General features: G+C 39.2%; 11 protein-coding genes and 2 long non-coding RNA genes across 22 annotated transcripts; 6 read left to right on the forward strand and 7 right to left on the reverse strand.

The window, feature by feature from the left end:
* Positions 1 to 13,271: 13,271 nt before the first annotated feature.
* On the reverse strand, positions 13,272 to 39,716 carry sh3glb2a (SH3-domain GRB2-like endophilin B2a). Of its 4 annotated transcripts, XM_020102383.2 has the most exons (13): positions 39,218 to 39,408; positions 38,524 to 38,665; positions 37,004 to 37,015; positions 33,291 to 33,419; positions 29,145 to 29,278; positions 27,074 to 27,166; positions 25,033 to 25,095; positions 23,797 to 23,820; positions 23,596 to 23,685; positions 22,657 to 22,757; positions 22,197 to 22,211; positions 17,407 to 17,608; positions 13,272 to 15,320 (listed from the first exon to the last, which is right to left on the reverse strand). In XM_020102383.2, the coding sequence occupies exons 1-13, from the start codon at positions 39,278 to 39,280 to the stop codon at positions 15,213 to 15,215; spliced, it is 1,176 nt and encodes a 391-aa protein (XP_019957942.2). In that variant the 5' UTR covers positions 39,281 to 39,408; the 3' UTR covers positions 13,272 to 15,212. The 4 variants fall into 4 exon arrangements, with proteins under 4 accessions (XP_019957942.2, XP_019957946.2, XP_069379179.1 ...); XM_020102387.2 differs by lacking the exon at positions 37,004 to 37,015 and having other exon boundaries at positions 39,218 to 39,546; XM_069523078.1 differs by lacking the exon at positions 22,197 to 22,211.
* Positions 39,717 to 43,142: 3,426 nt separating this feature from the next.
* On the reverse strand, positions 43,143 to 65,046 carry zfr (zinc finger RNA binding protein). Of its 2 annotated transcripts, XM_020102378.2 has the most exons (20): positions 64,888 to 65,046; positions 64,633 to 64,714; positions 58,882 to 59,161; positions 58,060 to 58,198; positions 57,672 to 57,893; positions 56,833 to 57,068; positions 56,322 to 56,525; positions 55,900 to 56,218; positions 54,748 to 54,941; positions 54,528 to 54,647; positions 54,187 to 54,332; positions 53,877 to 54,042; positions 52,671 to 52,873; positions 51,489 to 51,639; positions 50,379 to 50,520; positions 48,175 to 48,272; positions 47,249 to 47,344; positions 45,863 to 45,974; positions 45,357 to 45,454; positions 43,143 to 44,400 (listed from the first exon to the last, which is right to left on the reverse strand). In XM_020102378.2, exons 1-20 carry the CDS (start codon positions 64,922 to 64,924, stop codon positions 44,218 to 44,220), a joined length of 3,228 nt encoding a protein of 1,075 aa, XP_019957937.2. In that variant the 5' UTR covers positions 64,925 to 65,046; the 3' UTR covers positions 43,143 to 44,217. The 2 variants fall into 2 exon arrangements, 1 of the variants encoding a protein (XP_019957937.2); XR_011240776.1 differs by lacking the exon at positions 48,175 to 48,272.
* A 4,911-nt stretch (positions 65,047 to 69,957) lies between these two features.
* Positions 69,958 to 72,960, forward strand: uqcc3 (ubiquinol-cytochrome c reductase complex assembly factor 3). Its single transcript, XM_020102354.2, has 2 exons — positions 69,958 to 70,199; positions 72,741 to 72,960. The coding sequence occupies exons 1-2, from the start codon at positions 70,083 to 70,085 to the stop codon at positions 72,870 to 72,872; spliced, it is 249 nt and encodes an 82-aa protein (XP_019957913.1). The 5' UTR covers positions 69,958 to 70,082; the 3' UTR covers positions 72,873 to 72,960.
* A 6,059-nt stretch (positions 72,961 to 79,019) lies between these two features.
* sub1b (SUB1 regulator of transcription b) lies at positions 79,020 to 82,580 on the forward strand. The gene is made up of 5 exons (XM_020102341.2): positions 79,020 to 79,153; positions 80,383 to 80,452; positions 81,260 to 81,376; positions 81,829 to 81,937; positions 82,123 to 82,580. The coding sequence occupies exons 2-5, from the start codon at positions 80,384 to 80,386 to the stop codon at positions 82,200 to 82,202; spliced, it is 375 nt and encodes a 124-aa protein (XP_019957900.1). The 5' UTR covers positions 79,020 to 79,153; position 80,383; the 3' UTR covers positions 82,203 to 82,580.
* A 17,226-nt stretch (positions 82,581 to 99,806) lies between these two features.
* LOC138407401 (uncharacterized) lies at positions 99,807 to 106,465 on the forward strand. Its single transcript, XR_011240811.1, has 4 exons — positions 99,807 to 99,903; positions 100,428 to 100,525; positions 102,326 to 102,461; positions 105,627 to 106,465. It is a non-coding gene; the product is annotated as an uncharacterized lncRNA (long non-coding RNA).
* A 1,389-nt stretch (positions 106,466 to 107,854) lies between these two features.
* Positions 107,855 to 137,626, reverse strand: npr3 (natriuretic peptide receptor 3). Its single transcript, XM_020102355.2, has 8 exons — positions 136,673 to 137,626; positions 119,170 to 119,292; positions 118,620 to 118,795; positions 117,086 to 117,221; positions 111,614 to 111,708; positions 111,381 to 111,498; positions 111,191 to 111,275; positions 107,855 to 110,075 (listed from the first exon to the last, which is right to left on the reverse strand). The coding sequence occupies exons 1-8, from the start codon at positions 137,328 to 137,330 to the stop codon at positions 109,964 to 109,966; spliced, it is 1,503 nt and encodes a 500-aa protein (XP_019957914.1). The 5' UTR covers positions 137,331 to 137,626; the 3' UTR covers positions 107,855 to 109,963.
* A 3,945-nt stretch (positions 137,627 to 141,571) lies between these two features.
* Positions 141,572 to 182,281, reverse strand: pdzd2 (PDZ domain containing 2). Of its 3 annotated transcripts, XM_069522837.1 has the most exons (27): positions 181,366 to 182,281; positions 177,204 to 177,387; positions 169,227 to 169,584; positions 168,410 to 168,888; positions 166,910 to 167,423; positions 163,808 to 163,953; positions 162,754 to 162,886; positions 162,169 to 162,321; positions 161,582 to 161,681; positions 161,247 to 161,395; positions 160,339 to 160,458; positions 157,961 to 158,075; positions 157,742 to 157,815; positions 157,297 to 157,519; positions 156,943 to 157,060; positions 156,616 to 156,748; positions 155,951 to 156,038; positions 155,685 to 155,788; positions 154,423 to 154,588; positions 151,424 to 152,370; positions 151,096 to 151,240; positions 146,170 to 148,804; positions 145,201 to 145,318; positions 144,967 to 145,068; positions 143,844 to 144,105; positions 143,371 to 143,505; positions 141,572 to 142,070 (listed from the first exon to the last, which is right to left on the reverse strand). In XM_069522837.1, exons 3-27 carry the CDS (start codon positions 169,344 to 169,346, stop codon positions 141,910 to 141,912), a joined length of 7,440 nt encoding a protein of 2,479 aa, XP_069378938.1. In that variant the 5' UTR covers positions 169,347 to 169,584; positions 177,204 to 177,387; positions 181,366 to 182,281; the 3' UTR covers positions 141,572 to 141,909. The 3 variants fall into 3 exon arrangements, with proteins under 3 accessions (XP_069378938.1, XP_069378937.1, XP_069378939.1); XM_069522836.1 differs by lacking the exon at positions 177,204 to 177,387; XM_069522838.1 differs by lacking the exon at positions 177,204 to 177,387 and having other exon boundaries at positions 154,423 to 154,585; positions 181,366 to 182,279.
* A 5,827-nt stretch (positions 182,282 to 188,108) lies between these two features.
* On the forward strand, positions 188,109 to 194,087 carry golph3a (golgi phosphoprotein 3a). The gene is made up of 4 exons (XM_020102381.2): positions 188,109 to 189,146; positions 190,252 to 190,383; positions 191,131 to 191,245; positions 193,374 to 194,087. The coding sequence occupies exons 1-4, from the start codon at positions 188,940 to 188,942 to the stop codon at positions 193,796 to 193,798; spliced, it is 879 nt and encodes a 292-aa protein (XP_019957940.1). The 5' UTR covers positions 188,109 to 188,939; the 3' UTR covers positions 193,799 to 194,087.
* A 7,126-nt stretch (positions 194,088 to 201,213) lies between these two features.
* Positions 201,214 to 209,541, reverse strand: LOC109640150 (E3 ubiquitin-protein ligase DTX3L). Its single transcript, XM_069522839.1, has 4 exons — positions 208,840 to 209,541; positions 205,672 to 206,661; positions 203,857 to 204,074; positions 201,214 to 201,989 (listed from the first exon to the last, which is right to left on the reverse strand). Exons 1-4 carry the CDS (start codon positions 208,843 to 208,845, stop codon positions 201,920 to 201,922), a joined length of 1,284 nt encoding a protein of 427 aa, XP_069378940.1. The 5' UTR covers positions 208,846 to 209,541; the 3' UTR covers positions 201,214 to 201,919.
* A 932-nt stretch (positions 209,542 to 210,473) lies between these two features.
* Positions 210,474 to 212,092, reverse strand: LOC109640147 (molybdopterin synthase catalytic subunit). Its single transcript, XM_020103990.2, has 4 exons — positions 211,981 to 212,092; positions 210,962 to 211,118; positions 210,700 to 210,823; positions 210,474 to 210,610 (listed from the first exon to the last, which is right to left on the reverse strand). Exons 1-4 carry the CDS (start codon positions 212,090 to 212,092, stop codon positions 210,506 to 210,508), a joined length of 498 nt encoding a protein of 165 aa, XP_019959549.2. The 3' UTR covers positions 210,474 to 210,505.
* Positions 212,093 to 212,682: 590 nt separating this feature from the next.
* mocs2 (molybdenum cofactor synthesis 2) lies at positions 212,683 to 215,701 on the reverse strand. Of its 2 annotated transcripts, none has more exons than XM_020103992.2 (3): positions 215,555 to 215,701; positions 214,271 to 214,395; positions 212,683 to 212,816 (listed from the first exon to the last, which is right to left on the reverse strand). In XM_020103992.2, exons 1-3 carry the CDS (start codon positions 215,564 to 215,566, stop codon positions 212,690 to 212,692), a joined length of 264 nt encoding a protein of 87 aa, XP_019959551.1. In that variant the 5' UTR covers positions 215,567 to 215,701; the 3' UTR covers positions 212,683 to 212,689. The 2 variants fall into 2 exon arrangements, with proteins under 2 accessions (XP_019959551.1, XP_019959550.2); XM_020103991.2 differs by having other exon boundaries at positions 215,460 to 215,599.
* Positions 215,702 to 215,850: 149 nt separating this feature from the next.
* LOC138407351 (uncharacterized) lies at positions 215,851 to 226,126 on the forward strand. Its single transcript, XR_011240777.1, has 2 exons — positions 215,851 to 218,989; positions 222,234 to 226,126. It is a non-coding gene; the product is annotated as an uncharacterized lncRNA (long non-coding RNA).
* A 53,747-nt stretch (positions 226,127 to 279,873) lies between these two features.
* On the forward strand, positions 279,874 to 286,382 carry isl1a (ISL LIM homeobox 1a). 3 transcript variants are annotated; one of them, XM_020104000.2, is made up of 7 exons: positions 279,874 to 279,999; positions 280,615 to 280,752; positions 281,085 to 281,274; positions 282,128 to 282,387; positions 283,295 to 283,581; positions 284,178 to 284,345; positions 285,560 to 286,382. In XM_020104000.2, the coding sequence occupies exons 2-7, from the start codon at positions 280,725 to 280,727 to the stop codon at positions 285,674 to 285,676; spliced, it is 1,050 nt and encodes a 349-aa protein (XP_019959559.1). In that variant the 5' UTR covers positions 279,874 to 279,999; positions 280,615 to 280,724; the 3' UTR covers positions 285,677 to 286,382. The 3 variants fall into 3 exon arrangements, with proteins under 3 accessions (XP_019959559.1, XP_019959558.2, XP_019959560.2); XM_020103999.2 differs by lacking the exon at positions 279,874 to 279,999 and having other exon boundaries at positions 280,029 to 280,752; XM_020104001.2 differs by lacking the exon at positions 279,874 to 279,999 and having other exon boundaries at positions 280,029 to 280,752; positions 283,298 to 283,581.
* The last annotated feature ends 1,976 nt before the right edge of the window (positions 286,383 to 288,358 follow it).

Here is a 288,358-nt window from a genome sequence, read left to right on the forward strand (position 1 = left end):
AATTTGGCTCACTAAAACTTCGTCATTATTCTACATTGAATTTCTGCCAATAGTTTCCTTTTATCTAAATCTTACACACTGGATCTTTAATCAACTTGTCAGAATTCATTAAAGGGGAGGCAAAGCTACAAGACTGTATTCAGAGTCTTAGTATTACTATGGGACAATATTATGTCATAAATGTGGTGATGTGTGTGGATGGATTCCTGTGTGGACAAAGGGATGTGTGTGGATGGATTCCTTTCACTGTGGAGTTTATTGTTAAGTAATATATATTATAATAAATAGATATTATTTTGGAAAAACGTTCTCTATTTTTACTTGTATGTTGCTGTTGTCTTATATAAACTTATTTAACAAGGTTAGAGATGTGGGTTGTTTTTATTTCATGTGTTATATATTTATGTAATCTGTGTATGGTGTACTAAAAGAAAATTTAAAAAAAATTAGATTAGAGAAACGCTTCATTGTGTTGGGAACACAGCACACACGGAACACAATACACACAGTGACCACACACGGAACAGTGGGCAGCCATGAAGGCGCCCGGGGAGCAATTGGGGGGTTTGGTGCCTTGCTCCAGGGCACCTCTGCAGTGCCCAGGAGGTGAACTGGCACATCTCCAACTACCAATCCACCTTTCATACTTTCTTGTCTGAACAAATCCTTTCCTGTAAATCCTGGATGACAGAGACAAGATTTATGCCAATAATATGCCAGTCAGCCTTGTTAATCAGTCATAGTTTTTTATTGTTTTTTTCCACATGTGCTCCACCCAACCTGGCTAAGTATGAATGTTTTCACGGTCATGGTATGTTCCTTAGGATATTCAGGATCTCTGTACTCTAAGCCCCCCCCTAGAAAGATAAAGGCTGTCATTGTCCAGTATGGCCTGCACTTGACTGAGTCAGCCTTTTTTATCAGCCTGTCCAGCCACTTGGTGTTGCTGTCAGTTATTCTGCTTCCCTAGCAGACAGCCGCATAAAAAATGACACTTGCCACTACTGACTGGTAGAACATGCTGAGCATCTCAGTACAAACATCAAACGACCTCAGCCTCCTGCAAGAAGAGGCTGTTCTGCCCCTTTCGGTGGAGGGCGTCTGTATTACCAGACCAGTCCCCCTTTTTTATTAGAGGCAAAACAATATTTGTCCTAAATTGTAGCTCTTGACTCCTTACAATCCTAGTCGCAATCTGAGATTGACCAGCCTGTCCAGTGGCCAGTCAGATTTATCTTTAGCCTCAGTGTACCCTCACGTTCAGCTTTCAACGCTATTGCGATCAAAAAGGCCAGTGTTTACCTGATGACTCCAAGGTTCAACTGAAGATTATTATTTTCCTTATAACAACCAGTCTGGCAGAGCTTAAATGGGATGGTCATGCAACTGTTCCTGGTCTCTACCCCCACCCCCACATCTCTCTCTCTTCTCTCCACTTATGTAATACCAACACATTATGTAATAACACTTTACAATGTAATACATTTTCACTTCATTATGTAATAACAGCTGCATTATGTGATAATCTGACACATTTTGTAATAAACAGCATGAACACAATATGTACTAAATGTAATGAATTATTACATATTGCAGTAGTTATTACAAAACATTTACACAAATATAATAACATGGTGCATTATGTTATAACCAACCAAAACGGATGTCTTCATTCATTGTTTTATAACATTGTAACAATTATTTTATGCATTCTAGCATGAATCATAGTGACTCAAATTAATTAAAAAAACATACTATTTGTTCAGTAGATTAGTATTACCTTCCATTGGTAATAAGTGTCACTGTATTCACTCACTCACACACACACACACACACACAAACATACACACACACACACACATACACACTCAATTAAGCCATTATGCAATGATGGTGCAATGAAAGGTGGTCCAGAAAAAGATAGAAAATGGTTGCACAAAAAAACCCAATATGGAACAGTACATAATTTCAAATCCTTCTTCTTTCAACTTCCGATATAATACTGTTTGTCAACAAAATGGATGAACCTTTTTAGAACAACAGTATTTTATTTATGTTATTACTTCAAACAGACTATGGCTTACATCTTAGAAATAGCCAAATATGTTCTATCTGTAGAAAAAAGTAGTAAGCTTAATTGAATATGCCTGGTAACTACTGTGAGCTATTCCAATGAACACATATTGTTTAAACAGAGTGAGTGAAAACACTATTTTCCTGTAAGAAACTTTCTAAAACCAAGCTAGGTTAGCTAGTGCTGTGGCTGTTAGCATTAAGGTTTGATCTTTAATATTAATCTCTTAACTTTTTTAATTAGTTGAGGAGCTAGCTTTCTCTAACTCTAAACGAGAAAACATATAAATCCTGCTTTGAGGATTAATAACATTTTATTCACATACCTTACAACATGATGCCTTCCATCTAGTGACTTTTGCAAACTGCAACCAAAAGTTCATGCTGTGTATTACCAAATGTGTCAGATTATTACAAAATGTGTCAGATTATAAACACAATGAAGTGAAATGTATTTTAAATTGTATTACATAATGTGGTGTTACACACCCACCTCTCCTTTCTTCCCCATTTTTCTCTGCTCTTCCTTTGCACTTTGTAACGTTGTTTAGATATGTGTTATACAAATTAAGTGCTTATTATTATTATTTGAGGATCATGTTCTTTGACTTATCAAGCTCTTTCAACACCATCCAACCCTGGGTAGTGAGAGATATGTCACGGTTATGGTAGTATTCTGTCACATTATGGTATTTTCTGTCACGGGTATTACATTTTGTCATGGTTATGGTATTTTGTTCTCTTTTATAAAGAGTGTATTCAAATTGCATTTTTGTTATCTTTGGAATTCATATTTTAAGTTTGTTCTATGTCCCCTCTGTGTCCCTCGCTCATGTTCCCTTCTGCTCTCCTCTGTGCTCCATCCTGTGTTGTTCTCTGTGTCCCTCTCCTGTGTTCCCCTCCCTGTCCCTCGCTATGTTCATCCTGTGTTCTCTCATGTTCCCTTCTGCGTTCCTGTATGTTTCACCCTGTGCTCCTCCTGCGTTCATCCCTGTCATAGTTATTCTATTTTTTGTTCTCGTTTATGAAGAGTGTTTTCAGTTCGGTTTCAACAGTGTTTTTGTTACGTATTGAATTCATGTTTTAGGTTTGTTCATTGTTCCTGTTTTATTTTGTAGTCCCTGCTCCCGGTGTGTTTTTCCCCATTTGACTTCCTGCCCTCATCATGTTCACCTGTTTGTCTTGTGCCACCTGTTCTGAGTTACCCATTAGTTCAAGTGTGTATTTAAGTCTTTGTGTTCCCCCCATGTCATTGTTGGTTCGTCATCATTTTCCCCATGTCTGTGTGTCTTGTCAGATATCGCCTCGACCTCAGTAAGTGTTCCTGTATTTCCTGTTGTTTCTCCCTTGTTTTGCCAGAGTGCACCTTTTGCTTTATTGAAGAATTCTTTCGTTACTTTTACCTATTAAATAAAGGACACTTTTTGTTAAATATTTAGTTCTGCATCTTGGTCCTTCCCTTTCCCTTTTTCCTACTCCGTTCCCACACCCCCAAACCTGACAAGATAAGCTGGAGGAGATGGGGGTAGATCACGGATTGCCTGATAGGATGACCACAGTATATGTCAGGCTGGGGAATTTAATCTCTGAGAGGGTGATAGGCAGCACAGTGTTCTTACACTGTACACAGCAGACTTTAAATACCCCCACAGCTAGTCACCAAAGGCAGAGAGGGCATTAAGATGGTGCACACTTATAAATACTTAGATGTGCACCTGTACTACAATCTGGACCAGTCTGGAGATACAGATGCCCTCCACTGAAAGGCTCTTCTCGCAGGAGGCAGAGGTCGTTTGAAGTTTGTACTGAGATACTCAGCATGTTCTGTACATTTCAGTGGTGGCTTTAATGGAAATCTTGAAAAACAAATGCAGATTTGACCGTCAGAACTGGCTTTGACCCAGTACTTAATGAAAAACTATTGTTCAGTGATATATCTGAAGTAGTGAACTCCACTTCATCAGACTTCTGCACCACATTGTGGTGTTGAGGACTGCCCTATTCACCCTATATATCACACTATTTGCATGGAAACACATTGTTAGGAATGTAGATCGGTACTTAGGCTTGTTTTGTATTTCAAATGTGGGTGTGTACAGCACTGAGTCATATTCCTCTCATATTCACTTCCCACTACAATGTTCAGTTTCATACATTCAAATACTTAAACTCAAACTGAACTGTGAGTTGAAATGAAAAAAATGGTGCTTTCTTTTAGATGTCATTACATTACAAGGGAGTCTACAAATTCTTTATGTGAACTTATTGCCATGGTCATTACTTCACTGCACAACCTGTGGACGACGGAGGTATGCGCTCTACTGAGTGCCATTCTAGTTGGAAATGTGCTGCCAGGTTGCTGTTATTTGTTAAGAAAAAAGGAGAAATAGCCTCTAGAATGCTGCCAGCTTTATCAAACATGTCATCAATAGTGATTAAAGAAACATGTGAGTCGTCTGAGATTTTATCTAGTCAGCACTTACAATTCCACACATTCAAACCTGAAGCTGCACAGCCACAGTCTCATCTGTTTGCTCCACGCTGCAGTGTATCAGTCTGTGTTGGGAGAAAGTGTATCGCCACTAGACGTCTGAACAGAAATACTTGAATTACTGGTTGAACTTCATTCTGACTGTCAAATACAAAAGATCCCTCTCTGTTTGCTGCTAGAGGGGAAACCCCAACTGATTCTGGGACCCACTGGAGAGATTACGTCACCAAGGTGGTCTGGGAGCACATGGGGATCCTCACAAAATAAGTTGTTTCTGTTAATATGATGCATGTGATATGGTTAAAATTATGTGACTGACAATAAGTGCAATAGACTGTCTGGCCATTTCAAACCTCACCTGCTGTTTTGGTCCATGTATGTGCAGCAGAGCAAAGTGCAAAAGGCCTTGGATGATGAAATATGGGTTGGATGGTTTGTGATGAGCAGGTCTCATTGCTCAGTTGAGCCAATCACAGTGACACATGACAACAACAGCCTAACAAATGGAAAGAGACTTTTCCAAGAAATCATTTGTCAGTCACATCGGTTTTGCTACTCACCCATTCACACACATACACTTATAGTTCATCTATGTGCAGCACTTTCTCTATCACGCACATTTTGTCGGCATAGCCGTCAGGGGCAGTTTGGGATTCAATATCTAGCCCAAGGACACTTGGCACGAGAAATGGGGAGACAGGGATTGAGCAGACCTTCTGGTTAGTGGACACCCACTCTATCTCCTGAATCACAGCAGCTAATGTTAACGATAAAGTGCCATGATAGCTTTCACTGTAATTCTAAGGGGAAGTACACAGGACAAAAACTCCACAACCAGATGAACATACAGGTTCAGCTCTGCTTCCTCTCTCTGGCAGAATCTATATTTGCATAAACATGATTTGATTGGCTGCTGTCTGCACTGCCACGAAGTTGAGATTTCGTCATCTTCTTGCACAGACAACACAACTAAAGTGAAGCACCACCGTGAAAATGGATTACATTTTTAAGTTTTATTAAGTTATGTGTTACATAATGTGGTGTTACACACCTGAATGCAGTTCACCAGCACACCAGCTCTGTGAGGTGTTGCTGCACATCTTCAGCCTGAGCCTCAATCTGGAGAGGTTACCCATCCTGTGAAAAACTTCCTGTGTGGTCCCGGTCCCAAAGATTGCTCATCCAAGAGAGCCTAACCACTACAGACCAGTCGCCTTGACCTCTCACATGGCGAAAACCATGGAGAGGAGTGTGCTGAACCACCTACGGACCCTTACGAGCTCCGAACTGGATCACCTTCAGTTCATGTATCGTCCGGGCATCGGGGTAGACGATGCAGTCCTGTACCTGCTACACAGATCCCTCTCTCACCTGGACAACCCGGGGAGCACTGTGAAAGTCATGCTGAAGGTCCTTCATCCCAACAGCCATAAGACTTTTCAACAAACACGTAAAAACAGTGTAATAATCATTCCTCTCATTTTTCTGTATCTACCTCCTACATATATAAATATATACAGTATCTATTTCATGTGCAATATTTATATTCAATCTTTAGGTGCCTGTGCAATACTTCTGAATTGTTACATCTCCACTCTCATGTGCAATAATCACTGTAATTTTTCTGGTATCTTTGTATATTGTTTACATTTTTCTTTATATATATATATATATATATATATGGAATGAACCTTGAATATACGGAATGAAACTTTGAATGAAACTTTGAATATATTGAATGAAGTCTGAATATATGGAATGAACCTTGAATATATTGAATGAACCTTGAATATATTGAATGAACCTTGAATATATGGATTGAAACTTGACTGACGTCAGACTTCACCGCAGTGCCTGCGGCCATCTTGTGTAACGTGTGGATGCTATAGCTTAAAGTGAGTGACAATGAGTTATTCCGCTCACAATCTCGTTGCAGCAATATTAAACTATGAGGACATCAGTAACACACTGGTGAATGCGTGTACGGCCCAAAATCCCCCCGATAGCCCGCCCAATGCCGTTCAACTGACAAGGAAGTTCGCTCCCTTTTTAATCGTGGCAGACCTACTACAACAGGCAGCTGTTTATCAGGCCAACCTCAGCATGTCTTCAACCTCACAGGAGTGCCCGACAACACCTTGTGTACAATCTCCACCCGTACACAAGGAAGGGCCCAAGACACTGTATGGTTAGCTTGACATAGTTTTCAGGTGATTTAATGAAGGTAAAACACAGTGAATGGCCGTGCGTAATGGCACTGCACTCTGATGCGGCACTTCTCCGGGACTGGCGAAGCTGCTGCGAGCGAATTACATTATTTATTACCCCTCTTCCAACAAACCAGACTCCTCATTAACTGCAAAACCTTTACGCAACCAAAGATTTCGCTCCCTGTCATCAGTGTGATTTTGCATTTTCACAACATCATTAGTGGAAGGTACTGGAATTGGATAGGTGGATCATGTGGAGGCACATTGGTGTACCATGGAGGAAGAGGAAATCGCAGCTTGTTTGGCTGCAGCGTCAGCCCTTGCAATTCCTCGTGAAACAGAATCATTTTCGTTAGTGTGAGCAGCACATTTAACAATTGCAAGCTTAGACGGACGCAAAATAGCATCTAATAAGTCACTGATTGACGCGTGAAGCTGTAGCGGTTTTCCAGAGGATGACACAAAGCCTCTCATCTTCCATAACTGGCCAAAATCATGAGCGGCACCGAATGCATAGCGCGAGTCAGTGTAAATAGTAGCAACCTTATTGGAAGCTAGAATACAAGCTCTGGTGAGGGCATATAGGTCTGCCGTCTGTGCCGAAGTTCCATGGGGGAGAGCCCTCGCTTCTACCACTTCCCAATCATTTACTACTGCATATCCAGCCAGATGTATCTTATCAGACGGTCTGCTAGCTGAACCATCAGTATAAAGAATCATATCTGAGTTGTGGATTGGTGTCTGCAATAGGTAAATGGTAAATGGTTCTAGTCTTGATGACCACTCAGAGCGCTTTACACTATACAGTAGGTCTGGCCTTTGGGATGTACACATGTCAATCATGCAAAATAGAGTCAGTTCGACAAGCTTCTTTTGTTGGAGAAGCTATAGGAGATCATCAGCATATTGCAGGAGAGTGGATCCCCCTTTCAGGTGGAGATCGTCCAAGTCCCTCTTTACTGCTGCTGCGTACACTGTAGGGCTCTCGACAAAACCCTGCACTAACCGTCGCCATGTGTACTGCTTGCCCTTATATGTGAATGCAAACAGATACTGACTATCTGGATGCAATGGTATTGAGAAAAAAGCTGAACTTAAATCAATGACTGTGTAGTACGTGGAGCTGGATGGTAATGAAGCTAAAATTTTATTTGTGCTGTGGGCACTCCTATGTTATTAATAGCTTGCAAATCTTGCATAAACTTCCATTCATCTGGACGATTTGCTTTTGGGATGGGTAGAATGGGTGTGTTACATGGGCCGGTGGTTTGAACCAGCACACCTCGATTCAATAGAGATTGAACGACACCTGCAATTGCTGCAATTGCTTTGTGAGGCAAATGGTACTGTCTTATCATCGGTAGCTTAGCATCATGCTTGAGTGTGACTTTATGTGGCGGAGCTGAATTTACAAAAACCCACATGATTTTTATGTCTGGCCCACAAAATGGATGGAATCTCTGAAAGCTCTGATTGTCTCTCGTCTCTCAACCCTGACAGCGGGAGTCATGTGCAGTTTCAGGACAGGTCTGTGTCTGTGTTGTTTTTGGTGTCACTACATGCTCTACTTCAGCACTGTGTTCTGTGTTAAGCTCCTCCTTCTCCTGTGTGGCACTCTGTTCCTCTGATTCTGAATCAGAAGTCTCGCTGCTGTCTTGTGCTCGTGCACTTTTTGCCCTTTTTTCTAGTTCTGCAGCTTTTCTGTCTCTTTCCCTGTCAGCTTTGCCCCTGCCATACATCATGGCTTTAGCACTTTGTTCCACCATTTCTCTCAATTCGTCAGAACCCCATTTGTTGCCTTTGCTCACTCTGATTCCACATTGCTGATGAGCTACTGTTAACCACCTTTGCATGCACTCCTTCGTGTATCCAAAATTCCAAGAAGGGTTAACAACATTAGGATTAACATTCATCTCAGCCATCTGCAGCTTCTCTTTTTCTAACGACCCCTCATACGGCCATGCACCATCCGTCCATTCACACATTAACAAAGAAAAAGGGAAAGCATGTTCCCATCCCTTCTGTTGACCAACAATTCCAGCCAGCATTTGTGGAGAAAACATTGCTTTATAATGTGATGTGGGATCTGATGTGGGTGTGTGTGCACCTCCTTCAGCCTGTGGCTTATCAATGACAGGTTGACTTTTCTGTTCCATATTGCAATCATTTTTTGTCTCAGATAAGTAGTTACATTTTTTTCATAATTCGGTGAATTAGTTTTTTTAGAATCACCTCCACTCACTGCTTTGGACGATTTGTTACCCATTTTCACATGCACATTTATGACCATATACATCAACAGATATCAATAAAACACTGCAGCAGCATCAAAGAGTTCACACTTTTCTTCTTAATATAGTGGTGGTGGTCTGAAGTAAAAAATTTTACAAAAACTCGTATTTTGCCTTGTGTACACAATCTTAAAACTATCGGCGCCTAGACTCCAGGATCAGAAATCCGAAACAGAGCCTCCACTTTTCCCAAAGGACACAGAGTAGATAACCCCGATATTGACTTAAACGAAATAGGCCTCTTCGCACTACTTCAACAACGTCTTTTCTATAGTTTAAACCTCAGGTGGGTCCCTCTGTGTCGAGTGCAGCCCGAAGCCACCCCGGAAAAAGTAACAGCCCTTTACGTATGGCTATGTGGGGGGGTCAGAAACACATGACCCGCATCTGTTATTATTTTTTTTCTTCACCACCACACACTTTTCTCTGTAACCAACTGTTACCAGATTTAGTTAATCAATTACATCTGCATTTTCATTACATGAATTGAGTTGTTTTGACCATTGATAGACACCAAAATTCCTGACCCGCCTGATAAAATTGTTAAATTGATAATATGTTTAACATATTTATTTCAAGGCAATTGAAAAGTAACACACAGTTTCTTAACCATCTTGTCAAACGTAGACATGGCAAGAACAAAATTTAATTTAAACATACCACATCTTAGTTGTATTGAGATCCTGTTCTTGACGCCAATTGTTGTGGAAAATCTGCTGATCAGTGGTCAACTCATCAATGAAGAAAGCATTCAGGAGCCCTTTGATGTCTTATGCTGAAATATTTATTGACGCTTGGCCAAGGAGAACATCAGAATTCATCCATACAACATCTGTGCATGATGCTCTCTCATATTCTGAAGTCTGCTTTCCTGCAGTCACACTTTAAACCCCAACAGATCATTTAATCTATGGGTGTGCTTGTTCCTAAACAATCAAATGTATTTACTAGTTATGGAGACAGTGTTGCCTGCTTACGCAGTCTCATATCTGTCACGTCTAGGGAGTGAAGGCTTTGACCTTTGCAAAGCTCTCGCACTTCCCAAACACAACAGCCTGTTGCACTACACCCCAGAGAGGACAAGAGACAGTGTCTATGAAAATTCCATAACACCCACAATGAGCAACACTTCGACGACTGTGGACAGAAAAACACCCTCATTAATAGGGAGAAACCTCTAGAACCAGACTCAATGTAGGCGGTAATCGACCTCGACTGGTTGGGGTGAGCAAAGAAAAAATGGGAGGAGAGGAGAGATGGGTGGAAAAGTGGGGAGAGAAGAGAGAGTGATAGTGTGGAGGGAGAGGAGGGGGAGGCGAGAGAGACCAGGAACACTTGTCAGAGATATCTGAATTTAGAGAGTAAAAGAGAGAGCGAGACTATGGGAGTACAAAGTGAAATAGTCATTACCATGTATTAAAATAAATAAATGAATGAATGTGGTGGGCGGGGGGATGATGGGAGTTCCCCCAGCAGTCTAGACCTATAGCAGCATAACTAAGTGATGGTTCAGGACTCACCTGATCCGGAACTAACTATAGGCTTTATCAAAAAGGAGCGTTTTCAGTTTAATTTTAAATGCAGAGATGGTGTCTGTCTCCTGAACCCAGAGTGGGAGCTGGTTCCACAGGAGAGGAGCCTGGTAGCTGAATGCTCTACCTCCTGTTCTACTCTTACAGACTCTTGGAGCCACAAGAAAGCCTGTGTCTGAACCACACTCTTGATCTTGTTATCTCATATGGCATTGAAATTGATCATCGTCTTTCCACAGAATCCTCTTCTGTCCGACCATTTTTTTAATAACCTTTGAGTTCATATTACTGGACTATTTTCTGCCTTTTGGCAGAAACTCCTACAGCAGATGTTTATCTGATAATGCTGTAGCCAAATTTAGTGATTCCGTCAGTATTGAATTCAATGCCATGTCTCAATCTAGCAGAGGACAAATAGATCATCTTGTTGATAGTACTACAGGCTCATTACGAACAACTCTTGACTCTATTGCACCTCTGAAAAAGAAGATAATTAAACAAAGGAGGTTAGCCAGCAGACTCACAGGTTAAAGCAAGAAGCACGTAAATCTGAACGCAAATGGCGTGCCACCAAACTGGAAGAATCTCGTTTAGTCTGGCAAGATAGCTAGTTCGCCGTTCTTTATTGAATATGATTAATTTGTATTTAATTTTGGTATATGTCAGGTCATCCCTTAGTTATGCTGCTATAGGACTAGACTGCCAGGGGACCACCCCTCCCTCTCTCTCTCTTTCTCTCTCTCTCTATTATCATCACCATCTGTAAACATACATGTCTTATTAATGCAAGTTAATGCATGTTAATGCATGTTACTAACTAAACTTAGTAACTCAGTTTCTGTGCTCTCTCGTCCAGCAGGTTCTCATGGATCATGGCTGTTCCCAGGTCATGGATCATGGCTGCCATACTGCCATGGCCCTGCCTGACATCCACTACTACTGTTATTATTATTAGTCATAATTCTATGACATTAATATGAACTTGTATATTATTGTAGCATTGTTATAACCCACCACTATATATATTACCACCACTGCTAACCACTGCTACTGTAATCATTGTCTTTCATTGTAATTGTACAATATGTTTCTGTTGCTTTGTTCTGTACACGTGACATCCATTGCACGTCTGTCCGTCCTGGGAGAGGGGTCCCTCCTCTGTGGCTCTGCCTGAGGTTTCTTCCACCTTCTTTTCCCTGTTAAAAGGGTTTTTTTTGTGGGCAAGTTTTTCCTCACTCAAACCGAGGGTCTAAGGACAGAGGGTGTCACTCCCTGTACAGATTGTAATGCCCTCTGAGGCAATATGTGTTTTGTGAATTTGGCCTATACAAATACAATTTGATTTGATTTGATTTGATTTGTGTTTTGGGAGAGAAGTGATCTAATCAACTAGTTTTCAAACAGTTCTACAATATACTGTCATTTTTTGTTGTTTGCAGCTTTTTTTTTTAAGGTCTATGGTACAGTGAAGTAAGAAAAGTTTATCTGGAACCAAAAATCATTGAGACATTTAAATGTATCCTCTATGTTAAACAAATGTGCCAAGGTTCATGGAAATCCATATTTCAGTGTGGAGGACCAACTGGTTAACATCTGCATCCCTACATTCATAAAGCTAAAACTACCTGTGGGGACAATGGAACTGGATCAAAGACATCTGTGACATTTTTCTGTTCCTTCTCGCATATGGCAAAGAAGGGTCATTAAAATCACATAAGAGTACCGTGACTCAACATCACCACCACATTATTGAGCAACTTAGGAAAGTACTGGTTGGAAAGGATATCAATCCTTTGCTTATATAGTCATTTGGAGGAACTGTAACTCAGCACTGGCTTTAGCTTACAACCCTGGCGATTTAAGATTGGTTACTAATGTTGGGACCGACTATTTGTGAAAAATAGTTGGGCCTACGTATGTAGCCAAGCCTGACCTAATATCTTCCAGAACTCAGTCTCCGAGGGTGCTTCATCTTTAAAAATTAGTTCTGTCATGCTGTTCATCAGACTCTTTCTTTGCATGCATCTAACTACTTTCTGTAACCTGGCACCAACACTTCACACACTCATCTCCCCAAATTAAACGCATACATGTGATCTCAGCCACATTGTCCTACCACTCCAGGGGGCCTTCGTCTTCAAAGTGGCCAGCCTCCATTTTGAATCTCACTCACTCACGCACACACATATACACATCTTTATTCACTGACACCTTTAGTTTTTGTGTTTATACTTTATTATTCTCATAATAAAAGTTTTTCTTAACACTTTCTTTATTAATGTTGCACAAGTGTGCATTTTACCAACCTCTACACAGTCAAGAACTCCATATCCGTCAACATTGCTAGCTATTGATGTGGTAATTTTGGTTATATTTATTAATTGAATTATTAATCTGAGTTCCAAATTTGTAGTTAGTAACTTCATGAGACATAATCAATATTTAAATGGTTTCTTTTCGCTTCATTTGAAGGGTAGTGCCCCAAGGTAGCTTTAATCAATTAAAGTTATTATTTATTATTAATATTTTTTATGTTAATATTAAATATTTTTCTGATTGCTAAATGTATTGAATGCCCAAAAGCACACCATTTAATGGTGCAGTGTTAAATGAAGAATAATCCCAACACTAATAAAAGTATAGAATATACAGTAGGTGACAAAAAGCCACTAAATTCAAATCAATCAGACTTTTTTTTATTAAACTCTACACATTCCATTCATTCAGGGTAAAGGAACAGGCAATACATATTTCGGAAAAACAAAAAACAAAATGAGATACAACAGAATCACAACAGCAGTAGTAAAACATTTCGAAAAGAAAACTGTGGACTGGGCAAAGAGTAGAGAGCAGGATACATGATGAGGAATCCATTCCTCCACCTACAAGAATCATTAGACCCCATTCTCCCCATTCGTCTCACTGACTGCCGTGGTTTTGGTTATTTTCACCTCTCTGGTAGCAGATGCTTGCACTTCATATTACTGTGCTCATTTCACAAAAGCTCCTGAGGCCTGATTTGCTTGCATGCATATTGGTTTTAGTGCAAACATCCTGGGTGTTCCAGATCTCACATTAGCAGAAGTAGCTAAATCATATTGTTGTTTACACATGTACATTTCCAGCAGAACAGTCTACTAGCTGTAGCACATGCAGCACTAAGACTGAAGACACTTATTAACAGACATAAGAGCAACAAACAGGAACACTGTAAATCCCCAAACCCCTTAAGGGCAAACCAAAAATCACACAAACACATGATTAGAAGAGTAAAAGACTCTTGCATGCGGTATGTGGTGTACATCAAGTCTCTGGACATTATTGTTTTGAAGGGCACATTCTCTGGTTTGCAGCAGATGGCCTTAGCAGTGTTTCCCATCCTCTTAAGGCAGCTAGGATGGGAGTGTTCATGACAACTTGCTGCACAGGTTTTCATATTGTATAAGAGACATCTTCAGTGCTGTGGGAAGCAAAAATCAATGACTGTCCACAAAATGGTATTGTCACATAAAATAATGCAGAGTTACATTCATTTCAAAGCAGTTAAGGCAAATCTGCCTCCCAAAAGTCAAGGATGGTAACCATTCTGTGAAAAACTTTATTTGCTGTTGCAGTTATTGTTTTGACAGTTAGGTAACAGTAACGTTAAGTTAAAGTTTGTCATATCTAATGCTTTCATCAAGGATTAAAAAAAGATTCAACATGAGAGATTTAAGTCTGTGCATGTGGTATTATTAAGTTAAAGAACAGAAGCTTTCTTATCCGTGAATTTAAAATGAACAACAAAGTTGCATGGATGATGTTCATACTTGTCTGTTAAACCAACTGTTTTCACTTCTTCAATGAGGAGCGTCTGTCATGCAGAGACGAAATTAACAATAAGACTTGTCATCAGGGAGGAGTTTTTATTGCATGTTTGGTTTATTAAAGTCCTCAAAGATGTCATAATTTAGAGTCGGATCCTATCAACCTCACACTTCTATCCCTGACACACAATAAACAGAAATTATACAAAGAAGTTCTAGCCATTATGGTGGATCCAAATTTTGGAGGCGTCACAAGTCTTGAACTTGTTCCCATCACTGTTCAGCACTGAATTCATGAAAAAAGGCAGATTTAAGAGACAAAAAAAAGACACTTAAAAAACAAATCAACAATAGAATTTGGTTGAAAATCCCTCTCATGATATTTGTCAGTCACAGTTTGTCACAGCTCAACTTCATCCTAACATAGAACAGTCCACTTGAACCCTTTGGGATGCACAACAATAAATAGGAAATAAATAGGAAAAAACATTGTCATAATAAACTACCAAACAAACAAGGAATGTTAGCCATCCCCCAGGGGGATTTTCCTGTACTCACTGTAACAGCGTCTCCATTATCTGTCGGAGTGAATATACTTCATTACTCTCTGAAACGCACATGGAAGAGTGTGTGTGTGTTTAACTTAAGTTTTGCTTATACTATCTGGAGGAGTGCTATAGAAGTTAACAACTGTGTGAGAAACTAATGAAAGTGAATTAAATATACTCATGGCTTTAGTAGTACCCACTCACACTTACGTGTGTGTGTGTGTGTACTGTGTGTATGAGTGTATGTGTGTGTGTTTTTCTTTAGCTGAGAAGCTCCAAGTATGTGACAGGCACTTTTCCTTTCTGGTTTCCTCTCTCTCCAATCAGCCAGTCAGAGTCCATTCCCGGCACTGTGTAAACTGTGATGAGCTGCAACACAGAGGACATGGACAGTGTGAAGACCAGATTTCAAAATGTACAAATGTGCACATTCGTCAAAATGCATTTGAAGCTAAACAAAATAAATTTAGGACACAACTAAAGAAATTATTTTAAAGTGCACAAGAAAGGTGATGTGTAATGAGCGGAGCTAGTTAACATTACCCAGAAGATTTGCGTAAAGTCAGACACTTGCTTTCATAGTAATGGGCTTGTTATTCCCACTTAGCACTTAGACAAATTGTGATTTGTGAATATGATTGATTGATTGATTGATTGAACTAACGAACAAACTAACAGTGAGGAGCTGCAGTAGTGACCTTATCAGGTCCCTTAACTATTGTGTGGGAAAACTTTGCATGTTGTGTGCAGCAAGAAACAAATAAAAATGGAACTGACTCCTGACCACCACACTTTCCATTTCCTCTTTCCGAATGACATCAAATCTGAAGGCTTTGTGAACCACTTTTGGCTTTTAAGTGGAATTCCAAACCTATCATGTTCAGGCAAAGTATGTCAGACAAGGCAATTTGTGAGATTGACAACAGACAGTGTTCTATATCAAACTCATTCTAAACTCAACCAATATAAAACTTGATTCGTTAAAAGTATTCATGTATATTCACCCATTTACACAATGACATTGGTGCAGCCAGTCACAATTCTGTATGTAATCCAGTCTCCCCTGTATGAGGAAGATCTAACAGCGAGTTCGACAATCAATTTCTGTGGTCAGTTGGTGACTGGTGAGTTTCTAACATTTTTATGTACATTTTGAATTAGTGTATACACAATCAGACAGGAATCAGCAAAAACCAAGGAAAACTTGGAATATCAGTTGTTTTTGTGCTTGGCCATGGTGGAAATGTTGGTCTATCACAATAAATAATCAAAATGAGACAAAGAGCATTTGAATTATGACTATGTGGTATGTGACTAAAACATCCACTGACTACTTTTGCTCCACGGAACCAACCAAAAATTAGCAGCATTAGATCTGCATGGAGCAATGAGGAGAATGTAACCTTTCCATGTATTCAACATTGTATTCTAATTCCACTATCTTGTTGCACTCTTTTCTTCTACAATGGTGAAATTAAGCCGCATTCTTCTCCAAAATGCTGCAGCACGCGTCCTGACAAGAACCAGATAAAGAAACCACATTTCTCCTATATTAGCTTCACAACACTGGCTTCCAGTTAAATCTTGAATTGGAATTTAAAATGCTCCTCCTCACCTTCAAGGCCCTTAATTAAATGACATCACCTTAAAGAGTTCTTAGCTAGAGCCTTCAGCTATCAGGCTCATCTTCTGTGGAATCATCTCCCAGTTTAAGTTCGGGAGGCAGACACCCTCTCTAAGAGTAGGCTTAAAACCTTTATCTTATCGATTTTGTAAATACTCGTATTTTCCTGATGTTCTCAGTACACATTGCATCTATTTTTTCTATTTCCGTTTTGCCTTACTGTTGTTGAGGGTTAAGGACAGAGGATGTCACACCTTGTTAAACCCTATGAGAAAATTTGTGATTTGTGAATATGGGCTATACAAATAAAATTTGATTGATTGAATGGAAGAAGCCATTTATTAGCTTTGTCTATTGCCAATTCTCTTTTGCAAACATTTTAAGGGGAGGTTCAGGGCATTAAGTGTTGTGGTTTAAGACATTGTTCAGATACAGTGGTTTAGGAAGAAACTACTAAATGCCTCAGAATAGATTTTTACTGGTTTAGTGTAATTGGTGTAGTCATGTGTTATGTCAAACAGTATTGGGAAATTGTGGTGGTTATTACACGCATGCACACACGCACGTACAAATACAGTCTGGCATACTCTGAAACTGTTACAAGTCAGGTTTCACAGAAGGAGAGTAGCTACCACATCGATGAATCACAACACAACCCAACCCAAACCACTCCCATGTGTGAAAGTGAGAGAGAGCCTTAAAATGGCATTGCATAGTTGTGCAACTACATAGTTTACTTCATCAATCATTAATTAATGAGTGAGATTATTGTGAGTGTGGCCAATATATGTTATCTGACCTGCTGGCTGCTAGTTGATAATGAAACCTCACCTCATCCGCTAGAAGGGAGAGTTCACTGGAATCAGCAGCATCGTAATCATAAAGTACTTTAGCCTTGCGGGTTCCTGTAGCTGGTGCCTGTACTTCTTCAATCTTCAGTGTATCTTTCTCTACAGGGCTGCTGATGTCTTCTGCTGCAGTGCCAGCAGCAACCATGGATTGAGTGGAGTTCAGTGCAAAAGCATTGGGAAGCCTGAGAGAAAGCAGGCAGATGTGATGGTCAGAACATACAGTACATGTAGTCAACACATAAAACTAACAAAATAACTAAAAACAGCAAATGTATCATCACATGACAGGAAACCAAGCATTTCATCAGTTAATTCCAGGCATCTACATTGCAAGAGACTATGCTGGTCTGTGCAAAGTGGTACGTGTTGAAGCATGGACTGAGGGTGTGTGTGTGTTTGGCATAAGGTCTCTTGGCCAGCAGCTGGGAAACAGAAGGCTTAATTGGCTGCAGCTGTGGAGTGAGTACATGCAACATTGCATGTGTGGGAGAAGTTCTATGAAAGTATGGAAAAGGATTGTCAGTTGGCCTGGGACACTGTCTTCAGCAGGGAAAGAGCACTGCTAACTGATTGGACATACCGGTGGTCAGTGAAAAGAACACTTGGAGGACATTTGGCCCAGGTTTAGGAGTTCCTCAGAGGTAGAGGCAGTGTTTGAAGACTTGAGGCAAATTTTATCAATATTCCTGCCTGAAGTCACTGAAGTAGTCAAAAAGCTCCTAAGCAACAAGGCACTGTGTGACATTTGCCCTGAGATGCTGAATGGTCTTAGCATTGTTGGGCTATCTTGGCTAACTTTCCATTTCAATGTGTGAGCAAAGGGTGGTGCTTACCATTTAAAAAAGGGGGATTGGAGAGTGTGCTCCGTTTTTCTGGATATCACACTTCTCGGCCACCCCAGGAGAGCTTTTACAGCACACTAGTTGATAACTTTGTTAATAGTACAGCAGCCTCATTAAAAACAACCCTTGACGCTGTCGCCCTGCTAAAAAAAAAGAAGGCAAATCAGAGAAGATTAGCTCCATGGTATAATTCTCAAACACGTGTTTTAAAACAGACATCACGAAAGCTAGAAAGGAAGTGGAGTTCCACCAATAATCATGACTTTCACCTAGCCTGGAAGGATAGCTTGATATGTTACAAGAAAGCACTCAGAAATGCCAGAACCTCTTATTATTCATTACTAATAGAAGAAAATAAGAACAACCCCAGGTTCCTCTTCAGCACTGTAGCCAGGCTGACAGAAAGTCACACCTCTACTGACCCATCTATCCCTCTAACTCTGAGAAGCAATGATCTCATGAACTTCTTCACAAAAAAAATGATAACCATCAGGGATGAAATCCACCACTTCCTACCCATGAATAGCACAGATACATTGTCTGGTCCTGAAACCATAGAACCACCTGCAGCACCAGATTTATGTTTGAACCAATTTTCTTCAATTGATCTTCCTGAACTGACCTTATTAGTTTCATCATCTAAACCAACAACTTGTCAATTAGCCAACTAGAATTTTTAAGGAAGGTTTCCCCCTAAATGACAGTTCCATATTAAATCAGATTAACAATCAGATTGGTCTTTGTTAAACGGGTACGTACCACAAGCTTTTAAGGAAGCTGTAATTAAACCTCTGCTTAAAAAGCCCACAACTGATCCAGAGGTTTTAGGTAATTATAGACCCATATCAAACCTGCCCTTCATTTCCAAAATCCTAGAAAAAGCTGTTGCTAACCAGCAGTGTGATTACTTAGATAGTAACGGTTTGCTGGACAAATTCCAGTCAGGTTTTAGAATCCATCATAGCACAGATACAGAACTGTTAAATGTCACTAATGATCTTTTCATGGCATCAGATGACGGACTTGTCTCTGTACTCGTGTTGTTCTAGTCTCTGAAACCATAGATCACAAGATCCTGTTACAGAGACTGGAACAACATGTAGGGATCAAAGGAACTGCACTAGACTGGTTTAAATCATATTTATCAGATAGATTTCAATTTGTTAACGTCAACAATGACCCCTCCATGCACAGGCAAGTTAGTCATGGAGTTCCACAAGGTTCTGTCCTTGGACCGATACTCTTAGTTCAGGAATGTCTCAAGAACATTAAGGCCTGGATGACCCAAAACCTCTTACTTCTAAATTCAGACAAAACTTAGGTACTTGTAATTGGCCCTAAACATCTTAGAGAATCACTGTCTGAACAGATACATTGGATGTTGTCAGCTTGGCCCCCAACTCCACTGTGAGGAACCGTGGAGTTGTGTTCGACCAGGACATGTCATTTGACCAACATATAAAACAAGTCTCTAGGACAACTTTCTTCCATCTGCACAATATTAAGAAAATTAGAAACATCCTGTCTCAGAAGGATGCTGAAAAACTAGTCCACACATTTGTTACCTCTAGACTAGATTACTGTAATTCCTTATTATCAGGGTGTCACAGAAAGTCTGTGAAAAGCCTCCAGTTGGTCCAAAATGCCGCAGCACGAGTGCTGACAGGAACTAGAAGGAGAGATCATATTACTCCTGTATTAGCTTCTCTACATTGGCTCCCTGTAAAATTCAGAATATATTTCAAGATTCTGCTCCTCACATTTAAATCCCTTAACAATCAAGCCCCTTCATATATCAAAGAGCTGATAACACCATATTATCCAAATAGATCACTTCAAGTACAAAACACAGGCTCTCTTGTGGTTCCAAGAGTCTGTAAGAGTAGAACAGGAGGTAGAGCATTCAGCTACCAGGATCCTCTCCTGTGGAACCAGCTCCCACTCTGGGTTCAGGAGGCAGACACCATCTCTGCATTTAAAGTTAAACTGAAAACGTTCCTTTTTGATAAAGCCTACAGTTAGTTCTGGATCAGGTGAGTCCTGAACCATCACTTAGTTATGCTGCTATAGGTCTAGACTGCTGGGGGAAACTACCATTGCGCACTGAGCACTTCTTCACTTCTCTCTGCCCCCCCACACTCATTTATTTATTTTAATAGATGTCAATAACTATGTCACTTTTTTCTCCCATAGTCCCTCCTCTCCTCCCCTTTTTCTTTGCTCACCCCAACCGGTCGAGGCAGATGTCCGCCCACATTGAGTCTGGTTCTCGAGGGAGTTTTTCTCTCCACAGTCGCCAAAGTGCTGCTCATTGTGGGAACTGTTGGGTTTCTCTATATTAATACGATTTTAAGGTCTTGACCTTCTATGAAGAGCCTAGAGATAATGTATATTATGATTTGGCGCTATACAAATAAAATTGAATTGAATTAATCTGTCACATCTCTGGTCTCTTAGCCCTCACAGTTATGTGTGAGGGTAACAGTGTCACAACTATCTACCAATGCCTTGTTTCTAATCATCTCTCTCTGTCATTTCAGATCCAGTCACCATTACAAGCCACAACTCACCTCATTCCCTTCACATGAGTCTCCCCACACACACACTCACCTGCTCCCCATTCCCTCATTAGTTCATCTGTGTATTTATACCAGTCAGTTTCATTCACTAGATTGTCTAGTGCGTTCCTGCCTAGCGATCCCGCGTTATATTCTTTACTCTTGCCTGCCTGTTCCTGACCTGACTACTACCCCATTTGGATTCCCTTCTTGCCTGCCCCTTCGGATTTGTTTGCTATACGGACTGATATCCTGGTTTTGACCTCTGCCTGTCTTTTCTCTGCTCTTTCGGCAAATAAACCACATTGACTGCACTAAGACTGTCTGTTGTCGTGTTCTTGGGTTCAGTTCTGTGTGTCGCCGTTACAAACAGACTTAACTGTGGAAAGATGCTTTTCCATAGAATCCTATCATTATGTGCACCAAACTGTTAAAATGCCAATGCACATTACAGAAAGTTTGTTGAAGCCAATTATATGATTGCATCAGTATAATGCTTTTCACACAAGTTTTAAACTGCTACATCATGATATAAATTGTGATAAAGCAGTTTTTGCAACATTATGCATTCTAAGAATGAAACATGGAGGGTGGAATAAAACTGCACAACAATTAGCAGGGAGGTAATCTAACATCTCTTGCATAATAAGGCAAATTCATAGAAAGGACCAGTCTGATGTGAGAAGAGGTGTGTGGTATCATTCTGTAGATGTCTGGTTTCATTTGCATGTGATTTGATGAAGACAAATGGTATCCAGTGCATCTCTGTGCAGCAGTGTCTCTATCACACATCACTCACACACTGTCAAGGGGAAAGTTGGGGTTCATGGGGTGTCTTGACTGGGATTGAAGCGCCAGCACTTTTGGTAAGTGGACAACACACTTTACCACCTGGCAAGGATTTAAAAGATAGTTCCACAATCTATTAAGTCTTTGATACAACCGTGGGGTGTCCAGTGGGGAGGGTTTAGTTAAACTATTAAACTACTGTCTTATTCCATTATTTCTGCACCTGTGCATCATGTGCTCTCTACCGAGCACCGTATACCATACTGACAGGCAGGGTACATTTCAATGAGTTTCAGAGCACTACATGAGCTGGTTAAAAGGGCCACCACACCACATCCTTGCATTAAAAATCCAGACTGAACTCAATTGAATTGAGTTCAGAACTCAATTCAATTGAGTTCAGTCTTGATTTATATTCCTTAATAATATATGTTTCTAATATATGCTTATGCGATTATTTCCTGTCTACAACACTTTCCTTAATTCATTTTTAATATATATTTTGAGATGCATTAGAAAACAGGTAAATGAGTAGGTCAGAACAGGCACACAAAGGGAAAGAAAAACCTAAGCATACTCACACATCTTCATCTGAACTGAGAGCAAGAGATAGTGAAAATGATTTGTCAAAACCAAAAACAACATTTTATATTATTATTTTAGTTAAAATCGAAACATACCAATAAATGTAGCATTAGAAAACAATACAATTATTATTTTCCCCTTTTGTGGAGTTATTCGGGGGGAATTTAATTATATATGACTTAAACCTACGATTCATCCTTGTATCAATGCAAACAGCTGTGGCCAACAATTGCTGGCATCAAGGAGTAACAAAATAGATCAATGTGCACTAATTAATTGATCACTGTTTCCTCCTGAACTTCCTTAAGTGAAGAGTTTGGTATACAGCTAGCATAGTTACAAACCTACACATACACCGGAAATACACCAATTTAGTAATGTGATGCCATAACTGAATACAAACTGATACTATGGAGATGACTGGTCACCCCAAATCACCTTCCACCTGGTTCTCACCTTCCCAACTCTTTCTGTAGTTCTTGCATATGGAAATGACACTGCTTATAGAAAGCTGCTTGGGCCTCCACAAACTCATGCAGACAGCGCAGGTGATTCACCTGAAGGTATGAAACAATACAACAGTCAAATACTTTTTTTATCCTCAACACACCAAAGTAACATAAAGCAAAAGCAGAATTACAGAAAAACACTGCAAAAGTAAAACTAGTCATTAGAGAAGTAGCTCCTTGGGTCATATTATGAATTTACAGATTATAAAAATATTATTACCGATACAAGTTTCAGCAGACTTAATGCTATAGTTGGCTGAGATGGATAAAATCTGAACTATTCTGTATTTATTGGACAATTTAATCAGCAAACCTTAATCTCAATTTATTTTCTTAAATCCAGTGAAAAATTCAGTGCAGTAGAGATATTGAATTAATTAATTTTCACTTTTTCCAGGTACAAATACCCATTGGAATAGAAATATTCAAATAATATATGAGAAAACAAAAATAAGACACAGACTATTTTCTTTAAAGTCCCTGTTTTTGCCTCTGTCCATTAGCGTCTGTCTCACTTTGACAAAAATGTTATTGTCTGTATATTAAACATGTAAGAATAACCTTTCTGAGAAAACCAAGATCATGACAGGATAATTTCATATGGTTCAAGAACAGTAACCGTTATGGAGTACGCACCCACCAACTGAGAGTTTTGTGGTTTAAGGGTTGAAACACTCAGATTGGCTAACACCTGATGCACCTGGCCGTTTACTGACTTATGTATCACAAACAGTAGTAGAAAGGAAAATGCAGTCACTACAATCACAGAACAAATTTCAATTTGTCTATCATATAATTTGAGCATAAAAACATTTCTAAAAGTTAAAAATCATGTTGCTGTGATAATAAAAACAATACTAAAGTTAAAGTGGTGTGGCTGACATACATGTGTACTACTGATGCCCTCCAAAAGCAGCCGTGTAACTTCTGCTTGGCGGTCAAACTCTGTTTGCGCCACTCTGAGTTCATGCTCGGCCTGAAACAAAAAGAAAAAGATTAGCGACACACTAGTTAAAAGTGTTAAAACTAAAAAATGTCTGTGTGGATGCAGTCTTCTTCAAAGTTTATAACCAGAACATATACTCACTTTTTCCACTTCCTCACTCCATAGCTGAGAGGCCAAAGCATTTAACAAAAGAAGAGAAATATATACGAGTTATGACAAGGATTTATCAGCTCTTTATTAGTGTGACATTCAACTAGTGCTTACAATTATTACTAAATGATAAAACCAATGTATATACAAACCCAACTCAGAAAAAGTTGGGACAGTATGGAAAATGCAAATAAAAAAGACAGCAGAGATTTCTAAATCTCTTTTGTCATCATGGATTGTTGCAAAAGCAGCATCCAGGAAAGGCCTAGTCCTTTAGGAGCTGGGCCAAGGATCACCAGTTTGCCATTTAAAATTATTGAAATGTTTAAAACCAGTGTTCCTCAAATAAAGACAGGAAGGGATTTGGATATTTCATCCTCTACAGTGCATAACATTATTAAAAGATTCAAAGAATCTGGAGAAAATCAGTGCATAAAGGGCAAGGGCACAAGCCTAAGCTGAATAACTGTGCTCTCCGATCCCTCAGACGACACTGCATCAAGAGCTGTCATTCATCTATAAGCGATATAACCAAACCTTTGTCAAGCACTACAATACATAGATACATCCACAAATGCCAGTTAAAAGTTTACTGTGCCAAAAGGAAGACTTATGTTAACCGTTTCCAGAAGCACTGTCGATTTCTCTGGGCTCAAAGGCATCTGGGATGAACCATACACAGTGGAAACATGTGTTGTGGTCAGATGAGTCAGTATTTCAGGTTCGTAAAGAAATGGACGCTGTGTGCTCCAGACTAACGATGACAAGGACCATCCCGAGTGTTATCAGCAACAAGTCCAAAAGTCAAGGTGTGTCATGGTATGGGGTTGTGTCACTGTCCCAACTTTTTCTGATTTGGGGTTGTTATATAGTCCTGCAGAGTGCTAAAAAAAATCTTGTTCCTGCTTTATAACTTTTCACATCACACAATAAAAAAAAACCTAGATTAGATGAGTGAATGAGAACTTTCCTGGTTTACCAGCCAACATTCAGCATTAGTGCATTTTATCAGATGTGACAGAGGTGTGTACTGCAAGTCTGGGCTCATAATCACCATTCTTACAGGAAGGGAACGCCTCCTGACTAAACATTAGTTAGGTACATTTCAGTACAGTTCACAGCAATTTCTGATTGAATTTAGAGGAAATAGAACCTGGAAATTATCATCACATAATTTTGAAGGGATTATTTCTCTTTTTGTTTAGTTGTTCAGAATTGTCATCTTACCGCAGAGGCACTGGCAGAAAGAACATAGTTGCGGGGTCTGGTTTCTTGAAAATCTGGAGCCATCTACAGAGACAGGAAGAGTATTTAATATTTGTATGACTGTGACCGCGGTGTATACATGGAAACCATAATTCAGCAAACACTATACAAGAAAGCGAAATTAAAAAACAATCAGAAAGCAGAGCAGAAATGAAACCATGACCTTGATGAGTTACACTTAAAGCACAAAAAACTGTATTGGTCTTTGGGAGATTGATTCTCCTTGTGTTGTTGATTTAAAATAATTTAATACAATTTGTGCTGTTTGGTCTCAAGATTAAAAGGGCAGTTGTGTGCTCTTACCCCTGCAATTTGTAAAGGTGGGGGAGGTGGTTGGCAGTTAATCCTTGCCATCATCACACTTTTAAATTAAGGGTTTCTGAACTCATCAAAAGAAAAGCGCAGAGGTGATGCAACACTACTAAGTGTAAACACCCCCTCAGATGCTACAAAACTCGTGACTTACTGACATCACTAATCCTTTGTCAGCAGAGCAGTCATGAGATATTATCAATATATTTGAGACTAGTCAGCAGTATTTCATCATGCACATGCTAACATGCTTTGTGAGTAATAAAATGGTATGGCTCCCAACATCACACTGAATGTTTTGATATCAGTCCCATTTTAAATTCTGTCCAAGAGTGGAACAAGGAGAAGATTCAAGAAAATCCGAAGGTGTTCTGTCAGTCATTCTTAGCTCATGGTGAAGGAACCTTTTTAATTGGGACCTTCTACTTCAGGAATATATGTCGAGGTACAAATTAATTTAGCAACAAACATATTTTGGTTCAGAATTCATAATGCTGGGAAAAGGAAGTCAGATTCAAGTACAAAATCCTTGAGAAACACTGCATCTTCTGAGAAAATACAATAAATAGATAACAAAGAAATGTTAAAGGCTTATAAAGGGTGCTCTTTGCCTTCACCCAACCTCCTAATGGATTTGTATCTGTTTTCCTCAGAATATTTAAATCCCATGTTTTTATTACAGACCCCAAGTTTTTCAAAGTCTTGTCAGCAGCCATTTATATTATTATAGCCAACTAGCAAAATCCTAATGCATGGAGGACTGTCAATATCCAATAACTGTAACCCTGTACATCTGTATTTAACTGAATGACACTACACTCAACTTGACTCACAAGTATTTATTAGAATTAAGATATACATGATAACTTCCAGTGTAGAAAACATTATAATAATGAGTCACGTTAATTGTTGCAGAGGAAGGTCTTCACTTTGTTTTCTAGCACCTTGAACCTTGGATCTAAGGAAACTCTGAGCTTTTTAAAATCTTTTTTTAATTTCTTTTCAATTAAACTTAATTGTTAACACAGATTTAATGTATTAGGTTCCACAGTAGGTAGTGGTTCAACTCTATGCTTCAAGTGGCTTTTTCAGTGTGTGCGTTTATTGTGTTTATTGCCAGCAGATTCCTTCATGTTTTGGCCTTCTAATCAACGATACAGGCCAAACTTGAGGGTACGCTGAAGCAAAAGGTAAATTTAGCTGGCTAATTAATGACCACAAATAACAATAGAACATTTTGAACACGGATATCTTAGTTGATAACACTACATACAACACTTCCTGCTGCAGAGTCCATCCATATAGATTAATGTTCGGGCAGAGTCAAATTATTTGTCTGTTTGCTGTTTTTTTGTCATAGACATATGTGCATATTTCCCATTATACTGTTTAATATGCTTCAAGTTTTAAGCTTCATCTGCAAAGAGTCAATTTTTCCCCTGTCATTAATAGTTATTGCCACCAATCAATGAATGGCACAGAAAATAACTGCAAAGCAAGTGAGAAGAAAAACTCAACATGTGAATCATATGGATAAACTTTAAAAATGTCTGTGATACTCACTTCTCCCTCGCACTGAAAAGGTTGTGAATACAAAGTCAATTAGTCATGGTCAGTACCAACACTTACAATGCTTATAGGAAAGAATGCAGGGGCGGTTTTGCAGGTCGGGAAGTAAAGAAGGACTCACCGCAGCTTTAGCCTCAGCCAATTTGGCCTTCTTCAGACGTGCTTTACAAGCGTCCAGGTCCAGACGCAGATTTTCCAGAAGACGTCTTTCTTTCTGTTCATTTAGTACATGAAATTAAATTAAGTAATCGCATAAGCATATATTAGAAACATATATTATTGAGGAAAATAATTCAATTGAGTTCAGTCTGGATTTTTAATGCAAGGATGTGGTGTGGTGGCCCTATAACCAGCTCATGTAGTACTCTGAAACTCTTTGAAATGTACCCTGCCTGTCAGTATGGTATACGATGCTCGGTAGAGAGCACATAATGCACAGGTGCAGAAATAATGGAATAAGAGAGTAGTTTAATAGTTTAACTAAACCCTCCCCACTGGACACCCCACGGTTGTATCAAAGACTTAATAGATTGTGGAACTATCCTTTAAATCCTTGCCAGGTGGTAAAGCGGGTTGTCCACTTACCAAAAGTGCTGGCGCTTCAATCCTAGTCAAGACACCCCATGAACCCGAAATTTCCTGTGAGTGATGTGTGATAGAGACACTGCTGCACAGAGATGTTCTTTGGCAGTTCTTTCTGTACATCCTCTCTACAATCAGGGAGGAGTTGAGGTGAGCTGTGAGCAACCACAGCCATTCAATCCTTCCAGATATCAATCAAATTGATTTATTTCAATCAATCAAATCTTATTTGTATAGCCCATATTCACAAATCACAATTTGTCTCAGAGGGCCTTAACAAGCTGTGACATCCTCTGTCTTTATCCCTCAACAAGAGTTAGGAAAAAATACCAAAAAACCTGTTTAACAGGGAAAAAAAGAACGTAGAAACCTCACAGAGAGCCACATGTGAGAGATCCCTCTCCTAGGATGGACAGAAGAGCAATTGCTGCCACGTGTAATGGAGAACGTCAGAGAAATAATAGAGTAATTACAGCATTGGTTAGAATAAACAGTTTGTAGCTTGATGGAAGGTAAATTAATTGAGGAATTATTGTCAGGAATGGTCGAGTATCTGAGGAGACACACTGTATATCAAGCAGTGTTGTTGTAGTCATAGTCCACGATCAGCTGCCACAGATATGGCACAATTCACAGCATGGCTTTAAAGCAGGCTTTACCAGGCGCAAATAACCATACCAACCATCCAATTTTAAAGTATCATTATTCAAGCTTTTTTCTTGTGGGCTGAAAGCCATTCATTTAACAAATTGTCTTGCCTATTAAAACTCTACAGGTTCTCTCTGCTTCGTAGCATGACGGTGGACGACAACATATATACTTATATAACTCTTATATAACTGTTACAGAATAGGAGACTACTGCTTCATGTTCACAGTCTTCAAATTGTTTCATTCATGATTAGAGGGGTGGCTGGGTTGGACATAAGGTTTACGTAAAAGTCTTTGCTAAATTTGAGTGACAGACTACTAAGTCTTCCTTCATGTTGTCCTCTCTTTAAATAAACTTCCGCAGCATCAAGAACTTGTGAAAGAAAACACTTAAGATGTAAGTTCCTATGAACACCATATCTTTCATGGTTAGTCACGTTTATGAAGAGGTGCACATCAGCGATAGGCTCCAATGAATATTGTACATGCAAGGATTGCCCAGACACGCAGAACTGTTTTTACTTGAATCATTATATCAAGTGGAGATGCAAGTGTTTTGGGAAATGTGTGAGTCAGTGGCCTACCACCCCATCCTTCATGTTTATTCTCATTAAATAACATGAATTCATCCATCTCTATAATTGATCAAATCAGCCATTAGTCAGGTTCAGATGTTGACTATTAAAAGTACGACATGCCTATTTCATATAGCCTTGGATAAACTAATCTTGGACTTGACTATAAATGCTACCTGTCTGCACAACCGTAATGAACCAACAACAGGTTTACATTGAATACATGAGAAATAAAGCCCCTCTTCAGTAACCACATTCTTAAATTATTTGTACGTTCTCTTCTTCTCCCTAAAATGCAACATTCCCCCTCAAAATAAAAGTAGAGTGAATACAATGACCATTTATGTAATAATCTATGAATAATGTATAAATTTTGTATACTCACTGAAATGGTCTTCCAATCGCCTTCCAGAAAGTTCCTGAGGGGAGAGAGAAAGCTAATAGTTGATGTCTGGAGGAAATCCCTCTCTGCCGCTCCCAATCTTCTCTCACATTCCCCCACCGTCGTTAAAGTGCTCCCTGCAAAACAAGGTTAGATCCATTTAGATCCAAAACTCGTCACTCTCCTTAGGGCTTAGCATGTCTTCTGAAGCATGGACGTGCACAGACATTTTAGGGGGCATGGGCTCAAGTGAGAAAAGGGAACTTCTCATAATTATTTATAAAAAAAATGTTTTGAAACAAAAAGTTGAATATAGCAGAACATCTCTGACTTACTTAACAACTGAATTTATTACACTCACGCAATTGTTAAATACTCAACACACAGAGACAATGGTCTTCACTGGTATTCACTAGGTTTATCACAAGAGCAGACAACAACAGAGGAAACAATAATGCATCTTGATGTATTTCAATGTATCACATCCACAATTTCCTACATTACTGCACATGGCCACTTTTTCCTCAGTTAATATTAGTAAATAAAAACAGTCAAAAATGAACTCTCTTTTTATTTAGAAAGTGCTTTAAAAAGTAGCATAGACTGTTACTGTTCTCACAATTGTGCTGTCATTTACAAAATAAGGTTTTCAATTCATATATCAAACTATAACAGTTGTTGATGACAGTGGTCAGTGCTCTCCACACTGATTTCACATTCATTCAGTTTTAAATTGTGTTTAAATTGTGTGCTGCACAAGGCTTAAAAAGGCTTAAAGGAACAAACTCTGATGACAGCCTTTACTGTTTAAAGGTGGCCCCGTCACCTCAAGCCCCTTCTGATGTCTATGTCTGCACCTGTAAGTTCTGAAGTGCAATGTAGGTAAATAAACTGTAGACTTGTTGAGTCTTAGTGACTACAAGTTTCTTCTTTCCATACATTGCACCAGATGACATCACATGACACTACATGCGATACAGTTTTGTAAATGACTTGGATTAACTTGGGGGCTCTGCCTAAAGCCAAATATCTGCCAAAACCCATAAAAAAGCCATTATATTATAACAAAAACCAATGTTTTCTTCCTATAGAAAGTCTTAGTTTTTTCTTTTTAGACAAATGCCAACAGTTCTGCATTTGTTTCTGACAAAGCCAGAGAGCTTTTAGCTTTTATTACATGTTTTGCTTTCATCTCCTACATTTTTGTCTTAAATCCTATTACCACATCTTACAAGATCAAGACATAGTCAGTTACTTGGTTATCAGTGACTTGAGGGAGACAAAGTCCCCTTTGTCTCTACTTTAACTTAAAGATAGATCAGGACAGGGACAATGTCCCAATGGCTTTACAGAGTGATGCACACTGTGATGTTTCTGTGACATGCCAACAACACAATGAGCACAGTTGGATGGGGCGGTCTTCATCTAACCAGAAGGTCGACAGTTCGATCCTAGTCTTTTCTATTTCACATGCCAGTGTAATGGAAAATTTGCATATGACCTTAGCTTGAACTCTGTGTGCTGTGTTCAAAAATAAGTCATATAGAAACAGTTGTGCTCACATAAAAGGAACTGTCTGGTTTACGTGCAGACGGACGACTCAAAAATGGACAGACACCTTTTTTTTCTTTTTTTACCTTAAACTAACAAATGCCCTAAGTGTTGCTATGTACTTGGCAGATGCAGGGTTTCCCGCAGCGCTTTATAGTTAAGGCGGCCGCCTTGACAACAACGGTCCCCCCCCTTGACTATGTCCCCCCGAAAATAAATAAATACATAAATATTCCGCATCCCCGCATGCATAGACAGTAGGTTAAAATAAGGCCGCATCGCATTTTTCCCATGATATGATTAAATGGTAAATGGTCTGTATTTATATGTGCTTGTCAGCCCTGATGATCACTCAAAACTCTTTACAGCCGTTGACTCAAACCCCGGTTACACCTGAGGCTTGAGTTCCCATAGGTGAGGCAGTGCAAGTGCAAAGGGGGTGGAGGCAGTGGTAATATAATATTTATTAGAAAGCTACATATGCTATCTTTCAAATAATTAAAAAAAAAGACTTATCTGACTAGAAGTATGTGAGATGTGGTTAAATTCTCACTGCATTTTCTATTCTTACAAACAAAGCCGATGTATAAGGAATGGTTTAAATCAGTTTTTTCTACATTGGTCAGACATCTGGCCCCTGCTCTAAAGGGCCAGAGGACAATTAGGGAAGTCCCTGTTTATTGAGCAGCAGCTGGGTTTAACTTAAACTGTCAGCTCTATGTTTTTGAAAAGTTTGTCAAATAAACCTGCTGAAATAAATTTAACTGCTGAATCTACTGTGCACACTTGTGGATGAGTAATTGGAATGTAGTTCCTCCTGTACTCATTCATTCATCTTTATTTTGCTTGGCTGGATTTAATTACTATAATCTGTTTGCCGGCATGATCAGGCCCCCTTGAGGAACAGAATAAAAATTGCACATGAGAAAGTATTATAAAATCAGGGTTGTGTAAACTAAGGGAGGTTTAGATGGGTGTGATTTCACCAAAATACCACAGTCAGACGTCGACCAGCCCGGAGGACTCGCACACTCAGTTGTGAGTGGGTGAATGGAAAACTGTAGTGTAAAGCGCTTTGAGTGGTCTTCAAGACTAGAAAAGCGCTATATAAATACAACCATTTACCATTTACTCATCCTTGGCACAAGTATTGGAGTGGGATGGTGAATTAATGTTTTGTCAACCACACCACACTTCCCCTCCCTCTGTGAGGAAAAGTGACATAACAAAATACCAAACTGTTGAAGAAACTGCAGCTGAAGAAGTCCCTTCAATGTAGTGCTGGGAAATACCAGATTCCATGAGTACTTTCCATTTGTGCCAGCACAAAAACACAGCCCGGAGTGTGTACGTGGATGCAGGGTGGCTGTGGCTGAGGGGGGTAGAGTGGGTCGTTCACTCTCACTCTTCCACATTCCATATGCCAGAGTTACCTTGGACAAGATATTGAAATTGCCCCTGATGGCTGTGCTGTTCTCTTAGAAAAAGGGCTGATGGATACACTATATGCATGTGTGTGAATGGGTGAATGTAATACTGTTCTGTAAAATGCTTTGAGTAGTCATCAACTTGAAAAGCGCTATATAAATACAGACCATTTACTTCATCATAATTAGTTAGTTAGTAAAGAGGAGCTAGCAGACTTTAACTTTCTAATGGGTAGCTTTATATAGTAGGGGGAGGTAGAGTTAGGTGACCTATCAACTTGTTGGGTAAATGCACAGCTAACATTTAAACTTGGTGAGACCACTTCCAGAAGGGGTCAGGTCAATGTGATTGCATTTCAGCTTCAAAGAATTTTGCATGCACATATGATATGTATGCGCATATGATATTCATGCATGTATGATATGCATATCATACATGTAATAATAATTATAACAACTTGAATTTATTAATACTTAATAATATATAGCGCCTTTAAAGAGACCCAAGGACGCTTTACAGGACAAAAGTCAAAATAAAATAAAATTCTCCATACAAAGCAGGGGAGTTCCAGAGGGTGGGGGCTGTGACACAGAAGGCTCTGTCTCCAAAGGTTCGCAGTTTGTAGTGGGGCATGGAGAGCAACCTGTGTCTGAGGACTGCAGCTTTCAGGACAGAGTGTATGGGTGGAGGAGGTCGGTAAGATATGGTTGGGCTAGGGCATGGACAGATGTGTAGGTGAGAAGGAGGAGTTTGTATTGAATGCGGGCCTTGACTGGGAGCCAGTGAAGGGGAAAGAGGGTTGGCGTGATGGGCTGCCAGGGCTTAGTGCAGGTGAGAATAAGAGGTGTCTTTCCTGAATCAAATACAGACTGCATGTCAAAACCTTACTTAGTTTTTTGCCTTACAAGATTGTTTTGAAGTAAATGGTTTGCATTTATATAGAACTTTAACTTTTACAGTAGTTTGTCATTCACCCATTCACACACTTTCATACAGTGCATCTATTAGCAGCATTTCTTTTCTAAGAAGGGTAATTCAGAGTTCAACATCTTGCCCAAGATACTTCGGCATGCAGATGAGGAAAACTGGGGATTGAGCCGCTGACCTTCTGGTTGGAGGAAACCCACTCTACCCCATAGCCACAGCTGCCCTAAGTGCTTGTATACTCACCATATGGAGTTCCTGGACCAAATTCCCTTGCTGCATCCTGCATATATTGACCCAGCAGCTCTCCATTAGTAATTCTTGATGGTGCCTTCCTGTCCAACTTTTCATAGAGAAACTCTTCAATTCTGGCACCTGCACAAAAAGAGTTTCATTTATGGCACAGGTGGAGAAAAAGATGCAGCATTTGGTACTTTTTGTTATCTTACTCTGCATGCTGATTAAATGAAAACTATACCCAAAAATGATTGATTGATTGATTGATTGATTGATTGCCAGTTTTAAGAATTTTTTCAAATATTAAATGCAAAATTCCCTTCTCAAATTAAACAATTTTCTGGTTATTAATAATAATAATAATAACATTGTTATGGAGTTAGTTTCACGTGTGAAACCTTTATCTGCCAAAAAGGTGTAACTTGTAGAACAGAAGCTTAACATTCAATATTTCCTTTTGAATGTTGAAAACAGAGATTGTACAGAATAATCTAATCAAAGCTGTGTCCATTTGTATACTATATGTATAGATATAAGTATATTCCTTTCATGTTTTTTAACTTTAATGTAAATGTCCTTAAAATATGTTAAATACTATTAAGCTATACATGGGATGTTGGTCGCCACCCACCAATGAACCAAACAAAGAAGGAAAAGAAGAAGAGGCCACGCATGAGAAAACCTTTACCATGAGCCTTGTTGGGTTATGATATGATCAGAGAATGAAAGTCATTTTTGGGTATAGTATTTATTTAATCAGTCAATGAGATGGATTTTATCCAACTGCAGGATCTGTAAATGAGTAATAACTACAGAAAAATGTGAGGGGACAGAATAACATGAAATGTTAATTTGTCCACTCCCTGCAAACAGCAAAGAATCATCACACACTGTACCCTCACAAATCCTGTAGAGTTGCATCTCCACCACCAATTCAACCACAACACTGTAATCCTCACACATGTGCCACATCACTTAAGAGTACAGGTACTCATTGAAATCCAATCCCTCATGAAAGACTCACACATAACAGGACTGTGACATCCATTAGGCTTAGGTGGTATCCTTGCTTTCAAACCAAAACACCTTTAAACACATACAGTAATGTGCAAAATTGTAGGCACTAAAAAAGAAGACTACAACATTTTAGGGAGGCATCTGATTGGTTCCAAAATCATTCTGCGACAGAAATCAAAGCCAATCATACAGACCAAATCATCAGCAACAAGATAAAGAGCAGAAGGGGGTCTGGTCCCCCAACCTGATATCATGAAGTCAGAAAATATTGATTTGATTTAGGTTTTTTACTGCACTGTTTTACTCTTTACTGTGTTTGCATGACAATATAATAAATGTATGTATATTTAAGACTGAATCTCTCTCATAAACCCCTTACTTACCCCCATTTTCGATGGAAGTTAGTCAGATCCAAAATAGATCTAAAAGTTCAACAGAGCATGGAAAGGCAGCCGGTCATGGTTAGAAACAGCAAATAATACGCTGTATCAATATATATCAGCTTGTATCAATAAGGCTACTGTTTTCTGTAAAGTACTAATCACATGATTTGTCCTCACATGCTCTGTGGGAGACTTTAAGCCAAAACAAGTCAGCAGACTTGTTAGCCCATTGACTGTTAATCAAGTTACCCATGATATCATCACGTGAAATGATCCTCTTCTGTTTTTGACTTTTACTGCCTCTCTTTTTCTGCACTTCAGTGAAGAGCAGCAGCCTGCTTTCTCTTATGACATACTGGACTAACACTATTTGGTGGTCACACATGATATCAGGTACAACATATATTAGTTTCCTGCCTGCTAGTGGACAAGGGTTAATTAATGCTGCTGATAACAGTTGAGAAATACAAATATAATGTTCAATTGGTATTCAGTACTTGCCAGGATTTGAAATGTCCAGTGTAAGCCTTATAAGCACATAACCACCCAAGTCTAATGTCTGTTACATAAGATAAATGAAAAGCATGGAATAGTTTAGACTAATGAATGGCATAGCTACGTTTAAAGTAAACACATTTTCCACAAATACATTTCGGAATAATTCGTTGGTTTTTTTTCCCCAATCGGGGTGCCTGTCAAACACAATATCTAAATCACATATCACAATACTGAAAAGCCTTACTCTGAGGTGTTTTTATTTTATGAATATACACATCAGATCAAACTGATACAGGCAACTCACTGAGACTTATGATGTTAAGGAGAAAATATTCAGTAATCAGCAAACAAATCGCACTGTACTTGTGGAAAACTGTTGAGAGAGAAATCTGCAGCCTGCACTTTAAACTCACACACATTTTCAAATATGGCTCGTATGGTCCACAAACACAAGACATACACTGCACACAATAGAGCTGGAGTGATGAGGATAACAGTTAACTATGATGCGAGAACAATCTGAACAGGATGAGTCTAGGAACTGTGGAAATGTGGGCAGCCCAGGCCCAAAAGATACAAATGAAATCCTTCCCTGTTTCTGTTCTCCTAGCTTCCACTGGTCAGTATCAACTCTTACAGAGGCTTTATTTCATTGCTCTGTCCAAATATGATAGAGTGGTTTTCTGCCCACATTCCACAAAAACAGGCTAATACTCTATGAGCAGTATTAAACACTAAAATGTTAGCACTATCGTGGTGACACCTTTGTAGCTAAGACTTATGTATTAATTGATTGTTATGTTCGATGATAGTCAGCTGACATCCCTTTCCGCCCCCTCTCTACTTGTCACCATTAAAGTTGATTGTTATGTTTCTGGAGCTTGGCCTACTTTAAGTGTACTTTACAGTGAGGATGTCAGAGCTGCTGCTTTAAAGGTTCAGTGTGTAAGATTGAGGTGAAAGGGATTTTTGGCAGATATTTTATATAAAATAATCCTAGAGGTGTTTTCACTAATGTGTCTCATCTAAATTTTATGAATTGTTGTTTTCTTGAAAATGTTATTTGGGATTTGTCAGGCATACCTGAAACCCCAGCAGTAAGAATGATAAGATAATGATATTAGACAAAGATAACCCAAGTTAAGTGAGAATGCAGTTTTCAAATTATTTCATCTATTGAAGGAAGAATGCTTTCCAAAATTGTCCCCCTCAGTTTATCAATCAACAAATTGAATTAATAATCGGGGTCAATGTTACTAACCACACCCATGTACAATTATTATCAGGCCTGTAATGTCACTTAAATATAGTCTGTCTGGAAATTTGAAGTGGGCTAAAAGGTCTCCCAAAGACACACATGATGCTGCAAACTAAAGACAGTGACAAATGCTAACAAATGCTTAGGTCTGACGAGCCGATTCTCTAGTAAATATTCTTCTTTTTTTGAACGTGGACAGTATACCCAATTATCATGTGCCACCTTGATAGCAATACAGACTGAAAGTTTAAAAATCCTCTCCATAACAGACAAAACACACTGTCTGGTCAAGAGAATTGAGTCACAGGTATAACTAAAAAGGGCACGAGTCTGGAGTAAGGTAAATTATTATTGACTTGCATACAATCATCTATGTGCCAGGAAAAGGATTCACCCTTGTTTATGTCCTTCTGTGGTCAGCCCTGATGTCACACTGATGCTTTGAGTCTCATTAAAAATGTATTTTACATCTACAATGTTCATCAACTACTTATTTTGTACTAATAATCCAAAGGCATGAAAGGTTTCCACAGCAGGGGACTCGAGTTGGGAGGCAGAATACTCACCAGTGTGATCAACTGTAGCATGGAGAATCAAAAAGTCACATGTTAGATTTCCCCATTATTTCCCAATTATGTTTTTCCATATCACTCTAAACCAATACATATTGTCAATGCACTACATTTTGTACACTTTTAACCCTCTGTTATATTACCATACCACTGTGCATGTTTAAGCCTTTTATTAACAAGTTTGATTTACCTATATTTTTTTTGTCAAAGTTGCATTTGTGTCCCCATTTCTATTGAACCATGTGGAGTTTTCAGCAATAGCAACTAATTACTTTTATGCAATCAACAGATGGTGGCAAACTGCCAGCGATGGCAGTGAAGAAAAGACTGGAAGTTTGTAAATATTGCAAAATCTTGAATAATAAAAAAATTGGTCTTTTCAAATGTTTAATAAAGGACATATGTGGCTGGCCAGGAGACGCTTCGGTGGCAAACACAGACAGGTTCTCACACATGTCCCCTCAATAATTCAAGAAAACAAAAGCGGTATGTTTTAGAAACTTCTGATAGTGGATATTCCATGTAACTTTCATCTAAAAACTTTCTGAAGCCACTGTACATTCATCAAATTTGTTAGACTATGAGGAGACATATTGTGCATTTTGGTGTGAAACTATACATTAACACAAAGGGCACATTTAAAGTCTTATGACAATCAAAGTGATGTTGATAAGAGTTGACTTCAAATGCAACATTTTACTTAAATTTCTCAAATGTCTTGACTCTGGTCAAGGATGTTTACAGCAACTCAGTGCACTGTGGGATGTGATGACACATCTGCCCTCAGGTTGTGTGACAAAATTCATGTGAGCTTGAACAGGTGTTTACAGAGGGCTATGTTCGTATGCAGTAAACAACAGTTTTTTAGTTGCTCAGTGGAGAGAGGAAAAACTCGACTGTCAGGGAATGCAATAAGACATGCTTAAACTATGATGCAAAAATAATGCTAGCTGTGATGGTCTTCAAATATTAAAGTTTCAGATCTCAACATGTCGATTTTCACAGGAATCGTGAGAAAAACTCTAATCACTGGCTGCCTTTATGTAGAAAATAATCATAAAGCTTGGTATTCTATGGGTATGCTTTGCAAAATGGTGAACAGAGCATACACAATTTCTAGTTAATGTGTTAAAACATGCAGTGCCACTGAAGCCGCTTCAACTTTCTACCCTGCCCTTTCTACCCTACCCTTTCTCACTGTATTGATCGCCTCAGGGATTATAGTACATCAGTTAGGTTCGACAGTTTATTCATCCAATAATGTTTCATTTTCCCATCAGTGTGCCAAGTCATGCTTGGTTTATTGTTCATGACTGAATTGAATTTGAATGACTGATGGCTGCATTCCATGGTGAATATATTGTGTATTATGTCTCTTTTTAATAAAATGTACAGCATTTTATATGAATGAATAATGACTTTTTGTTGCTTTTCACTCCACAACAGCACTTCCGCTGAGGATCATGTGTACTCTTCCCATCTGTAATGACAGGGCTATTGAAAGTGTGTCCTACTTGGGTTGGGCTGCAGCAGGACCTCAGTCTGTCTGTAGATTTTCTCCGTCCAGTTTTTGGTGCAGTCTGCACGGCTCATCAGGTTTTCAAAATGAGCGTCCAGCTCGGTTTTCTCCGCCTGGCCCAGCTTCTCCTCTGTGAACTGAGGCACAGACACAGTGTGACAGGTGAACGGCTGCAGCTCCGCTCCCCCTCCGGACACCTCCGGCTCCTCATCAGTCTGTGTTCACGGCGGGGGCAGCGACGCGATGACTGGGGGGGGGGGGGGTACGGGTCAGCTGACATCCCTTTCCGCCCCCTCTCTACTTGTCACCATCAAAGTTATACGGATGAAGACACATTAATTAAAAGGCCAATCGTGTTTACTGCGCTTTTCTCATTGACTTCGTTAGTTTTGAACTTGCGGCTAGCGAGCTAGCTTGAACAGCTGGTGGCTAACAGCACTGTCAACAGAAGCGGCACACTTTCATTACGTAGGCCTGTTGTCGAGACGGGGGCAGCGTATGTTTCACCTCCACGTTAGCTCGTCACGGCTGCGCGGCTCAGCGAGGGGCTGCCCCGCTACATAGCTCCGTAACATCGGTGTAACGTCAGTCGGTAGCGTGAGTAACAGCTGGCTGTCAGAGTGAGGGCCAGCGGCGGCGGCGGCGGCGGCAGCGCCTGAGCACGAGCCTCAGCGCGAGCGTCTCCTTACCTGAACAGCTCGTGTGAAAAACAGCCCGGCTCCGGAGGCCAGCTTCTTCACGTTGAAGTCCATGATGTTCGGTTCAGCAGGCCGGGGAACGCTCCGAACAAGATCCTCCGTTCCAGCGGTTATGGTACGCTCCAAAGGTCACGTGACCACCACGGAGGAGGAGGAGGACGACGCCTCGTGACGTCAGGCGCGTGTCACGCTGGCAGAGGGGTTGTGAGAGCAGTGGCTCTCTTTACTGGCGGATCCTCTGCGCATCCGCGTGTCACTGCAGGAGCAGCCATTCCCCTCGTCCCTTTATGAGGAGCGCTTACAGTACCAAAGATTGGCCAGCAGGTTCCGCCATTGTGTCTCAATCTTCAGCTGAACCGTTCACACCGAGCTTCGTGTCCGCTGCTCGATTTAATGCGAACAAAGACAAAATCCACAACCACGCCACAAGAAGCAGGTTCAAATGTGCGCTTGTTGGAGGCGCTGGCACCAGGTCGATTCACCACTCAGTTGATGACTTCCGTGTTGAGATGTTTATTTTGAATTTAATCACCGGAAGTGCTGGTATGCTGTTGTGTGCGCTGTGACTCGAGTTTTCAGTGTTCACAGTCAGCACCATAAAGTCATATACAATAATACAGACGTGTGTTGTTTGTGTGCTAGTGGAGACTCAGCAGTCGTGCTTTTTCATATATTGTATATTTAATATTATAATCATCTATTATGCTAGTACGTTTCAGAGTATTTTTCCTTTCATAACTTTTATGTAAGAAATTATGAAGTACACTAAACCCAGGTTTTACCTTCGTTAACGTAAATATTGTATATTATATTGTGTTTGGGGAATTTCCCAAGAATAAAAATGTGATTTACAAGAAAGTCATCGTTTTTCTTGTCCATGACAAAACCATTAACATTTTGATTTTGAGAAAAGTTTGCTTAAAAGTACAGTGTGTAGAATTTTGTGATATCTAGTGTTGAAGTTGCATGTTGCAGCTGAGCACCCCTCACCTCACCGTCTTCTTCCAAACATGATAAAGAACCTGTGGTAGCTTCAGTTGTCATAAAAACTCAAAAGGTGTTTAGTTTGTCCAGTCTGGACTAATGTAAAAAAACATGGCGGCCTTCATAGAGAGGGTCCCCTCAATGTAAAAATAAAGTATTTAAATACAAAGGGCCTTTTCTTTTCAATCATTAACAACTCCTTGGATACACTCCATTTACACACTCCAATCAATTTATTTATTATGCTTTTGTTTCTATGTGATTGTATAAGTGTCTATAAGTCTTACATAACATGAGCTGCTGGTGAAAAAGAGATCACCTCCTTTAATAGTGAAATCACATCCAAGCATTTAAATATTTGTATTGCAATATGAAACCAAAAGTTATTGTTTAGTCTCCACACATTCATTATCAGCTGATTCTTAAGATAAATGTATATTCAAGTGTTTTACAGTGAATTTGAAAGGAATGTTGTTTGCCTCTGTTAAATGACTGGGATGAACAGGTGTTTGCTCATATTTTAAGATTATGATTTACCTTTATAGCAAAGGCTTTGGAGAAGGGAACTTTTGAAAAGTCTAACAGAGTTGTAGCCATAGGAATATACTTTTGTGTGTGTGTGTGGAGCCAAAAGGAAGTCAGCTTTCTGTGTGCATGATCCTTGGGTCGTTTCCACACATCTCAGTTATTATCCAGTGGGAGTGTTTTCCACCTTAATACTAAAGTCCAGTAAAAGGCATAATCAACATCAGATTTCCCATACAATGACCTAAGCTATGGGTTTAAAACAACCTTAAAAACGACATTAAAAAAAGGTGCTGCAGCAGGAGCATGGTTCAAAATGGTTGTACCTTGTGCCAGGTGTAAGATTAGAGGGCTCCTAGTAGTTTATAATGGCAACCATGTAACTGTAGCATCACCATCAGGTCTGGCTGTAGACCTGTGACATGTCCTATTTTTGACATGTCAGAAAAGGACCATGGTGCCGCTAACCTGATAGGAAATCCTAAATGGACAGGCCCCTTCATACCTGTCTGAACAACCTAAAACTCTTCTATTAAGTAGTCAGCAGAGTCCAGGTCCAAATCCTATCATTACATTACATTTAATTTATCTATAAATGAATGAATGTGGGGGGACAGAGAGACAGAGAGAAGTGGAGAAGTGTTCAGTGGATGATGGGAGTTCACCCAGCAGTCTAGACCTATATCAGCATAACTAAGTGATGGTTCAGGACTCACCTGATCCAGAACTAACTATAGGCTTTATCAAAAAGGAACGTTTTCAGTTTAACTTTAAATGCAGAGATGGTGTCTGCCTCCTGAACCCAGAGTGGGAGCTGGTTCCACAGGAGAGGAGCCTGGTAGCTGAATGCTCTACCTCCTGTTCTACTCTTACAGACTCTTGGAACCACAAGAGAGCCTGTGATCTATTTGGATAATATGGTGTTATCAGGTCTTTGAAGGGGCTTGATTATTAAGGGCTTTAAATGTGAGGAGCAGGATCTTGAATTCTATTCTGAATTTTACAGGGAGCCAATGTAGAGAGGCAAAGACAGGAGTAATATGATCTCTCCTTCTAGTTCCTGTCAGCACTCGTGCTGCAGCATTTTGGACCAACTGGAGACTTTTTACTGATTTCCTGGGGCATCCTGATAATAAGGAATTACAGTAATCTAGTCTAGAGGTAACAAATGTGTGGACTAGTTTCTCAGCATCCTTCTGAGACAAGATGTTTCTAATTTCTTAATATTGTGCAGGTGGAAGAAAGCTGTCCTAGAGACTTGTTTTATATGTTGGTCAAATGACATGTCCTGGTCAAACATAACTCCAAGGTTCCTCACAGTTGAGCTGGGGGCCAAACTGACACCATCCAAGGTATCTGTTCAGACAGTGATACTCTAAGATGTTTAGGGCCGATTACAACGACCTCAGTTTTGTCTGAATTTAGAAGTAAGAGGTTTTGAGTCATCCAGGCCTTAATGTTCTTGAGACATTCCTGAAGTTGAACTAAGTGATTAGATTCATCATGCTTCAGAGAAATTTACAGCTGGGTGTCATCTGCTTAACAATGGTAGTGCATGTGGTGCTTTCTCATGATGTTGCCTAAGGGGAGCATGTATAAGGTGAAGAGTATAGGTCCAAGGACAGAACCTTGTGGAACAATCTTAAGATTGTTAGTTAATTAATGTTAGTAGTGAGTACAGTCCCCCTTTGTGTTTTTCCATGTCTTTATAAGCTCCCTGTCATTTGTGAGGTCAGTGTCGTTATGTTTGGTTGAGTAAAACTTGTGTTCTTATTGACCTCTTTATGAGTTAGTGCCCTTCATTTTTTAGCTCTTTTCTAGTTTCTTATGTTACACAAAATTTGTCCTTGTGCCTATTTGAATAGTCCCTGACATTTTGTTCAGGGTGTACTGACCATTACAGATTTTCTTCCTCCGGGTAATTCATGTTTGATTTAAAATGTAGTTGTATGTTCAGTCACTTAGGGGAAATATTTATGATCTCTCCAAACCATGACTGGAGTTGGGAAACCATGCTGTGAAGAATGTAAGATAAAGAACTGCCTCAGGTTCAGTATGAGACTGCGACAGTCAGTGTGAGCTGGTGTAGATACACAATCACATATTTATGTTACAATTCCAAAGTGCAACTGATTTGTTGTTAGAATTCCAACCACACTCACATCCCAGCAACAGTTAGGCTCCACATTTCTCTGCACTTCAAGTAATATGGCCACCAATACATGGTCAACTACACCTCAAATTAATTGCCTATCCCCACATCTGACGATGAACCTGTAATCTGCAACTCAGAAATTAAGATGAAAACTTTCGGGGTCCATCAACACATCCATTTGTAAAATAGGCTTAATGCTGACCCCAGCCTGAAGTACTGTATTTTCACTACACACCATGAGAGAAACCAAGGTACAGTTTTTCAATCTGGAAACGTATTTATTCTGCTGATGGAATTGTTAAACCAGAATGCATAGCACAGCAGCCATTCACAACAGGACCTGTGCTGAAGGGCAGTTACATCATTGTCCCTTCCACTGACATTGATTTATTTTGTTTTCTTTATCAAATTCAAATTAGTACCTAACTAAATTAAAAGGCAAGCAAGCCAATAAAGATCCCTATTAACCTTATTACACTTTAAAAGCCAAAACATTACACAATGTGAACATGGCCATGTTTTCCACAAACCAAAGCAGTTTATCTAAATATTATACAAATATTTTCATATACATATGAAAATCAAAAGACAAAACTACATTAAGGGCGTCACTAGAAACAAATAACTAACAGTTAACGTTCTGCTGAAGCTTTGTGCAATGCCCCATCGGTCTTTTATCTTCAGCATAGCATTGGGGAAAGACCCGTACAGCTATTTGTGTTGCCCAGAGGATGAAGCCTAATAACTAATGTTTCCACTTCTCTGACTATTGTCTTATATCATAGTGTAGCATTGGTAAATAACAAGACCACAGTATCAACATCACTTGCATCAAGTACAGTAATTCATATTCAAAAGAAAAACTTTGACATTTCAATTGGCCAAATAAATGCTTCACAATAGTAACAACAATACAGACCACCTCTGAATGCAACTGTACAGATGAATGAAGGCATTGACATGTATCTTTCCTTATCTTCTTGAGCCACAATACAGAGAAGTCTAGCTTCATTTCTGATGGTATAATTTCCTTAATCCCTCACAACTTAAAACCAAACAAACACAGGTCAGAGGGGAGCAGCAGCAGAAGCACATCAGGTAAAAACTGCTTTATCTAGAACAGAGAAGTCTCAACTTTAGGCAGAAAAATCTACAACTAAAACTGTACACTGACAATTTTTGTTTGTGTAATAACAAGTGAGGCTGAGATTCTGAGATTACACTGGTACATTTGCAGCTACAAAAAAAAAGCAGATACACACGAGACACCGCATACAACATGTTAGTACACTTTTGTATGTAGATTACTTTAAATTAATAACAGAAGTTACAAACTATCATAATCCTTTTTGTCTTTTTTGCCTTCACCCTCAAAGCTGTCTGTCCCATCACTGTTGTCACGGCGACGCTTGCGGCTGTTGCGGATGTTGAAGCGAGGGTTCATCTGCGGCAGAGGGTCCATGCCCAAAACTTTATGGATCTGACGGAATGCCAGCAGCCTCAGAGCAAACTGTAAAGAAAAACAGAAAGAACATTCCAAACAGTTAGTTAGGGGAAGCCACAGGAAACCTCCAGCAGAGCGCATGACATGAATGATTCCTCAAAACCCATTTCATGTGGAGCAACGTCTTGTCTACAAGCTGGTGCCAAAAAACACACAATTTAACACCAAATGATGCTGCTTTAGACTCTACAAGAGACAATTGTGAATTTATAATTCACAATTAATGTTTACATCCTTAAAGAATCTGCTCTGCCATTTCAAATTTTATCTGATCACCACTTGAAACTGTTTATTCTGATTCCTTCATCTATTTCTGCTCAATACTGGATGAATAATTCAGAAGACACATTCAAGGTGTTCCGCAAGGCTCAGTGCTGGGCCCCATTCTTTTCACCATCTACATGCTTCCGCTTGGTCGTATCATCCGTCAACATGGCCTTAATTTCCACCCAGTCACTCGTCAATTGCCTTCACACCATAAAAATCTGGATGTGATCAAACCTTCACAAACTTAACAGTAACAAGGCTGAGCTCATGGGCGACAGCTGCGCCATCTTCCCATCCCTCAAGGTCCGCAACCTGGGTGTCATTGTTGAGTCGACCCTCTCCTTCCAATCCCACATCAAATCCGTCACTAAATCCGCATTCTTTCACCTCAAAAACATCTCCAGACTCCTGCCTTAACTCCCCGACTCCGTGGCAGAAACCTACATTCATGCCTTCATCACCTCCCGTCTGGATTACTGTAATAGAGTCCTATCCAGTGTAGCAGAAAATGTCCTGAACAGACTTCAAAATGTGCAGAACTCTGCTGCCAGGGTTCTCACTTGCACTAAGCCCTGGTAGCAAATCACCCTGACCCTCATTTACCCCCAATGGCTCCCAAACAAGGCCTGCATCAAGTAAAAGGTGCTATATAAATTTAAGTAATTACTATTATTATTATTATTAGGAGCTTGTACTTGGGCACTTGAGGTGATGTCCTCTCTCTGTTGCTCTCCCATGGTTGTTAGGGTATCGACAGCCTTCTTTTCACATGGATCCACCAATCCTGGCCCACCTGTAAAAAAATAAAAAAATAACCAGCAGTGTGAGCAAAGGGTTGATGGGAAATTTCTCTCTGCTTAAATAGGCTGTCTAATAAGGTGGGTGTGTATAATAGATGATTGTGGAGAATCAGGTGTGTCACATGATGTGTGTCACATGATTGGAGCAGCGCAGCTCGAGTTGGCTGCCTGAACTAGCTCGCAGGGTTCACTCCATTTATTGTGAGGCAAATTTGGTGATGGCACTTTTGACACCCTAACCCTTCAAGAGAATTCCTTTTGCTTTACTGCCAAAAGACAGATAACAGTATTGCACACCATTTCAGTTACTTGTGGTCAACAAATAATTGCATTTGTTTTTTTTAAAGGACATTACTAGATCACAATTATGTACAGTATTATAACACTAAACAATGACTTACCAGGGAGTAAAATCCCAGAAGAGATACATTCAAAGACCCGTCTCAGAGCATCACCTGGGCTGAGGGGGGCAGAGGCGCTACTGATGGCCTTCTCAACAAGCAGCTCCATGCCCTGAGTAGAGTGAACCGTGAAGATGCTTTAGATAGCTGGCAAACACATGCATCTACTTATAAACATGAAATACAATATAATTACAGTGCTTTAAGGATAATTCCTAGCCTTATTCAAAAATCAATCAATGATGAATTGAACAAACATCTTAGTTCTATAGCTGCAGATATTCTGTTCATAGGCCATCTCAGGAGGTGGAGTGGGTAAGATAGATTGCTATATTGTGCTTTCTCTTGTTAGCCATTCATCAACTGAAAATTAGATGTAAGAGATAGTCAGAGATGGTGTTAACTTTCAAGAAAAGCTCTCTGTTATCTATACTGCTTATCCTTTACGCATTTCAGGGGGCTGGAGCCAATCCTCGCTGAAACTGGCAGAGAGCTGAAGTACTCCCTGGGCAGGTCTCCAATTAACATAATGTAAAGTGTATTACACATCGAGTGTAGCATTGTCCAGGAAAACAAGACCACTTAGGTCTACGAAGTTGGGGAGTAAAATCAACACAGCAGTCCTGACAAAAAACAGCAAAGCAGACAACCTTTCCACAAAACTGCATTTGTACTCATACAATGCGCTGTTTTAGAAGCTCCTTTTATTTTTATTTTCTTTTGACGAGAACGCTCATTACTGGTCTTGATGAAAACAAACCTAATGTCCGCACTTATTCAACTAATCTTCTGACAACTACGCCAGACTGCTTTTAATTTGTCCAATAAATAAACAAACAAGCTGACTTTAAATCCCAGGACCAAGAATAGCTGACAAAAGTAAAAAGATATAATACATAACTTTTATACAATAAAATGTCTTTTAACACGAAGCAGGGTAATTCAGTGTTTTTTATGTTTTAGGTTGTCCGTCTATCGCATTCTTGATTTTTCATGATCACTCAGTCTCTATTCAACCAGACACTTTCTAGAATGTAGAGAAGTCATCAATAATTATAAAATAATTTTAATCTCAAGACCAATTACTGACAATATTAACATCTAGTTTGTACTTACATTCCTGCTTCACAGTCATCATAAAGTAGGACATTGACAGCAGCTCATTTTGATGGATCAAAACTGGTGCTACAGTTGAAAAGCAGTTATAATTTCTACTGATTCTCAAAAGGTCCTCTGACAGGCTTTCTTTGGTCAACAAAGCTTAAACTAGGGTCAACGTTTTTGAAATTAACCACAAAAGATTTCACAGTTTTCACAATTTCATCAGGAACACAGTTCATAAAGGTCTTTGAATGTTTCATTGGCATGTCTGAATAACAAACTTACCCATCCTGGGAAGGACGACCATGTAGGAACTCGCTGACAGAGGTCTCGTAGGATTCGAATGATGATCACACAAGACTGAAGTCCATTAGCTCTAGCCTTTTGATGTAATAAAGGTTAGGTTTACAAAATGACAAAGCATGACATTAGATGGACCAAACAAGTGAATCAGCTGTCATAGAGGTCCAAACACTACTGTGCATAATGGAAGCTTGAATATGGTTTTAAGTGTGTATGAGTTTGCAAGCAGCTGCCATTCCCAGTAGTCTTGTACCTCATAGTTAGTAAGGGAGTTCAAAGTTTGCAAGATGCACAAGAAATGAGGACGTTTCTTGCCATCTTCTAAACCCTGACCCCAGGTTTATCCAGGAACCTCACAAACAAGTACTTAAAAGTACAAGAGTCCACTTGATAGAAGAGTATAGGGACTGAAAGAGCCAAGGAAATCTGCGTTACTTTGCCTGTGCTTTTGCTCAGGTAGCAGAATCACAGGAAACTACTCAGATATTCCTTTTCCCTCAATCCCCATTCTACAAAATATATAGAATAAAAACAATACAAATGTTGAACATGAAAGCACTTCTTGATGGCACAATTTTGTGCATGTTATTGTGCAGCCTTATGGAATCACATGTAACCATAATGCAGAAAATTGAAAAGAGAATACAAGGATGCCAGTTCTTTAAATTTTGGTTCCATAAGAGCTTCGGATGAACTTAGATTTAAAATCAATACATGTGATGAACATTGATCAGATCTTCATTGTAATAGGTGGCATCCTTGAATTATTCGTTTTTGCGTCAAATAGTAATAATTTTCATCATTATAATAAAATGAAAACCAAATGTGTACAACATAAATAAATGAATAAACAAATAAATAATGCATCTCATAAGGCTACAATAAGAAAGTAAAATGATGTTCCGAACCTGGAACCACTTAGCGTGGCGCAGAGCAGCCAGAGCGTCAAGGCATTTTTGCCTGTCCAAGACGTCCGCTGGGTCTTTCACCATACCCGAGGTTACATCTAAAAATGGATTTGAAGTGTCAAAATGGTGATGAGGAATGGGTGTTTGACCAGGTCAGTGAGGCTGGCAGAGAACAAACACAATGCCACACATACCAATGTGTTTCCCATGACAATCTACAATTGGTTGCTCATTTTGTCATTTCCAAGGGTCTACTGGCAATAAAAAATAAAAAAAAAGACTAAATAAAAATCTACATATTGCCAAAGTAAGTTGATGGATATAGATTAAAAGTGTACGACATGTTTGGTCATTGGATTCTCTAAAAAAAATAAAAGTATGAATTTATCAACTTAAAATTGAAGACAAATGGACTAATGTGTTTGGAAAGCAACACTCTCGCTAAATTACATGGGTGCAGGCTCACTAATGTTTTGAAGCCGATACCATTTTATCAGGTAATTGTGTGACAAAGCTTGGAGTTACCTTGATGAGGGCCATGGGAATTTTCAATTTTAGTAGATTTTCTTCACTGAAGCATTGGGACAGAGGGGGGATTCTGTGGCTAATGACCTGATAAAAAAGTGGCATGGCAATAGTAGGTGTGGCAAAGTTTTTGGGATGTGAGAAAACCTTGGTCAAAAATCCTTCCGAAGCTGTTGGGCCTTACTAAACCTCTAATGGGAGACAATCAACTGTTTTTTTCCCCTCTCTTTTTGTGTTCAAAGAAATAAGAGTCTTTGTGCTGTACTTAGAAATATTGCTACAAGTATAAAAAAAGGAGGAAGCAATGGGTGCTGAAGAAGAGAAAACAAACATGAGAACTAACAGCAAACAAAAGGGGTTAGGCTATCACTGCATGCATACCTACAATCAGTAGGTTGGAATTAGACCCCAACAATCATTGTATACCAACGGATGTCCTCGGGTCCAACCAAAGATTCCTCTGTCATAGCCGTCTTACCTGAACTCTTAACAATACTCCCCTAAGAATTATTTGAAATGATCAGATTTCAAAACAATACAGGACATGATTTATCTCAATCTTTCCATGTCAATTAATTCAAAAGAGAAAATGGTCCATATTCAGATTATGTGTCTTCATCTTCCATTTGACATTCAAATAAAAATGACAAAAGCTTGTCATGGATAAACACTAAATATTATCGCATATTAACCTGTGGAGCCCAATTCAGATTCCTATGTGTGTAAAGGAAGATGGCAATCAACTCAGGGGAGCACTTCAGAACAGGGGACCATAGCATGGTGAACTGTTCACCAGTACACAAAAGGAAGATTTGTTTCCTGTGGGAACATAATATCCAATTTCTCTGCCTTAGGCCAAATATTCATTTGAGACAATATTGCAAAGTTCAAACGTCTTTGTAAAATTACTTCCAACTGTAATTTGAGGTAAGTAAGTGCCTCCTGTTGTTTATTTGTTCACCTTCTGCTGGAATTGTCTTTTTTGTCTCCTCATGTCAAAGAAGTTTTGGGAAAAAGATCCTGTAATGTATGTCTCCCATTGATTATAGCCAACAGTAAAATGGAAACACAATCCCCTGTAACACAGGAAACAAAATAGAATCTCATCTGGGAATAACTAGACTCAACACAATGCAAACACTGATCATGCTTTGTTTCAAAGGATAAAGATAGCATTTGAGAGGTAAGAGTTACAGAGCAAAAAGCGTAAGAGCAATACTGCTGGCACTTTTTTTTAATGTTACACTAGAGGTGATCTGCTGCACATGATGTGCAAAGAGAAATCATTGAGAAAATGGCTAAATTAGGAGTCTCAATATCAGCAGATTATCAAAAGATAGTGTTTCATTGAAATGGTTTTCAGAAATTGATGCAGTTCATAAACAGCGCAAAATATACCCTCGGGGAAAAAGACCACAACTACAGTCATAAGATATGATGACCTTGCACTTCCTTCGTTGCCCTCTCATTTCTGATTTCAATAATCCAAATGAAACATGCATGAAGTGCAAGTTGCTAGAGTGATCTGATTGAAAACCCAACGAATCAATCTTTGTGGAGTGCCAGCAGGACCGTGCTCTTCAAGGGTGTCAACCAACATATTGAAACTGATTTCATAGAGAGATAGCAGAAAGACAAGAAAAGAGGTGCAATGGGAAGGCTGTGATGGGATTCCCAACCTCCATCCCGGCCATTTTCCTCTCTGATGACAGGTGAAGTCAGCGTGATTGTCACTTGCATCTTTGGCTCAGTACAGGACGTCAGAATGATGGCTGCTTCCTGGATAGATCCCTTGACCTCATATTTTTCTGGTGTTACCATCTGAAAGAAATTGTGTATTAATAATATTTTTCAAAGTCAGCTTTTCATACAACTAGCTAACAGTTATTTCTATAGAGCATACCTAGTCATCTACATTCAGTGGCCACTTCATAGGTAAGTTAGTTTACATGGAATACCAAGCAGTGGTGGACCTGATGCATTTATCAGTCCCCTGTCAGCAGAGAACAGCAATGCTTGTTTGGTAAAAATGCTGAATCCCAAAGATTGCTCCAGCATACAAGGACCATTTAAAAAGGTTTATGTCTTGAGAGACTTGCAAAACAGGTTAAATTGAAGGAGAATCCTTTATAAAAAGTTATTGATGTTATGGTCAGTTGGGACATCCTTCTCAATGGACAGCATTGATCTGAGAGCCTCCTCTCTATATTTCTGTTTCTAAGATGGTTTTTGATCAGTTTCAGTTTAATCACTTTACTGATGCAGTTGAGCCAATGGAAAAATATAAATTATTTTTTTCTGATACAGTGCCCCCATAGATAATTTAACCATAGTTTGTATTCATTGGAAGGACACTCAATATTATTTCATACAGAAAAGCTGGGGTCAATCCAAATGACAGCAACTCACAGGACACTGCATTACTTCTTTGTCACAGTTGACCACTTGTGTGACAAACACACATGAACAAAAAGAAAAAAACTGTGCTGTGTAACTACAGAGCCTACCAACTGCACCATGAATTCAGCTTTCAACTGAACCTAACCCAGTAATAATGTTCCTGTTTACACAATTAGTGTAATTAATGTTAAGAAAATGTTGCTTGCCACTATTCAGTAATGAATCTTTCTAATTGACTGCATGTATCCACTGATTTAGTGCACAAGACGGAAAATTGTTTTTGGTGGGTTAAGGTAGTTTGTGTGTGTTTAGAACTTATACAAAGACAAACTGGTCTCAAGAAAGAATGAGGCAAGTGCTGATTTCAGTAACATTTGTAAAGATAGTACTGTTAGTTGCTTGGGCAGGTGCTCCATAATGCGGCTGAGGAGGTCTTTGGTGGGCTTCTCTGAGCAGAGCAGGACTAGGTTGACATCTTTGTCCCCACGCAGAAGTAAGCCTTTGGCCAGGACTCCAACCCTCATCACTCCCTTCAGGGCTCTAGACAGTAGAAAGATAAGAAGGAAAAATAAGCAAAGACAAATAAAATATTCTGAAAACGTTTTCAATACCTTCAAATAAAGAATGCTGTTTTGAAATAAACAATGTATATCACTATTTTCAAGAATAGAGAGATATTAGTGATAAAATAGACTTCTGACTGCATTCTAAAAAGCCAAATTGACTGATGATCACACTAGTATGGAGCAGAACAAAGCATTTCACTAGTTGGCTGCATTTATTCAATTAAAGCTGCTTTCAGATTGTTAGCCATATTTTAATGTTCCAATGCAGCAGCGACAAGGGGAGGGAGGCTGGCTGCCGCTCTTATGAACATGCACAGCTTTGTGCTTGTTCAAGTGTCAGACTTCATGATGGTTCTACCTTGTCAACTTTGCTGCTGTGCAACCATGTCAACCAGTACAGGAGAAGAAGCTCTATACTCTATTAAATGAATACCTCTTCAGCAGATGAATGAATACAAAATATAATTATAATAATACAGATTAAAATAAGCACAACTCGTAGCTAGAAGCCACCACCACATCATAACTTATTTCTGCCAATTATTCAAACAGCAGCAGTTACTGCTCACTGTCTGATAGCACCTTTTTCGTTGTAAGATCCAGATCAGGACAAGCAAAAATTGACCTTCCTGGCTTAATAGGAGGAATAAATAAATCTAGCCTAAGTAATGAAAAGGAAGGTGCTGTGAGTAGATCAATTATAAAAAAATATCTTAAACAACATTGGTTGACATTCCTAGGTTTAAGTGATGGGGCAGTATTTAACTGACTGAAATAAAATATATATAAAAATATTGGGGACTTAAAATATAAGTCCCCTAACCCAAACTCCACAAAACTGAACATGAATTAACTTTACAGAGTAATGGGTCAGTTATGGTTCTAAGCTGTGCCGCTTTCAGGCAGGGGCAGGTTAGCAAAACGGACAAGAAAATGATTTCTATGCAAAGGAAGTCTAACCCCTCCAACGCTGCTGCATACACTAGACAATCTGAAATGTCCCACCTGTCTTTGCTGGATTCTTTCTTCTCCTGGTCTTCTTCCTTGGTCTTGTCCTGGTCTGTAATTATGTCTGAGACCAGTTTGAGGGCACGTTCTGTGATTGACACGATCTTCTGAATGGACTGGAGCTCATCTTCTGAGGGGTAGATGGCTGCATGTTTTGTCATGACATAACGATCATCTGAAGAATCAGGACGGCGTGGGGGCTGAAACATACAAAAGGCACATGACTTTTTTCAGATGGTCATTCTATCTCCTGATGTTCAGGCACATCTCAGGGGATTATACCAGCGTACAGCTGAAATCACATTGTATTATCAGATTACATTTTCAGTTTCTATGATTATTAATGGTCACTCTGCAGCTCACTTGTGTTTTCAAGTTGCAATAATGCATTTTACTTACAAGGTAAATATGGTGCAATAATATTGCGACCCCTGAATAGCACATAAAAAAATTACCAGACTTATGAATAAACACAACCATATATTATGTTTGCTGAAAAGTCAAAGCATTCTGTATTTACTCTCCATATCAGAATATCCAGTGTGCTTGATCATATTCAAACTTATTTTTGGTCCGAGATGAACGTTTTACATCCACACATTAAGATAATACCTTGAACAATAACTGACCACAGAAATAATAATCAATCTTTTGACATGTGAAATCTTTGTAGATAGAATGTCAGCTTTCAATCAGTGACCTATAATTTCCATGATATTCAAACATGATATGAATCTGAAAAAAAGTCATGGCTACTTGTTTGATTATAATGGGGAAAATAAAGATATCATCAAGAACCGGGGCTGCGGTCAGAAAGTCTAAATAATCTCCTTTCCTAACCACTATTCCTTGACCCGGATGAAAAACGTTTGATTGGTCAAGGGGAGATTTGAAGGAGAAGCCGTAAGTAGTTAAGAAAGGCAGGTATACGATCCTCTGATGCAACTATTTAATCATGTTTTAAAAATGATTCCCTCTCAAATTGAATTCTGAAATAAAACACGAGTACAGGGTAAGAGAAAATAAATAAGACTCTCTTAGCTCTGCCTAAGAAGGCAGACTACCCAAAGTAAACTCCTGACAATGTTGTGGGGTTTTCACGTCACACTGGGTGGGAAATTAAACCATTTCCTGAACATTAAGTGTTACCATTGTAAGGTCCTACAATATACTTAGTAACACTACACAGACACCATGCCTTACCACAGGCCCTTGAGGCTGGAGGCCAGGCATGCCAGGTCGCACTCCGAGTAGACCGGGAGGGCCAGGAGGGCCCTGTGGGTACCCTCCATCTGGTAATCGACGTCGTTCATCCCAGTGGTGCTGCTCCTCCTCCATGCGTCTCCAGTACATGTCTTCTTCATAACGCCTGAAAGTAATAACAAGAGCTCATCTCATGGTTTCAGGTTTTTTTATTTTGCTCCACAACACCCCACCACTCCCAACAGTGGATAAGTGACTATTTATACATGTCTCTACCTTAAACACTGATAGAAAATAACCAAATCCATACCTCATCTCCATTCTCCAGCGCTCTTCCTCCTCTCTTCTTCTCCAGTACTCCTCTTTCTGCATCTGCTTTCTCATCTTTTCCTCCTGAATCTTTCTGGCTCGGATGCTGGGCTTGACCTCCACCTGCAGATCTGGGTTGACCTTTTTCTACATAACAGAACATTAAAATAGTGTTACATGTTTTACCTGAAATTTTCAAATATAAGAGCAAATATGCATCACTTGAAAATCTTGATATAGCTGAAATGCAGAACTACTCCTGCATGCCCTGCACTGAGACACCTGGTAAATATTCTAAGGTGTATCAAAATTCTGTGGCAAGGTACAGACATGTCTACAAACCTTGTATTGCAGGCGATGCCTTCGTCCTTTAAGATGCATTTCCTTCGCATTTGGGTCGTTGAAACTACATTCACACAGCTTGCAATGGAAGCGGATGACTTTGCCTTCATCGTTTCTGACCTAGAATGAGTTTCACATATTACACTCAAGATTTAAACATATTTCCGCTCCATAAAGTGTAGGCTGGCTTAAGCCCATGTATGCAAGGGTCAAAACTTACTTCCTCAACATAGTCATGACCGACTGGCTGGACATCACTCTGCAGTGCAGCCAGAGCTGATGTGGACAGAGAGTCTGAAACTTCTGCCTTGGGGTCTTGAGCACCTGAAGAGGGTACCACAGGCTTACACGCCTCCACTTTGGCCTCTGCTCTGGCTTCGTCAATCTTTACTGTTGTCTGTAATTTATTTCCACCTGCATTTCAGAAATTACAATGTAGTTAAATCTTAGTTCTACTAGATAGTCCTAAATAACAAAACAATATGACAAGTTGGTAAGGTAGCCCTTGGTGGTCAGATTTAGTAGTTAATACTTTCACCAACCCGATGGTTGGATTTCAATTCATTCCATGTTTTGTAGTTCAATACAGCCACATGGCAATGTAGATAGTTCTGCATTTTAAGGGTTTATTACATGGTTTTACATAAGGATTTGTGTATGATAAAAACTATTATAGAATACAATTATTTGAAATGGCCAGATTCAGGACAGCTGCATCTTACAGCTAGATTTCAGAAAGTGAATAATTGTGATAAAATATCTCTTGTGTGTTGCAGTGAAAATAAGTTTTTCAGTTGGTCTCCAGTTTGAAGTATGTTGGGATTCATGATTCCTATAAACTGAGTATCCTTTCGTGTATATATAGAAAGGTTATTACTGTGGTTCTGCTATGTGCATAATCTGCATCAGATTTATCCTGTAACAGTTGGTCCATGTCCTGCTGTGTGTCCAATAAAGATAGAAGTTGAAAAAGGGATATCCAAATGGTAGGAGTTCAGTTGAAGAAAAACTCCATAATGGATTATTTAATAGGAATACTTAAATTAAACCAGCCATAACAGTGTAGCACAATAAAGCATATGCTAACCAGAATTATGTATTAGAGGAACTCTGGTTTACCAAAACAAATTGCAGCAATGGTGTGTCACATGCGAATCACAGCTCACTCTAGCTGTTCCTGCTTGTATAATCTTCAGAGACAAAATAGTGCAGACTACGTCCCCACCCTCATAGGAAGATTAATCTTAATTGAAGAATAAGACCAGACTTACTAAAGCCAGCTGGTTTCTGATCAGGGGCAATGTTCCTGAACAACAAAGGATTGTGCTTCTACAGTGAGACAGACCTGTACCCTCAACATGTGTTTACTAACCGACAAAAGTGATCTTGGGGGTGTTGACTTTCTTTCCAGCTGAGGCAGAGTTGGCTACAGAGAGGTTGTTGGCTAATGGGTTCTTGCCACCTGCAACACCACTGCTGACTATGTTGACTGGCTTCAGGTAGGTGGGACTGGAGCTGGTGGCAGGGGAGGAGGAAGCAGAAGCACATAGAGAGCTGGTGGTGCTGGAACTGCTCAGGGTGGCTGTGGTCGTTTTGCTGGGGGCAGCCGTGGTGGAAGACGATGTTTGAGTGACCATACTGGGCTCAGTAGATGGAATGGGCTTTCCAAGTTTGGTATGAAGCTTCACAACCTAAAGCAGAGCATTCAGATTACAGAAAATGTTTTGGCATTTATCGCAGAGAGCGAGAGAGAGAGTCTTAATAATATAATTACTGATAATACCCCACTCATACCTTCTGGTGCTTAGCTCCACGAATGTGGGCAGCATAGGCATCGGCGCCAGTGCAGGAAACATCACAAAGTTCACAGCGGAGCTGGTTTTGAGCATTGCGGGCCAAAACCCCTCCACCACTATTACTGCTGCTACTGCTCTGGGAAACCTTCAGTGCTGCTTCCTTCTTCTTGTGCTTCTGCCCTTCAAGATGCTCCTTGTACGTCTAATGCATTTGATGTTTGAGGGGTGACAGAGAGATAAAGATTTTTAGAATATAAATTAAAAAACATCACAGCATTTATATTTGTATAGTTTGTCCTTATCCTGTCCATCGACTTGGGAACAACACATCAATTAAGATTAGAAGAACAACTCTAGGATCAGATTGACTTCAAACAGTGGACTTAATTAATGGTTTGTATGTGAAGGACCCAATTCATCTGACAATTTTAAAATATTCACATTTATGTATGCGCTTCATACTAAGCATACTGGAATAATGGTGTCATTGTGCGCTATACTGAACTCACCTGTGGACCGGCACAGCTGATCTTACAGACGTCGCAGTAGTGGATCTGAGGGGGTTTGGGCGGCTGCTTGGGCCGAAGCTGCTTACTCTGAAAGGGGGGCTTCTTGGTGAAAGTGTTCCCCGTCCATGCTGCTGTTGCAGCTACAGCTGCCACAGCCTGCTTCTGCTGTTGCTGCTGCTGGTAGTAGTTGGAGGCGGCCGAGTAAACTGCAGCTTCATAGCCCGAGTATGAGGTTCCTGGAAAGGTTAGGGCATTGCCAACTTTAAGGGTTAATTCACCCAAAACATTTAAATCACTAATTACCATCGACTCACCCCTATGCAGATGGAGGGGTGGGTGAAGTGCTTGAGTGAATACACTTCTGGACAGCGAACAGACAACCGTTTATCCCTAAGACTCCAAAAGTGTTTTCTGAACTTAAACACTTCAACCATCCCTCCATCGGCACAGTGGTGAATAGTTAAGTGAATTTAAATTTTTCTGTGAACTATGCCTTTAAAGCCTGCTCAGTACACTTTTATATTATAGGCCTTTGAAAAGGCTCCATATGATGCATGATAACCATGCTCACCATCATAGTTTATTGTGTTAATGTTTAGCATTTTATTATTGGCATTGAAAAGTGTAGCTTGAAGCTGATGTCATCGCTTTTGATATTTGGCGACGTACAGTGCAATAGTTTTCAGTTTGGGTTGTGAAAAGTAAAACGCAAAGGCCTTGCTGGCATTAATTATATTTTTTGAACCCTCCTTTTTACTTAAGTTAACAATTATCTTATATTGACAAACATTCATGGTGTAGTTCTTGGTGGCTTCTTGGTTTTACCATGGCCAACTTACCGGAGTAGGTAACAGCATTCGTGCTGTATGTTGGGCTTTGGGAGTAAGAAGGGACCACAGAGGCAGCAGCAGCAGCCACAGGCTGTACAGTGGAGGTCACAGGGTAGATGGAGAAAGTGGATGAGGCTGGACTGGGAGCAGCCGGCTTTATCACAGTCACCTGGCGTGTCTGCTGGCTCTGGGTGTATGATGTTACCCCCTGGCTATATCCTGGTTTGGGGGCTAGAAAACACAAAAGTGAATTTAATCATCTACTCTTAAACTCAGTTTCAACAAAAACAGTATAAACTTTATGAAGGAGGACTATCTGTAGGTATAATTTATTAAGACTGCATTACGTTTAGCTAGGTGTTCCTAATAAACTAATAAATTAATGCATTTACAATACCTGTCTGATAGTATGAATCTGCCACACTGGGTTGTGGCTGTGCAGCAGCAACAGCTGCTGTAGCAGTGGGTTGCTGGTAATACTGCTTACTGTCATAAGCTACAGCTGGAGCAGTAGACCGGACATAGGAGTAGGAATCCTGCAAAGAAAACCAGTAAAACACAGTTGAAGATTTGGTGGTCAAACCTCTCTTCGTCTTGTCCACAGGTCAAATTGTTGGATGAGACACGGAACCCAAATTGTTCCTGTTGCTTCAATGTGAATGGATGGATTTTGCCACGACATGAAATGCAGTGTGCAGGTTGTATTCATTTGTGTCATGAAAATGGTATTGTGCTAAATTTATCATGTGTCCTTTAGAGTATAGGTAATTATCTAAAACATTGAAGAATTCTTCACAGTCTCAGTCTCAAGCAAATGTTTTGTGGTTTTCAAAGTAAAAGCTCTACTGTTTTGTATCACTGCCATTTACACTTGGCATTACAATGATGTCCATATCTAGATATGATATGAATGTGTCTCCATCTATAGTTGTGTACAGTTGAGAATGTTCAGGTAAGATCATGAACCAACAACGAGCCTACCAACAGCCACATTGTAATACTAAATACCCCAATGTTTTTTAACATTTCTATCCTGCATTTGTTGAATAAACCTGAAACAATGCTAAAAACTATCAATCTATTCTTTAGCCATTCATTATATAAAAAAATGTAATCTACTACTTTGTATTAGTAATTTACTCAGGGCACAGAGGCGGCTGTCTAAATGTTTTCTAATTTTGCTAATCGGCAGAGCAGCCAGTAAATACTCATGGTGTACCTGGTAGTTCTGTGACGTGACTGGTGGTGGGGGTGGAGGGACTTCGGGCTGGCGCTGAGGGTAGCCGTAGTCAGTGGCAGCATGGGTTGGCTGGTATCCCCCATAAGCTGCAGCAGTAGCAGCTGCCACGGCGACTGGCGCAGGCCTAGCGACAGCTACTGTGGCTGCAGTGGGAGCATAGGCTGCCGCCACAGTGTGTGCAGCCACAGGTGCTTGATGAACTGTGTAACTGGCCACTGTGGTGGGATGTGTATACGCCACCCCGGCAGCTGGCTGCTGACTAGTAGGACAATACAAAGGAGAAATGTCAAAGGTTAGCAATTGCAACTTTGTTTACTTAGGGTAAAGCATGTGTGATGAACATGAACAGGTTACGACAGTGGATTTACTTTACAGTTCAGTGTTCAGTTTTATTGATAAAGAACAGTGACAGAAAAAGGTGCACGTGTTTATTATCTTAAAGTTAAAATTAATTTGGAATCATGTAACCATTTTCTTCCTGTATTGAAATTATTAAATGAAAAATTATTTGCAGACTCACTCAAAAATGTTAGCAACAAAGGAATGCATCAATATCTAATAATACTTTTTGGGTCACAGAGCTTTAGAACTGAAGCAAACAATTTTCTCCACCTGACCAGCTGGGTAAGAAACAAAGTGTGTGCTGTATCTTGGCTGGCTGGCTCGTTTGCTAGTGCTGAAGATAAGCTAGTGCTGCAGATAGGCATTAATTTTAGCCCCTGGCTGATAACACACAAAGTATTTGACTTTGGATGGATGATATCCATACTGGTTGCATGCTGTGCATATTCAGTTCTTGCATGTGGGGTCCCCCAGAATTTAGTATATAAAAATAAGACAACGGGAAATGACCACAGCATAGTGTCCCAATAATTAACTACAATGTGGCGCAATCTAATTAGTGGACATTTGGAAAATTTGGAATCATTAATCCAATAAACTCATTTAAAAAGCCATATACTGCTATTAAGTATTTGACAGTCCCTGACAGGATCATGCAGACTGATGACTAGCTTTTCAGTCTTTTGATTAGTCACTGAATTTGGTATCTGAAACTTAACCTGCTCTGGAGCAAGTTAACAGCATTACTTTCCATGGTGATTTATCCCCATAAGAGGTGAACCAGCTTTATAGGACTGAAAACTCAAGAGTTAAACTTGAAATTGCAAATTATTGCTTTTTAGTACAGGCCCCTGCTCTATGTCTCTCTCATAGTTGTCCTCACAAGCAGGCAGATCTCTTCAAACAGATTTTCTGCTGTAGCTGTGCATGTTCCTGTCACAGGCCTGCAGTTTACAGCAGCGGACAGTCCTGAGCTAAATACCTGCCTTCTCTTTCACTCTGGTTTAGTTGCACATGACAGCTTACTGTAAAGCAGTTTTCAGACATGAACTCCTGAGAATGTCCGTAAAATTGGGTCCAGACTTGAATAGTATTTTGGTGCTGTGTGCAGCACTCTTTGTTTGGTTGTCTGCCTGACGATGGTCCATCAAAACATTCCTGACATCTTTACCACCCTCTGCAGGATGTCAGAATTCAGGATACTGTTCTCAGAGGGCAGATGCACATGATAGCATACAGTGGCCCCACCCGAATGGGGGTAGAAGCTCAAATGCTTTTATCAATCCAGGTTCCCAGTCATATAACAGAGATAATGTTTCATGGAAAAGCAACAAATCTGACCGCTAATATTAGCACATCCTTGCAAACATTACCACTTGATTAAGCTAAATTATACAATAGGTAAGGCATTCTAATTCTGAAATAATAAAACACCTCTTGGGCAGGGCATTGAGTATTTTGTGTGAACAATTTAATGTGTGGGTGGACAGCTCTAAGTGAAGAGGCGAGCACACCCAAGACATCTATTTGAGATCCAATCACTTAGACCACATTATGGCAACATGTGTCCCAGACCACTTGCCAAACCAGCTGTGCAAATGTGTCTGTTGTATAACCTAGTATAGATTCATAATGAACCAAACGTATTTACCCATACCCATATATTGATTTGTTTGTGGCCATAATATTAATACATATCACAACCCATTGTTTTCTATTTAAGCAAACCTTGTTTTATTGTAAAGCTATGCACATTGAGTCACTCACCCTGCACTGGCTCCACATTCTCCCTTTGTCTAGGTCCTTCCCACTTTTATACGTACACACACACACAAACATAGTTGAACTGGCTAAAAACAGCATCATTTGATCTTCACAAACAGAAATGACGTTTGTAACTGCCATTGTCTGACACAATTTCATTTTGCTCTGTTTTTTTCTGCATCATTTAGGGAAACCTTTGGTTTCCCTGTGCCAGCGCTTTCATATGTATCTGCCACATTCACTTGTAACCCTGTAGGGATGTCACGATATGAAATTTTGGTGCCACCTTTATTGTCAGCGGAAATATCACGGTTTCACGATTATTGATACTACAGGAGGAAAAAGACAACACACAATAGCGAATATATAGCTAATAATACAGCTAATGAACTAAAATATTTATAATTATCATCAACAATATCCAGTTAGTTTTTAGAGCGTAACATTTGGCTATTTAAAAGTAATTTATTTAAGCTTTTTTATTTATTGTGGAAGGTTAGTCAGTGAATTTGTGTTTCAAGTCATCCTAAGCAGTGTATCTGTATGGGACTTTTATTGTGTTAGGTTAGTGACAGAAGTTGTTCTGTTTTGGGAGCGAGGTGTTGACTTGTTGTAAAATAGTAAACAGGTAAACTGTCCCGGTTCAAGCCACATTCTTCATGTCTTAATTATACGAATACCCCTCAGTATAGGTGAATTAAACATTTACAATGGTTTAGAAGAGAGAGAGAAAGAGATGTATGTGTGTGTGTGTATGTGTGCGTGTCAGCCACTCCTGTGTTGCTGGTCAGAAATCGAAAGTAAACAAGGATTTCTCCTCTCGCTGTGATCTTCATCAATGGACTTTTTGTCCAGTGTTGGTGGAAATAAGTCAGTTGCCTCTTCTTAACTAACATTTCAGTGGCTCGTGCACACAAAACGTGACACGCAAGAGATTTCACTGTGCAGTGAACACACAAATTATGTGACTTGAGAGAGGCAGGACACCATTGTTAGATATTGTAATTTTTTACAATTCTTACAGTTATGAAATCGTGATGTTATGAAACTGCGGTTATTGTAAAATCGGTTAATCGCGAGTCGCGACATCCCTATCCCCTTGTAATTGGAATAGCAAATGGATTGCACCTGCATAGCCCTTCTAGAGTCTTTACGACCACTTAAAGCTCTTTAAGCTACATGTCATGTTCCCACACATTCATTTGGATCAAACCATTGACCTCCTGATGGTTGACAGCAGTTCTAGTCCCCAGCGGCATGACCATTTACTAAATGTCAAGTCCCTAATCTCTCAACCCGTTTCCTGAGTCCTATAAACTGTAGCGGGTGCACAAAAATGATGGCTACCATATACATGTATAAGACAGCTACAATCAAAATTACTATTCATTTAAGAATACATTTTTTACTTGCAAAAATATGCTGGAGCCAATACATATATTTCATTGAAGAGAGCTGCTGGATGGACAACCCCTCCAGCCACAACTTCTCCAGAATTGAATAGGCTAGTGGGTTACCACATGCAGACCTGTACACTATCATTACATGTGTTTAGAAACACCAGCTACCAGGCCTGTGATTGCACAGTGCAGCACCTTGACTGAAAATTTCAGAGAGATCATCAAGACACACTGCAGCTGGTCAAATGTACTTCTCAAAACAATTAAGGGAACCCTTAATCGTCATAGTATAACACCAAGTCAGTTAAACTTCAGGGATATCAATCTGTGCGGGGAAATGGTTTGGCATGCGGTGGCTGCAGACAATTGCTCTCTCCTAATCCTTCCTGACTGATTCCTCTCTAGTATTATGTTCTGTTAGTGTCCTCGTCACTACTGGTAGCATGAGGCAGTACTTGCAGCCCAATCAGGTTGCACGGGTAGTCCAGCTCCTCCAGGATGGCACATCCATTCATGCAGTCGCAAGAAGGTTTGCTGTGTCTTCCAGCACAGTCTCAAGGGCATGGAGGAGAGACCAGGAGACCGGCCGTTACATAAGTAGTGCTGGACAGAGCTGTAGAAGGGCATCAACCCAGCAGCAGGACCAGGATGAGCACTGCCAGAACCCTAACAAATGAACTCAAGCAAGCTACTGGTGTGCATGCAACTGTCAGAAACAGACCCCATGAGGGTGGCATGAGGGCCGGAGGTCCTCTAGTGGGACCTGTACTCACAGCACACTTGTGCCCTGTTCTCATCACAGATGAGAGCAGGTTCCCACTAAACACAGGGCAGGCATAAAAGAGTCTGGAGATACCATGGTGAATGTTGTGCTGCCTGTAACATCATCCAGCATGACCGGTCTGGGGAGGCATATCCTTGGAGGGTTGCACAGACAATGGTACCCTGACCGCTGTTAGGTACCAGGATGACATCTGCGATTGACAGACCTTACGCTGGTGCAGTGGGCCCTGTGTTCCTCCTGTGGTCAGAATGGTTAGGTAGTTCCTGAATGACGAAGGCATCGATGCCATTAACTGGCCCTCACGCTCCACTGACGTAAATCCAATAGAGCACCTATGGGACGTTATGTGTCAGTGCATCCAATGCCGCCAAGTACCACCACAGACTGTCCAGGAGATCACTGATGCCCCGATTCAGGTCTGGAAGGAGATCCCCCAGGAATCCATCTGCCGACTCATCAGGAGCGTGTCGGAAGTGCATACAGGCATGTGGAAACCCACACACAGCACCGAATCACATTATAAATTGCCGGGATGAAATTCACGCCAGCTGGATTAGTCTGTGACTTAAATTTTACACTTTGATTTTAGTCGTGGTTTTGAATCCAGCCCTCAATGGGTTGATGATTGTGGAATGCATTTAACTTTATCACATAATTTTGTTCTCAGCAATTATAACATGTCCTTCAAAGATTTTTTAACTTGAATGATTCATTCATCAAGTTCTGATGTGTGATTTGAGTGTGAACCTAATTTTCTTGAGCTGTGTATGTGGAGAAAGAGCAGGTGAAAAATTGGGAGTCGAAAAGTATCCCCAGGTTTCATATTTACTGAATCTTATACACAGTGCTTTTCACCGATTGTCGTTCTGCTGACCGCGTCAAACGGCGATTTATATCGACTACTTATTTTCTGGCATAATCCCACCTCTAAACTGTCGGCTATGCGTCATTAAACACCCCCAGCCCTCCCTTTCGTCTGTCAGAACTGATTGAGGCTGTGTCAGGTTATTTCAACAACTTCCCAAAGTCCACAACCCGACATTCACACTGTGAATCAATGTGTAACATGGATGAAACGCTTCATAGGATCCAGCACTCGGTACTATTACGTGGACATTCCTCACAGACGCAGGGTTGTTTTCACTCTCCGCAACATTTAACACGTTAGCATGTTTAGCTTGTAATGCGACCATCGGTTTTACTGGAGGAGAAATCGAACCAACGCAGTATCTTTGGTTAACCAACGCAGCCATGTGCAGTGTGGACCGCTGCTTACATCTGACTGCCGCAGCAGGGGGATCAGTGCCCCCTCCCCCAGCCCGAACAATGGAGACAGTCGGGATGTACCTGTACAATACACATACTCCGCTGACTTCAGAGTTCTAACAGCACTATGGAGGCAGATGCAGTCCAAAATTGAGGGTGCGCGGCTCCACTCACCTGTACTGAGCCGCAGCGCCATGGGTAAATCCAAAGTAATTGCCGGTAGCCATTTTGGCATCTTCACCAAGCCGGCTGGGCACTGCAGAGGACAGACATACAGGGTTACGCTAAGCTAACAGTTAGCAGCAGGGTACAGTGAGATGTCCAAGGACTATCCATTAACCTCAGAATTGCACCTACACGCACGCTTGTAAAATCACTAACGCCTTTGTAGCTGATTGTAAAATAACCCCAGGTTTGATCGATACTCACCATAGGTGAAGGAGACTACAGGACATATGGGAATCATTTGCTTCGTATGTTCAACCGACGCCCGAGTGGTATACCAGCCTATTTATATTACATGTCGTACCCGGAAATACGTCTTTGCGTCTGCGCAGAAAGGAGTGAGGGGGACTCCAGGGTCTGGACCGTCCAGTCGCATGGATGCCTGTTGTTCGCTGGACTGCATAATGAAATATTTTTGTCTACACTAAATTCCCAGTACCATAACAAGACGAAACCAACAACAGAAATATACATATATGTACATATACAAATTGTCTGATTTAAAGTTTATTGTCAAAGCCTATGTCTGGGAATAACTGAAGAAACCAGCCTTTGTAAATGCAAGACATTAATTCTATTATTTTATTCATTAGAGTTGTGGGCCGACTTAAACTCTGGACTCAACCCAATAGCCAACATTAACTTGGACCAACATAACTGACAGAAAATCATACAAATAGGTACTAAATATAAATCACTTGTACTTTCCTTGAGTATTTCAATTATTTAATGACCATAATAATAACTCTATTTGTATAGCAATTAATCTTTACGAGGTCACAAAATGCTTCACAAAAAAAATCTATGGCAAAAAGAAGAATGAATTATAATAAAAGATATTCAGTTCAGTTCAATTTTAAGGGCCAAATCATAACAGAATAAGGTAAAGACCTTAAAATGTATAGAAAGACCTAACAGTTGATCAAGCACTTTGGTGACTGTGGAGAGGAAAAACTTCCTCATTAACTGGAAGACACCTCGAGCAGAACCAGTGTGGGCGGCCATCTGCCTCGACCGGCTGGAGAGAGAGACCAGGTACATCACATTTGAACTCTGAAAGACTGGTGGTTGTAATGAAAATAATAGTACCTGAGGGTATGCTGAGGCTAAAGGTAAATCTGACTGGCCACTGGCTTCCATGGCAGTACTAAGAAAGCCATGTGACTCGCTCAGCAGATTAGATGCCATTACCTCTATGCCTTTTTAAACTAAACCAAATCTCTCATAGGCAGCAGATTCAAAAGCTGTCATATTTAAGAAACTACATAAAATGTGGTTGCAATAAAATTAAGAAAAAAGGAATAAAGGAGTTAAGGCAATACAGTAGTACCAAAATTACAAATCACATGTTAAAAATGCTTTCCTATAAAAATATGTTTTGAGCAGTGATTTAAAGACTGGTAGTGAGTTGGGGGGCCTAATCTCTTCAGGCAGGGAGGTTCAGAGCCTTGGGGCCCTGACAGAGAAAGCCCGGTCTACCTTGAGTAGCCAGCCTTGACCTTTTACATTACATTACATATCATTTAGCTGACGCTTTTATCCAAAGGGACTTACAATAAGTGCATCAACCGTGAGGATACAAACCCAGAACAACAAGAATCATGTAGATAAATGTTAACACCAGAGTTGACGATGGCTATTAGACCTCATCTTCTTAACCAAGGTATAGTTGGAAGAGATGTGTCTTTAGTCTGCAGTGGAAGATGTGTAGACTTTCTGCTGTCCTGGTGTCTATGGGGAGCTGGTTCCAACATTTAGGAGCCAGGACAGCAAACAGTCTTGAGTGAGGGAGGGAGCAGCAAGCTGACTGGTCAATACAGAGCGGAGTGGGCGGGCTGGGGTGTAAGATTTAACCATGTCCTGGATGTAGACTGGGCCCAATCTGTTCACAGCATGGTACACAAGTAGTGTCTTGAAGCGGATGTGGGCAGCCACTGGTAACCAGTGAAGGGAGCGGAGCAGTGGAGTAGTGTGAGTTAACTTAGGTTGGTTGAAGACCAGTCGAGCTGCTGCATTCTGGATGAGCTGCAGTGGCCGGATTGCACAGGTAAACCAGCCAGGAGGGAGTTGCAGTAGTCTAGGCATGAGATGACCAAAGCCTGGACCAGAACCTGTGTCGCCTTCTGAGTGAGAAGATGATTTATTCTCCTGATGTCGTGCAGCATGTATCTAAAGCAGGTTGTTGCAGTAATGTGGGCAGTTAGGGAGAGTTGACTGTCGAGTGTCACACCCAGGTGACAGTCTGGGTGGAGGCTACCACAGAGTTGTCAATGGTGACAGTAATATAACAAGCTCTTTAAGCAGTGTGAAGTCAGGGGTCACATTTCAGATGTATATGAGCTGTTAACAGATCCAATGGATACTTATTTGTTTTCACTCTATTATTCTACAATGTGCTCATTTAATTAATGTTCAAATGATCCAATTTCTTATCAAAGATACAGGAACAGAGACAACATATTTGTTTTTTGCTCTCCCCACTTCCATCAATAATCTGATGATCCCTCAGATTTGTCTGGTGTTCCTGGCTGTAAAACTATATCATTCAAGTGGCTCCAGCTGCAGCTGCTACAAAATTAAATATTACTCTTTTTTTTCATAAAGCATATTATTTTTATATAATATAGTGGATATCCTTACATAGCCATCACATCACATAGGATCTGAATGCTTTGTCCACCACAACACAAAAGGGAGACCACAACCAGTAATAGCAAAAATGGCAATTTAGGAAAGAGCAAATGTGTGGCGTTAATTTCTTTTGAATAAAGAGCGAAATCAATGCAGATCTTTTTTAGATTTGATTTGGCACCTGCAGATGGACAAACAATACATCATGTATATGATGCAAAAATAAGTCATTTGAAGAAGGAACATCAGTGATTTATACCTGTTAGTTGGGTCACACATTATTTAACACTGAATCATATGTCAAAACTCTGAATACAAAAACAATATTTGTTGGGTTATTTATCTTGTCCTGTCCTTGGACGTGCAGTGAAGTGCTGGCAGTTACAAAAGTGCATCATGTTTCAAGATTTCAAGAATACTGTTTAAAAAAGGAAAGAGAAAGAAATGAATAACCTACAAATTCTAATTTCAAATACACACTGAACATAAGAAACCAGCCAAATAAGGTGTTGTGTGCATTTGGAAAGGCTCATTGGGATGGGAATGTGAGGTTAGCCTCTGAACCTTATCTATCCATCGCTATGATGTGGCCTTTATCCCATGTACACTTTGTAAACTCCCCACAAAATGCACCGTAATTTGTAAATATTTTTCATATTTTTACACATTTACATTTTAAGGTATCTGTTGTGATATTTACAGATATGTAACAACCATTAAATGCATGTTTGTAACATTTATTATTTTGTTCTTTAGTTATCTATTGGTTGATGTCCTTGTTTTTGTAAAAATAAATCCATTGAAAAGTACAGAACTGCTTCTTTTGTCCAAATGACAACTAGGGAAAATATTATAAACTCAACAGGGGCCTGCATCAACTCTGACCCTGGTCAGAAGTATTGAATTGTGGTTATAGTAGACAGAGGTTGTGTTTTCAGCTTTAGGTGAGGATTTCCAGGCGGAACATCTCTTTCTTAGGTCAGCTGTTCAAGTTTGTTGTCCTTAACCTTACAAATAAAAAAGAATAGCATACAAAACGTTTTACATTCAGTTATTGTAAGAACTTACTTGACGGACTTATCTGCTTTTCGTTGCACTGGTTGGTAGAAATGATGATGCCTGCGAGCAGGGTGTGAGCTGAATAGACAGGTGGGGTAAAGCTGAATGTCAAACATCAATGTGGTAGTCAAAAGACTCCAGTTCTGCTGTACATTAACAGTGGTTACCTTCCTATTGTCATGAACCTCAAAGGTGTGAGAACATACTGTCACAATCAGTCCTGGACAGCAAAACAAGGACCTGTGATCAAGTTGTGTATTACTTATAACTATTTGTATTTCATAGACCTGTCAGAAGTGAGAGCCACTCTCTACATGACCCTTTGCTTTGAACACTTTTAGACATAAAAATAACTATGTAAAACCCATACCCACATACCTAAAGCTCAGATACTTCTCAACTTCCTCTGGTCAGCGTTTATTTAGCACTCTCCAGGTCCAGCGACAGCATCAAACAACTGTTTTCATAATAATGTACAATGTTATAGAATTGATAATGATAATGTGTCTGAATGCCATGAGTTTATAAATTGCCAAAAAAAAAAAGCATGAAAATGAAATACTAAATAAGTTCCAATATGCATGTACTTTACAGTATTAGAATATATGTAAATATCACAAAATTAACCTTTTAATTTCAATGTGTTAATGTCAAAAATGTTTGTTGATTATGCTGTATTTTTTAGTGGGTAGTCAAAGCCTACAAGGGATGAAGTCTGCACATGGTGGTCAGGTTAAAATGTCTAACCTCCCAAAGAAAGCATTATAAAAATTGAGGCCCATAACACCTCCCCAACAGCTCCTCCCAACCATGGAGGCTCAAAAGCTTAACTCAGAATTCCTTAATACATAAGTGTGACAGCGTGTTATATATAGTGATATCTGTTAATTTGCGACCTGGCAAGCTTAAATATCTCTTACTGTATTTAGGTCTTCTTCACCCAGATGTTCTATACTGTCTGGCCACATGTTTGTCGATGACCCCTGGCTCCTACTCTCCTTCTATCCTGTCCACCTCTGGCCAGTGGCTACTGTTCCGGGACATGTTCATCTCAGCTGCTGTCAGTAATATATATGTAAAAGGTGTACAGTTTATACATTACTGAAGCATCTTAACTTTCTTCAACTTTCTTTAACTTCTCCTCTCACCACATTTCAGAGGAAAGTGTTCTTTACTCTCCAAATGTAGTCACTATTTACTTTCAAGATGAATATTTTACACAATGGAAAATAATATATTTTAAAATACTTCACATTTAAGAGGTTAAATCAGAGGTCTCCAACTTTTTGGCGTCAGATGTTTGATAAATCTTTGACTTGTTAACAGATCGTTTTCTCTCAAAATTGGTTTCATTTCAATAAATCATCCAATTTCTACATATGTAAGAGACATTTCTACATCTTAACAAACAATAACATTCTCCTGCGCTTGAAAGTTTAAACTTCTGGAACTCTTGCAGTATAGCACACACACAGTGTTTTGGACTGCCTGCATCCCGGATGTAGCATCTGCGGGTGCATTAATCCCCACACTCCGACCAATTGGCGGCGGTAATGCGCCATTACGTTGTTTGTAAACCACCACTAAACCTCAAAAAGAAGAAGTCCCATCTCGCTCTGCTGCTGTGTTACCAAACTAACCAGACGCCGGTGGATGTGTAGGTGAGACATCGTGTCTTCGGTGGTCAGATACTGTGTCCACCCTCCACGATGAGCGGCCTGCGAACCGTCATGAGCTCCATCGCGATGGCCACTTTCGTGGGGATCGGCTTTGTCATGTGGTCGGTGATAGCTCCGGGAGAAGACAGGCGGAAAGAGCTGCTCAAGGTGACAACGTTGGGAGGCTTCTGGCGTGTGATGTGGACCGTGTCTCTTTTCACTTATACAAGCTTACAGTTGTCGTTTTCAGACCCCCGGAGAATGTCCGCACGATTGGGTCCGGACATTCTTCGGAGGTTTCCTGTCACACATGAACAACACAGCAGGAGTTTCAACAACACAGAAATCGCCGCAGCGTTCAGGAGGGTTGGTGCAGCAGGCAGAGTCAGGATGTAATGTATTAATGGAGAGATCACGTGTTTTTGTTTACAGCACATTGACACTACCTTTATCAACAAAAACTCTCTTGGCATCTTAGTTAAGAAAGAAAGCCTAAAACAAGCCCTGAATTAAAGGTTCAGTGTGTAGAATTTAGTGACATCTAGAGGTGAAGTTGCATGTTGCAGCTGAATACTCCTCATCTCACCCTCCCCTTCCAAACATGAGAGAGAACCTGTGGTGAACTTCAGATTGTCCAGTTTGGACATCAGTAAAGAAACATGGCGGCCTCCACAGAGAGGACCCCCCTCCATGTAAATATAAAGTATTTAAATATAAAGGGCCTATTCTATGGTAAAGAAAACACCAATTTATACAACTCAGATGATTACAGATTACACAGAAAAACTCTGAAGAAAGTCCATGGGCTCTCTCTCGGCCCTTCTGCAGAATGGAAAATCTGTGGTGTTCACTACATGTGGTTAGATACATGCAGGCCAGTTCATGTATCCAAACACATACACCGGCTGTAACCTTCTCTCAACTGTCTTTTCAACATAACAATTTTACTAACCTCATTATGACATTACAACCGCAACATGAGCAAAGATACATTTATTAGAAGGGAAAAACAACAGACTTTAATTTGCCTGGCAGAGTTTTTATACACAGTGTCTCTTAGCAGATGAGATGTCTTTGCAGTTGTTTGTGTCTAAATATTCTACACAGATTCTGAAGGTCAGTATAAAACAAGTTTACATTAGCAGTCCAAAGAGATGTGAGTTCGCGAATGTGATATTTGCTTAAAAGACAAAGCAATTTTATCAAGTGATCAGCTTCACTGTTGTTTCATTATATGTCATTTAGCTGACGCTTTTATCCAAAGCAACTTCCAATTTGTGATCTACGAGGGGCCATTCATGGGCTGGGATTCGAGCTGCTGACCTTCTGGTTGGAGGAAACAAAACCTTCATTCAAACATGAACTGAACTCCAGAGATTCTTAGCAGTTTCAGGAGGTGTTTGTGTGATGGCACTACTAACACATGACAGACAAAGATGTTAAGAGAGTTCGTGGGGATATGAACCAATGCAGGTGTCGATGTGCTGTAACTGCCGAGACAATCCGTACCCAATTTTCTGGAGATCCTCCGCAGGTCATGTCTGAAATTGGCTTAAAAGTCCACAGCTTCTGTGATAAGGACCAAGACTTTGCATGTCTCCAGAGATCTGAGCACAGTTGTTAAACGATTGAGAGAGAGACTCAGAAGGAACATATAGGTCGAAAACGTAACAGCATAAAGTAGAGGCATTCAGGTTGAGCTTCTGCCTCGGCTCTGCTCTTATTTACGTTTGTACGACAGGTCGGGCTGTTCCTGCTGCCCTCTCTCTTCGTCTCTTTGCTGCAAGTGCAATGCATGATGGAATATATTACTCAGATCAGTTGTACATTACAATGTTTCTCCTGTAGCGGGTATAAAATACTTCACTAAGCATTCGGACAGCACTACATACTGGAAAACACTAAATAGTGAACCCTGCAGGGATTGTTGAGGGAATGTTTTTTCTTTTGCTGTAAGTTTCCATGTCTCCACTCTTGTTGTAAAACAGAGCTTCTGATAAACAGAAGGAGCGTTTTATCAAAATGCATCACAACTATTAGCAACTAGCTAAGGGTTAGGGTTCATTTGAATTCAAAGGTCTTGATTCTCATGACTGTGAAACAATCATAATACAGGATTCTACATTTTATGGTTCTGTTATTTTATTCTATATCTTAATGGGCCAAAATACTTTATTAACCAAAGAGAAAAAGAACCATATGGCATGTAAGAAAATAATACATGGAAAATACCACCAAAACCATGCAGCTGAAAATCACTTTTTCAACTGACTTCAAGCACTATCATATTTAGAGATTTTGTGGATTAATCTTTATTCAGGGCTCAGAGGCTGAATGAACATAAAGAAAAATTTGGTCTGCACTCATTCCATCTCATGTTCCATTTTTTCTACAAAGACTAAATCCTTAAGGATTCCCTAAACATCATAGTTTTTATTTTGGGACATTAAACGGCTTTGTTTGACCATTGCATGTTCAGACCTGCAAAAGCTTCAGCAACATGTCACTGGACTCTGTATGCAGGGTCTTCTGACTTATTAGTGACAGTTATAATACATTTACAAAGGCTATTTTAGAACTGAAATGAAAATGTGAAATTCTTATGTAAAAACTTGTTCTATGTGACAATTGTATTATAGAGGTTATTGGAGGTCAACATGCTCTTTAGGTGGTCTCATTTGGTGATGTATATTTTGTGCTTCTCATCAGAATCTGCCTGAATCAAACCCAGTGCGAATGGAAGAGACGAGGAGAAGGAATGCTCTGGTGATGCAAGCACTAAAGGAGGCTGCAGAAACCAATGACAACATTGCAAGAGAAATGCCAGGAACTTGGAAATAGACCTGTTGACAAACCCTCCATTTATTGAATGCGGATGACATACAAGGCCTCCGACTGTTCCAATAAAGATGGACATTGTATTATTTTACTGAGAGGGTGTTGTCTGATTTGCTGATCTAATGTTTGTATTCTTATCACTGGGTGTTGAAATTGTTTAGTAAAACTCTCTAAATACAAAATGCTTTACCTTACTCTCTCTACTCACCACTATGCAGATGGAGGGGGGGGGTGAAGTGTTTCAGTCCACAAAACACTTCTGGAGTCTCAGAACTAAACTTTTTAACAGCGAATACATTTGAAGTAACTGGTGACCAAGACTTCCGAGATAATGAAACAACTGAAAAAACACAACATGCCTCCATACTGCTCGTGTGGTGTCCTCCAAGTGTCCACAAGCCCCGACATTTTTATTCAACTCGAAACAAGGTAATTTACACTGTATTAAGCCTAAAAGTAAGAAGCCGGAAGTGGCTAGGCTAGCATGATGTGCACAAATGTTTGTGAATGCACCTCATAGGAAGATATCAGCAGACATTTATGCTTAATACATGGTGTAAATGATGCTATTTTGAGTTGAATATGAATTTTAGGGCTTGCAGACACTTTGATGACACGTTTTGCGGACTCAAACAATTAACCCACCCCTCCTTCGGCATAGCCGTGAGTAGATACTGAGTGAATTTTCATTTTCAATGAGTGTCTGTTGAAGTGTTTGGGTCAAAGACAAAGTCAGTCACTGGCTGCAGAGGATTTCAAACAAATTATGAATTCTTAGTATGACTTTGTCATGTGCACCTGTCTAGTTATATGTAGGTTGCCATGTGTTATGAGGGCTTTACTTCTTCAACACAGTCTTTAATAATATTAATCCACTCAAAGTAAAGCTGAGACTTGGTACTTAGAATTCAGTATTTTATTTTAAATTGAATTTGCTGAAACTCAGAGCCTACAGAACAAGACATGTTCCACAATTATACTGTATATGAGGTTCTGTTTTAAACCATTTCACGAAAAGCTGAACGAATTGCTTTGATTATTGACAACATGACATGAGTTTGGATGATAATCATCTTCTCCTATTGTGCAAAAGTTATCACTTAATAGCACTTTTCCAATAAAGCATGTCCAGATTGTACCCCCATTAGAAAGCATTTAGTGTGAGAGGTGGTAGAATATGGCAAGTCTCACACATTGTACTGTCAGCTCCAAATTAGTCTAATAGATCTTTGTCCGACGTCGTCAACTGAACCCCATAAGGTACAAATAGACCTGTCACTCAGACTACACCCAGACTGGACTTCCAACAACACTGAACACGTCATCTGAAAAAATGATCGAGTAAAACATTGATGGATTTTTTAGTAGAAATACTGTAAATAATCCCAATAAGGAAGTGACTAAGATAACTAAAATATCAAAGAAACTAATTGGATCAGTCCAGGAGTCAGAGGCTGACTATCAGAAAGTGGGAGGTTCAGTTATTTTACCTGCTGCAATGTTTCAGACCACATGAGTTTGAGTGGACATGAAAGAACATGCTTCCATATTCTACAGCATAAAAAGTAACATAATGTTTTTTATTTATTTATTCAACTTACTTATGTGTGGTTATGCTTTGTGATTTAAATAATAAATTCACAAAACTCCCAAACTACCAAACTGAGTCCTTTATGAGCAACATCTGCACCCCTGCTTATTCATACAATCAGCCAATCACATGTCAGCAGCTCAGTGTATAACATCCTGCAGATACAGAACAGGAGCTTGAGTTAATGTTCACATCAAACATCAGAATGATGATCAGAATGATTTATTAATGGGGAAGGTTCTTTTCTAATGCACTATCTATTGATCTGAATCAATAATCACTGGTGTTTATTTAAGGTATGGAATGATTATTTTATTAGCTTAAATACAAAAATGCCCATATGGAGGAAGATACATCCAAATCTAACACAGGTTTCGAGTTAAGCCAAATGTCAAATTTCAGGAATCACTGCTTATGTCTCTGATGTCAACTGATCACTGCCTTATTATTATTGGGACTATTTGTTAATTTCTGAGGTTGGAATGAAATTGTGTCCAAGACTCTAAGTGAACAAAAGCTCTATTCTGAATAATATTCATCACATATTTTCAGATTTGGAGCATGTCCTCAAAGATCAGAGACTTATTTCTGTCCTTCTGTCCTCTGTCTGTATTTTTCAAGCCTTGGACAATTTTGGTTTTGGCACGGGGTTTGTTAATCTAGTGAAAACGATATATCATTATGTACATTATTAAGTTTTCTCTCATTTGGCACTAATGGGTATAAAAGATTTGTGGATGTGGGATCAGTCAAGGCTGCTCTTTTCATCCATGTTAATTTTTTTAAGTGGCTGAACTAAATGTTTAAAATGACACAGACATCCAGCCTTTAAACATTGTGGGTTCCCTTGTAAATAAGGAGATACAACCTGCTTTCTCAGGGGCCTCTGAGTCAAGCGTTTGGAAATGACAGTATAGCTAAAGTTTGTGTTTAACATGTGGTTACAAACAGGCAGGATACTGCTTTATCTTTCTGCCAGTTTCAGAACTTTTTATCAATCTGACTGAACAGAGTTATTATGTCTCGAATTAACAAACTTATTTAAAAGAACACGTCAGTCTATTTAATGTTTCTTTTTGGAACAATAGATGTAATCCTATAATAAGAAAATCTCTCTTTGAATAGGACTGAATGTTTGGTTAATGGACGGTGAGATATCTTAAAATTGTGACTCCAGTAGCAAAACTGAAAGGGAAGCCCAAACACAGACACACAAAGACAGGCTGATGCAGTGAAGTGGTATTTAACTGTATTTAATACGTGAATAAACTGGCAGGTAGGTGGATGGGCAGACAGAACAGTATGAAGCAAGAACAAAGGCAATGACACAAAAAACACGAGGAAACAGAGACACGTGATCTGATCAGGCATGTGGTGACAAGTGTGTAGCATATGTACTGACTGCTGTGATGGGAAAACTAGGGAGTCTTGCAAATGTAGATAATAAACAGATTTGGGTAGTTGGGTGAAGAGAAAGGAAAAAAGCCCAGGGACATCTGGTGACTTAATGGAAAATGTAGGGTCCGTGGAGATTAGAGATCAGAGGCTGGAGAGAGAAGGAGGGAGGGAATCAGACAGATAAGATCCTGACAACATATGTGCTACAGGTGTAACTGATGCCCCTTTGTTTGGTTTGATCAAAGCGGTATGCCATCTTGTTCTCTGGGTCTTGTGTCCCAGATGTTTTGATCTGGGCTTACAACCTCTACATGTATGGCTGTCCTCGAAAAACAAATTCTTAACTTCCAACAGAGTAACATGGCTTTACAGCACAAAAGACTGACTATCTCATGAGAAATTTGATCCTGCTGGGTTACAAATGATCTTGATGGCTACTGATGATCTAATGTGCTCAGTCCTTGTTCCTCCAGATGAAAGAACGTTTGATCCCTGCATCCCGATGGAGAGGCTGAGGGTTGGATGGGTCAGTTTTAGGACCAATTAGATTTTTTTGCACATGCTTCCCCTTAGACATAACATTGAATGACATAGTATTTCCTTTCATTGCTATGCTGACAGAGTCACTGACCCTAGATCACTAAGTCCACTTCATAACTGCCTTGGTGATGACAAACTCTGGATGACACAAAACGTCAGGCCAAAAGAGATTGTTGAAATCGGTTCCCAGATCATAACAGAACAAATACTGCCATCTGTTGGTTTTCTGTTAGAACATACCAAGCCTGCTGCTATCTGGTTTGACAGTTTTGAACAGCACACAAACAAAGCCTACTGGTTTTACCATCTAAAAAACTCCAAAATGAAATCTATGTTATCTTTCAAAGACCATGACCTTGCCCCATATGACCTCTTTACTTATGCAGTTCTTATCTTGAGATCTTTGTTCAGGGGTCAGAGGTGACGGAGCACTAAGAGCTGAAGAAAGAATTACCTCTTTTAAATCTCTCCTTACATATTTTATTCAAAGCTTTTCCTGATTTTTAATTACATTTATTATGAATCTCAGACATCTGCCTGTACTGATGTCTGTATTATCAAATTAATATCAGGTTTAACTGATGTCTGTTGTTTTAAATTATTATCAGGATGTAGTGATGTCTGTTGTTTTATATTATTGTAAGGTTGTAGTGATGTCTGTTGTTTTAAATTATTATCAGGTTGTACCGACGTCTGTTGTTTTAAATTATTGTCATTTTCTTCTGATGTCTGTTGTTTTAAATTATTATCAGGTTGAACCGATGTCTGTTGTTTTAAATTATTATCAGGTTGTACCGATGTCTGTTGTTTTAATTATTGTTAGGTTTTACTGATGTCTGTTGTTTTAGATTATTATCAGGTTGTAGTGATGTCTGTTGTTTTTAATTATTATCAGGTTTTACTGATGTCTGTTGTTTTTAATTATTGTCATTTTCTTCTGATGTCTGTTGTTTTAAATTATTATCAGATTGAACCGATGTCTGTTGTTTTAAATTATTATCAGGTTGTACCGATATCTGTTGTTTTAATTATTGTTAGGTTTTACTGATGTCTGTTGTTTTAAATAATTATCAGGTTGTATTGATGTCTGTTGTTTTAAATTATGATCAGGTTGTACCGATGTCTGTTGTTTTAAATTATTATCAAGTTGTAGTGATGTCTGTTGTTTTCAATTATTATCAGGTTTTACTGATGTCTGTTGTATTCAATTATTGTCATTTTCTTCTGATGTCTGTTGTTTGAAATTATTATTAGGTTGTACCGATGTCTGTTGTTTTAAATTATTATCAGGTTGTACCAACGTCTGTTGTTTTAAATTATTGTCATTTTCTTCTGATGTCTGTTGTTTTAAATTATCATCAGGTTGAACCAATGTCTGTTGTTTTAAATTATTATCAGGTTGTACCGATGTCTGTTGTTTTAATTATTGTTAGGTTTTACTGATGTCTGTTGTTTTAAATTATTATCAGGTTGTACTGATGTCTCTTGGCTTCAATTATTGTCATTTTCTTCTGATGTCTGTTATTTTGAATTATTATGAGGTTGTACCAATGTCTGTTGTTTTAATTATTGTTAGGTTTTACTGATGTCTGTTGTTTTAGATTATTATCAGGTTGTAGTGATGTCTGTTGTTTTTAATTATTATCAGGTTTTACTGATGTCTGTTGTTTTTAATTATTGTCATTTTCTTCTGATGTCTGTTGTTTTAAATTATTATCAGGTTGAACCGATGTCTGTTGTTTTAAATTATTATCAGGTTGTACTGATGTCTCTTGGCTTCAATTATTGTCATTTTCTTCTGATGTCTGTTATTTTGAATTATTATCAGGTTGTACCGATGTCTGTTGTTTTAATTATTATCAGGTTTTACTGATGTCTGTTGTTTTAAATTATTATCAGGTTGTACTGATGTCTGTTGTTTTAAATTATTATCAGGTTTTACTGATGTCTGTTGTTTTTAATTATTGTCATTTTCTTCTGATGTCTGTTGTTTTAAATTATTATCAGGTTGAACCGATGTCTGTTGTTTTAAATTATTATCAGGTTGTACTGATGTCTCTTGGCTTCAATTATTGTCATTTTCTTCTGATGTCTGTTATTTTGAATTATTATCAGGTTGTACCGATGTCTGTTGTTTTAATTATTATCAGGTTGTACTGATGTCTGTTGTTTTAAATTATTATCAGGTTTTACTGATGTCTGTTGTTTTTAATTATTGTCATTTTCTTCTGATGTCTGTTGTTTTAAATTATTATCAGGTTGTACCGATGTCTGTTGTTTTAATTATTATCAGGTTGTACTGATGTCTGTTGTTTTAAATTATTATCAGGTTTTACTGATGTCTGTTGTTTTTAATTATTGTCATTTTCTTCTGATGTCTGTTGTTTTAAATTATTATCAGGTTGTACCGATGTCTGTTGTTTTAATTATTATCAGGTTGTACTGATGTCTGTTGTTTTAAATTATTATCAGGTTTAACTTATGTCTGTTGTTTTAATTATTGTTAGGTTTTACTGATGTCTGTTGTTTTAAATTATTATCAGGGTGTACCGATGTCTGTTGTTTTAATTATTATCAGGTTGTACTGATGTCTGTTGTTTTAAATTATTATCAGGTTGTACCTTATATACAGTCTATGGGTTGCTCGATGTCTGTTGTATTTAAAACGGTGTAGGGGAAAAAACTGACAGACCTCGCGCCGGAAAGTGTGAGCTTCCGCTTCCTGTGAAGAAACCCGCTCTCTCCATCACATCATGTAAGCATTATCACTTTGAAAGGTTCGGTCTGTGTCCCTGCTCGACTCTTGATTCGTAGAGCAGCTCTGTGTTTAACTGCAGTTCTCATTGATCGGTGCCCTGGTTAAACGAAGTCCGATGTCTGGCGAGATCGCGTACGCCAGCTAATGTTAGCTTCCGCTGCTAAACTGTGCAGATAACGCTTAGCATACTAGCTTATATGCGTGTGTACAGGGTCCAGTGTCGCTACAGCCGCATGGCAGTGATCTTTCTATCAGACATGATTTCATTTACAAGCCGGAACTGTCAAAAGTCAACTAGAGAAAAAGTCTCTAAATGTAGAATGACGCACTTCAACGATCAAACCAAGGAAGTGATAATACGCCATGCCCCAGTTGTGAAGCTTAATGCCTTAGCAGCCTTGCATCGTGGATGTGGCTGTACTGTTGTACATGAAAGTATCCTCAGCTGCTCACTGAGTTAACCAGTGTTTTCTCACAACGTACAGGGTAGCATCACTTTGCTCTGAATTAATACTCTTCTAACAGCAAATACAAGAGATTTTAACCCACTTCCCAAACTGATCATTTCCTGTGCAACCAACCCATTGGCCGTTCTCTGTGTTTGGATTAGAAAATGGGTTTCCTCCATCGCAGGGAGCTTATTTTCCTTGAAATCCATAAGTGGGTTGTTGAGTGATTTCAACATTACATTCACCAGTGAGTGGGCACAGGAACTCAGTAATAATCGCAGCCTGCTGTATCATTGGAGTGCTGTATGAATAGACACAGTTTGATTTGTGTGACAAGAAGGCAAAGAGGATTCTAAACTGTTATGTGGCTGAAGGAATAGAGCGGGTCGTCTTCTAATCAGGAGTTTGTTTAGATCCCAGTCTTCCCCATTTTGCCACTGTGCAAGATAATGAACCCCAAATTGACCCTGACGACTGTGCCATTCACATAGAAATAGTAAAAACCAGTAATTATGATCAGTGACAATATTCCTTTTTTCCATATTGACTCGAAAGAGATGCCTCGATAGTGCATGGAGATAAATGTTTCATTAAGGGTTAAATTTGTTATGTGCACACTAGCATCTTGTTAAATACTGAGCTGAAGGAATGTTTTTCCCTCATTTGAATGGAGCTCTAGAGGAAACTCTCCTGGTTGCATATGTCTCTGCATGATAGTCTTTTGAATGAACACTTGAGGGTAATATCTGATCTGAGATCTGATCCCTGTCTCAATAGAATGCCTAAATCAAAGGAAGTGCTCTCTTCCACATCTGGAAGTGACTCTGACAGTGAAGTGGAGACCAAGGTTTGTGTTTAAATACTTAAGATTTTTTTTACTTTATCTATGCACTTTGAGTATGTCTTGGCATCAAAAATGAACCACTGAGGGCAGATGTTATTTTGAAATGTTAGGTGACTTACACTCAGATGCGTTTCAAAGAGAAATGGCACAAAGCCTCTTGAAGCACCACAACAGAAAAAGAGCAGCTGTTATAGAAAATATTCTTTGATCAAAAGATAGTCCTAGGAATAAGTGTGGACTTTTAATGCTCAAAAATAGATATGTTTTTTTATATACAATGTTCTTATGTGCAAATGTTTTTTTTATTACTTATTCACAAAACAGATTTTTACTTGCTTTACAATCATCCTGTTCCACTTCACTTATAACATTTCATACAAACCACTACATTAAAAAGGTATATATAATACATACACAGCATTTTCCTTTATTTAACCTAATTTTTGTATTCTATTGGCTTTTTGAGATCTATCGACCTTATATCGACTCGTCTTAAAATTCTATCGAGGAAAATTTATACTGCCATAATTAGTATCGTTTTATCACCCAGCCCTACTCAGGGATAGTAGAGAACAAATTATTCGGGGCAGAAATGTATTAATTATCAGTATTTGAACCCTTAGCCCTCTCTTTCACTACTTCATATCAGTTTCTCACAGTCTGCTGATACTGGCTGAGCTAAACTATTCTTTACTGATGCTCTCTGTATATACAAGTTAAACCTGAATTTTAAATCTTGTATATTTACCATGTTTGGTGGGGACACATGGAGGGGCAAGAATTTGATATATATTTGTCTGTTCTTTTGAGGCAAAGAAAAGGAAGCCAAGTGTACAGGAGAAACCAGCCAAGAAACCAAAGAGTGGAGAGAGCTCCAAGCCAGGGGGATCATCCAAGGCCAGTAATAGTGACGACAACATGTTCCAGGTGGGTATCACTTGTAGTTTCAGCATTTTAGAAATTGCATTTAATTTTTATCAGCTATTGTGCAAATTTAACAGTAAAATGTATGTACAATTTAAAATTCACAAAGTTTCACCACTTAAATCTACTAAAAGATCAAATGAAGTTCATGTGATTCCCTATTATACAGTCTCTTCATATACACACAGCACAATGTTATGCTCCCTGGTAGGAAAGATAATAATAAAAGATTATATCTCCTTTTTGTGTGAGTGGCATACACTTTAGATAGCATTTTTCTAGGCTTAGATAGGCTAGAAGGCTATAACATGTATTTATCCCAAATGTTGGGTGGAGAAGTCATATCAGTATTTCTTATGGAGGCTAATGTGCCCCAAATGAAAAACTTAATGAGGGGGAAAAAACTCAGGAAACCTCAGGATGAGCAACAGTTGACAGGAGTTTGCTTCTTGCAGATTGGAAAGATGAGATATGTCAGCGTCAGGGACTTCAAAGGCAAAGTCCTGATTGACATCAGAGAGTACTGGATGAACCCAGATGGGGAAATGAAGCCGGGGAAGAAAGGTAATGACCTGAGTAATCCCTGCATATGCTGCAGATATGTTTTAATAAGTGTCAGTGACGTACATATGGTGGCTATCTATGTGAAAAGGTACAACAGGACCTGAAAAGATGGATGTTTGATGTTTTAGTGGTTTGCAGTTGTTGTGTAAGATGCAGTATGAAGCTCTGTTTTAAATTTCTTATAGGCATCTCCCTGAATCCTGAACAATGGAACCAGCTGAAGGACCAGATTTCAGAAATTGATGATGCCATTAAGAGAATATAAGCATACATTTCAGTGTTATCTGATCTGTTTTGTAAAGAGCCTGGTATTGTTTTCTAATGGACTCTTGATTTGTAGTTGTATAGATCCAGTGTTGTCTGCATACTCCTGTTTTCTGTGTGAAACTTGTATTTGAGCTGTTGTAGTGGAGGTATTGGTGGACGAGCTGGTGGTTGATCATTACAGTTGTTGAGTCGGGTCCATCAATACAGCACAGTTTTGTATCAATTAATACAAACATGGTGCTTATATTTTTGTTGAGGTAATATGTAAGTTCATGTTCACAGTTTAATAAATCATGAGACTTGCCTGCTTGTTATACTGTATGTGCATAATAACTTTCATGGTTCGGGTTTGAAAATAAAAGATGTTATGAAATAATCTGGCCTTTAGTGTTTGAAAGGATCATATTAACCAGGTTACTGTTGACTGAATATCTCTGTCACTCAAGATTATAACCAGTGAAAACGAATGTGGGGCTTGTGGATGAATTTTCACAATATGGCACTATATTAACAATAATAATATCAAACAATATCTACTGGTGACACCATACACGTGCCTCAAAAGTTGCTCCTGAAATGTCATTAAATGCATGTACACATAGTCCATACTTGAATGGTATGAAGTTGTATGTGTTAGTCCAGATGTGTCCCATTTAGGAGAGAAAATTCTATTTCGATTGAGCCCTGACGAAAGTCGTATGCAAACATGAACTCAGGAGTATGTTCGCACACTTCGGTCTGGACTTTCTCCGGTGTTTCCTTTTCACATGAACAATGCAGTCTCTGGAGTGTTCAGGTGAGGGGCGGTGCAGCAGGCAGAGGCAGGACAAAATGTATTCATTCAACTATGGAGATGATCAAGTTTTAGAGACCAGGGTCAGCCCTTATCACCGAAACCTCTCTTGACGTCTTTAGTCTCTGTGTTTGGCACGTAAATGGTCTGTATTTTAAATAGCGCTTTTCTATTCTTGATAACCACTCTAAGCAGCTTACAGTACAGTTTTTACCATTCACACATTCATACAGTGCATCTATGGGCAGCACTTTTTCCATGACACTGAGATATTTGTTTTCTTTTTGATTTTTCAGTTTTGCATCTGTCGCGTGGTAGAAATTTCATCAACACACCCACTCGCTCGCAGTGAATCCTGCAGAGGATCTGCGTCTCTGGTCTCACATCGGCTCACTCAGACATTCTTCAGAGTTTTTACTGGACAAATTGGAGAAAGTCTGGTGGCTCCCACTCGGACATTTGTGTTCACACCAAGCCCCTCTGGAGAATATCGGGAGGTTATCTGGAGTTTAGTGCATTGTCTGATTGCGGTTAAAGAGTGCAGCATTAAAACTTGCAGACAAAATTATAATATTTCCGAAAAAAATCTTACCACATGGATACTTACTACTCCATACCTACTCCTCCTGACTGGATCAGCTGGATTTCAAGCTGAATCAGAGTATCGATCAATGTCAGACCGGAGCATGTTTCTCCAGAGTTCCTCTGTATCTGCTTGGGGAGCATTTTTCAGTTTGCAGTTTATATCAGTTTCATCACATTTAAATGCAGGCTGCACTTACTGCATGTATGTTAACAGTGTACTTTGACAGTGAATGAAAGTACTTTACATTTTACATCAATCTAATTGACGTTGGAAGTCACTCAGTCCTCTGTCTACTGTGCAAAATTCATTGACACAATACAACTTGGAACGTATAGTTTTTCAAACTGCAGACACTCCACACAGTATACATACATTTACACAGTATTATATTGTTTAGAGAATAATTAGGACCCACTTTATCAGTTTCTTACATTTGGTGCTTTCAGCACAAGGAGGAGAGGAAGTACAAAATGCTTCAACAAATACTGATATAACCTTTTCTCTAGCAGTTTATCATAACAGTGAGACATTCCAGGAGTAAGTCAAGCTAACATCGTATTGTCCTGTTGTACCACTACCACTCTCATATTGCCTCTGTGTATTTGCTCTGAGTACATACTCATGTGCTACAATCCAAATCAGTCGTTCTCACAGATGGACAATTGCAGGATTGCCGTAACAAGACCATTTCCCTGAAACATTAGGGTGTCCCCACTCTGTGTAAAGTTCACAGCATCTTGATGCCTGCTGAGAAGAAAAGTGTGAGGGTAACTGTTTGAACGAAATTTACAGTTTACTGGTGGCCTGTCAAGTAAGGACAGGGGGGAGCATTTGTTGACATTTCCCAGGCACTTGCTGCTGTGTGGACACATGTTTCCATCCAGGAGTGACACCTAACAAAGCCAGGCTGAAAAACATGCTCTTCAGACGGTTTTCTCTCTGTGCCACTATTTACTCATGCATGCCTGCACTGTTCACGTCTTTCCCTTTTGGCACAAATGACTAAAGTGCACTCAAGAAGTCAGTTCGTCGGGAATGGAAGAAGTGCATGAGGCTACAGCCCTCCAAAGATAGTTTCTGTGAGTGGCACAGTTCAGCCATGCAGATATCTCTCTTACTGATGTTATATATTACTGACCCTTATCATCCCCTCATTACCTCTGCCATAGTTATGTTTTCATTGCTGTATGTCTTTCTGTCATCAGGATTACACAAAAACTACTGAACAGATTTTATTGAACCTTGGTGGAAGGGTGGGGCCAATGAGGAACACACTCATTTCTGGAGCAGATTTGACTTAAAGTGGAATTTTTTAATATTTGGGAGTTTCTCACTAAAAATGCAGATCTCTTGAGGAGGCATGACTGATCTCTGAGTGTGTGCAATTTGGTCCTTGGGCAAGATGCTGAACCCTGAATTGCCCCTCATAGAAAAAAAAGTGCTGCTATAGATACACTGTATGAATGTGTGTGTGAATGGGTGAATGGCAAACTGTACTGTAAAGAGCTTTGAGTGGTCATCAAGACTAGAAAAGCTCTATATAAATACAACCATTTACCATTCATCATTGATCTCTCATCATAAAACTGCACACAGTAGAGGTTTGCCTTCAAAGCATCCTGCCAGAAAGCCTTTGCATATATAGTTAATGTTGCATCTATATTAACCCAAACCATGATCCTTTTTCTAAACCTAGTTCATCTTGACCAAACTGAGACTGAGCACTGAAGCCAGCCTTTCTGCCAGTGAAGCTTTCTCAGCGGTACAAATGACCGAGCGTTAAAGCACTCTGCATCTGTTACCGTTTTCCTTTACATCTTTAGTGACCACTTACATATTTTGTCAAGATGCACAGAATTTATACGAGTATTTATATTTATAGTTTTTATCAAATCACTTGTGTTTTATCCTCTTATCATATCACAGTGAACACATATGAAGCATATTTACAAATTTTTCACTCCTGAGAAGAATTCTTGTGTTATCATCTCAGAACAGTGTTAGGCATGAGGCAGGCATCCATGCACACATGGATAGATATTTGTGCATCATGTCCAGACGTTTACAAAAGAAGGTCTTTACAGAGGGACACATTGTTTGAGATGTAAAACCTTTCTTGTATAAATACAGGAAATGGCTCCGGCTCTCCCAGACATGAGTTTATTTACAAACAGCTCTTTATATAAGTAGGGTTTTGTTTGCTTTTGATACTTCTGCCTCTCCTCAGTAATTCTTAACCCATGTTATGTAACTATTGCCAGCTTATTTCATTGATAGGTTTCACCAAGATGTATTCTTGCCTGGCAAGAGGTATTTAGAATTCTAAAAGCATTTTACCCTTTGGTTCAAAACAAGATTAATTCACTCCTTTTTTTATTTACAGTTTTTAGAACTTAATTTTAGAGCTAAACATATTAAAATCCATTCAGTGATATACTTGGAAGTTAACAATGTCACATTTTGTCTCTGAACAGACTCATAACTTAACATTGGACTAATATTTAACCTTTGAAAGATTAGCAGAGGAACATCTTTTTCTAAGCCAAATAAATTGTACCATTTGTCGCACTTGCTAAGGTGGTATGTATGTGCATGCACTGCATCGTACTATTGTAAGTATTGTGATAATCCTTTATATTACATTATAATAATTACCACACTGATTTGATTAAGAAAAACAGATGTAATAATAAAATGTGATTTCACCTGTATCTATATTACAACCACAGGTGATATTGAGTTTACATTCCTGTAGTCGGTAACTTAATCTTCTGCCACACAGAACTAAAAACAATATCAAACAAAGATTTAAACAATTTACTGTATATTTAATAACAAAGTAAAACACCTGATAAAGGTTATGGCCATAAATTTAGCTTACTGATTTCAGACTTGCTAAGAAATTGTATGCTGCCTGTTTTGCTGGTGTCGCTAACATCCTGTGCCATCATTATTTACACTCTGTGACCAATAATTGTAGTTGCCATGGTTTCTGTGACATTAAGCACTGTACTGGTTTATTGCCAATGTAATAAACTATAATGTCACAGCATATTTACACACTGTAAACAATCTAATCTGTACTTGATTCTTTGAATTGTATATTTTATATCGTATGTTGTAGAATGTTGACTTTAGGGGACCAGCATGTGCTCTTATTACACACTTTAACTAAATATGTACACATTCCACATTCCTCTGCTGAATCTCCAGGGGGCATCATGTTTGGATTTCATCTGGGTTGTACTGGACATATCAGAACTCCCGTGGACTAAAACACAAGAGAGACTTGAAATTGTGTTTTTCTCAAACAGAAGAGCCAATTCCTAAACATTTACAAGATAAAACAAACAAGCTTAAATGCTCCTGCTAGTTGTTGCTGTCTCTTAGGGAAGACATGGGGGACAGAAGAAAAACAGGGCTCACATTCCTTATTCCTACATTCCCAACATCCCTGTGGTAACTCACCTGCCGTGTAAAAGTCCCATCAGAAAATCCACATTAATCTCATTTTTGTATGCACACACTAAAGAAACAACTCATGTTAGTTTTACATTTTGGCCTTTTTTTCGACAGTACTGACATTCAGGAAATATGCATGCACTGTCACCATGCAGCAACGAGGACGTTCCAGCAGAAACAATTACCCAATGAAAATGATGCAGTTCAACAGTTCCTAATACATCTTTTTAGCTATATGAGTTACTTTTAGCTTAATTAAAATCATAAGCCTATTAGCCCCTTCCACACCTCATTATGTAAATGTTTTTTCAATTCCCATGTTGGTCATGTATCTCAAAAAGCGCAAACATTTGTGAGCTGCAAAAATGTATTATAACATATGAACTGACTCCTGTCACAAAGATATAAAGACAACAGAGAGAACCAGGGTAGGCATTGTAAGTAATGTATCAATTAATAAAACCTGTGCAACAAACGCTGTGAATGGGCTCGTTTGAGGACATTTGGTTCAGAGATTATACTAGGGTCAGATCAGTCTGAAATACCAGTACAGCGAGCATGTGAGCCAACTGAAAATAATACTTCTAGTTGTTTAATGTTTGGAAACAGATTAATGATGAAACTGATGAGTAATAATGTTCAGTGGATTCACTCAGATGATTATTTAAGGCTTTAACTTTTAAAAAGCATTCTCTGAGACAACAGAGAACAGGCATCCTCCTTTATAACATTCTTTTCCACATCAGAGCTGTTTCCATCACTTTCTATATAACTAGTATTACAGATATGAATAATGCTGTGAAGACATTTACATACCGGAGAACACAGAAGCCAAGCATTACATTTCTGAAACTATGTTGACAGTATAATAATGTGAAAGCCATATGAAGCTTGGAAATATATTTGCAGGGTATATAAATTCTTCCAACATGATTCTGCCAAATTTAACGATCTCAAAGACAAAATCTGCATCACGACACAGGCCTTAGAAAGGTTGTAGTTAAAAGAGAGAGGGAACATTTGATTTTCTTCTCTAACAGAACTGTATCTCCACTGGCATAGACGTAGATTACATCTACTACCCATTCCTCACCACAACCTCCAGCACAAAATACGTCCGTGGTTGGATGTAGGAGAATCAGAATCTGCTGGCTATCTGACAGATTTTTTCACAGTGAAGCATGCGCGTATGATTTATCCATCGCCCACCTGTGGGCTCAGCTTGCTGTGTCTCAGTGGTGCTGCAACCAATAGTGAATGACAAGCCATAAAAGGCAATTTGACAAAGGAATGCTGTCTTATTAAAGAGAAAGGCATGTCAAGTACTAAAGTGCTTTAATGCCTATAGGTTTAGATGAGTATCTGTATATCACAATGAACTGAGACAGCTGAGCTCTCATCTGTGTTTCATAAGTGTTCCCCCTGTGGTTTTAAAGGTATGTTTGATGAACCTCAGGCTACACTTTTGGTTCTGCACATTTAAGATACGTGTAAATGTGTTAATGGCATATTGTAACAGTGGTTTCTTTTGTACATCCGTTATTTTCTTTAACAAACAGGCAGGAGACCTAACCTTTCAACTTCCAACCATTAAAAACTGTCCTTAAGAAAGTCACATGTGGCTGAAAGTTCCCTTTTCATTACACAAAGGAAACAACTAAATGGAGGACAGAGTGGGAAACAAGAGAAAGCAGTATATACTGTAGCTACTGCAGTTTCAAACATAAAACAGTCAAGTTTTAAAATATGAACATTACTGAATATCAGACTGCAGATTACAACATAATACACAGGACATTCATGCAGGAAACACATTTAACATAGGAAGAACATAGTTTTAGCATCAGGTTGGAATGCATGCCTAAAGGGGCCAGTTGAACTTAGTTAATGAGAAGCCATGTTGATTTATAGCTACGGTTAACTGCATTTAGTTATTGCAGCTCCAATCACCCTTACAAGAAATGAGTTGGGCAAACAAAAGATGGCCAAACTTTTTCTTTTCGAGCAGGGCTAATTGACATTCCCGTTGTCAAAGTAACAAGTTAAGAGGAAACTGCTAAGCTAGTAAGCATAATACACTGTTTCCTTGGTAACCGTTGGTGCGGAGGCAGCTGTGGGCAATTCTCACAACAATGGCCACATGACAACTCTCTTCAAACTGGTTATGAGTAGGCTATTTTTACATTTAGACTGATTATCCCCATGTGTGCTGTGTGTTACTTTGTAACAACAGTTTCTACAAGATGTTAAACATCTCCCACAGATTTTATTGTTTGTAGTGTCTTATGAGTTAAGAGATCTTGCATTTGTGTGTGTGTGAGAGAGAGAGAGAGAGAGTGGGGGTGGGGTGGGTGGGGGTAAGATAAGACAACATTTCTTGTAAAAAGTGGATGAATTATTACTTTATACATTCCATGTCAACGTCTCTATGATAAATATGTATCACTTTGGCACAGCCTTCCCAGCTCCATTCAAACAGAGGAGTCACGTACTATGGATTCACCTGTCCTCTTGCAGACTGTCACAGCTCACAGTCTTCTAATAACTGCTACAGACAGCCAGCAGGATGCTTGATAATATACTTGAGTTTAGTGTTTGGGTTTATATTTATGTTCAATATTATCCAGTTTTTCAATTAGCAAATAAACCACTTGATCTGTAAATGTGAGAAAAGATGACTTTCGCAAGTTCCTAGAGGGAAAAGTGACAGCCGGAAGGAAGTTGTTATATTTCAGTTGCTGAAACCAGAAAGTATTTGTGATATTTCATTAGACTTCTTAAACAAACTGTTGAGTGATTTCCTTTACTCAGTTCTTAGGTGAAGCAGCCTCAATTCCTCTTGACTATGACCCAACCTTTGCTCAACAGGTTTTTGGACCATTCCTCTTTGCTCATCTTCTCAAGCTCTGTCAGGTTTGATGGTGATTGTTGCTGGACAGCTATTTTAATCTTTTACCAGGGATGTTTGCTTCAGTCACCAACCATTCTATTTCAACCCTGACCAGTGTACCTGGCCCTGCTGATGCTGCTCAAAAGCACCCTTACACTATAAAGCTCCTCTCCTGTGGATTCATCTCCCAGTATCAGTTTGGGAGGCAGACACCCTCTCTATGTTTAAGAGTCGGCTTAAAACCTTTATCCTTTTTGATAAAACTTATAGGGCTGGTTCAATTCTGTCTTGGACCCCTGCTCATAGTTCTGCTGCTATAGATCTAGAATGATGGGGGAAACATGACACATGGAGCTTCTCTTTCCTCTTCTCCCTCTCCATTAAATTAATCTCATCAAAACAAAACAAGACTTGACGTCTTCCCGCAGTCCTTGTGTTTAATAATTGCATATCAGGGGTCACGGCTGCGGCCACATCAAGGATCATGAATCGTGATCATGGATCACATATATGGCAACAATACCAATAGCATGTAGGATGCATGCAGAGTATTAAATGGTAATAATTCATGCTAATCACAAATTCCATCTGAAGAAAAACAGTAGTGAATTTAAAGCAACAACATACCACACCACTCAGGCCACACACTTAGTTTACTGGTATTTTCCATCAAACCAAACTTCCATCAAACATTCTTCAAAATTTTAACAAGGTTCCTTTCACTGCTTGGTGTGGTCATTATATTGCAAACATTCTCCCACCACAAAATGATTAATTTCATTGGCTGCAAAACAGGAAAAAATCTTTTGATAATCTCTCCAACAGAGTCCCACCTTGGTACAGTTTGAAGACTGACTTGCTCAGCAAAACTCAACATGAACTGATCTGACTGTTTGACATGCTGTACTGAGTCTAAATCCCTCTTTCATATATTAACTCCATTAAGCTGGTTATATTTTCACCCATGTCGGTTTTTTTGTTTTTTTGTGAGGAGGATCACACAAAAGTACTCAACCAATTGACACGAAACTGAGTGGGGCGATGGATCCTGGGCCACGCAGAATCGCAAATTTGGGTTTTGTGCCAGTAAACACAGGGACTCTATTCTTAACAATGCAGGTTTTTTTCTTGACAATTTTGTCTATTAAGAAACCAATGTCTGGATCTTGAGGTGAATAAGAATTTATGGCTTCACTTTATTCAAGTTTTTGCTGATTATGAGACATTATTAATTTTTCCTTTTAAATGTCTTTCATGGTGGCTCAAAAGACATGTAGGATTGTTTGTCCTTGGTGGAACTGTGATCTTTGAGGACTATCCTGCCTCATAAAAGGTATCTGATTTCACAGGGCACTAATGTTAACAGGGCATTTCTTTATGGTCTTACTATGTCATAAAGTTTTTATTATTAAAATAAAAACAACATGCATTAATGACAAAAGAAAGCCTGAGAGAGTTTGTGTCCCCTGATTGACTGTCTTTGCTCTTAGTAGTGTTTTCAGTGTCACACTGCTTATTTGCTGCCAGCTTTAGTCAGGCAATCACTGATAAGGTTCCAGAGCAGTGCTTGTTTCCCTTTCCTCAGTCCTCCCATGAGATGTTAAGTGCAGGGGAAATGAGCAGCCAGTGCTGTCGTGTTGATGTGCAGATTTGGAAAACATGAGGGAGCAATTTATCCTTGATGCTCTCTTAGATTAACACAGTAAACATTTCACTTCAACTGACTTTGATGTATTGATGAGATGACACATATCTACGGTACAAAAAGCACACAGCAAAACGTATTGTGTGGTCAAATCCTGGACCGTCTAGTGTCAGATGTATTAAACAAATTAGTCAATCAACCAATAAATGAATTGAAATGTTTGCTATATTATGCTTTCTTACACAAGGAGCAGGGATCCTAAGGTCTGGTGCAGTACATTGCATGAGGGAAACACCAGGAGAACAAGATAAAAAGGGTAACCATTACCATTATGTGTTTGAGTAAAATGAACTTATTCTATATTGACAACATTTCTTCCAAATTCCAGATAGATATTGTCATTTAGAAGATTCATTTGCAGGCAAAGAAAACTTGTCAAAATAAATAATAATGCAAAGTTAACAAACAGCAGTAATATTTTAACTTGGGAAGCATTCAGAAAAAAATTGGGTGAAATAACCTTGATTTCCAATCCCACTCTTTCACATAGCTGTTGGGGGACTTTATGTCCTAAATTGGAATTATCAGAACAGATGACCTTACTCCAGGCCTTGGTCTTTAAAACAGTACTGGCTCATCTTTGCTTCTCACTGAGGATTTTCTAACTTTGCGCAACTTCAGCCTCGCCCCAGGGGAGCCTTTTCAGAGCCAGCATACTTTTTGTATGTTGTTTGATCATCTTGCGGCCATTCAGTGAAATTCAAATGAGTTGGCAGTCACCCAGGTCAGTAAATGGTATATAACACTTTTCTTTTCTTGGTGAACACTCAAAGCTCTTTACAGTACAGGTTATTGCCATTCACCCATTCACACACACGCAATCAGGGTTCAGTATCTTGCCCAAGGACACTTCGCATGCAGAACACTTATTCCCTATGTCTGCTGTTTGACCTTGTTTTTGAGTCACTTAAGTAAGCTGATGTATTGTATCCCTCTATCAGTGAAGCCAGAATGGAACCCTCGTTTTCTTCATTTAAAGGTACAGTGTGTAGAATTTTGTGATATCTAGTGTTGAAGTTGCATGTTGAAAAAAGCTGAACACCCCTCACCTCACCCTCTCCTTCCAAACATGAAAAAGAACCTGTGGTAGCTTCAGTTGTCATAAAAACTCAAAAGGTGTTTAGTTTGTCCAGTCTGGACTAATGTAAAAAACATGGCGGCCTCTGTAGAGAGGGTCCCCTCCATGTGAATATAAAGTATTTAAATATAAAGGGCCTTTTCTGGGGTAAAGAAAACTACAATTCATACAATTTAGATGAAACCAATAGTTCCCTTTCACCTAAATCTTACACACTGGACCTTTAAAATATTTCTTTCAACTCTTGTTTTATTCCAGTAACTTTTATGGTGTGTCCCAAATTTTATTTGGTTCATTTCTGTCTAATTGCTTATACTTCCTGGTGTGAATGTGAATGTGGGTCCTTAAACTTTGGCAACTACGGGCCCTGAGGCTGCAGATTTTCTCAGGGACACAGCTCTCTGTGTCCTGGACACTCCCATTTTCATTTACAGCCAATAGGTATTGATTTACTTTTGAGGTTTATCAGCCGTCACTGAGTTACTTCTGCTGCAAGCTGACCAGCTTAGATATGGAGGCTTTAAGGAGAACTTTGACAAATCCAGCCATTTCTTTGCAAAAACACCCCAACAAGAAAAAAAGAGGATAAAGAAGCTTGGTCCAGACCGACCTGTTTTCTTCTCCCACTCTTATTATAAGAAACAGAGGTGGCTGTGAGACCTAAAACATCTCTCTGAAAATGTAAACGGCATGAAAGTTGCCACAGTCACTTGGACACAATGAGGCTACATTTTTGCAGCAGGCTTAGTATTGCTCAGCAGCTCGATGAAGGCTACAGGATTTGCATATCAGCAACACTGCGCCCCAGCCACCTCTGGGTAGTTCCTCCCAGATTTTGGTTCTTGGTTGACAGGAGTCTAACCTAACAACATAGTGCTTTGGAGTCCTGATGACTACTCAGAGTGCTTTACAGTACAGGTTATTGCCATTCACCCAATCACATATACATTCATACAGTGCATCTATGGGCAGAACTTTTTCTATGAGGGAAAATTTGGGGGTTCAGTAACTTGCCCAAGGACACTACTCCATGTAGATGGGGAAGACTGGGTTCAAACCGCTGTCCTTCTTAGCCCAGAGAATTAGTGGAGGAGTTTGTCTTGAAGAACCATCACTGAGAGACTAATGATGTGAAACAAGAAAACCATGCAGTTTTTCTCTCTCATCCAGTTAAACAATATGAATACCACACAACTACACATTATTCTACCTTGCATAACTGCCAAGTTGAGGAAGGAATTACTGTCTTTGCAAGCCGACCTGGAAACAGGTAACACTGTATATTTTCCACTGTAAGCACAAAAGCCTGCTATGACATACGTTTAAACCAAAAGACATGGGAAGTAAAAGGAAGCAAACATATTTATTAAACAGTGTAATTTTGAACAGGGAATCAATGAGCTGCAAAATGACAAGCTCAAAGCTACAACAAACATCTTCAGCTGAGTTCTACAAACTGTATGTATGTCCTAAGGGCCAAAGTCGTATGTCTTCATCTAACTAGAAGCTGCATCTAATCCCCTGAAATTAACAAGAGGGGCCGTGTATGAAAATTCAATTATCCGAATGAGCCCATGTGAGAAAACATGAGATTATCTTGGGAGTTTACTGTGCGCATGTGGGCTTTTTGTCATTTAATTAACCAGTTGTGTGCAGCATCATGACAAACAGCTCCACTCAGTCTTATGTGATGTGACTTGTGGTAAAAAATATGCTGTCAAAAATTTGGTATGGCCCTCAACAAATGCTATAATAAATGGCCCTGGGTATGGTAAAAGGTTTTACCCCCACTGAACCCCAAAACACCCCTGATGGCTGTGCCATCAGTGTGTGAATGATATGTCACAGAAAAGTGCTGCATATAGTGGCACTGTATGTATGTGTGTAAGACTGGATGAATGTGACCTTTGTGTTGATTAACTTGAGTGGACATTAAGACTAGACAATCGTTACCATTTAGCCAAAGGCTCCCCCATCCATAAATTAAAATAAGTAAAGATTTGCAAAGCAATTGTATGTGTTAAATGTTTTTTATTTGTAAAGGAACATTAGTGAACACTTAAGCACATGTGTTATGCTGATAGATTAGCTATCCAATTACTATTATCACCACCCAGCTCAAGGCTGGGTGAAGTGAAAATAAGTTAATTTACAGACATGAAACAAAAAGGGAAATTTAATTACATGTTTTTTTGTAAAGCTGAATGTCATTGTGGTAATTGTTTAATCTGTTAATCACCTAGAGGACTTTGAAACTAGTTCTGTGCTGCAAAGCATTGCAATTTGTAAGTCATTTTATCAGACATAAACATTTCTTATTTTTGATGTGGAATAAAAATTGCTGAATTAAAATACGGTTGTGCTCATTAACTGTGTCAGAAACATTCAATTGAAATTGAAAGTATTTGAATGATAATTTTTTTTAAATACCTTTTTATTTTTTATTTCTATTTTGTTAAAATAAGGGAAGATGTATGATTGATTTAAAAAATATATAAAAACAACAGCCTGGTATGCCGAAGGAAAGTAACACAAGTATAAGGCAAGTACGGCACTAATGAGAAAGGAAGTAAAAAGTAAAGAAGGAAGGAAGACATTTCTTCCAAACCTGAGAGGGGATGCATTCCACTGCAAATTGTCAACTCTGCCATGGAGAGTGTGAGAATTCTATCTGATAAAAGGGTTTTGACGTCACTCGAGTCAACAGATCCAGATGGATAATGTCCAAATCAACATTATAGACTTTCTGATAAGGGTAATAGGGAAATGGCCAAAATGAGCTTTCTTTGTTGAGGCGAATGCTGAGTGGCTCCTTTTGTGATGTTTACAACATTGATGCCAATCAAAGCTCAGGCATCACTCCAAACATCCCGCCTGGATGCAACTGTTTCCCAACTCACATGCAACTGCATAATGTCAACACAAAGTTTAATCTTCCTCTGCGAGATCTAAACTTTAAGTAACTGTACATGCAGGTCTACTTGAACAAACAGGGGAATGCCACAATGAAAACAATAGTTTATTTGAATATGTAGCAGTTGTCAATTTAAAACAGTTGAAACATTTGATTAGGCCAACTAAAATCATGGATGAGATATCCTACAATATATGTACCACACATACTGAGGTGGTCATGGCTACCCACCATCCACTCTGCAGGCATTCAAAGCCAGTGGTGGAAAGAAACTAAGTTCATTCGCTGGAGTACTGTAATTAAGTAAAAATCCGATGTACTTGATAATGAAATATGGGTATTATAGGACCCAGTGTTTTGGAAACTGGAGCCATAATTGGGATTAAAAATCGGAATGTCTCTGCTTTGTCTGCTCTGGTTTTGCACATTCTTATAAAAAACCTTCTCCTACATTATGAATGTGCAATATAACCAAAGTTAACAATAGCAGGGGTGTAGACCTCAGTCTCATAAACTGGACTTACATAAAAAATCTAGATAAAGATCTACTGGAAGCAATACTTGGTTCTGTACAACAATTTGATGTTGTTCATTTTGTCAACTATCTTCACGCTCCACATTAGCAACAGTCACAGCAGAGATATTATGTTTTCAGGTTGTTTTCTTCATGTTTGTATATCCATATAATACACCTGTCTCATCCTGACCACGATAGCTCAAGAGAACATTTCTTCAGATTTGGAAAAAAAATTGACAAACTGACAATTTAATGATCAGAGGTCAAAAGTCACAGTGATCTCACAAAACACGTTTTTGGCCATTACTTACTGGCAGAGGCATACAGCTGTGAGGCATACAGCTGTGAGGAGGAGATTCTAGATAAAAGGACCTCTTTATTTTAAACAGTTAAGTCTTTTTTTGATTATCTGACAAGATTAGTTGACGAAATAATTTTGAACATTTTAATGTAGTTAGTCAAGGTTTAGTCAAGATTTAGCACTTTTGTCAAAGTTAAGATATGTGATGTTTCATGTAATTAAAAGGCTGTCTACTCTGCTGTTACAAATATAAGCAAAATATCAAGTCATGGAAAAGGATAAAACAATGAAGTCACAGAAGATGAAGCAACAAAAGCAAATCCATTGCGATCCAGCTTTTAATCAATCAAAATGAAAACCTATACAACAGCCCTGTAGTAAACCTTCACCTCACAGTGTTGGGTTTGTCAGTACTGTGTAAATTCTGTAGCTGGTAGACCTTAGTGGTCTTGTCGTCTTCAATTCTGCTACACTCATACAGTGTGTACAAAAAGTTTTACATTAGCATTGCAGTTAAGTATAGTCTTCTACATTATATGTTGTGTATTTAAATTACCAGTAATCTGTTGCTAATAGACATTTAGCTTGTAGAGACTCAATCATCATGGCCTGACCAGCAAATATTTATGACCAAAAAGTTGTTTGTGTTTTAGCATGTTTAACTAAAAAATCCACAGGCCTGTCTTAACTAAAGATTAGCCAATTTAGCTGACTGTACATCTGATTTTCAGTGAAGCTGTACCCACAAGCAACATAGCAGTTAATATCCAAATTTGCAGTTGATCTAAATGTCAACCTGTTTTTCTTCAGCCAAGCTTTGCTTAATCTAAGGTATCCTTTTTTCTTCCCCTTAAGCTTCCTGAACTGAAATGTGCAGTGACACCATTCAAAGGACATTTGGACTATGTCATGGTTTGAAAAAAAAATGAAATTCCCTCACTTGTTTTTCAACAACAAAAGAAGTATTAATTTTAAACACTACCACTTTTTACATAAAGCAATATAGCATATAGCAAAAATATATATAGCATATATATAGCAACATCATTAACAATGATTTAATCAGTTCAGTTTTGACTCATTTCGCCATCAAATGTTTTTTTTACCTTTTTAAATCTATGTTAATAAAATGAACAGTACTTCTGGTAAAGAATCCTTGTTCATATGTTGAAACTCTGTCTATGGTTGATCAGTTGGATGTCAGGACTTGAGATCTACTTTGAATTCAACAGTGATGATGAAACAACACTATTGATAAATCACAAGTTGTACCAGTAAATCAGCTCCTTTACTTTAGTTCCAAATGAGCATGACTCTAGGTTTAATAGGCTCTGGTTTTGGTGGTGGACCAATATTTGTGAAAACATTGTAAGCAGATGATAAACAGATTCATTGTCCTGCTTTAGTGAAATTGCTACAGTTTGAGCTTTAGTCAAACAGCTCTTCTCCACTAACACTTGGACATAGAGCGTCTCTCCTCATGAAGCTTCTCAGCTGTGTATTGTTAGGGGGTGGGTATAAATAAACAAGAACATTGTGGGACACGCTCACTGCTATCAGGAAACATCCATCACTACGGATACTGATGGACGCCTTGCTCCTGTTCCTGTCAGCTCAACAGCCAAGCTGTTGTGTAATATTATGTTTTTGCTGTTTCCCTGAAAATGAGGAATGTCTGCAAAAAACTGAAGGTTTGTCATACTTTCAAAAGTATGCATGCATTATAACTTTAACCCTTTTTAGAAAACCACATAACTGATATCTGAATAAGAGCCCAGAAACAGTGGTGGAACAGTTTGCATTGGGTCGAGGGTTAACTGTCAATGAATACATACCACACAGGCAGGAGTGTTGGAAAGCCCAGAGGTATTAAAGGAAAGAAGATGTTCTTTTTTTTCTAAGTTTTCTGTTGGTCTATCAAAGAAAAGAATGCTGAGTAGGCAAGCATAAACTTAAAAAATCAACTCTGCTCAGCTCTCATCCAGGAGCACATGGTTACCCAAGGAAGTCCAAGAAATCCAGCAGCTTCTTACAGCCAAACCATTTCTTCTTCTTCACCTCACTGCATTCGTTACTATCTTTCTCTTTTTTCATCTTTCATTGTTTTTCATCTCCCCTGCTCACAGGTAGCACCTTTATCACTCTGCTTTCCTCCTTTATGAGGATTTATAGAATTATTCATGGCCGTAAAAGGACCCAAAAGGGGTCAACAGTTAAAAAGCTTTGGCAAACAGGAATCAAGCAAACAGGCAAAAAAACAGTCTGAATGTCTAAATGAAAATCTGGCAGATGGTGAGTGAAACAGGCAGGTAATTAGGGAAGTGGGGACGTGTGTGATCAGGGTGTGTGGGGGTGATTAGGCAAGAGGGAAAAGTTGTATTTTAAAGGACATTTATGTTAGAGCAGACAAAGTGGAAACCAACGGAAATAAAAACAAGATGGAATGTGGAAAAGAGACACCCCAACATCCAATAAATGACCCAATAGAGTCAGGCAGATGATGGGTTTCAGGAGGTTGGGCATAGTACTAGCTTGACATGGTGGTGTGGATAAATTACTGCAGAGATTGGAAAAGGTCCTATTAAGCGAGGCATTCATTTCTGGGGCTCAACCTCTTGGAGGCAGATCCCCAAAGGCTATGTCACTTTGCCCTGGTAATAAGAGGGAGCCACAGACCATCTGTGACTGGTGACCCACACCAGGCTGAGGTCCAGAGATTAGCCCAGGCTCAGAGCCAAGTGTGTCTGCACCACCAGAGAACCATGTGTTCACTTTAAGGGGGCACCATGGCACAATTAGGGAGAGGGTTGACAGCATATTAAGCCAAGATATGCTTTCACCATATCTCTGGGGTAGAGTGGTCATCCTCAAAGCCATAAGGTTGGCGGTTCGATGCCACTCTTCCCCATCTGCATGCTTGTTTGAAAAGGTTCTGCCCTTATGCACTGTATGAATGAGTGTGAATGGGTGAATGGCAATAAAAATGTACTAGAAAAGACTTGAAAAGCACAATATAAATACAGACCATTTACCAAGAGCTGTCAGGACCTCGATGAGGGAGTATGAGCAATGATCCAGTGCAATGACATCTTCATATTCCAATTTATCCCTACTCTGCAGACAGACACAATTTCCATAGTTGCTCAAGCAGTGGTTCATTTAGGCAGATGAGTTAAATGTGCAAACCTGAAGAACTAATAAACCACTGCGATATTAAGGATAAGGGTGGAGGGAGGCCATTAAGCAAACAAAGACTGAGACACACAGATGGTTTTTAGAATATTGTCATGACTCGTCTAACCTGCTTATATGTGTGTGTAGTCGATGAGTCGATTGTGTTTTATTTTGTGTCCTTGAAGGTAGCAGAGGAAGGCAGTTGCTGCAGAAAGCCAGATTTCGGGCACCTGTGTTTAGAACATGAACACTGCTCATGTCTTCGAGTACCTCACCCTGGTAGGTGCAAATACTGATTTATATCTGTGCAGAATGTGACAGATGAGAGAAGTTTGTATAATGAGCTTTGAGGATCAAGCATGGGTCATAATGAGCAAACTTGTATTGAGAGTTAATGCAATGGACATGTTCAAGCAGTGGTTGTGTGTCTCATTTGTCAGCTAGCTGGGATTTGTGCATTAGCAAGCAGCAGTGAGTATATGTAATCAACCTGCACCCACCTGACCTGAGCCCACAAACACCACCCCCACTACCACCTTCCCATCAGAAGATGTTTTATACTTTAATCCCTGGGTTTGGCTCAATAAAGTTGGAACTTCCCGTCCTTCAGAGACAGCACAACCGACAATCGTTGCCAGCCAGCTGGCAGACAGCAGTTTCTGAACCCGGTCACCTCATGAAATGCGAAGTCCAGGCAAAATTAAAGGGGTTGTAACTCTTCTGCTGTATGAGATCCAAAAATTACAAATTATGTCTGTTTGCCTTTCTTCCACCACAGTAACAACCGAAACACTTTCTTTCAGACTTTGTGGTTGCTGGCGTTGCAGTGTCTGCAGCCTGTAGTCCATGGACATGCTCCGATGCTGAGGAACATTGGAGGAACGCTGAGCCTTGACTAGAGGTCAGTTTATGGACTTCCACGAGTTTTGGTAAAGTTGAAAAAACTGAAATATATAAACAGCACTGAGAATGCAGTAATACAATTGCATTCATGGAATTAATGACTGCTAGTTATCTCAGGGTACAGCAGAGTGGTGCAGTATTTTGCTCTGTCGCTTCACAACAAGAGAGTTCTTGGTTCAAATCCGGGCCTTCCTGTGTGGAGTTTGCATTCTTTTTGTTATCTCTAGGTATTCCAGCTTCCTCCCACAGACGAAAGTGGTTTGTCAGGATTCTGCCCTGGCTTCTATAAACTATTTAAAAGGACAGCTCTTGGACCTTAGTTTCTGTTGTGTGGCCTTTTGTTTTGTGTGTTAAATGTTTTTGGACATTTACATTGATTTCCTTGTGTTTTGATTTGCGTTGTTTGGTTCTGTTTCCTGTTTTATTTTGAAATTTCACTCCTTGTGTTTCCTGCCTTTGTCCTTTTCCGCCTGTGCTATGGTCTGCACCTGTTCCTACTGTGTTCAGTCATTCCTGCCTTCTTGTGTATATAAGTCTCAATGCTTCCCTTTGTCTTTGTCAGTCTGCCTTGTTGTCTATCAGTTGTGTGTGTGTGTCAGCTCGTTTTCAAAAGGTTTCTTGGTATAATAATAATTTGGAGGCCTACTTTGCCTGCAAGGGTTAGGGTTCGAGTTAGGTTTAGTTTAAAATAAAGGACATTTTTGTATTTCATCTGGACTTGTCCCCGGCATTTAGATGAAACTGCTCGCCACACCTTAACAGGGTTGGGTTAATAGGAGACTGTAATGGAAAATTCACATATGAATTTTGCTTGAACTCTTTTCTATGTCTGATCAATGCTCGTGTGCTGTGTTCAACAATAACTCCTCATATAGGAATACAGTTATGCTCGCATAAGAGGAACTGTCTGGCATACGTGCAGACCGACAATTCAAAACTAGACAGATACATTTTTTCTTTTTTACCTTTAACTTACAAATGCCCTCAGTGTTGCTGTGCACTTGGCTGATGCAACCTCAAAGTTCATCATCCTCTTGTTGATCCTTATCTGTGCTTTTAGCAAATGTCCTGTTTCTTGCAGAAGCAAGAGCCGACAGTTTCCTGTGTTAACCAGACTATAGGTGCTTCAGTGTTCATTTTATTATTCAGTAACGGTTGTCACTTATGTTTCCTGTTTATCTGACTATATAAAAACCTTCTCCATTCACTATTCAAGGTGTTCCACTCTGAGCGTTCATGCCGAGTGTGAAACCCTCTGCAGAGCTCTATTAAAGATCCAAAGACAACTACGGTCTGAGAAACTCTTTATTTCACATCTCTAGATACATTTCCACCACAAGATTCTAGCTGTGTCCAAAACCACTCACTCAGTCACCATTCCCTACTTCATTACATAGTGACTTCTTCTACATAGAGAACTGCATAGTGAGTGTAATGAATGTTTTCTGGAAGCTGGTGAAAGGAGAACTCGGACAGCAGCTGATGTCTTATGCAGAATATTTTAATGAAGACTTGATGCATCAAGGAGACCAGAAGGTGAAATAATATATAAACACTAACAGAGTAACATCAGCAATTGTCACCCCCAAGTCTGAAGATGTCTCCCACAGCATCCCCATATATCTTCCTCTACTTGCATCACCCATTCTAACAGCACATCCTATGGATAGTTAAACCTAAATATACCACATTATCTAAACCACATTGTGTCCTTATGTCTCAATGGTTCAACTGGTGGTGCTCTAATTTCACACCGGATGGCCCACATCTCCCTTTCTTTTTTGCTCTCTTGCAACAGCACCAGCTCTAGAAGCACTAGCATCAACTTGGGAACAGACAACACTGGAACATTGCAGAGGAGAGACTTAGCAGCATTCCAGGCATGATAACACTCATTGGTCCACAAAAACGGAACAGCTGAACTACACAGGTTGGTAAGTGGAGTAACCACTACAGAGACATTTTTACAAAAGGACAGGTAGTATCCAGCCATCCCTAAAAAAACTTTAAAGTTCACATCTGGTGTTGGGGACTGGATTGGACAACACAGCCTCAACTTTTGCCTACTCTGGCCAGACCTGCCCATGGCCAACTTGTTTCCCTGGGTAGGTTACTGTTGCTTTACCAAACTCACATTTAGCAATGTTTAACGTCAACGACGCCTCAGCAAGCCACTGGAACACCACTTCCAGACTTGCAATGGGTTCTGCTCAGTTACTTTAATACACCACAACATCATAAAGGAACACATTGCAGTGGGGCACATCCCCTAGCAACAGGTGCATCAGATGCTGGAAAGTGGCGGGCGCATTTCTCATGCCTAATGCCATATAAGTATACTGCATAAAATGGTCCGGTGTTACGAATGTAGAAATGCTAGATGCTCTAGGAGTTAAAGGAACTGTCAGTATCCTTTAAGCAGATCTAGGTTGATGATAATGTCTGAACATAGCAGGACCAATGCTGTCAATACAGTCATCCATGCGAGGCACCGGAAACGAGTCTGGCACAGTTACTGCATTAACCTTTCGAAAATCTGACCAGGACCGATGTGTACCATCTGATTGAGGAGCCAGTAAACACGAAGAGCTCCATGAGCTGCAAATAGACTTGGCTAAACCATTTTCCAGCAGACAGTTCTCTTCAGGACAACAATAGGCATAACTGGAGCAGCATTACCAACATCATTGTCATGCTGTAACACACTAGTACATGACAGCACATCTCCAAACAGAGTAGGGAAGGAGTGGAACAAATTGAGCACATCGACTTGCTGACTTTCAGGCAGATACAACAACTTCCTGGGAGGATGAAAGGGCTTCCCTCACCAACGTGGACGCATTTTGTAAACAAGGACTGAACCCAAGGGATTCTTGTGCACCACGTGACTCTGGATCGTAAGTGCTAGACACTGAGTGGGAAACACCAATGGTCTGTTTAAAGGCCTTGGAGATAAAATTTGTTCCCTGATTGCTTTGCACAACATTTAGTAGTCCAAAGCTGGTAAAGAACTTTGTCAGCGCCTTTATGATGGCCCGGCGGGGGATTGGCCTCAGGAAAACAAGTAGAAACACACATCACTGTAAGCAAAAACTGGTTACCAGACTTGGTTTTAGGCAACGGACCAACACAGTCAACAATGACATGCTCAAATGGCTCACCAACAGCATGGACAAGGTGCAAAGGGGCTGAAGGCACTACCTGGTTTGCTTTGCCCACAACTTGGCAAGTGTGGCAAGTCTTACAGAAACTAATCACATCAGCTTTCATTCCTGGCCAGAAGAAATGCTTCAGGATCCGGCCAGATGTCTTAGTAACAAATAGATGACCAGACCATAGATGCTTATTTGCTAATGCTAGCTGAAAACCAACAGGAATAACTATCTGATAAACTGTGTCCCAGTCCTCACCTGAATCAACTGCGGCCTTACCTGACTTTGGAACCCACTTGTGCATTAACACATCATTGTCAACAAGAAAAGACTGCTTCTTAAAACACTCACTAGTGCCTTCACCAGCTGCGGCGAAACACTGTGCCAAGAATGGATCACTTTTCTGGGTGCTGATGAGCACCTCATGGGTCAGTGGCAGTGACACTGTAAGAGCCGTAATGGACTCTGCTTCACCTTTAGGGTCTGTTGAGGTGCCGTTTACCGACCAACCAACAGGGGGAGACCTGTCCTCAGACAAAACAGAAACAAAGAGCGATTCAGATAAATCAACATCCAGTGAGTTTCTCCTGGAAAGTAATCTCTATGAAGACTTTCAGTCAGGGTATAGAGCTCATCACAGCACAAAAGTCACCAATGACCTAATAGCTTCAGAACAAGGGCTTTGTGTCTGTCCTTGTCCTGTTAGATCTTAGTGCAGCATTTGACACATTGATCATCACATTTTATTACAGACTAGAACAGTTAACTTAAAGGAACCGCCTTAAACTGGTTTGAATCCTATTTTTCCGATCAATTCCAATTTGTGCACATTAATGATGAGCCATCTGTGCGCACCAAAGTTAACCACGGCTTTCCACAGGCTTCTGCGCTCGGTCCAATTTTATTCACATTGTATATGCTTCCACTAGGAAACATTAGGACACTCTGTAAATTTCCACTGCTATGAGGATGACACCCAGTTCTACCTATCAATAAAACCAGAACAGTGTTATCAATTAACTAAACTTCAAGCATGTTTCAAGGACATTAAAACCTGGATGACCCACAATTTTCTCTTATTAAAGTCAGATAAAACAGAGGTTCTAATACTTTGCCCTAAACACCTTAGAGATACATTATCTAATGATATAGCAGCTCTAGATGACATTGTCGTTGCTTCCAATGAAGCAGTTAAGAATTTGGGAGTCATCTTTGATCCCGATTTGTTCTTTGACTCTCACTTAAAACAAATTTCTAGGACCGCCTTCTTTCACTTACATAATGTCTCAAAAATCAGACATGTCCTGTTTCAAAAAGGTGCAGAAAAACTAGTCAATGCCTTTGTCACATCCAGACTTGATTATTGTAATTCCCTATTATCAGGCTCTAGCAATAAGTTGTTATAGACGCTGCATCTTACCTCCTGACAGGAACCACGAAAAGAGACCAAATATCTCCTGTATTAGCTTCACTACACTGGCTTCCAGTTAAATCTAGAATAGAAATAAAAATTAGCCTACTCACCCACAAGGCCCTTAATAATATGGCACCATCATACCTTAAAGCACTCATAGTACCATATCAATTCACGAGAGTACTGCGCTCCCAGAATATAGGCTTACCTGTTGTCCCTAAAGTCTCTAAAAGTAGAGTAGGAGACAGAGCCTTCAACTATCAGGCTCCTTTCCTGTGGAATCATCTCCCAGTTTCAGTTCAGGAGGCAGACACCCTCTCTATGTTTAAGAGTAGACTTAAAACCTTCCTTTATGATAAAGATTATAGTTAGAGCTGGTCCAGGCTTGTCTTGGACCTGCTCTTCTGCTGCTATAGGTCTAGAATGTTGAGGGACACATGACCCATGGAGCTTCTCTTTCCTCTTCTCCTTCCTTATCGTGTCAAAGAAATGAATGTGTCATCAACACGTTTCTGACTTGACTTTTTCCCCAGAGTCTCTGTGCCTTATCGTTGGCTGTGGCCACATCGAGGACTATGATGATGAATCGTGAAGGTGTGACATCCTCTGTCCTTAACCCTCAACCCTCATTTGTTTAAGGATAGTTTTCTTCAGGGGCTCCATTTGCTCCAAAAAAGAAAAGGAAGAGGAAGGGCTGGCAGTGTCATCATTACTACTGATCATATTGAAGGCAACCGACCCTGGACACTGTTTCCTATGAGACAAATTGGGATTTGTGAATATGGGCTATGCTAATGACATTTAACATTCTTTTTGGTTTCCAAACCTTTTTCTCATTTTCTTCAAAAACAAAATTATTTTGAATTTACTCCCATCTACTATTAAAACCCAGACGTCTGGAGAGGAACTTATTAATTTGGAGAGTTTTTGGAACACGTCCCTCTCTCCAGTAGTGAGACTGTGCCAGTACAGCCTGGTCTCTTTTTGTGAGGCTCTACTTACACATGCTTGGCAGTGGCACATGTTTTCTGTAAATCGGGATGAAGTTAACTAGACTGCAGAATAAAATGAGATTTTACCAGGAAGCATTCATGGGGCTCTGATAGTATCCATTTTGTCAAGTAGAGATGACAGTGCTCTGTATGAAGATTTAGAGGAAGAGCAACATCAAAAAGATGACCGCCCACACTGAGCCTGGTTCCAGAGGTTTGTCCTTGTTAATGAGGGAGTTTTTCTCTCCACAGTCGCCAAAGGGTTTCTCATTGTGAGAACTGTTGGGTTTCTCTATATTAAATAATACCTTCTATGTAAAGAGCCTTGATATAATGTATATTATGATTGTGTTATACAAATAAAATTTTATTTAATTGAACTATACTATATTTAAAAATGTTTGGTGACGCTGTTCTGTGTGTGGTACGTGTAAAAAAAAACAATAATTAAATAATAATAATAATTTTTTCAGTCACATTAAATAACTTCACCTCAGGTAATATATATAAGATTTTGAACATCAATTCAGCCACCAGCAACTATTTTCTCTGTAAATATAATGAGGAATAATGGTGTCATAAGCAGAGAATGCATGAGTTTGTGTGTTGTAATCAGAGCTTCTCTGGTCTTTGTATTAGTGTGTTCATTTTAGTAAGACAGCTAAATAAATTCAGCATTTGTAAATAAAAACTAGTTGGGGTATGGTCTACCTTCCAAATTTACCCTGTGTTTTCCTGCTGTTTTAAAGTGTGTTACTTTAGCTGACTACCTTTCATGCTCATATTTTCTGCAGACTTTCTCTGGCCAGCAATTAGGGTTACTCAGAAGACATTGACAAAGATGTCAAGATAGTATGTATCCTGTCAACTGCTGCTTCTCACAGATGTCCATGATCAAAAATGAACTAAGGACAAAGCTGATGAAGTGACATTTGAACAAGCTGCATTCTGTAGAATTGGAACTTGTGCGAGAGTTGGACTTCCATCAATTACTTTTTTTTTCCAGAGGCCAAATCAGGTACACACTACGGGGTTCCAAAAGGAGATCGTTTCTGATATTCTTTGACAAACCTTCCACACAAATACAGGAATGAATAATGACATTATTATGCTGGGACCCTTGACACACACATAGAGCTTCGATCTGACATCATTTTTTAATCCATTTCACATCACTAAGTGCCTTGAATTACGATGGTTTGTCATTGTGTATATACTTAGGATATGTTTATGCCATGTGGTAGCAAAGGAGAGCCAGTGTGGCAAGGGGTATGGAATGTATGTTGTGGGGGGGAATGGTGTTCTTTTTGGTTTGTGTGTGTAAATTGTGAAATTCAATAAAAAGAACTTTGAAAATGAACAGAATTTTTGCTGCTCTGCATTACTTTTGATGTTCATTTACTGTATGTAATGTCTCAAATAGGTTTCATCTTTGCTGTGTATAGCACGTGCGAAAGATCTAAAATGGCAGTGATTCAACTTGTCAAAACAACAAATATATTTTATATACTGTTTATTATGACATATGCAGGTTGCCTTGGGGTCATAAGCAGTGAGTGTGAGCTGTTTGCACATGTCAATGCATGTGTCTGTGGCAAGTTTGTGTCCCATCTGTAGTCATGATAATCTATCCATGAAATGTAAAATTAGATTTTCTTTGTCAGGAAATATGTACTATGAACCTCATAGGACAGCAGGTAAGTGTACCCAACCCACAAGACAATATACATTGGGACTGCTAATTAAAACATCACAAAGAGGAAAAAAAATAGATTTTCAAAACCATTTTATTTCCAAAGATCTTCTTAGAAATGTCTTATCAGCATCCTTACTGCTTGATTTTTGTGGCTGTATCTGTTGATTGTTTTGAAAATACATCGAAAAGCACAACCGGGGTGGCGTGTAGCTCCCCTAGTAGAGCTGTCACCCCACATATGCAGTGACGTGGGTTCATTTCCAGCCTGTGGCCCTTTGCTGAATGTTATCTCCCACTCTCTCTGCCCCCCTTTCACTGCTAAAGCTCTCTTTGTGCTTTCAAATAAAAGTCATAAAAGCCAATAATATAAAAAAAACAAAAGCACAGTCAAAAATCAAGCATGTATAGACTGATCTGAGAATACTTACTGATGTGCATGCAACAAGGAGTATAAAATTGGTACGTGGTATGAAATGATGTAAAATAATGTCCAGTGACAAACCAGCATCTGTGTCTTGTCACATATCTGGGCTTAATGATGTAAACGGCGCTAAAAAAGGGTATTAATGGGAAATAATGTGAAGAAGGATAGAGAGAGAGAGCGGGTGAGTTTTAAAATATTTATGTTATAAATAACATAAAATAATTTAAATACATTAAGGTCACTGTCAAATCACTATACCCTAACTGATACCAAAAGTCATTATAGTAAAAATATACAAATCGTTCATAAAGTAAGTACATGAGGTGCGCCAGAATCACACAGTTTTTAAAAGGGTATACAATAATTCTGTTTACCTTCACAATATTTTCCACAGCACACAAACTGAACCAACAGGCTTGGAAGGTTATTAACCAAGTTCATTGTCTTTATTTTGTTTCTATAAAAACTTTGAGTTCTTTAAAGTCTGCATGAATAAAGCAACTGACAGAAATTTCAAATGGTCTTTACTGTTTATGGAATGCATCCCACACTGCCATTATACCATATAAATATCAGCTGTCATGTCAGTTCATTATGATTTCTGTTCCACTTTCTGATAAGGAATATTTGGGCTTTGTAATTCACAACATACATCATGTCTTTGGTAATATTAAATAAGTCAATGATGAATGTGTCAGTAATAAAACATTCATTAAACAACGTTTGTGTATCCTACTTCAACAGTAACCTTGCTTTATATTTAAATAGCTCTATACAGAAAAATGAATTTTTTTTTTTTTTTAAATCATCATCTTGTGTTTCTTTCTCTACTGTTTTTGTAGCTCTGGCCATCAGTTCAATCAATTGTGGTGCCATTGTTCTCTTCACAGTAACTGGGAAGATGTCGAACCAGAGCTACAGTCAAAGTTTGTAATTAGCTTTCCTTTAGTTCCTTATCGAGGACAATTAGCCATAAAACCAAGACAACCTAACTGATGTTGTCCCTATTACTGATGTATAAAGCATTTTATTAATCATTTATAAAGCATGTGTTGAAATGTTCGCCTCATCAGAAAGTAGTAACACAGTTTTACGTAGGAGCACCTGGGTTTACAAAACACTAATTTTAAAATAATATAGGAATGTATGAAGAAGAGATATACTTTCAAGATGATAAATGACATGGCGTTTTTAAATTTAGGAGCACTGTGCTCCGTTAAAAATAAGGAATTTGGTTTGTATGGAGGCTGCTGGACCTCAACAAAGTTATGGTGAACTGGAAACATTACAATATCAGTAGCTTAATATCAGTAGCTTATAGCCTATGTGTAGAAATAGATCTGGCCTATATCTCTTTTTAGTCAGTTAACTCCAGCTGTATCAAGTTTAGCTCTGCCATTTTTGTTTAAACATGAGGCCTCTATTTGTCAACCTGAAAGGCAAAAGTACAGTAGACCTCACCCACCCTACTAGTGCATGCTAATGTAGTGTTACATACACTGTCTGTTCATTCATAGTCATCGTAACCATCTTCTAAATTTTTAAAAAAGAAAATATTTTGGCCAAAGCTTTCTATACACCAATACAATCATATACCTTTGTATGGAGGAACATCCAAGTAAGTGGTGCTTTGTGACTGTTACAACTGTCCTGAGTTACAATAAGTCAAAACATTAAAGGATACAAACACAAAAGATCTCAGTCTTTGGTCACATTCAGATGTTTGATTCTCTGTGAAGGGAATGGCACTGCTGCTGATTATGCTGCTGAGAAGTTCGATCTGATAGAGTCCTCCCGTAACTGACGGTGCTTCCCAGTGTCACCCTCGTCACTACGTGAGCGACGCTCAATTGTAATCCTGTAGTTCTTTCTGCAAAGGAATGAATCACATCAAAGAAAAATTCTTGTTTTTTTTTATCAATCAAATTTTACATGTATAGCCCATATTCACAAATCAAAATTTGTCTCATAGGGCTTAATAAGGTGTGACATCCAACAGGGGAAAAAACCTAGAAACCTCAGAGAAAGCCACATGTGAGGGATCCCTCTCCCAGGACAAAGAGAAGTGCAATAGATGCCACGTGTAACTGAGAACATCCAGGTCCTGACTGTCAAGAGGGATTGAACTGGAGAAGCCTCTTAGAGGTGAAACATCTTAATCTTGATTTAACTCATTTTAAACTACCCATGATTTCATTTATTTAATCCCTTAATTATTCATATGTGTTTTGGGTGGAACATGCAATCAACCATCAGACTGCTATCTCTTATTCCCTTGAAAAGCCAGGGGAGTTGCACCTTGGTGGATTGATATTATTATGACAGATTTTCAAGCTAATAAGAGAGAACACATCTCTGTAGAGGGAAAATTTTTGCTTTGAGCACAAGTAGATAATCTGTGTGTGTGGAACAAGCAAGGTATATGCATGTTGGGCAACTGTCTATGGCATATTACTTTCTTGATAATGCACTGTACAATAACAGTGAAATTAGCTGCTATCTAATTGTTGACATTGGATATATAAAAATTAAGGGGCTAGATTGTTCAACAAGTGGTTTACATACATATCACCTGTGTAACAGTGTAATGAAATGCTCTGTTGCCAAGTGATATTTCCAACAGGTAGCATGTATGATGCATAACTATAGCTGAGTGCAGCCAGTTGTTTTCTATGCAAAATAAAATGATATATAGCAGACATCTGTGTGTGCTGAAAGGTTCACACAGAATGGTTCAAATTAAGGTCTGTTTCCAGCCTGTCTGTTTATCTGACTTCTTTCTTTCATTGCTGGACTGTAGTGTTAAAGAATTGCCAGTTCTTGGCTGTGAGATCTGTGATTACAACCAAAATAATTGATTGTCAAAAGTTTAAAAGCCTTATCAAAGTGGTTTTAGGTAAATATATTTGTCTCTAAGCCTTTGACTGAGCATGTGGATGCAACAATATTAGTACACATGAGAAGATAAACATCACATATAGTTACCTGAAAAAGTAGAATGCTATAAGCAGAGCTGTTCCAAGAACAGCTCCCACTATGACCCCAGTCAAAGCTGATACTCCAAGTCCACCTGTTTGGAATAATTATTGGTTGAAACTCATCATATATACTGTCACACACATTCTAGGTAAAACACAAATGTCACTACTTTAGGTGAACAGTAGTGAATATTTACATGATTTGTCAGCAATCTCTGGAAGGTCTTTATGTCTTCCTCTCAAAGTGAAATGCTCAGTGTTGAAGGCAGGCAGCAGCTGAAAAGTTCCATTTACTCCAAAGTAGTTGGCTACCACCTGTAAGATAGTACAAAATATTATCATTCAGTTCATTTTCACATATACATATACCAACTTCTGCCTGGTAGGGAAGAGTTCAGGGATGTCACAACTAATTATAATCTCATCTTACCTCATAGGTTCCTGCCTCAACATTGGTCATGGCCATCAAAGAGAAATCTCCATTTCTGTCTCCATTAACATCCATGGACACCTGGCCAGCGATTCCTATCCACAATTTTGTAAACAATTGAGAACACCACTTAGCTACAATCTTAAGGAAAATTATTCTCTGCTATTGTCATTCATTTTTAGCAAGTACTAAAATGACATTCTAGGCTCTCTTTCTCTCTGTCTGTGTCACACACACACACACACACACACACACACGCACACACACACACACACACACACACACACACACACACACACACACACACACACAAACACACACAAACACACACAAACACAATGTGTCAAGGATTCTTGACAGGATAAGGATTTGCTGAAATATTTCCCATAGGTGGCACTATAACTACAACTGAATATTGGCATGTAGATCTCCACAGACTCTCTTATCAAACATACTTTGATACAATTGGAGAATATATATAGTTATATAGTATTTGAGTTAAAAAAAACATATTTTTATGCAAAACATTGAAATTTAACATGCTACAATAAACAAGTTTCAAGAAAAACTCAAAGGAATTGCAATTTAGCATTGTGAAGGTCTTGAGATTACACTGATCAAATATGAAGTTGATGTGATTAACTCTACCTATGAATATCAAATAAATTGCCAAAACTCCACAGTAATCAAAAAAACTGTTTTATGTTGAGTTTAGGGTACTCAATTCAATTCAATTTTATTTGTATAGCGCAAAATCATAATATACATTATCTCAAGGCACTTTACATAAATATGGCTCTCAGATAAAGATGGATGATATGACAAATCCCGAAAGTGAAACCCCCTGGTGTTTGGCTGCAGTATAGATCAAAAACTCCCCTTTAATGGTGACTGTTGGGCAACATAGACCAACCTAAAAAAAATTCCTCACAGATGGTTTCCATCATTTTAGGTCATTTTTATCACACCAGTATTATTCTTTTTGATACGATTTTAGTAAGGTATTTGCTGCTAAAAAGACAAGGTGAAAGTCAGGAACTAAATATCTCAACACTATTATCTCTACTGCACAGACTCAGACTTAAATGACCTTAAAGTGCAAGATGGGGGCACATGTACCTGGATCTTTTACAAGCTTCATTTTTGCATAAGACATAAAAAGCGACATCAATTTTTACATACAGTCTATAGTGTGGTTCTAATTTTTTTTTTAATGTATAACATGAGCTAATTTGTTAAATATTTCTAGGGGTGCAGTATCAAGTAATTTTGCTACATCCATGCAGAGCTAAAATCCACCTTTACCACATGTGAAGGGTGCAATGTTTTCTTTTTAAGACTTCAATATCTGGGTTGCTTTTGATGTGGAAGTGAACAGCTTCCTTCTAGAATAGATCACAATTTATCATCTCACCTCTGCAAATGTTGATGAATTTTTGGAATGAAACTGCTGCAACAATCAAAATACTCTTTAAAGATGTTCTACTTCTGTTTCTGCTTCAACATGGAGGTGGAAATTCTCCAGGGGGAGTGCAGGCAGCTGAGCAGAGAAGATGCAAGGAAGCATGGTGGAATGATCTCGCAGAGAGGTTGATCAGAGAGAAAATAGAAAAACATGCGCTAAGCCCTGAGCATTGCTTAAAGCACCCCTCATAGAGATAGAGGCAGATGCTGAGCGAGGAATAGAGTATAGACAGTGTTGGCTTAACACTAAGCAGCCCTACAAGCTAAACAAAAGAGACATCGTTTAACTCTCTCTCGCGACTTGGGTGGATCAGAAATGTTTCACCAGTGCCTTCAAGACTCCAGAACCCCCAGCCTGCTAAAAAAGGAAGTGAGCGTTAAGGTCACAGCAAGGGTCATAGCTAATCTTGCCAAAAGTGAACACCCTTCTTTACCTACCTTCTTGTATAAGCATAATGGGCACCAACCATTAAGGGACTTGTCATCAAGTAGCTCAGAGAGTGATCATCCCAAGACGTCAGGTAAAGCATGTGCCCCTGACCTGTACATGCAATTTCACCCCAATAGCTGCAATAGAAATATTGAAGTACTACCTTGAGGAGGTTGAACACAACCTGCCTCACTACACACCAGACAAAAAGTTGAAGATTATGTGTAAGTCAACCAGTAGGTATGTTCATTGATGCCCAAGTCCATGGCCATCTCAACTATCACTTGTTTGTGATAATTACTTTATGATGAGACATCAGCAGCCATTAGCCATCCAGGTCAGGCATAAGAAACAGAACTCCACAAGAGTCTGATAGGTGGCTGAGAAATGCATATTTCCAAGGCAGTAATTTCCGAAACCTGGAAGAAGATAGGAATTCCAGATCCCTTTTTCTGCATAACTTTCACTCCTGCGTGCATATTCCTGTCACACTAATGTGTCGACAGGGTAAATACACAATGTGGGAAATTAGGAAAATGGCTCAGATTACATGGGAGATAGTTGTGCACCCAACTGGACAAACAGGGCATTAGGTCAGTCTTTAGCCAGTGGGTCAATGTGAAGAGTGTTCAGAGGGATCAACAGGGCAATGCGCCACCCAAATTGCTCTCTGCAAAATCACCTCCACAGTAAATGTGGGGAGACTGGGTCAGGACTGTTCTCTTGAGACCTGCATTGATCCAACATTGATCTCGGATGTTAAAAAATTGCCAACCATTTCCATCCAACTACACACCAAATAAGGGTGGATTATCAGTAAAACCCTCCCACTAACCTTCAAGCATATCTAACCCCAAAAGCATGCACTAATATTTACACACTCAAATTGACAACATTGCATTGTACAAGCTCAGCATTGTTGACACCTTTCACCAGCAGACCAAAAAGTTTTAAGTTCACCCTGGAAAAGACTGGACTCAAAACCATCTTTTCCAATTATGAGAAGACAGTCATCCCATCAGTCCAGTTGCCTTATGACACCACCTCGATGGTCATCATAGCAGACATTACAGACATGCTGTACCAACAGCTAAAACAACTTCACACTGAACATGACTCCAGAATCAACATCCCTGACAGCTTTAAGTTTGTCTCTTGATACACAGGCTGCCATCAACTTTTCCAAGGAATATACTTGTTAAACCTTTTGTCTACCACTGTGTCTTTCCCTTTCATGTATACTATCATTAGTACATTACTTAGTTTAGACACGTAGTGAAAATGCCAACTTCCCACATGCTCACAGCCTTTACACACGGGACATACAGCCTGCATTGCCTGTGATTAGCAACCTCTTTGAACTACTGTGGCTTGCACACGTGTCCACACCACCCACGTGTACACTGTGGCGGTGCATCTGCACTGAGTTTGCCTTTGATGGTAATAATAATAATGATATTCACCCGATAAGTAGTCTGAAGAGACAACAGATGCACCATACTCATTCTAAGTAAGGCTGTCATCCAGGTGAAGTTAATCTTAAAGTTGTATTTAGTTTATGTGAGGAATGTGTTGCTATTTGAATTAATCTGTGATTTAAGTGTGCAAACTGTGATTAATGTAGAATCTGGCATCTTTTCTTTGTTTGCTGCCTTCATTCTCTTCTCTCCTCTCTCTTTTTTTCTCTGACTTCCTTTTTCTAATGCCCTAATCTCATTACATTTCTCAACGGAGAAGTTGAGTTGGGGGATAAAAAAGGATTCACTAGGTAGAGGTCTAGTTGGGACTAACTTTTAATTGGAGACCCCTTGCCCCCCTACATACATACACTCTTTCTGTGTCCACCCTACCCTTCATTGGCATCTTATGTTTGTGTATTACATTTAAAGACCCACCTGTTATCTCTCACCTCTGTTCTTGTTACTTCAAACTCTGCCTAAAAAACCTACCAACGGAAGTTTGAGAGGTGCCAGTTCACCTCCTGGGCACTGCAGAGGTGCCCTTGAGCAAGGCACCGAACCCCCCAATTGCCCCCCCGGGCGCCTTCATGGCTGCCGACTGTTCCGTGTGTGTTCACTGTGTGGATTGTGTTCCGTTTGTGCTCCGTTCACACAGATGGGTTAAATACAGAGGTCAAATTTCCCCATGTTTGCATGTTGCATGCTATGTGTGGGACCATAAAGAGGAATCTTAAGTCATGCTGGTTGTCTTCATGGTTGTTTCATAGCCTGCATCCTTTATCTCAGTTATTTCTGTCAGGATGTTTCATTCCAAACAAGTGATAAAATTGCATATAATTCCTACACTTAAATACCACAGTACAGTATTTTCCTTGGTTTCATCTGTGTGCCTCACAGCCGGTCTGTCTCTGTCCTCACACCTGCTGACCTGTGCTTACTTTACACTTTAAGAATAAACACCAACACTAATCACAAGTTATTAAGACCTGAACAGTACTAACGTTTACTTTGTATTTGTCTGAATTGCTCCAGAGTTTATGAGACACGTATTTAAACACATTAAAAAAGTCCAACAGGTTTAGTGTGTAGAATTTAGTGACATCTAGTGGTGAAGTTGCATATTGCAGCTGAATACCCCTTACCCCCCACCTTTCAAACACGAAAAAGGAACCTGTGGTAGTCTTCAGTTGTCATAAAAACTCAAACGGTATTTAGATTGTCTAGTTTGGAATACTGTAAAAAACATGGGCAACAAGGGCCCTTTGTACAATTTAGGTTGTCTGTGGTTTATGTTTAATTTATTTAGATATTATAATAATTCTAATTCTCATTCAAATGTCAGACTGAATATTCTTTAGAATTAAGTTAATTGCTCTTTGAAACGGTGTACTTGTATGATTATGCTATAATATTTTCATTGTACCAGTGGTTTAAAATGGTTTCACAATGATGACAATAATATCATTTGTCACAATCATTTCTGGGACAAAATATCGTTATTGTGACAGGCCTACCTCAGTACCTTTGTTAATAATGCACTAAGTTAGAACTTCCCTTGCACAGTTTACAGCTTTAGTTCTCGATATTTGAACAAATCAAATTGAACCTAGTCCTAGTCAAGAAATTAGTAATGCATATGGGAACTGTCAAATGTATAATAGGTGTACTATTGCAATGCCAAAAGGTGCAGTGAAATGTTTTTGGTGCACCTAAATTATGTGCTGGTGCATCTAAATGAAAAAGTTAGGTGAAACCAATGTAAAAAGTTAGTCTGGAGCCCTTAATATGCTACAAATCAGTCTTTAAAACATGCAGTGACTCTTTCTGAGATGAACAAGACCTTATTATATAATACATGAGATAGGACCAATGTAATTGTTGAACTGGACAATCACTTTGTTCCTGGTGATGCAGGAAGAGATGACAAGGTTTAAAACGAAAACCCAAAACATAAAACTGCAAACATGCCAATCTCTTCTTGGAATAATTTTACAAGTGCCTTGAGATAATGTATATCATGATTTGGCGCTATGCAAAATACAAATTAAAAATCTAATTTATTGAAGTGTATATTCAAGATATTTTAAATAACTACTTATAGTGAGAAGTGTGTTTTACCCTCAAAGGTTCTGTTCCACATGTGTGAGGTAATCACTGTTCCATTCTTCTTACTGTATCCATTTTTCATGGCTTCATGCAAGGCGCCGGCATACAGCAACATGGCATCATGGAATCCCTCAACAAACATGTTGACCTGAAATGGAACATTTAGTCAAAAAGAGACTGTACTGCACTACCTTCTGAATGAAATTATACTGCATAATGTCCAACAGTCTACTTTAGACAATTTATGCTTGAAGCAGCCTATCTGACATGAAAATTGAAAACATTATAAATTATTATTTCAATTTTAGTATCATTTAAAAAATGGTTTTTTCAGCTATATTAAAGCTTGCATTTCTGAAATGTGAATGTGGACAAACAATTGATTTAATTGACAAGTGATTCAAAATTTGAATTTTACTCATCTGACTTTTTCGTACACAGCAGAACAATTTTTCTGTCTGTAGTTATTGAGAGGGAGAGGAAAAAAGAAACCAGGACTGTGATTGACTGGAAGCCTGCCCAGGGTGTAACCTGCCACAAGCACAATGTCAGTTGCAAGTCCATTCAGATCCTACCAATTCAGATGAACCAAAGACAAGGATCCTGTCCTTTGGACCTCATATGACTTCTCATATCATTAAGTCTGCAGAGAGTTGGGTCCAGCAACCCTTTGACGAACCACTTTGAGGCAGGACTATTGGTGAGATAGAGACCCAGTATTCCAACTGAACATGCAACAAGGTGCAAACTGTATTTCCTAAGGAAGCTTGGTCCTCTGTTCAACTCTGTCATGTGCCAAGGTTTCTTGCTGATGTCTCAGGAGTTCTGTCAGTTTATCTTCTCGACCAAATGAACGTTTGGAGCAAATCTGAAGAAATTCTCTAAAGCTAATCCTAAGATATCATGTTCAAGAAAAACATAAACATACTTTGTCAGGCCACCGTGACCTTGACCTTTTGGCTACCAAAATCAATCAACCTCGAGTATAAATGAATGTTTAGGATAAATGTGAAAGGATTACCTAAAGATCACAAGGCAAAACATTTCTTTTGTGAGGCCCTTGTGACATTTGACCATCAAAATCTACAAAGTTAATCATTTAATGTTCAATTGAATGTTTGAAGCAAATTTGAAGGAATTCCCTCAAGGCGTTCTTGAGATATTGCATTCAAGAGAATGGGGCAGACGGACAACCCTAAATTTATAAATTCTTCCAGCTGCAGGCATAAAAATACTACTGTTCCCAACCTCCAAGTAAGGAGGTTTACAAATACAGATCATAACCATGTAAAAGTGCTGTTCATTATCACTGGCCATTCATTTGTAATATTTTTAAATGTTTATATTTCTGTTCAGTCTAATATACGTATTAATTACCATCCAGTTCTTGGTTTGCCAGTGCAGTCCAATAATAAAAACAGACAAATACTACCTGACTCCTTATCATCTACAAAATGTATCATACATCAGTCATTAATATTTCAAGAGAAAAATTATAAAAAAAGATAGGCTCAAGTTCTGGTGTGAGACAGACGCACATACATACACTTTCGCAGTCCTTGCAGTCATGAATCCCAGCTTTTTCGACGGACTTTTTCATTTCCATGGAAAAGTTCTCAAACTCTGGTTTAACTGTCCTGAGCAGCGTCACCGTGTTCAGAGAAGAATAGGCTTGCCTCGCATCATTGTCGTATTTATCTCCTCTCTTCCATGAGCCATTACCTAGAATTGAATATAAAAGGTACACAGCAAAGTATATTTAATGATTGAAAAACCTAATTGTTTGATCAAAATCAGTTAAGACATACTAATACCTAAAGCTAAAGTGGATGCAGCTTTTGTAAGGCATGACTAGTAACAAATAACAGTGCAGAACAGATGCCTTCAGGAGAAAAATACACAACAGGAAAACAACGAGTATTTAACAAGGTCCTAACTGAAGACCCAACATTTTACAAACTCAAAGGCAACTGTTTTAAAAGCTAACACAACCCTGCTCAGAATTATCTTCATTGTGATTCTGTATTAGCTTATTAATGCATTGAAGCCATTGTACTGCAAAACACACACTTAAATTGATGTAACATTAAATTTACCATAAGAAGAGGTATTGAAGAGTTCAACATTAAAGAACATATAATTGCCATTGGTCAGCTGACGTCTGTGTGCAGCCAGCATGAGCTCTCGTATTTTGTCTGCTTCCATGCACATGATCACCACTGCAGAAAAATGACAGAGACAAATACAGTTATAGTCATTGATGTCAGCAGCTTGCCTAAATACCATAGATGATAAATCTTAGTAAACACAGTGTTTGTGAGATCACTGAAGGAATATAATTTTCATCAGTTCATTACTGACATTTCAAGAGGTTAAGCCACTCTTAAGAAAAACCCTTCAGTATTATACAATGATAAATAGGCAGAAACAATGTTCAACCAAATTTTTAAGACAAAACAACCAACAGAACTAAACACTGATTAAGTACAACTCAGATGGCAGAGCTCTTTGCGAACATAATTCATGTCATAAATTCTTTATTTTGTTATAGAGGCATCACATGTTTTGGGCCATCACCAACTTACACACCAGCAGTTGGTGAAACTTACCTTTTTCATTGGACCAACAACATTGTCATTATAATAATCTAGATCCTAGTAGCCCTGAGAACCAAATAAAATACTTACTCAAAATTATATGAAGTTACAAACAAATTATTCACTTCATTACCTTGTTATGTAGTTCAGTGAATCAGTTCAACGTAGTATTGTTTCTTGGATACTGGATATTAGACTAGAGCAAACTGTTTTTTTTATTCATAAAAGCACAGACACAAAATTGATATACTTTACCTGAACTGAATAAACATAGACATATACAGATAGAAGAATTAGCTCTGAAGAAATCTACAGTATGGGCAACAATGCCACTATTGCAAGCCCAAGTAAATGCATCATGTACATGAAGCACTGACAAACCAGCACAGGGAGTAGGCTGATGTTTTTTTCTGTTCCACTGAACTTTGGATTTTTAGGTTTCATTTTTTTAGAGATGGGTGGTCAACATAAAGCTGCAAGTACTCACTAACAGCTTGAAGGCCATCTGGTAATTTGTAAAATGCTAGAAGGGCTGCCCATGTATGGGTCATTGCTTTGATAATAATAGCAACAACAAAAACAATAATGATAATAACAGTTGTAGCTTTCATTACTGATTGAACACAGCTGGATGGGCATTACGAAATGTGCCCCACCTCCCAATGGGGGGCAGAGTGAGTCACCAAAACACTAAACTGGCACAGATGAGGAACCAGACACAGTGTCTACACAGTGGACCTTCAGTCACATTTTCCAGTTGTTTATCTCAGGCCAGTCTGATAGCACAGATACGTAGAATCAGTCTAAATAAGATGCATAACAAAGGACTGACTCCATCCTGACTGCATCTTCATGATAAAGAAGTGAGGCTGATGATGCTTCACATTACATAGCCAACTCTGTGACTTGTGCTGAGCCAATCAATCCATCCAGATTAGTGGTAGCTAATTATCATGGGGACAAATGTACAAAAATAAATAATACAAATAAAATAATCATCCATAATATGAAAACTAGTTACTATACATGTTTTCTTGAAAACTGATCTACAGCTTCATGTGTTCATGTGTTTAACAGACAGATATACTGATGCAGGTCAGTGAGAGAGAGGGAGATGTAGTTACAGCACTAATACCATACATAGTTAGAATTCTCCTTTTATTTATCCATGTGTTTCTGAAGGGGTCTCAGGGAGAGTGAGCAGTGATACACAGCTCTCCTAACAGTGACAGAGAGTCTTGCTATTCTCGTTTGGAGCTGTATTTGCAGGGTCTTTAAGGAAAGTGTTTGCCATAAAATATCAAATATAGATTTTCTGTACAATTTTCCTCCACTGAGTTGATACAAAATTTTCCTTTGGTGTCCCCATGATTGAGAATAAATACACAAACAAACAAGAAGCTACACAAACAAGGGTCGCAATTGAAAACACAGTAACCCCAGCGTCCCTTTTAATAAGGAAGATTCAGAGTCTTGCTGGAACATTCCTCACAACTCTGTCACTTAAACACACCTCCTGAAATATCCCTTGAGTCAGTGGGACAAACTTCACCTCAGTCCTGCCAGCACTATAGCACCCTTTAATTACACTGGGCTCTACACACACTACTGGCCCTGTGTATGCTCTGCAAGCCATTCCATGGGGCAGCGCTTGCAGCCAGCAACATTTTAAAACTTCTGGATTTTCCTTTTTGCTAGGGCACTGATGCTAGTTACAAATCAACTGAGGAATACGGCAGCACATGGTGCACTTAGTGTTTGCCCACAATGTATTTCAACTGCCCCATGTTGGCCAAAAACTTGAAAAGCTACAGCATTTGCAAATAGGGTGCTATTGTGCAAATGTATTATGCCATAACTCAAAACAGGGATTTGTGTTGCTGGAGGTGTCCGAGGTGAACAGGATGAAGAAAAATGAGTAAGGTGGACAAAGCTCATTATATAGTAAATCTGACTCAGTTGGAAGGAGCCAAACCTTGACATAGATAGATACTGTAGATTAGCAGATAAATGACCATGGATAATGTAACTGATGATGTTCCAATTTGTTGTTATACATATACCATTGTCATGGTAATGTATGCTGTCTTTACCCTTTTAAGACTGAGCCTTAAGACTTTTGTGGCCATACAGTAAAAGCGAGTCATTGCCTGTGCAGGAGCCCAGGGGGAGTTCTCTCTAAACACAAAGACTTCATACAGACTCAGGATGGGAGTGCATGTCTCAGGAGGATTAACATCAGAAATGGACCAATCATGAGAGGGGTGCTTCATCTTCCCTCCTAAGTGGCTGTTACTTGTTGTAATATTGTGTGGTTAATAGAACACAATCTGTACAAACTGATTAGTTTTTTTTAGAAGCAAAGCATGGGGTGCTGAGTAAATGAAACAAAGAAGTGGATATAAGTAAGAAATAAGTGCAGTGCTAGCTGAAAATGATCATTTTGTTCTAAGATGAAGAGGGGAACAGTCAGATAATGTGAAATATCTCAAACTTTACTGGGTTCTGCAACCACGCATAGATCATGCTCATCATGGATATATCACATTCACAAGAACATGAGCTCACCGTGACCTTGACCTTTAACATCCAGGCACAAAAATTTGAATCAGTTCATCTTTAGTCCAAGTGACCATCTGTGCCAAATCTGAAGAAATTCCCTGAAGCCTTAAAATGTCAAGTTCAAGAGGCCAAAAAGTGATATGGGATTTTACTGTGACCTGGCCCTTTGACAACCACTTTCTAATCTGCTTATCCTATGGTCCAAATGAATGTTTCTGCCAGATGTAAGGATATACATGTATTGCATTCAAAACAACACTAAGTCACGTCAATTAATTTTACTGACTTGACTTCTTCCCCAGAGTCTTTGTGCTTTATCGTTGCACATCCAGGATCGCGACAGTGGCCACATCCTTACTGTGGATTATTATTACAAATAAATTGCTTAGACATACAATATGCCTGCTCACATATACTACAGTTATTGTTCATATCTCTATCGTTATAATTAAATACACCTCTTATTTCTTTCTCATGAATGTCGCAAATATTATTTTGATGTGCTCTGTTAAATCTTTTGCAATTCTGTCCACCCTGGGAGGAGGATCCCTCTCTCTCTGAACATCCTTTGTTTTTACCCCTGTTAGAGTTTTTTGGAAGTTTTTCCTGACTCTAGTTGAGGGTTAAGGACGGAGGGTTAGTCAAGGTTGTCACGGGTAAAGGGCAGGTTGTCGAACAAATTGTTAAGCTCAATGAGAAAAATTGTGACTTGTTAACATAGGCTTTATAGGATTTGATTTGATTTGCCGAAAAACCCATCCTTAGCTTTTTACAAGTTTTGGTCAAGTTTAAGTGTAAATACACAGTGAACCTTTTCTGTATATAACAGCTGTGGGAGTGTGAACAGAACCTTAAAAAAGTTGGATAAAGTGGAGACAGTGAACAATTAACTGATGTTTCCAGTAGCCTTCCAATGTATTTGTTAGATTAACAACATATTTAAAAAACGTCTAATTATTGTTTCTAATGAACAGTGAAAGTCATATGAAAATTCAGCAACACTAATATGAATATGTGACTCTGGCCTATTATGCTGTATTCTTTACATTCTCTAAATTCCTTGTAATGATGCAGTTTTACTTACAGTGATGCTTAGTTTATTTTACATTTGTCTACTTGGTTTCATTATTAATGTAACGAGACTCAATATCTGAGAAATTCTATTTAATTTGTCTAATCCAAAGGCTAAAGTACTGTACTCACCGCAAAATAAATACATTCGGGAACAAGGCAACTTACTCACTAGATTACTAGATTTTAGAATTTTGAAGTTAACTCAATCTACTAGCTTTTTTAAGAAAATCACCTACAGTTGTGGAAAGTATATCTTTTCTTCTGATCATTTATATTTCATTATTATGATATATTATTGCATTTTTAGTGTTACTGCTCTGCAGGCTCAGGGGATTTAACCAGTATATTCCACATATAGATGTGAAAGTTTTTACTCACCACAATTTTATTCGCAAAATGGACTGGATTTATTTAGAGCAGAGATGTCAAACTCAAGGCCCGCGGGCCACTTCCAGCCCGCGATAAAATATCATGTGTCTATCTTAACTGACCTGCCAGTGTGCAATGCTCGGCTAGACGCACACAGAGCGAGCGAGCCCTCCTCTGCACGCGCCGACTGAGAGCCAGGTGGAGTCCACGGGCTCCATAGGCCGAGCTGCGGTGCGAATAGCCCAGCTAGACACACACAGAGCGAGCGCTCTTCTCCACTCCCTCGCATTTGATGATATCAAATCATTTTAACAGCGTTCCAGAGATCCCAGTGACTGCCTCAAGTTCACCGTGTCTCTCAAGCTTATCTCTCTCTTTTTCCTTCTGTCTTTCTCACTCCATCTCGCTCTGGCCAGAGAGCCAGGCGGTGTGCACAGGCTCCACTGGCCGAGCCATGGTGTGCAATGCCTGGCTAGACTCACATGGAACGAGCGCCCCTCCTCACCTGCCAGTATTTGGTGTTATTAAGTTATTTTTCCAGTGTTCCAGAGATCCCAGTGCCTGTGTGCTGCTGTCTGTGCCCCGTCAAGTTCACCCACACACTTTTCTCTGTGATGAAGATGAACAATCGTCTCACTGATGCACACCTTCACTCCATCTTGAGGGTTTCCACAGCACAGAACCTAACCCCAAACATTAATGAACTGGCAGCCAAGAACAGATGCCAAACATCTGGCTCTTGCAAATGTACATAAAAGAAGAATGAAGCCGACCTAAATATGTTTTCTTTTGCAATTTATCCAATATCCTGTCTTTCCTGTTTAACAAATGTTGACTCTGTTTGGCCCTCGATGTAGTCCCAGTTTTTGTGATTGAGTTTGACACCACTGGTTTAGAGATTCTCTAGTCATATTGACAATTCAGAGCGCTTTACATTACAAGGCACATTCTATACAGCACTTCTATACACAGCCCTTTTACTATAACAAACCATTGACACATTGACTGTCTTTCCCATTGACTAAAGGAGTTAGGTGTTGAACCACCGACCTTCTGATAAGTGGAAGACCCACTTTAACTCCTGAGCTCTACCACTATACTCAACCAACAACTAACTTTCAAGACATCATATTTTCCTTATGGAGAGATTTGAGGTGGCCTTGCATGTGGACACAAACACCTGCAGAATGGCTTAGTAGAGTTGAAGCAAATTTGTTTGTTAAGTTTGCAATGCTTTCAAATATTCTTTGTGTTTTTTATTTGAAAAGCATAAACCAATCAAAGTTTTCATTTTTACAGTGCAGCACTGTCCACAAATACATCATTTTTCTAATGCTCGTCTCCTGTTGCAGTTTAACTAAAACTGATTTTGCTCTGATCACATCATGTTGTTGATCTCAGCCACACATTCATCTGTAATTCAATTATAAATGCACACCCTCAGGCACTACTTTTGCCAGACCTGTTGGACAGAAGCTGCCACCTTTTGGGAACTTTCACTTAAGGATACATAGTCAGCAAGAGATGGTGTAGTTATGAATTTTCATTGTAGAGACTTCAAATCTTAAAAAAAACATTCAGCTAAAAGGTTCAGTGTGTAAGATGTAGGAGAAAAGAATTGATTGGCTGAAATTGAAAATAAAATAGCCCTAGTGATATTTTCACTAGTGAGTTTCCTCAAAAATTGTTTTTTTCTATACCTTAGAAGGGGTGCTTTGTATTTAAATACTTTATATTTACATCAAGGGAAACCAAAAAAGGACACTTTATCTTCACTGTTCAGAGAAATAATGAATTGAAATTCACAGTCAGACTTTCTGCAGCTAAGATCTGATACCTGATTCACTTTTCTTTTCGCTTTTGCCTCTGTACAAGACAGACATCTCTCACAGCAGACAGTGCAAGCCAGCATCTGTACTCAGTCAAAGGTCAAGAAAAGTGCATTTTTGAAAAGCAACAAGTCCAACATGTTGTGAGTTGTCTCTGGTGATCTGCATCACACCAGTGTCAAAATGAGAAGGTCGATGCCACTGTCATATTTGTCTAAAAACTATGAAGCCACAGACAGCAGGTGGTTAGTTTAGTGCAGGACAAAGACTGGTAAACCATCCTATTGAAAGCAGTCAGCAACACTATATTGACACAACTGAGGTATGTCTGCTGCAGAGATCATTGGACCTGAGAACATGCTGACAATAAAAAAAACCTTCATTGGTGCACTGTTTGTGCCTGTGTATTGGTATGTTTCTATATTTCACACAGTAGTGGGACAAGTTTACCTTTAGGGCTCTCTGTCTAGAAATCAGGGGAAGGAAGATGTGAAGATGACTGGGTCACACACAGGGCATTCAACTAAGAGACTTGGAGAGAGTTACTTAATATGTTCCAATGTTTCTTTATTATTTTAGCAACAGTTTGTTTAGTAAAGTAAACAAAACTATTTGGTTTTGTCAGGCACTGAAACTTCTCGGTTAGATTGCTAAAAGACAGAGGAACCAAAAATGGCACCATCAGAAACACCACCATCCTTTGGCACTAACGCTATACACCAGAGATTAGCCATATCCGAGTTGCAGCCAATACTGCCTTTCTGTGGAGATCCAGCTGCACAAGAGGAGCTGCAAGATGCTGCAACAACAATGGACACTCTATAGCTCAAATCCCCTAGATGAGTATGCAGCATGTGATTTAAAATTCAGACTTGACTGAAAAAAACAGATGTTACTGCCTCGAGAGATACTTCTCTATAACCTAGTTTCAAATAAAAAAAGGTGAAACTGTGTCAAGAGATGTTTTTTATCACTCTTCGAATGGAGGTTTTGAATGGAAATTACTTAATTAACCTTCACTCTGCACTGACAGTAGGCTATAGTATCGAAAAATGCTGCCTTGTGCTTGGCAGAATATGATCAGATTAGCCATAGTGAGGTTGTGGTTGTTTCTGTGTTGCACTGTGCTGATGATGAATGTGGGTACTGGACTTGGGTAGAAGAGTGGGGTTACATCAGAGGTTTCTCACAGAGCAGAGGCAATAGGGCAACCTGGTAACAAGTACTTTAAGATGAGGGATGAATCCACACCATGTCAAAGACCAGCACACATCAAATGTGTTTCCTGATAAGCTGCACTGTGGAGGGTTTGTTCAAGCATCTGCCATTGTAGAGTCAGTCTGTTCTGGGGCATGGGCATTAACATCAACAACTGCAGGGGGCAGTGTTACAAGAAGCCAATATGTCTGGTTCTTATAGTGGCCTGTAAGCACATATTAAACAGATTAACCCTATGGTTGACTGGGTATAGTGCACTCACACACAGATTCAAATGGGTGGGGGTTTAGAGGATTAACTGCAGCTGTGAGACTGAGGAATTGCTTAATTCTGGTCCTACTGGCAGACAAAAACAGCAGGGTCACATACTTATTACCATAGCATAGATGCTTTACATAGCAAAGTGCAAGTTCCACAGAGAGATGTAGGCTTCAGTCATAATAATATAAAGTAACTGTTGCAGTAGGTGCCTTACAATCTCAGATCCAAACATACAGAATGTCAAATATGGGTAAGAACAACATGTGGAGGGCAGATCCTCTGAATGGCTTGCTTTAGACAAATTGCTTGAATCTTAGCACAGTAACTAAGATCACTTCTAACTGGTGCTCTTGGTCTGCAAATGTGTGATCAGCTGATTATTTAAAAGTTCAGCTTGTAAGATTTAGGTGAAAGGGATCTTTTAACAGATATGGAATATAAAATAATCCTACTAATGTTTTCACTAGTGTTTAATCATCTAAATTGTACAATTTGTTTTCTTGTTTCTAACCTAGATTGGGCCCTTTATATTTGGTAAATGGTCTGTATTTATAAAGCGCTTTTCTAGTCCTGAAGACCACTCAAAGCTCTTTACAGTACAGTTTTACATTAATTCATTCACACACACATTCATACAGTGCATCTATGTGCAGCACTTTCTCTATGAGAATAGAGATGACGGCCACTCTAACCCCTGAGCCACTTTAAACCAGCCACTTTTAAATACTTTAAATCTACATTGGGAGCGGGTCCTCTCTACCGAGGCCCCATGTTTTTTTTTTTTTACAGTAGACCGAACTGGACAAACTAAAAACCTTTTGAGACAACTGAAGCTACCACAGGCTCTCTCTCATGTTTGGAAGGGGAGGGTGGGGTGAGGGGTATTCAGCTGCAACATGCAACTATACCACTAGATGTCCTTAAATTCTACACACTGAACCTTTAAGTTAACATTAATTTTGCTTGCAGATATTTGTAACTCTAGTGAGTAAGCTTAAAAGACAAAAAACATTTAAACAGTTTTCACTACCCATAACAGCTTCACCCATGTCTGATAGTGAAAATCTTTTTCTTAACAAAGAAATAAACTTAATGTAATAGTAATAAACTTTCATTTGAATCAGCGTATATATGAGGACATGGGAACGATTCATTATAGTTTCTATAACTTTTGCTGTGTCTGTACTTGAGACGCCCCCTCCATGTTGGACGTGTTGGCTCCTTGGTTTCTAGGTATTAAGCAACTTTTACAGACTGGACTTTGTAGCGTCTGTGGGCTCGCCCAGTGAAATAATGTCATATTCCACTTCCTGTTTCTGTTTTGTCGACAAGCTGTGGACGATCAGAGGGAGCACTTGTATTAGCAGCCACACCTCTCGTCTTGTAGTCATCATGAGTGCTAAAAACACCCACTATGTCTGCAGGGAGTGGAAGTAGAGCACCACACACACACACACACACACTCACACACAAACACACAAACACAAACACACACACACACACACAAACACACTGCCTCACTATCGCAGATCAGTGAAACTCGTAGGAAATAACACAGATACTAGTAAAATATAGTCCATTGGTTTTAATAGCAGGGTATTGCGATATTTTTGTGCTATTAAAGTACCATGCAACACATATTCAAGCCTTTCAGATTTCTGTATTCCTACAGACAAAACTCCCGGAGAGGAAGACTGTTGAGCGTGATATGTGATAGTGCTATACTGTGAACTGAACACTGGATAAACATTGGAAATAGACATCAGCATGGCTGTTAACACAAGAACAAAACTACGCACAACATCAACTGGGAAAGGGTCAAAGGTCAGACAGCTGGAAAAAGATCAAGGAAGCCTGTCACACAGGACAGACAACAGAAACAGAGCAGACCAGAACCCCAGAAGAGGATACTGCAGTTAAGATCAAGGACCCCATTTTAATTGGGCAAGTTTAATGACATTTACAAAAAGTTGGGTCTTGGTTGCACAGCCTATGTGGCTGACACCAAGTGCAGTATTTTGGTAGTATTTTGATTTGGGTCGGCAACAGCACAAAGTGCAAACAGGCTAGCTGAAGTGGAAAATACATCACATGGTGGATAAATAAACAGACTGTAGGTCTGCTGTCATAGCTCTGACACAGATTATCCAATCACAATGACGCATGGTAACAACAGCTCAACGAATAAATAGATTGCTCCACGATATGATATTGTTATCTGGATGCAGACAGAGCAGCATGACGTGAACACACAGCAGCACAAATGTGCCTCCAAAGGCAGATGGTGTGGGGTTTTTTAAGTTACTATATAGAAATAAATTGTGTAAAAAATGTCCTTTCAAATTCAAAACAACTTCTTGTGAGTGTAGGCATCAACTGATGCATATTAGCTGAAAATGCCTGATATTGGCTTTTCTACATTGGCTGACTAATTAATGAGCCATGATGACAGAACATGTGAATCAAATGTCACCTCTGTTCACATCTACAGTCAACAAAAAACCAACCAACAGTTGGCAGCAGTTTGATAACTAATCTTGGTCTGTCATCTGTTTTTAGATCAAAACCTTACATAGTTAGTAATTACAGCTGCAACAACTGTTATGTGAATTTGAAAATATAGGAATGAAAATCTATTCCTGTTTATTTATCCTTCCTGTTAACATGTCTATTAATTAATTTAAACAAATATAAATACACTGCAATAACAGATATCAAATATATATTGATTACACAGGGGTCCTGAACTCTCAGCTTGACAAACACTGCAGTAACAGATGCTAGTATAGAAAAAGATGTTGTTTGTTTAAGTCAATTCAGGAAGGATAGGATTGTTCCTTTCTACAAAAACCACTGTACTCGATATACATGGAAACTAGTATATAGTAATTAGTGATCTATAAAGGCAACAACAAACAAAAAGAATCAAAAGATCAATTTATCTAATAATCTTAGCTTACATTTTACTAAATTTGTGACTTTTCTCAAACCATCAAATTACATCAGATATGAAATATGCCATAACCCATATCCCAGTACTGTTTTATTAACTGTCAGGGACATCATTTAAAACCTAAACCTTAGGAAAATGGCATGAACCATAGGGTTGGGTGGTATCCACAAACACTGTTTGACCTTCCCCCATTAGCCTTGGGTATTCTGTATTACTGGGACTAATTAAAAATCACTTCAGTGTTGGCTTGCATTAAGAAAAATAGCAAACATTATATACATAGGCCTATTAGAATATAATGTATAAATACATAAAATATACTTAACAACAATACATTTACAATTTTTACAACAAATAAACAACAAATACAAAACTCCAGTGCAAATACAGCAGAACAGAATGAAACTACAACAAATTGTCTGGCAAACAATGCATTTCCAGCCAAATAATCAACAAAAATCTATTAAATTTAAACACAGCTCTGTTGCGTACAGTGCTTTTAGAAATATCAAATGATAAAAAGTATCCATTAAACTACAGACAGTAATGAAAATGTACATAGGGTATACATGTATTCTGAGACCATGGCCGATACTGTACATTGGTTCATATTCATAATGTAAATCAAATAAATTAAAAGACGAGCCCTAAAGCAGCCGTAATAAAAAAACAAACAAGAAAAATATATATAATAGTAAGAATAATAGGAGCATCCTGAGCCTATTTTGGGTTTATCGCCAAGGCTGAAGGAAGTTGCATTTGCACATCAAGTTGTGCACCAAATATCTTTACTTGGCCTCCAGCTTGGCAAGAATTCCAGCTTTTATTGACTTTGTTAACTTGATGTCCTGGAGTCAAGCTGGAGCATGGGGACAAGAGCAGAGCTGGTCGCATAGTTTTTTCCGGACAAAACATCGGTGAAGTAACATTTGTGTTTCAGTGCGTTCTGAAAAGCCTGCGACGCGTCTTTTACCTGCCTGGTAAGTGACATGTTGCTTCTTCTGTCATCAGACAAGACATGTCTGATTACCTGAGCCTGCTTTTAATTATACTACTACTTAATTATACTGCTACTAGCTACTTAATAAATAGACTTAAATATATTATATTCCATGTTGTTCTAAGTCCGCCATCGCCCAATGATGATCAACATGTGTAATAAAATCTAGCCTACATTCATATGACTTGGGCTGTAAGTCTATTTGTCTGCCTATAATAAATTGATGTAAGCTTACCGTAATAAGAATATGCTCTGGGAGTTCACTCTTTTCAGAGGCAGCTGTGTCCGAGGGCCCACTCTCATTTTTGCCTTTGGTCCTGTGTTGAATTTGGAACAGCCAAGTTAAGATTGTGACTGAAGAAATTAAGCAACGGACAATACAGGTTCGTGATTGCAATGGGAATGTTGGTAGCGTGGTTATGGCTGAAAGTTTTTTTTTCATCAAGTTACCAGTCCTATAGTGCATCTCTGTGCGCAGCAGCAATATTGTCTGCTGTATGGTTTTAAGGAATATAAGTTGTCAGGAGGCATTTTGATTCAAGTTTCCACTCAGGTGGAATGGTGTGGACTGACAGGGACATATAGGGTGCCTTACCTAACTACCATTAACTGTCTGCCCCGCACAGCAGCACTTGAATCTTGTTTCTAACTTTTTAAAAAAACCTGAGGGCCAAAATCATGTCCTTAACTTTTTTCCCACCATTTCTACTGCCTCCATTACAGTTGGTTGTGTAGACGTGGTTGTGAGCCTGGTTGGTGGTTGTGGGGGTCCTTCAGTGTCAGCAGGAGGGTTTGAAATTGTTGAACTTGAGGAAACTCATCCTTGTTGCGTTTCGTGGGTTATTGATTCTGAGATGGGCCATTAACGGGCCATCTCTCGCTGTCATCGTCTTCATGAAAATCTTCCAATGTCTCGTTGGTGTTCGCTGGCTCTCCCTTATCCTTTTTTTTATAGAGAGGGAACGCACTCTCTTCTCTCCCCTCTTTTTCCCATTTTTCTCTGCAAACTCCAACTGGTCGAGGCAGATGGCTGCCCACATTAAGTCCAGTTCTAAACGTTTTTTCAAGTTCATAAGGGAGTTTTTTCTCTCCACGGTCATCAGTGCTGCTTATTGTGGGAACTGCTGGGTATCTCAATTTTGTAAGGCCTTACAATGTAAAGGGCCTTGAGATAATGTATCTTGTAGGGCTTGGTGATATGACCTCAAATCAATATCACTTTATTTGAAAGTTTTACCACAACTACAATTAATGCCGTTCCAGTCACTTTAACCTTGATGTCCTGTCTGTGTGCGTCACATTATGTCTCAAACAAACACAATGTAAATGTCAAGTAGTGTAAACGTCAAGTACTGTACGTGTCCTAATAACTTCTGATTAGTGTTGATGTTAACTGTTAACGTGTAAAGTGAGAAGGGAGGACATGAAGCAGGATAATATAGCACTGAGAGCTGCCACTGCAAAATGAACATAGAGGAAACCCAACAGTTTATGAATGCACGCATTGGGAAGAGTAATAACTGAATAATCAACATGAGCATAATTGATACATTTAGATTAATTAGCATCTTGTGATTTGGGGCTGTACAAATTAAACTGAATTGAATTGTGCACTGAGTAACATCACAATATAATATACAATGTGGTCATTGAAGCTAGGGTGTGTAAACATGGAAAAGCTAGCATGGGCAGGCTACACCCCCCCACCCCCCAACGCTAAGTCCATATGAACATACATACACTCACAACCTTTCCATGACTGGTTGTCTAACCTCTGGCTATTGTAAATGGTTTGTATTTATACAGCGCTTTTCTAGTCTTGATGACCACAGTACAGTTTTGCCAATCACCCATTCACACAGTGCATCTATCAGCATGCTGGGTGGGGATTGACCTGCCAACCTTCTGGTTGGAAGACGACCACTCTACCCCTCAGCCACATTTGTGTGTGTATGTCTCTCTGGATGAAGACTCTGGTCAGGCACAGAGAGAGCACTGGCAGGTGTGCACAGTCCGGCAGGTTGGTCACTGACAGACAGGTACGCCAGCCAATCATTTCATGTTTTTTTACAGTCATGTGAGACAAAAAAGTGTTTCAAAAACAAATGAACTGCCTATAAACAGTGTGGATGATTTTCTGGTTTCACTCGAGCTGAGGAACTATCCCAGTCATATCTCATTTCTAGGTCTTTTTAGGGATGTCTGCAATCTAGTTTGACGCTCTTCAAAAGTAGATAAAAAGATCATCACTAGTTTCCACCATCCAACTGATCCTGATCAGCGGTTGGCAGAAGCGCGCACAGACACACACACACACATAACCTTCCATGAATTCATGGAACATGATGTCAATATACATTTTCTCTGAAAAAAGAAAGCTAAACTTAACCTTGATGTAATTCCCAACACTGTTAGCTCTGATGTGATGTAGATTCAATTCAATTCAATTCAATTTTATTTATATAGCGCCAATTCATAATTTACATTATCTCAAGGCACTTTACATTTAAAGGTCAAGACCTTAAAACAATATTAACATAGAGAAACCCAACAGTTCCCACAATGAGCAAGCACAGGCGACTGTGGAGAGGAAAAACTCCCTCATTAACAGGGAGAAACCTCTGGCAGAACCAGGCTCAATGTGGGCGGTCATCTGCCTCGACCGGTTGGGGTGAGGAAAGAAAAGTAAGGGGGGAGGAAAGGAGAGATGGGTGGAAAGCGGGGGAGAGAAGAGAGATGAGGTGGGTAGATACTACTAAGTCCTGTGACAAATCTCCTGTTCTACCACATCCCCGAGGCGTTCTACCGGAGTCAGGTCTGGTGACTGTGGAGGCTACTTAAAGTTCATGTTCATGAAACATTTTTGAGACTTGAGTATAAAAAAAAAATAGATATAAATATATATACGGTAACTAACCCCAGTGACCCACAGTGCATCCATAAGCATCAGCTGCTGTGATTATAAGGAAACTTGGGAGGTCAGTATTCTGCAGATGTACACAAAGGCCAGGGGAAATAAATATCCTAAATGATAACATGAACTTTTTAATTGTTATCAGGGGCTTTGACAGTCAAGACAATACAACACCAGCTATGTATGCAGAATGACTGTTTAATAAGATTGTGCTGTTGAATAATATTATCGAGGCCAGGGACATTGTTTACAAGATCATTTAGGCAGTTGCATTTGGCTCATGCCCATACGCACAATATGTACAGCCTCTGTAGAATCAATCAAAAACCAAATCAATCAAATATTCACAAATCTCTCCTCACAGGGCTTAGCAAGGGGCAACATCCTCTGCCCTTAACCCTCAACTACAGTGAGGAAAAAACAATCATGTACTGGAAATATGATAATGACAGTAATGAGTGCTGGCAGTGTGCTGCACACTCACTTCTAATCTGAGAGATGCAACATCAGGGTCAAATAAGAAAGTTGGGGAATTGCTATAATAATATATATTTTTAAATTTATTATATGTACATTGTTTGATTCACATATGTACACATGCTAATCAAACCCTGATACAATGTGCTGAAGTAAGCCTCTGCTCTCTAACACTGCTCAGTTGTGCTGAAAAGCTGTACAACCTTCAAACCCCCCAGTTAAGCACCTGACATGCCGGGAATACTAATTTCTCACCATCAGGTGCTCTTTGTGGTTCTTCAGCATTTAGCAAGTATAATATATGCTAATGTATACAACAACCACTCCTGTGATATGAGGTGATGTAACCACAAACTGTTCTGACCAGAGGGCTGCAGGCAGCAAGCTGCTCGTCAGTGCTGAGGAACGAATCTCCAAATACCCTCAACATACATTTATTTTCATTTGATTTGACTTTAAAATGGGAGAAACATGCTCTCAAATCAACAGCACTAGTGTAGTCATTAGGCTTGAACACAGCGAATGTGCGTGCACTTCTACATTAAACTATGCTAGTACAGTAGCCTTCTAATTTATGCTGCATGATCTTATGTAAGAAGTTTAATATTCAAAATTTGTTAGTGTTTAAGGCAAACGCAATTCTGTTGCAGGGTCTCGCTTTGTTTTCCAAGATAATAAATATTTGCTCTGATGATCCTTGATTTGGGATTTTCATTGGATATCTCATGGGACATTTTAATCTGTTGTATATTCTTCTCCTGGAGCTGTTCACTTGAATTAACAAATTCAGTTAGCCCATCTGAGAGACTGTCATCTGTCCAGACGTTAAAGGTATTGTATGACTCTAACCACTCACAGCTTTAGGCCACAGAGGAGAGAGGACGTCCTGTTTTTCTCACTGCCTGTCTACCAGTACATGTCCCCTAAAGAATTTGAAGCACCTAACCCATGCAGCTCATCTCTGATGAGATCTGTACATGACTGGATGTCCCGTGCCAGTAGCATGCAGGATGTTATATAAGTGTGTGTTGGTGCTGAAGGGTGAGGAGCCCATCAATCAGTTTCCTCCTCAGTGTCAGCTCCTGTTACGCGGGAGAATGATGATGTGGCTTTACTTTTAATTCAGAATGTGGCTTGGCTTTGGTTGATCAGTGGACAGTTTTGCTGCAGCTTGAATGTATGATTTGTAGTTAATCTATCAATTTTTTCCCCCCAATTATTAATTCAGCTATGCCACTTGTTAGGTATTATTATTGCCAAAAGTGGCATCTTATCACTGTAGATTCTGTGTTGTGTTCCATTTTATCAGTTTATTGTAAAAGAAATCAGCAATCATTCATTTTCAAACATTGTTCTGTCCCAGCTCTTTAAAAGGGTAGATTGAAATGTAGATACCTTTCAGCAAACCTGTGTAGTCAGTCCAGTCAATACAAGCCCTGAATCATATCATATGGATATGATCATATCTAATAAATGTAAGTGATCGGTATCACTCACTCTCCTCTGAACAAAAAGCCTGAAGCTCAACTGAAGTTTATATGACGCTTCAACAGTCTGTGTTGATGATCAACTTAAATGAATGTGTTGAATCAAATATTCCCTCTGTATTCCCCAGGTAGTTATTACCAGATGTGGAATAAGAACACACAAAGGCAAAATGGTAGCAACTGTTTGTAATATTTGCACATATGGGTCTATGATTATTATTATTGTAAAATATATTAAAATATAGACATATGCTTTCACTGTCAGGATGCTTCGTAGTTTCTGTATCTATCTATTTTCAATTCATTTCCGATTAATCTCCTGAGATCTTTTCTTATATTCACCTGTGTTAAAACAGAGCTCATTCTTTTCAGGAAATTCATCAGGAGGCAACACTAAACTGAATACAACCAAATGAACAAACTAAAACATGAGAATATTGTCAATATATGAGTAACATATGTTGAGGTATCTATGTATAGATTCATTTTATTTAGCCTACATGTCTAACTACAGAATCAGACTATTTGGTTCCCTCTAAGGATCCATCTTCATACTATCAGTGAATAAACAGTAAAATGAAGCCTTACTTGAGGAGTAGGAATTTGTCATGTGGGATTCTCATCTACATCACTCATCTGAAGACATTTAACTTGGCTAAGGAGCTTGTGATATTAAATGTCCATCAGCCTTTGTAACACAATCATCTGCTGTGGATAAACTAGTCAATACTTTGAGCTCAGATCATTTGACCACATCTGACCGACACTTTTTAAAGCCTGATGGAAAACAGTATTTAGGTATGGACCACTCTGTATCCTGGATTGAGGCCACAAAGGGAGTGTTGAGAAGTGCATTACCTTCAGTGTCATAGATGTTGTGGAGGATTTTCTCAGTGTCCAGACGATCCTCCAGGTAAAAATCGTAGATTTTGATGTTGAGGTCAGTCATCAGATGATAGACTCCCTCCATAGTGAAGAAGCAGTTCCGCTCCTCCTTGTCGTCCTCGAACACGAGCAGTGCGCTCCTCCAGGTGAAGTGCTCGAACATCGCGGTGAAGGTCTCTGCCATTTTCAAGTAGGACGGGGCGATGCGGGTCAGGTGGGAGTATTCGCTCTTCTTGTTGCTGAAGCCGGTGGCCAGGGCACCTGCTGAGATCACCGGGATGTTCCAGTGCGATGCCAGCCTCACCACCGCTGCAGCCTCATACTCACACACCGGACCCAGGATCAGATCCGGCTTCTGCCCACACGACCGTTCCACCAACAGTAACATGGCATCATTGGCACAGTCGGAGTTCTCAAAGTGGATGTTGAAGTGAAAGCCGGAGAACTGTCCATCTGTCTGGAGCCGTCGTTGTGCGTAAAGGATCGCCGGAGCGACGCGTGCGTGTGAAAAAATGTAGGAGTTATTTCGTGGCAAAAAGACCAAAACATTTATGTCCTCGGTGATGGTGTTTGTCTCAACTGGGCTCAGGACCATCAACAAGTACACACACAGTGTGGTGAACTGTGGCATGATGCGACTTTCCAAGTCCCACTAGAGTGAAGTACGAAAGTGTTGGAGAGATGTTCTTCAGATGTTTCTTTCCACAAGTTGGCTCCACTTGGCAGAGCAGCTGCACACACAAAGCCCACCGCCGCCTCTAAATGCCTTAATAACTATATTTGTCTGTTAAAGTAGCGAATCTGCCTGAATGTGCGTGTTTTATTCAGCATGGAGAATCCCCCCGAAGCCTCCTGAACCTGCTCAAAATATTCTCCCCACAGTTCCTGCCAGGCACCGAGATCCTTCCAGCTCCGCCAGCAGCACCACACACGCTGGCTCCGGCCTGGAGTTTTGAAGCATCTTCTCAGGATTATTCCTGCGTCATCGGAGCGCTGCCCACCTCCTTCTTAAAGCTACACTGCTGCCGAGCTCACAATGAGCCACTTCAACCCAGCTCCGGTCAGTGCGCAAGTTTAATGGGAATTAAACCCCTGGAAGCCTGAAACAACTCACAACATACACGACTCTGAGATGTATGTATTCATCTGTGCAGAGGATGGAAAAAAGAGAACATACTAATGTGTCAAACATGAAAAAGATTATGGGTTTCATCTGTAATGTAACATTACTGACAGACTGCTCACAATCACTGACTGCAAGTTCCATTTTCCATTTATAAGGTAACTGCTGGGACACTTCGAAAACGACATTTGGGTTGTGGAGCTAAGAATGCAGCGTACTCATACTTGTACTCATAACGTAGTAACAGCAAGTGTTGTTTAATGCTAGAGGAGCAGCTGGTGTACCTCTCATGTTGTTGTATGAGGAGGTAGCCTCAGTCTGAGCCCAGGACAGGGATGGAGGATACTAGTAGTTGTAGTAATTAGGTCATTAATTATCATCCTCTGTTCTGTCCACCAGCACACTCATTATGCTCCATTATTTACAGACTACTGTGAATACACTGGTTCTACCCAGCCTGTACGAGATGTATCAGCCACACTCATCAACAGATGATTGTTTGAGGGGACTATTTGAGTGTGAGCATTTGATGCTGATGATTTTTATGATATCACTTAATGCTTAATGACAGAACTGTGTTTGATAAACTGGGTCAGTTCACTGTGGCTCCAGTTTCCCCTGCTTCCCTCTGTTCAAGCTGAGATGTTTCGTCATCATTAAACATTTCATCAAGATTTCATCATAGAAGTGTGGATAAGAAGTGGACTAAAACAATACATAATTAACATATTAATAAATACCATGCATATAAAACAGTTATTGTTATTCAAAAAGAGGAGGCTTGTTGCTCACCTCAGCGTCAAGTCAACAGTGACTGTTGAGCCTTTTCCTCTGCAGGAGGAAGTGTGAGAAACATTCTTTGTGTCTGCTTCATCACCCACAGGTGACTGAGGTCTTCTAGTATATACCTACATTTAAGTGTTGATCTCCTCTAGATGTTTCTGTTCGTAACTATAGATATAATACAATTTGTAAGATGTTAGACTGTTTGTAACATGGTCACCTTCTCCTTCACTACGTTATGTTCAGTGATAACTTTTTTGTTTGTTGCCCATTTGTTTGAGGGTGTAAGGAGAACCACTGTGAGATTTGAACCAGTTCAACCACAATGAAATCACAGACAGGAAGTATTGTTGTGGATATAACATACAGTCTGTGGTTTTGTTTGATGGTTAAAGAAGTAGTGGGCAAAGTTTTGCTTACAGAGACAGAAATACAACAGTGGTAAATTACCTTAACTGGGGCTGCACTCCTTCATTTTTTTAGATGAACAATGAACCAAATGACGTTGTGTAAATCCACTAGTGACAACAGTCCACAGAGAATCAACACCAGTGCTCTTCCTCTCAGCTATAACTCATTGTGTCAGTTTCTCTCTCATCAACTTTGTTTCCAGCAGCAGACAGCAGTGGAAGCCAGTGTGCTCAGTGTGTTCACCATAACAACAGTTTGTTATGCTGCCCCTAAGTGGCTAAATGATAAACGCAGCTTTAGTTAAAAGGGATTTCAGCAAATTATACTTTAGAGAAGCTAATTTTAAGTATTTTGTAAATTTTTGTGAATAAGTCCAATCTATCGTTCGCTTCGTGTGAATCTTTAAAGTTTAATAAATGTAGTGAATATAAAATCCAATATTTCGCTATTAATTTGTACAGGAGTAGATGTGTAAAGTAGACTAAAATGAAAATACTCAAGAATAATAAGAAATGAACTTACTTTACATTACTTGAGCAAATACTTCAAATCTCCTTCCACCTTTGGTCTCTTTGTATGTGTTGAACGAACTACTTGTTTTGACACTGATGTCATAAAGAGTTGTATTATAAGCTTGTGTATTGCACAGAGATTCATTTTACAGAGTGACTGACTTCTGTGCAGCTCCAGAATGTTAAAAAATCATCAACCTCAAATCACATCCTCAATTAGCAGCCTTGCACTTATCGTGGCACATGAACATGTCACTAATGACTCACCTAGCTAGTCTCTCAGAAGACACATTTTGTTTGCTGGCAAGTGGAGTGGAATTTGCTGACGTACATGCCAATGTTTTCCACAGCTCTCGTTACACTTAAAATCATTAAATCATTACATGAAAAGGTAAGGTATTATACTGGATGTGAAGCACAATTCTGTGCTGTTTTTATCTGAAATGTCCAAATTACACCAGGAGGCACAACATGGAGATATTTTGCAATTATGTTCATTAAAGTGAAATCAGCACCTTGTCATGTAATGACACATTTGAGCAGTGGAAGTTCATCTGTGCAGACTGTCCAGACTTATAAAAAGTATGGAGTATCATTTTAATCCAGCTAGAGACCTGTAGCTGAGACCTGTTACTGTACTTGTTGTTTTCCTCCCATGTTTTTGCAAAAAGGCTCAAAATCAACCACTTAATTACCCATGTATAATTGGACGGTTAGCTGTTATTTACAGAACTGCATCATCACCAAGATTAGAACATGGCTGTTAAAATTCCTGAACAGTATATTGTTTCCGTCTGACAGCAAAGACATTTGGCAGGAAAAGTTTAATGAATTTAAAACCAAGGGATAAAACCAAACAGGGTCTGTAAAATGCTTGTCATGCACATAAAATGTAAAATTAATTCATTTAAAGCATCTTAAAACATTCTTTATTACATGTGCTGCAATATCTCAATCTGGTTTTATTTACTTTCAACACACTTTGTAAAAATGTTAAGAAATGTGCTATATAAATGAAATACATTATTTCTATATCTATTTTTATCAATGTATTAACCTCTAATGCAGGTAACCACTGTCCACACTGAAACCTTTTGTTTATGTCAAGTGTTCCTCTCACTGTCTGTCGTGACATGATAGAAGGACTTTTCTTAAATGTTGTCAAAGGTAACAACACTAAAACAACACCATGCATGACTCGTTTATGTTTGTTAGGAGATAAGGTTTCATAAATATGAAGACAAGGATTTGTTCAATAAGTGTTGTCAAAACACTTCACCAACAGACTGAACGAGCTGATTTCTTTTGAGCTGTCTGTGTTCTTTTACTGACCTCTAGTGGTCACGTTTTACACATACACTCACGGTGTGTGCTTTGGCCCAATTCAGAAATGAGTATTATTCAAAACAATATGATCAAAAGGGGTTTTTTTGTAGTTTTTTACCCTAGTTGAGGGTAAAAAGAACAAAACATATTTGTATGCAAGAAAGATTTCCAAGGTGAAACTAGGTTTTGAAGCATGACTGAAACGTTTTGAGTGAGTTATAGCTTTTTGCAGCCTTGCAAGAGAATTGTAATGTCAGAACTAACAACAAACAGTTATGACAATTTGACTTACAATGTTTTCAACTTCAAAAAATTTGAATAACTGTAAAATAGTTGAAACTTAGACGGGTTAAGATAACTGAGAATGAATAAACTGTAATTTGTACATAAAAACAGAATAAGGATTAGTTAATCTAAAGTTTACTGCATTAGGTAAAATTTAAAAAAAATGATTTGTACTGGGTGGAAAAAATCTTCAGCCTACATTGTTTTTGCAGCGGTATTGTAAACATCATATTCTTTTATCTTATCTTCTGTAATGCTGTATGGGCCAAGATGCCCTTACCCAGTTACAGGTAACTTAACCCACTCATACAGGAAATACTACACTAGACCAAGGTCATGTTGAGTCACTTGGGAGAAGATACACATCCCCCCCACCGAACAATTGTTATCTCATAGGTTATTATGCATATTATAAACAAGCCCAGCCATTGGTCTTTTCACAAAGTGACTTTATTTTAAGAAAGCACAACCAAGAACCATATTTTATCATTCCAAAGTAAATCTACTGTAAACAAACTGCACTTCCCATCCGAAATAAATCATAATTCAGCATTATACACCACAATAATAAGGTCAATCAATTGACCTATTTTTATTACAAACACAGGTAACAAGACAAAACACAAAATCTCCAATGGAGTCCATCAGAAAATTTATAAAAAAGTGGGAAAAAAAACGTGTCCTGGTTTCTGCTGCTCATCCATACCCTGTTTTGGGGGCAGCTTCACATTGTCCCTTTTCAGGAGGTTTCCATATTTTGTTCATTACAGTCAGGTACTCCACTTGCGAATGAGAAGTTGGTTGGGTCCGTCATTTGTGGCTTTGATGATTTTCCAGGCATCATGGTGCATGAGACCTTCCAGAGAACAGCCATTGATAGATAGGACCTCATCGCCAACTTCGATAAGCCCCGACAGCTCTGCAGCGCCTCCTGTTGTGGAGGAGCAGAAATCCAGCTTAACTTGCAGATACACTCCATGGTTTTGGTATCCCAACGATTGATAGTTTGACAACCACACACTAATTTGAGGACAATTTACAGAGGAGCGCAAGCTTGAAATTGTGTTCAAATGATGAGAATTTACATGTTTTTATTTCAAACCAAGTTATAAAATAATTGCATTCTAGTTCAGGCTGCTCAGTTCTCAACCTAGGTAGCAAACAACTAACAAACCTTTGCAGTAAGAAAAAAGAGGCCACCTCAAAATACTACGCTCATGGTCACAGGTTACCATAATTGTACAACTCTGATTGGTGGGTCTTACCCATAGGTCTTACCTCTTGTACATCTGTCAGATAGTGGAAGCAAGAGACCAAGAATAGAGGAGAAATTGGGACTGTGCAGTGCATAATGAATGATTACCCTCATCCCTAAAGTTTTTTGGTGTCATTATTTTGTGTCTATTTACCAAAATAAACTCAGTGGACTAGTGCTAACATGAGGACCACAGTACAGCTGAGAGATCTGGCCCTACTGCCAATTAGTGAAATGACAGAGAAAAGTGAACTGGGTGGGTTCAGGTAAGGTCTGCATCCTTGGTACAGCTGGTACAACTGACTATCAACTAATGAATCCCCTACTCTCATTCATATCACATCACTTTAATCTCTTACTGTGCATGGCAATGACTGTCAATTTTCCCATTAGGGTCAGAATATAAGGATGCTGAAGTGCAGGACCCTTTTCTCCGCTGGGTCTGGCACTAGGATTGATGCAGGTGAAGCAGAGCCTAGACCAGTAGTGGAGCCCGGGTTTAGCATGATTGATTGGTTGCACATCTTAAGAGGCTGGGGGCTATCTAGTATGAGTCTATGACAGACACCAGAGAAGTGTAGAGCAGACAAAGAAGACATGAGATCGGCCTGCAGTGAAAAGTACCCTTCAAGTATTTTGGTTTTGTTCCTGGTTCTATTTGTTAACTGTGTTAGCTCTGTGCAGTTGTTAACACAAAGATGAAATAGCCCAAAGGTTTAGTGGTTATAAATAACATAAACAACATCATTTAACGAACACTACCTGTACCATGACACCATTATCATATGTTTACAGATTAAGGGCATGACAGATTTGCACAAATTGACATCAACAACCTGTGTGATATGACTCATAGGTGATCCAAATATACTCCAGTCTACTGGGAATGGACCTACACACATTACATCACTTTGTTTGATTCTTAATGAGTATTATCTTTATCATAGAGTTATATGAGACATAGAGGAAAGTTCACCTTTAAAGATGCGTTTGACAATGAGAGGCCTGTCTCCATGACTTGAGGATTTCCCTCCTTCTAGACTGAAGCCCAGGCCAGCAGAGGTCTTATGAAGGTCCACCATTAAAGCACCATCTGGACCACCATCCAACGCTGAGAGATATTCAACACAATTACAGAAGTGAAATATGAAAGGTCCAGTGTGTATGATTTTGAAGGATAGTAGCAGCTAAATAAATTTCATTAGAATACAATTAACTGACACTATAACAATGTTTAAATGAGCAAATCGAATTAGCATTGGGGAGCAGGTCGCCTTCCACAGAGTTCTGCCATGTTACTTTATACAGTAGCCTAGAATGGACAAACCCAACACTGGCTCTAGAGATGACCTTAGGTGTTTTTACATCACCTGAAGGCCACCATAGGTTCTCTACATGATCCAGGTATGTGGATATTTATATTGTTATAGATGCAAGTATTGGACTAACCTGCCCCAGCTTCCAAACACTTCCTGGGAGAATGCACACTGTTTGTCTGGCTGACCGAGTCACGTCTATCAGAGGCACTCAGTTCACTGTCTCTCCAAACGACTACTAAGGCTTGGCTGGTCAGCCTGGCCTGGTGAAGGCAGGACACAGCCTCTCCATGGGTTTTACCCTCCAGACTTGTGCCATTTATGGATAAAATGCTGTCACCTCTCTGGATCGTGCCTTCGAGGTTAGCTGCACCTTTGGTGAAGACCCGATGAACCTGGACACAAAGTTAAAGTATTTGTTACACTACCACCCCCCACTGCGCAGAGATATTGGCAAAAACTTTTCAAACACAACCAATCATGTCTCTACATTATTATTACTATTATTAGAAACTAACATTAATGTATCTTTTATTCCTTTATCATTTATATTCTTCATACATACGCTGCATTAATAAACTGAAGTGGAAAATTAAAAAAAAAATGTAATCAGTTAAATAAATACTGTAAGAATAACTCTTATTAATTTAGAAATAAATGCAGACTAATGTATACTGATGTTCCTGTTTTAACCACATTAAACATTATTTTTGATGGTGATTTAAAACCAAGAGTGTTTGTTTAAATTGGTTGAATGAGGTTATATTGTTGGGATTAAGATGTCTTTTGCGTGAGAGACTTGAGTACAGCCAGAGAAATAAAGATAATATTACCAGTCACGCTACAAGAGCACTCACAGAATAAGAGATAATTACAGACAGCCCTAAATAGATTCAAGCTAAAAATCTAATCAGCCAGTAAACTAAGAAAACCAAAATTAAAAATTCATTCCATTTCTAAGGTGTCAAATTCAGAGGACTAAGAATAGTTAAACATGTGCTCTTGTGAGCAGTGATTCAATTTGAGAGTTGAAATAAGGAGGCAGATTCTGTGGCATAACCTGTGCAACTCGTTCTCTTCTTGTTGCTTGTGAGGACTGTTTTTTTCAGATAATACACAGTGATGAGTACAGTAGTTTGATTAAGCAAAAATCACAAGGATAAGGTTTCTTGAGCAGCATGAGAATATGTGATTAGTCTGAAGGAACATATTCACAGTACATTTAATTTTCTTGAGGATTTATATACTGTACTTACAGTTATTGCCTTCTGCTCAAGGTCAACTCCACCAGCAATACTAAAACCAAGCCCTGAACCCTCTTCTTTACTCAGGACCACAAGTTGAGTTATGACATTAACCTGCAGAGAGTTCAGACACAGATTTAACATGAAGGAATTTATAAGGAATTCATATGGAATCTAGGACTGAAACTACAGAGTCTAAGGAATCCGTTAAAGATTAAATGACATGAGTTAGTGGTGCGATGTTACCTCAGAGAGGGCCCTGGCCTCCTGAAGCAGGGACTCCACGTATGATCTAGCTGTGAGGGAGAGCAGCAGTGTTTGCAGCTTACACTGACTCACAGGAGAGGTAGCCAGCTCCTTTAAACTGCGGACAAAAGGAGTTAAAATGAACACACTATACATCATTTTTTCCCATAGAAATGGGAAAAATACAGTGAAATGAGGCACAGTTATCTCATAGGATGTGATTTGAGGTTGGTTCACAGATTGTCATGAAACTTGTTGAAATACATGCACAGCAGTTATGTGTTGGAGCAAAACCACTCCCCCCTGGTAAATTAACAAAATTAACCAATTGCCTATTGCTAATTATTTATAAGATAAGTAAGATAAGATAATCCTTTATTCATCTCACAACGGGGAAATTTGCAATGTTACAGCAGCAAGAGGGCAGTCAAAAATGTACATTGGTAAGCAACAATAAATAAAGATGCCATAATTGTAGAGAAATGTAAGAAAATTAAAATATGGATGGAATAAAGACAAATATATAGAGTCTAAAGACAGAATATATACAGTGAAATGCATTGCATTGGATATTTATTAGAAACTTCCAAACTAATCTCAAAGCTAATCTGCTTCCAAAAGGCTGTGGGTCAGATTTGGTTGGCTTTAGATGTCAGTGGCAAAATAAGTACAGTATAACCACAGAACTGTCAAATTCTACATTTAAATAGAAAATGCTATATCACATCATTTAAGATGTGATATAGCATTTTCTATTTAATTTTAGAATATAGAGAAATATATATACATAGAGAAATATTGTATTACATATGACATTTGGAGGGAAATATTAATTTACACACACACAGACAGACACACACACACAGACACACAACACAGTGACAGTACCTTCATCCTTGATAAGATCAGACATTTTGGATTCCTACACACAAAGGATTCATATGATCAGTTTTGAATTGAACTGCCCACCTGATTGACCAGCTGGGCTGTTGTCCATGGGTCTCGGAGGGTCTCTGAGGAGTCTCCTCTGTGGATCCAGGCTCACCTTGGTTCACCATGTTAACATCTACTTTTGTCAGGGTTGCAGAGGGTGGACATCTCTTAGTTCCTGTGGCCTTCGAAAGACTTGTAGGATGGATTCCTGGCTCAGTTTTATCTATGCTTGTACCATGCTCTCTAGCAAAGTCCTCTGTGCATAGCTTTTCCAGTTCAGGCATACTCAGAGCCCTGAGCTGCTGCATCCTGCTGCGGGGAAGTTTGCCATGTTTCCTCCGCAGCACCGGAGGGGTCTGTGAAGTAATCCCATCTGGCGTATTTTGAACCCCAGCCTCAGGATTGTCCTCCAACAGCGGAGTTATGTTGCAGCTTGTATCTGGATACTCAAGGTTCATCGGTGTAATGCTAGACCTGGGTTTACCAAGAAAAGGTGAGCAGGGTGTGGTAGGGGTTTGAGTCACCACATAAGAGGTAAGACCCCTTTGCCGTGTCCGAGAGCCAATAGAATTAACCAAACCAATATAACCAGCAATCCTTTGGTTAAGTGAGGCTCTATATGCCAGAGCATACGACTGAATGTCATTGTTTCTAGCCACAGGCTTGTCAAAGTGAGCCAGGTTTTCAAAAGACTTTATCTTGTGTCGGACAGAGAAGGGGTTGTAGTCTGCTGACAAAGTGTTGTCTGTTGAGAAACTTCGCCTTTCCATTGTCTTTATGTACAGTCTGGATGTGCTGGACTTTAGGGTGTCACTTGTCTCCACAATATAAGTTGGGTTTGAGCTATTACTTGTGGTTGAATTAAATCCTGTGTTGCAGACCTTGGCATTTGTTTTTTCTTCTGTGGGAATGTCAGGACAAAGCATTGGTGATAAACTTGCATGTGTGCCTCTTTGAGTGTGCTTAGAATCTTCTGAATGACCTTTTTCATAGTGTGTCAGCAGTGCTGAGGATGAACCAGATAAGGAAGACAGCTTAACTTCTATAAATGTTCTCTGAGTGGAATGTTGGAGTGATTGTGGTTTGGCTGTTGCATTGGAACCTAATTGGATGCCATTCTCCTTGGCTAGTTGCACAGTTTGTAATGGGCCATCTGCAAGCCTGTGCTCAGGTGTAACTTGACTTATGTCACTAACTTTTGGCAAAGCAAGGCAGCTGTTTATATCAGTCTGGTTATTGGCTGTCGAACAACTATACACTTGTGATAATTTTGCTGACTGGGTCAAAGAGGAAAAGGTGTTTGAAGAAAACTGACTTTCAGTTCTGGTAGGTTTCTGGAGGGGCTCTTCCTGTGGTTTGTTCTTACTCTTAATACTTAGGCCTTTCAGTTTGGGAGCAGTGTTTGGTCTGATTTGAGATTCAACCTGAAGTTTAAAGATACTGCTCCACACAGAACAGTCTGAATCATTCTGTAATTTTGGGCTAGTGGTCTTGGCAAGTGATGAGGTAGCATGGGGGTTTAAATTAGTTCTACATTTTAAGACTTTTTCTTTGTTTGTCACTGATGCTGGCACTCTTGTGTCTGATCTACTAATGTGTGAACATGAGGCCTCTGATTCCATTGAAGGCAAGAGGGATACGCTTCTGTTCAAATGCTTCTGTAAATCTGAGGTCAGCGAGGCATCTGCATGCAGATTTTTAGTCATACCCTCTGTGACACTAGGGGCATGTTGAGGGGAAGGACTGCTGTAAATGCTTAAGCTACCAGAACTGGGTGCTATGCATACTCTGTCACAGGATTGAATGGCACTATTAATGTGGCACTCTGTAGAAGACATGGGTATTGTGCCATTAGAAGAGTGGCGGAGTTGGTCTGTGGAGGAGTCACTGAACAACTGAGAAAGCTGTAAGCACTGGCTTGTTGTCACAGAGTTTTCTTTGTTACTCGCTGAGACCTCAGAGGAAACCTGCACCCCATCACAGGTCTGAGTCAGGTTTGTATCTTGACTGCTGCCATCCTGAAAGAGCGAGGACATTTTCAGTTTCTGGCTTAAATAAAATTGTCCACCAGCAGGGGGTTGCTGGACATCACAAGAAAAAATCTCCACTTCTTCCTCATCTGAAGAGAGCTCATGAAGATGTGCACCACTGCTGACTATCTTATTGACCATTAGGCTGCTGTCAGCGGTGGATTCACTGTTTGAGTCACTGTCATCTCCTATGGGGTACATGATTTTAGACCCAGAATTTTCCTTTGGTTGGTTCACATGTGATGTCTCCACAGGGAGTGTGGCAAATTTTTCATTTCCTGCATCCAGGATGGAGCAGTCCAGGGGAGTGGGCTGTGTTGGAACGTGAAAGGCAGTTTCTTCACACGGGGCCACAGTGTGTTGGCTTGAACAGCAGGATATAGGCTCATTTAATGAGGTCTTGTAGGGGGGATTCATGTGTATATTTTTATCACCACAGGGGCTCACTTCTAATAAAATGTCATCTATATTGGTGACAGGTATGTGAAAGTCATGATCTGTGTGGGTCGTGTGGTTCCCTGAATTTGCACAGATTATTTGTCCTTCATCAGATGTTCCTTGAGCAGCTCTGGCTGGATTCCGTCTGATGGCTCCTTCACTGCTCCCTGATGACATTATCAAACTGGACAGTTGATCTACAGCTGGAACCAGAAATGAAAAGTAAGCAGTAAGCAAGTGCAGACTAAATCATTTGACATGACATGTTAATTTTATTTCCCAAAACACTCCAGAAATTGTATTTAATCTTGCAACGAAGTGAGGACAAGTGAGGCCATAGAATAAAATAAATCAAGGATATCCAGGGTGAGCGGTGTTCAGTAATCGTCATAAAAAGGTGATGATCTGTAGGATTTCTTCATAACAAACAAAATCAAAATCTCATTCATGAAAGCAACAGAGGGATCAATGAGAGGGTTGCTTGTAAATGTTTGATAATAAACAAAGTGATATTCCTAGATCATAAAGTGTGTAAACATCTGTGGTCTGGTAGACAGAAATGAATGAAGTGATCAGTACAGAAAGAAATGTGGACACATTTTCAGGTTTTTTTCAGGTGCTAAAGACTTGACTGCAGACATTGCTGTGGTTGCTCCAGGATATTCACCAAGGATATTCACCAAATATACTGAAAAGTGACAGGAATGAAACATTGTCACTGTTTTTTCTGACCATATCAATCTCAAATTGGATCATATTTCAATCAAATGCAACCCTTCACCAGCAAACTGTCAGGGTGTTGAACATTTTCACAAATCTTGATTGTAATCAAATAAACTGACCCCTGTGTGAAGATTGCAGTTAGCCACAGCAATGTCTGTACTACACTCAGATAAAATTCACATTATGCTACAATATAAGGAGAAATGATTACACTACATATAGTAGAAAGCATACAGGGAGTGAAACTACAAGGTAACTCTAGTATTACTAAAACTAAAATATACTGTATAAGATAGTCACCATGGATAGAAAGCCAGAAGCTTGCAGGTTGCTTTGGGAAAGTGAATGAGGGAAGGTTGATCCTACATCTTAGGTCAGCATAAAAGGGAAAGAGATGGTGCTCTATTTAAAGGCATACTGAGTAGCATTCTGCCACTAATGACGTGTAAACACAAGAAGCAAAATTATACACCACACACATCACACATTGGTGCAAACCACCACTGATAGAAAGAAAATCTTACATATTTTTTTCAATTTGATAGATAAAAGCTCTGAGGAAATATCAGAAATGCCCCTCTTCCCCTCGGCACCTGAAGGGGCATGTCCGCGTTTGATTGACAGCTGGTATGATAAACAAGCATGTGTTATACTGCAGAAGTCCTAGGTGGACAGAGTGTTGTGAGCAGTGGTGTTAAAGAGTTAGGAACACATGCATTCAAAAGTTGCAAGAACATTTACATTTTCTTTATTGTGCTGCAGAGCAATTAATGATTTTAATGGACTTCATGCAAGAACATGGTCGTATTCTTATCCTATAGTGCGAACTCTCTGATGAGCGCACATATGATGCTCATTGTAGACACGCTCCTGTCTTTTGTGTAGGTTGACTAGAGGTGTCATGAGGCAGAGAGGTTAAGCAAAACATCAGTCACCTACAGAAAATGGTGAATTTTGTGGAGTTGGTCTAAAAATGTCTTCATGGAGACAATTGACAATTCCAGCCAGACATCTCTGTGTGCACCTTGCACACAGACACATGCCAGCTGAAATATTTTGCAAAACAAAATAGTTGTGAGCACAAAAGATTTAGGTGAACTATGCATTCACCATTTTTCTCATATTTCTCGGGTTTTCTTAGAAGGTACAACAAGAAAATTATTTACAAATTGTCCAGACCTGTTGCAGGATTCATGTGAAATTAGTTTTCCACTGATCGTACATTTCACAAATTTGGAGCCATTATAAATATATATATACATTTTATTTAGCTACTTGACAGAGGAGTCAGGTAGATGGAAGATTCATTTTGCATTTTAAAACTGTTACTGTAGACCAAACACTTCAGGTCAAACTGCTTGGAATTCTTTCACTCATGGAAAATCTTGATTTGTCTGTGGCTGAGAGTGATTCCAGCTGTGTAGCTAAATTACAACAAATGAATCTGTGGCTCTGAGCCAGTCACATCAGCCACATTTATGTGAAATACACCAGGTTAAAATAAAATGGAATTTTCCTTTAATAATATACTGTTACATTTTGAGAGTGCTAAATGAATAAGAAAGGACTGTATGTTGATGGACAACATCCTATTACATCGCAGCAAAACTGCTCCTGTCCACTCTCCTATTCAAGTGGTACGAGCATGTAAAGCACCTCACCTCAGTCTGACATTCACTCTCAGAGCTAAGTTAAATGGAAAACAGTAGCATCGGCACTGATACTAGAACTTATAATTCCACAATACCATGGTTCAAAATGGAAGTCTTACCTGAAACTGGTCTCTTGACCTCTAAGCACAGTGTCATAGGAAGGTTGTGCATCAGCTCACAGATTTCCTGGTAGCTTGAAGAGCACACTAGCTTTTCTCCAATTTTTACAATCTCATCTCCAGGACACAGCAGGGCTGAAGATCCCTGGAAAAAACAAATAAACACTAGAGATAAAACTTTTTTCATTGAGTAATATACTTGCCAGTTCACAATCAAAGTCAAAGTTTTTATTATTAAAATAATTCAAACTGAGAGATTAAGCAGAAGATCTGATGCATCCATTCACTAATACTGAAGCGATACAAAGATGAAACCAGTCAGACCTACCCTTGATGCTGCACCTCCAGGCTTCAACCCTGTGATGACAACTTTCAGAGGGGACGACATAATCTCCAGGTCAAGCCCGAAAGACTCATCTTCACTTCTCCGCAGGGTCACAGTGTCAATGGCACAAACACCCACTAGTTCACTGATCTCTCCCTTCTTACACTGCTGATGGGATATCGACCCACCAGCAACCCCAGGGCTTTTCCCACACTGTGTAGGCTGGGATAAGGGCTGTGACAGAGAGAGCTCATCAACTTTGGACTTTGGCTGCTGGAGCAGGTTTGGGGCTTCAATGCTCATCATACTTTTGACCCGCGTAACTGCTTTATGCTCAAGCTTGGGGGAGCGCTTGGACTCCAACTGTCCATCATCTGGATTTGTATGGCTGTCACTACTGATGGTCAAATTACTGGGCACAGAGCTCGTACTGCTTGCCAACCCTGCTTTTTCATCTAAGTGACATCGGATGGGCATAAAGGGCGACTCAGAACCAGGTGACTTTGACTTATTGGTAATACTTTCCACTTGCTGTAAGAAACTTCCATTGAGTGGTGTTGTCATATCATTGCTTCCCCACCTCTTTAAATCCCCACCATCTTTACTGTCCCCATCCACATCTAATGATGATGTAACAGATGTAGCAACATCAACCATTGAATCAGTTTTGGAAAACTGGGAAGTTTGGGCATCACTTAAGTTAACAGAATCAGATTTTGTTGGTCTGTGGGAGTGCTCAGTGTTTCCAGCGTCCTCTTCATCACTGAACTCCTCCTCAAAACACATCACTCGTCGCTGGCGGAGAAGTGGGCTTCGCACTGAAGTGGGGCTAGAGACGGCAATGGGCTGGCAAACTTCCTCTCCATGGTGATCAAGAGGAACAGGGGTCTTGTCGTGTGAAGTGTTGTACACAGGACCACTCTCCACCTCTATTAGGGAGGGGGTGAATGCTGCAGAATAAGATGCAGGTAATGTGGTTAATTCAAAAAGAGATGTTAAAACAACAATCAACATCTTAACAAACAAACAGTCATTTTAATGGTTTTTGAGATTATTTATATTACAATTTGGTGCTTTACAAATAAAATTGAAATTAATTGGGTAAAAACTGAAAAATATGTCTTTAGTGTTTAAATAATACAAGGATTTTAGGCTGTAAAAAAACAAGGTCACATTATCAATCAATCAATCAATCAATCAAATCTTATTTGTATAGCCTATCACTATACCGATTGAGGGGTAGGTGAAGTGTTTTGAGTCCACAAAATACTTGAGGAGTCCAGGGGTGAACAGTGTTGCAGCCAAATCCAATACAATTGAAGTAACTGGTGACCACTTCTTTAAACAGAAAAATACATCAGTGACTGCAGCTATCGCGAAAACTCATGAGAAAGCTACTGTTACTGCAGCGAGACCTCACAATAACTGCAGCAGTAACTAGGAGGACAACAGAGGACATTTAGGAACATTTAGCTATCAGGCTCCTCTCCTGTGGAACCAGCTCCCACTCTGGGTTCGGGAGGCAGACACTGTCTCAGCATTTAAAGTAAAACTAAAAACGTTCCTTTTTGACAAAGCCTATAGTTAGGGATGGATCAGGTGAGTCCTGAACCATCCCTTAGTTGTGCTGCTATAGGTTTAGACTGCTGGGGGAACGCCCATCATGCACTGAGCACTTCTTCACTTCCCTCTGTCTCTCTGTCTCTCTGCCCCCCCACACTCATTTATTTATTTATTTATTAGTCTTAACATGTCATCATGTCAAAGTGTCACTTTGTCCTCCCATAGTCCCTCTGGCTCTTCTCTCTATCTCGTTTCAGATAACTCCGGCACCGGGACTACAGGACCACAACGACCACCATCACCATTGTCTGCATTTATTACAAGAACTCAGCAATTTATTAATATATCTAGTCATGTTGTAGATCTAAACATTGTTATTGTTATGGTTAGCCTTGATTTTGATGGTGCCAAATTGTTACCGGTCTCTCTCTCTCCACCTCATCTCTCTTCTCTCCCCCGCTTTCCACCCATCTCTCCTTTCCTCCCCCCTTACTTTTCTTTCCTCACCCCAACCGGTCGAGGCAGATGACCGCCCACATTGAGCCTGGTTCTGCCAGAGGTTTCTCCCTGTTAATGAGGGAGTTTTTCCTCTCCACAGTCGCCTGTGCTTGCTCATTGTGGGAACTGTTGGGTTTCTCTATGTTAATATTGTTTTAAGGTCTTGACCTTTAAATGTAAAGTGCCTTGAGATAATGTAAATTATGAATTGGCGCTATATAAATAAAATTGAATTGAATTGAATTGAATTAGGCTAAAAACATGTAAATGACGCAATTTCCAATCGAAATTTAATTTGGGGCTTATGGACACCTTTTTGAAGAATTGACCCCCTGTTTACCCCTGAAACTCCAAAAGTGTTTTGTGCACTCAAACACTTCACCTACCCCTCAATCGGCATAGTGGTGAGTATATATAGTGAGTGAATTTTAACTTTTTGGGGTGAACTATCCCTTTAAAAAGGTGCAACATCCACTGTTCTAAACCCTCGAGAACAGTTAGGAAAAACTACAAATAAAAAACTAAGTCTCAGAGAGAGCCACATGGGTGGGATCTCTCTCCCAGCACATCTGAAATCTCTGGTCAATAAACCTGCTGGTGTCTCTTGACTGAAGAGAACATTAAGAGACAATGATGGCTGGTTCAGAGCTTTGGAAGCTCAAAAGTCTGCATTGCAATTTTGACAGCAAAAAATACCATATGATCTTCCTGTTTAATCTAAAAAGTCCAAAAAATCTAAAATAAATCAAACTGTGTATGAGAGCTAACCCTGTGACCACATTTAGTCCAGACTCAAATCTCTGTTCAGGATCTTTTCCGACTTGATTCTTTGGTGCATGGCTGCAGTTTGAAAGTCCCCTCACTCTACAGAAAGTTGTGATTCCTGTCCAGGTAACCAATTCTACACATTTTCCATTGTAATTAAACAGTTGAAAATGTACCATGTGTCTGTGACGTGCTGTCATCCATGGACGTACTGCACCTCTGCTGGTGGAGAGCCTCGTCACTGTTCAAGCCCATGAGCATGGAGTCAGACAGGAACGAGTGGCTGGACACGTCCTGGGAGAAGTACTGAGATAACTCTGTCTCAGAGCTCAGGGACCCCTGCTTCAGAATTGTGAGAATGGAAGAAGAACAAGTTAAGTGAAAGAAAAATGAAAACCACTACCGCCACATTTTTGACACAGTTCTCCATAGTTTTTATGACATCAACATTTGACTATGTAGACAAAGAAAACAGCCATTGAAAATGAAGTACTGAACTTAAAATATGCAGGTAAATAGAGAAGATGATCACAATGCATGTATATGAAAGTTTAACTCCATTGTACCGATCAGAACAACTGCTCATGGAAACACAGCAAGAAAGATAGAAACATATGTAAACATGGGTGTAAAAAACTCAAATGTTGTATACGGAGGAAATCCATCAAACACGCTTTAGGATCTAAAAGATACACAAGTGTATATAAGCGTGATAGTGATGACGCAGCAGTTACCAGGCGAGTTACTGTGCGTTGATGTTGTTTTCACCTTGTGAGTCTGTTTGTGTGTCATCATCACAAAATATGGGAAGACCCACAGCAGCAAAAACTCCCACAGAGGTGGTTTGGAACAATTTGACAGATGTCTGTCCGTCTAACTTGACTGCAAATAGATTTTGTTACTGTGATGATGTCTCTAGTGTAAAAGAGGTATGTAGTTGAGATCAAAAAGTGAACAATGTCCTCCCATATTACATCCATGGCCAACTTTGTTATCCCAGTCTAAATAATACCCATCCAATCAATCCCCTTCACCAGATGGTCTCTCGTATGAATTTGATTGTGTTTAATTGAATTCCTAACATTCAATGTTCAGTTTTTTTTTATGCCTTTTCAATAAAACAGTCAGACAACATAAATTTAACTCTCAATTTTAAGACTTTTAAAGCTTTAAACATCCAATTACATGATGTAAATGATGTCAACAGTAGTTACTAACAACAATAACACTTTTCACTTTTACTTGTACAGATAAAACTGAATTGAATTGTGTTCTTATGATATTATAGGGAAAACCAAGAGTTCCCACGACATGCACACACTTGGTAACTGTGGAAAGAAAGACTACCAAGAATGTATACATATTGTAGGCTGCATCTCCAAATCTCCCAAAACCTATGAACTAAGCAATCATTTCTGAATACTAGATGAAGACATACTCTGCTGGCAGGCTCAAGGAATCTCTTCATGGTCCAGCTGAGAGCAGGCGAGCCACTTCCCTGTCTGTCCTTCATCGTTGGGTAGGGGCTCTTACTGGACAGACCTGTGGTTAACAACAGTGGCAGTTAAACCCACAGAGCTCAAATACCCAGAACATTTTCAAAAAGACATATTTGGCCATGCTGTTGAACACTTAGTTCACACAATGTACTAGAAAATAAAAGGAGAGGAAAGCCAAATTAAAATGTAGGTAAACATATCAGACCTTGGGAGTGAGTTGAGTGTCTGTTCCTGCTCATTTTGTCCCTGTGTGTGGATCGAGCTATAATGTGATCCATCTCCTGTTCTGAAACCTGAGAAATATGGAAATGCACTTTTATCATAATTGCAAATTAAATAACCCATATACATATAGAGCATAGACATGAAGATACAGATGTATAAGACATGATAAACTGTGTATATATAGCATTTGTCTATGTTATATGTTTATGCTGCCCTCTTCTGGACAACACAGAAATGAAAAAGACAGAAAAGGGAAAAATACATTTCAAGTCTGGTGATCAGATTTGAAACAATCTGTTTTTACATTTACATTTTAAACAAAGGTCTAATCACATTTAAAGTAGGTTTTAACGTGGAGTTTGTGTTCATGTAAAATTTAACAATAAAAAGTTGCATTCTTACTGCAAATAGCGGTTACAGGTCTCTTTGAATATAAATAATATGTGTCAATTTTGAAACAAATTAATGGTTGATCTACTGTCCACAAAATGGTTTTGCAAGTTAGTTTACATGCTCTGAATACCTGTGGGACACAAACTGCTGAGTTCTACAGATTTTGGGGCTCTTACACAACTGTAGATTTTTGTTATGAATTTTAAAAGAGTAAGGATATGTCTATAGAAACAGAAACAGGTGTTGTCTTACCTTAGGATTTGGGTGCCTGCTTATAATGAGACTGACTGATCCTGGGCCACATTCACTGAGGATGGCATAAGCCTCACCTAGAGCAGCATGTCGAAGACTGACTGAGTCCACCTCCAGTATCTGATCTCCTCGACTGCAAGGAGAAGCACAACCCAGTCAAGGACCTCACGTTGTGCATGCAACAACATCAATGCACACATATAATTACACTCATGGACCAACATTATATGAGCAATAAATGGGTCATGAACACTGTTAATGATCCCATATTGAAGCATGTTGCTCATTTACTACCTTTGCATCAGTGAGACTACATATACATTCTACCTGAGCCTGCCATCCATCTTGGCCACAGATCCCAGTGCCAAGCTGTGGATGTAGATGCCAGGAGCAGAGTTTTCCAAGGTCAGACAGCAAACTCCAATCCCCAGACCAACACCAGGCTCTAAATAAATCAACATTCACTGTCAGAGCAGATGTTTTCTCAAAACAAGAGATCACTGCAGATGAGACACAAGACTTTTCTGCAATGTATGACATCTGGCAAAAACATGTATTGATACTATCACAACAGCAAATAAACAGCTGAGGATACACTATATATACAGTTCAAGTATGAGGACATACACACATAAACCCTTTAGTCTCAAAGGAAGGGAATTCTTTATTAAGTTAAGTAACCTTTATTAAGGGTGACCTCCATGATGACGCAGTCTTTCGGACCGGGAACCGGGCCCTTGCGGCTATCAGCCTCTTCAAACCCTGAGGGGACAGGTGTTCCTCCACTGGTGTTGGAGTTGGGTGAGCTGGAGCGACTGAGGAGGGTGGGGGTCGGACAGGGTGTCAGGCTGGGACTGCGCAGACGAGTGCGAATTGTCAGTGTCACGACACCTTTTTTCAGTTGCTGTTGGAAAAAATAGAAGTGAGGTTTATATATGAAAATATAAATACGAACCATTTAATGAATTAGAGATGAAGACAGATGTTTTTTCCACTATGAATAAAACTGCTCTTTAAAAAGTCCTTAGTTGCTTCTCTAAAAATGTGATGAAGTCAGTGAACTTGCTGGCATTGTAAGCAGATTAGTCGGAGGCATTCTTTTATGTGAAGATGACATGAAGTCTACCTTGAAGGTCTGGATAGCCTGTTGGTGTGTGAGTCCTTGGAGAGACTCTCCGTTCACTTCCAGAATCTCATCTCCTGCACAGAGAAGCACAGAATTACAATAAGATGCATGTCCAAGCACACGTGTAAATGTCTATGACTGTTTCTCTCATAATAAATATTTAACTCTTCTATATCCAGCGCTCTCAATTCAGTGGAAGAGAATGAAAAGTTAAGTTACCCTCTTTCAACCGTCCATCAGCTGCAGCAGCTCCATGAGGAAAAATGGTTTTAACAAAAATCCCCATCTGACCACGTGCTGAGTCCTGCCCACCAACAATACTGAATCCGAGGCCCTATGAAACACAGATCCCAACACATTTCAGATGGGACAGTTTTCAGACAATATTATTCTGGCATATTCACAAGAGTAAGGGTGGTGGATTTGGACATAAAATGCCATTATATCATAATTGTATCCCTCAGGACGTTCTTAAGATATCATGTGAATGTGAGAGATGGACATCCACATGTACAGATGGACAATTAACAACATAATGCCTCTGTCTACTGTCACCAACACAGAGACACGAAAAAATGAGTGATTAGGTCAGACAATCTAGGAGAAAACTCAGTTTGTCATGTCTGTGAGTTTTGATTCAGAGAGTTATTATTATTGTTATATAGACAGCATAAATTAGTATGCAAGTATGTTAAATATTAAACCTACCGTTATATGAACTAAGACACCACAGGGATATATTATAAATATGAATGCAATATGGAGCTCTGGGGCCTTATTTATAACCGTTGCACACACAGAAAACGGGGCCTGAAAGATGCATACCCCACTTCTCATGCAAACATGATTTATAAAAACTTGACAGGAGAATGTGAGACTGTGCACACTTCCACACTAACTCTGACCCATGCGTACAAACATTTGAGACAGGAAAATGATGATGCAGACGTGAGGTGGTGAACTGAAGCAGATTATTGATCCACTTTAAAAGCAACAGTGTTAGTTTTGCTCATGCTATAAAACTGTTCCATTAGAACCTGCAATTGAAAAAGATATAACACAACTTACAGCAAATTACGTTCCGATACTATTAAACAGCAGAGTGACAAAGTCTTTAATAGCTTTGAATATCTTCAAACAATGTGCGTGTATCATCAAGGATGAGTGTGTGTAAAATCGTTGCAGTGAACATGACTGCCATCAGGCGCACCGGAGATCACTCACAAAAAATAAAGAAAGACTGTTTACTTTAAAACTTTTCCAAATACTATCCCAGAGTGGAGGTTAGGATCCACTAATGTGTTAAGTATTTGGTCCGATTGCTCTAAATATATAAATACAGCAGTGACACTCGTGCGTAATGCTGCATGATGGATGCACTGGCACTTCCGGAGGAAACAAGATTTCCTGTCCCATGATGATGATTCATCAGCTGATTCTATAGATCTGTGATCTTGGATCTTTGTGCTGAATTGAGTCCAGTATTACACAGATTGACTCGACTGAAACAAACCATCCCAGAACAAACAAAGGTACTCACCACTTTGGTTTATTAGCCGACAGGTCTGTGTGGTATGATTAACAGTGTCAAATATTGACCTTTCTATGTAGAGCCTTTTTTAATCATTTTAAGAATATAACTGTTTAATTTTATAGATTGAGGATATCACAGCTTTCTCTAAAGTTAATAATCCTGCAGTTTGAGATGATAAAAATATTATTAGTTTTGCCTCCACCTCTGAAATAGATGTTTGTATTTTTTCAGGCTCCGTTCTTTCAGTCATATTCACTCTCACTCACTGTATTGTTATTATGCAGCAGTGTATCAGTGTATTTTCTTTATTACTGATATCACTGCTGTCCCATAGAATCACTCTTCACCGATGTTGCTGTCAGAGAGTTGTGCTTCTTCCTCTCATCGCTTGATGCCGTGACTCACCATGGAAACCCATTGGCCAGCAGGACAATTTAATATTCATGAGGTGCTTTGCATTGACCATTTATGGTTGAATGTGGGCGTGTAGAGGGCGGGATAGGAGGCCAATCCATGTATGAATGTTTCCAGGTGCATTTATAATGGGCACATTGTGTTGAGGTGTGCATGTCCACAGTTTTCACATTTTTCAGCTCATGTATACTTTCAGTATGCATCCTACGTTTTATTAATAATACCCCTGGTCTTTTTGATAGCTTCTCTCTACTTTTAGCAAATACTTCATGCAGTCCTGCTGAATAATACATCACATTATCTGCTGCCTCGAAGAAACACTTGGAATAATTAATAAAGACTTTCATGTTCCATGTTTGACATTTTGTTTTTCATGGTAAATCCGCCACTTTATGAAAACAGATACTAAGAAACATATTAGCAGTTTTGTACAGTGACAATGGCAATATGAAGCTAATTATGGCAGCAGAACACTGTTGTTATTGGTAAGGAAATGTATGATTAAAGATCAAACATAATTGAAGTGATAGTTGGGAAATTACACACTGTGGTTGTACAAATGTGTACAGATGTGTCTGTTAGTGTGAGCTTACATACACACACATGGAGTACAGCTTTATTCACTTACATGTCAAAGGAGTGCACTCACCTTGCCCTGGCCTTTCATCAGCACTATGCTGGAGATAATAGATGGCTGTGCCAGTCGCCATGGAGACTCCACTTGAACAGTGCTCAGGGAGCGGGCCGATTTCTTAATTATCTGATACTCCTGAAAAGGTGATGAATATAAAAAGCAAAATAATCAGTCAAATTTATCTTAACAACATTTTATTTCTTGATGCTTAATGACTTAACATGGCTCTATGTATTTTTTGTAGAGACTTCACACCTACAGCTGCTAAGAGGCTGTGGTTCTTAATGTTGTCCCCTTCTTTTTATTTCCCTTCATCAATTAACCAACACAGTGATTAGTGCAGCTCTCCTTGTCATTGTTGTCATGACAGATTGTGACCAGGCTTTGATCTAGTGAATGTGTGTGCGTGTGTGTGTGTGCTACATGTGTACCAAACATTATTCTTCAACCACAATGCACATAACATACATATACTCACGCCACTAGTATTTCAGATCAGGAGGCTGATGCTCTGTCACGAGGAGTTACTTACTGTCTCTTACTAATGAGATGGAGTTGCATGTGTTTGCTGACAAATCATTAATCAGTCCTCGACATATAAGGTAGAAATGTATGAGTAGCGTTGTTTCGCGGCACAAAGTTGTGAAAATGTTTCAGAGCTGTTGTCAGGGTGTTGTGCTGTTTGTCCTGCTAAACTAACATCTTTTACAGAAACAGTAAGCAACTGCTTTGTAACAAAAGCTTTTGATAATCTAAGTACAACCAGTAACTTGATTCACAAAACGTGTGATAAACCAATCAGTGAGGGTTCATTTTCTTTTTAAAAGCCACAAGTGCTTGCAGCTTAGTGGATATATATATATATATATATACACACAATTATTTTAAATAATAATGAAGATAGAGGTGAGGCATTCACTGACCTGTCTCACTCCAGCAGTATCTAGTTGTTGAGGTAGAGAGTGTTTACGTCGGCCAGGTGGAGGCTTCTCGACCACTTCACAGCCGCTCACACCGTTCTCCACAAACAGCTCATCATCCTCACCCACTGACTCCAGGCGACTGCTCCCCCCTGATCCAGGAAAAATAATCATTTTATTCCACTGCAAAGAAGCAGGAATTTCAGTACATCATTGATTTTTTTTCTAATAGACTTCAAATTAAAAAAAAAAATCTAAGTTAGAGGCAAGTGAATAAGGTCATTAAAATACCAAGTGCTGCTTGCCCTATCAATAATCTGTCACTGTGAGGTACCAACCTTGGGATCGACTGCAGAGCTTCATGGGTGTAGGGCTGCTGCAGGATCCTTTGGGTGCCTCTACCTGACTTTGTTCTTCGAGTTTTTTCAGGTTAGAAAACTGCAAGGTGACACAGAAATTTTTAGTTAATCTCTTGTTAAACAAATATGGACTGTCTGATATCTGATATTACTATAATTAAGCCACTTAACAATATTTATTGAATTAATCATATATATATATAGATTTTCAATTCTTCCTTCAGCATGAAATTGATATGCACCTCTTTCTGAATATAGCCTACAGTATAGACCTTGGTACATGAGCCCTGTGCTGTTTCCAGATAAACAGTTCTTTGCTTCTCAATTGTACTGAAAGGAGTCTGTTGAGATGGTTCAGTCCTGTGATAAAAATGCATCTGGATTACGCCTCCATCTGGATTAAGTAGGGCAGGCCCAGAACACACTTGAGGGATTATGCATCCCATCTGGCTCATGAAGAGTTGAAATAGTGAGAGGAGAGGAAGACCTGTCCTGCTGTCATCACAACCTTTGACCACATTCACCCACAGATACAGAAACATGTACTAGATCACATCTGTCTATACCAGGAAGGGGTTGTGCAGACTCGTGCTGCTGTTGGAAGTCTGCGGTGAACGAGGGACAGCAGTGTGAGACAGGGAGGACGAGGAACTGCAGGTGCTGACCAGGTCTGGCAGACTGGTAGAAGGGAAGCGCTCAAAACCCACTTCTGACTCCTCCTGCAGGGACAGAAGTAAAGCAGAGAGAGATTATAAGTAAGTGTATTATTTAAATCAAAGGAGTAGAACGTGATGTGTAGTATATGTGAATGGTAAAAATATACATTTATAGTTGAATATTGGCAATTTCCAACAGGACAAGGAAAGAACATTTGTATATCTTGTAAGAGATATTATCACCTTAGGAGAAACTGTCCTTTACCTGAAAGCTCTTCCATTCCATCAACCCACATAATGGTTTTCATAAAACAGGAAAAAATCGGCAGGAGGTCACTCTGCTTCCTTTTTCCTCTAATTGTCTAATGACTATTCTAGTTTCTCACTTGTGTTTTGTCCATTGTTGTTGGTCCTGTTGCAGCTGTATGTGTGTGTGTGTGTGTGTGTGTGTGTGTGTGTGTGTGTGTGTGTGTGTGTGTGTGTGTGTGTGCTTACCCTGTTGGCCACCACCAGTTGGACCAGACCAGTAGTAGAGCGGAGAATAGCAACAGCCTCCTGATGAGTGAGACCTAACAGAGACTCACCATTTATCATCAGCAGCTCATCACCAGCATGAAGACGCCCGTCCCTAAAACAGACACACATTTAAACAGACTAACATATGCTGCACTGTACAAACACACACACACGATTCATATTAAAATACTTTATATGTACATGGAGGGGGGTCCTCTCTGTGAAGGCCACCATGTTTTTTACTGTCATCCAAACTAGACAAACTAAAACCTTTTGAGTTTTCATGACAACTGAAGTTCACCACAGGTTCATGTTTGGAAGGGGAGGGTGAGATGAGGGGTGTTCAGCTGCCACATGCAATTTCAACACTAGATATCACAAAATTCTACAATTCTAGAATTTTGTGATATCTAGTGTTTAAATTACATGTATTATGTTGCAGCTAAACACCCCACACCTCACCCTCTCCTTCCAAACATGAAAAAGAAACTGTGGTAGCCTTTAATTGTCATAAAAACTCAAAAGGTGTTTAGTTTGTCCAGTCTGGATCCAGTCTAATGTAAAAAAAACAGTGGCCTCCATGGAGAGGGTCTGCTCAATGTAAATATAAAGTATTTGAATATAAAGGGACATTTCTGGTTTAAAGAAAACTACAATTCATACAATTTAGATGAATAAACTAGAGAAAACATCATGAGAATTATTTTACATTAAATATCTGCCAATAGTTCCCTTTCACCTGAATCTTACACACTGGACCTTTAAGTGTATGGGTACAGAACAGAGTATTTCCCTAAGACAGTATTTGTGCTAAGAAAAGTTTGAAAAAATAACTTTTGAATTTTGATCATAGCACTTATTCAAACATTTAGACATTAACTTTAAGTAATCGATAAAAACAGGTAATTATTTTACTGGAGGGAGCTCATATACTGTAAAACTCACTGGGGAATGCAGAAAGACACACACACACACACACACACACACACACACACACACACACACACACAGTACTAAAGAAAAGTCACAATACCTGTGAATGGCACCCCCCTCCTCTATATGAGCTATAATGATGCCATGAGGAGAGCGCTTGGAGCCCCGCCCCCCTGTTATCTGTATGCCCAGGCCCTCCTGACCTTTCACCATATGCATCTTCCAGATGTTGCTGCCCTCTCTGGGCTGTAAAAGAGTACAAATAAACACACATCAAACAATACATTATACAACATGAAGTTGAAAACATCAATTCTACCAAATTAATTTCATGAAAATGTGACATGAGAACTAACAGAATAACCAAAACAGTTTGATCCTTAGACTGCACACACAGTCTGCCACTATTGTATTGTGTCCTGTAGATAACCAGGTTGTTTATGCTCGATATAAACATAATTATGTGATCCACATTGAGAAAAGATCATAATCAGGAGAATACTGATGATGATAATAATAATAAAAAAAAAAATTATAATATAATAATAACAGTAATAATATTGTGTGTGTGCTGGTGTGTCCGCGAGTCAGTGAGTCACCATTTTAACGAAAGAAAGCCTGTAATGATGAACAATTAGGCTTGGGGATGTGTTGGGATGATGCACCAGCTGTCATTCTCAATCCTCTAACCCACATGTTAAATCACTGTCCCATCACTCTCTCTTCCATCACACCAGTTGTTGCAGGGCTAGGATCCTTTTTATCCTCTCAGACATCTGTACACAGATCTGTCGTCTCTACTGGAACAAGTCGTTTTGGATCCATTAATGTGTTACTTATCCACTACACTGACTGTGTTGCAGTCTCCTGCAAGCTTGACAAAGTATAACCAAAACTAATAACTCTTTCATGTAGCCCTGTAGATGACCACGGTCCACAAATGTGTTCAAACAGCTGTCCCAGGTTCTTGTCTGGTGGACACTGTTAGCAGTGACTCCACTAAGCAGTTTTGAATGACATTCAATAATAAATCAAAAAAGAGTCAGGTTTCTTCTTCTAAACCATGGATGTATTCATCTGAAGGTATCTATGGGTTCTTGTTGTTGCAGCATGTGTAGTGGAGATATGCAGAGAAAACTTGCTTTGGGGCCTCCATCTGATTTGTTTGTTTGAATGAGGGGAGACTGTATACTGTTAACCAGTTCTCAGTACTCAGCTACGTTCATGCTAGCCAAAAATGCCTTCTCTCGATCGCTGTTCATCTTGTCTTCCTTCGATGACTGTAACCACCACCACCAGGTCAGCGAGGTCTCGACCTCTGTATTTTGAATATAATCAATGTTTTTAAGATAATTCTAAAAAAAATACAACAAAAAATAATTCTACTTCGGTCCTGCAAAGATGTTGTACGACACCAACGTCACTGACTTTCTCATCCTGAACAAATACATCTCTCTGTCAGATTCAGATGGTGAGACACTGGCCTTCTCAATGGTCCAACTAAATCAGTGCATGCTGCAGCCAGATGTTGAGCTAAAAAGAGACAAAGTTTCAATTTCTAGATCGTGGTCTTGCTCAACAATCTACTTGACCTCAATTTGTTGAGCAAGAGACCATTGGTTACATGCTCCACTTTGTTCTGCCAGGTGCGATTGGATATGCTCTAAAATTCACATTCTTACTACATGTTTTCACTTTTCATTTAGTTAATTTTGTACCATATGGTTGTATTCCTATTTGGAATTTGATGGCAGTTGATGAATGCTAGAACACACAATTGTGCCATGTGAGTGTAGCGCTGTGGTTCTAAACTGTTCTTCGCACATATATCACATTAGATATATAACTATATCTGATAACTCAATCAGAATGCCTTTAATTGATTATAAAAGCAATTGTTTTGTTTTCAACTTCAGTTGACAATGGTCAGTGTGAACAGCTGGTGACTGCAGGGGAGGATAATAAAAAATACCAATCCAAGCCAAGTCATTGCTTCATTCTACTGTAGCACCAGCAATCTCACAACATTCCCTGGTTTCGTGGTTTGTACAGCTGTTCTATGATTTTCTTTTTTTTTTAAGTATAACTCTTAACACAGACTGTTTTGCAAAATGTACACACTCAATTAAATATGTTGAAAACCATTTTCAGGCCACACAAAAGAGTATTGTCCCACATGAAATGGAATGATGTAACGTTGTTTTGGGTTCAATACCCACTGCAGTCTACAATCTTGTTTGACAAAGTTGTAACATTATTCTGACAGGCTGATCCCTCAGTCCTCAAGAGAGGGGTTTAAGCTCCTCTGTCTAAGCTTGTGTGATGAAGGTGTAACCTGCTGTTGTCCTGTCCCGAAGTGTTAATCCCTCTGTTCGGGTCCGTGGTTGTGGTGTCCGAGAAAAGACAAAATTCAGATTCTAACAGTAAATTGTTTCAGCTCCAGGACACAATTTCAGAAAAAATCAATTTTACATAAAGAACAACTCACAGCCTACTATTCTTCAGTGCAAGGCTGCAGGAGACAGACTGAGTTTTGTGCAATAGTGGTTATTGTTGGGAGCTATGATGCACATGAACCCTTATGTAAGGACAATTTCAGTGTGATAATGAATAAGTATGTGCCTCTATATGGAAATGGTACAGACAGTGTCCCAAGCTCTGCTTGATCAGTAATATGGGACAATCAGACTGAAATTCACTTCCTATGTGGCACCTCTAGTGGCCAACTGACCAACCCCCTCCTCCTTGTTTAATCAGATTGAACTTTGACATTAGGAAATCACAAGGCTCTCCATTGTCCAGCTTGTCTCAGAGAGGAGATGGAACTAATCTCATTCAGCGAACACTGTTTATTTTTGTTTTAATTAGAGCACGTGTCCTTCAGCAATACTGTAGTGGAGCTGATTTGTAAGAGGAGTTTGACAGTAAACTCTAAGAGCATTGCAAATACTTTAAACATTGATACACTTTTCATTATGTTGCAAACTCTTATCAATGTTGTGAATACTGTACATTACTGAAATGATTTTACTGTTAAACTTCATCAAAATGTAATGGAGAAATTACATTTTTAAATAATTTGTGTAAATTTAGAAATAAACCCTGGTTCTTTGGAACAAATATGGAAGTGAGAGACCATCACAGACCCCTCACTTGTCCCCGCAATTGTCCATTAAATTAGAGCACTGTATGCGAATCTCACCTGGCTTGAAGATTCACTGCTGAACGAATCCTTTTTGCATTTCGACGGCTGACTGTGACACCTCGCTGGCAGGGTGGCGGTGCTTCCACTATGCAGATGCTGAGGAAGTCTTCTCACATGAAGAAGGGTGTCTGGGCTTTCTTCTGTGGGTGTATGTGTGGAGAGGATGTAACCTGCATCCTCACCTGGAGAACTGACTTCTGCATCAGCGGGAACAGAAGAACTGAAACCATTGTAGCAGCTCTGGAGCTCTGAGCCAGTACTGTCCCTGTTGTCTCGGTTAAAGGATGATCGTGATATGACACCAAACTTTCTTGTGCGTTTGCAGTTTGCTGGTGCGTCAGAGAGCTGAGGGGCAGCTCTGGATAGCTGCTGGTCTTCACACCTGTCACTGCAGACAGGAGGACTGACCATGCCATTCACATCACAGGGAGGGAGGGGGGCCTTTCGTTTGACTCTCCGCAGCATGATCAGGTAGACACAGCCTCCATTCCAGCACTGGTCAGCCAGGTAACTGAAAAAAGCATTGAAACAATACTGTTGTCATTACACTTTGTGTTCACAAGACTGGGATGCACAAAAGTACGGTGGTAAGAGCGGAGGTATGGACGGACAACCCAAAAACATAAGGCCTCCGAGTTTCATAGCTGCCTCTTTAGTTAACTATGTCCCCTCTAGAACACAGAGATCATCTGCAGCAAGTCTATTAGAGGTTCCCAAACACAGCTGAAAGGAAATCGGAGATGCAGCTTTAAAAAATTGCACTCCAAAGTTGTGGAACTGATTCCTGCTAGATATCAGAGAAGCTAGTTCAGTAAACATCTTTAAAAGAAAACTTGAACATTTCTCTTTACTTCAGCCTTTAACTAAATCTTTCACTTGCCCACACTCTTTTATCATTTTTACACTTTCTTTCTTTTCTGTTTTTATACATTTTTTTTAATACATTTTTTTATTTACTTTTATTTCTTTTTGTCCATTTTCTTATAATAATAATAATAATAATAATACATTTTATTTCAAAAGAGCCTTTCTGTCACTCAAGGACTGATGGTCCTTAAAATCTATTATCTAATATGACTTACATTTTAGCATGTTTTTGTTATTTGATATTTTATCTGTATTGTACGTAAAGAACTTTGAGATCCATTTCTTGTATGAAAGGTGCTATAAAAACATAAAACTCAAACATTAATCAAAGGTAGTTTTGATTACAACTTAATTCCTAAAACTATATCAAGTGAATTTTATTCTTGTGGCATTACAAATGTATTTAAAAATTATACATACACTGTATATCAAAGGTTTTAGAGTGTTTTTTCATTTTTGCCTCAAGTCCCACTTAAATTCATTTTTCAGCCACTACCTGACAGCTGTCTATTGCTAGAGGGAACAATATAGTGATATAAACGATGACACAACAGAGTTTTGTCATGCAGTAGATATTGTGCTACTGTATTTCTACTGTGGTGGCTTCAGTTTTCATTGAAGTCATCTTACCTGGCTCCACTGACGTCTACTCCCACCATCAGCTGCCCATTCAGTGACAGCAGTTCATCTCTAAGTTTGATCCTCCCACAGCGGGCTGCTGGGCTCCTCTTCTTCACCTCTGTCACCCAGATGCAGCCCACATCAATGATCGGACCCTGGTCCCGCCTCCTTCTTGGCCCTCCCTTCTTTCTTCCATCAGGGTCCCCAAAAATGGGGATGTTCCCAAAGCTGAGGCCAAACTCAGCAGTATCCCCCTTGTCTTTACTGAGGAAAACGGCATGAACCTCAACATCTAACCCCTCTCTGCAGAGGGAGGGGCTGGTTGACAGAGCTGTGTCACCCTCCATGAAGTTGAACTTAATGTACTCCACCAACTTCTGAATGGCAGCCAGACACAGGGACATGTCCTCCACATTAACACTGTTAACACTGCTGCTACTGCACACACTATCCCCTTCCCCATTCTGGTTGGAGTCCTGATCCGCAGGCTGGAGGAGGAAGAAGAGGAGTGAGCAGTGAATGAAACTGGATAACACTACATGAAAACAACTTAACGTTCATGTACTACTGCTGATTGTTTGCTTAAGAACATTCTGGTCACTAGTTTATTTCTTTACGCTCATGTAGGGAGTCTATGGAACGCATGAGATGTTTTAAGTTTAAGCAACAGTTCCATGTGTTTAACGTGTAACTTTTGGATCATCACAAAGCGCCCTCTAACGCTCAACAAACCAAGTGACAAAACAAGCTGTCACAAACTAAATATATTCCATACAACTCGATGACAAAATGATAGGCCACTTCACATTGGACATGTATGAAGTACCTTGATGCCAGAACTGTCCTGATTCAGGTTGCAATCCTGCTGGGATCTTGTGCTTTGTTCCCCCTGCCAGTCCTCCAGCAACGGGAGGATGCTGAGGGCGTTGTCCTGAGTGATGGGCATCCTGGCATCCTGGGCCTTTTGTTGGGTTTCTCACCAACAGCTACACTGATGATTCCAAAGGTTAGTATAGGCACAGTATCCAGTGTGGGCTGATGGCCCAACATCCATCTCTGAAAGAGGCTGGCTGCAGAGAAACTGTGCAAACTTTACTCTGAGATTTCCAAAAGACCTAGGGTGGAAGATAGTGGATGACTGGCTGGACTTTTGTGCTGTGGTGTCTGCAGCACCAGCTCATTACCTAAAGAGAACACAACAATAAGTCACATTATGGCAGCAGATAAAACAGTAAATAATAAAAAAAAAAAAAGATTAATATACACATTTCCATTCATCCGTACTACTTCTACTAGGTTATACCAGGGAAGACCACACGATAGTATAATTACACTGTTGGCTGCACATAGAACAATGTTTTTCCAGTTCGATATGTCCCTTCCTGCAGCTTGTCTCGTTCTCATCTCTCAATCATCTAACTAATTCAATAGACAGACAGACAGACAGACAGACAGACAGACAGATAAATAACTAACTAAATAAATAACTTAAGTAATAAATATGAATATAAGCTGTGCAGTAAAAATGAATATGAGTATAATAATATGTGCAAAAGAAAATAAATAAATGAACAGTTATTGCAGAAGCAATCCGAGAGTTCTGGTGTGGATAGAAACTATAAGAGGTGAAGAAAAAACACACACATTCATACAGCTCTGCTATATACAGTGCTTTTTCATACAAACACACCCCAAATTGTTATTGCATCTATTAAACAAAGTTCAGTACACCTGGCACCGTAGAGGGTGTATTTAGGATACACTTTGTATCTGACAATGATATATATGTAAATGGTTCAACCTTCACAAGACCAAAAAAGGCTAAAGAAAATCTGTCCGCAAGATGTCAAAGGTAGTTCTAAAAAAAAACAGGTGGACACAAGCTGTTTCACTGCTGATGGAAGCAGCAAGATGAATGCAGAGATCTACAAAAGCATTCTGTGCTCGGATTTGGTCAAATGCATCAAACCTCACAGGACAATGATTCTAAACATACGGCCAAAACCTATCATGGTGAGGAGGTGGAATATTTATATCTGGCTGTTGGTCAACTTCAGACAGTAATTTACTACAATAGGTTTTTCCACTAAATATTATACATGATAATTTTGTTTGACTGTAGCAATATGTGTTAAGCCTGTATCTCCATTTGTACTGTCTGATATAATCCACTCAAAATAAAGCTGAGATGCATTACCTTCACACAGACTGAACACTGCATCACATAAAAAAATCTTTAAAAGATATATAGAGCACAGTGACATACAAATATCATACAAACCTTATCACTCAATATCATGTAGTCTAAGTACACTTGAGATAATCAATATTTGTCCTTTGATTCTCACTTAAAACTAATTTCTAGGACTGCCTTCTTTCACTTACATAATGTCTCAAAAATCAGACATGTCCTGTTTAAAAAAGATGCAGAAATGCCTTTGTCACATCCAGACTTGATTATTGTAATTCCCTATTATCAGGCTCCAGCAGTAAGTTGTTAAAGACTCTGCAGTCCAAAATGCTGCAGCACGTGTCCTGACAAGAGCTATAATAATAATAATATAATATAATATAATAACGATAATATGGCACCATCATACCTTAAAGACCTCATAGTATCATATCACCCTACTAGAGCACTGCGCTCCCAGAATTCAGACTTACTTCTGGTCCCTAAAGTCTCTAAAAGTAGAGTAGGAGCCAGAGCCTTCAACTATCAGGCTCCTCTCCTGTGGAATCATCTCCCAGTTTCAGTTCAGGAGGCAGACACCCTCTCTATGTTTAAGAGTAGGCTTAAAACCTTTATCCTTTATGATAAAGATTATAGTTAGAGCTGGTCAGGCTTGTCTTGGATCTGCTCTATGCTGCTATAGGTCTAGAATTTCGGGGGACACATGGACACACATTCTTTCCTCTTCTCCCTCTTTATCACAGCTGTGGCCACATCGCAAATCAGAGATCGTGGTCGTAATGGCGGATCCTTTAATTGTGCTGGCTGATCGTGATAGTAAAAGCAAATGCTACACTTTTGTCACTTGTACACTCTATGTCTGTCTCTTTCAAGCACTTCATGATATATCTGTTCACACCGGTCCTTTTTCATTGTTCTTCTGTATGATGCAAATAGGCTATTGTTAAGAGGTATCAAGGTGTTAAGTGCTCTAAACCTTACAACACCCTTTTTTCACAGTGTCCATGTTTTTCCAGATTACGACTTCAAAGCAAATTAACAACTCAGGAAATTGGATCTCTTTAGGAGTATGTGAATGCACTGCTTAGTATCAAGTGATGGAGACACTCTGTGGACACCTTAAATTCTACACTCTAGACAGAAAACATATTCATTATACTAGATGGGTGTTAACTTTGCCTTCATTTGAGGAAGGCTGAGCAATGACACCACTTTTCAAGAAACTGTTAAAAACATTTTTTTTAATGCTAAATCTAAGCACTCGTAAGAGGCTGCTCTCCTGCTGAAATAATGAAAGCAATGAATGTTTGGATGATAAAAATCTATCTACAAGTGTATGATTAATTTCTTTAATTTACAGATAATTTATGCTTCCTAAATGTCTGTTTTGTTGTTGATGGTCTATATTGCACATAGTGGTCACTCGTGTTTTGCTCGTTTCTGGTAGTCTACTGTTAATTGCATGCCTATTTGTGTATGTACACTGAGCGCAACTACACCAGAGTCAAATTCCTAGTACTCATACATTGCAAATAAAGCTGATTCTGATTCTGAAACGTGCTAAAGCAGCAGAGGCCTTCAGGGGCCTCATTCATAATAAAGCGCTCATATATAAAGTGAGGAATTTGGGTTGACCCTTGTTCTACATGCTTAACTACAGACAGAGAGTGGAGCAAAGCCACATCTGTGGCAGATATAGACAAAAACACAGGCTACCATGAGACCACACTTAAATGACTATGCAGAGCTTAGGCTTCAAATAAACTGCTGGGCTTTGTGGTACCATCTGTCTACTATTCCTGTACACTCCAGCTGAAGGCAAACAGGGCCTGTCCTGTTCTTGTCTCAGCTCAGCCATAAACTGCAATGATAGATGGAGGTTGGCAAGGAAGCAGTGGAGGTGAGGGTGTGCTACAATCTCAAAAGGATGAAGCTTTCAAAATATGGTATCAGGTGACAAATAATGCGCCACGATCCCATAATTAGCCACATTTCAACCACAGGAACTTTCCCCATGAACTGAACCTTTGCAGGAACACTGTGCTTTTCCACCACAGGGACCAGGGTTTAAATTTAGTCCCAGGGAAATCTGTGCTCGGGTCGTAGCATGCTTCATGAAAATACAGGAACCTTTGGGGTTGGGCTTGCAGTGCTGAATATTGGTATTTCAGTGTTTTATTTGATTTGGTTTATTTGGTCTGCAAAATTTGACATAAACTCAGTAGATACCACTTCCGCAGTGCGTGTGCGCTGTGCCCCAATTCTCAGCAATTTATGATTAAAAGGAGCAAGTCTAAGAGATGGATGAGATGCACCATTTTTAAAGGCTATTCATTGTGCTTATTAATCCTCAGCCTGTGTGGTTCAGGAAGATGTTATTCAAGTCAAATAATATAACCCTAATTAGGTCATCTATTTAGGATGCTAGTGAGATCCAGTGTTTCTTTTGTTGGACCTATATGTACTGTTTGTTGCAGCTGTTTTAACAATCATGATGTGGGTGTGTTGAGAAAATTGAGCAAAATAATGCTGCAAAAAAGCCAGGAGGACACATTCACTTACACTCAAACAGTGTGGATACAATTACTGTAAATAAGCTGCACACATGAAAAACTAACAAACACTAATTACATCAAGTTACTATTAGGGCTATTGTCAGTGACAATCATAGACAAATACATTCATATATTATCTCCTACATATAATCAAATTATCATAATTACCAAACTGATATTTTTCTGTGATAGCTGATAACATTAGACAAATTATTCAATAAAAATTAAATATGATTACTTCAAACACAAGGCAGAGGTCAGGCATGATCTCTCTCTGAATGGGATAGAAGTCCAGTATGTAAATTGTTCACATACGTTGTTGTGTGTCTATAATACACTCAGCGGTAAAACCACCAGTCACTGGAGATGTTGAAAAACTGACATAAGGATTGGGGGAAACAATCCTGCACCACTGTGGTAATGTGGATTTCTTGGTGTTGCCTTACCTTTTGGGAAATGTGTTCCACTTTTTGTTGCAACAATGTTGCAATTGCATTGAGCAAATAAGCAATTAAGTTGTTACATTTGAAAATTGAAACTGGTATTTTGCTGGACAATGATTGCCAGAATGTACTTTTCTCTGGTTTCTTTTTGGTTTAACATGTTAACATTTGTGTACATTACGAGTATATAATGTATATTTAATTTATTATTATTATTTTATTGACCGCTATGCACCTAACAACAAAGAGACGATTCTGATTCTGATTAATTCATGTAAATTAATTGACATCTGAATGTACATGACTCAATACAAAGATGTAACCATGAAATCAATGTCCTACTAGAAGATGACTTCTTGAAAAAAATGCAGTCAGTTTTTTCCACATTTTTTAAATAAAAGCAACCAATGATCAAGTGTTAATAAAAATGAGGAAACAAGATTATGTTTTTGGTATAAAAAACATTATTTGTATTATTTATTTTGATATATTCACTGGTTACTTGTGATAAATAACGTTGGCAGTGGCACCGGTGGGAGAAAGTGTTGACTGTAAGATATATATAAAATGTATTATTATGAGAATTATCATTATTAATATTATACAATATAAAGTGTTGCCCCCTGTTGCTTGCAGGCCACTAGTTGAATCTTTCTTTTCTCCTGCAAGAGGAACATGTAAGAGCATCATGAGAGTCTCTAGAATTTACTGTACTCTACGTCATGGTACCTGACACTTTGAAATTACTTGAAATTTATGAAATTTGAGATTTTATAAAAGCTTTAAATTCTAACATTTGCACAGACAGAGATACACAGAAATAGAGTCAGTTCGTCAACTGATGACACATCATTAAACAACAAGATTATTAACATATCATTTCAAGTTACAACCTAAAGCCTTCTAAATGGAGCCCCACCCCCTCTCTACATAAGCTCTGGCTCAACACTTGGAACAGAATTAAAGAGCTTCAGTCTGTATTGTTACACTGAAAATGCACAACTCCACTCATCTCCATGAGTTTCGGCTTATCACTGACATTATCATTCCTTTCAAACACTGCTGTTGTTAAATACTTAAAAGGTAAGTGATATTGGTTGATGACCTGTCTCTTTTTTGTGGGAGCTATATCATAGAGTTTTCAGTACAACACCTCAGAACATGCGTTCTCTTCAGGGACATTCAGAATTTGTGATGGTTCTCTCCCCAATGTCAACACCATAATGTGCATCATATGATCTGACACACGTACTCATCTGATGGTGCATTTTAAGTCTGCTGCCTGAGCAAATAATCAGAAGACACCTTATATTCATACAGGACAAACCTGATGTGGTAGGACCTTGATGTAAACATCATAGATGTAGAAAGTGTATTGTCTGTTGTCATTGTCAAGTGACCTGAGGCATTTATTTTAAAAATGTATTTCAGTCTAGGTCTAATATGTGACAACCGACATCAAGAGCTTCAGAAGAGTGAGCTAGTAAGGTTTTTCTTATGGGGCCACAAAGGAGACACATGACATGTTTTTGTGGTCTACAACAGTGATGACAAAATTTACTAAGCAGAGCAGTGAGGCACAGGGACTCTTACAATTTACCTTAAATTAACATTTGGTTTATCTGAAACCACAGGGCTCAATGTGGCCTAGATTAAACCTACATTAGTCTCACCACAGTAAATGGTCTAAGCATTGTTTGTGTGGCAACCCACATGCCATCTCCTCATGGGGTGTATGTGCACTGTAAACAATTAGTGTTTACAATCTCGAACCGGTGCAGGACTTGACATTGCTCTCTGACACTGTGTACATGACAAAACTACTGCGGAGGACTGCAAAAAGATCTGCTGCTGCTGTACCATCAAGGTGTAAACGCTCGGACATGTTTCTCTACCTTAGAGTTTGACAACAGGGATTAGTTGCCCACTCTTTGTTCCGTGTTTCAGGCTGACCTACATGTCTCATCCCACCCTTCCCCCTACACCCTGCTCTACTCCTAGGCACCATATGGCCAAAGATTAGAAAAAGCCACATTTCAGTGCATCCAAAATGTCACATTGTTATAGAAAGGAAAAACACACTAATGTAGTCCAGTGTAGTCCTGGTACTTCAATCAGCTGGTGACACAGACTATAAACATTTTTTGGGACTTTCAATCTACCACAGAAGACTCATAACAAACATGTAAATCATACCTGATGATTGTTTTTACTGTTGTTATTGGAATGCATGACTAAATTGGCAGCTCTTTTGTCCAGTGCCAACTGAGAGCTGTTTTGTATCACCTTCTAATAATTTCATTTAAATGTACAGTGAGACGAATTTAGTGATATCTAGTGGTGAAATTGTATGTGGCAGCTGAACACCCCTCACCTCACCCTCTCCTTCCAAACATAGACAGAGAACCTGCAGAAGCCTTCAGTTGTCATAAAAACTCAAAAGGTGTTTAGTTTGTCCAGTCTGGACTAATGTAAAAAACATGGCGGCCTCCGTAGAGAGGACCCCCTCAATGTAAATATAAAGTATTTAAATATAAAGGGCCCTTTCTAGTGTATAGAAAACAACAATTACTACAATTTTGATGAAACACACTAGTGAATAGATTATCTTCTCCTAAATCTTACACGCTGTACTTTTATAAGCACTGTCGTTAAATTGATGAAGATACTAATTCTTCAGTGTGTGTCATAAGTCAAACTACTGCATCACATTTGGTTTGAAATGGTTTATTAGGAAAATTGTCTGTAGTTCAGCTGCCCTCTCAAGTAGTGCTGTTCCATATCTTGTCCAACCACTCAAGTAATCAGTTGTATTAATACTTGAACTGATTATGTTAATAGCATAACTGATTCAGTTGTGACTACTGAAAACCACTTCCTTTAACAGGTGAAGAAAGTACCGTTGCAAGTTCCAATATGTAAAGACCCTAATGTAAATCTTGATAAAATGGTGCAATATTAGAACAAAGTTTAGGCAGTACTTGATAGTCATCACTCACAATCCTGCCATTACAATGAGGCCATATCAACACTCTGATGGTTGTGTTTACCATCTGTGGTGCAGCTGCAGAATCATAACTTTATACCTGAGCTGGATTGAATGTATGGAATACCTACACCAATCCCACATGGATACATTCTTTTGTTGAGAGGGCTAGCCCAAAACTGACCCAGAGTCAATGATATAAAGCTGCTTTCAGACATACACTAAACACCAGATAATCCCCTGAGATTATCCGGAGGGGCTGTATATGAGAATGTCCGAGTGAGGGCCTCCAGACACGAGGAGTTTCTCCTGCCATCCCCCCTAGTAAAAACTCTGGATGATGTCTGAATGAGCCTGAGTGAGACTATAGCAGGAGATCCTCTCGAGGATTTACCACGAGCGAGTGTTTGTGTTGATGACGTTTCTAACACGCCTCAGACGTAAAACTGAGAAGAACTAAAAAAATAAAAAATTGCAGCATGAAAAAGCAGTGCCAAACTGAAAGTATATCAAGAGAAGCTTTGATAAGGGCCAACACCTGTGTTGATGTGCTGTAAACAAAAATACCTGATCTCTACAGCAAAAATGTATGTTGCGTCCTGCCTCTGCTTGCTGCACCACCCCTCACCTGAATGCTGGTGAGATTTCTGTTGTGTCTGAGTAGAGAATCTCCTGCTGTGCTGTTTATGTGTGAAAGGCAACCTCCGGAGAAAGCCTGGACCCAATTCTGCGGACATTCTTCTGAGCTTTGACTGCTGCAGTGTCAGCAACATGATGCTCCACCAGAAATTACCCTGTCCTTCTTGCCTCTCCTGAAATAAAGGCCATTATAGTCAGAATAAATCAAATTTACTCCTCTTCAGTTAAATTTAACATTTAACGTCAGGTGAAAGATTCATTAATCTCAAACTAAACTAATCAAGGGATGAGATGAATATGTGACAGTGATTGATGGATCACATTTTACTAACACTACAGAATATAAAAAGAAAACACTCATTTTTACTGATCAACCTGCAAGTCAAACATGCTGCAGTAAGCCTGACAAGTGTGAGTCTGCATTATAAAGTTTACATGAATTCGCTTTTTCTTTTCTACTCTATTTGAAGTGTTTTATTTAGTTATACAGCATGTACAATTGGTCATTTTTGTGATAGGTTTGCTTGAAGGGGAAACTGATTCAGGGTGCAGAGGCTGAATAGGGGCACTGGAACATGCCAGGGATTAGTGATATTTATTGTTTCAGGCCATGGTGAGCTGCTGTCAGCAGTTTGTGAGTGGTGTGCAGAGAGAGCAGAGCCGGCTGATTCTGTCTAGAACAGGAACAGAGGATTTTCACCTCATACAAAAGGGCCATCATCAGTCTTTCTGTAGTGTGCATCCTGTAACCAAAAACAGCCCACATTCCCAGACTGGTAGCACAATCACTTAATGTCACCAAATGTGTACATGTATACAAGGTGCGATCGAAACGTACACAGAGACTACGCCTGTAGCAAGCAAAAGCTGTATGTTATTCAAATTCGACTGCAACACAATGTACACCACTTATACAGTAACGCTGGGCATGGATGTGTTGTGTTAATGCCTGATGCTTGGTGCTGGCGTGATGGTCATTACAACAACAATCACACTTTCATGCTTGGGACACACAACATAGCTGGTTTTCCTGCTGAAGTGCCAGGCTAGCTATCAATCCAATGATGAAGTACATAGGAAATAAAATCCACAACGAGATGAACACACACCAGGTTCACCAGCTGCCCCTGCCTCCTCTTTTGCATTAATGAGATTTGAAGTCGCATGAAAGGTTGAGCTCTGTTGATCAAGCAACACAACGCAGCACGAGCGACGTAACGCAGAACCACAATGCAGTTCAGCAACACATCATGTGGATGTGTGTGTGTATCAGTTCGCACTATCCCAAAACTCAAATCTAAAAGTGAGTGGTAGAGAACAAGCTGAATCAAGTTCAGACTGTTAGACTTTCCCCTTAAGTTATCTCGTCATCACCTTCATTTGTGTTATTTAAGGGTGACTCTGAGTGTATTTGCAGTATCCAGTGCGGGACCAACATGTTTAAACATGCAGGGTGGTGAGAGTGCACTGATTATGCAATATTTTCATGTACAATAATTGTTTGGGGCCAAGACTTTCTATCTGGGCAGGTGCAGGAAAGAAAAGCTTTCAGGGGGTTTGACAATAATGATTAGATATATACACACCCAGACATAACGAACAGCACTGCTTTAGGAAAATAACACAGTCAGATTGACTGTTACCACTGAATTATACTCATGAATGCATGAAAAATGATTTAGGGAAATGCACGTATCCTCTTACAAGAGGGGTGGGTGGGTCATATACTAGATTAGGTGATAATGTGTTCAGACATGACTGTTTATAGCAGTGTACGTGCAAAACATCCATTCTTAGAAAAAGCAAGAAGCAACTAGTGTACCTCCCTCTAAAAACTACTGGTCCTGTCTGAACAAATTCAATGCAACTTCATTTGTATAATCACAATAAACATTATCTCAAGGTACTTGACATAGACATTTACAATGTCTATGCCTCCTAGAGAACCTCACACAACTCAGATTTGATCGGATGAACCAATGCCCACTCATGCCATATGTACATTAAAAAGGGTTTTGGTAGCTATTTAGGAAATAATCGCTCTTGCCCATAGTGGTAAAGACATCCTTTCCTGACACAATTTCAATGACAGTAATTGGGGACAAAGTCCACAGTGTTTTTCCATAAATGTGAAGTTTATCTAAGGTCTGTGATGCTTCAGTAGTCAGAGTATTTTCCAAAGTTACAACCTTTCAGTGTGAAATGTCCTCCTTTTGTTTCTCAGTGCAGTGTGTGCTTGTGGAGGTGCAATGGAGGACAGTATTACAAAATGGACATATGATAGAGACTGTAACTTTGAAAGACACTCACTTGATTTGTCGAATGCAATACAATGGAATACATTTTCACACTAATCGAGGACTGCGGGGTATGGGGTTTGTACCCCGTATCACCCATGTGAAATATTTTACAAGAGTATATCCCAATGACCAGTATGAGCTGGTCCAGTACGGATGATTGATTTATGTGCTGATGTTTATATGCCCCTGACTACTATTTAAGACACACATGAAAAAATGCTCCAGAGCACCAACTCATTCTGACACAGCCTGGTCCTGACAACTAAACATCCTCAGCAGAGCCCAAATTGAAGCAGATGTTTTTTTAATATCAAAACTCTCAATTTTCTTTCTCCCTCTCTCTCTCTTACACAACCAGCCACCCACACACACATGTCAAAAACACATTAAGTTCAGTAAAAGACCTGCTCTTGCACTGGCTGTTTCATTATCAAGAATATGTTTGTCTATGGACAGACAGCTGCTGTGGAACATCTCCCAAAAAATTTCCTGCACAACACTTAAAGGTACAGCGTGTAGAATTTAGAGATAGGTAGTGTTGAATTTGCATGTTGCAGCTGAACACCCCTCACCTCACCCTCTCCTTCCAAACATGAAAAAGAACCTGTGGTAGCCTTTATTTGTCATAAAAACTCAAAAGGTGTTTAGTCCAGTCTGGACTAATGTAAAAAACATGGCGGCCTCTGTAGAGAGGATCCCCTCCATGTGAATATAAAGTATTTAAATATAAAGGACCTTTTCTGGGCTAAAGAAAACTACAATTCATACAATTTAGATGAAACGAACTAGTGAAAACATCATGAGGATTATTCTACATTAAATATCTGCCAATAGATCCCTTTCACCTAAATCTTACACACTGGACCTTTAAAATCATTGTTTCTTTTTCTAGATTATTCTGAAGCTGTCTGCGCTGTGGCCACAAATTCCTTAACTTCCCATCCTTACCCTTGGATCAAATGGAAGAATATCTGCACCTATCAAAAATGCTTCAAACAGCACTCTCTGTGTGGACCTTCCTCAAGAAAAAGTCGTCTCTTATAGAGGTGGAACAACTGACTGCTCTAGTGCTCCAGGCAAAGCAACAAACGCTGTATGGAGAAGTGTGAACTATAATCACATGTGTCTGGTTCCTGAAGGTGGTAGGCTGGGAATGATCAGTGGAGTCTGGATGGCAGCCTGTAGATGTAAAAGCTATCACATTATTTTACAGTGAGGTCATTTGGAAACGGCAGTCAGAGGAGAAAAACAGTGAATGGAGAAGCTTTCCATCAGGACAGAGAAGTCCAGCAGGGTTTGACAGAGGGATGAGGGCCAATCTGTGGACACCAAGAAAATCTCCTGATCTGCCTGTCTGCGCACATTACTCAGCTTCACTCACCACTCTACAGCACATCAACACAAGTTAGTGTCGATGCAGGAGCCCAGCTCATTTGAATTCTGTCATTTGATTTTTTATTAGAGCTACTTTTAGTTAATACTAAACCGATTCTCCAGACAATGTTCCCAGTCACGGTGATGGTTTAAGTGTGCAGTCGGACAATGGAGCAAGATGTGGACAGAATGAATCCAACGTTCTCTTTAGTTCAAAAAGTCTCTCATACAAGTCCAGCAAGTGCTCACATTATATATGGATTCGATGTATCGAACAATGTAAAGCGGCTCTAATGAGGTGCCGTTTGCGTCGTGACTGTAATATTATAAGCCGCCGTGATACATCTGTGTCCATGTCACAACAACACAGTGAGAGGACACAACTACCTGCACCAGTTCACTCACAGTGACTCAATATTCCAGCGTGTGAGAGACAGTGTGAGAAAGTATAAAAACAGACAGCAGAGGATGTCGTACCTTCAACTACATGGTCACTCACTCCGAGGGCTCCCGATCCCACGTCAGAGAATTGGAATATTCCATGTCGTGTTTCTTCTTTTATTAAAATAAACTAGATGTTTACTAACTCTCCAAAAACGCACCCTCACAGTTTATAAAGTCTTCTTAGCAGTTAAATCCGCGCAAAGCTGCATTTAGGTACGTGCAGCTTGGGGGAAAAAAAGTGTCTCCAGAGTTTTAAACTCCATTCAGCAGATATCCACTGCAGGAAAAAACATCCAAGAGGCGACCCTTCTGTTCAACTGCACTTAATAATGTTCTGCGTTTTTCTTTCTCCACACACAGATACCCCCGCGCCAGGGAAACTGATGAGCTTTCATTCGGCTGCAGGCGGAGGGCGGAGACAAAATGTCCACATTCTGTTGAGACGGCGGTTTTATCCTGAACTCCGCCTCCAGCTCCTCTTCCTCCGTAGACTGTTCATTCACTGCTGTACTACAGCGCACAGCGGGGGGGCGTCGCTCCGGTCCACTGCACGGTGACCGACCGCATCAATAATATAATCCACAACGACATTATTATTATTAGTCCTTATTTTTATTTAAGAGAAGATAGACTTTATTCACGCCACACTGGGGAAATTTGGACATTGCTGCAGCAGAAGGGCATTAGGATAAATAAATAAATAAATAAAATAAGAATAAAAATATACATATGTATAAAGAGAGAAAAAAAATATATAAACACTATTATTGCTATCTCTGTCCTTATTAGTAGCAGTATTTTTTCATTTTATTTTATTGTGATATCAGCCCATAAATATCTGAGATAAAGTTTACCTATTATTTGTATTGTGCCAAACCATAAAATACATTATCTCAAGGCACTTCACATAGAAGGTCAAGACCTTAAAACCATTCCCACAATGAGCAGCACTTTGGTGACTGTGGAGAGAAAAAACTCCCTCATTAACTGGAAGAAACCTCTAGAACCAGACCTCAGCTTAATGTTACTCAGTCAGTAACTCTTTAACCCCAATTGAAGAATGGACCTGTCAGCCAATACGACATGATTATTTTCACATATTTGAATGTAAACCTCTCTCTGAAAGTAGAGAATTATTTGGGCTAAAGACAAAATCATTAGGGCTTCAACCATGAGTGCCCAGGCCAGGTGATGCCCCCTACAAGAACCTCTTCACAGCAGCCATTTTGACATGAAACAGAAGGTAAACACAGGGGTGACATATCACATTAAATAAGGTTGTGCTCTATTTAGCCTTAATTAATGTGATTAGTCTCCCCTGTGTTTACCTATGTCAAAATGGCTGCCATGAAGAAGGTTTTTAACTTAGACCTGATCCTTTAAACCACCCTTCCATTACTTCTTGTTCATTCACCCATCGTCCAGATTCCTCAGCTGCTTTTTATGTGGCACTTCTGCACAACCTTATACAAACCCCCCACGGCACTCACTTTTAACATGGGTTAGGGTCCATCACTTGCTGAGAGTTCCCTTCGAAGACAAGTCTGTTTCAATTTTATCAGCATTTTAGAAGATTTTAAATGTTCTCTAGCCACCAAACTGCTAATAAGATCTGATCAATATATGAAACTTAACAAATATTGGTGTATTATTTTTAATACAATATTGAAAAGTGAAATGGCTTTGTGCATGAAATCTGGAGCTGTTTACCAGACACATAGACAAAGACTTTGTTGACTTTATTGTCTCTGACAGTCAGGACACACACTGACACATGAGTTGTGATAGGAGACCAGCAAAGGGTATAGCAAGGCAAGGCGAGCAAATCTGCATACGCTATGCCAACACATGTTATAAATGTCGCTCATCTTTGTTGTGTTGGACAGTTTTATAAAATCTGCCTGAGTTCATGGTTGGATTGTGTCTATTTCCCCCTGTCCCCATTCTGCTCTTCCATTAAGGATCTGCACACTTACCCTATGGTGACAAAAGCTCAATTTCTCTTTCACCTCATATGGCTGAAGAAGTTTGACATGAGGTCCTTCTAGCGTTCCACAGAGGACCAACAGAGATCATCCTCAATGGAGGCATCTCAGCATGGTACGGGAGCTGCACTGCATCAACTATAAAGCGCAGCAGAGGGTCTTATGGACAAGTCAAGAGGGTGTGAGATCCCCTTCATGTAGGACTTAAATGACAGATAATTTGTCATTGAAGTCCAGAGTATTATTAAAGTCCCCAGCCACCCTAGCCACTGTCTGTTGGAGCTTCTGGTTTCTGGCAATGACTAGACTACCATACTCGGTGTACTCAGTTCAGTAAACAGTTATTCTAAACTGGCAACCAGGCCTAACTGTTACGCACATCTTAAATCCTTCTCCCTGATAGTGTGTGCTGGTGGCTGGATATGAGCTCTGGGTTCCTGCTCCTCCTGTCTACTCCACCACGTTTCTCATTCAGTATAAATCGGTATTTACCCATTCACTTACCTGCAGTATTTAAGGAGCAGTCCAATCACGTTGCTTACCAGAATGTCAGCTTACCTTTTATTTATTTTGCCTTGTTTGTCTTTGAATACTTTTTTGAAAGTTTGTATTTTTGTGCCTGTTAACTTGTGTCCTAACCATAGGTCCTAACCCTGTCTTGTTTTCATCTGCTTCACGATCACCTGCTCACCTACTCAGCCAGTCATGCTTAGCCAGCCCCCCGTGGACAAACTCTGCTCCACTCCCCTGGATCCCCTGCACTGGAAACACTTTGTTCCTTTCCTGGACACTAGATTCCCCTTCACATTTGCCCCTGCACCTATGTTTGGTAGTTGGTCTTGTTGTTTGTTACCCTGCATTGACAATTCTGAAAGTATTGTCAAAGACCATATGCTAAAATGTCTTTTTTGTATTTGTCTCCCTTGTTCTGCACATTATGAGTCACACTCTGTGATTCCTAACATGTCAGTCCATGGATTTACTCTGTTGACTCCAGGTTGGGACTTTACCATCTGCAGCCTCAGCAGGAATCCAGATTCATGAGACCAGGCAGCGTTCTTCAGTCTTAAACTGTCCAGTCTTGGTGAGTCTGGGTCACTACAGAGTTAACAGAGCAGATGTACAGGTGAGGGTACTTGCTGTTCTATTCGCACAATAACAAACTGATTTTTTATGATGACCGCTACTTAGTGATGATTAAACAGTCATATAAAATGTAGCCTTCATGCATTTGGTAATAGGCTACATAATGTCAGCTGTTCCGTGTGCGGCTTATGTGACTAAATCCTTTGGTTCAGGAAAGAGTAATGTGTATAACAGTGAAATAAGGATCAGTGTTGTTACTTAACTGACTGTGATAATAGTGTTGATGCCGTGTTTTTTTATTAACAGTAAATAAACAAAATTCTCTTAAATCCTATGTTGTATCATGAGTCATTGTTTCATTGATGGTCTTTATTTATAAGGCGGCTTTTGTAGTCTTGATGACCACTTAAAGAGCTTTACAGTACAGTTTTGTCATTCACACACACATTGTTACAGTGTATCTGCCTCTGACAAATTTGGGTTCAGCATCTTGCCAAAGCACGTGGAATTGGGGACACTGGGAACAGACCACCAAAACCTCTGGTTAGTGAACGACCCACTCTGAATCTCCTGAGCCACAGCCGACCCTGGTAAGTTGAGTGATGAACCACACGGACGTGACATATGATAACCCCTTGCACTGATATGTTTTCTTAGGTTTGTCATGTTTTACACCCACATTGCGAGTGTGCACGCACACATAAATAACATTATCTAACATTATTATTTCTGTTAGAAATCCATTAGTTCTATAGTGCACACATTTAGTAACTTTTCAACAATAATGTATTTTGTATTAAGTTGTCTTCATTTTCAGTTTTGTTTTACTCATGCTGAAGTGATTTTGTGCTTGCACTGTTGGGGTCATCTGACTAAAGGATGGACTCCAGGAAGCAGAGAATGTAAATACAGGAAGGGCCAATCAGGCGGCACCAAGTGCAACATCAAATAGGGATTAGAGCTATTTTCTTAAATACACATTGTATTTCAGGAGGATTAAGTACAGTATTTATTTTTGATAATTAGATATTTATTTTAATTTATAGACCAACTGCTCATTGTTAATTAATGATTTTCTGTTATGTCCCTTTAGTGTGTATTTGGGCTGATCCCCCAGTATATATGACCTTTTGGCTCAGTGTGTAGGAGGTACGTTGAGTTTTGGTCAGTTGGTTTGTTAACGTGATTTTGTTTTCAGCGCCTGAGTCCAGCTCGGTTCATTTGAATTCATTTACAGGCCCATAACTTTATGGCATTTTTTTATAAATCGAGTTTTGACATAATTTGGTAAATAACGCTCTTACTTGAAAATCCTAAAAAAAGTTTGGTGTGGTATGTTCATGACCTAGTTAAATAATTGGATTTGGATTGTACATGAGAAACACTGGTTTATTGCACTGGTTAAGCTTTTGCTTCACTGCTTAGTGCATCTGCCACCACCCCTTCAAATACGAGGCTGGATTACTGGGCAAAGCTGGCAACTGTAACGGAGCCCCCTGACAGCTTATTTCAGCCATGATCAATCAAGATTGTCTGTACATCTTATTTCAAAGGTTTCAGTTCTGTTGCTTGTCCATGGCTTTGGGAGGGCTGAAGGCCTGCTGTTACACTTAGCCCCTTCAAGAGTATATGTGTTTTCTGCGTAGGTTATTAAATAACTTTTTCACAATGTACTCCAATTTGTGCCTGGTATGTAATACAAAGAATAAATGTGTGTTTGTATAGTCTGTTTAAACACAAACTTGCATCAAACCTGAATCAATCACAGTGCCCATATACAGAGCTCTCTGCCAACTCGATGGACAATAAGGAGAAACCCGAGGTACATAACCTCATCAAAGTGGAACAACAGATTTACTTAAAGGTCCAGTGTGTAAGATTTAGGTGAAAGGGATCTATTGGCAGAAATTTAATGCAGAATAATAATAATGATGTTTTCATTAGTTCATTTCATCTAAATTGTATGAATTGTAGTTTTCTTTAACCCAGAAGAGACCCTTTATATTTAAATACTTTATATTTACATCGAGGGGACCCTCTCTATGGAGGCCGCCATGTTTTTTACATTAGTCCAGACTGGACAAACTAAACACCTTTTGAGTTTTTATGACAATTAAAGGCTACCACAGTTTCTTTTTCATGTTTGGAAGGAAAGGTTGAGGTGAGGGGTGTTCAGCTGCAACATGTAATTTCAACACTAGATATCCCTAAATTTTACACACTGTACCTTTAAAGGAATCAAAAACCAAATTATATTTTACTATTCAACTGCATGTACGGAACATTCATTCTAAACAACATACAAATACGTGTAAGTAAGCAAACTAGAAATTTACTTTTCATACCGTCACAAGAAAATAATGAGATATTTACAGAGTAATGGTATCAGTATATTTGAAATCATTGTGCCTTCAAGAGCAACTAAAAGAGTTCATACATCTGAAATGAGCATATATGCTGATATTGTGGTGAAAAAGTATGCAATTAAGTATGATAAAAACATTTGCTCCATAAATCATAATTATATCATGGAAATTGACAGGTCACAGAACATGGTATTACCTGGTCTTGTCATTTTTATACTGTTTGAGACTTTTTCTTCCAAGAGAGGAAAATATCATGCCATGAGTCATAATTCTGATACACAGAAGCCATAATTAAAAGATAAGGTTTCCAAGTTGTTGTTTTTTGGTAAATGCAAAACCCAGAGACTCTGGAGGGTGACGTGAGCATATAGCCAATGGGTGGATGCAGTGTGCTTCTGGAAAAAAGTAGAAGGTAATGTTTCTCCAGGTTCCTGACAGGCAGGCGGGGGGTGGATGTGTCTTTCAGAAACACGGATCTGAATACTGTTGACAAGGCTATGAAGACTGTTTACAAAGAAATTCAACTTTTTAAAAAGTAATAAGATGATGAGATGAATCAATCAATTGTATTATTCACAAATTACAAATTGGCTCATAGGGTTTAACAAGAGGCAACATCCTATGAACTGAACTTAACCCTAATGATGAGACTGCATGGGCTAGAAAGACAAGTTGACAAGTGCTGTTTTCTCACTTGAACACACTGATCACTTGATGGTTTGGAACCTGGACTATCTTTTCCAACAGGTTGTACAGTGCAGTCCCTATGTGGTCTCAGTGAGCCACAATATGGTCATGGGACATTAGGGACAATGTAATGCAGAATGAAAGGGATATTGAAAATGAATGACTAGATACATAACATTACAACATTTACCATAAAAGCAGGTGTGTTGTGCTCAGGAGAAACTCCACAGAATAAATGGTGCATGGGCGCCAGTCATTGGACCTTCTGGTGTATTGTCTGAAAGGAGACACTTGAATGTTTTTTTTTTAAGAGATATCTTTTTAATTCTGTGAGCACCATAGAAGACAGAAAGATTCTCAAAACCTCAGAAAGCCTTCAGGAAGTACAGTAGGGATAGCTGAGCAGTTGTGTGAGTAGTGTTAATACTATAGGCAAGTATAGTACAAGTATTATAATAAATATTATTTATTAAATATCTTGTTAAAGAAACTGATGACTTAGACCAGGGGTCACCAACACGGTGCCCGCGGGCACCATAGCCCCCAAGGACCACATGAGTCGCCCGCAGGCCTGTTCTAAAAATAATACAACTCACCAGTGAGCTGCATCTAAAATTTGATATGCGTTTCAAATTAAATTAATTAATTTATTTTTCATACTGTCAAATGTTTATTCTCATATTGAAGTTGACTATTGACTATGATTTGTTAAAAGGGTTTGTCATTGGCTAGTGTAATGTTTTGTTGTGAAATGTTTTAGAAGTGATCATCTGAAAATTTAAACAATTGCTGAGATTAATAGAAATAAAGTGTTGAATATTGATATTATCTGTTTCCCACATTGTTAAGTCTTGATAATTATTGTGAGAAATCATTAACGTGATCAGTGTCTTCATATAGATGAGTATCATTTATCATTAATAATGATATATAACTAAAGGCAAACTGAGCAAATGTGTTATTTCAGAAGAGTGTATTAAACTGGTAGCCCTTCGTATAACTCAGTACCATGAAGAAGCTCTCAGTTTCAAAAAGGTTGGTGACCCCTGACTTAGACCGACACTGTGTAGATAAGATACTGTCAACATGTTAGCACGTTAATTGTTATTATGCAGAGTATCACTTCTTATGTAGTAGTGTAACTCTAGTCATATATTTTAGACATATACTGACATAGTGTTCGGTGTGAAACGTTAAACTTACTTGATATTCAGGTTATCTCGGCTTCTACCTGCTGGATAAGTTCGGTACAACATTTACCACACGGCGCCATATTAGATAGACGCTACACTGCTGCGGACCAAGTCGAGGAAGAGGGACAGTTTTCCAAATGTCAAGGGTCCCCAGGCCGCAGTAGTCAGTCTGCCAAACACTGAAGGTTACTGTTATATGGTTGACATCAAGTAAGTGGAGTAAACATCTCGGGCAGCGTCGTGCGGGGCGTCTTGTTTTCGTCGTCGTTCAGCTCACCCAGCCGGCAGACATGACTTCCTTGACTCAGCGGAGTTCGGGCCTCGTGCAGAGGCGGACAGAAGCCTCGCGCAACGCCGCCGACAAAGACCGTCCGTCGGCCGAGGAGGACCACGAGCCCCGAGGAGACGAGCAGGAAGACGACGATACCGGAGACTCGAAAGAAACACGTCTCACCTTGATGGAAGAAGTGCTGCTGTTAGGCCTGAAGGACCGAGAGGTAATGGCAGATAGACACGGTCTGTAAATTTAAGGTAAATCTTAACGCAAGACGATGGGCTGTTGCCCAGGCTAACGTTAGCTAGAACGTTCCCAAACAACATGGCTTTAGTTAAGGTTAGCAGTGGTTGAACGCTGCGATGCTAGCTGTAGCTAACAACAATAATACTAGCATACATTTGATCAGCGGTTGTTTTCAGATAAGCGTATATTGTCTTGTGACAGACGGGGTTTATTGTGGTATTGGTGCAGTTGACTTGTGTAGGAAGAAGAGGAGTTACAGTAGGAAGTGAAACTCAAAACAGACAGTTTAATGATGGAAGTCTAAATGTTAGTATCCAGTAATGTTGAACAACGTTGGACAGTGGAACCATTGTCCTGCTGCAACGTGACCTTATCGCTAAACAATCAGAAGAGCCAGATGATAGATAGAGATGATAAGGTAATGTTACTCTTCGAATCTCTGAATAGGATTTATTGGCACTGGTCAAAAGAAAGAAACATTTAAAGCCCAAGTGAAAAGTAGTATTTATAATTGCACCCTAATTAAGTCAAATATAACTATTTGCACTACTATATCATCAAAGGTGCAGCCACTTATAGAGGTTTTATTATCATTTGAATTGAGACTCTCCGCCACCAACCATGGTGTGACAAGTGCTTTTGTAATCCAAAAAGTCTGTTTGGAGGTTTCAACAGGTGGGAGGTCAACATCCTTTAAAAGTAACGAATCAAAAAGTGACTTGATGGTGTGGACACACAAACATTGTGCAACATCTGATTTGCAGTAGTCAGTCTCCAGTCTGTATTCAGATCCCTGAAGAAGCAAACACATTTATAAGGGCACTATTGTCCAAAGGTAATGCCAGCTTTCATGTTTGGCATCTCTACTGATTGAACCAATCTTCTCAAAATGTGTTACTATCGTTTCCTCTAAGGGTGCTACATGCATTTGTGACTTAAAGCACTAAGTTGTTTCTGTCTGTGTTTACGCTTATCTGACTCACCAGGGCAATAGCATAACCACCAGGAATACTTCTGGCTGTTCAATTGTAATTTCATTGGAACTGACAAACCAGGTCCTGGGATGTGTTTCCACAATGTAGGGCTACACCTCGTTCTGGAATGACTGCATTTCATCCGGGTTGCGAGGTTGCATGCTGATAGAACTGGCCCTGAGAGGACGCCTCCAGCTGGAGACGTGTGGCATGAGGAGGAAAAGTCTGCTGGCTAGGAAGGTAGGACATTTTTTTCTGCTTATGCTATTACTAGATATTTGGTCAGAGAAGGGGTTTTATTTTCTTCCATCTGGCTGGTGCGCTGTTTTTTTGTCATCTCCTTAACTAATGTTGGCTAGGGCTTGAGCATTTAGCCATCAATCTGTACAGTACACTGCAGTTATTTGCAAAAAAAGATGACCAAATCCAACTGATTTATAACAATAATCTATACACATCTTAGCTTGTAACTTACATATCCTATCATCATTATGGGCTACACAAAATTCAAATTGCAGAGTGAAAGAGAGTGAATGAATTTGGGAGTGAGTCATTTTCAATTGTATTAGTTTTTATGAATCCAAACAATTAATTGACAACAGATCTTGTATTTTAATCAAGTAAAACAATGCCCTGCATTCTCAGGTTGCAGTGTCTCTTATATGAAGATTTTTGCATTGTAAAGTGAACATCTCTAGGTTTTGGACTGTGGCTTTAACAAAAGAAGACATTTTAAGAGTCAGTCTGCGCCTCTTGTACATTGATAGGCATTGTTCACTGTTTTCTCATTTTATAGACCAACAATATATTATAGTTAAGTATAATTATAGTTAATTATAGTTCATCTAGTTGAGTGAATGAACTGCATAGCACATAATATACGAATCAGCGGTGTATGGTGTGAGTAGGGCCTTGATAAATTCTGCATCTATTTCAGCAGCTGTCCTCTGATTACTACACTTTATAACTGTCTCTAATCATTTGCAGGTAATTTGTAAGTCAGATGCTCCAACAGGTGACGTGCTCCTGGATGAAGCCCTGAAACACATCAAAGACACTCAACCACCAGAAACTGTGCAGAGTTGGATTGAACTGCTCAGTGGTGAGTTCAGCTGCATCACAGCCTCAATCTTGTGGTGTATCTGTACAGTAATCTAGACAAAAAACAGATTCATGCTGCCTCCTTCTATTTGTACACAGTTTAATTTTGAGCACATGTGGTTTGAAGATTAGACTGGCAGTGTATGTCTGCCATCATAGCATACACTGACACTGAGTGCTATTTGTATGAATTATGAAATTGAAAGGAGATATTTATGTGTAAAATATCATACACCAAATGCCTGTTAAACAGCAGCTGATTGGACATTGTATTTTGATAATAGTGATTTTTTTCCTGATCAGCTTTAAAGTAAGAATTTGTGCATGTGTTGCTCAGATTTAAGGCTGCAGCAAAGACAGTAAATACGTTCTTCGCCAAATTATACTTGGAATTCACAAGCACAAGGAATGAAACATCTGTTTTTTTTCACCCAGGTCAGGTGGGTGGCTGGCTGGCTGGCAAGTGAGCACATGCACTCAGCACACTATCATGTGCGTCCCAAACGATAGGGCCAGTGTTTTTGTCAAGTTCTGCCTCCCTGCCAAAGATGATAAAAACATAATCTTGAGGTGCTTTCAAAGTCCCTATGACTGAGGGCTCAGGTGTAAATGTTTTCCAGAGATTTCCAAGTAATAGTTTCACAATGGCTGTCATTCTTAAGGCCGTTTTTAGACAAGACCTTTGGAGGATGTACAGAGAATTGGATATGGACTTACTATGGAGGTTGTTTTACACATGCACAAAACAGCAGGAGGTTCTCTGTTCAGACGTGTTCACAACAACACAGAAATCTTCAGAGCGTTCAGGCAAGGGTGGTGCAGTGTATAAATTCCACCACCGAGATCACATTTTTTTTGTTTATTACCAAAAGCTCTCTTGACATCTTTACTGGTGTCTTCTACATGTATGGTACTGCTTTTTCATCCTGAGATATTTGTTTTCTTTTTCCTTTTTTGTGTGTCTGTTGCACACCCACGCACTCATGGTGAATCCTGAGGAGGTTCTCATGTTGTGTTCTCGGCTCCTCCAGACTGTCTGTGGACTTTTTTCCTGGGGGCCAGCTGGAAAAAGTCTGTAGAAAGTCCAGAGGCTCTAATTTGGACATTTCTATTCACACATTAAAGCAGTCCGGAGAATGTCCAGCGGATCTCTGTAGTTCAGTGCAAATCAAAACATTTAAATATACATTAAAGTACAGCATTTACAAAATGAACTGTCGAAGTGTACTGTATTTGTATTCACACAAGCAGCTGTGTAAGAAGCCTCTTGTGTGATTAACTGTATTTCCACATGTTTTTTGTTGACATTGTTTGCAAAGAGGACAGCTCTGCTGGAGAAGAATGGGGAGTCTATTTCAAGCTTGATTACTTTCTGCATTTGTTTTGAAATAACCAAATATGACTGCTTTGAAAATAAAAATAAAAATTCACTCATTTTCTACTCACCACTATGCCAATGAAGGGGCGGGTGAAGTGTTTGAGTCCACAAAACTCCTTTGGAATCTCCGGGGTCAACTGCGTTTCAGCAGAATTCAATACAATTGAAGTAACTAGTGACCAAAGCTTAAGACGTAATAAAACAACAGAAAAATCATAACATGCCTCTATACTGCTCATGTGGTGTCATCCAAGTGTCAGCAAGCCCTGACATTCATTCATTCATAATTTGACTTGAAACGGGTTAATTTACACCATATTTTAAGTGGCTACGTTAGCGGACGTTACCATTTCTGATGGTCCCTGAAAGCACCGCGTCGGAAGCTATCAGTGACACTTGATGAAACACACGAGCAGTATGGAGGCATGATGTGTTTTTTTTTTCAATTGTTTTATTGTCTGAAGAAGTGGTCACAAGTTACTTCAATTTTTAGGATTCTGCTGCAATGCTGTTTACCCCTGAAACTCCTAAAGTAAACACTTCAACCACCCCTCCATCGGAATAATTGTGAGTAGATAATGAGTGAATTTTCATTTCTGGGTGAACTATCTCTTTAAATACCATAGGGATATGATTTTGCACTTTTCTTGTGTAAATGCAGAGTTTCAAATTGAGTTCCACACTTTAGCCTTTGTCATAAGCATGTTGTAACATCACTGACTGTCTCATGTTTCCATCTGTTCGCCTTTAGGAGAGACGTGGAACCCCCTGAAGCTTCATTATCAACTGAGGAACGTCCGTGAACGGTTGGCCAAAAACTTGGTGGAGAAGGGTGTCCTCACTACTGAGAAGCAGAACTTTCTGCTTTTTGATATGACCACACATCCTCTGACCAACAACAACATCAAGCAGCGCCTCATCAAGAAGGTCCAGGAGGCTGTACTGGACAAGTGGGTGAATGACCCTCATCGAATGGACAAGCGGATGCTCGCACTCATCTTCTTAGCTCATTCCTCCGATGTCCTGGAAAATGCCTTTGCCCCGCTGCTAGACGACCAATATGACCTGGCCATGAAGAGAGTGCGGCAGCTGTTGGAACTGGAGCCCGAGGGGGAGAGCATGAAGGCTAACACCAATGAGCTGGTATGGGCTGTGGTGGCTGCCTTCACCAAATGAGGCTACTACTAATAGGACAGCAAAGCAGTTGTGGCATTCAAGTGGCATTGTGCGTTGGGGTGGGAATCAAAATTCTGACCCCAATTTGGTGACTTAACTGACTTACAGTTTACCCCAGCCTGGACTTTTGGAATGGGCTGCCCTCTATTCTTGTTCCTCTGTCTATCTCATTTTCTTTTACTTCCAGATAACTGTCCTTGTTGATCCACTATGGTCCCTTTTCCCATGTGTCCTTTATGTGTTCACTTTTGCTAAAAAAAAAAAATAATAATATGGAAGTTTAAATGAAGTGGTTGTTGGTGATATGGGTGTGGCTGAAATCGAGATGTTGATTTATATCCTCTTTCTTTTCTGTGGGATATATCTTTAAAACAATTCGAAGTACGGTATTTATGGCAGATGTTACTTGAGGTACCATCTTAACACACCTAATAATACACAGGAATGAAAGAGTAATTGGTGATCCTAAAAAGTCTTTAAATGAGTATCTTCAACCAAATGTGATATGTAAGGATTTGATTTGTCTCAGCATTGTTTTACTTTTATATCAAGTACTAGGGAAAAACTAAAATGGTCAGATCCAGAAGTTTCTGACTAGTACTATGAATTTTCAACATTTTTAAATTTAAACTTTTTACTCTGTCGATTTCTCTTAATCCACCTCATCCATCCATTATAATGGATAAATACAAAGGACGAGATTGTCCCAGCTCACACTGGCCAGGGGGAGGGGTACATAGAAATATTACCAGTTCAGAGTTCATAGGTCACCTTACCTGCAGGGTCAGGTCAAAGGACCATTGAGGAAAGTTATACTCAGACAGGCCTCCTTGCTGTGATGTGAAAGTGCTAACCACTAGGGTTGGGCAATTGACCAAAATGTCTCGAAACATCATTTACTGTGTAACTTCTAACCGACTTAATCTTGCGCATGTTGTTTAATTTAGTTAATACTTTACCCAATGTGTGCATTCATGAACTGTCAGGTCTCCGCTACATACATTTTGCTGCTGTGGCCCGGGTACGTTGTACCGTGCCGTCCTCACTTTACACGCTAGCAGTAAACACTAACACTTATCAGAAGTTATTGGAACACATACAGGACTTGAAGATTACTGTGTGTTTGTTTGAGTCTGTCTAGAGTTTTAGGAGACAGGTATTCAAACAGATTGAAAAAAAACTCCAACATTCTTTGCGCATGCAGTTCACCTGCTACACAACACAAGACATAATGTGATGCGCACAGCCAGGAAATCAGAGTTAAAGTGAACGGAACGAGCCGGATTCATGATCCGACATCCATTAATAACTAAATAAATGTGTGAAGAGCAACTGACTGAAACACACACACACCTGCAGACAGAAGAGAAGTTCTTCCGGCAAATTATGATGCAATGGGATGTTTTAAAGGTTTATGGTGTAAGATTTGGGTGAAAAGAATCTAATGGCAGGAATTGAATATAAAATAATCCTAGTGATGTTTTCACTAGTGTTTCATTTGAATTGTTTTATTTACCATAGCAGAATCGCTTGTTGACTGGTGCTGAGTAATGTTCCTCATGCGTAGGGGTGGTCACATCACGATCCGGTGGGAGGGAGGGCATAAAATAATTGTTAATGAATCATAATCGAGGTAATGTTTATTGCGATATTGATTCGAAGTGATATCGCCCAGCCCTACTTACCACAGAGCCACTGCGCAACCTGAAGGTCCATCCTTGTTAAGGCTATATGATTTATTATTTATTTGTTAGTTGCCTCAACAAGCCTAAATGTGCATGTACAGATCATGGAAGATGAAGAGCTGACCTGTATGACTGTGACATTCCATAGACTTCAGCTCTATTCATTATTTGGAAAAGAAATTAAATGAAAAGCCAAACCACGCTGAACACTAATAGACTGGTTGAAGTTATTGTGCAAACAGAAGTTTAGCTGGAATAAAATGAATCCCTTAGTTGTGCATACATGTAGGATTGATGTGGCTGATAAAAAAAAAAAAAAAACTGGGTAAATGCAAGCCCTGAGAAGCTGGGGAGAAAAACATTTGCTAAAAAGTTTGGAAAAGGTTAAACAAAGTTTTTGCTTGGATGATTTTTCTGAGTTATTTACATCACTGTGAAAGTCTAAACAGGCCTGAAAGCATTCATGTCCTCTAGGTGATTTTTTTAATTACTCCTTGTGCAACCTATTTAGTGTTTTAGCAACTTACGCTACATTACTTTCAATAGAAAATTAAAATACATGAGTTGCCAAAAGAAAGAAATTGACAGTAATGCTGCATACTCGCACAATATATGTAACTTGTGTTTGGAGTGCATGTAGATATTAAAAATCACCTGGAAGAAAACACTAATGCCTTTAGTCCTATTTTGACTGGGGAGCACCCAAGTCGTTTGTGGCCAAAACGAGTACAACAAAACAAAAACGTATTCCTCGCCTATTTTTAATTAAAAATACAGTAGGAGTTAACATAAGCAATTTATACCAAACTTAGAAAATGGATCACCAGATTCCTCTCAAAACCTCTGTAAAATATTGTGATTGAAGAAAAAATAAATGCACTACACATTAAATGTTCAAATGATAACAATATATAAAGCTATCATTAGTATGACACTCAAAGACAAAACACTCAACTGCTTCTCCCACTCCTCTCTCTCCCTGCTTTGTCATGCTGTCTCAGCTAATGTATGAACTCCCCTGCTCAGTCATTTTAGAGGGGAACACCTCTGCTCTGTGGCCAGGCCCTTCAATGAGTCTGGCTCACAGAGGCCTCTAATAGCACCTCTACACATTGTCAGTGGTAAATTCCACACTGTAGCTTTAATGCACATTACTGATAAAGATTAATCGTAAACAGGCCATGTTGTAACAGGTTACATTCAGGATTCAAGCCTGTAATATGGTAACAGTTTAAACCAAACGTAATTTAGTCCTGGTCCAATGTCATAATTTTTTTATTTGCTTCCAGTTCCTTGATGCAATAAATTTTCTAAATGGTGTACTTTTTGGCATTTGCAGTGGCATCAGTAGACGGCTGCCAACTGCGTTAGCTGATACTAACCTCTTCACACAAGGGGTTGTTGGGGATTAAACTTAAACACTTTCATTACAGGAACAAACTTAAGAAAGCAGACAGCAAATTCCAAATCGAAACATACTTTCACTTGTTAGTGTATAATCAAAAATTAAGTAATTATGTGGGATAATGCATTCTGATCAGTCTGGATTTGTCTTGTATGATGAATAAAATAATTGATGAATGGGTATTCTGAAGAGTCCTGAACAGGGAGAAGTCAGGGGTGTGTTTAGTTCAGCAATTTCAAAAACTGGACAATTCGATAGTACATGATCATCTTTTGATATGATACTGTATTTAAAAAAATATAAAACTCAAACGGGACAGTTGAACTCAGTTAGGAAACCTATTTCTTATTATAAACCACTTACATTTTTGTAACATCTTTTTGGGGCCATACTAAGGTTTTGAGATCTTATATCATACTAACCTCTAATGCGATGGCTGAATCTGCTTCTTTATGGCAAAGTGTCAGATTATAGTGATGATTATGGTGTAGATAATGCTACTTGCAGCTGGTTTCAGCCAAAACACCTTGTCTAAACAAATCCTGAACCTTTGGTAGAGCCATGCATGGCTTGCAAAGACGTATCAAACTCTGCAGTGATTCCAAAATGGCAAGTTGGCCAGGATTTATGTTCTTTTTTTTCATCACATTGGAATGTAAATAAAGACAGATGAAGCATTTCCACTTCTACTTACCCTACTTAAGGTAAGTCCAAATATCCTGTATAAGGTTGCTGTCTTACAAAACTAGTAAGTTATTTGTAGCCAGGGTTAATGACCTACATTATAAACAGCCACTATGGGGTAATCAAGATGCTTTTCAATATCTTTTTATTAATCTGCTTTGTGAAGGTTCTTATTGGCAGACCTGGATCATTTTAATTTGTTTTTCTTTTATATGGAAATTATACAAAAACATGTTCAATACTGACGCAGATCTGCCAGATTTCTAGAGATATATGTGATAAGATACAAACTTCAAAAATCTTTCCTAACTGTAATGTAATAGGAGTTTAATAGAACTGTTATAAAAGAATGACCCGAGTAACATAAAATCGTTAGGCCCCTCCAACGACAAGGCATTAAGGAATCCCAGGTAAGGTTGAATAAAACTCATGTTTGTTTCTTGTATAACACAGGAGGGTAAAGCTAGTATTTGTACATAAACAGGGAGACCTGGAGTGGCATCTAGAAGGAGTAGGGAGGTCATCATTGTTTACATCACGTGGGTATAACACTGGAGAACCGTTGCCAAGAGATGCCGGTTCTGTTCATTAACGTGCCCCTATAAAGTCTCTAGCTCTCTGCAGTGGATGCTGACACTGCTATCAGTAAAGTTACAACCTGTCAAGTGGATATGACACATGGAGTGCATCAATCTTCACTTGAGGAGGGGCAGGGTAGTGTGCTATTCTTATAATACTGCAGTCAGACTCATTGAGAAGAAAATCTGTGTAGCAGATCACAGTGTATACTTCCAGGGTAACATTGACAGGTGCTGCAATCATCAAAACTACAAGCAGGAGGAAGAAGATCAGTGTTGGGGTTACCGCTGGCTGACACATGTGGCATCTTCACAAGAATGGTATTACACTTTGGCAAAGAAATCAGCTGCAGATATTCTTGCAGACTTTTGTCAAATCATCAGTGCCTGAGGATTGTGTAGAAGCCACACAGGAACAAGGGTCCAAGTTGACTTTCTATGGCTTTGACTGTCTCAGATTCTGTCAAGCTTGTCAGTGTGTGTTATCACAGAACAAAAATGTTATGACTTTTTATTTTAAGGCTGGAGGTTCCCTATCTATCTATCGCAAACTGAACTAAACTCTCAAACACTTCCTGTGTGCTCAAAAGTCCTGTTCGTTTAATAGAGTCTAGAGCCCGAACTACTACCACAAACTAAATCCTCCAGGCTGCTCGTTTACCAGCCAGCTCACAGTATGTAATGTGTAAATCAGACAGTGTTAGAGTTTAAAAAAAAAAAATATTTACACTATGTAGCTAGGCTTGCAGTTCCAGTCTTTATGGTATCAAAGCTTATCATATCCTAGACCTGACACTGTTTGATGCACAGAGCTACAGTATCTTCTCATGTGAGTGACACTGCAAACTAGTACTTTTCCAAAGCTGTCCGTGATAATGTGGGGTGCAGTGTCATACTGTGCACTTCGAGTATTCTCAAAATAAATCCACTCAATTTACCAAAAAAATCTGATGAGCCATCAAATGCACTCATCAAACAGAATCAGAACAAGAGATTGATGTATACACAATGTATTTGTATCAGACAAACTGAAAGGACATTTTGTTACTTTCAAAATATTAAACTCTAAAACATTACACACAGCCTTTTATCACTATACTTTGCTCTTAATTTCATATTGTCTCAAATAATTGTATATTTTATTTTCAGATATGTTTAACTGTCTCTGTTATTATTATTAACAACATTTTTGTTGCTAATTAGGCTCATGGATCTTGTGAAAGATCAGGCTGATTACAGATAACCCCCTTCTGATGTATGTAGCAAAGGGCCAGGAGTGATTAGGCAGCCAACTATTGTGGGAAAAGTGGCGACTCACAGGTTATGCAACTGAAAATCACCTGAAGTAGTGGTTTGAATATGATTATATATGTTATCTAAATAAATGGGACCTTTAGTCTGAGTTATTCTTTGACCCTAAATAATAAACCAAGGGCTTGGAAGTACCTAATCACTGATTAACTTATTTTAATTTTACTTTTACTTTAAAATTGATCCTTGAACACAACTCTTATTCCAGGTGAAGACTCAGGTACAGTTTAAGCTAATTAATTGATTTTATAAGGACATAGATTTCTGTCTGTGAGCACTGGATGTGTGCTAATTGTTATCTTGGGTTTCAATGGAACCTTATTAAACAATTGGACAAATTAAGTCTTATATTTATGTTTTTGTTACATAGCCAATGTTAGCATTAGCAGCTGTCGACCTATCACTATCTTAAAAAACATGCAAGTTCAGCATCAAACTTTGTCCCTTTACTTACAAAGGTCTGTCTCCAGCAGTGGAAAGCAACACCAATGTTAACTTTCATTTTGCTTCTATTTCTATCACTCCTATATGAACTGCAATGCCGATCAGCTCCGCTATAAAGCACTGGGTATAATTTCACACTCACTCAGGCATTTGAGGTGATATGTTTCTCATTATCCAATTTATGTGGATGTGAACAGAATTTATGAAAGCAAATCTGAACAAATAATTAAAGATATAAATTGACTGTATATTTTATTGTGATAATATAATTTTGTATCTGTACTATATGCAGTATATGCATTCTGGAAGGTCCCAGCAGCTGCTTTGGTAAATTTCACTGTTGATAATAACATACTTTCAGTAAAAATGTAAATGTGCCTTGATTTGTTCATGTAAGTGCATTTACCAATTAAAAATTCAGAAAGTTAGCAAACACATGCACATGCAGAATATAAATGTCCATTAGAAATGTAAAATAACGTGGGATCTGTCACATGTTTAATGTCACATTTAAAGTAAATGGCGGTAAGTTGTCCTGATCATGGGAAGCTATGGTGGAGGGGTAGAGCGGTTACCAGAAGGGTAGCAGTTCAATCCCCAGTTTGCCTCATCTGCATGCTGAAGTGTCTTTGAATAGAAAAAAAGTGCTGCTAATAGATGCACTGTATGAATGTGTGTGTAAATGGGTGAATGGCAAACTGTAGTGTAAAGCGCTCTGAGTGGTCATCAAGACTAGAAAAGCTCTATATGAATACAAACCATTTACCATCACTTGTCATCCTCTCCCTGTCAAAGGCCGGAGAGAAGTGAGGAAAGGCATGGGCACAATAAAGATATGCATGCTGCAGATCATTGCAACCAACCTCCACCACCATGGTAGTCAATAATTACCAACTCTCCTGAAGTACTGTGGTTTCATTTCTGTCCGGGTGTATTTGTCAACCTAAATGAGCTGAAACCAACACCAAGGTTACTGGCAGCATTGCTTGCACACAGCAACACAGCCATTCACCCAATCAAGTTTACCTGGGTTTTAGTCAAGGTATATATGCTTCAGTGGGATACAGCTGACAGGCCTAATGGTCAATTCCTTTTGAATTGACCATTAGGCCTTAGGAACAAATCATTTAACCAGTACTTCACATACTGTGAAGTAACACTATGAACTGAAAAACATTAGATGCACAAGTTACCATGTAAAATAAACACTATATAACAAGAAAACAATGGTAGCCTTGTCATAGCACCACATTACACCGCTTACACATATATAAAGTTTTACCTTAAACAGACCATTAGTTTTAGCCATTAATTTTCAACAATATTTTATAGTATTAAACAGTATAGTAGATTACATACAAATCATTAAAAAAAACAGTAATACAAAATCTGTCTGCAGGCGGAGCATTAATCATTAATCATTAAGGAATGATAAAGGAATGATAAAAGAAATGTACATGTTTTCTTTCCAGTCACTGTGACCTTTGACCACTGAAATCTAACATATTCATCTTTGAATCAAAGTGGATCAAATAAATTAACTCTTGAGTCCAACTAAATGTGAAATGATTCCCTCAAGGTGTTCCGGAGATACTGTGTCATGTTCACAAAATAATTTGCTTGTGAGGCTACAGTGACATTGACCGTTGACCACCAAAATCTAATCAGGTCACATTTAAGTCCAAGTGAACGATTTGTGCCAAATTTGTAGAAATTCCCTCAAGACGTTCTTGACATATTGCGTTGACAAGAATGGGAAAAAAAAAACATAATGACACTGGCTGTCAGGACAGGAAAATAGAAATCTGAAGCTGTGAGATGGTCATTATTTATGAATCATCAAATGGCATTAAAATGACATTAATTATCCCTTCTATGTAGTCTTATGTTTTGCTTTATATGTGGGTTTTAAGATGGGAGATGTTTGTACATAACTTTGCAGAGATAATAGTGTAACTTAACAGATTACATGAGCTAGTCCATTCATGTGATAGATAACAAACTCTACAGAAACTCAGTCAATTCCCTTGAGTTTCAGTTCGTCTTCAACTCGGCTGAGGTAATCAGGATCTGGGTATCCATAGCTGCAAAGACAATGACAGAAAATAAATGACTTTATATGGACAGTTTCCTATCAATGAAAATCTGTACGCATCATTGGTGGTCATTAGCCCTGTAGCATGCTGCCAGCAAAAACACAAGACTTGTGTACAGATGATTACATTGAGGTCACATGAATAAGTTTCTCTTTTCACAAATACACAGATTATGTACATTTTATTATATACATATTTTATATGTGATTTGCAGCTGTGGCTGCAGGGGTAGAGAGGTGGACCTCTAACCAGTATGTCGGTGGTTCTCTCTGCATGCCATAGTGTCCTTGGGCAAGATACTGAACCCAGAATTACACACTTATAGAAAAAGTGCTGCCCATAGTGACAGTCTTGTGAAAACGCCTCCTACTTTTCACCATCGCTGTTGCTCGTTCGTAGTATTATAAGCAACCAAGTGCGGAGTAGACAATCTACTTCCTGTTCACACTGGCCTGGTGTACGTAACTGGTCACATGATAAACATTTTCAAGGGCACATTAAATCTCAAAACTGTTGTTAAATGTTTAAGTTAAAAGTACTTGTTTGACCGATTATTCTCATTTATCATTTTATTCATCTACATTATGTCATTAGACCATTTATACTGAAGTAGCTGAGTAAGCAGCAAGTGAAGCTACAGTAAAATACATTATAAACTGTTTTATAAACAGAAATGTTAGATATATTGTGGGAGCTTGTTTCTCTTTGATTTGTGGTGAGTTACTAGATCATTAAAGCTTCTGAGAACTTCAGATGGAAAAAAAGCTTTAAACGACGAGAATTATTTTTCAGAAGCAAAACATTTTCAAAACCACTCGTAAAGTCTTTAACAACGTGTTTAACAGCTTGTTATATTATGTATTGTTTGAAATCTTCATTTTAAAGCCGTCAAATAAATGCAATGCAGTATAACATACAATAATTCTCTCTGAAATGAACAAGAGTAGAATTTTGAAGTAGCGTTAAGTGCTTTTATGTTGTGAAATAAAAAAGAAATATTGAGATTTACAGTATTTGTGACAATGTGTAGTGTAAACTGTCCAGCCTGCAGAAGAGGAGTTATGTACATCTTGGGGTGCATATTCTTCTCTTAAGTGGAGAACAAAATATGCTTGTTTAGTGTTGTTATGGCCCCAGCCCATGTCTGTGTCCTGTCTGTGTATGGTGTGTATGCTGTGTGGGTGTGTCTTGCAGGTTGCTGATTGTTGGCCGGCTGGAAGTTCCTGTGCATGGCTCCCTGATTGGCTTGCTGTTATAAACCCCCTGCCGTGGGCTGTCTCGCTCTCTCACTCATCCCTGAGATCTCCATCCTGCTGCATCTACTTTTGTTATGTTCTGCACCTGACAACATGCACCACACATACTACATAACACTTAAACACCCTCACACACTACTGACGCTCACTTTCACACTCCATCGCTCATTTCCGTTTATGTTAAATCAATAAAGCATATTGTAATTCGCTACATCACGCTGCCTTGTCTGTGTTGTTGCGGCCTCAGAGCCAGGCGTAACAAGTGTATAAGTATGTTTATTACTACACTAACAAACAACTAAGGCCAAAATATTGAAATCTACATTTTCTCTGTCTATTGTTACAATTTGAAGTAAAGAGGTGAGATCTTGAATCTGTCAATGAGCAGCGTGTCTCACACTGCTGAGCTGCGCTGATCACTCAGGCAGTGGACACTCTAAAATATGTTAACATGGGTGCCAAAATTATTCATTTTTCTTTTAAGTTCATAATGATCACAATATTGACTGAAACAATCATGATCATGTTTTTTGCCATAATCGAGCAATCCAAATCTGTGTCACAGGTGTGTGATCTACATCCATAAAAAGTGTCCTCACCAAGTTGGCCCCCCGTGTGTTGAGGTTTTGTGGTGAATATCATTCCATGTGACTGTATTGTTCCTGCCAGTGGTAGTGGAGCGACCCACGGTGAAGATGAGTCTCTGATCAAAGGCACGTATCAACAGCTTCAGGATCCTCCTGCCCTCTGAGGAGTCTGGGAGATAGGCCACGCGGGATACACCTTCATATGTCTGACCAGGATTAGGATGCTCCGCCTGCAGACAGACAGTAGATGTTTCTCCACCTAATTATGTTCGTCCAAGCTGTCCGTTATTATGTGGCTAAGAGTGACTCTGAGTCCACATTTTTATGGTTAATTGTTTATTCATTAGAAATATTAATTGAAAATAAGAAATTTCCAGCAACATACTGATGCTGATAAATCACTATAATAAGCATAGATAATGTCTGAGTACAAAAAGGAAAGAAAGAGGAGAATTAAATAAGAGTGTAAAAGACAAAACACAGGAATTCCAAATTTTTTCAAAAAATAATAATATCAGGCAGACAGCTAATTAGCCTTATAAATTGAGTCTGTAGATGTCCACCAACAGATGATTGATTTCTTTTCCAGTGGGATGATTTAAGAGAACTCATAATTCATGAGAAGAACAAGGTGAGAATAAAGAATGTTTATGTAGAATACTGCTGGTTAATGCTACACCACCGACAACTGGGAATGATCTGGACATCAGTAAATGTGGTCTAAGCTAGAATCGCACTCAATAGAGTGCATTCCACCGCGAAGGCCAAACAATCCTCCACTGATTTGTCTAGTTCTTATAGTAGATAAATAAAAGGAAAAAAAGCATTTGGTCTGATAAATAAATGATTTATTTATAATAAAAAAACAAAACAAAACATAAAACTGCCTGTTAAACATGTTTGATGGAAATGTTGAATATCTCTGCAAATATGTTTCAGTGCTGCACTCACATAGTTCACATATTCTTGCAATCTTTCATTACCATACCACTACCATAACATATGTTCCTACTGTGCTCTCTTTCTTCTGCAGGTGGAATTTATAATTAGCTGCATGATTCGGTCTTTATTTCTCGTTGTTCCTACGGTCTGTAAGAGTAAGAACTGTAGGTAGAGCCTTCAGCTCCCACTCTGAGTCGGGCGGCGGACACCATCTCTACATTTAAGGTTAGACTTGAAATGTTCCTCTCTCTCTCTCTCTCTCTATTTGCAGGTAACTCTGACTCAACTGCAGAATTCAGACAACAATTTTTCTGTGCTCACCCCAACCGGTTGCGGCAGATGGCCACCCACATTGAGTCTGGTTCTACTAGAGGTTTCTTCCAGTTAATGAGTTTTTTCTGTCCACAGTCACCAAAGTGCTGCTCATTGTGGGAACCGTTGGTTTCTCTATAATTTATAAGGTCTTGACCTTCTAGGAAAGTGCCATGAGATTATGTATATTATGATTTGGCGCTAAACAAATAACATTTAGTTGAATTTAATTGAATCTCTTACAAAATTTAAGACTAGTGTTAATTCCATGCTTCATTGATTGGCGGTGTTCTTATTTCACTTTGTCCTTATTAGTGTCTGAATTTGTATAGTCCTGTCTACAGCTTTAAATGTTGCCTTTGTGGTCAGGTCTTCTTAGTAAAAGGGATTTGAAACCCCTCCATGCCAAATAAACCTAGCTATGTCAGATTGTTTACATCATACATTTTTTTCCTGAGAAACTGATGTTGGATTTGGACGTACAACTCACTGGTAATAAGTGGAAACTGAATGTACTGTTTCTAAGATCAAAAGTGAAATTTCTACCATTAAGTGTGGTATCCTGAATCTTACCTTTTGGATGCCACTTGGAATGTAATAGTGGATAAGAATTGTTCCATATTTCTCATATCCAGGTAAAGATGAACCGTTTGTGGTGACTTTCATTTTGCCTCCATCAGGTTGTGTCCCTGTCAAAGTACCATGTACCTTTCCACATGTGGGGCATACAGGCTTGTACTTAAAAGCTGTTTCCAAACAGTCTCTGCAGAAGGAGTGCTTGCACTGCAGGGTGTGCTTCTCTGTAATCGCTATTGGTTCCATACAGATTGGACATAATTCATCTTCAGGATCTTTGTCTTGTGTAGGCTGAGGACCCGAGGTTCTGCTGCTTAGAGTGTCCTTTGAACCTTTGTTCCCTGGTTGAACTAAGCTTGAGCTTAGTGTATTTTGTAAAAGGAACTTTTTTAATTGAGCAATGTGCACAAAGGGCGCAGTCGCTGTTACTTCATATTTGTGACTGGGTTTAAAAAGGATACGGGGAAACCTCAGCTGCAGGTCTTTGTGTTCGTGTGGACTCACAGAGACAGAAGTGACCTGCAAGTCAGAGGCAGTTCTCTGGTAGAATGTGATGAATCTTTGTCTGACATAATCAGCTTGAACAGGGGGTTTGGGGACACCCTGTGGTCTTATAATCACCTGCACTGTACTACTGGGGTTATTGTGCACTGTTCTGAGTTCAGGCTGGGTTTCAAAGACAAAACTGTTCCCTTGAATTTTGGTGAGTTCTTTTGAACATTTTTGCTGAATGTAGGTCATGACAACTGCAGATACATGCATTGATTTGATATGAGTTGAAGCATCTTGCTGACCATGTGTGGCAGAATGGACGTAATGTTTCTCTGCTGAAAGTTGAACTGAAAGGTGCTCCAGTTCTTTATAGGTTCCTGCCACTCTGTAGCAGGAACCTTTTTTCTCACAACTGTAAGATCGAAGAATCTTCATTAATCTTCCAGGGTCTGTGTAATCAGCCTCATCAACGATGCCGGTGATGTCTGTGATAAACTGCAAAAATACAAGACACCTAAGGTTAGCTATTTAGACAGTCTCTGGCGGTGATATATTAGGACATTATAATATGACTCAAACACTAAAATAATCAGAATAGTAAAAAATCTCTATTCAGTGGACTGTCTCCTAAAAGCCCATTAATTGGTGCAGTTTCATCTCCCTGCAGTCAGCCTTGGTGAAGCCTGAGGTCTTTATAGCTCAACGTGGTGAAGACGAAGGAGATGGTGGTGGATTTCAGGAGGAACAAGCCCCTGCCCTCTCCTGTCTGCATCGGTGGGACGGATGTGGAGATGGTACCTGCATACAAGTACCTGGGCATCACACTGGACAATAAACTGGACTGCTCCACCAACACAGAGGCCGTCTACAAGAAGGGCCTGAGCCGGCTTTACTTCCTGAGGAGGCTCGGGTCCTTCAATGTCTGCAACAAGATGCTGCAGATGTTCTATCAGTCTGTTGTGGCGAGCACCATCTTCTTTGCTGTGGTGTCCTGGGGTGCGGGCATCAAGACAAAGGACGCCAACAGACTGAACAAAATCATCAGGAAAGCCGAGTCTGTGGTTGGCTCTAAGCTTGTCACCCTGGAGGAGGTGGTGGAGAACAGGATGCTGGCAAAACTGCTGGCAATCATGGACAATCCCTCTCACCCCCTCCACAAAACACTGGACAAGCTAAAGAGCAGCTTCAGCCACAGGCTCATCCAACCCCACTGCTCTAAAGAGCGATACAGGAAATCATTCATTCCAACCGCAATAAGACTCTATAACTCATCTACCTCTGTCAGAGCCACCATCACAGAACTGCACTAATATACCTGTCACCCTTGCACCATGTACCCTGTACTACACTACGCCCCATATACTGGAACATTTACTTCTGTGATATGTGTTAATTAAACCATTTTGATATTACAGACCATTTTATACAATAATATTGTCTTTTTGCACACTCTGTCCACATATTCTTACACTCATAGTATATTATATTATCTATTGTATAGTCAAGTACTTATATTTATACCCTACTATATATTATATATCATATCATATTATATCATACTCTGTATATTCTTCGTATATATAAGTCTATATACACATATTTATACATGTGTACATGTTATTATTATTATATTATTACTACTACTATTACTATTATTATTATTATATATACTGTTGCTGCCATTATTACTATATACTGCTATTATATTGGTATAATTACTATCTATATAAATATATATTATGTTATATTGTATACTATATATATATATATACTGTACTACTATTTTTATATACTGTCTAACAATAACATTACCATCATATCATCAGTACTATTACCATCATATTGCCACTGCACGTTATCTTATCTACCTATACATCTTGTGTTTCTGTTTTTATTCTTTCTACCTCAATATTTTATTTTAGTCTATTGTATTGTATTTTATTGTATTCAAATATACCAGCTGCTATGACGACTTAATTTCCCTCCGGGGATGAATAAAGTAATCTATCTATCTATCTATCTATCTATCTATCTATCTTATTGTTCTTTAAAGCCAGGATTTTATTTTTTCAGCTTATTTGTTCCAATCAGCTGTATTTCTGAAGAGGAGAAGCTCTCTGACTAACTGAATCATAATGGAGATCTCGTACCTACTTACTGGGGCTACTTCTCTTACATGGACATGGTTTGGGTATAAAAAGTCTGACAACGAACAGAAAACTATATTTTATAAACTAAGACACAGACCACTCTCCTCAACAGATTCAAACACCACTAACCTCTTGTACTACCAACACAAGAGCCATGTTTACCACAGGGAGTAGAACATGTGGCAAAGATATTCCCCTTTCTTGTTGTACTGCGTGCTGCTGAGCGCTGGAACGATCGTCAGTGATCAATTCCTGGTTTCATCTACTTATGGAAACTTGAAATAGGTCATCTTTTGTTCATGCTAAGATTATATGTTGTGTTGGTTTGTGTGTTTGCACATCCAACACACACGGTCACCGTGCGCGTGTGTGAGAGAAAAGGTAGAAACCTTACGTCTCATTTACAGAAACCACAGCGACAGTGGTGAAGTGTCACACCTTCACCGACTCAAAGCCCCTGTCACCATTCCTCACTTTCCCTTGGCCTCTTCATCTACTTTAATGAAAAACACAGGACACTTACCTCCATGACGCAGTTACTCGGACTAAGTTATTCCTCTGGATTTCCTGCTGAAGTCCTGTCTGCTCTTTTGTTTCACTTTCAGGTTCACTCCTCATCTGTGTTGATCACTTGTCTTTTAGGGACCCCTGTCGGCCACACAGGTAAAAACATCAAACATTAACGCCACGAGTAAAGATTTCACTGTAGTCGATCACAGGCTCACAAATGTGTTCTGCCCTGATAAAAAACAATTTTCCCCAAGTACTGCACTTAGAGTTCTTACTTTAACCAAAACTCCATATTTCCATTGAGGCTTGTATATACTTGTTTATATATATGTCAATATTCTACTTCCCTTATTCAGAGGGAAATGTCAGCCTCTTTCCTTCACTACACTCAGCTCTGATGCATTTCGTTTTTAAACCCATGACCTACATACACTCTGTGAGATATAAGGAGAACAAGGCTTTTCCTGCAGTGCTGTTCTTATACAGTTAGCTATAGAGAATAATGGTTAAAGTTTATGTATAGGATATTCTGAGGATCATGTCAGGTGAGGTCAAGGTCAAGGTATACATGTAATTTACTTAATTTGTCTATACTTGTTTTTATTCAAAGCAGAACAAAAGACACAAACTATGATCCAATAGATGCAGACTTGGACTTGTCTTTATAAAAGATGTCCCATGGCAAAGAGGGTGGTGTTTTCTCCCTGTGTGTGTGTGTGTGTGTGTGTGTGTGTGTGTGTGTGTGTGTGTGTGTGTGTGTGTGTGTGTGTGTGTGTGTGTGTGTGTGTGTGTGTGTGTGTGTGTGCGTGCGCACATAAACAGAATTTCACCAAACCTCATGAAATATTACTTTGGATCTCATAATTCTCAGGTCAAAAAAATATGGTCCAAACATTTATTATTACAATGTATACTCCTTCATATGACATCATGCCATAAGTGACATCATGTAGATGAAAACAGCATCATGCATTGTTCAATCATGCAGGTATCTCTGCATCCTATAGGACTATAGACATGACATCAAGTTTATACAGATTGAAAAGGAACTCATCATATGATAGGACTACTATAATGTCCCCAGCACATAGGCATAAGTACAAACTACCTGGTAAGCTCAGACCAAACTTGAGTCAGACAAAAACTATGACTGATCTCAGTTTCCATATAAAAAGGCAGGCAGAAAGAGTTTTTCACTAAATCACAGCTGAAATAATACGTTTTTAAGTCAGTTTCTGAACATTGGAAAGGCAAATGTGAAGGCTTTGCTTTTTTTCAGGTAACTTTCTGATGTAAAATCATATCGCAAAAGTTACATTACATCACATTTTCTAATGTTGGATCTTTACAGATATAACTGTTTAAAACATTTGGTTGAAGAGTCAGGACTAGTGTATACCTATCAACCACTTACAGGCAGACTTTTTTTTTTTTTTCCAGTTGACCAAATAAATCTTCATCCTTTGGTGATGTCAGTCCTACATACACATAGCACATGTGTTAATTGATGTTAATGTAGAGCCATGTTAAGTCTGGTCCGATGAGGGACTGACTGACTGACTGAGACATTCCTCACCAACTTACTTGACATCAAAGTCTGTGTTGTTTCAGACTTTAACAACACAAACAGAGACCAGTAATCAAAGATCGATAACACTATACACTTTATTTGCAGCAGCTCACACCGACATGTTAACGTTGATGTTTTCTCTCTGAGCTCCACTGTTCGACCAGGGACACTCAGAGTTCTCCTTCCAGCTGGCCTCCTGCGTGTCATACACTTCCTGTTGATCAGAGTCACATGATCAATAATCAAACAAACATCATCACCCATCAACAATCACGGCCGACTCTGTGTCCCTGTGGTCGGTACCTTCTTCCAGATTGGGACATTGGCCTTCAGCTGGCTGATGCAATGCTGGATCGCCTGCTGGCTGTCATGGCGATGAGGTGTCGAAATCGCCATGACAACACTGGCCTCGCCCACCTTTACCCACCTGAGGGACGAAGTTCACAGATGAGTTTGACCTTCGCCATCCCTCAGCTGCAGCATCAACCTTTTTGTAATATTATTACCAAACTGGCAGACCACTAGTTAGTGTTAGCACTTAGCATTAGTAGTGTTAGGGACTCACCCTAGCCTGTGGTGGACACAGATATGCGTCACACTTGGCCAGCGCTCTCGAATGTCAGCACACAGTTTAGTGAACTCTGACTGGGCCATGAGCTCGTACGCCTCGTACTCCAGACCAATCACCTTCCTGCCGTCCACCTCATCTTCACGTGTTGTACCTGCATACACACACACAAACCAATTACACATACTTCTGTCTTTTTGAGGACACTCATTGAGATATTTAGTCCCCAGCCCCTACAGCCTAACACTAGAATACCCCCCTTCTAAAATATAATGACATCCAACAAATATCCTTTTTTTCCTCCCCCAAAATATCATAATTGTCTTGATACTTTACTTTAAATTATAACTTTATTGCAGAAGTATTATGACTTCATCACATTGATAATGTCCTTTAAGAAAAGATTCCCCTCTGAAATGTAACAAATTGTTTCTCAAAGGACTAGGGTGTAAGATTTAGGTGAAAGGGCTCTATTGGCAGAAATTAAATATGAAATAATGCTAGTGGTGTTTTCACCAGTGTGTCTCATCTAAATTGTTTTCTTTACCCTAGAATGGGCTCTTTATATTTAAATACTTTATATTTACAGAAGAAGCGAGTCCTCTCTACAGAGCAACATGTTTTTTTTACCGTAGCCCAGAGTGGACAAACTTTAAAAAAAAAAATGTTTAAGTTTTTATGATAACTGAGGGCTACCACAGGTTCTCTTTCATGTTTGGAAGGGGAGGGTGAGGGGTATTTAGCTGCAACATATAACCTCACCACTAGATATCACTTAATTCCACACACTGAACCTTGAAATAATTAAAGTTCTCAAAAAAGTTATTGTCCAAAAAATATGTTTCAACATTTTCAAAATTTGTTTTTTTTCCATTTAGACATTGTGATTGTGACTCCTAAAATGTTTGTGGAAGATAACATTCGCAGACAGAATGTTTCATATTAAACAGAAACATCTGTGTATAAAGTAAATTATTTCTGCAGCTGTGAATAAATTATTACAATAAAATGTGAACCTATAAACACTGAAACAGCTCCACAGGAAGCGCTGCTGACGGCATCCACCACTTCCTGAACAGGCAGCCAATCACGGCTCAGCTTGAGGATGTCTCTCCGCTCTTCTGACATCTCTGGAAAAAAAGAAGTCTGTTAGGTGTGTTACGTCTCAATTTCAACATACCATTGATTCATACATTTTTGATATCTCACTATCACCACCAGAAAATGCCACAAAGTTAATGTGAACTGTGGACTGTTTAAATTGGGCTCAAAACAACAACATTATTTTATAGTAATTTTAAAGATGTGATCATGAAATAAGTTGGACATGACCAAAGATTAGAAATACTGCAACAAAGTAAGAAATTCCCTCAAGTCATTCTTGAAATATAGAGTTTACAAGAATGGGATGTACATTTGGATGGACTGATGTATGTACAGATGGACAACTCAAAAACATAAGCATAATTAAACCAAATTGAACATAAAACTACCACGTTATTATTTCCATTCTTTTAATATAATCTAACAAATTACTTTACTTCCTGAAATTAAGAAAAACATAAAAGGCTGCAGTGAAACATATTGACTGAGATTTTCTTGTTTCATGTTTGGAATCTAAAGTCCGATGATGCTTCCATCACAGAAACACTCATGCTCATAAACACCACACACTTTTAAATCTAACACTTTATTTATTTTTTAACTTACTTTATCTGTTGTGTTCTATCCTCCACTGAGAGGTGGTACCACTGCCACCTCGTCCCCGTCTCCCAGGGTTACCACCTGGTCGCCAATGTCAACGTACTGCTGACGCACTGCCAACACCACGTGATCCTGGAGGATAGAAAGTCTGAACACACAAACACACACACATGATGGCAGGAATAAAAGACAATATGCTAAAGAAGAGAACAAGGGACCAGGGGCCTGTACTATGAAGCAGGATTTGCAGTAATCAAGGTAATTTCAGGTTTAACTCTGATTTTTGAGACCTCTCAACAGCCAAACTAAACAAAAACCAAATGACTGAAAAACCTGAGTCACTGATCTACAGGATCCTAACAGGGACAAAACAGGTTACAACAAAGTGAAAAATACTAAAGAGCAGTATATATTTTTTTAGATGAAGGTAATGGTTTTGCTGTCCCAGACTTTTCATTTGTCCACTCTGGTTTTAAAAGAGAGCTTCTCACAAACACAGAGTTTGGGGAGGAAGAGTTTATCACAATACATAAATACATCACAACTATTTTAGCTTCATTTGAATTCAACAACAATCCTTTCATTCCGGATATAATATTGGACAGTGTTGATGCTTTTACTTTGTTGTGTCAGTGCAACTCAGAACAACACCAGAAATAAAAGCTCAAGTCTCTGATAAGCTAAGGTTCAGTGGGTAGAATTTAGTGATATCTAGTGTTGAAGTTGCATGTTGCAGCTGAACACCCCTCACCTCACACTCTCCTTCCAAACATGAAAAAGAACCTGTGGTAGCTTCAGTTGTCATAAAAACTCAAAAGGTGTTTAGTTTGTCCAGTCTTAACATGGCGGCCTCTGTAGAGAGGGTCCCCTCAATGTGAATATAAAGTATTTAAATAAAAAGGGCTTTTTCTGGGGTAAAGAAAACTACAATTCATACAATTTAGATGAAACGAACTAGTGAAAATATCATGAGGATTATTCTACATTACATTTCTGCCAATAGATCCCTAAGTATATATTAACATTTCAGTCAGACTGAACTCATCAAACATTAACTATTTATCTTCTCTCCTCTGCTTTGGCAGCAAAAACAGTCTGATATTACCTTTTTACTAACTACTATTCTAACATCAATATGAACCTTAAAAAAAATCTAAATCACTTGTCCATAATTGTTTGACAAAAAACATACTGACTAATAAAATAAATAAAATTCCTCTTTATTTACAGTTTATCTTTAGCCTTAGAGCTTACATTTAACATTGTTGAATGCCACTCTTGTCTGTCCCCATCACTGATTCAACCAGCAGATATCAGCTTTTCTTCTCATATCATATAATGAACTTAATTTATTGTTCTGACAAAGTTGCTTGTAATAAACGACTCTGCATCTGTTACATGAACATGCTCGTAGCTGGATAAGAAAACCCTGGCTCAAGTGAGAGAGCTGATAACCAACTTCATATTACTTCATATTATATATTACATATTATAAACATTTCCTGAGTATCCTGAACTTGATAATACAGACTCCAGGGTAAATAGTTCAACAGACAGAGTCTAGACATTGGGGACATCTGTAGTCATTGATGTGCTTCATACCTCGGGTGTCGCTGTACCAACAGGTTCCAAAGGTCCCGGCTAGTGATTGGTGTTGGCACTGCAGTGACCTCCTCCTGCTTCACTCCAGTTAGCTCCACACTTTTGGCGAAGTAGAACACAAAAACCTGAAGAGGAAAACATTGTTGTTTCTATTTATTTTGTCAAATTGAAAAATAAAAGAGCAGCACAACTTTAATCTGGTAAACAGATGAAAACCTGTCTATAGAAACCATCAGCCCTGTTTTCAAAAGTTAGATTTGAACTAGCTTCAGATTTACAAACTAAATTCAAGTACTCCATCTGGATCAGCAAAATTCAGACTTCAGTGAGTGAGATAATCAATCAGAACTTTGACCAAACAGGACTCCTACATCACTCCTCTATTTACCCTGGATTGATTTAAAATGTCTTTTTAAATGGTTTTGCTGCGAACTACATCAATGACTTTTTCACCCACATTGTGCTTGGGGATTCACTTAGAAACATAGAGATGTAAGTGTGCTGATATGGAGCTGTAGAGGAACACAAGCATTGAATGAAAAGATGAGCTCCAGTCTCAGGAAGCTAGGCAGGAATAAAATGATCCCAGACACATGATCAAAAAGATCAAAGAACAGCTTGTAAGGAAGAAAGTGACTTTTATTTGAATCCAATGTCAAAACTTCAAGCAGAGACTTGTGAACTATCACATTACACAGAAATCACCCATGAACAGGACGATTGAGTCTGGCATCAATATAAAATATGAACTAAATCAAAGAATGGAGGATGGACTGCTTCCTTACCATGGAGTTTGTATTACATTGTAATCAGTCAGACATTTCTGTTTTTCTCAATAATTCTTAAACAATGAAACATCAATGGATATAATGTGTAATTATTGATCGTGACACAGTGCAGGGCTGTTCTCAGATCTGTTGTTTACACAATCTGATCATCTGACCCAGTGCAAACAAACACTAACTCATATTCACCACAGACCCAGTATGTGATCACGTCTGAATCAATTCACTGTAGCACACTGACACTGAGCTGGCTTTGTTTTTCTCAGTCTAAATATCATCTGCGTCCCCGTGCTTCTCACGAGGGACTGACCGTCAGGACGCGTTTCTGTTCTCAGACAACATCTGACTGAGAAGCCACGACACACACAGATCCACTCCATCACATCTCAATATGGACAACTCACATTGTAAACATTTCTCATCTCTTCTCTTCTATTTCTCCTCACGTGCACGCTGCTGAGAACAACGATGCAGGACCGACATGTGAGTGTGAACTGACCTGTGAAGTCATGGATGAATCTTCTGCTTCCAAACATTTCACTTCACTTCTGCTTCCGCCTCTTCCGCCGCCGTTTCTTCTTTGTAGGATTTGGCAGACGAAACACGTCAATGGCGTATTGTTGCCCTCTACCGTTGGTTATTAAAAGTCCCTTTAACAGCTATATTTAATTTTTTATTTTTTAAACTGTAGAGATATCCCAGCAGTATCTTTGTGTGGTTGTTCAGGATGAGTAAAGTGCGCAGGGTAAAGACAGTCACTGCCAGGTCTTTGAACAGCTTCCTCCTTTGAACTGAGTCATTCTGGCACTGAATTGAGGATGTGTCTTTTCTCTGAGCCTCCACGTTTACAGTTAAAAAATCAATAAAAAAATGAGTACATTTGCCAGTCGATATAAATATGCAACATAAATAGGTGGCTTATGCTCTTTTATTTTCATTTTGACAAAAAAAATACTAGTACGCATTAGTAGCCCAATTAAATATATATGTTGAAATAATAATAATAAATCACAAGAAAACATGCGTCTTCATTCCCAAAATAGTGAAAAAATGGTTGAAAGTGAACAGGTCCCTAGTTACCAAATTCCTCAGTCTATAAACATGACTAGCTTTTAATGGCCCTTTCTCTTATTCTTCCCTAGCTGTAACATTAGGCCTACACAGCTTATAAATCAATATGCCACAGCAATATTGATCATCATATTAACAATAGGCTCTTTAGGCTAATTATTTAATCATTGACAGCAAAATGATCATTGTGCATCATTAGCCTCCAGGGAAGAGTCTACAGTTCCATCAGTTTCATTCCATTTCTGTTTATTTGTATTGAAAAAAAAATCAATGAAACAATAATACTTCACTTCACATTAGAAAAAACAAAAGGTAATAACAGGAAATAACCAATAATAATAAAAATATATGATTTTATAATTTTAAATAATAAGTTAAAGTAGTGGGCATTTGGTAACATGAAAGGCTGATTGGGAATGTGAGGTTAACCGTTGCACTTTGTCTTTAAGTTAACAATTAAAGTTCTTATGGATCAAGAGAGCGGATATGTGGGAGAGTGCTGCTAGGGTTCAAGTTGAGGCCTGATCAACTTCAGCTGGTTCCAGGAACATCACTGACAATCTATCCTAGCTTAGTATCAGAAGATGTTTCATAAAAACTGCCAAGCTGGAGAAACCAGTGACTACCAGGAACAGACTGGTTAACAACCAAGAAGAGGTCTGTGACATCTGAAAAGACTGATGGCAGCTAGGAAAGACAGCAACCCGAGCGGCAGGGGTTAGCATCCCTAACTGGCTCTTCCTCTGTGAAGAAGGACCAAAAAGTAAGCTATGGATCGAATAAAGTTATACCCCAGGGCTAGGGGGGCTGTCCAGCCGGACAGACATAGGGTTACTGACCAACAGCAATGGACAAACAATGACAGTAAAGAATGCTTTTGTGGCAAGATTTGTAAGAACACCAGAAGCCTAATGATCCATCAGTCAAGTTTAAAATGCAAGGAGCGACTGCAAGCACCGCTATATACAGGTTCAGCACCTGGTGAGACAGAGGAAGGCCCAGAAGCACCCCACAGAGCCCAGAGCCTCCACGTGGCACAAACAGTCCCTTTAGTCAGGCAGTCTCAGAGAAGGAGGATCAGGTGGCCTCCAGCTTGCAAAACAACAGAGTGGCAGAAGTTTGAAGATGCAGACAAGGTCCTGGAAACAAAAGTCAAAGAAGATGTGGAGACTATGTACAGACTATGACAACCATCATGGTGAGCATGGCTTCAGAGAGGTTTAGTGTGGGGGAATCAGTAGACGTTATACCAATAACCAGAGAGCAGTGAAAATCCACAAGGGAAGAACTGAAACCTTTGAAGAAACAGCACAAGGAATAGCTTCCTTGTGATCCCACCAGAGACCAGGACTCGGGGCAGTGTGACGCCGTGATTAGACCACCAGAGCCTGCTGCAGCATTTGACCAAGAGTAACATCCTAGAAGATGTAGAAGTACTGCCCCAAGCTAACACACCGGCTTTAGAGGATCCTCAAGGTCATCTGGAGGAGAGGAAAAATGGCACACCAGTGGCGGTTCGCAAAAGGAGTATGGAGTCGTTAAGTGGAGCACTCCAAGAACACAAGCCAGTTTCAAATCATCTCGGTGCTCAGTGTAGGAGGAAATATTTTTTTCAGCATCATAGACACTGGCTGATTTTTTCCTCAGAAATTGATACATCGACAGTGCAGAAAGGTGGAAGTTCCAGACTGTCTTGAACACAGGCATGGTTACACAGCTACTCAGAGAGATAAGGAGAGCACGGGTGATCTGGTGGTGCTGAGGTTAGACCTAACGACTATGGTTCGATGCCCTACAAGCTACTAGGAGAGGCACCATGTGCCAGTCCTAGTAAGAGGATAATCCTGGATTATTACAGCAATTTCAGCCTGAGAGTCTCAGCAGGGTCAAAAACATCAGCATTTGGCTTTCCTGGGGAAAGAAAGAGGAAGGGCATCTACAACAGCACTTATCTAAACAAAGTTACAAAGTGCATCACAGGAAAAATAATAAAATCCATGGCTAGAAAAATAATAAATTATAATAAAAAGGTATTCAATTCAGTCAAATTTTTTGGCCACGGAGCAGTTTAAGCATCACATTTGAGCTCTGTAAGACTGGTTGTTGTGATGAAAATAATAACTTAAATTCTACCTTGGTGTCATCAAGTGTTTCAGCCTAAATCACAATAACGTTGAGAGAGGCTAAAGGTAAATCTGACTGGCTACTGGCTTGAATGGCAGTGCTATGAAAGCCATGTGGCCGGCTCAGTAGATCAGACGTCATTACCTCTGTGCCGTTTTTATTCTATTTATTTATTTATTTGTTTTTAAAATCTCATAGGTGGCAGAGTCAAAAGCTGTCATATTAATCCCAACAGTTCCCACAATGAGCAAGCCCTTTGGCGACTGTGGAGAGGAAAAACTCCCTCTTTAACTTGAAGAAACCTCTGGCAGAACCAGACTCAGTGTGGGCGGCCATCTGCCTGGACCGGTTGGGGTGAGCGGAGAAAAATGGGGACAGAGGAGGTGGGTGGCAATGAGGGAATAGAGAGAGAGATGGGTTGGTGGGATCTGGGGAGGGGAGAGGGACCTCAAGAACATCATCGAGAACTCTATAAGTGTCATTATTGTGGTGAAAGTAATTACAAGTTACATGTTAGAAATGCTTTTCTGTAAAAATAAGTTTTGAGCAGTGATTTAAAAATCGGTATTGAGTTTGCGAGCCTAATCTCATCTGGCAGGGAGTTCCAGAGCCTCGGGGCCCTGACAGAAAATGCCCGGTCACCTTGAGTGGCCAGCCTTGACCTGGGGACAGCCAACAGGGACAGGCTGGCTGATCTGAGGTTACGATCGGGATTATGAGGAGTCAAGGGCTGCGAAATGTAGTTTAGGGCCAGCCCATGATGGGCTTTAAAAGTAATTAAAAGAATCTTGAAATCAATCCTGAATTTAACTACTAACCAATGAAGGAATGCAAGAATTGGCGTGATATGAGTCCTATGGTTTGTATTCGTTAAAATACAAGCAGCAGAGTTCTGAACAAGCTGTAAATGAGATACCAGGGTTTGGCTAAGGCATGTATACAGGGTGTTGCAGTTATCCAGGCGGGAAAAATCAAAGGCATGTGTTACCATTTGTAAAGCAGAGTGGGATAGTACCGATTTGATTGCTTGATCGACCTCAGCTGGGTCACCTGAGAGAGGGTATCTGATGTTCAAATGACCTGAAACACCCAATGATCTCAGGAACATCACTGATGATACACCATGGCTTAGCATCAGATATGTTTCAATTTGATTACATCCAAAAATAATAACACCTTAAAACAGTAATCACAAGCATAAGATGACCTGTCTTTCAAGTTTTACAGTTAGCAGTAGGCTAAACTATTAAGTAAGGCTGCTTTCCCAACAATAACCACAGCAAACTAAGTTATAAGAGGATAAATAATTCAGCAGCTCACCTGTCCAGTAGAAGTTTTTGGGTCTTTGAATCCAACTGGAAACTGATTCTGAAGTTCTTGCCAGTTCTTGACATGCTTTTAATTAAACACTCTTTTTCTTTAATTGTTGGTTTAGTTGGTTGGGTAATTTAACAAGGCTGTGTATTACTGTCAAAGATTGAAAGCATTTCTAGATTAGTATTTTTACTCCCTTTCCCATTGATGGTGCCTTGTCCTGCTAATTAGGATTGATTAAGAGCAGAAGGAGTAGTTTGACCTGTGCAGAGCCAATATTTCATGGTAGTGTGTATTTATGTTCCTGCATTCATATCTGCCTACATTCACCTCTCAGTGATTTCCCTGCTCTTATGTTGACAATTATTACCTGTATTAGATACAAGTTTAGTGTGATTATCATTGTCTTGTAACGATGCCACTTTGTGGCAGTGCTGGACATCAATCCAGGCACTCACTTATCATTCAGGGCATAATATTGATTGTACACATACGAAATCCAGATACTCTTTGTCACTTTGTCAAATATCAATTGTTTTATATTCCTAATATAATATTTGATAAGAGTTTCTGTTTCGTGTTATTAAAAGTGTACAAAACTGACCCTTAAGCTGGTTAATTTCCATAAACAATGAACCCTTGTAGCTTGGATAATGGCTTTCAAACATGATTTCTCTCCACATTCATGAATGATTTGGAACAATCTGCATGTTTTTTTTGGAAAAAAACACATAAAAGAATGGATTTACAATATTTGTGTCACATGTACAAATTGCTAGAGGATAGATGGATTTGAGGACAGAATTAAGAAAAAGCGTATATTTATCCATCCTTTAAATCATGTTCAATGTTTGTACATTGAAATATTTCAAGTTAAAATTTGCCAAACAAAAACACCATTATAATTTTATTAACGGTTGTGTCCCACATGTTGCACTACTGCCATCCTGTGGAGACAGTGCACTCCTACATTGTTGAGTCTTTCAGGTTTCTTCATCAGCCTGTTCTCAGAAGGCTGACCAAGCATCTTCTGCCTGCATATCTCACCTGAATGGCTGGAAACTACACCTGTAGCCTGTGTGAAGCTTTATACCCAGATACCTCATACTTACAAGTCACTCACCAGATCTTATTTCTGGCCTTGACCGAGCTGGTTCTTTGTCATTTTCTTCCTTTTATATACTATCTCTTTCACAGTGTCCAGGAGAAAAATGAGAGAGGCATCTTGGCATGAACCCTTTTTTCTTCTTTACGGTTTTGTGGCAGTTTTAGGTTTTATTCAGTGCTACTTTCGTGCTGTGAGATAACCATTCCCCATCATTTGAATATAAGAATTTGACTGGGAGATAAAGGTGGCATCTGGAAATTAAAGTCTCCTGAAATAGATAGAATCAATCCCACTAAAAAGAAGATGCCACTGTTTTATATTGTACTTCATAGACAATAGTCATAAACTTGTCTATTTTTGCACAATATGGATCTTCCCATATATCTGACCCTGGACCACAATGTAAACAGAGGTGTTATCAGAATTGTACATTTCTACATTCAAATCTAAAAGTTCATTATAATATACTTTAGAAGAAGAGAACTTTCTTATTCAAAGAGAATTTGTTACAATCTCAGTATTTACTTAACCAAAATATCAGATTTTTCTCTCTCTGCTAGGCAGATACAATTTCAACTACAATTTCTTTTCTTTTAAGGTCTACTAAAATCCCAAGGATCACTGTGTTATAATATCAGCAGCCTACAAAAACTGAGCCCAAGAAAAAATTAAAGCAGCATACAGCTTTGTATGCTGCCATGTGTTCAAACAATTGTGTGACACTTTTAGATTTCAGTTTATTATAAGGAAAGCAGGGGATGCTGTAAATGCCAAAAACTTCAATACTCATTTATTTGGTCTCAAAAATATGTTCATATAATTTATTACAATCCAACTGAATATTGGTGTTTACTTTGCATGAAAGACAAGTGAAATGCCTATTAAAGAAACTAGGCTATACTGAGCTAATCTATTCTAAATGGTTCCAATGTATCATCCTGTGACACCAAATGAAGCCGTTCAGGTTCAGTTCAGTTCAGTTTTAGCTTTATAGCACCACATCAACACATACATTATCTCATGGCACTTGACATAGTAAGGTCGAGACCTTACCCTTTAACTGGGAGAAACCTCCAGCAGAGCCAGACTCAATGTGGACGGCCACCATCCTCGACCGGTTGAGGTGAGCAGAGAAAAATGGGGAAGAGAGGAGAGATGGGTGGAAAAGAGGAGAGAGAGGGAGAGGGGGAAGAGACGGGGAGAGAGAGGAGAGAGACCAGGAACAGATATGTAAGCTCTGTCAGACTGGTTGTTTTAGTGAAAATAATGATATTTATAAATGTAATGGTGTTATCAATGATGGCAGAACCAGCTAACAACAACAACAATATTAATAACAATATTACTACTACTACTGCTACGACTACTACTACTACTACTAATAAAAATAAAAATAAAGAGAGGGTGAAGGCAGCGAACAGAAGGGCCCGTTCACACTGCAGTGTCAGTGTTTGTCCATCAGAGGTCAGTGCAGCACCATATGAAGGTCCTGACACTGCCTGACTTTTCATTCTAACACCTTGTGTGGTTTTGTTTTGAACTCCTCTCTATTATCACACAGTGGGTTTTTGAACGTGATGCTCAGCCGGCAGGATGTACAGGATGTGTCCCTCTGGAAAGCCCTCTGTCCGGTTCCTCTCTCCGCTACCGGCCACTTTTCACGTGAAGTTGTCCCCGGCTGGTTGAGTCTCTGGCGTCCCGGTGTCAGCGCAGTGTCTCCGGCCTGAGGACAGCAGACACCCGGCAGCATGAAGGATGGAAGCTGCGAGATGGTTTTAATTCTCTGCTCTTGCTCTATGTTCTGTGCGCTTGGACTGACGCGTGTGGGCTGACCGAGGAATAAGAAGAACAGCACAGAGCGGGACCTGGACAGAAAAAAAGGGCAAAACAACAAAAATAAGAAATATTTAATAATAATAATAATAATAATACTAATAATAATGCTATAAAATGAATCGGTAAATAACAACAATGACTGAAAATAGGAGAGAAAGAACAGAATGTGATTATTTTTGGATTATGCTGAAGAACAATAACAATAATATGAATTTTACAATGATAATAATTATCATTATAGCAATATACATTTTATTCTAACTGCTATCGTCAGAATTTAAAGACTAAAATAATTGTTCAATTTGTTGATTTGCAATTTGTTACAAAATCTCTACGGTTGCTTCAGAATAATATAAATTAATATTGTAAATAAATGTCTTCTGCGACCGAATCAACTGATATGTCTTATTTTCCAATAGTTTCCAGGCAGATTGATTCCCGCATTTTAACGCAGCATTTTATATAATGAGAAAAATGAGGATGACCTGGATGCATGGGCCTGTGCGTGTGTGTGTGGACCTGTTCTCCGTCTTTAGTTGATTCCAAAGAAGAGTGCGCTTTAACAGCCGTGAAGGTATCACGCGGGTCGGATTGACGAGGTTTAGACATCTGTCAGACTCGGCCAATAGAATATACATTAGTATTATTGAAAAACAGCGGGGATTAAGTCCACTTTCTAATCTGATCACATAAATCAGATAGAAACTGAGCGACGCCTCCAAATCGTCACGGATAGCAGAGAAAAAGATCAACATGTGACGCATTCTCTGTCACCAAGGAACAGGCTGTTTGAATTCAAATGCAGTGAATGAAATGCAGTAAATGGTCTTTATATGCGCTCTGCAGCCGCTGGTTGATCTGGTGTCAGAGCCGCAGAGACACCTTCATCTGAGGGTCAAGATGCGCGTCGCTGAAAATCGAAAATGTTCAGCCTTGGTCATTTTTCTGATATGAACACGACATCTCATGAATGTGCTGAGAATATTCTCCACACTGTCGGGTTCATAAACAGCAACAAAAAAACAGCCATCAAGCCCACAGCAAGACATGACTCCTGTTAGATCATGGAAAACATGTCACTATTAGGCCACATGCAACAGCACCGAGGCGGAAGCTGAGCCCTCTGCGCCAGTCTCGATTATCTCGAATGTTTTATCTCCAAATAGATAATAAGTTACATTTCAACAGAAGAACAGAGTGATTCTAAAAGAGCAGTAGAAATAATTTTTGATCTTTTTGAAAAATAATATTTTAGTAAATCACAAATATCATCAGCAAATTAAGACTAAACCCCAATTCATGTGACTCAGATGCTGATATTAAGTGAATTAAAAATAGAACTATTATTATAAAAATGCATGACTGGGTCTGCTTATGAAGATGCTGGGTGATTTGTTTGTTATGCCTTATTTCAATAATGATAAAAACAACTATTGGTGTAAACTATTTTACACCAATAAGAATTGTTATACTCATATTATCCATTTTGCCCACTAAATAAATAAAGCCTCGGTCAGCCTGTCAGGCTCCTTTGGCCTGTGGCCTCACTGGAGCAGCAAATGACATAGTGTAGCCTACAATATTGATTTATTACTATTATTTACTATTTTCATGCTACACACACACACACACACACAGAGACACACACACACACACACACACACACACACACACACACACACACACACACACACCCACATTATTAGTAACAATACTGGAAGGAGAATGGCGAAATGAAGACAGAGTGGTTGGTCGGAGCTTCATCCTACAGCAACATAATGAGCCACAACAAGAGATGAACAGAAGCAGGCGGTGGCATAATGGGACGAGTGACACTGTCTACATGGAACCGGCTTTAGGACGAATTGGACACAAGGTGAAAGCAAAGAAACCTGACTACTGCAATGGTGTTAAGATGAACTGAACAATTTTTGTTTTCTATTCTAGAAAGAACAATGTTTCATTTTGTTTGGTTCAACAAGAATATTACCAAGACTTCTTGTTTTTAAATTCTTTAGTGTTTATTGATTCTTTAATTTCAGAGACATGATTGTATGTAAATAAAAAAACCCTGATCATTTTTGAGCAGTAGTGTGTAATGTTAACAGCTTAGGTTTCCTTTCATGTCCAAAATTCCACCATGTGCTTGTTTTGTGTGTGTCCTTTTTTGTTTTGTCTTGTAATTTGAACATGTAGTTGTTCTTTATAGTTATTAGATCTTCCTCATTGTTGATCGGGCTCAAACTGTCTAAGTGGAACTGCAACTGTAGTATTAACACGTAAACCTCACATAACTAAAGTGGTTAAATAAAGTGAATTAAAAATAGAATTATTATGTAAGGGTGAATGTATTAATTGGTCTACAGTTACAGTATTTCCCCAAAGCATTTTATTAACCTCTGAGGTGTTTCTCTTTCTGTAAAGAAACATTCCTCCAGATAATCTTGTCATGTTGGTATCAGTACAATTGTAACAGTAAAATGAAAAGGGATTGTATGATGTTAACAACCTGTTAATGTTGTCACTCAGTTTGAGAGTGCAGGCTGTGTTGGTATGACACTGTGCTGGTAAATATTTATTTTATGTGTGGCATTAAACACTCTATCTTAACAAATTGGCTTTTTGTAGGAAAAAAGAAAATAGTATGTTCAGCCCAAACATGCAGCACTCTCATATTAATGATTAGTTAGTACTGTATACATTGTTCTTTGTTGCTTATGCCACTCTTGTACTAGCAATTAGGCAACAATAGTTTTTATTTGTCAGCAGCAGCATTAGACTAACAGGCTGTTGTTTGTTGCTGCAGGCAGCAGCCATTATCCTGGAGTGTGGTTGTGCTCTTTCACTCACAGCTACTCATTACCTCATATTGATAGAGCACTAATTGATGTTGTATGGGTATTTGTTTGTAGTGCGAGCCACATGAATGCTGAACGTGTTTTTCAAACTTGGTGACCTCCCACCAAACCACACGGTACAAAACAGAAGGTGACACATTTATGACAGAGGATGATCCCACTTCTGCTGTGTGATGTGAAGCCCACCGCCTCTTGGACTGCAACACTGAAAGGCCTGTAAGTGTTGAACAAACTGAGCATCGTTCCTTATACGGAGATATAATCATGAAAAATGAAGATCACTGGTACAATGTTGTGGACATTTTCAAGGTTTAGAGCTCACATTTAATATGTGCTGTCAAAAATGTTGCGAATGTCATTTAATGTCATGTTAATCATTTCTTATTATTAAGAGGAAGAAAATGGTATTTTGAGATATAGCTCAAACTCAGGTGACACCACCAACCTGCTGTGACGTCATCCACTAATTTCTGAACTGCCATTTTGAATCAAATGTGTTTTTTACTTTTGTCTATTTTTGCATCACCATGTTTCTACAGTAGCCCAGAATGGACAAACCAAACATTGGCTCGATAGAGGACCTGAATAAGCTCATTGTTCATCAAAAGATCATTCACTAATTGATTTTAATTGACGATAATTTACTGACTGATGTGACAGGTAATCAACTTACAAAGTATTTCTATATTGGATTTTACATATTGTTTCAGGATGCAGAGGAGGTTCAGGCACAAAGAAATAAAAGTTTAATCCAGCTAAATACACATGTGAGAGTATTGATACGACCATTCATATAAAGAAAAACAAGTTACATTACATCTTGGAAACGAAAACACCATTTAGTCCTGTGATACTTGTGTGTCTGCTATAAATGTTAGATATGAGCTCAACTCTAAGTTCTTGACAAAACTCAGCTGTTAACTGTATTGAGTTTCAAATCTAGTGAGCAAAGAGGACATTTGGCACTTAAGGGAATTATTTAGTGCTCAGTAAACACAATACAGAGTTTACCCCTTTTATTTTCCATGGAGTGGCTTTAGGACTTGCAGATTTGTTTTTGTGTGAGTAACTATGACAGAGATGTATCAACACCCAGAAAGTGAGAGGGGAAAACTATGTACCTTACAGTTTGATCTTCAGGTTGCAAAATAACCTGTGACCACAAATATTATTACAGTTAAATGTACATCTATATGACTACTGTCCCATAAACAGTGGATTTATTAATCTCAACACAGTCTGACCTTTTGAGACACCAGCTGATCCTTCATTGGCTTCGATCTGAGGTTGATGGAGTTTATATTACTGAAGAAGGTGGACCAGTTAAATCAGCTGTTGCTGTGGAAATGGGTAAATCAAGTGGGTTGAACTCAGTGATTAGAGCCTCACTGGAAGTTGGGAACTAAGAACTCAAATCTTGTCTTATTAATAAGTCAACTTAATAATCATTTACACAACATTGGTGAGCAGAAATAGACTATTTCTAGCTTTTTGTTTTAATGAAAAAATGCATTTATAACTCAATCTACACAAATAAATAACTTCAGCATTAAAGCAGAGCACACATAAAGAATAGCAGAAGCAGTTGTCTTAGAAAAGAGTTTGGGTGTAGAACTGTACCAGTACAGTATGTACCTATGCATGTAGATTACTTGGGAACAACATATGAAGTGATGGCATAAAGGCATTAGGATCTTTCAATTTGCTAACTACACCACTTTTACTATTGTTTTAGATAAATATATTAGCCATATATTTGTTGCGATTCATTCCTTGGGTTTTCTCTCGTTATAATTTAATTTATTTCTTGGGATTAAAGGTGGCCTTGCACAGAGCTGTAAAAAGCTCAACTTGCACCTTGAGGAGCTGGAATACATCTCAGACTTTTATTACATATGAGTGACATCCAGGGTGGGCAACTTCTGTGCAGGCAGAGCTATGGAATTTTGGTGGTGATGAATGACAGCTGACACTTCCGACGTACTGCCCATGACAATACACTGTCCCCTGGATCTTTGTTCATAAGTAAACATACAGATGCACCATGTAGTTATTTTAAGTAGTAACTATAACTTAATTATAAAGGAAGAATGTATATAGTATAAATCCATGTATGTTACACGCACGCACACACACACACAAAAGCTATGTAATCTGTTTTACTTATCTTTTAGACTTCATCTCGTTTTGACACAAAACAGACTCCCATTACTTACTCCAGCGTTTCCCTGAGCCTTAAGAGAACGCATTCTTCAAAACCACAAAGCTTCTGCCTGAGGAAACTTAAACGCATCACTTAAAGGTGGCAAAATGACAATCTGACAGATGCCCTGTTTAGACTACCAGCCTTACTGCACTGATTCACATGCATTTTCAGAACAGGCAGATTATACTCTTACTAATGGACCCTGTGTTAGGTGACTGCTTTAGGAAAGACCAAGGAGATAGTTGCCATGGATACAGGCATAAATTAAAGCCCTTAAACGAGCAGGGGGGCTTGGGTGGGGGGTTGGGGGGGTCCATGTCCTTTATGCTCTACTTGTTTCCCCTCTAAAAGGTACAAAATTTATGGTGGTCTAACAGAGGAAGTAACTTTTCAAGCAACATTTGACATTTTGGGCTTGGATGGTGTATAAAGATGCCAAGATTGACAAATTGAGACATCAGCATGTCGAGACCTTGAGGAAGGCACTCTGCCATTTTTCATCTCAACAAACATTGTGAGAGCTCAAGAGCCCTTCAGAAACTGCAACAGATAAAATAGGAAGTTTTGAGAATAGTGTAAATAGCTCTCATTATCAGGTCGGTGCTCCCAGCCAAAATGGCAAATAGTGGTCTCAGTGAGAGAACATTGTTTACATGAAAGCTGTCAACTGCTGGTGTTAATCTTCTCACTGCAGGGAGCAGGATGTGCATGTTTGAATGTATGAATGAGCTGCTGACAATGTCAACAAGAATGAAATCTCTCTTCAAGTACACGTCTGATTATTAAACAACATTACATAAGTACTCAATTTCGCTTCGGACAAAAGCACCAGGTAACTTAAACATAATCTTGTTTCAAGAACTGGAGGGATGACTAATAATTTTGAAATATCTTTATTATATGTGTTTTCAGATTTCATAAAGCCCAACACCATTTTAAAACCTGAAATTAAATAAAATTAAAAACTTCAGAAAAAGCCCTATAGCAGGAAAAACTGAAAAAAAAAAACTTTAAGAGCAACAGAGGAGCAATTCCTCTTTCAGGGCAGACAGGATGGAGCTGCTAGAGAATAGAGCAACAAAGAAGATTTCTACTACAGATAATAAGGGTGACAACATTATAGATTGTAATATTAATGAGGAAAAAGATAGGGGAAGACATTCAACAATTTACAGGTGTCGTAAACTAGGATGAGAGCCCCGCAACCTATTCTCCACTATGCAAACACACAAGAAGCACTAAATGTGTGTGTTTAGGAGAAGGAGGCAAACACACAGAGGGAAAGAGTGACAAGCAGGAGGCTGGAACTCTTGGAGGACAAAGATCCATATTCAAAACATCTGGATTGAGGTGAACGGCCAGAGGCGCCAGAGAGAGTTCCAAAGATTGCCTATGGTCTACCAAAAAGAACCTGAGTGAAAAGAGAGGACAAGGTAGAGACAAGAGAAAGAGACTCTCGTAATCAAACAACATGGGCTATACATATACTAGTTTTGGCAGATTCATTAAGACTGAGACTGAACAATTGACAGAAGACTGTTGACAGGTACAATACCTGAAAGAATAAGCCACTAATTGAAATCTATTGCGTGAAGGTGAGTTTTAAGTTTGGATTTAAAGACTTCAACAATCAGTCACTGTGATGTGAGCAGGAAGGGTGACAGAATTGTAGCTGCTACATAAGTGAAACATGGCAGTTTTGATTTGTTCAGGTTACTCTTACATGATCAAAATACTGTATATGTCTGCTCTCAGAGTTCTGAGAGTTTCGGAGCAGGAGGTTTTGGGACATCAAGGTTTTCATAGCAGACAAGAAGAATTGTCCTGGGAAGGATCATCAGCTTTTACAGGCACATACAGCTGAGATTCATAAAGTAGTGCAGTGAAAATCAATTCCATGATTGTGTGTAATTTGACCAAGAAGTAGAGAAAAAAGAGAGACATGGGCACAACTCAGGTTGAAAAGCTTTATTTCTTGGTATGAAAACGTTTAGTTTGAGAGACAGGATATTGTGTGTGCAAACACAAACCCTGTGTTCTAGGTTTTTTTTTTTATTATTGTTGAAACTTAAAAAGCTCATAGCCCAGATACAGTATACTTACACAATTACTACTAAGACTACTAGTACTATTAAGAGAAAAATTGGGATGTAAACACCTCATCACAATGTGAGTTACATTTACATTTAAATTTGATAATAATATTATTTATTAATTATTTATTTATTGTACTTTTCAGTAACAAAACTAGACAGCAATTAAACAGACTACAAAAGAAATTCCAACTAATTTTACTTTACGTTAATTGATAGACTATGGTCACATAAACAGTGAAATGTTAAATTCAATTACTAAGATACAACTTACAACAACAACTCTATTACTGTTATAATACTTTAAGAAGATGCCCTCCTATTGGTCCTTCCAAGTTGTACAAGTATGCGTGGGCAACTGGACTTGTTTACTATGACCTGGATGACTGGGAATCTTCACAGACACTGGTCCTTATAGGTCCAACCTACGGCATCCTCCTCGACGGTGGATCATATCAAATACCACCGTTTTTTCTATTAACCATGATGATCGTGCTATAACTTTAACCAAATATTTATGATGATAGTCTTCTTCTCAAGATCTTTCTGTGCTTAAACAAAAAACCCAAACCTTTAACATAGCATCAACACTTTCTCAAAGGGCTAGTTAAACAAATTTCAGATGACATAACTTTCAAAGTCATCGTAGATAATTTGTCGAGGACTGACAAAAACAAGCTTTGCAAGTTGTTTGCTCGATGATTTAATTAAGAAACAAACGGTAAGGAGATCATGTGTCATGTGTCTCTTTACAGGCAGAAAGGGTCAGAAATCTGGCCAATGGCTTTTACAGATGCTTTTAGGGACTTAAAGAACAGTTGAATCCAAAATATCAATACTGCAACCAAAAACTCCATTCTATTTAATAAAATGTCTTTTCTGCATCTCTTGCTGCTATCACTGTGGGGGAGTTGTCATTATGTCAATGTGAAATAACATTGCAAAATCTTCGGATAACGTCCGATGATAATCTTGCATAAACCCAGTCTTATCTAGATGAATTAGACCCTGTATAACTGTATCTAGCTGCTGCACAAGCACCTTAGAAAATATACTGTAAGCAACATTCAAAAGAGATACAGGTGTCATGCTGGAGAGCAGTGGATCCTTGTCAACAGCTGAATCTGTGATTTTGTTTTATTCCATGGAATTCCTTATATTGTGATGTCTGGCGGGTCTTACAGATGGTGTGTGGGAGTTCATCACTTTTCTTGTTTAATTATTAAGTTATCTTTTAAAGATTGTTGTGGATAACTGTTTGACATCTTTATTCCACCACTATAATGGAACATGATAACATTTTAGCAGAGTAGAATGTCCTGCAGCTAACAGTAGCCATTCACTGCTCCTCAGCTTTGTTCAGCAGCTTTGACTTGTCCCTGCTCCTGAATAAGCTTGCCCTCAGTTACAGTGAAGTCTGCTCCTATGGAGGAGAAAGCAGCCTTGGCCGGCCACCCTCAGCCTTTCACATGGACATGTTACTGTGATCCCTAACTGGAGGCAGCAGAGCAAGACGCTGCATCTATTCAGCAGAGAGTCAGGCTTTTGATTTGGTTCATGGGGATCACTTCTAACTGCAGACAAGCATTAACACTGAGTGGGTCGTCATCTTTGACTTGATCAACCAATGATAGGGGAGCAGCGGCGCACCAGCTTTCAAATGAGCTGAAGTAAAAAGGGTCTGTGTGCCACCAGTGCCCAGCTGAATCAAAATGTTGTCTTTTATTCCAAACCCATTAGCAACCTCCCGACACATGCTATAATAAAAATACACATTTATTTTGGTCAAAATGGGATGAAAACAGCACTTCAAAGCTCTTGGAGATTGAAGTATCAATTTGGATGTTTCATTTTTTTTTCTCTTTCATTGCATTGGTGTGGTGTTGGTCATGAGGAGACCCACTCACAAAGCCCAGGATTGTCCATTCAGTAAGATGATTTTTTAATGAAGAGATATCATTTCTTCCATTAATGCTCAGACTTGTATGTATAAGTGTGTGTGTGTGTAAGTGTGCTGTGTGTGTGTGTGATTCAGCCAGATGCCAGTCAAAAGATACTGAAAGTAGGCTAATGGGCTTTGCTCATAGAATATCATTTTTAACTGTTAATGTCACTGTGACTTCAAACAAAACAGGAGTAGTGCTCTCTCTCTCTCTCTCTCTCTCTCTCTCTCTATATATATATATATATATATATATATATGTGTGTGTTTGTGTGTGTGTGTTTGTAAACAATTTTGTCAAGTATAGAGCCACTACTGAAAGAATATCGCCACCATCACATATGACTATTTATTTATTTCCCCAGAACCCTGTTCTGTCTGATCATTTTTTAATTACACTTGAAGAAGAAAGTAAGGGCAACCCCAGGTTCCTTTTCAGCTCTGAGGAGGAATGATTTCATGAGCTTCTTTACAAATAAAATTATAAGCATCAGGGAAAAAGATCACTACCTCCTCCCCATGAATAACAGTCAAGTACTGAAACCATAGAACCACCTGTAGCACCAGATTTATATTTGGACCACTTTTCTCAATATATCTTTCTGAACTGACTTCACTAGTCTCTTCCTCTAAACCAACAACTTGTCTATTAGACAAGTCCCAACTAGACTTTTTAAGGGATTTTTCCTCTAATTGAGACTTCCATACTAAATCAGATGAATATGTTTTTATTAACTGGCTACGTACCACAAGCTTTAAAGATAACAGTAATTTAACCTCTGCTTAAAAAGCCCACTTTTGATCCAGAGGTTTTAACTCTTTTAAGTTTATCTTATCTTATCTTAACTCATTACAGACCCATATCAAACCTACCCTTTATTTCCAAAATCCTAGAAAAAGCTGTGACGTATTAACTCTGCTGTGTTCTGTTTTGTTTTCAGCACCCAGACACCATCATCAGCTCTTATCACCACAAACTCTTCTGACATCAGTGTCTTCTATGTGTGTGTCACCACTTTTTCTTCAGGATATATTTCTTTTCTTTTTCTTTTTTCATTTATGTATCTCCCGTGCGTGAGAGGCATCATCAACCCCCTCACTCATGGTGAATCTATTGAGAATCCCCTTTTGGATTTCTATGGACTTTATGCTAGGAAGATAAAGTCTGTAGAAACTGCAGAGCATCTCACTTGGACATTTGCGATCAGACATGCAACTCCGGAGAAAATATGAAGGATCTGCGTAGGCCAGTGCATGTCTGAAAGTAGGTTACAGCTTTCTTCCACCTGAGCAATATTATAAAAAATAGAAACATCCTGTTTCAGAAGGATGCTGAGAAAGTAGTCCACACATTTGTTACCTCTAGACTGGATTACTGTAACTCTTTATTATCAGGATGTCACAGGAAATCTGTGAAAAGTCTCCAGTTGGTCCAAAATGCTGCAGCACGAGTGCTGACAGGAACTAGAAGGAGAGATCATATTACTCCTGTCTTAGCTTCTCTACATTAAAATTCAGAATAGAATTCAAGATCCTGCTCCTCACTTTTAAAGCCCTTAACAATCAAGCCCCTTCATATATCAAAGACCTAATAACACCGTATTATCCAAATAGATCACTTCATTCCCAAAACACAGGCTCTCTTGTGGTTCCAAGAGTCTGTAAGAGTAGAACAGGAGGCAGAGCATTCAGCTACCAGGCTCCTCTCCTGTGGAACCAGCTCCCACTCTGGGTTCAGGAGACAGACACCATCTCAGCATTTAAAATTAAACTTAAAACGCTCCTTTTTGATAAAGCCTATAGTTAGTTCTGGATCAGGTGAGTCCTGAAGCATCCCTTAGTTATGCTGATATCGGTCTAGACTGCTGGGGGAACTCCCATCATGCAATGAACACTTCTTCACTTCTCCCTGTCTCTCTGCCCCCCCACACTCATTTATTTTACTACTTGTCACTAACTTTTGTGTTTCCCCCCCTCCTATACACTCCCTCACCCCCTCTCTGTCCCTGCAGGTATTTCTGACTCCAGAGCTGCAGGATTTAACTATTATTATTATGATTGTTATTATTATTGTTATTATGATTATGATTATTGTTATATTAACAGTTGCTGCTCTTATTAAAAACATCTTTAAATCAATAATAAGCACTTGTTTGCTTTTATTATAACAACTAGTCAGAGCAGAAACCTGCTCAAGTATTCCTGGTCTCTCTCTCCCCCTCTCCTCCCCCTCTCCTCCCCCTCCCCATGTTCGAGGCAGATGCCACATTGAGTGTGGTTCTGGAGGTTTCTTTAAATAGAATTTACTCAATTTCTTATCCTTTATCATTACTACAATACTGGATGACAGCAATTTTGCATTTTGCATTAGAAAATGACAGTACCAAAAACAGCAGTTGCAGGTTTTTCTTGACTGCAGCAATATGTGAATCTCCTTGAAGCTGCATTTCCTTTTCCTTTCATTTCGAAGTTCCATGCAGGCTGTGGTAGTGCATATCTTTGAGTCTTCGTGTACAACAGCCATTTTAACAGCATCAGGGTGATGTTAGCGTATGTAGCTTCAAGTCCCACTGGGTCTAATTCAACACTTGTTTGTGGCACTGTGGCACCTGGAGACCAGCAGTTGGATGTCTGACATGCTGTTGCCCATGGCTGCTTTCCAGCTCAGCATCAGTTGGGAATCAGCAGCCATGTAAAACAGGCCCATGCGACCTGAAACTTTAATGCAGACACAAAGGCTACCAGGTCTGTGCTCATCCCCCATCCCAATGTGCTGTGGGACTCCCTCTATGTCGGCCACACTAATCAACATCCCAGAACTGAGTGTAACAACTTATGAAGGTGTATGTGGTGATGGACGAGGTAATGAACACAAGGGACTAATTTTCAGATGTTTCAACAAGTAAGCCATATGACAAGATGGGTATATTCAATGTTAGTAGCTCTCTCATTCCCTACAAACACACACACACACACACACACGCACACACGCACACCAAGTTTCTGCCTGACTTCCTCCACTACACCACTGGCACTCTTTGAGCAGCATGCAGTTAATTATTGAGGACCTGAAGAGCAGCACAGCTCTTAGCCTGATGCTGTGTGGTTGTTTAATATAGCTCGCCACACACTCTTTACACAAATCACATATGATTCTGCCTTTTCACTGTATGTCTTTTCTTTGTTGGTCAGAGTAGAGGCAGCAGCCGCTATTCAATTTGCATCATGATAATAACAGCAATTATCATCATCATTATTTGCTGCTTTTGATTTTTAGAGTGAGAGGCAGCTTTGGAATTCAGACGAAATATCAGATTACAAATCCCTCTTCATCATTTTCCCTCTGCATGACACCTATAGTAAGTGGAGCATAATGAAAGATTACCATGTCAGGTGCCCAGAGAACAGGGAGTCATGGTGAGCAGTGAAGTCATGTGATAATCTAACAATTGAGTAATGAAACAACAGCATGACTGAATCCATTTCTGCCACATTAAATGCAGAAAAGGCGACACCTAACCCGATCACATGACTTTACTGTAACATATCCTAATGCTTTTGTAATGTTGAAATGCTGTAAATTTAATGTTGAAGTGTTTGACAGAATGAAAAACATACTGATATGAGTGATAGTTGATAAGGTAGGGAAGAGGTCACCTCCTAGGCTGCATGAATGTGCTCTGTAGATTTGAAGGTCATCTATTCATTTTCTTGAGTACACATAACACTTTAATGATGCTATCGATAGGTACTGAGGGCACTGTCAATTAGTTCTGGATCCCAAATGCCCAGAGCAAAACTTCCACTCCTAAAGTATTGTTTTTCCTTCATTTAGAGGAAGTTGGGTTACACAATTATAGATCAACAATATGCTGGGAAGGAGGTTGAGCGGAAGAAAGGGATCAATAAAACATCTGACCAGTGACAAACTAAGTTTTTCAAAGTTAGTCTGTCTGAGTTTTGAAACTATCCCGTAATCCATATTGCTGTGAAATCCCAGTTTTACAGTAAAAGTATGACAGCAGAGACTTAAAAAAAACTATACATGGTGTTTGAGGCTGTGTAATATTTGAGGTCATTTGCAAAGGAATGTGGGCTATCAAAAGTATTTCCACTGTCAAGCATTTATTCAAGTACCATCAAAACCCAACTGCGAATGCATAGAAGACCAAAGAAAAAATCCATCACCAAATGAAGAGTCACAATCAGAGCCAAACCTACCAAAAGTTAAAGGTGCTTAATAAAGTGACGGGGACAACAATTTAACCTTAATTTGAACTCTTAGTTCTGTAGAGAAATCTTCACAAACAGCTTTCCAATATCCCTTCAAGATTGGGCATAACCAGCACATATGTTATCTAGCTTGTAGAGATGCACCCGATGAACCACTTTAAACCAAAGATTATTATTTGTTCATCTAGTTCCCATGCATTTCTAATAACATATGAAGGAGGGCAATCTAAATTGGAGATCAATCCTTACATTGAAGTAAAATCACCTTTGTCTGTTGAATTTGAAGACATGATTGTATCACTTATTTTGTTGGATGGTTTATTGGGACAGACTCTTAATATAATGCCTAATCTTAAAATATCTAAAAAATGGGAACAGCAATCAATGTCCTAGAAAACTTTTCAAAAAAGGTATATTTGTTGTCTGTAAAGGAGTCATTAAAACATATCAGGCCTCTCCCATGGGTGGGAAGAAATGGTTGGATGCCACTGATCTACAAAGACACATATCTTGTAGATTTAAATGTTTTCTGAATTGTAAATAGATTTTGAAAGAGTTTTGGGACTAACATTGGACATGGTTGACATAGAAAGCATAGATGTGCCAATTAAAGCTGATTAGTGAGACGCAGAGGAACTCTGGAGAACTGTGTCCAGACTTTCTCCAGAGGTTTCCTTTCACACATGAACAACGCATCTCCACTCAGATACGTTCACAACAGCAACACATCTTCTGCAGGATTCTGGTGAAAGGCAGAATATACCATATTAAATCTCACATCAACACAGGCGTCAGCTCTTATCACCACGGACTCTCTTAACATCTTTGTCGCTGTCTTGTACGGGTATGCAACTGCATATTTGTATTTTTTTGTTGTTTATTATTTTTACGTCTTTAAGGTTTTAAAAACGCCATCAACACCCACAATTGCTTTAGTGTCTGTGTTCCTGTGGAGGATCTCCTGCTGTGTTTTTACATGAGCTTCTCTGGAGATTCTGCAGGCTTAATACTGAGGACCAGGTAGAGAGAGACTGCAGAAACTCTGGAGGCTCTCACTTGGACATTTGTGTTCTCAATAGTAGCCTCTGTGGAGAAACTCTGCAGGATTTTCATAGTTTAGTGCAGGTCTGAAAGAACCTCGTGTTCAAATATGACTGTTTGCCATTCCAAATATGTCCAACTTTTTTAAATAGGTACTGGAAATAAATGTAGGCAAATATCTGGGGAAAGTACCTTGGGACCGCCAAATTCATTTTTTACAGCATTAGCTCTACCTATGAAGAGGGGAGACCAATTTGTCAAATCTTGAGAGTTTTTCAAAGTTTTGCTTAACAGGTCTGAAAAACACTTTGTCACCAGTTCTCCAAAGTAAGGTAAAGTAAAGGTAAAGTAAGGAAGCACAGTCTAAGAGATCTTATTTTATGCCAATAATGCTGTACACACCTGGTTTAGGATGGTTGGGACGGATCTGGATTAGTGAGTCTGAGAACATGACTGACAAAATTGGGGTAAACTGTGTGGGGATTATGCCAACCTTAGATTTTCGTTCAATTACTTATGGCTTCTTAAAGGGCTGGTGCACCAAAAAATTTAAATTCACTCATCATCTACTCATTACTATGCCGATGGAGGGGTTAGAAATCTAATAGAGATCTGCTCTGATCATCTTGATCCCCTCAGTTATCAGACACTGTAGACAGGTTGACTCATATTGTCTCAGATACAATGAATCCAGTGGATGAAACCCTGACCATGATAGTACGAAAGATTGATACTTTATCGATCCCAAGGGAAATTTTGGCATCCAATAGCACATAAAACAGTCAAACACAACAGCATAAGAATAATAAAAAGGCAATAATAAGTACACATTAATAGTACCAAGCCTGAGTACTGAAACCACAGATTAAAACATAAAAAAATAAAACAAAAGGCCCCGCAAAAAAACTTAATTGATGAATGAATTAAATGAATAGTGTATAATAGTAATATAATATATTTACTGTACATGAAAATAATCCACTAATGATGGATGGATTATGCTAGAATAGTTAACAGAAACTGGAATTATGCTTCTTCTAATATGGTACTTGAAATATATAAAGAGAATAGCACTATGGCAAACTGGACCACAATAGTTCACACACGGCCAAAACCTCACCCCTCTAATGTTAGTTGATTCAGCTCCTGCTCGTAGGTGGGCCCAAAGTAAAGACAAATGTGTTGCACACAAGTGTAAAAGAAACAGCCATACAAACATATCTATGCAGTCCTGTGCTCGTTCACATTTAAGCTCAGAGAAGCGTAAGTTCTAGTTTTACCCTTTTGCATCACTTCTCCATCCAGTGTGGTAAAAATAAATAAATGATCAACACAACACAATTCCAGGCAAAAAGCTTGTAGCCTGGAGGCATGTCCTACAGATGTGCTTGCTTCCAGAGGGACAATAAACGTGCATGCTTGAATGTGTGTTTGTGTGTGTTTGTCTCTGAGGGTTGTGCTGTCTGTCTCATGTTTTAACCAGATATGACACCTAGTCTTTTCTAATCAGTGTTTCAGGAGCTGCTCGCTCAAACGGCTAAATGATTCTGCTTTTGATTTGATATGCATTTTGTATATATATTGTGCATATAAAATATATTTTATATGAAATATATACCCTCCCTATATATATATATATATATATAAGAAGAGAAAAGACAGAAACAAGCATACACCCTCCAAAAGGAAGAGAATCTTTAATGTTGCATTTAGAGTAAATCAAGCAGGCAGAGAGACGCGCAGATGCTCCCCGGTGACCTGAACGGGAAGTCACAAGAGAATACCCATGCGAGCTGCTCTCCACTAAATGCACTCTCATATTAATATTTTAAAACCACCCATAATGTTGCGGGAGGAAAAAAAAGGAGGGATCCACAAGGAGGAGGAGGACACATACATCAATTTGACCACGGTCCTCACTCTAGGAACGTGAAATAGGGGGATATTTTGCCATTAGATTAAATAGTTCATTGTGCCAGCATCTCAGGAACATATAAACCACCGCACCACCCTCTCTCTTTCTCGGTCACGCACACACACATGCACTCACACGCGCTCACATACAATACAAAGATGCATCATCTGCCACAGCTCAGTGACGAATTGAGCCACACCTTGATGTGAGCAGGAAAACACATGCTTTTTTTAGGATCTCCTATTGCTCAACATACGCCACTGTTATCTTGTGATTTGATGATACTTAACATTCAGCAAATAACACCATCAACTAGAGCCGGTTCTTGCAACTTGCACTTTATATAATATTAATATAAACATATGTCTTATATTTATATGAAGCCTGACTGTGTTCTCATGGCCTTTAATTTAAAAGCACAGGGACTGTTAGGATTTAAAATTAAGTTTGTACGTCTTTGTTTCTGTAAAACAAAATCCACAGTCAGATCTGTGCAATGCTCATTTAAATAGAACGATATGAGATGAATGATGAAAAAACTCATCATCACATGTTGATGTCTGTGTAACGTTAAAATGTTCCCTTAATATGTTTGAAAAATATGTATGTATACATGTTTTTTAGTAAAGTAACATTTGTGATAATTGTGTCAGCATTCTTTTACCACCGTAAGTTAACTAAGCCCAGCTTTGTAATAAAAACCAGTTATTAATAATTGAAATAATGGTAATTATAACAACTGCTAATACTAAAAAAATGTGGGGCTGCTAGTGTCTAGTTCTCTGGGTGTGTTGGCCCCCATTCATCACCTTGCTGGATAGTTACTTTTACACATGTTTCATGTGAAATTCATTAGCATATCATTGAAAGTGACCGTAATTGTTTAATGAGTCGTTAATAACTAACACAATAATTAGCATCGGTGGCATAATTATGTGTAGTGGGAGCAGCATTTTGTTTGGAATAATTATCACCATTGACAGCCTTTTCCACAAACAAGCAGAACCCTGAGAGGCAGTGGAGGGTGTACACAAACCGCTGCTGGAAACACAAACAACACACTCAACCTGAGAAACAACATGACTAAACACAGCACACAAATAACACACAGTCACAAACACACTGAGCCTGGTTCAGGGCGAGAGTCAGAATATTACAATTAATGAGGTCATGAATACAAACCAGCCTCCCCCCAGCCCGCCTGACTACTTAAACCAGACATTTTTAAAAAGTGTGTTATTTTCTACAAAACCTTGCTTCAGTTCACTGTTTCTTTTCTTTAAAATGTATTATTCATTTATAAGCAGAAATGTATGTTTAAGCCCTCTCCACACACTCACATTTTGATGAAATTAACAAAAATGGTGTGATAACAGTCGTTTTAGTAAAACAAAATTTACCATCTCCCACTTCATATTATAAATGACTCGTATAGCATTAGAAGAGAATCAGTTAAAACAAAATAAAAAACATACATGTACAAACCATTAAATGTATATTATACACATTTAGGAACAAACATACAAAATCATAGGACAGGAACAACACTTTATGGAAACAATGGAATGAATGGAAACAGAGCATGTGGGTTGCCTGCACGAAGTCTAAACGACCTGGTTTGTTTCTGCAGCTCTGTGTGCTCTGAGAATGTGGAATTTATTGACTGTCTAAGACTAAAACATGTCTTGGAAAATAGAAAGGACATTTAGTGAAGGAAGGCTGTACTGTAAACAGATGAATGCAAACACCAGAATGTTGGCTGAGCAGACAAAGACATTGGAAACATTCTATAAAACCCACAGCACTTGAGCTCAGTCTGTCTGCTATCTGCCTCCTCTCCTCTGAAACACAATTATGTGACCATTGGCAAACACTGGCGCCAAACACAGCCATTTTTCCTCCTTGCCACCAGATGGTTCCATTGAGAATAGATACACGCTGTTTGTCTTCTACTTAGAGCTGGGGTCGTAATGGAGTCGCTAATGATTATAAAACACCTGCTCTGAAAATAAAACAAACAGAAACACTGGCCAGGCCCGAGAGCTAAATACCTATGTGATCAGGTTGAAAAGGTGCTGTGCTTGTGCTCGGCTGGTACTTATCCATGGACACAAACCCTCAGCAGATGTCCCACCTATAGAGGTAAGAGGCTGCAACCTCATCCACAAAAAGCAGACACGCACACAGCCAGTCTCTGTGATAGCTAATTGGCTGTTTGCTCAATGGAGAAAAAGGCTTGTTTCCACAAAGGGGTCATGTCTATGACGGTCTGTGGTCTCTTCTGATGCCAGACTATAAGGTTTCATGTGGTTTGGAGGTTACCCGTGCCCCATGGCTGCCTTAAAATGGAGATGTTTGTACAGTATGACGAGCACAAGGCAGCTGTCATGAGGGGACATGAGTTGTCCCAGAAGAGTTAAAGAATAAAATGATCAACCATCATTTCATCTTTTCATATTCAGTTCATTCTTTTTTTTCTAATGGTTTGATATTTGCAACATGCCAGGAAACAATCAATAATTTCAAAGCACATCACTTCCATTCTACAATATATATTTCAGTGTGCCTGCTTTATTAAACCTCTCTGCAGGCCAGTAATCGTAATTGTAGTAGAAACTTGAATAATAATTTTCCTCCCAAAATTTTAATTCATCTTGACTATTTTTGGGACATCTTTGATAAAAAAAAAAAAAAAAGAAAGATATAATACCACTTAAAAAATAGGATATAGTTTAAAGGGAAAATCCATAATCTAAAAAGTAAACCAACACGTTGCCTGTTCATACTCTACCACAAGGCAAACACAAAATATTCATGAAAAATTTGAGAAGAGCAGGTGTATCTGAGCACCCATTAGTGCAACACTTTATGACCAACATCAGTAAAATCAGATGTATGTGACCCAAAACATTAGCAATGATAAATGTAAGGACATTATTAGAAAAATTAACTGGTGTTTAATTTTTATATTTTTGGGTTGTGGTGGTGTTAAAGTAAATTATTCTACATTTTCAATATTTGTTTTATTCATTTGCTGTGTTTGTTAACAGTGATGAAAAGTGTAGAATATTCCTTTGAATAATTTCACAAAATGTCAAAGATGTAACATCACATGGAATACAATTTATCATTTGCAAAATTACATACCAAAAATAAAGAAAACATTAAATATATTTACTGAATTGAAAAAATTCAAAGCGATGTCTCCCAAAAATCTTTTGGGGGGATGGGTTACTGAAGGAGTCTTGACTTATGAGCTCAGTATTTCTACACAGCATGATAATTCCATGTGATTATCTTCTTCCTCAGTCGTTGTCAGAGTTTAGTCACTGTAATATTTGAGTATGTGTTAATGTACAAATATAGATTTATTTTTGACTGGTCAAATTAAGTTTTGTAGTGGGCTATATTGTCCCAATTATTTAATTATTCAAAATGTGTTTCTATGTGCATTTAAATGTATTTTGTTTATCATTTTATATTGTTATTCAATCATATAATATCATCAAAATGCTATGATTCGGATCCCGATTATTGCTGGTGAATATTTTACACAGAATTGTACAGAAACTGAATTTGATGGAGGAAGAAAATATGAAACTGTTTGAAATCATCAGGATTTGACATTTCTATTGAGAAATCCCAAAGCCTTTGAAAATCTTTTGTGGCCGAAAACAAAGCCTCCCTGGTGTCTGTAACCATGAAACATACAGATTATCAGGCTGTAAATCTGCATGTGGGTGGGGGTGGGGTGGTGCTGGAGCTTCCCCTCCCCTCCAGTCTTCAACATCTCAATCACGTCTCCAGGGCCCCGCCCCTTTGTATTAGCCCCCAGAAAGTGATGGACATCCTTTCACTGGCTGCCTGACCTCTAGTAATCCTGTTTCACAGACCAGCTCCCTGCTGAAGCCAACACAATGGCAGGCGCTCAGCCTCCTCCCAGTCGATATTCCGACAGACTTGATCGAGCAAATTAGTATCCTTTGGTAAGGGCATGACCAAAGACCTTTTCAACGCCCTACCAGAATCAATAAAGACCAGTGAACAGCATGTTTCTTTCTTTTTTGTCCTTTTACTTCCCTTCCTTGCCACTGTGTGTGACTTTATCAAGGGTTCAAGCTCTATGTGAGTCTTTCCGACAACCTGCCTACTACAGGTTGAGATCAAAGGTTAAAATGGCTGACAGACGGAGTGTAATCAAGATTTCACCCCTGTTAATAGTAGAGTTGTTACATGATGTGTAACTGAGGCTGGTAACTGACAAAAATGTCTATAAAAGAATTTACCTTCAAATAACAATTATAATTCAATTGATTAAATTCATTCAATGAAAAATATTTTTTAGAACAGGTATGTGCAAAAAAAGTTTACATTTTATTTTTCACTTTTACTTTCTTGTCTTGTGATGTGGTTCTATTATTGTCATCAATCTCAAGAAAACCGTCAGTCTGATATATCTTATTCCTCTGTGCCATGAATGAAGCACATCCGTAAGCCACACCGTAACACAATGTTCATTCATTACCATATTCTCTGTCTCTCTCTGTCTCTCACTCTCTCTCACCTACACACACACACACACACACACACACACACACACACACACACACACACACACACACAGAGGAAGAGAGAGTGAGAGAGTCATGTTGCTGCAAATACCCATGACTGCACCTAAAGTTGTCCCTCGTGTTTTATTAATATTTTAAAAAATTAAAGTGGCCAGCTGTTTTAATAAATAACGAAGACTTGATTTTAAAAAAATCAAGACTAGAAATAATACTAATAAATAGACTGTATGACACACATTCACTGTTAAAATGTTTCCGACCTGATCATTTAAAAGGCAATGTAAAAACTGTCTTCTTTTGTAATCATCTATGTGTTCCTTAACATTCATGTTTTAATTGTATCGTCTATTATCTGCATCTGAACAAATGCACACAATGGCTTGAGTTTTCCATCTGTCTTTTTGTCTGTCTGTATGTGAAACATATATCTCAAGGACTGCTCATTTTATCTGCTTCCCAAGTATCGTGTGTAAAATCCAAATGAAGGGCACTGTTTAATTTGATTTGATTTGGATACACAATATGTTCAATAGTAATAAACTTTGATAAACAGGCTACCAGTGCTCTGTAGCAGTGGAGGCTGGGAGTCATCAACCTAAGTGACGTTCAGCTGATTCTGCGTAGTGAGGTGAACTTCACTGAACTTTGAATAAACATGTAAACAGCTCTTTGTGCAGCAGCAGTGGTTCTTAACTTGCCTCAGCTTAACAAGCCACTTTTTAGAGAGAAAGCTGAAAAACCGCAATACGACAGGCCAAGCAAACAACCAATTCTAAAAAAGCAGGTTTAGAACAAGTACTGCACTACTTAAAATGTATTTATTTATCTGCCTTTCTTTTATTCTCGCATTTCTGTTCTCTGTTTTCCCATATACTACACATGTGTTGTTGCAGGTAAAAAGTGTAATGACAGCACTAAAGGTCGTACCTAGAGGCTACAGTATTTACCCTATTTCTATTGATAAAATATATTTGAAAACGAGGGACATGAATTGGAATAGCTGCAATAATGACAATCTGATGTTAAAGTCATCATGTTTCACATGAAAACAACAACATTGATGTGACTGCCTCTTCTTCTTCTTTTCACATATTTATTGTAATGACACACCCACACTAAATACCTAGAAAGCTTTGTGCAAAAGTAAGGCCTTGGGTATGAAGTATTTAATGTGCATTTAAGAAAGTCTGCACTGAAATTGTATTCCAGCCCTCTTTTCTCGACATGATGTCATTGGGATTGAAGAGTCACCAGTTTTACAGCAGGTAAATATTGAATTAGTATTAAAACCGTGTCTGATTATGCCACAATCTGAAAAACTCAGTGTTTAGTATACATGCAAATACAGTTTGCAACCAAGATTCAGGCACAACATTATGGATTTGTTCTGCATCAGTGTAAACATGGCAGGTGGCTCTGACACACTGGAGATGTGACAGTTGGAAGTGTGGATGAATTTTGGTTCTACTAGAGTACGACGGGAAACCTGATCAAGGTCACCTAATCTGAATAATGATAATAATAATAACAATAATAACAATAATAATACAATGATTTACGTGACCTGAAACAATTTCTTAGAGCACAGATAACAATACCAGATACAGTTCTGATTGTTTCCCTTCTCTATTGGGTCTAATAAAAAATACATAATTGTTATTCAGTTGCATTAATGTAACTGTATAAAATCTGAACCAGACAGGCATCAGCATCACATTAAACCCTATCCCCCTCTCCTCTCCTCTCTGATTCATTTTCACTCAACTTTTTATGGATAAATATAACCCTGTGTAAATGAACTGTGCCTGGTGTAAATTATTGTTGTTGTTATAAATTTGGCTTATTACCACAATTTGCTTGGCAGAGATGTATCTCTGTCATTTTCAGTAACATTAATTACACTGAGCCCATATAACCAACACAACCTTTTCAGCATCACCACCAATCTATAATTGTACATTTTTAAGAGTAGTGCATGCATAATTTTACTTGGCACTGTACGTAGCACTCTATCAGTAAAGGTTCTGCTGTTGTTGCAAAAATATTTCAGTGTTAATTAACACTCTGAACCAGCCAACATGCCTCGATTATCATATACAGACAAAAGGTACTCTGCATTTTGTGTAAGTTGGTGAGGTGACACAAAGCAGCAATGAGCAACACAGGTTTCTGATCACGTTTAGACGCAAAGCTTTTGATTGTGAAAATAAAAATATTCGGAAAAGAGGAGCGGGTGTCATAATGTCTTTTTTTAACATATCTTTTTGCGGTTAAGTCAAATATGACAAACCCTGATAAAGCATAACTCACACACTGTGATGATGGGATCGTGGTTCATGAGTCAAAGTTCAAATCATCACCATGTCACATGGACACCAAATTAGTAATTTGACTCCCTTGAATAAAAACACATTTAAAAATAATGATCATTGCTTTTGATATGAGCTAAAACAGGCTCAGTTTTGGGATAAAGGGAAAGCTGATGTATTGAAACAAGTTCTCAAAACTAATGATGCTTTCAGGGGGACCAATTACACATACTCTGGGTTCCTTGACACATTTATGACACTAAGATCCTCCCATCCCGCTGCTCTGCTCTTTTGTCCCTTCAGGAATGTCTCTCAATTGTCAATACTCAATAATTACCAGCAGGACCCCATGGAGGGTTGTCTGTTCAGGCAGATGTTAGGACACTCCACAACAGGTCACTAACTGGCTCCACTCTGCATTGCCCTCCGAATATACAACGATATCAAAAAACTAGGCAATAGGACCCAAGAGCAGAGAGGGAAGGATTTTCCCTGGTAATTGTTGGTATAGGATTTTACCTCCTCACTTTTCAGAATCCCTTTTCTAATTCCCCCTACTTTTTTTTTTTAGGTTGATCTCTGACTATCCAGCAAATAAAATCCAGAAGAAAGGAACATGTTGATATATTTGTGACACCTTCAGGTATTAGCCCGATCCTTACATTACACATCATTTAGCTGACACTTTTATCCAAACCTACTTCCAATAACTATAAGGAGCAATTCGGCATGCAGATGGTAAAGATGGATTGAAGTGCCAACCTTCTGGTAGGAGGACGACTGCTCTGCCCCTCAGTCAGATCATTGGTTATTACACATTTATGTACTGTAAGCATTGCACTTATATTGTTACTGCTTGATAAATCTCAAGAGATTAATACAAGCTTTACTGATCTCTGACAATGCCAAACCATCCACAGTGATATTAGATGATTCTGAAAACTATTTTTGTTATCGTTCAATAGAATTTTCTAATAGATTTGTATGGGAAGTATATCATTTGAAGGATTAAGAAAAAAGCAAACATTAAATGTTGGATTGGTATAATATATATGTCTCCTGTATGAAAGGCTGACATGCTACTCACATATCACCCTGGCTCCAGACATACATGTAATTCTGACTATTAAAATAATAATAATGATATTAATAATAATAAAGTGTTTGGCTGTCCATTGGGTATGCTTATGATGCTCAAAATGTCTTACTACTGGAAAGAACTGTAACTGCATTCAGTTTTAGTTTCTATTAGCTTCAAATTAAAAACGGTTCTTAATAAAAACAAAACGATAAATGAAATGACATTTAAAGGCAGCTCTGAAGAAGCATACCATTTGTAATACAAATCTTATAACAATGTCTTGTTTTAACTATAATACAATGTGACCTTTAACCAAGCAGTTGGAGCATGTGGGTTATAAAGGGTATAGTAGCAGAGGTGTGTACTGTCCGTGTGCATTGTTGCACTTGGTTGATTCCTGATTGTATGGTGAATGCCACTGGGTCAGATATTTCAGACAAGCAGCAGGGAATTGACAGTGTTTAGTGGCTGTACTTTGTCACAACAGATAAATGACACCTTTCCCTCTGAGCAGCCAGCCTCTGTGAACTCATCTGTTCTGATGAAGAATCAATAGTGTTGCTGCTTCTCACAGGAGGCCACCTATAGACCGATCCCTGCCAGTTTGTCATGCTCTTAGCATTCATGTCAGTATTAGACTTAAGTAAACAAACTGATATTCCTGCTCAAAAATGTTCATCCATTCTTGCTCCTATTGGGGTCTGGATCATTATTGGTTAAACAAGGTAGCCTATCAGACCTTCTCTCCAGCCCAGACTAGACGTATAATTCCTTCATTGTGTTGCAGGTCTGCACCAGGGTCTTCATCAGTGTGGATGGGCCAGGAAAAGCTTTTGAAGAAACCATTCAGGAAGCATTACATTTCAGACACCCAAACCACCACAACTAACCAGTTATAGTTGAGCTCTCCAAGCTCCTAATGATACATAGGCAGGTGTTTCTGTTAGTCTGTCTAGCTATTCGATATCAATGAGGTTCAACTGAGTGACAGGAATAGCTCTATGTATATAATTCCATAGCAACACAAACTAAAGCTTTGTGCAGCTGAATGGACACACTTGGCACTGTCTCAAAAATAAAGTGAACATTAAGGGATAGTCTACCAAAACTGAAAATTCACTCATTCTCTACTCACCACGACACAGATAGAGGGGTGGGTGAAGTGTGTTGGTCCATAAGATACTTTTGGAGTCTCAGGGTTAAACAGTGTTGCAGCCAAATCCAATACACTTCAAGTAAATGGTGACCACTTCTTCAAATGTAAAAAAAACAACAAAAGAAAAGACAAAATGCCTCCATACTGCTCCTGTGGTGTTATCCAAGTGTTTGTAAGCCCAGACGTTCAAATTTGACTTGAAACAAGGTCATTTCCACCATGTTTTTAGCATTAATGTCTGCCTTGGTCCACAAGCAAACACAGTTCCAGAGTCAAATTTGAATGTTGGAGCTTACGGACACTTGGATGACACCACAGGAGCAGTATGGAGGCATTTTTTTAACGTCACCAGTTACTTCAATTGTATTGGATTCTGCTGCAACGCTGTTTACCCCTGAACTCAAACACTTCACCCACCCCTCTATCTGCATAGTGGTGAGTAGATAATGAGTGAATTTTAATTTTCGGGTGAACTATCACTTTATAACCTTCATGGAAGAGGATTTATAACAAAAATGATCAGACTGAACTGGATCAATGTGTACCCAATAAACTGTTCACTGAGTGTACATGCCGAATCAAAGCAGACATTTAGAATGAGGCCTTTGATAAGAACAACAATGAAGTGTATTCCCTGGTGGAGCATAGTTAGGGTCCTCTGTTGGTTTGTATTTATTTGTATTTGCTTCATGAATAAAGATGAAAAGCTGACAAGTGCCTGGGGACATTCTATATGTTTCAATGGCAAAGGTCAAGCACCTATTGTTTACTGGGAGCACTGTTAATCACAAACTGGGCCTGCGTGAACAGCACTCTGCTCAAAGCCAGTGCAGTCATTTAAGGTGATCTGCAAACAAATTACAGTTTACACCAACAAGGGCTGCATCGTGTAGCACCACACCTTAATATATGTTTGCTGTATTCATCGTCAATAACCTGCTCCTTATTTTTTGAAGACATTGTACACATTGGTGGCCTGTGCTCTGCAAAAGATTGACAAACAAAAAAAAGACATTCTCATAGCCATGGACAGAGTGTTTGTTAACTTTCATTCACATTCGCTCCACACTACACTCAAGAAGATGCTGTCCTGAACATTTTACCGTTCGTCTACTGAACAGTTAAAACAGCAAACATAAGTGCCCCAGAGGCTAAAATTTCCTCCCAGCATCCAGTTGATATGTTTTACAAGTAAGCCTATAGAGAAGCTGTGAAGAAAGCAGCCTTGTCCTCATGCCATACCCTGAGATAAAATCAGTTCCCTGTCACATCCATAATCAGCAGTTCAGGAAATAAAAGAAGAAATAAAGAGCCAGAAGAACCCCCTCAGGAGTTTTATCAGAGCCATTCTCTGGACTTGTCTTCTCCCCTAGGAGGGTCAAGAGTGGTGAGCAGCCACTTTCCTTAAGAGGGCAGCCAAACAAACTCAGCTTACAGAGAGCTCTCCAGGGAGCTTAGAGGGACACTCTAAAGAGATCCTAGATTTATTGTCACATCCTGAATAATCCCTGTTGCAGCATATACTACAATGCAAGTGTTGCAGACTGCCTGTTTTTTCTTTGTTTATGACCACTTTGAACATATCTGTGGCCAGGAAGGGATCTAGATATCATCTAATATTCCCTCACATTCGTTGCATCCAAAAATGTTGGCTCTGGTCATATTGGACTAAGAATCCATGGAGCACTGGTTTTGCATTTATTTAAAACCCTGTAAATTGGGAGTATAAAAAATCAGGTGGTGACCTTGGGTCCATTTTCTGCAGGGCAGCGTGCAGCGCCAGTGAATGGCTGGACACAGCGGGGCTTGCAGGCACCTGGCTGGATGGCCCGGGCGCTCTACAATGCTGTCTGGGGGGTAATTACTACAAGGTATTCTTTAAAAAGACCAGATGGGGATGAGGTCCCACCCCACCCCATCATTTACAACAGAAGCCCATTCAATGACATACTTAATCCACCCACCGGTTAGCTCTTTCAGAGACTGCAGTTGTTGTGCTTGTTCCTTTATGCTAATTCGGCCTCACCCCACACCTCCCTCACAAATACAGAGGCAGAGAGAGAGGGAAAGTGAGAAAGACATAAGTGCCTCAAGGGACTCAAAAAGCATTATTCATTTTCAAATTGTTTCCGCCACAGCAAGTACAGTAACATTTGTACCTCCCCTCCTCTCTTTTCTGTCTCTGCAACCATGAAGTGCTGCTTGGCCCTTTGACGAAGACTCGCTGAGGGAAGCTGAGTGACTGCAGGGGGAAAATAAAGGGGTAAGGGAGGGAGACCTAGGGGGAGACAGAAACAGAAGCCTTTATAGACAAGGTCAAGTCAGGGTTCAGGGTTCGTGGTGGCACCAGCTGAGGTTGGGGGGGCACCTGTTATTTTGTGTGCACATATCTGTTTCGTTTCCAGCTGGACTCCTCCCCACTCTCCCCCACTTGCTACCCCAATCTAGTTAACCAGGACACCCCCCCAGCAACCCCCTCCTCTCCAGTATCCCCAGAGAATACATAATGAGATCCTCCCTCTTTTTATAGCCATGTTCTCTTCTGCTCATTGCAGGCTAATGTTTCAACACACTGTGGGCTGGAGCTGTGACATGTTCTCATCATGGTTTCCTATCAGGTCCTCAGTACGCAAATAAATAATAATTATGTGATAAAATTAAGAAGAACCGCTTTTGGATATTTTTTTTCAATTTTGAAAAACAATATAGACAATTTCAATTGTAATGACATTACAGTAATACAGTTACTACAATTTACTTTAATCTATTCTATAATTAAATTTACTTAAAGATGTTGCCATCCTTATTTTACATCCATAGAACCTAAAATGAAGACACTTACTGAACCTTCTTCTGTAATATAAACAGGTATTTATATAGAATAGAATGGAATTAAAGTTTACTCATTATCTAGAGTTCTGACAGCGAAGAAAATTCTTGAGTTCAGCTTCACTGAGTTTGAGGTTTTGAGGACCCTAGGCTATTTAAAGATTTGCTGGAAAAGCATTTCTATCTGATCCAGGCACAGTGCAGTTTCTTTCATATATTCATGGTTTGCAGAAAATAATTTGAAATGATTTAGGTGACCTTTCCTCCAGTGCTACATCACTTAAAAATTCACTTTGATAGAAATGGTCCCTGAAAAAAAGAGACGAAGAGAGAAACCTTTTTTGCTGCATGGTGCAAAGGTTTTCCTTCTGCATGTATCTGAAAAATGGAAATCACTTGGGAGAGTAAAGGTGCCTGTAAGAAGACATATATTGGTTTATTAAATTTAGTCATAGTGAACACATTGATTGCTGTTATAGTTCACGAGCCTGAGCATCCATCGTACAGTACAACGTACAGAGCTTTTTCTCCAGCCAGGTTATTTGTATTCTGATGATGAATATTTTATTGTTTTCCAAATGCTGTTCTAAAATCAAGCCATAAATGAATATCCATAGTCAGTGTTGCTCTTGACTAGCATTGTATTGTCTGCCAAGTCACTGAGTGCCTCCAAAAAGACTTTTATATGAAAATCAGGGAGCTTGGGATGAAAGGCAGAAATGCAACAGTATCCTGCAAATTTTGTCCTTTGTCTGAGAGGGATTACTCCATTAGGGAAATTTATGGAAATGCAACCGATTTTACTTTGTTGAACTTTCATTTATGTAGCAATATCATTTTAAAACAGGAACAAAAGTATGTGATTTATTTGGAATTAAGATAAGCAGAGGCAGTTATGCATTTGGATGGGTAATTTTGTGTTCATACAAGGTGCAAACCTTTTGGCAGCAACTTCCTGTCGTCAGGTAACAAGGGTCATCCTCAAATTATCTCCCGCCTCAGTAGCTACCACTGAACAGATGAGAAATATTGAAAATGTGGGCTCAGATGACATTCTGAAATGCAACACTACATTTATTGGCTGTAACAAGCCCCTTTCACTCCAGGTGAAAGTGGCCTAAAGTTGATTTCCACCAGACTTTGCCTGATGAGTGAAATGACAATGTGAGCAGAAGAAAGTTTTACAAAGGTTAAAACTAAAGCTTCCAGAATGGGCCTGAAATCCAGCAGGAAATTAAGTTGAATAGCAAAGTGCAGCATTTGTATAGAAACGTCTAGGAAAGGGGATGCTATAAAAACCTGTAAGATCAATACATTGAAAGACTTGAATTTGGGAATGGGCAGGTGTGTTACTCTTTACTCTTTACTTTATTTTCAGTATAATACACATGAAAAAGTTGGTCTGGATTTGAAGAAATGTAAAGTCCAAGACGACCCACAGATGAGTAGAATGACATCTTCTAGTTTTGTTTGAATTTTTAATTTACAGAAATACACTCTGGCTCAATTTAAAGATAAAAAGAAGGTAACAATTTTTTCATGGATCTTTTAAAGTGGTTCTCAGCTAATTTTGAGTAAATCCCACAATAGTTTTATAGCAGGACAAACACAATTACTTTAGTACAACAAGGATGATTCGATTTTTACTCAATCAACTTTACAAAGCTGAACCAACTTAATTGTAATCAAAGAGATTTGCTATTTTTATGTGGTCAAATTAGTTTATTTAAGCTATTCGACCTTTAAGTTCCTTTAATTCTAGTCGAAATGTCCAAGCTAATTGTGACCTTCATTGTTAAGTTATTTCAGTCAGAAAAATCAAACTGAAATGTTTATTGCAGCAAAACATTGTAAGTGTTAGGCATCTAGTCTCCGACTTCATCATTCCTGCATAGATATAATGGCAGTTATTTATATCCCCCCTGTCAGAGCCCACAGGTGGATGCTGGGGTGGTGGAGGTGCTGATTCAACCGGCAGCAATACCAGCAGTGGATAGCAAGTAAAGGGAGTGATGAGAAACTTTGCAGCTTAAATAGACCGCCAAATTGAGAGGGTGTGTATTAAGGATTGTGGTTATTGAGACATATAACTTGATAGGAGCAGCAAGGCAGAGTGAAGCATTTCACATGAATAGTGCAGCACAGCTGGAGTCAGCTGCAAAAACTATAGCTGGCAAGCTTTGCTCCATTTTTAAAATAAATATAAATACAATACACACAGCAGTTCCCTTTTTATGATTTATTTTTTCTAAAACCATTGGAAATATTTTTTTTTATATCTTAAGACGTTTGGGTCCGTGAGTTTGAGGGTGAGTATAAGCTCTGATGTTGGTTTAGTCATCATATTTAAATACATTATGTCTTATGATTTACCTACAAAGAGCTTTTTGAAGAAAGCCTCTCCCTTTTCACTAAGATAGAGCTTTATGCCAAAGATAGCAACCCCTCTCAATCTTTCCCAAGACGTGAATAAGAAAACAAATAATTGGGATTGGTTTCTAATGATTACATCACAGGAGATAGGTCCTTAGTATGAGGAGGCAGGGACTGCAACAATAACTAAACTGTACTGTGCTTTCACAAAACATCAGCTCAAATAATTCAATCTGTTTTTTGGATTTAATCTATAATCAAACATGATTCAATTTCCTTATTCTGTTTTATTGCAGCAAGTGATGAATGATGACCAATAAGTAGAATAGTGAATTTGATTTTAAGAAGGCTCAAATGTTTTGTGTGAAAACAGGTAATCCATTTCATGGATTGCCAACTTAACCCATTGTCTCAGCTTCCTATCTATTACAAATTATGCTGCAGATTGATAAATGGAAAAAAATACATTTCTCATGAATGAGAAAAAAGTTATATTTGTATATCACAAAATGACCCTTATCATATTACAGTAATGTGTAAATAATAATTACATAATTACACTAATGTGAAGGTGATTAAAATAAAACATGTCAGCTTGATAATAGTTCAGTTCCAATTCAGCTGTCATTACAAACAAAATACTAAAGAGACTACTTTTAAGAAACCAGCAAGCTTAAGCAAACTCTACAGTCACTAATCAGCTTAGGACAAGCTACGTTTTTAAACTAGTAGATGTTGTGAATAAAACAAAGCAAGATTTTTACTCACCAAGTAACTTTGTCTTCAATGATATTCTTGCAAACTCCTTCCCCCGCCCTTTTTTCTTTCTGGTCACAGGCAAGGTCCTGCACCACTGCTGAAAGGTGATAACTAGAAAACAAGCACTAACTTCTATTTTTACCAAGATGGCTTTAATTATGAATAGTTTTTTTTGCTTTGTAGCTATTATTTCCTCTATGTTTAGAAGACTGTAATAGTTACTTTACGGCTGTTTCTTTTGACGTTAATGAAAGGAAATGAAATTTAATCTACTGGGTGTCACACAACCTGTAATTTTGACTTTGTTCACAATACCAATGCTTAGATCATTGTTTATTCATGTTTTTGTCTCTAACGATCTATATTACTTACTTATAGACTTCCCCAGAAACGTATCACCGTCTCCAACTTGTTCAAAATACCACAGCCAGAGTTCTTAATAAAGCTCAAAAGTATGAACACATCGCCCTAATTCACGCCTCATTGCACTGGCTACCTGTCACGCTCAGAACTGATTTCAAAATCGTTTTGCTAGTTTCTAAATCTCTTAGCGATTTTGCCCTCTGTTGTATCACTGACCTTCTAAACCCGTACATACCTGTTCGTGATCTCAGATCTACAGATCAACTGTTGCTTTTGGTTCCCAGGGTAGGGCGTGAAAGCACAGTAATGTAATATTGTGGCATTGTATATTAATAAATGGTCTTAATGATCTTTATTTCTATGGCACTTTGCTAGTCTTGATGACCACTCAAAGTGCTTTCCAGTACAGCATTTGGCCAATCACCCATTCACAGACGTTTATACTGTGCATCTATAGCCAGAAAAACACATTCAGGACAGTTAAGCATGCAGTTAGGGAAGACTAGGATCAAACAGCCAACCTTCTGGTTAAAACCCCTCTACCCCTCAGCCACAGTCAATCCACTTTTAGGATATGTGTGATATGTCATTTAACACCTTTTAGTTAGTTAATGCTGAGGGATTTACTGGTATTTAAAAAACAAATGGTTCGTTCATAGAAAATGAACATTGCTTCATTTTTATTAACAGTTTCTATTCAGATAAATCCAGAGGTGAGTATTTTTGGGATATTGATACAGCTTATTGTTCAGAGTGGTGCTTAACAGTAGCAATTCAAGAAGTTGTCAAGTTCATATAGTGTCCACCTTATCTTATAGTGTCTTCAGCAGATTTATACTCAAGAGAACTCATCAGTGTGACACTGTTGATCAGCTGCCTCTCTCTCTCATGAATACAACTCAGCCAGGACTTTTTAAATCCTTTTAAATGCAGATGTCATGAAAACATGTACGAATAAATTAATCAGTAATGTTAAACCATCTACAAATGATGAATTGTTACAGTGTCTATGAAGGTATTAGTCAGCATTACAACAGTGAATTATAATCAACTTAATGTGGCTTTTTTGGTCTTGATCAACAATATGCAAACATGTATGCTATATTGTTAATGAACTCAGAACGCCTATTGATCTGTCTCTGTCTGTGGGTCCACATCAGCACAAAAGCATTGATGTGGATTTCAGTACATTAGATGATGGATTAATGAGATGTAACATGTATGTAACACTGAACACATGCACAAGAAATGAAACATTTGTGCTTTGTTGAATATTGTATTGAGACTCCTCTTTCACACACAACCACCCCCACTCCAAACAGCTGTCAGTGAGGGAGGGCAGAGGGCAGATCTCTTACACCCCTCTATTCTCCCCCTGTACAACTGCCAGGCCCACTCCAGCAGTACACCCCCCTCCCCCACACCCCTTGCCCATCCTCCTCAGCAGGGTGTTTACCTTGCCACCTACTTTATCAGTAAATAAATAATGGCAACATAAAGTGCAGTGTGGAACAGGAACTGAGATTGGATAACAGTCGGGAAGGCGTGGTGGAGTCTGAAATATTAATGATCCTGGTTACTTTCTGCAGTGGTGACACAGGCCTCCTAAAAGGCTTCATGACAGAGACAGGCTTTGTTGTGGATGAGCTGCAGCAAATCAGAATTGAGAGTTGTGGAAATAAGAGAACACAAATATCACCACACAAATAATGTCACAAAGTTTACATATATATATATATATATATATATATATATATATATATATATATATATATATATACATACATGTATATCTGTACATACGAATAATGTTATTATATATATATTACATATAATAATACAAGTTATTTATTAAGTCATAATTGGAGCTTTGATTGGAGTCACTTTGCTGCGTTTAGCTGAGGTTACTGAGGTGCATTAAAAACATTGTAATACATTTGCACACATTTTTTATCTCTTCCACATCTGACAATGGATTTATTATTATTTAATGTTTGACCTTCCAAGTCCATGTCTATAGGTTAAGAAACCAATGTTTACCTGTGATTTCAATCTATTTTAAAAATCTACTGGCAGACTTAAGCCCTGCTGTTGTTAGGTAATCCATCCCAGTTAAAATTGTGAGTGTCGAAGTTTTTGTGTGCTAATGTCGGAAAAGTGTACAAGGGATCATTGTGCTAAAATTATATAACCAGCACAATTTTCCACATCTCTGCAAATTGATTTCTGCAATAAACTAGTTAAATGCAAATTAATGCTAACTTGACGGGTAGAAAAACATGATCCAAAATATATAACACAAAAGCATAGTTTTGAAAATAAATGGTAGTAATTTGAAACATGTTTGACTCTGGTTAATGGGCAGAAACATGCAGTGACACACAAGCAGTATGAATATCACTTTAGCTGAGGGTGTTAATGTGGAGGAGGTTCCTACATTTCATTGTGTGTCACAAGTAGTTTTATCCTCGGTAGACCTTTTTCCGGGGCCTCACTGGAGCCTCCAGATGCCTGCTGAAAGGAGAAACACAATGTAGACAAGCCCCCTGACAGAACAGGGCCCCTCTGAATTATCACCCCACTCCTCCTGGCTAATTAAAATTTTGCTTGTAACTTATGTCAGCCATTTGAAGGCTGACAATTCCCTAACCTCCCCCTCATTTTAATTTGTGGCACGTGTGCATAAATTGTTAGAGAAGGGAGTGGCAGTGATGCCCGGCACAAATTGAATCATGTTTTTAGCCACTCTAAATGCTCTGCCTCTCCCTAGGTGGGGCTGGCTAGATTTAGAGGTACTCCACTCTGCTGAGGACGACTTGATTGATAAATGCCAGGGAGGATTTGTCAAAGCAACTAGACTGCCCCCAGTAGGATGTCAATATGGTTCATTTAGACTCCCACCAGGCTTACACTGCCTGTGGAGAGGAAATGCTACAGAGACCAGTAGGGAACAGTCGGTTGAACCTGCCATGCACTGCTGCTGTTTCAAGAAGAGAAATGGCTAACTCCTGTATGGAGGGATAAACCAGCGGGGAACACTTTGCTCTCTCTCTCTCTCTCTCTCTCCCTCTCTGTCTGTGTGTGTGTGTGTGTGTGTGTGTGTGTGTGTGTGTGTGTGTGTGTGTGTACAGAGAGAGAGAAAGAAAAATGTCGAGAAATCCAGTTAAATATGGGAGACACGTGTGTTTGTGTGTGTGTGTGCATGCACACAACAAGAAAGTGTGTTTGTGTGTGTGAGGCCAAAGCGCTCAGGAGGAGGAGTGAGGGTGATCTAGGGTTCAGTGTGTGATTGGCTCGGCTCAGCTGGAGGAGCTTTTAGTCCATTTCCCAGCAGCCTCTAGGACAGATGCACTGCCCTGAGCCATAATCTGTGTCTCGCTTCAAATGACAAATGGCACAGTGTAGAATATTGCATTATATATTAAGTACCAGCAGTCAGTAAGTTATAGGTTGCTACTGCTGCCTGCAGCACTAGTTGCTCACTAAGCAGACTCTGTTTTACAACAGTCAATTAGATCCAGACCATAACCTGCTACTAAATCCAGCCCTGCTTAGATCACTCGTTTGTCTTGTGGTACTATAAACACATCAGTTTAAACACGTTTCTCTGCTTTAAAAATCCTTTATTTTTTATTTTCTTTAATGCTAATCTGGTTCAATAATTTCATAAAATATAAATGTATGGGCTATGGCCTGTAACCATACATATAAATACTGAGGTCACGTGTACTTAAGTTTTATTTCTCCAAATGTATTTGTTTCATCCAAAGTGCCAGACATATTGTTGTGGACTGGTAATTCTAAATCAATTTATCAATTGATCCTCTGTGCTATTCAGAATCTCCAATCAACCTATCCCCAAACAGTTTGTCTACTGTGGGAGGAAACCAGAGAAAGCCCAGTCAGACATAGGGTGAACATGCACACTCCACACAGAAGGATCCCAGCTGAACTGGGATTTATATCAGGAACGTTCTTGCTGTGAGGCAACAGTGCTAACCACTTCATCACTGTGCCACCCGAAGGCATTTTTATAGGCCTAATTCTGTTTATGTATTGCCGCAAACTTATTTAAAAAAAAAAGCAGGTAGCCGATAAAACCATCATGCATTATAAATATACATGCATACATAAAATATTCCTATTTATCCCAGAAACAATACAGTACTTTTCTGCTAGGGCCCCCACTCTTTGGACATTCTCATTGTGAAGATCTGTCAGGCAAGATCCTTTTCTCTTTTAAAGCTCTTAAAGACACATTTTTATAAGTGTGCTTTCTTGGTACTTGGACTCTAAATTCATCTTCAGCACTTTTAACCTTTTCATTTTAGATTTGTATTTGTTTTGTTCTGTTCTTACTCTTTTCTAATCTGCAACATCTTTATTCTTATAAAAAATAAAAAAGTCAATTTCAGTTCAGTTCATTCAGTTCTTAAATTACAACTTGTAAAGCACCTTGTGACTATATATATATATATATATTATGGCATGCCGTTCAGGAAATTAAACCTTTAAATATATGGAATGAAACCTTGAATATATGGACTGAAACATTGAATATATGGAATGAAACATTGAATATATGGAATGAAGTCTGAATATATTGAATGAAACTTTGAATATATGGAATGAAGTCTGAATATATTGAATGAAGTCTGAATATATGGAATGAAGTCTGAATATATTGAATGAAACTTTGAAAATATGGAATGAAACCTTGAATATATTGAATGAAGTCTGAATATATTGAATGAAGTCTGAATATATGGAATGAAACCTTGAATATATTGAATGAAGTCTGAATATATGGAATGAAACTTGACTGACGTCAGACTTCACCGCAGTGTCTGCGACCATCTTGTGTGTGAATGAGGGTTAGGGTTAGGGTCCCCCCGATAGCCCGCCCAATACTGTTCTTCTGACAAGGAAGTTCGCTCCGTTTTTAATCGTGGCAGACCTACTACAACAGGCAGCTGTTTATCAGGCCAATCTCGCCAACATACAGTGTTGTGGGGCACTCCTGTGAGGTCGAAGACATGCTGAGGTTGTCCTGATAAACAGCTGCCTGTTGTAGTAGGGCTGCCACGATTAAAAAGGGAGCGAACTTCCTTGTCAGTTGAACGGCATTGGGCGGGGGTATCGGGGGGATTTTGGGCCGTACACGCATTCGCCAGTGTGTTACTGATGTCCTCATAGTTTAATATTGCTGCAACGAGATTGTGAGCGGAATAACTCATTGTCATTCACTTTTAGCTATGGCATTCAAACGTTACACAAGATGGTCGCAGGCACTGCGGTGAAGTCTGACGTCAGTCAAGTTTCAATCCATATATTCAAGGTTTCATTCAATATATTCAAACTTCATTCTATATCTTCAAGGTTTCATTCAATATATTCAAGGTTTCATTCAATATATTCAGACTTCATTCCATATATTCAGACTTCATTCTATATATTCAAGGTTTCATTCAATATATTCAAGGTTTCATTCAATATATTCAAGGTTTCATTCAATATATTCAGACTTCATTCCATATATTCAAGGTTTCATTCAATATATTCAGACTTCATTCTATATATTCAAGGTTTCATTCAATATATTCAAGGTTTCATTCCATATATTCAAGGTTTCATTCAATATATTCAGACTTCATTCCATATATTCAGACTTCATTCAATATATTCAAGCTTTCATTCAATATATTCAAGGTTTCATTCAATATATTCAGACTTCATTCCATATATTCAAAGTTTCATTCAATATATTCAGACTTCATTCAATATATTCAGACTTCATTCCATATATTCAAGGTTTCATTCCATATATTCAAGGTTTCATTCCATATATTCAAGGTTTCATTCAATATATTCAGACTTCGTTCCATATATTCAAAGTTTCATTCAATATATTCAGACTTCATTCAATATATTCAGACTTCATTCCATATATTCAAGGTTTCATTCCATACATTCAGACTTCATTCCATACATTCAAAGTTTCATTCAATATATTCAGACTTCATTCAATATATTCAGACTTCATTCCATATATTCAAGGTTTCATTCCATATATTCAGACTTCATTCCATACATTCAAAGTTTCATTCAATATATTCAGACTTCATTCCATATATTCAAGGTTTCATTCCATATATTCAGACTTCATTCCATATATTCAAGGTTTCATTCCATATATTCAAAGGTTTAATTTCCTGAACGTCATGCCATAATATATATATCCTCTAAATGTAGAAGATAAAAGAGCAACTAAATATATATATATAAAAAGCAAAGCAGAGTCATTTAAAATCAATTCTTCGATCAATCAATTCAATTAATTCCCCTTTCTTTCTGCCACATCTAATGGTCTTCATCAGCAAATTGGGCTGGCACCAGAGACCAAAGGCCATCTTTAAAAAGAGACAGGGCAGGGTATAGCTCACCTGGTAGAGCTGCCACCCCAATGAGGCAGTGCCTCAACCTGCAGCGGCCCGGGTTTCGTTCCAACCTGTGGCCATTTCTGCAATGTCCTCCCCCACTCTCTCTGTCCCCATTTCACAGCTTGCTCTTCTTCCTATCCATTAAAGCAATAAAAGCCCAAAAACAATACAAGTACTCAAGCTACAAGTCATTCAGACAGATCTCACAGAAAAATCATATAAGGAGTTCTCACATGAAGCCCTGTAAACCCCCATCTTCTGCATTTAGAGGACGTGGTGAAGATGCTTGCAAGAAACAGAGATCCCTGCAGCACCGTCTGCACATCATAAGCTCAATTGGCTCAACCAATAACCACAGCAAAGATGTATCTGATGTAATTGTTCAGGTACTGTATGTTCTTGAGTTTTAGCGATTATTATATTATTATTATATAGCGTTTATTCACAGATGGTAAAGAGTGAACCACATCAATATAGTTGAATCAATGTGCTGTTGTTGAGAGGTTATCCACATAACATCTCTGTTCAACTCATACTTGTATATCATTGAGATAAAAAACAAAACAAACATAAAACATTTAGTATGTTATGGTAATCAAAGCACTATGCTAAGAATTTGACTTTTAAGAAACAGTCTGGAGGATGAGGTGACCTCTGGTGTTAAATCAGAGCAAACAAAGATGAGGTGCAACCAGAAACCACATAAAATGTGGAGAAATGCTGGACCTTCATATCACAGCTGTGCATTTTATCTGAGCTCTGGCCCTGCATCCTCCCTGTGACCCCACCACAGCAATGTGATGGCCTGCATCATGTCTCCCTTCCAAACAATTAGTCACAGTTGTTGTCACCTGAGCCTGAAAGGGCACTGCAGGATTTGGGGTAGATGGACAAGCAGAGGCTTTCTCACTGAGAGTCCCAGTAGGTGGATAAAGTGGGCAGAGATGCCTAGAAAACATCTGACCTACACAAAGGTCTCCTCTGGTCACATGCATTACAGAGCTCTCAGTAGACCTGTGAAAATCTCCAGAGACCAATAGAAAGCAAAGCTTCAGTTCCATCAGCAAAAATCTTTAGTTGCTCTTTTAAAGGATACTGAAATGTTAATGTAATGTAAAATTTATGAAAAATTGTCTCATTAAAAGACATTGATTATATAATATTCTACAATGTACATAAATATCAATTTACTTGACTGTGTTTTGTCCACCACAACCTGCTGGTGTTGCAGTGGTGCCCTGTCTCCTAAAAAATATGCTCCCACACAACTAATCTGCATTCTCAATTGTGTTTCTGATGATGTTTGTTTTCACATATCACCAATAACTTTCAAATCAGTGTATCTTTGTTGCTTGCTTTCTTGCAATTTGCTTGGCTTTTATTAATCTAGCTCTTAGCATTATTATTTTTCCATGAATATTTTTAGAGCAGTAATTGTTGATTTGGTTAAGTTTGACTGCTTTTCTATTGTCCACAAGCCACGTCTACAAACACAAGCTTTTCCCTCCTTGTGGATAGTGTACAGTGCCTCCATGTAAGCCTACCACAAGAGAAGGGCTGGGCTGCTGATTACAACTTGTAATCAACAATGTATATAGCAATCACATGAAAGGACAACATTGCCTACTGTGAGTAATAAGCCATTAAAGAGCACAATTAGTCCAATAGATCTGTTTAGCAGGAGTCATTAACACGATAGGCTAACAATCAGGTGTACAGTGAATAGCCGGCCTCCTCCTTATATCATATGTTATATAATGTATAATATAATATAATATAATATAATTATATACACTGCCCTGTTTTTTTTAAACATCCATGGTGTTTTTATCGTGAATTCTAATTCTGAACCATCACTCATTTAATATTTGTTTCTAATCTTCTGTTCCTTTTCTGTCATTATGTTGCTGGAGCATCTACTTTTCCTATTCTCACAGTGAAGACAACACTATATCGGAGGCCTGCAGAGATCTCAAATGGTCACTGGTCAAAAGACACCCACTAACATCTGGCTTTTTTCTGCAATGGTAATGGATTCAAATTGCATTCACTCCCGGGTCAAATGACTCTGCAGTAGATGCAGGTACTTATCAGCTCCGGCTCCAATCGACAGTGTTGCAAACATGGCACACAGGGCAACATGCTAATATGACAAGACAGCTAGGTGAGAGACCGCCACACTTTTCGGTGCATTTGTGCTGACAAAAGTGACGCACCGGGAAAAAAAAACAGAAAGGCAAACTCTTCTGCTGGCAGAGGGAAAGGTGTCAATCCCATTTTTAGCAGGTTTTCCTTTTGAATAACATATACCTGCTAATTTTGTTATTTAGACTTGGAAATTCTGTACTGCCCAGGTGCAGTGAAACTGGTAAGACACTGTAGTTTTAAGGATCAATCCACTCGAATGACAAAAACTTATTCCCCTTCTGCTCTCTAGTCATAACCAGCCAAATATTATTATCACACTGATGAACCATCCATATTGGTTTAATGCAGTAAAAAGACCCAAAAAATAGATAGATTAATTTGACGATTCTTATGCGTTATATAAGAAGCCACCAAAACGCTCTTTTTGGAGGTAACTTAATCTATTTATTTTTCTTTTTTGCCGGTGGTTGTCAGCTAAAAGAGACACTGCGAGAATTTGACTGAAAGGACAAGAAGTGAAGCCTCCAACTCCGCCCATTCTAATTCTGTTTGCTGTCAGACCAAGCTGCACTGCAATTATCAAACTGAATGGTGCCTGTAGACCATAATTGCTTTGTTTTTCAATTATTTCATGAAGCTCTAGTAATTTACTTCATTCTATTAAAGTATGCCAATTAGACATTATAATTACAGTTTTCAATGTATCACTTTTCGCTGTCTGAAAAGATGTAATACTGCTATTAGGGGAGAGCATGGAGACAGTTTAATATTGCCATACATATTCACTGCTGTCTTTTTTGGAATTAATACAGATATGAAAAAAATCTTCATGGTTACTTTTATCTGCTCAACTTTCATTTGTAAACAAACACAAAAATAAGATAATTATTCCTATTCCTTACAACTACAACTGCTCACTTAATCATAAAGAAGAAATAAAAGTAAGATTATAACTCATTTTCCACCTTCATCGTGAAATACAACTGTGTTCAATGCAACATTTTTTCAGTGCTGCTCTAAATTATTTAACCACAGTGGAATCACACAAAGATTTTAAGGATGGGTGGTATATGTTTTTATTTATTTTATGGCCCTTTATTAAGATATGAACATGCTCCTACATATGCAGGTGCACAACATACACAGCTCATGCGTTCTCACTTTCCATACATGGGCATCCATTTCCTCTCACTACCTGGCATTATTATCCCGGCATATTTTTCCAAATCCACCAAAGTGAAAACTCAGCTGGTTTTTAAAGTGTCACTTCACCAGCTCTGAGCCGCACCCCCACTGCATAATTTTGAAAAGTGTATAAAAAATCTGAGGAGGGGGCTGAGGGAGCAGGGAAGGTGGAACTAGATCTTGCAAGTGCAAGAGAGACGTGCAAGAGAGAATGGGGGTATTCTCTGCATCGTAATACAAATCACATGACCTAGAGATGCCCCAAACAGTAAGTTCCAAGAAAGTTTGAAACAGTGCTGAGCTTGGTCAACCCATAAAATGCTTTTTAAAAATGTGTAAACAAATGTAATTACAAATACCATTAACATGTGACATAACAGTACAATATTATCATTTAGTTTATAGCTCTAAAAACATTTGGGGGGAGTGGACAATGACCTGATTGGTTTGTTTCATGTTCCATCCAAAACATGATTAGGACTAAGAACAATCATTTAAAGCATGTGGTGCATCCTGTAATATTGTGCCCCATGGTGGAAGAAGGAGACATGATTCGAGATCTTCACCTGGTGCTTAAATTATTTTAGTTACCAGTCCGGTGCAGGTACAATGTGAGAATGTAGATAGTTGAAAAAAAATTGAAAAGATACTAAACAAATAAACAAAACTCTTCAAAGTGGCTTGGTAACAAGTCAAATACTCGTTACTAAGCCACTGACTCGTGGGCTCTCGTTCACACGGCCTCCAGGTCCAAGCTTAACTCCCCCTGAGGAGCATCTACCCACTGCCTTTATAGTGGAAGCCCCTCCTACCAGACAAACCATAGAGACAAACATCAATTAACAAATCTCTATCAGATACAGTATGACATTGAAAAATATATATATACACGCATCAGCATTTCACCTGACCTAGCCCGTCACAGAAATATCACACTATTATATTAGATTGGCATTTAAAAGAGCATTTCTGTGATATCATTTAAAACACCCCTCTGGACTGGCTTTTATGTGGTACACTCCAGATTCCCCTCTCCATAAATGGAGTTGGAATCTCCCACTTTCTTTTTGCCAGTGGGACCAGGACCCTGCATGAAGGTGAGGGAGGGTGGATGTACCCAAAACATTTAATAACAATAAATGTTTGTGAAATAAAACTGTGTGTCATTGAGGTTATTTCCTGACTATTGGTTGTGTATCAGTACAGTTTAGAAAGATTCAATGGTTTGTGAGTACTAGCTTAACAAGCTACCATGCTGCCTAATGATACAGGCATGCTAATGCTACTGATGTGCTACAAATAATGTTGTATATTAAGTATTTGACACCTTATATCTTACAGGGCATGGGGTAACCCCATGACACATCCGAGTTAAAAAAGGGTCCATTTTCCTTTTGAAGGATCTTTAACAGTGAAAGAGATGTCTTCAGGAGTTGTACAAGTGCACATAGGCAACTTGACTTGCTTGTGTTACAAGACATTTTACATCTCAAGAGGCTTCTTCAGTTCTACCTAACTAGACTTGTTTGGGTGTTCATGGGCTTTAAGGGTTAGGGTGCTTCCCTGGTATGATTTTGTTCCTTCACTTTGCCATTGGTTTTTGTGCGTATGTTTTGTGCTCTCTTGTGTCAGGTTCCTATGACCAACAGCTTGTGTTCCAGTGGGGGATGTGCATTAAAGAGTAAGAATTGATCTCTAAGTGTTGGTATCCTATGAACCCAGTGTTGAGGCGATTGTCTTCTTGAATGTCATAAACAGCCAGCACAGTTACAGAGGTAGTGTGGGTTTTAGTATTTTGCCCACTTCGTTATGTGAAATGGGCCGACAGGGATGAACCGCCGACCTTAGTGGATAACCCACTCTAGCTCTTGAGCCACATTGAGTTTTGCTGGAGTCTCTAAAAATCTCCAGAGAATCTTTTTCAAGCAACACAAACAAGTACATTTCAAGCCCAGCAACACCCTGAGGCTGGAGCTTGTCCACCATAAGGACAAAACAGCCAGACACAAACAGAATGTGGTTTATGCAGTCCAATGCAATGGAAAAAGGATTTCTCAGACCTATACCTTGGGGAAACAAAACAACCACTACACAAAAGGATGGCACAGCATGCGAGAGCCAGGTCCTCAGGCCCAGACCAAGCAATTCACTTACACCTCAAAGACAAGGGACACTCTTTTGAGGATGGTAATAAGAGAGGTATTAAAGAGGATTGATAAGAAGCCATCTTTGTCAATATCAATCATGACTGCCTGAGTACTTCACAACTTTTAATTAAATTGATTCTTACCAGCAGACTTATCACCCACAACAAACTAACAGCGTCCTTGTGTCTCTTGAAAGGTGCTATAGAGATTATTCTTACAGGTCCAGTGTGTAAGATTTAGGTGAAAGGGAACTATTGGCAAAAATTTAATGTAGAATAATCCTCATGATGTTTTCACTAGTTCATTTCATCTAAATTGTACAAATTGTATTTTTCGTGACACCAGAAAAGGCCCTCTATATCTGTGACAATTCCGCAAACAACAACCAAATACTTCCTGAGTACACTGGCACATGCATGTGGTCACGTGATATATGTTTTCAGGCATGTTATTATGGACTGGGCTCAAAAAAAATGCTTGTTTCGACAGAGATCATTTGAGTTTAATAAATGTTTAAATATATTTGTGTGATTAATCAAACCTGACAGGAGTAATTAAATGCTCTAATTTATTTTCAAAAACAATCCTTTTTCCCCGTTTCCCAGCCTTCACATTTAGTTTCCTTCTCAAAACATGGATGTCAAAGCATTAAATCATGGAGATTATCCAGGTGTTAGTGTCAGATCACAGTCACCAAACTTTGATGTCCAATTTCCAAATACAACTACTCTCATCCTCTCAGCTGCTCATTTACACTGCAGAACTTCCTGGGGGTTGCCTTTTCTGTTATTGTAAGTGATGCATTAGGGGAAATTCTGGATTAATGAACATATAAATATTTGGATCATTTCTGGAGTGAGGTGGCAGTTGGAATAAACGTTATGCTGTGCGTTAAAACCTTTTAGCGAATGATGAAGTCTCACTGCTGGGTATGGGATGGAAATGCAAACTTAAATGTTGATATTTCAATCTTTGCATACCACCTATGAGTTAAACTGCATGACTATGAAACACAGGCATGATCCGAGGTATAAGGGGCTGATTTCAGGTGGGAGGTAACAAAATACATCTAATGGAGATGACAAATTTGTCTTTGTTTGTCTTTGCATTGCTACTATCAGCATGGGTGCACCTCACAGAGTGCTTTACAAATTAACAAGATAATTTGATCAGTGATTACAATTAACATAGATCAATTGTTTATTTTAGAAAATCCCAATGACTGAAAATATACTGTATAACTCCCCAGTAGCTAATGTTATGTAGATGGTGCAAAACTATTGTCCCTATAATCATGGACACATTTTCCCAGATGTTTTGGGACTTTCAATATGATACACCTTTCTCCCAGATATGGCTAACAATTGTCATTGCTGCTCCCTTCATCTCTGTCAGATATTTTCTTTTGTATGAATAATTTGAAGCATATTTAAAAGCATTGATACACCTCTTCATAGACGCTGTCTTTTTTCATGAATGTTGTAAATGTTCTCATTCTGTTGATATGCTCTGTTACATGTAACATCTAATGCACTTCTGTTCATCTTGGGAGAGGGATCTCTCACCTCCAGCTATCTCTGAGGTTTTTTCACCAATTAAAAGTTTTTTTGGTAGTTTTCTGTTGATACACCTTAGCCAGAGATTCCATAATGCCTTACTGCTAATATACACTCCAACCTTACCAAGCCTGGTTGGCAATCATACATGAACTAAACAGTCACCCATGAGTTGGGGCGAGAGGGTAAGTCCAGTATTGCATCTGTCCATAGTTGGGCATGCCTCCCAACTATCTCAAAGAATACAATGTGCAGTCTGATGACATTGAGCTGATGGCTCTGGCTCATACTGTACTTTTGGAGTCTTTTGGGGCAACAAGTAAGCCTGAATTCATGGGAGTGCAGTGCTCTGCGAGAATTTTGAATTCTATTTTAAATTTAACAGGAAGCCAGTATAGTGAAGCTAATACAGGACAATTGAGATCTCACCTTCTGGTTCTTGTCAGTGCATTTTGGACAAACTGCAGTCTTTAAAGACTTACTGGTGAAGCCTGATCATAACAAAATTACAATAATCATGTCCGGCCATAACAAAGGCATGGACTAATTTTGAGACAGGCTTTTGTGGTATGGAACCGTATACATTTTCACAGCTCATTATGTAGCATATAAAATCCTAGTATCTGATTGAATAGGCGTGTAGAAAATGCACTTAATTTGTAATGAGATATTTAATTAAATAGTGACTACCCAATCGTCAATATAGAGCTCTAAACATCACACATAGGACTAGTAACATGAGGAATAACTGAGCTAAGCTCACTGGTGTTCAGCCTTTGACAAATAATGAGAATTGACCTTTGCTTGATCATTGGTCTCATCCTTCTTGTACACTTCACCTCTGAACACCACTGACCCCTGTCCTGAAAAATCCTGCATGGTGGACTGGAGTAATCCACCTTTTGGTCTGTTCTTGGGCATATTCTTATTCATTAAAAAAAACTCCACCTTTTGGAAGGCCAGCACCAATTCACTTAGTGAATAGGGAGGACATAGTTGGAATCCCATCTATGTGTGTGATGTGAAGTAGTCCAGGCTCACTGACGCCAGGAGATTCAGCACAGGCACAGGTAGAGATCAAATTACCTGTAGAGTAACACTTATTTGTTTTGTAATCCAAGACTCATTATCAAGGGTTTTACTGAGTAGCCTGCAAAAATGTAGGCCAGTTTGAAACCTTTTTTGCTAACTGAAAAAGATTGCACTTACATAACAACAACCTTTTTGATTACATTTATTACATTCAGCTCAACACATCCCATTTGAACTCTAACATCAAGTTAACTCAGGATAAGCTGTCTAATACCACAGAGAGAGAAGTGACGAGTGACATATATACCACTGTCTAATGGCAATTTTTAGGCAAGTTTCTTAGTTTCAACCACCACCTGTGTGTCCTCAATAAAGGCCTGTTACAAGCTCATATATTCATTTTTGGCTCAGCACTGACTTAATTCCAGGCAAATTGGAGGGTGTCACAGTGCATAAGGCTCAGACAGATAATCTGAGCAGAGAAAGGCTTTGAGAGACTGTGGCACCAGAGAACAAACACACAACACCCCCCCCCACCCCCCCCCCCCCCACCCCCCCCCACCCCACACACACACACACACACACATACACACACACACATACACACACCCAAAAGCAACCTGCTTAAGCATACTGTCTATATCCATTCACCCTCCCTTTTTACTGGCTGGGTGAATCTCTTCTAATCCGATGAGCAAAACAGATTTGAATCCATTTTGTGTCATGATGCCACCCATCAGACTAAGAAGTGAGCATCTCTTTAACCAACAGACTTCTTCAGAGGTTCAGTTGCATAGAGAATATCAGAATGTGTTCACTCCTCTGTTTAGCTGCTGTATGTAATTATCAGACCTGCCACGCTTATTATCATTTAGTGTTTACACTGATGAAATATTGATTCACAGAGATCTGCACAATATAGGCAATGACTAGACATGCAAACACAACAATGACAGACTGAAGTCATTATTCATCCTGTGATGCATTATTGAATATCCTTTTTATTCCAGAGGGTTCCAAGGGTTGTTTAGCAACATTGTGGAAACATAGAGACCTATTACAATAAATCTAAATTCAAATCGTTATTTTGTATTTGTTAACCCTCCTTATCTTGATAAGTGGGATTTTGGCAGAAAATATTTTAAAGATGAAAATATTGATTTGATGTAGATTTAAATACAATTTGGATACGATTAATGGACCTAAACTAATGCAGTAACTAGCCCAATGCATTTAGTCACTCTCCATTATCACTATCTACTGCATCTCTACCCCTAGCAATATCGGCCGACTGCTTGTTTCAAGAAGGTGAGTCTTACCTAAAGTAAGCTAGGCTGAGAGCATTCACCAATGAGAGAGAATGGGATTGGTGATATGGATGTTTCCTGCATTTTAACACATAGTCAAGGTGATGACCCTCATCCCTGAAGTACTTTTGTCCATTCCTGGCTGCATCTCTATCTTGCTTATAACTGAACTGAAGCCTATGTCAAGCTCCATTAAAAGCAGGACAGGAGTGTACCTTAGTCTGGACAATATCGACAGGAATGAGTGAGTGAGTAAGTGACAGCTCACCAGGGTTCCAGCAAGGCCTGCTTCCTTTTCTGGTCATAATGTAATTAAATCCCTTCAACCTAAAAAGGTGCAAACTGTGTTGACATGCTTATTTAAGGTGAGGTCTTTATCAAATATCAAATTTTTACATTTGTACTCAATGTTTTGGGTAAAACCCCTGTGCTTAAGTCTTGACACTATTAAGCTGCAAGAAGATTTGATTCAGAGTCAGTGGGGTTAAAAGAAAAGTACAGATGTATGTCATGTTTGCGGATGACGCGCCAGGGGTAATATATACACTGCTCAAAATAATTAAGGGAACATTCAGATCTTGATGAACAAATTATTCAAGTTAAAATCTTTACTGATGTACATTGTATAATTTTTGAGAACAAAATGGCGCAACAACAGTCAATGGAAACCAAAGTCATCAACCCATTGAAGGCTGGATTCAAAACCACACCGTAAATCAAAGCAAAAAATTGAAATCACAGGCACATCCAACAAGTGAATTTCATGTGTGACTCAGTAGAAGGTATGGCCCCCACATGCCTGCAGCACTCTTGACAATTTCTGGGCATGCTCCTGATGAGTCGGCAGATGGTGTCCTGGAGTTCTTCTCCCAGACCTAGATCAGGGCATTGGTGAGCTCCTGGATAGTCAGTGGTGGTACTTTGTGTTGTCTGAAACACCGAAACATAATGTCCCAAAGACACTCAATAGGATTTAGGTCAGGGGAACGTGAGGCCTAGTCAATGGCATCAATGCCTTTATCATCCAGGAACTGCCTACAAACTCTGGCCACACATTGTCCTGCACCAGGAGGAACCCAGGGCCCACTGCACCAGCATAAGGTCTGACAATCGCTCTGAGGATTTCAAATCCTGCTCCTTACTAAGCCCTAAATGACCCCTAACCTCTAACCCCTAAATGATCAAGCCCAGCTATATTTCAAAGCTCTCATAGCATCCTATTATGTGAACTGCGTTTCCTAAACACATGCTCACTTGCAGTTTCCAGAGTCTGTAAGTAGAGCCTTCAGCTACTAGGCTGGTGATCTCCATTTACCCGCAAGTAAACAGTCTGTTTGGAGAGCTTTTAATATGGATTTGCTAAAACAAATGGACCTAAATCTGGACCTAAATCAAATACAAAAGTATTGCTTCTTGTGTGGAGGAATGTACAACTTGTGTGAACAACTAGTTGGACTATGAGGAATGTATGAAAATGGAAGATGGAGTCTTGGCCTGGTTTTCCATAGGTCTTCACCAGAAGCCCGGAAGCCCCACAAATATTGGCCATTGCCCTTAAGGGGGTAATTCATCATCAGACGAAGGAAGACTTTACCCCCATTCAATCAATCTCAAATCTCTCACTCTCTCGCTAAATGATCATCTGATTGTGGGCGTTTCTAAATGGCCAATCAGATTCTGCCACAATCTCTTCCAGCTAATCATGCAGCTGCTGTCAAACTTGCTAGCATGGAGTCTGAGATCCATTGGTGCCAGCTTTTGTAGTACATCTCTGCAGGTGTCAGAATTACTCCTGCTGGTTGTTGAAACAAAAGGTTTCAACTGAAAGTGTCCTTTAATTCTTGAGGCAGGGTATAAATCCAAAAACAACAAAGAACTCAAAAATGCTCTTAGGCAAAAACAGGGGAGACACATGGAAACACTTATTGCAATGACGAGTGGTGAAACGACACAGGGACATGGAAACGGCATCTCATAACAATGAACTGACAAAGACCGAGGGAAGCACAAAGACTTAAATACACACTGTACTAATGAGAAACTTGAGACAGGCGGCACAGGACAAACAGTTGAACCTGACGAGGGCAGGAAGTCCAGGGGGAAAACACACAAGGAGCAGAAACTACAAAATAAAACAGGAAACAGAGATGAACACTGAGAGGAACACAGGGTGAAGAACAGAGTGGGACACAGGAGAGGGACACAGAGTGAGACATAGAGAGGAACAGAGAGGGACAAACTTAAAACATGAATCCAAACATAAGACAAACACAATCCATACTTGAAATTACATCTTATATAAAAGAGGACCAAAAACACAGGAGACATGACACTGGTGACTGCATCTCCCAAACATGTGTTGCTCAAGGTGCTGCAAACTAATGAATAAAGACATGAGTCAGATTATGAGCCACTACTACTGTAAACCTTTTCCGAAATACTGAGGAAAACCTATACCAGCATGTCTGTGGTTTTTGGTTTTGATTGCACAACACAATTTGACGACAGTGGAGCAGTTCATCAACTATTCAGTTACAGTCTGTTACAAATTCCAGGTACATGTTTTAAAATTATTTTCTGTAATTAGTGTTTGATTGTGTTCTGGCCCACCATCTAATGGCTTAGAAAAATGTAGTTTTTTTGGTCTTATATCCTTTTGTATTATTATCAAACATGAAGGCAGCACTAATTTTAACAACTTTATGCAGAGACAATTTGATCAGAATGTATCACATTGTATCAATTGCTCACATGTTTTGTATTTTTCACTTTCTCCTTTGTTCTATTTATCAGACACACTTACCCTTCACATGAGAGTATTGCATACCAATCGTGCAACCAACCAACAAAAGACCACACCTCGTGTCTGTGCTTGGTGTCTGATCTGTTTACCCAGGCTCAGGTATGATACCCTGTTACTGACCCATTTGTGTGGGAATTAGGTCTCCACTCACCTTTCAATGTAACTGCCAGCATTGTGTCCACATGAGGCAGAGAATCTCGGAACTGGAGGTTCTGCATTCCACAACACATTATGAAGAAAAATGATTGATTCCCTGGGAGCACACCACCATACCTGGACAGCACCATACACTGCACTGAATTGGCTGCAACACTGGATGACGGCAACTGGGAACATTTATACAAATAAAATTGAATGGAGTTGAACTGCATGTATATACCTAATAACTGGTAACTCTGCGAAGTGGGATTCTTTTGTGCGCATTTTGACTTGCTATACACCATCCAGAATGGAAAACACTGCGTGATATGTAAGTGGACAACATTAGAACTGCAGCCAATACAAACTATAATCAGAAGCAGCCATTGGTCTCATTCCATCCTTTACATACACACATTCATCTCTCATGTGTTAGTTGGCCAATTGTCTCTCATAGCAGCTCTGCATGGAGCTAAGTTTATTCCATGTTTGGGTTCAGTCATCACTTTGGAGATCAGCCATACTGCTGTGGACTCCTCTCAAGCTTAGGAGCAAAATCTATTCTTGGCAATCAGCATGCTGCCTTGTTCACTCAATCAGTCATAATGCTACCTTCATTGTGATTGCCACAGCAAACGAATCAAATGCTCACCAAGACTTTAACAATAGCTGACTTTCTGACAAATGTAAAAATTATCTTTATTATATATTATTTTCTCAGCACTCTCTTGACAGTAGAGAAAGAAATAATATTTGTCACCACTGAAGTGTAATGTGGAAGCAGTAAGAACAGCACTGAGACCTGATATTTGGTGTATGGATATCACCTAAGTAATACCACTGAAATTGAGTTGCTTTCCACATACCTGTAAATGCAAGTGTGACATGTGGCACACTGGGACATATTATTGTGCTGTATAAAGCTGTCCTTAATGAACTTTAATAAAATAATTCCTTTGATTGTTTTCTGATCTGCCTGATCTATGGCTAAGGGTTGGTCAGGTGCATGACAAAACAATATAGTTTCTGTAAAACTATTTAACACAACTTTCTCCTTTGCTTATCAATTAACAGTGGCTAGCAAATGTATTGGCAAAACAGGTTGCATGTTAGGAAAATTTGTATCACACAGACTTGATATTGATCACAGAGGATTCTAGGTTTACGCTGCTTTAGAAATACTAACGGTTAATCATTTCTAGCTGTTATTGAAAGGCTAAGAAATGTTGTCATCACATTATTGGTTATCTAGAGGGAGCACAACCATTATGTCTCAGGTAGATCTCCCACATCTTTTATTGCCTTTCTGTCAAAAGTTGATGTGGCTGCTTAGTGTTTTATTTCAATAAACTATGGAATATCCTCCCTCTTGATCCCAGAATGGCAATCTTTTTTCTTATGTTACCTCTGCAGAAGAAGAGTTCTCCTGTAGGGTTTGAATGGACGAATTGAAAAATAAGATGTTGATGAAAAGAATACACAAATGTAACCTTGCTGAATCCTTAGCATTTTGATCGTAGAAATTTGCTGTGCTTGAATGCCTGACTTGAGTATGACAAAAGGCATTACTCATTTAAAGTGAGAGTAGGTTCCAGCACAGTAGCACCAGGCTCAACTTTTGATTCTTAGAGAGCCATACAGCAATGCAATCCATTGACCACTCAAATAAATTTGATACATACAATATGTTTCTGCTGTTTGCCTCACCATTGTCAGGATAAAAGAAAGTTTTCTCCTTTCAATACATTAAATAATACAACACTTTTATCAATACATTAAGCTGTTAAACTCAAACTCTGCCCACAGCAATGAGCCACCTGTGTTTTTTAAATCCAACAGATTTTCTCTGTGAAATTTTGTAGAATAATACAGCTGAGGGGGGAATATGTAAAATAAAATAAGTGTACATTATGATACAGATCTGAATAATGACAAAAAACTTTTGTTTAGTTTGTGAAAGAAGATATGACACCAAATGTAGCAGGACACAGATTATATGTTTTTTAGGCTCTGCTCCTTGTATGTGATGAAATTCGCCTGCAGACATGGCCCGAGGCTATGGCTGCCCTAGAGACAAAGGGAAAAGGGCTGCCACCATCATGTTTAACCACCCCTGACACATCATCACCCTCATTGTGACTCTCAATCTGAACACACACACACACACACACACACACACACACACACACACACACACACATACACACATAGAAACAGCAGTTCAGGGCAGCAGTACTGGAGCACCATCTGTCAGCCTGGTGTCAAGTGGCCCTTGTCTCCAGTGATTATGAGAACTCCTGCTGCCTCAGGTGGTCCATGGACCAGCTCACCCATCTAGAGGGGCCAGGCTAGGCCATATGGTCTGTGGGGCACAAGGAGGCACCCAGGGGAGGCAGCTCCCCTCCCCTGCCACTGGACAGGACAGACAGCAGCCACAGCGCCTGACTGTCTGCTGAAATGCCCCAGTCAGGCCTAAAATGACGGTGAAGGACTTGACAGACATCATTCAGAGTTCCTGAGAAAAGCTGAGAGGATCTGTAAGGGAGGAGGACAAAACAAGAGGTCACTGGGGTCAAGGCCAGCCTGTTATTGCAAACAGAAAAGTGGAAATGTAGATCATATTCAGCGTGCTCAGCAGATCAAAAATTAATATGGAAAATGGCATTGCTTATGTGTCCTTCATTAAAGGGACAAAGTCTGCATATGCAAAATATGGTAAAGGACACATGATTTTTACAAGCACATGCATATAGCTATTTTAAAGATATGCTCTTGCCCAGTCAGACCAGCATTCATTAAAAATAAAAAATTTGTTAATGATTTGATTGGAATTCACTTCACACTATTTCAACTTTTAATGACACAAATGTATGCTTCTGATGAAACTGTCAAAGTGTCTGAACTGTACAATAATGTGATCAACCAAAACATTAACTTACACAAGGCTTACATGGCCCTCTCCCAAACAGATTTTCAAATAACTGCAAACAGTGAGCCGCTGGTGTTCCAGCCGTGGTCTGCACGTTGCTGACCTCTGAAGGCACTGAGACACGGTGTCCAAAATTGAGGACGCTGCCACATAACCCATGTTGCACCATAAGATAACCTTAACTGGATGGAGTAAAAAACTGCAGAAGAGATGGAGCATGACCTGTAGGCAGTTCATGTAGTATTCAGTTTTCAGTCTGAATGGAAATCAATCATTTCAAAAACAACACATCGCTACCAGAAGACAACATTCTCTCATGTTTGACTTGCATTTCCAACAACATCCAGAAATTAAAGAATTTACAGCATCCTTAGCTATGTTAAAACTGTAACCAAAAACCTTCACCAAAATTAAGCCTACCTGATGCAGCCAGATTTTAACATCTGGCAAAAAGCCTGAAACCAAAACAGAATAGGCAGCAGCATGGTAATGTCCATCGTTATTTTCAACTATTGCAAATTTGTGTGTGTGTGTTTTTGCTGTTGTGATTATTATACCGTAAGCATGGCACCATTAAATGGTGTTCCTTTGGGCATTCAATAAATGTGGCTATCAGAAACATACTGAATATTAATATAAGAAATATGAATATTAAATAATAACTTTACATTAAAGCTATCTCAGGGCACCACCCTTCAAAGGAAGGGAAAAGTTAGCCAGTTTATTGATTAAGTCTCAGGGAAGTACTAACTACAAATTTGGAACTCTGATTAATAGTACAGTGTTCCGTGTGTGCTGTGTTCACACAGATGGGTTAAATGCAGAGGTCAAATTTCCCCCCATGTTGCATGTAGTGCTGTGTGTGCATGATTGTGGGATAATAAAAAGGAATAGTAATCTTAATAATTAAATTCATAACTTTAACCAAAATTACCACGTCAGTAGTTAACAAAGTTAAAGGATATGGAGTTCTTGACAGTGTAGAGGTTGGCAAAATTCACACTTATGCAACATTGCCATAGAGCAGCACTGTTATCCAACAGAGCCACACTCTCCTATGGGTGACATTTTAGGGGCAGCATTGTCTTAGGAGGTAAGCAGGTCATCCACTAACAAGAAGGATGGGGTTTGATCCCCTTCACACTGAACCTCAAAATGGCCCTGACCATGGCATCATTGTTTCCATGATGTGTGGTAGAATAAAGAAGGGCCGTCTAAATGTGTTTATGAATGTGACTTGTAGTGTAAAGTGCTGTGAGTCATTGCAAAGGGTTGTACAGATGCAGTCTCTCTACCATGTTCCTTCATTACAGTGAACACTTACTGTAGTTTATTTGGATAATTCACCTAACCACAAGTTGCCATGAACAGAAATGATAAAAAGACATTTTGAATGTTTATATTGGATGTACATTTTGTTACAATCGTTCTAAGCAACACTCTAATATGGTATCTTTCATCTATCTTCTTCTCAGTTGGAGACAGTGCTCTGATTAAACTGTGTGACTATCAACAGCAGAATAAACTGTCAGCAGTATATGCTGGTGTATGTTAACACAGCGGAGGAACATATTCTATTTTTCATTGCTTACTGATTTTTTTGTGTTGCAATATTAGCCCGTCACAGCTGGAACTGACAAACACATTTCTCTTTCTTCAAGTACACATGGTGTCTTCATCTCACTGAAAGGATTCCCATCATGATGAGCCGTAACATAAAACTGAAAAATGGAACCTGTTCACCTGTACTTTATTATTTTAACCAAATATTTGGGATTTCTCTGAGAACACTTTGTGATGTGTGATTTGCCAATCAAAAGACAGTTTGTCATAATTTAATATTCTTCTATTACCAATTTCTGTATTGACTCTAATTTCTTTAATACACTCTACTTTCATAGGCACCGTCTTTTACTACACGCCAAACTGTAATCAGAACAGGCTTCCCAAAAGAAGTCAGTGGACACACACACTCAAATACAAATAGAGAGGTCCGATACAGAGGAATAGAATGCAGGAGTAAAATACAATATTATTTGTCCCATGTTGTAAAATAGGTGCTAATGATGATGACTTAATTTAAAAGAAATTTTCAGAACATGGTTTCCTCTGGTCCTTGTTACATAAGATGACCAAAAGTATGTGAACACATTAAATCCATTTGCAATAGCTAAATGTAACCATGGACATACCAGGACAGACCAGTCCTGCCCTTCCACACCAGACTAGAAGTCATTTTGAAAGAGCAAAGGGCCAAACACACACCATAGCCACTTTTATAAAAAAATCATTCTGTAAAGAATGGCAAATCAAGGCATGGCAAGTTTAATTGTAAAGGTATATTGAATAAAACAAGCAGAAGAAAATTTGTGTTGTGTTGTGTTTTGGCCAAAGATCAAGACAATACCAACGATGGCAACAGATCACACATTCTGCTACAACAAATATAAAAAAAAGATGGTGATGACAATAGTGTGTAATTGGCAGATAAATACACAGATTATATTCTTTTGTAGTTGTTGGAACAAAGAGGGCTCATGCTCATCTCACTGACAGCACAAGTTCCTTATTTTCCATTTTTTTCCTTGACAGAGCTTCTCTACTCCCCTGCTCCACTGTGTTCTGCTCTGTTCACTCCATTCTCCACTCCAGTTCCTTTGCGGCACTCATTTGACTATCATATTATTCTTTATGCTTACACCTCTACAGTACACAGTGGATGCTACAATCTGCTGCATCCTATACTGTATTTTTCTATTCGATACGTTCAAAAACATATTTTATGAGCAATAATCTGTTATCCTTGCAAACTATCCAGGACCTACCCCTACTCTGTGCACACAGGTCCAGACAGTATTCCACAGATGCAAATTATTGCCTAAATTATATTCTGCATTTAGATAGGTTGGATTTATAAGTACAAGTCATTTAATTGCAGAGAGAATTACTGTTTGTTCAATAATATGAAAATGTCTAGACACAAGATCCCTTTGATAAATTAGAAGTTGTTCATCTCACCCTTCACTAAAAACATGTTGATGTATATGTCAACTCTGATGCAGCCATTTGGACCAATGGAGGACAATATTTAAGATAAACCTGAATATTAGGATTATCAAAATCCCAGATGTCAACAATGGCAACAACTGTCATTGAATGAATATAGAACATACAACCTAACAAATATCAAAAGAATCCAGCGTTTACTGTTGGAGGTGGGATACTGATTTTTGGACAATATTGGTTTATAATCAGGAAAATCACACTTAAAATGCACATTACAGTCTCCCACATGAAAGTCAGATATGTTACATGCATATCCACCACCCTGACCTTCTGCCTCACCTTCTGTCTCACTGCCTCCCTCAGCGATGATGAAAATCTGTACAATGTATAAAATGTGTCCTGTGGAATAGTCACATGAACATACAGACATTTGTAATAATAGTTGCATTACTAATACCAAATGGTTGCTTGCCATGAAAACCTGAACACAGGTCGTCTTCAGTAAGAACAGACGGTGAGTTCATTGGTTCTTCTACTGTAAACAGTGTCCACCACAAAATATTTTACTGAGGTGTGAATATTTAAGTTCTGTGTGTTATTTTAAACATATTTATTTCGATAGCGTTATTCATACATCAACGTGTTTATTAATGCGATATACGTTTGGGGGGAAAAGACCGAAACAAACAGTGAACTCACTGCAATTTAAGGTCTTCTCATCTGTTAGGCAGAGTTTTTGTAAAGATCTATTTTTATGCGGCTCTCGGCGTGGGCTTTCTATTGTACTGGTGTGTGTGTGTGTGTGTGTGTGTGTGTGTGTGTGTGTGTGTGTGTGTGTGTGTGTGTGTGCAACGGCGTTAGTAGGTTACTAACACAAGAGGGCGTGTTGGTGTGTGTCCGGGCTGCTCCTGCGGCTCTTGGCCTGTCACCGCTCTGATTTAAGGCTCGCACCATCATCTGCTCCTGGCTGACAACCCTGCGTCATGGTCGTACTCTGCTGATAGTTTTCGTTAGGTTTGAGGATTACACGTTGCTCTTTTCCAGGATGGATAATTTCCTCATATAACTCTGGTTGGTTTTCTCAAAGATATGCTACCACTGAGCTCAATACAATGTTGACGTTTGTGTTTCTCTAATTTAATATTGAGAGGAGACGAGGTTTTGGTCTGGCGAGACATCATTTCACTAAAACCGGCACGAATTGACATAAACTATAGCAATGTTTATTATGGCGCATTCTTTTTATGTATCACGGCTTTAACTGTGGACTGTTTAAACAAATCCATGTTCAACAGTGTATAGGCTATTTCCTGCTGTGTCCGATTCTAATTAAAAGTTAAAAAAAGAGTGCGTGTGTGTGTGTTTGTGTGCGCGCGCGCGCGTCTGTGTGTGTTATGGACCATGTAAACATGATCCTACTTAGTACCAACCGCCCATTAACAAATACAAGAAAAATTAACACGACAGAAAAGAGAAAAGCCAAGCCTGACAACCAATGATATGCAATAATAAGTGTGCCAGTAGTCTGTGTGAGTGCGCGCGCGCGTGCTGGTCAGGGTCTGCAGAGCCAATCAGCTGCCCATGCAGATGACGTACTGATGTCATACGTCAGCCCCGCCGCTTGTCAGGATCAGAGCTCCACACACACCGGCAACAAACACATACACACACTCCTTCTCCGAACAGGACAGCACAGCCCCTGGCCCGGCAGCCCGGCAGCGGAGGACACATCCAGGCTTCCAGGCGCCCCGCAGCCCGCTGTGACAGTGGACCTAACGTCGCCTTTCTTTGTGGACATGGGAGACATGGGGGATCCGCCGAAAAGTAAGAAACTTGTTCGGTGTAGGGATGCGATTCTGGAACTTAAATTATCACAACTTTAGAGCTGACGTATTTGCGCGGTGATGCCTGCAGACAGAACACATTTCTTGGCCTATTAAAAGTCACTGGTATTATTATTTAATACTGAACTTTATAAAAGGTTTAAGTAAGAGGATACTAGCTTTAAACGTTTATTATGGGAATGATATAAAAATAATAATATAATAATGATATTAATAATTAATAATAATAATAATAATGCTTTATTTGAGTGTGCAAATTTGAGTAAGCATTCAGTTTTAAACATTGTGTCATGTGTCCTGCTGCTCTTCCAGAGAAGCGGCTGGTGTCTCTGTGCGTGGGCTGCGGGAACCAGATCCACGACCAGTACATCCTGCGGGTCTCTCCGGACCTGGAGTGGCACGCCGCCTGTCTCAAATGTGCCGAATGCAGCCAGTACCTAGACGAGTCCTGCACGTGCTTCGTCAGGGACGGAAAGACTTACTGTAAACGGGACTACATCAGGTAGGACGGCTGGGAGCGGACGGGACGACCCCTTTCACATACACAGCGGGAACTGGAGCTGCACGGACACTGGGATCATAATGATTATTATTAGATAGTTTTTACAATAGACTATCAGAATGCGAATATTCGGAAAGATCTAAGTCCCACTGAGCCCTGTTTTCCACGACCACATTCATTTACTGCTTTACTGCTACAACAACTTGTTGTAGACGGTGCAACCTTTCTCCCAAAGTTACTATTTCTTCATGCAATGTTTACACCAGCTGCACATGAGGCCTTCACAACTTTTTTATAAATGATTGCGAACAGTTTGCAGCTTGCTGCTCGCAGGGCTTTGTGTCAGGTGGACCTGTACAAAAACATAAAAGTTGCTAAATTCATAAATCTTTTTCATCCTTACAACAACTCCAATAGCGGTGGTAGTTGTTTTTTTTGTACTTGAAAAATGTCACAAGCTCACTGGAATTTGTATCATCAGAAGTTACTATTATTATAATATTTATTATAATTATTATTGTTATTATTACTTATCGTAGTTGACATCTTCTTACAATTATAATAAACAATAATTCGATAGCTTTTGGAAAAGGACATTTTATTTATTATTATTTTAACATTATTATTGTTTTATAATTATAATTTAAATTGTTATAATTATTATAAAACTCATAATAGGTACTTATAATATTTTTAATAATCTTATTATTATTCATATTCGTATATGGAAGCCAAATCTTCGATCGTGATACAGCTGTCGTGCTGCAAATTTGAAAATGAGATTTTTTAGAGATACTGAGCTGCCTGCAGTGAAACTGATCAGACCGTGTGTGTGTGTGTGTGTGTGTCGCAGGTTATACGGGATTAAATGCGCTAAATGCAACATCGGCTTCAGTAAGAACGACTTCGTGATGAGGGCCCGCTCCAAGGTCTACCACATCGAATGTTTCCGCTGCGTGGCCTGTAGCCGGCAGCTCATCCCGGGTGATGAGTTCGCTCTGCGGGAGGACGGGCTTTTCTGTCGGGCGGACCACGACGTGGTGGAAAGGGCGAGCCTGGGCCCTGGAGACCCGCTCAGTCCACTGCACCCCTCCAGACCGCTGCAGATGGCAGGTGAGGTCCCGGGGAGTGGGAGACAGGAACCGAGAATCATTATACTGCTGGCTGCGTGTCCGTGTGGCTCTCTATCTTTCTGAGGTTGGGAGGCCCTTTACTGTCACTGGATTTTGTCCTCGTGCGCCTTAAAAATACACGGATTATCTGATTATCTGACTCCATGACACACCAGACTGTGAAGGTTCATGTTCACATTAACTGCACCTCTTAGTCTTATCCAGGAATGTTAAAGTGTATAGGCCACGTCTGATCTCTATTTGAATATAAATCTCATCGAGTCACAGAGGAAGTCCTCCTGCTGCTATAAGGTTTTCTGTTGGACTGTACTGTCCTGTCTGTATCTGTAGATGGATGTTTGATCGTATACGTCTGTACTCCTCTCTGCATACCGCTGTCCAGTCAGAGCAGGCTCGGGAGATTAGATTAGAGTCAGAAATACACCGAGTTATCACTGCTGGAGGAAGAGTGCGACTCATGGCTGCGGGTCCGGGAGAGAGATGCTGTGGAGGGCTCTGCATGTCTGGGATGGGTTGGAGGATTTCTTGGTAAAGGAGGTTTTGATTCTGGATCAAATGAGCCAACCAGGGCTGCATTGTTCTCCTACATTTAATCGTAATATGTAGCGAAGCCTGCAGCTCCTGAATCCATGAACCAGTTCCTGGTCGCTGTTAGAGGCAGTGTACATTTGTCTTATTCTTATGCAAACCCGCCGTGATCTTAAGTAGACTGTAATGTCAGGGGCGCTGTGTTTGGTAAATATAGTTTGCGTAAAACCGATTCATAATCCACAAGAGTTTAATGACAACAGCTGGAAGACTTGTGATCTTTCTCCGTACTTGTCACGCTGCAGACACATAGATTGATTTGTCCTTCCCTGGGTCTTTTTCCCGTCCTTTCTCAACAGCAGAACCAATCTCGGCCCGACAGCCTTCGCTGCGGCCTCACGTCCATAAACAGCCAGAGAAGACCACCCGGGTCCGGACAGTGTTAAATGAGAAGCAACTGCACACGCTGCGGACCTGCTACAACGCCAACCCGAGGCCCGATGCCCTTATGAAGGAGCAGTTGGTGGAGATGACCGGCCTCAGCCCGCGAGTCATTCGGGTCTGGTTCCAGAACAAGCGCTGCAAGGACAAGAAGAGGTCCATCCTGATGAAGCAGCTGCAGCAGCAGCAGCCCAACGACAAGACGGTAAGAGGACGGAGCAGGCGATTCATAGAACAAACGATCAGACTGTATTCTGACAAAACTAATATTATGTCAACAAAGACATGTCCATAATATTGCAAGTGCCTGCATTAGTTACTTCAGAAATGAAACTGCAGTAAATTAAAGTCAGTTATTTTGCAGAGCAATACGCCTGCTAAGTAAAGCCCCAAACCACAGTGCGCTGAAGGATGGGTGACACAAACATAGTCCAGCCTGTTAGATCAAACCTGTAAGACAAGTATTCTCCATACTCACAAACGTATTCCTCTGCTCCTCTGTTTATTTATGTTGTTGTTTGTTTGCTTATTATTGATTGATCTGCTGATTACTGGGGGATCCATTTCAGCCCCCCCCCCCCCTCAACATACACACACACACACACTCACACACACCACCACAACCCCTCCTCCCAACATACACGTAGACACACGCACGTGCACACACACACACCAACACCACAACCCCTCCTCCCAACTCCCGCGCGCGAGCACTGACATCCACACCCTAACATCTGTATTCAGCCTCAGTGAAACATGTGTTAAGCTACTGGGTGCTGACCACGACGTGTTCTCTTGCAGAACATCCAGGGAATGACGGGCACCCCGATGGTGGCAGCCAGTCCGGAGCGGCACGACGGCGGCATCCAGGCCAACCCGGTGGAGGTGCAGAGCTACCAGCCGCCCTGGAAGGTCCTCAGTGACTTCGCCCTGCAGAGTGACATCGATCAGCCGGCCTTCCAACAACTGGTTTGTTATTTTTGTTCACTAAGCCATTTTAGCCAATCATGCTTTCATCATAATTATTTATTCACAAAATCTTGATATTGCGTTTTTAATTCTGAATTAAGGAAATTCGGCGAAAACCCACATTTTATATTCAAGTTTTTGTGTGTAATCCTCTGTCCCGGGCTATGGATTATGTTGTCATGTGAAACTAAAACTCCGTATTGAAACTAATATTTACAAGACTTATTCAGCTAGCCCCCCACAGACTGAGCGCATACTGACCTTCACTCGAATTCAAAATATCCCTGCCGGCATACTGTGCGTACCATCACATGTATCACGTTTATCTTTATCATCAATCATGTTCCCAACATGTTAAAAAAATTTAAATAATAATATTTTTTCCCAACAAGTAAGAGTTTTCACTAAAATAAAAATGTATAACAGTGCTTTTTCATAAAGCTGTTCCAACTTGTTTTGAGGAGCTTCACAGTCAGACTTTATATCCGAATCTTTATCTGAATCTATTTGTTTTGGAGTGACGCATCAGATAGCAGCTCCCACGGAGATGCACGTGGACACAAAACTACGTCATTGCCCCGAACCACATTATCGGTGGATTATTAACATTTATGACGAGAAGTGGCACAGTTCATCCGCTCTTTGTTGCGGGGACGCTGAACTAGGGAAACAACGGGAGGTATTTAGTTTAGTTGAAAACCAAGGCTGAGTTATTAGTTAGCCTACAGATATAAAATTAGTAAATGGAAAAAATATATATATTTATTTCCACCATGTCTCTTTATTTACGGCACATGCGAATCTCTAGTAAGATCTGTACTAATTCAATAATTGTTTCGCTGTTCAAACAGACTTAGATGAACAGCAAAAACAATAGGGTTGAAATAAGGAAAACGAATCTTTACCTTATTTCAAATTAAAACAAATTATTTTTCCTAATCAAAGGTGTTAATACTGATAACCACAGGCCTGTTGGATACTCATTTTTCCATTTATTGCCAGATAGAGCAGATTCAGTGAAACAAGTGGCTACTGCCAAGAATAGAAAAACACGTGGGTCCATACAGCGCTATTATCTGCCAACCTTTAGACTGCGTCTGCGTCTTCGTCCCACCTGGTGAGAGAAAGAGTTTGCGTCTCAAGTCCTCACTGTGACGCACAGTCGAGTAAGGCGTCCCCAGATGTTTCTGACCGCTGCTTAATGTGTTCCACAGGTCAGTTTCTCGGAGGGAGGACCGGGTTCGAACTCGACGGGCAGTGAGGTAGCGTCCATGTCGTCTCAGCTTCCAGACACGCCGAACAGCATGGTGTCCAGCCCTATCGAGGCCTGAGCAGACCCCGCATGGACGGACTGAGCTGAACACACAGCCCCTGCTCATCCCATACCCCCCGACTGCACCTAACAACCCCCCTGGTTGTATTTTGACACTGTGAAGACAATCATGGGATTTTACCATAGCCACCTATATAATGTCCTGGATGGGCAGTATGTCCATGTCCATCCATGCGTCATCATGACCGGTGCTGCCCGCTCTCACGCCTGGTTACAATTGCCAAAACGAGAAGACATGAACACGACTCCATCGATAAATGGGACCTCTAAGTATAGGAGAGACATCTCCTACTTGCAAAATGCTGTGCGCTACTCTGAACAGAAAACAATGACTGGTGATTTTTTTAATCCATAAACGCACTTCATCGTACAATAGACCGTTTGAAGGGGAACAGCACTGCTTTTCTTCATTTAATTACACGATTTCCTACATGACCCAAGTACTAAAGCATTTGCAACAAGGTATACCTCTATTTTGCCACAAGCTTCGTGGGACATTTGTGTGAGTTAGTGTCTGTCCGAGATTTTTTTTTTCTTTCCCAAAGATGTGTAAATTAATAATAAGTTAAAAATACCGTTAGCTCTGGAAGAAAATGTTTCGTTTGTTCCCGTGCAACAAAAATTATTTATTATTTATTGTTGACAATTTTGCCACCTTTTGTGTAACTTTCTTAACTGAAGTAAAAAGAAACAAAAAGAAAAAAAGGTTGTGGTTTGGTCTGTGGATTCTCTGTCACAGTTTAATATTCCATGTTTGAAATAGTTCAAATAATGGACAGTATGGGGTTTGACTTTTTTTAGTTTGTTTCCCATTTGAGGTCAGCATCAGATCTGTTTAATAGCTGACCAGATAGGCCATGGTTGACTGGGTGTCATGTTGGTGCAGATGCTGTCTCAGTTTACCTACAGGCTGCCCACCTGCCCTACATCTACCTCCACTGCAAAACACCTCGATCTTATCATGATTCCTATAATCGCATGTTACCAAAAAAAAAAAAAAAACAAATCTGGCGGTGAAACGAAATTATATAAAATTGATAAATCCTTTTTAAAGACATTTCAGAACAAAAAATCAGTGCGTTTTTTCTAGAACCGTCGTGTGTTGTTTTAGAAGACTCCACTATAGCGGACAGCCCTGTGGGAACAAGCGGTCATGTACTGACAATGGCAACAGGAAACGTCGAAATGACCTCAGGGATTCTTCTGGCTTTCTGCCAATAAAAGCAGGCTTAAAAAACTGTTGATGTTTTTTTAAAATCCTTTATCTATAATGATAATGACAACAACAACAGCAACAATTAAGATAATAATAAATAATAATTGGAAGCAGCTTTTATGATGAGCATATTCACATTTGATTTCACTGCTCCTCAATTTAAACATCAAAGAGCGACCACAATTTTTTTGAAATGCAGCCCCCAGATATTTCTCATGTTGAATTTATACTCAGTCTTAGAAGCTATTGAATTATTAATTTATTCATCAAAACAATCAATAAAATGATGTTGTCCCTCTGCAGGAAAATTATAAGGAGTCTCTTAAAATGTTGTACGTTAACAAACCAAATAATAATTTTGAATACTTACAGCTATAATTTAACCATTATAATGATTAAGAAACAGGTTTGTTAAAAGGAATACAATACACAACCAATCAATTTACTAAGACATTGCAGTTAAGATGCAGAGAATCCTAAAATTTCATCTGAAATCAAATATAGACAGTGAAAGCTTTAAAAAAGCAATCCAAGAATGTATCTATTTTTGTCGTTTTAACTAAAATGCAGTTGATATAATGATTTATGAAATCCAGTCATTGTCAATCTTTAAATTTACAAATGTTTCCATCTTTTCTAGGGCAGATAGTTACCTTGGGTAAGGGCTTGGATAAAATTAGTGACTGAAGACATGATGCTTATAATGTTGCCTTTATCTGGGACTATAAAAGGACAGGTCAATCAGGTCATGGAAGCATCAGGAACAAGCAAAGAGACAGCAAGCATATTCTCCAAAGTCAAACACGAGGACCCAACAGTCATGTAGGCTAATAAAGTCTCTGCAGTGATACTTCATAATGTTGTAATCAACAACAAACAGAAAATCTGAATTCTATAGCTAAAGTGGAGTGAGGCATTTTCCTCATGATTCATTACTTCTTCAATAGTTTTCCATCTTATGCAAATGGTATTTTGTCATTGTATTTAACAATACCATGTCCAATTATGACTGAACTTGAGTTTACACTTCTCTTCTTGTGTCCACAGTGAGACGTCCAGTTGTTGATTGGAAAATAGAATGTTTGTATATGATATTGTAAAAAAACAAAAAACAAGCAGTGCTCTTTGAACTAGCGTTAGCACAACAGGCTTTTATCCTAGACAACATGGAAACATGTGAGTTAAGTTTCTCAACAAAAATCCACTAATTCAGAGAGACCATTTAACTGTGACACAGGTTATATTTGAAATAATGATATACAGTAAATGTCGTTTTCTGACCTTTACTCTACAATAATAAAGCATACAAGCTTTATGTTGTCCAGACTCCAATAGGCTTGAACAAAACATAAGTCATTGGTTGGAATTAAGAGTGAGTTAACCCTGTAAAATACCCCCAATCAACATCAAGCTGCTTTCACTGTATGAATGAATTGAGGTTAAAACAATATGAAGAGTAATCTC

The sequence above is a fragment of the Paralichthys olivaceus genome, chromosome 4 (assembly GCF_024713975.1).
Source record: "Paralichthys olivaceus isolate ysfri-2021 chromosome 4, ASM2471397v2, whole genome shotgun sequence".
In the NCBI taxonomy this organism is placed as follows: Eukaryota; Metazoa; Chordata; class Actinopteri; order Pleuronectiformes; family Paralichthyidae; genus Paralichthys; species Paralichthys olivaceus.

Coding starts and splice junctions, on each gene's coding strand:
- sh3glb2a (XM_020102383.2), bottom strand. CDS start 39,280: ATGGACTTCAACGTGAAGAAGCTGGCCTCCGGAGCCGGGCTGTTTTTC. Junction 23,821..25,032: donor TTTCTGCCAGTGCCTCTGCG/GTAAGATGACAA, acceptor TTGGCCTCTCAG/CTATGGAGTGAGGAAGTGGA. Junction 15,321..17,406: donor TCTCCCTTCTAGCGGATGAG/GTGAGGTTTCAT, acceptor TCTGTGTTGCAG/CTCATCACAGTTTACACAGT.
- zfr (XM_020102378.2), bottom strand. CDS start 64,924: ATGATTCCCATATGTCCTGTAGTCTCCTTCACCTATG. Junction 57,894..58,059: donor AGATTCATACTATCAGACAG/GTATTGTAAATG, acceptor TGTGTTTTCTAG/CCCCCAAACCAGGATATAGC. Junction 48,273..50,378: donor GGAAAATGGCCGGGATGGAG/GTTGGGAATCCC, acceptor ATCCATTTTTAG/ATGTAACCTCGGGTATGGTG.
- uqcc3 (XM_020102354.2), top strand. CDS start 70,083: ATGAGCGGCCTGCGAACCGTCATGAGCTCCATCGCGATGGCCACTTTC. Junction 70,200..72,740: donor GGCGGAAAGAGCTGCTCAAG/GTGACAACGTTG, acceptor GCTTCTCATCAG/AATCTGCCTGAATCAAACCC.
- sub1b (XM_020102341.2), top strand. CDS start 80,384: ATGCCTAAATCAAAGGAAGTGCTCTCTTCCACATCTGGAAGTGACTCT. Junction 80,453..81,259: donor ACAGTGAAGTGGAGACCAAG/GTTTGTGTTTAA, acceptor TGTTCTTTTGAG/GCAAAGAAAAGGAAGCCAAG. Junction 81,938..82,122: donor AATGAAGCCGGGGAAGAAAG/GTAATGACCTGA, acceptor AATTTCTTATAG/GCATCTCCCTGAATCCTGAA.
- npr3 (XM_020102355.2), bottom strand. CDS start 137,330: ATGCCACAGTTCACCACACTGTGTGTGTACTTGTTGATGGTCCTGAGC. Junction 117,222..118,619: donor ACTGCAAGGACTGCGAAAGT/GTATGTATGTGC, acceptor GTTCCATTTCAG/GTCAACATGTTTGTTGAGGG. Junction 110,076..111,190: donor ATAGCATTCTACTTTTTCAG/GTAACTATATGT, acceptor ATTCCTTTGCAG/AAAGAACTACAGGATTACAA.
- pdzd2 (XM_069522836.1), bottom strand. CDS start 169,346: ATGCCCATCACTCAGGACAACGCCCTCAGCATCCTCCCGTTGCTGGAG. Junction 148,805..151,095: donor GGTCAAGAGACCAGTTTCAG/GTAAGACTTCCA, acceptor TTCTGGTTCCAG/CTGTAGATCAACTGTCCAGT. Junction 145,319..146,169: donor CAGCCCAGCTGGTCAATCAG/GTGGGCAGTTCA, acceptor TTTTGTCCGCAG/TTTAAAGGAGCTGGCTACCT.
- golph3a (XM_020102381.2), top strand. CDS start 188,940: ATGACTTCCTTGACTCAGCGGAGTTCGGGCCTCGTGCAGAGGCGGACA. Junction 190,384..191,130: donor AAAGTCTGCTGGCTAGGAAG/GTAGGACATTTT, acceptor AATCATTTGCAG/GTAATTTGTAAGTCAGATGC. Junction 191,246..193,373: donor TTGGATTGAACTGCTCAGTG/GTGAGTTCAGCT, acceptor GTTCGCCTTTAG/GAGAGACGTGGAACCCCCTG.
- LOC109640150 (XM_069522839.1), bottom strand. Junction 204,075..205,671: donor TTCCAAGTGGCATCCAAAAG/GTAAGATTCAGG, acceptor GTCTGTCTGCAG/GCGGAGCATCCTAATCCTGG. Junction 201,990..203,856: donor ACACACGGGGGGCCAACTTG/GTGAGGACACTT, acceptor TTGTCTTTGCAG/CTATGGATACCCAGATCCTG.
- LOC109640147 (XM_020103990.2), bottom strand. CDS start 212,092: ATGTCAGAAGAGCGGAGAGACATCCTCAAGCTGAGCCGTGATTGGCTG. Junction 211,119..211,980: donor AGCTGTTTCAGTGTTTATAG/GTTCACATTTTA, acceptor GTGTGTATGCAG/GTACAACACGTGAAGATGAG. Junction 210,824..210,961: donor TGTGTCCACCACAGGCTAGG/GTGAGTCCCTAA, acceptor TTCGTCCCTCAG/GTGGGTAAAGGTGGGCGAGG.
- mocs2 (XM_020103991.2), bottom strand. CDS start 215,591: ATGTTTGGAAGCAGAAGATTCATCCATGACTTCACAGGTCAGTTCACA. Junction 214,396..215,459: donor AGATGAGAAATGTTTACAAT/GTGAGTTGTCCA, acceptor TTTCCTCTTCAG/GTTTTTGTGTTCTACTTCGC. Junction 212,817..214,270: donor TTGGTACAGCGACACCCGAG/GTATGAAGCACA, acceptor TTGTGTGTTCAG/ACTTTCTATCCTCCAGGATC.
- isl1a (XM_020103999.2), top strand. CDS start 280,527: ATGTCATACGTCAGCCCCGCCGCTTGTCAGGATCAGAGCTCCACACAC. Junction 280,753..281,084: donor CATGGGGGATCCGCCGAAAA/GTAAGAAACTTG, acceptor CTGCTCTTCCAG/AGAAGCGGCTGGTGTCTCTG. Junction 281,275..282,127: donor TGTAAACGGGACTACATCAG/GTAGGACGGCTG, acceptor TGTGTGTCGCAG/GTTATACGGGATTAAATGCG.